The sequence below is a fragment of the Eptesicus fuscus genome, chromosome 4, assembly GCF_027574615.1.
Source record: "Eptesicus fuscus isolate TK198812 chromosome 4, DD_ASM_mEF_20220401, whole genome shotgun sequence".
Classification (NCBI taxonomy): domain Eukaryota; kingdom Metazoa; phylum Chordata; class Mammalia; order Chiroptera; family Vespertilionidae; genus Eptesicus; species Eptesicus fuscus.
The window spans coordinates 88,651,838-88,940,195 of NC_072476.1; the positions used below are offsets into that span (position 1 = coordinate 88,651,838).

Sequence of the window (288,358 nt, forward strand, 5' to 3'; positions counted from 1 at the left end):
CCTCAGATGGTAGTTTAGTGGACACTACCCTGCATCACTTGCTATGCTCCCCCTTCAGGGAGAGTTCTCTAAAAAGAGCTGCACACCCCCTTCTTGAGTCAGAATCAAGATCCAGGCCACTTGCCCCAATTCAGGACAACTCTGAAGTGTTACCCCAGCTTCTGAGTGCTGAGGGGGTGGCTGAGGCTTCCAAGAAACTGTGTCACAGGCCACCTCCTCCCGCTGCCCCACTCGGCTTCCTTCCCTGGGTGTTGATCCCAGCGGTAACCCCGATCAACTCGCCACACTCAGATCTCCATCTGGGAGGCAGCTTCCCGGAGCACCCAGCTCACAGCACACCCTCTCCTGCATCTTACTGTCCCCCATTGCCTGGCAAGGTGGCCCCCTTGTCAGCCGATCCTCGGCCCCTCTTGGCATTTCTTCTCTACTTTGGCTTCTCAGCCTCCCTGACCCTGGGGTCCTTGGTCACTTTGGTCTCTGATTCCCAGGAAAAAGTCCCCGTCCTTTTACGCATGAATATTTACCTCATTCTGCCAAAGGGAATACAAAATCAGCCTGCTGTCACCACACACACCCATCCCACCTCCACCTGCAGCTTCCCAGGAGACTGGCAGCATGAGGTGGGGGCTCAGAAGGAGAAATGCCAATGGGAGCCTCTGCGTTCCAGTGGCTCAACCAGCCCAGAGAGCCCAGCTGCGGTATCCTGACTTCAGTCACTCCTGGGCCTAGGGTTACACTCAGCCTTAGTTGCTTCCATGGTATATCTTTGGCCGAGATGCTTTGCTACCCACCCAGGCAGCGGTGTCAGGTGGGCACAGCAGTGAAGAGCCACGCATCCTCTCGTCTTTTTTTTTTTGGTTAACCCTCACCTCCACTGATTTTTAGAGAGTGGAAGGGATGGGGAGACAGAGAGAGAGAATCATCAATATGAGAGAGACACATTGATTGGTTGCCTCCAGCAAGTGCCCCAACAAGGGCTGGGGATTGAGCCTGCAACTCAAGTACATACCCTTGACTGGGGTATCGAACCCAGGACCCTTCTGTTCTTGCCTGCGTGAAACAGTTGCCTGGAGAGGCGGCAGAGTAGAATTGAAGGGTAACTGTGCTGCCTTCGTGAGGATCAAGTCTAAGGGGTTAGAAGAGAGCAAGCAGGGCCAGAGAGAGGTGTGCATTCAGAGTGACAGCGTGGACAGGAGGAGAAATGATCTCAAAAACCAGAAGAAGCCAGGTTGACACTGAGCAGAGAGGGGTGGGGGAGGGCAGGCACTGCGCCGAGAGAGGAGGGGAGGGCAGGCACTGAGCAGAGAGGGGAGGGGAGGGCAGGCACTGAGCAGAGAGGTGGGGAAGAAGATGCTGTAGGTAAAGGACCCAGGGGGTCAGGGGCTCAAAATGGGGAGTAAGATAAGATGTGGGCTAGGTACGGTGGTTCAGTAAACCAAAGGCACAAACCCTGAACACAAAACAGGGCTTCTCTTTTTTTCAGAGCCTCTGAGGAATTCTGCTAGGTGTGGGCAACACCTCAAAGCTACTCTGAAAACAAAGAGCTGCACAGACTCTTCCAAATTCAAAACAAGGCGCTTGTTATAAACAGCCTCAGCCAAGGTGCCAGCGTCTCATGGCACCGGATTATAAGAGGTATCAATGGTTTTGCCCCAAGGAGCCCAGCCCTGACCCTCTCCATTCTCACTGCTGGAAATTGAGGGCCATCCCCACACTCCTCATGGGGAAAGGGGCCCCTGTGTATTTTCCTGTGAGATCTACAAAGCCCAGCCCAGCCCCTCTGGCAGCCCTTGCCTGCGCCTGGCACAGTGCGCTCTGCCCCACACGTCTCCCCACACAACCCCACCAAGACCAGGGTGCACACACCACTCAGCTGCAGTTTGTTCTTGATTCTCTCAAGAAATAACTCTTGGCTCATGGCTCCTGAGTGTTGGGAGAGCTTCCTAGAGAAAGAGAGATGCGGGATGTTGCCCAGGCTCCCAGGCTTCTGGCGCGATTATAAATATAGGAAGCAACAGCTGCTGGGGCCGCAGTCACAGTGGCTGTGACCTGGGAACACTCGCTGAAGACACGTTGCACTCTGCCCGAGTCGAGTCGGGAGGCCTGGCTGCTATGATGCACTTGGTGTCCTGTTTTGTCTCGGTGGCTATGTGCTTTGTAGCATTCAAATGACACTCATGTTCAGGAGGTATCTCCACGGTGGATCATACAGGCACCAAGGGCTGTGGCTGAGGCTCATGCATTTCTATTAATTAAACATTGAGGCTCCCTAAAGAAAAACCACTGACCCAGAAATTAAGATGAGCACAGTGGGAAATTTGTTTAAAAAGCACATCTTTTCCAAATCCGCTTGTCCATTTTCTAATAGTCCTTCCATGTGTCTTTCATGCCCATCCTATCTACACAGGAGTTCTGTTGCCCGGATTTTTTGTTGTTGTTGTTTAAAGGAGGAAAAGAGTAACCTATGAGGGAAGACGAAAGTCAATAACTGTATGCCAGTAGTAATTTCAAGGAATGTCACAATTTGAAGAAACAAGTATAATGCCTCAAATAACTGAAATAACTTAAAGAGCATTTTCTACGCTGCATAAATGTGGGGAGGGTGCCACCCCGAAGCTGGAAAAAGACCGTCAAACACTCTCAGTGACTTGGAATTGGCCTCTGCACACAGGGGGAAGCTGGGTAAATGACACAGGCATATTTCATCAAGTCTGCCTGGCGGTTAGTGATCTAGGACGAAGTGCCATGCAAGGTTAAAGGAGAAGTCGGGGTGATGGAGGAGGGAGAGTTCTCCCGGTGCTCTGAGCTCTTCCATGAAGGAGATGCTTCTTGCTGAGTTAGGTTGGCAGAAGATGTTGCTGACACTCCCACGGCCCCCCACGCAACTCTCCCATAAAATCAAGGCACTTCCTGGCAAGGCCCCACGCTCTCATCTCATATTTACAACAAGACCCTTGGGACTGACTAGACAAAGCCAAATTTCGGAATGAATGAAAACGTACTCAATGGATGTCCTTCACTTTCCACATGGCTGGCAGGACTTGGGCAGTGGTGAAACAAGTCAACATTACCTGCCCCTGGTTAAACAGGAAAACGAGCCTTCCAGGCCCTCTGTACAGGAAGTGAGGCCTCGTGGGTTGACAAAAAGTAGGTCTACCCATGAGTGTTACCATCTGAAGACTGTAATTCTTGCCTCCACCAGTGGGTGAGCTGAGTAGCTGGGCCAGCGCTCTATTATGCCCTGGCAACACTCAGGGTCTTCATTCAAACATCTGCAGGGTGCCTTGTATGTGCAGGCACTGAACTAGTAACCGGAGAGTTTACCAAGAGGCCCCAAGTCCTGTTTCTGCACCAGGGTAGGTAACAGGCTCATATGCTTAAGTGGGATTTTCCCTTACGATGGCCCAGCTGGTTGCCATGGTGGCCACAGGCCCAGTATAGAGCCAGCCATGTTGCCCAATGGACCTGAGGTCGGGCCTCTCCAGCCTCAATGTCTTTGGTCACTACTGTAGAGCAGTATAGAACTACTGAGAGTGGAGAGACCCGGGGTATCCTCAGCTCCACATGGGCAGAATCCCTCAACCTGCCTGAGTCATAGTTTCTTCATCTATAAAAAGCAGGTAAAAAATACCCTGGGTCCCACACTGGGATAGGGTGTGGAAAAATGTTTTTAATAACTGTCAGCACTGTGTGACTACACAGTTTTACACAGATCTGGACTCATCACTTGAATAGATCCTGTCATTTAATACATTCTGGTCTCTGCACAAGCACTTGCCATAACATTTCCCACAAAGATAAATACTAAGGGCAGAAAGTGAGAGAGACTCATTACCAGAGCTTGAATATCTATCTTTTTGTCTCTCTCTTAACCTAAAAGGGGCCCATGCTTGCGTCCCCAGATAGTGAGATGAGTGTGGATCCCCTGGCACAATTCTGTCTGACACAGCAGAGACCTGACCTTATGGAGTGAATTAGTGTAGCTTCTTACATTTTTTTCATCAGCCACAAATATGTCTGCCCCTGGCACAAAGATATAAAATTACATGCTTTCAGCTCTTCTGGTGTTTTTATTTTGTTTTGTTTTACTGCTTATACTTAGGTGTAACTTAGCATTGTCACATTGTGTGACCTATTTTCTATCTCTATGGGGTAGGTTGGAGGGGGGCACAGCTCAAAAGAAAGGTATTTGCATTGCTTAATAACATGTCTGGCAATGAACTAATATGAGGTCTGACACACAAGCATGCCTTTAGATGCCATGAATAATTTCTTAACAATCAGGTCATAATTTATAAATCCACATGAATATTTTTCTTCCAGAAATACCCAAGGGGAAAAATTTTAATATTGTTTTTCAAATGTTCTGAAGAATACTCATTCAAGTGGGCTATTTTAAGTTTGTCACTTTGAAAGTACAAATTTGAGTGTGTCTAGAAAAATCAATGGCCTTATTTTATTCTCTTACATCATGCACTTACATTTCTTTTGTTAATATAGCAGGGTTTATATTCAAATTATTCAACAATTGGTACCGTGAGTATACCCACTAGGCAGAAGAGACTGGCTTATTTGTGATGTCAGAGCAGTGATATGGACAAAATTATCCACATGCCTTGAGTGGTTTGGGACATTAAAACCCTATGATTACAGATGGAGGACACGTTCTACCTTTGTGAACTCTTGATCTTACCATAGACTATGTGGTAAACTCGGATGAACTGGGGGAAGGACAAGATCATTCAGGCAACAAAAAGAACTCTTGCCCCTCCATCCAGAGAAAACACAACCGGAGGGCTTAGGATCTCTTCCCAATATTAAAGATTCGTTTAAGCTCATTGCTCCACCCATAAAGACATTTTGCAATAACAGCAACGGCAATGCTTTTCATAATGGCGATACAAAGGTGACTCTTAGACACCTCTAACTAACGTAAGTGAAGTCACTAAGCCATTTAGCCAAAACCCAAGGTTTTGCTTCTATTCCTCTAAGTAATTACTTTTTGGTGAACTTCATTTAATGGCTCTACTTGCATTTTGTGCTGTTCCAGATCACCGCTTTCTTCACAATTAACCAGTTGGCTCCACACTTGCTATTTTGAAAGAAAGTCTACTGCTCTATTCCTGACCTTGAGCCCAGGCTCTCCTTTGCCTAGTGACACGCCACGCGGCCCAATAGCACCCTCTTTTGCTCGGCCAAAAGAATAGACTCACCTCTTCGGTGTGTCATATTTCAGACATTTCTGAGTTGTAAGAATCTATTTCCCATCCACTATTTTGTTCTTTTTTTTGGCTTCATTTCAGGTTCTTCCTTCAGCTGGGTTCAGTCTGGGAGTAAGAAGTTTAGAGGCTATTTCAACACAGGAGGGTGACTAAGATTAAAACAATAATATTACAGGCTTAGGTCTAACAACAGCCAAAAATGCTCTCCATCCCTGTTGCTTTTTATCTTTTTTTTTTAATAATCTTTTTTGTTTTATTGAGGTATTATATATGTACATATCTTACCATTACCCCCCCCACCCCACACCCATACATGCCCTCACCCCCCAGAGTTTTGCGTCCATTGTTTATGCTTAATATGCATGCATACAAGTCCTTAGTTTGATTTCTTATCTTCCCCACCTCTCCCTAACTTTCCCCCTGTAATTTGAAAGTCTGTTTGTTGCTTTACTGTCTCTGTATCTATCTTTTTGTTCATCAGTTTATAATGTTCTTTATTATCCATAAATGAGTGAGATCATGTGGTATTTTTCTTTCATTGACTGGCTTATTTCACTGAGTATAATATTCTCCAATTCCATCCAGGTTGCTGCAAATGATGAGAATTCCTTCTTTTTTATGGCAGCATAGTATTCCATTGTGTAGATGTACCACAGTTTTCTGATCCAGTCATCTGCTGACGGGCACCTAGGCTGATTCCAAATCTTAGCTATTGTAAATTGTGCTGCTATGAACATAGGAGTGCATATATCCTTTCTGATTGGTATTTCTAGTTTCTTCGGATATATTCCTGCTTTTTATCTTTGTTGTAAAGTCAACATCAAATAAAAAAGGACTTATCCATAATCTCTAAACAATAGTCTCTTATATGAATGTATGTCATTCCCTCAATTTTGTATCTCTATCATTGCATTTATTACATCATATTATTTGTTCAACTTCTAGAATATGAGTTCCTCAAGGGTAAGGTCTGTGTTTCATTGATTTTTATGCCTAACAGAGGGCCTGGTATATCATACAAATTATAAATATAGGTGCTTGTGTATGTGCACACATGTGTGTAGGAAAGCAAGAGACTCAAGACACTGTGATACTCAATTGTAATGGTTACATGTTTCTTATGGTTCTAAGAAGTCGTTACCAAGGGACTTTGTCCTGAGATCTGTTAGTGTCCTTTCAGGATTAGAAACCCTGGTTATCTCATAGCATGAGCTACCTCCTTTATGCAAATGTCAGCCAGACCTATGCATTCCAGAAGCAGCCCTAGCCTTTATTATTATCCTAAGAGCCACATGGAGACTATAAAATACCCAATTAGATTTATACTACAGAAAAAAAAGTTACCTTGTTGGACCACTTTAAAATCCAATCCATGTGTCCCAGAGGGATTCATTAACGGTTCATGACTACAGAAGAGATTTCTGGGCGCCAAGCCACGCCTTCTGCAGAGTCACTTTACTCTCATCTTAGACCAGCAATTATAATCACTCAGCTTGGTCTTACCTTACTCAGGATCTCCATAAAGCTGCCTTATAGTAAACAATCCTTAACATTACCTACAATGCTTTCTCCTAAATTATTTCATGATCCTTGTACCTAAATGTCTGTGTTTTTTTTAAAAAAAATTTATTTAGAATGTTCTGATTCTCTAGAGTTCAGATTTTTGTGCAAATTTAAAAATTTGCACTCAACTCCAAGGCCTGAAGCCCATAACCTTAGGGTTCTTTCCATCTTGTCTCTCTGGATTTTTATCCCACTACATGCTATTTGAATAAGAGTAAGAAGCGTGTGTTGACTGGGGTTGAGTGGCTGTGTAGACTGCTGTTCTAGTTAGATAATGTCACACTGTTGGGCAGAGTGTTATGTCTACACTTAGTCAAGGTCAGATCAAAACTCATCTACACTTTTCAGCAAAGAGAAAACTTCTCTGCTGTGAGCCATCACTGCTTTTCTCTTCTTTTAACCATTAAGATACATTACAAATACCAAAGAACATGTTCCAAACTAACGATAATTACTGCATTAAGGGGAATTCCATATAATTAAAAGGGAAAAGTAGACTGCAAACTAAAGATTATGTCTGTCTATCTATCTATCTATCTATCTATCTATCTATCTATCTATCTATCTCTATATATATATGTATCTGGGAGGATAACTCTTGAAAGCTGCCTGAGCCAATTTTTTTAACTCCACTCAATTTCATGAATAATTTAAAAACAAAACAGAGGGCTTGACATATAGAAAAAAGTGGGTAAATATTTGTCCAATGGTTGCATGAATACTTTTACACTCTAAGATCTTCATAGCTACTAATTAATTGCATTAGGTGAACATCTCTCTTTGTAAGTGTATAGACCCACATGGCCAATTTGGAAATGTTTTATTCTATACTAATAATTAGCACTCCCTTGAAATATCAGAATCCCACATGAATGGCTTGAAAGATTTATAAAGTTCTCTTGACCCATGTGACTTTATAGGGTCCACCTGGATAATTTAGGCTGCCATCCCCAGGCGGGGCTGACCAGTAGAACTCTCAATGATGGAAATGCTCTACATCTGCACCGTCCAATACAGGAGCCACAAGCCACATGTGGCAAGGCTACTATTCTGGAAGGCAAGGCTCCATAAAAAGATCATAAAAACAAAATCTGTAACACGGGAGAACACGTTTAAAGGCGTTCCTAAAAGCCTCACAAAGGTTTGCTCCCCCGTGGGGACAGTTTGTTCATTTCTCTTCTGCCTTCCTTTATTGTGATCATTTTTGAATTTTGTAGTTTCAAGGATGGTAAACGCTACTCCATCTGCCAATTCTTTGCTCTCATGGTTCTTAAACTTGGCTGTGCATCAGCATCACCCCCCGAGATGAGATTCAGCAAGTTTGGGAGGAGACTGGGCATCTGTGTTTTTTAAGCTCCATGGATGATTCTGATCTGCAGCCAGGCTTGGGAACGACTACTTTACACCAGAGATCCCAAACCGGCAGCCCCTGGGCCAAGTACACCCTCAAAACATATGGTCACTCCACATTGTGTTTTAAAATGTTTTGAATTAGTTGCCAACTTCTGCAAATTATAATATTTTTTATCTAAAAAAAGTGGAATAGAGTAAAGGCTGCCCCCTTTGGATAGAAAGCATAACTTCTGTGGTTCAACACTACTTACCCACTAGGACAGCTCCCAATAGGCATTGAGTTTGAGACCCCTTCCGTACTCCATATCTATGGAATACTTGCCCCAACAGGCAGCAATTCCTTTGCATCAATGCTCCTGCTAGCTGGAGCACCAACTACTTTATCCATGGGCTGCCTGTAATCACCTTGGCAGGCTCAAGAATATTCTCCTACCATCATGTAAAACCCCCGAATAAATATGGTGGGAGATTCAGTAAGACAATGGGTCTCAAACTAGGACCGAGGCCAATCCTGTTCAGGGACACATCATTAAATTCAGGGAAAAGGTTGTTTTATTTTTTATATTTTATACCCCAAACTCTCTCACCTGACGCACCATAAGGCCAGCCAACAAGACTGCCAGGGAGGGTATTTCTGATATGAATTTTTATCTCTATTTTGAAAAAAAAAAAACTTTTTATAACTCTCTCACTCTTTACCCAGCTTTCCTTCCAATACTAGTATATTTGTATTCAGCCATGATTCTCAACAAGGAAAACAGTTGATCAGCCCTGACCAAATAGCTCAGTTGGTTAGAGTGTTGTCCTGATATGCTAAGGTGGCAGGTTCAATCCCTGGTCAGGGCACATACAAGATTCAACCAATGAATGCACAAGTAAGTGGAACAACAAATCAATGTTTCTCTCTCCTTCCTCTGTAAAAATCAATAAATAAAAAAAATTAAAACAAAACAAAATAGTTGAACATACTTGTTTGCCTTTTCTCTTTTGAGAATCCTCTATAATGAATGAAAGTGTATAAACCCAAATGATGAGATGAAACGGAAGAGGGCCATCAGTTAGTTGATGAAAACCAGATAGAGGAGTGCTAATTGATTTAGAAAGGCAGAAGAAGGCATAACTTGGGAGTATTTGTGGAAACAATAGATCTTCCCAGAAAAAACATATGTATGCCAAACATATTGCCATCAGTTTTAGGGATTTCACAGGCCTCTGAATCCCACCCACTGATTCCCAGTAGAAGAAAGCATCAACGTGAAATAAGACATACTACTTGATAAATACTTATACTGGATACAATGCACCAAAATGTCACTTGCATGGGACAAATACTATGATTCAAGTCAAATACTATCATTAGGCTTTATTATATCACAAGGCACACCTTTAGGCTTTAAGTAAAATGCAAGGAACACATAGTCTCGCTCCCAGGCTCATGTTAAACTAAGTGTCATCTAGAATTTAGTAGATTCCTCAGCACACGATAAGTCTGTGGCATTTGTGTTTTTAAACAAATCCTCAGAGACATCCATGAAGAGCTGAGACACTTTCTGAAATTGCACCCATGCACACATTGCAAACAGTCCCTGATGCTTAGCCTAGTCAGTCCCACTAAATCAGGGCTATTTTGCTCCTGTTCTTTTCCCCTGAGTGGCAGTTCGTGCTGTCATGGAGATAATGAATTAGGATTCACCCTAAGGCATGAAACATGCAACATGAAACAATCTTCCTTTCTAACCGGAAATGCCTGCATCTATTTCTACACCTGACAGATATCAGAGGTAAAGTGAAGAAGTTTGTTGTTGTTTTTTCACAAGATGACTTGCAGTTTTCTGTTTCAGCCACTTTCAAATCATTGAGAATGTTTAGACTTTTCAGACATCTCGATTTCCCTCCAAGTAATGCAACAGGTATTCCTTGGAATCTCCCTGTGCTCATCATTCTCCTTTTGCTGCCTGTGGTTGTACTCTCCACCTGCGCTGGGCCCTGGCAGGCTGGCCACTGTGCACTGCCCCTCCCAGGCTCCCCTGACAACTGGCTCCCAGTAGCCAAGGGGATGGGAAGGTGGGAGAAGAAAGGAATATTGTGTTATTTTTTCCTCTCTTCCTTCCTGTTTTGCTAAGTCTCAGTAAGTTGTTGCATTCTTCCACAACTAGAGGTTCTGCTGATGGCCCTTCAATTCTCTTGGGCTTCAGGAATTCTATTTCTCCTCGTGTCCCTTTTGTCCTTGGTGTGGTAATGGCTGCCTGCTATTGCTTGCCTGGGTATGTCTTGCTATCCTTTGTTCATTCCCTTATCTATAGCTCTGAAGGAATTTCTTAATTAAAGTCCTATCTCTGGAACAAGTTGAAGTGAAGTCAGCTTCCTGCTGAGACCATGGCTGACATACTTCATCTGTCTTCTTCTCAAACAGGTGAGACTGATGAGGCAGAAAGGAGAGAGGAGAAAATGCTTGAAGAAGAGAAAGAAACAGTATGGTTTTTAAAGATGAGACTTAACCGGATAGTAGAGAGACTAAAACCCATCAGAAGTGCTCTTTTCTTTGAAATAGATCCCCTAGTACAGTGGTCGGCAAACTTATTAATCAACAGAGCCAAATATCAACAGTACAATGATTGAAATTTGAGAGCCGAAAACCGACTTCTGCGCATGGGCCACAAAGTTTCAATCGCACTGTACGTGCACGCCCGCACGTGGTATTTTGTGGAAGAGCCACACTCAAGGGGCCAAAGCGCCGCATGTGGCTCGCAAGCCACAGTTTGCCAACCACTGCCCTAGTAGGATGTCACTAACCTACTTTTCAACTTTGCTTTTAACAAAAACCAGTCTTGATGAACATTTCACTAATTTCCATCTTTTGTTTATTCATTTCAAAGCAAAAATAGAACTTATATTTATTATGCATATTGTATGTGCTCTTAACTCCTAATTCTTAAGGTTTTATTAATCCCATTTTAGAAGAGAAAACTGAGGTTCTGAGAGATCAAATAATTTGCTCCAACTCATATAGCTAGCAGGTAACAAAGCCAGAATTAATAACCTAGCATATATGATTTCATATCGATATTGCTTTCTTACATTATTGCGAAGTATTTCTCTTTGATTTGACTATAATCTTTTGACCCTCTGCAAAAAGAGCATATTGTGCCTACATATTTTTCATTAAAAACAGTTGATCTACACTTGTTGATTTTTTTTGTATATCTATTGAGACTTCTCTATGGTCATAGTTAATGAATGATAAATATGTAAGCCCAAACGATGCCATCGGTTGATGAAAACTAGATAGATGAGTGTTCATTGATTTAGGAAGGCAGAGAAGGGCACAGCTGAAAGGGATCCCAGAGAAAAATTTGGTCAGGAAGCAAGGAAGATAATTGACTGACAGAACCCTAGAGAACTTTGGAACCAAAGATTGACCACACACTGGGGAGCAAGAATGAGAAATAGGGCTGAAACAGAGCTGATGGAAAACCAGATATCTGTGATCCTTAACAATGTTTATATTTTTAAATGAGGTGCTGAAAAGATGATTGGGAAGTCTGGGTCTGTTATCAGGGTTTATAGTTTTGTCTACTTTGTGTAGGATGATCAAGAAGGAAGATTGATATTTTTCCTCCTGTCTCCAGCCCAACTCACATTCTCTTTGAGAATACCTATACCACGTAGGCAAGAAATTAGAGGTTTCTCCCTGGAGAAAAGGAATGGCCTGTACAACAGAGCTCCACATTCTGTAACATGAATTTAATATTAAGTCCATAGTCTCGCTCCCAGTCTCATGTTAAACTAAGTGTCATCTAGAACTTAGTAGATTCATGTAACTCAAAACTGGAAACAACCCAAATGGTCCCACAACAAGATAATTGTTAGGTAAATTTCAGTATGTTCAGGTGATGGATACTACTCAGAAACAAAGGAGAGAGAAAAGAAAAAGAAAGAGACAAACTACTGATTCCTTAACCCAATTCAAAAAATCAAAAGGTTGGTTGTCTCAGAGGTAGTAGAAATACTTGGAAGGACCTAAGCAAATTTTCTAGGGTTAGGAGAATGCTCTGTAGCTTGAGAGGGGTATGTGGCATATGCATATCAAGACTCACTAAAGTAGGCCTGGCCAGGTAGCTCAGCTGGTTAGAGCATCCTCCCGATATGTGAAGATTGAGGGTTCAATCTCAGGTCAGAGCACATGCAAGAAGCAACCAATGAATGCATCAATAACGGGAACAACAAATTGATGTTTCTCTATCTAAAGTCAATAAATAAAAATTTTAAAAGACTCATAAAGTAAACACTGATGATCTGTGCTTTTCACAGTATATAAGGGTATGTATAAGGTATACCTCAATGTTAAAAGGCTAAAAAAAAGGATAAAATTCCATTCTCAATCATGATAAGCTTTCAGCAATTTAAAGATAGAAGCTAACTTCCTTAATCTGATGAATCAAATATCTCTCTCATAGGTGGGTGGGTGAGAAGAGATCAACTAAAGAACTTGTATGCATGTATATGCATATCCCATGGACACAGACAATAGTGTGGTGAAGGCCTGGGGCGGGGGTCAGGGTAGGCTAGAAGGGGTCAGTGGGGAAAAAAGAGGGACATATGTAATACTTTCAACAATAAAGATTTTTTAAAAGCCTATAGAAAACATCACAACTTTAGTGACAAAATTTAGAAACATTTTTATCAAAGGCAGCTAAAATACAGGGACATCTGCTAATATTTGTATTGGTCAATATTATATTCACTATTGTGATAAGACAAAGGAATGGAGAAACAGCATAACTTTTCACTATATACCTTTTATTATTTCATGAAAAATGTGAATGTAATACCTATCCCCAAATTAAATAAAAATAACATAAAAAATAAATGTTGCTGAGTTAGCACAGGAAAAGAAATTGAACTATAATAATCTTAAATGAACATATTCCTTTTTTGATAATATTATATATTAAAGAAAACCCCAAGAACACCTACAGACACGTTATTCGATCTCTTCCATTTATAAGGACACCAGTTCTATCAGATTAGGGCCCCACTCTTATGACCTCATTTAACTTTAATTATCTCCCTAAGACCCTACCTCCAAATACAAACACATTGAGGGTTAGGGCTTCAAAATATGCATTTTGAGAGGACACAATTCAGATTTACAAATCATTAATGTCTCAACTATCTTTTATGTAACACCATCCCAAAACTTATTCTCTTAATGCAACAATAATTCAATATGTCTCATGATTTTATGGGTTGGCCAGGTGGCTCTTCTGCTTTATGTAGTGTTGGCAAAAGTTTTGCCCATTTTTTTCCACTAGCACAAAACACGACTTACCATCCTTCCAGACTTCAATAGTAGTTCCCTCACTGCTTTTGCAGCTTCCGCTAAACAAGCTCCTTGCTGCCCTTCCAGCCTCTATCCACTAGCCAGTCCCAAGGCCATGCCACATGTATTAGGTTTTTATTATGGAGCACCTCATTTTAAGGTACCATTTTCTCTTTCAACTAGTCTTTATTGGAATAAAACACCCCAAAGTTTAGTGGCTTAAATCAACAAGAATTCATCATTTCACGTAATTCTGGGTTGGCCGAGCAGTTTTCTGCTGCTTTCACCTAGGCTCATACACGCAGGTGCATCCAGCTGGCAGGTCAGCTGTCTGGGGCCCAGCGCGGCTGGGACAGCTGGGTTTCTCTTTCCATATGCTCTTTTATCCTGGGCTTCCTTATGCTGTGGTGGTCTCGAGGCAGCATTCCAAGAGAATGAAGGCAGAAACTATATCACATTAAGTGTCCCAAACTCTGGAACTTACAAGACATCACTTGGCTGCATTCTACTGGATAAAGCGAAGAGCAAAGCCAGCCCAGATGCAAGAGATCAGAACATAGATTCAGCCCTTTGACAGAGGAGCTGCAAAGACTCTGTGGCCGTATTTAATTTACCACAGAGAATTATGCCATGATCCTTGATGGAAAGACCCAATACCATAAAGATGCCAGTTCCTCCAAATACGTCCTCAGTCAATGTCATACCAATCTAAATCCCAGCAGGGTATTTCAGGAGACGTGATAAGGTGTTCCTAAATTTCCCATGGAGGAGCACGGGACTCAGAATCACCAACACAATTTTGAGGAAGGACTGGTCCTCACAGTTATCAGGATTTATTAGGAAACATGGTAACAGCAATTCGAGGAACAATTCATGTGAGGTCCACACTCTATACGGCAGAAATGGGATGTATCACAAACCCAAGCAGCTTTATGGAGCAATTTACCTTTATGATTTAATAGTTAAAATATACAAATATAAGTTTTATTGAGCTACAATTGACATACACAATATGTATTATATATCTCAATATATGTGTGTGTGTGTGTGTATATATATATATATATATATATATATATATATATATAAAATATTGGAAAATGTTTATACCGTAGCCTTAGCTAACACCTCTATCCTGTCACATAATTACCATTTCTTTTTTGTGGTGAGAACAATTAAGATCTACTCTCTTAGTAACTCTCAAGTATATAGTACAGTGTTGTTAACTGTAATCGCCGCACTGTACACTAGATCCCAGAACTTACTCATCTTATACCTGGAAGTTTGTGCTCTTTGACCAACATCTCTCCATTTACCCCACCCCCCAGTCCCTGGCAATTACCACTCTAGTCTCTGTTTCCATGAGTTTGGCTCTTTTAGTGCATCACTTAGAATTTGTCTTTCTCTGCCTGACTTATGTCACTTAGCATAATGCCAGGAAAAGAAATGTTAATGTATGCATCTCTATTGAGCTCTAGCATCAAGTACCCTAATAGATACAGCCTTTTACTTTTGGTGAGTTAAAAACTTTGTGTGTCAACAATAAAGAATTACTAAAAACAAACAAAACAACAACAAAAAACACGTTGTATGTATGATTTCTGCGTTAATTTTTTAAGAATATAGAAAAATGTTCTTTTCCTTTTTTATTGAATTTATTGTGGTGATATTGGTTAATAAAATTATACAAGTTTCAGGTGTACAATTCTATAATACATCATCTGTATATTGTATTGTGTTTACCACCACAAATCAAATGTCCTTCTATCACCATTTATCCCCCCTTTACCCTCTTCTTCTTTTTTTAAAAAATATATTTTATTGATTTCAGAGAGGAAGGAAGAGAAAAAGAGAGGTAGAAATGGCAATGATGAGAGAGAATCAATTTATTGGCTGCCTCCTGCATGCCTCCACTGGGGATCAAGCCTGCAACCCAGGCATGTACCCTGACCGGGAATTGAGCTGGGTTCATAGGTCGACCCTCAACCACTGAGCCACACTGGTCAGGCCCCCCCTTTACCCTCTTCTACCTCCAAGAATTTGTACTTGATGACAATTTTAAACGGAGTAGGTACTAATGATGTGTATTTGGAACTAAAGGTTGTTTGAAAGTCAGCATTATAGAATTCCAAAACCTGTTAGAGTGATAATGGCAAATGTCTTAAACTCAAGAAGAAATGAAATGCTAACAGGCAGTGAAACTATTTGTCTAAATCTAGAAAGAAACGTCTTACCAGCAGATTCCTGCAGGCACACACACACACACACACACACACACACACACACACGTAAAAGGAAAACCACCTATTACGTTGCAGAACAAAAGCCAGTTATAGTGTGGGAAAGTATAAATTGCAGAAAACCAGAAGTCAGTAGAAGAAAAACTACTGGTTTACTTGAGAGGGAGGAGAAGGCTTCCCCCTGGGCAGTTACTTGGTGAAGGCCGCCACCACCGCCCACAGAACCTCGTTGGCGTTGGCCTTCACACATTCCACCTCAGGATCCAAGTCGAGGAGCTGCCGCACTCTCTTGGTGGCTAAATCATACTGCTCATCCAGCAGGGGAGCAAAGGCATTCTCCAGAACATCCGAGGCGTGGGCGAGGTAAATGAGGGCCAGCAGGCGCTTGTCCATGCGGTGAGGGTCATTCACCCATTTGTCAAGAACAGCTTCCTGTACCTTCTTGATGAGGCGCTGCTTAATGTTGTTGTTGGTGAGGGGATGTGTGGTCATGTCAAAAAGTAGGAAGTTCTGTTTCTCTGTTGTCAATACGCCCTTTTCTACCAGGTTTTTAATCATTCTTGTATGTTTCATAAATGGTATTGTGATTCTCGGGGACTCCATGTCTCACCTAAACAAAAGCTTTGAAAAGTTCGAGAAGAATTTCAGCTGTTATTTTCTTTGTATTCAAAATATGAAGAGCACAAAATGTGTTCATTGTAGCTGGTGTGTCTCTAGCGAAGTGGAAAACAAGAAGTGCTCTACGGCGGCCCGTGTTCCCACTGGACTGTGAGCCTCTAGTGCAGTGGTTCTCAACCTTCCTAATGCCGCGACCCTTTAATACAGCTCCTCATGTTGTGGTGACCCCCAAACATAAAATTATTTTCGTTGCTACTTCATAACTGTAATGTTGCTACTGTTGTGAATTGTAATGTAAATATCTGTGTTTTCCCATGGTCTTAGGCGACCCTGCTAGCGGTTCTCAACCTGTGGGTCGCAACCCACAGGTTGAGAACCACTGCTGTAGACCCTAAGACCATCAGAAAACACAGATATTTATTAAAGAACGGCTGCTGTAGAGCCCAAGACCATCGGAAAACACAGATATTTATTTAAGGGTCGCGGCATTAGGAAGGTTGAGAACCACTGCTCTAGTGGGACAGGAGTTCTTTTTTATTATTCTCTGTAGTTCTGGCACCAGGTAGTATCCTGAAACATAGTACTTGCTCAGTACATATTTGGAAAAGAGAATGAATACTCTAGTACACGAATTGGAACAGATTGCTGATAGTTTTAGTATAAGGTAGAAATGAGCCAAATTGTAAAATGATCATTTCTGGCACATTTCTATTGACATAAAGGTGTCGATAAAAAGCCAAAGGATAAACAAGCAGGGTTTATTTATTATTATTTAATGAATGTTTTTAAAGAACAATTTTAGATTTACAGAAGAGTTGCAAAGAGAGTAGAGTTCACAGTGAACTATACTGATACATTACTACTAATGGAAGTCCATACACTATTCAGGTTTCCTTAGTTTTTTGCCTGATGTTCTTTTTCTGTTCCCGGATCTCACCCACATCACCATGCTATCTTTATTCATCATGTCTCTTCAGGTCCCTCCTGGCTGTGATGGTTCTCCAGACCTTCCTCTTTTCTGATGACTTAGACAGTTTTGAAAAGTGCCAGTCATAGTCAGCTGGGATTTGTCTTATGTTTTTCTCATGATTAGGCTGAGGTTATAGATGTTTGGGAGCAGACCACAAAGGGTCTATACATGACTCATCACTGCTGATGTTGACCTTACCCACCTGCCTGAGGTGTCTCACTGCAAAGCTCTTCCTCCCCACACCTTCCATTCTGTACTCTGGGGAGGAAGTCACACGTTTAAAGGGTGGTGAGTTATGATGCAATTCTTTGAGAGTGAGGTATTCACATAACTTATTTGGAACTGAAAGCTTCCTTTCTCATTAAGAATGAAATTGAGATTCTCATTAAAGATGGCTGGTTGAATAAATACTCTGTTCCTGATGAAAATGCTTTGAAAATGAGAGTAAAAGGATAATGAGACCAGGAAAGAAAAGAATGGCAGTAAAATGTTGGATGCTGCAAAGTAGTTGGAATAGTGGTAGGTAGATTCGTGGGTCCAAGAAAGCTAATCCCAAAGAGGCAGTGGGCAGAGCAGAGCGGTAACCTACTTTACACCGCAGAACTCCAAAGGCTTAGAAATTGGCACCAGGGAGCCGTGGGGATGGGGGAGGAGGAGCAGGGAATGGTAGGGCTAAAAATAGATTGTGTGAAAGTCTCTATTTGCAAAGATCTCCAGATCCCTTCCTGTGCTCTGTGCAGCCACCCCAGGAGAAGAGAATGAGACAGAGGGTCTCTCATCTCAGGGACACAAGCACAGCTGACGGAGGCCAGATCTCCCCCTGAAAATGGGGATAAAGTAAAAGTTAATGTCCTAAAAGTTGTGACATCTTAGCCTTCTTCCTCTCCACTCCGGGGACACTGGAAGCTAGGATTATACCCCCCCCCCCAAAGAAAACAGTGAAGAGTCGTCTATGGAAAATTCCCCCAGTCCAAGAGACAAGGATGCAGAACACCGCTGTGAGGATTTCCCCAGATAATGGCAACCGAGCCCCCACTTCACCACCTCCCACCACACACACATACAGCTTCCAAATAACTTGTTTGGCTTTGCTTTCTAAACATGAGGGGACTGCCAGAGTGCCATACATTTGGGAAAAACCTTCTAATGTGAAACACAGAATTCAAAATAAAATATTAAAATAAAAATATGTTCCCTAGATGGTTTTGCTTAGTGGATAGAGTGTCAGTTTGGGGACTGAAGGGTCCCGGCTTAGATTCCGGTCAAGGGCACATGCCTGGGTTGCGGGCTCGATCCCCAATAGGGGGCATGCAGGAGGCAGCCAATCAATGATTCTCATCATTGATGTTTCTATCTCTCTCTCTTCCTCTCTGAAATCAATAAAAATATATCTTAAAAAATAAAAATGTTTATAATTTCTCTGAAGTGTAAACAGCCCAAATGTCTAGTCAACTGGTGAATGACGAAGCAAAATCACCACAATGAAATCCGCTTCAATAATAAAAAGAAATGAACTCCTGACTTGTGCAATAGGATGACCTTCAAAAACATCACGGGAAATGAAAGAAAGCAGACACAGAAGAACAAGTATTGTATGATCCTATTTATATGAAATGTCTAGGCAGGCAAATGTGTAGAGATAAAAAGCAGATCAGCCCAGCCGGCGTGGCTCACTGGTTGTGTCAACCAGATTGGGAATAGGGTTGGGAGAGGGGATGACCTACAAATTTGCCCAAAAGATTTGGGGTGATGAAAATATTCTAAAACTAAATTGCAGGGATGGTGAAATGACTCAATAAATATACTAAGCATCAGTGAATTAGACACTAAAATGTGTGAATTGTATGGCATATAAAATATGCTCCCAATAAGCCTTTCTTTCTTTCTTTCTTTCTTTCTTTCTTTCTTTCTTTCTTTCTTTCTTTCTTGCTTGCTTGCTTTCTTTCTTTTTTTTTTAAAGAAACTCAAACTATGAAGGGAGAAGAAAAATAGAAAGAGTCATTACTCTTTTCAGATAATTAAGAGAGGATATTGTATTCATAAAACAGAAACAAAATGGTAGATCTAAAAAGAATATTCAGAGAATAACAACAAAAACACTAGGAAAATACATTTGGATGGCAGAAATAAAAAAAATGCAGTAGAAAAGCTAGAGAATCCAAACTGTAGTGCAAAATGGCAAATAATTGGGCAAAAAGAGAAAATTTAAGAAATTAGTTGACCAATGCAGGAGGCTTACTGGCTAAATAATTTGAGCTCCAGAGGAAGCAGAAAAGAATGGTAAAGAAAAGTATTAATAAAATAACATAAAAGAATTTTCCTGAGCTGAAGAACACGAACATCTTCTTAAAAAGGCCTTTTGGGTATTCAGCCCAAAGAATAAAATACAAACAAAAAACACACAAAACCCCCAACAGATAATAAAATAACAACAACAACAAAGGCTAATTTTCTTGAAATTTCAAACACTGGGGATAAAAAGAAGACTCTAAAAGCATTTGGTGGGGGTGAAGAGAAGGATGGGGAGAGGTAATGAATAGAAGATTGTGAATAATAATGGCATCAAATTTCTCGAATGGGAGGTAGCCGATAATGGAGCTAGACCTTCAAATTTCTAAGGGAAAATTATGTTTTAACCAAGAATTCTAAATGTGCTTCCCAATCGCCTTTCTTAGGAAGCTACTTGAGGATGTGCACGCGCTCGCGTGCACACACACACCCTCACACAAAAGGGCTCAACTTCAAAGGAGGATGGTGAGATACTGGGATACATGGGACTGAGCAAACAGTGTCCAATGGAGGCAAAGAGCATCCCAGAGCGATGGCAAATTCCAGGCCCACTGAGCCACCCAGATTGCAGTAGGAAGCAGTAGATAATTCTCCAATTATCTAACATGTTTTGTCTAAAATTTAACTTTATAGAGCTGCTGAGGATGTGGGAATATTTAGTCAGATGTTCAGAGAAAATTAAGAAAACGTTTTAAAATGAGACAATGATCATCTCTAGAAAAAAACAAGTTATGTAAGAGAGGACATATAATCATGCTATTTGGCTCAAAAGTAAATGACATACTATATCTATACACTGTCAAATTATAAAAACACTGAATATAGATTTGACAGATATTTGAGATATAATTTTGAGAAGATGGTGGGAGGGAGAAAGGACATATACATGAGCTAAAAATCCTTATTATTTATAATTGGAAATCAACACATAAGTCTATTCAGATGAGTCAAGGATAGCAGTATATACATACATGTGTGTATATATATATATATATATATATATATATATATATATATATCTATACTAATAAAAGGCTTGTGGCCCTGACGCCATAACACAGAACGACCAAAGACTGGTCACCAGGAGGCTGCATATGCGGTGAGGCACGCTCGGGTGGGCGGGGACTTGACTCTGGGTCCCGCCTCCCGCCTGGCTGGGCAGGACTCAGTCTGGGTCCCACCAGCGCTGCGAGTCTGGGTCTCACGCAATATCGCGCGCTGGGCCTCTAGTTTAGAAATAAGAAAGTAAAATCTGAGAAAATAGCTAACAAAATTGAAGTTGGTTGCTTGGTGGATAATGGGGGTAGGAAGATGAACAGAAGGGGCTGCTGTTTTGTAAAATTACTTTTAGCAATATTTGATGATTTATGCTATTCAATGATAGCACATTGATATAAATAAAAGTTGGCTAAAATAATAATTGTAGTCAGTATATTGAATGCAGAAATATATAGTTGAAATGATATGGTAAGAAATAAACTTTATAGTATTAATACTTAATTTAATATACATACCATTTCATTTAATCATATGAATTAACACCAGAAGAAGACCTGAGTTGGAAAAGCCTTTTTGCTCTTTATGACTTGCTTTGCATAATTGGAGTTTTAAAGTTGTGAGAAATTAATTCATGAGAGGTTGAGGATTTGATTTCTGCTTTCTGAGGTTTATTAATAGTTAAAGCCCAAGTCCATATTTGAAGCCTAAAGAGCTTTATCAAATTAAAAAGTGACAAATCATTCCTCTTTGAAGAACATTACAATTTACATTCAAATTCCTTCCTTATTTTTTAAAAAGAAAACAGACAGCATTGATTTTAGGCCTCATTATATTTACTCTCCTAAGAGTTTATAAAAGGAAATTATACCCAGATGACAAATGTAATCCTGATTACTTCTTGCTTCTGGGTTAAACATATGTGCACACAGCCATACGTACACATTAAGAAACCAGCAACAGTTATATTATCCTCCTGCCGTCCGAGCCCAACAATGGGATGCTTCCTGCCTCCAGCAGCACTTGCGCTGTTCCCAGTATTGGCCAGTTGTTGAGATACAAGAAAAAAATCCCACAAAAATAAGCCCTACAATCTTGTTCTACAGAAAAATTATACAAGCAAGTATAAAACAATGTGAAAAGGGAGAGAACACAGTACTGCAAGAGTAGAGAAGAATCAGAATTTGCAGGATGTCTGCGGATGGAATATACTGGAAGAACTCTCCAAGAGGGATGCTTCCTCACTTGGACTTGGAGAGTCGGACAAGCCAAGGAAGTGGGCCTAATGCTCCAGGGTAGAGGGAGCAGCAGGTGCCCAGCACCCAAGACCATGGGCAGGTACAGTGAGATACGCAGGTTACCTAAAACCCTGCCTCCCAAGGCGGTTCTGCCTTAGAACTGGACTCACCTGGTGGAGGGCAGGGAGGGCCGTATAGAACAAGGAATGGCTGTTTCGTTTCTAGCACAAAGAGGAATGCATTGTAAGCACATTCAAATAAATGAGTGCTCTATGAATAGTGCTAAATTTAAAACTCTTGGACAAAAGGATTTTCTTCAAGTTCCAGGTTATTCAGGTTAATGTTAGAAAAGATGACAATTTATATATGCAAGTTGAACATGAGATGTTGGATCACTGAACAGTTATTTATTAGGTGCCTGCTAAGGGCAGCTGTCAGTGTTGTAGGCACTGGGAACAAAGACATTTCTATGCTTGTGACATGTATCCTAGTGGATTAAAAAAAAATCATTGCCAGAAATCAAATAAAAAATTCATCAGGGCCGGCCAGTGTGGCTCAGTGATTGTTGTCTTATGAACCAGGAGGTCACGGTTCAATTCCTGGTCAGGGCACATGCCCACGTTGCAGGCTTTGTCAGCTCATCAATGATTCTCTCTCATCGTTGATGTTTCTCTCTCTCTCTCCCCCTCTCCCTTCCTCTCTGAAATTAATAAAGATATATTTAAAGAATTCATCAGGACCAACTTAAGGAATTTACCAACAATAACGGTGAAAACTTAGATGCATATGTGATGAGATGACTTAAAAAATTATATCATTGCCTTCAGTATTATAAAATTGAAGGGGCTTTTTTTGTGTGTCTGTGTGTGATAAATCTGATAGTCTAATGCCACCTTGTGCCCAAAATACTTAATTACGTGCTTTAACATTAAAGATTCTCTATGAGTTTTCTACTGAGGCTGCAACAAATTACTACAAATCCAGTGGCTCACAAACAACACAGATTTATTATTTTATAATCCTGGAGGTTCTAAGTTAGGAATGGATCTCAATAAGCTAAAATGAAGGTGTGGGCTGGGCTGTGTTCCTTCAAGGCCCCGGAGAAGAATGTTTTCTTACCTTTCACAGCTTCCCCAGGCTCCTGAATTCCTGAGCGGGTGGTCTCTTCCCATCTTCAGACCAGCAATGGCCGGCGAGTGTTCTCATGACGAGTCCCTCTGGCACTGCCTCCCCTCTTGCACTTACAAGGACCTACGTGATTATATAGGGGCCACCTGGGTAATCCAGGCTCCTGTCCCCGCCTCAGCCTCAGGTGACTAGCAAACTCAATTCCAGCTGTAACCTTAATTCTCGCTTGCCGTGCAACAACATATTCACAGGTTTGAGGGATTAGAATGAGGACATCTTTGAGAAGGGGCATTCTGCCTACCATAGAGTCTATTAGTGTCCCCACTCGCCCCAGGGGCAAATATGATACTTTTTAATGTTTCATTCAAATGGTAAAGACATTAAACTGTTTCTCTGACCTTATTTGTAACTTGGAATTGATGAACAGAAAAAAATCTCTTTTGCTAATGTCTGTAAAATAAACTGTTTAAACATTCTGCCAGTGAATCTTCTCTCTTTTTAAATATATATTTATTGATTTTTCACAGAGAGGAAAGGAGAGGGACAGAGAGCTAGAAACATCACTGAGAGAGAAACATCAACCAGCTGCCTCCTGCACACCCCCTTACCGGGCATGTGCCCGCAACCAACGTACATGCCCTTGACCAGAATCGAACCCTGGACCTTTCAGTCCGCAGACTGAAGCTCTATCCCCTGAGCCAAACCGGTTTCGGCTGAATCTTCTCTTATGCTTTACTAATCTTAGCCTAAAAACTCCAAACTACATATAAAAATATTGTTAAAGGAATCTTAAAATGATTTCAAGTTCATGAAGCCCAAATATTGCTTAATAATATGCAAAATATACAAGCTGTAAGAAGGACTGGCCGGTTCTACTGCAAATCTTTCCAGGGCCTGTGTAAGGCTCTTGTCCAGCTTGAGGAATGCTTCATCAAAACATGCAAGTGCCTTCAACACAACCTCCTTATAGAGCATTTTAGTAAATAGCAATCAGTCAGTTGCAGCTGATGTCTTGGCGGTAATGTGTTACAGTTTCGTCTATTCTGCTATAATTCTTCAAAGTGGATTAGCTCGTATGAGATTGGAAAGCAAGGGAAATGAGGTCAGTATGCCATGGAAACTATCTTGATTCATCTGCAACATTTCCCAGCACGTACTATTTTGTGCCAAGTAGAGCAGCGAGATGCAAGCACATTAGGACTAAATGCAACAAATGGAGTACTGAAACAGTGCCCTTTCCCTCCATGTTCTTGGACTCTCCCAGGCAGGCATGCTTATTTATCAAAAGCTACCCTCCCCTTTTCTCCTGTGTTTTCTAAAAGTTTTGTTCTTTTCTTTTCACTTACATTTGATTCCATTGTAATTTATTTTGTTGTAAGGAGTGTTTTGGGAATCCAACTTAATTTATTTTGAGTTCTTCAGCATCATTTATTGTATAATTCATCTTTCCCCATTAATATAAAAATGCCACCCTGATTATACACTCAATTCCAGTAAGAATTTGGGTCTTGTGGGATAAAATGCTAGGTATTTACTAAATCCGTTCCCTCTTCTTTCTAGACACACACAACAGGGCAATTTCCCAGCTTCTGCTGCAATTAGGACTGATGGGCGGGGCCCATAAAAGCCTCTGCATGTGACCCCACCCCTCCCGCCATCCTCTCTGCCTTGTGGTAGATGGAGTGGAGATGTCCCCCAGAAAGACTTGGGAAGACACATACTGAGGATGGCGGAGCTGAAGATGCAAGGAGCCTGACCCCCAGCATCCTGGCTCGGAGAGCCTGATGAGCAGAAACGTTTTGTTGGACTTTATGAAAATGAGGTAATCTTTCATTTTATCTTAGCCATTAGTTTTCTATTTTTTCTTCTTAAACCAGATATCCTTACTTTAAATGACTTAGGTCCATTTCTGGACACTATTATGTTCCATTTACCTATTTGCCTGCTCACATGCTAGTAATGCACTATTTTAACTAATATAATAGTTTTATAATGTATTTTGGTACATAGTATAACTAATACCTTAAGTTTAACTTTACATTTTTTTCTGTTTTCTCTTGCATAATTATTTTCCCACATGAACTTTAGAACCAGTGTCACAAATTAAAAGTAAAATCTCATTGGTATGTTTATTGAAATTGCATTATATATAGTTTGATATAGGAAGGGTTGACATCTTTATAACAATGAATTTTCTTATATAAACATGTTCCTTTTCCCTTCATGTATATTCTTCAATAACTTGGTAGTGTTTCCTTTAAAGAATAGGTATTAGTTTTTTATTTATTCACAGGTATCTTTTGGGGGCAAAGTTATGCTATTATAAGGTTTATTATCCTAGTATTTTATAACTGGTTGTTGCTTGTATAGGATGTCTATTAGGATGCTGTGTCAAATAAAAGTAAACCACCAGTCTGACATCCAAGAAAGACACTTAAGCAAAATAAGTTTTTAACGGTGTTTTAACACATCTACCTCGTAGCAGAACAGACTGTATAATGAGAAGGTATGTGTAGGTTTGTCCAGGATGGTCACAGAATGTCCTCCTTCTTGATTGGAATTCCAAAGAGCTCCTGTGTTTATAGACTTTCCATGCAAGCACTGTCATGTTGGGTGTGAAGAAGCCCAGTGGACATCACCGTTCTCCACTAAATTCCTAAACATCCTAAAAATAGGCACAGGCATTCAGGCAGATGGAGAAAAAAATGTTATTACCGATAAAACTGGTATTAAGAAAATGTGGCTCAAGTCTGTGGCAACAACTGGTTTCTAACACTGCTCCCCAGAGAGAGACTCTGCCATCCGTTAGCACCGCTGGACAGCTGTAAGCCTCTCCCATAGGACACATCCTGCAATTCTCCTCTCACTCCTCCTGGCCCAGGGAGGGGTGGATAAAAGGGAGAGCGAGGCCGGGGCTGTGACGGAAGGTGCTTCCGCGTGGCAGGGAAATCAGAAGTGAGAAAGTGCTGCTCTTCCAACAGTCAGCAAAGCTATAACCTAACAGCAATACTTTTAAGGGACCCAAAGTTCATATCCACAGTTTTTGGCAATAAGGTCAAATGTTAGATGTGAGTTTTAGGCAGAAAATCAAACTACCTATGTTTTTTTTTTTTAAAATATATTTTATTGATTTTTTACAGAGAGGAAGAGAGAGGGACAGAGAGTTAGAAACATTGATGAGAGAGAAACACCGATCAGCTGCCTCTTGCACACCCCCTACTGGGGATGTGCCCGCAACCAAGGTACATGCCCCAGACCGGAATCGAACCTGGGACCCTTGAGCCCGCAGGCCGACGCTCTATCCACTGAGCCAAACCGGTTTCGGCTAAACTACCTATGTTTTAAAGTCACGCTGACATAATAAGCATTGTAGAACATGGTTCTTACAGGTTTTCCCTGGGAGAGAACAGATGACAAAACGTGGAAAACGGACACGATGGCCTTTCTTTTATAACTTACTCTATGGACACAACCATTAGATTACAGGAATTTTACTCTTTTGGACTCATGTAGTAACACCTAACCCTTGGTAACTGTTTGTTATTGTATAATACCTGTTTGATCTCAAAGACAGCATGCTCACGAGAGGATGTATAATGTAGGGCACGATAGGGTTTATTACTGCCAAGCCCCAAATGACCACTATTTTCTGTACTCATTATTAGTTCACTAAACATTTTTTGAGGCCCTATGGTAGACAGGAATTGTGCCAGAGACCAGGGCTACGAAGATGTACGGTGCCCTTGTTGGGCTCATGGTCCACTGGGGAGGGCAGATGTAAACAGATCATGGGCAATGCTGGGGCACAGGATAGTCGAGGAACACAGGGCCTCGAACCGCCTCTGAGACAAGGGACCCTGACAAGTTAGTTGCCCACCTTCACAACACTGGTAACTGGCTGAGGTAGTATTTGAACGTGGTCTGATTTCAAAGTCACCAATACCCCCAGTGCCAGTGTGTGGTGACGGGCCCATTCCTGCCTGTGCCTGCTCCAGGTGGGGTGATGCTGCAGAGGGGGGTGGTGCTGCTGAGCAGGTAGATCTCAGGGTAGCTCTAAAAGCCGGCATCCAAGCCTAGCTCCAAACCTGACCTCATCCCTGCCTCCCTCCTGGAGTGATCAGGGTCATGTCTGAAGGGCTGCTACATACCCTTATTAGGCCAAGCTGACAGAGACAGTTCCACTTTATGTAATGATCCCACTTTCCGTAATCCTGAACAAGCAGGGGCCGCTCTGTGGTAAGCCCAAGGCCCAGAGGAAGGAAACACTTGTGAGGGGTTTGGAAATCACCGTGGACTGGCTAGAGATACCCATTCCACCCCCACCTCCGTCATGCTCTGGCTGATTCACGAGGGACTTCTTTGCTCGAGGTCACCTGTAAATCAGCAATGCCAAAAATGAGAAGGATAACCCTAGTTCTATGAATGTGATTTATAGGTTCAGGGGGTGGCAACTTCAAACATTGTCTACATCAGAAATCCTAGGTTTATTTAAAGGCAGGCGGAAGGAAAGTATAATAAGAAGAAAACAGGTTGGGGTGGGCTTGGATTTCCCTAACCCCTAATTGCACAGGAGTGCAAGTTTCAAAATGGCGAATAAATGGGCGCTTATACCAATGGCAAGGCAAAACTTTTAAATTATGGCAACTCTGCTTAAAGCCCTGTTACTTCTTTCCTTATGGGCAAGGATCTGCTCTCTTTGAATAAAGCAACTGAAATTCCATTATTAACAGAAATAAAGTGGAAGCTAATGTGGAGTTAATAAAAATCAGTATCTAGGCGAGGCGTGAGGAGAGCAGCTGAGACCTGAAAGTCACCATAGGATATTCTAATGAGGGCCGAGTGTGGAAATGACAGCCCGCTTACTGAATGGTTCTTGTGTAAGGGCTTTATATGTGTTGTTCCTCACAACACCCTGATGAGTCCCATTCTCTCATTATAATAAAAGGGAGCTGGGGCCAGGCGGCAGCCCCCTGAAGCGCACTTACCACTGTGCTCTGCTCTATTCAGTCACGACACGTACCTGTCTCAGTCTTGGCGAGATTCATAGTCACTGAGGCACCGAGGCTTCTGAGCAGTGCTGATGGCTCACAGCTGACTGTGGAAGAGCGTTCTAAAATCAGAGACATGGGAGCTGTCGCTGGTGATGGGCTGAGGACTCCACAAGGAAGGTCTTCGAAGGAAGTGAAACGGGGCAGCCTCAGGCCTGCCTCCCCTCTGCAGTGGGTTCCTGCTTCTGAATCACAGGAGCCAAACTTAAGAAACACTGATGTGCAAAATGCCAACTCCCTAATTTGTGATGGTAAGATGCAACCTTCCAGCGAGTGGCCAGAATATTCGCTGTTCAGAGAACTCTCTCCTAAGAATCGAGGGTCACAGAAACCTCAGTCACAACTTCATTTGTTGAACTCAGATGAGAGTAAATAGAACGGCTCTGGTGTTTGGAGTCCCGGGAGTGCAGCTGGCAGCAGTGAGCCAAGAGCAGCCGGGACCTAGAAGCACTGCAAGAGCGCTGCGGCTCAGGATGGCCAGGCAGGGCCCGCAGGCCAACGATGGAAGCTGTCCCACAGAAGAATGGGATAATCTTGTACTAAGAAGCATGCCACTGACTATAAACTATTGGTAGTACGATGAATAGGTTGTCAGCAATCCAGGACCACTACAGCTAAAATAAAACCAGTATTTGGAGATAATCCTGTGTAATAAAAGGGTAATATGCAAATTGACCCTAACTGCAGAACGACCAGAACGACTGCTCTACCAGTCACTATGAGGTGCACTGACCACCTCTTGGTCCCTTTCCCGGGCCGGCAGGTCCCATCACCTGTTGGCAACAGGGAACCAGGGGTGGGTGGTGGCGGGGGGCGGGGCCAGCTGGGGAAGATGGCCCTGATCGCAGGCCAGGCCTAGGGACCATACCCGTGACTGCATTTCGTGTGCCGGGCCTCTAGTATCACATAAAGAATGAAGGACTTTGACCATGAGCTCCTTGAGGACCTAGAACACCTCAAGATAACAAAGCTATGGCCTATGCTTACATTTAAGTCACTTTTTAAAGAAGCCACTCAAAAGCCCATGCTTCACTGATATTCGTGCCTAATCCAAACATTGTACTGTGATGTTCCTCATTGGTACTTAGAATACATATGTAGGATGTCTTGATAAATTAAATATCTTCCTATTTGAAATAAGCAAAGACATAATTTGCTGAGTTGGTTTTAGTCAACAAGTAGGGAATGAATTTTATTCTTCTAAAAGAATTATAGACCATGAGAATTAAACAGTCCAAGTGTCCCTAAAAAGGAAATTGATGCTCTCTTGTTCTACCTGAGTTAAAACAATGATGAATCACATCAGTTCATGGGAATTATAATAAATGACTACTAGCTAAACCAGACCCATAAGGTCAATGCTATGAACACACTGAGATTATATACAATTAATTAGTACTACAGTTTATTTTAAAATTTCAATACCTCAATACACACCTGTTTATTTCTTTTAGCACACAAAATTAATTTACTCGTAAAAGTAACATCTGTTTACAGAACTCGAATAAAATTTTAAAAATAAATAGCACTATTTTACAATTCTGATCTTACAGAGAAATAAAACTTTTTGGCACATAATGTTCTATCAAAATAGAAAATTAAATCAGTTTGCTTTGCTTTTCATAACAGAAATAAGCATTCACACTATCAGCCTTGTAAAATCCACTTGGTGACAAGAAAAACAGAATCACTGGAAAAATGGGATCTGGTGCCATCTAGTGAGTAGTAATGGTAATGCGACTGTGGCTACCAGCCATTACGTTAGGTAACACTGTAATTTTAGTTACATGCAACTCAACAGGTACACATGTGCTCAGGGCCTGAAAGTTACATGCAAAAATAAAGACAACTACTGTGTTAGGACTGAGGAATAATGGATTTTTTTTTTCCTGTAAATGTCATCCTACTTTTGAAAGAAAAAGAAATCAAGGAGGTAAAAATGATTACTGAACATGAGGGATACTAAAGAGGGGAGACTTCAGTGGCCAATTAAGTAAATGAAAAGTTCCATGATTACTATAAGAGCAAGTCAGGTAGGCTCTCTTACTCTTACTCATGGGAGGCTGGCAGAAGGAAGTATTTATGGTAGGCCAGAATTAAGGACTTAAATTTTTTCCCTACTATTTACATGAAGAGCTGATTTATTTGAAAAGTATCTACCCAGACTGCCAATAAAGTGGCACTTAGGAACTATAATGACAATCAATGCTCATACTTACCTTCATGGAGGCCAAAACTCCCAAATGGCTTTTCTGATTAGCAAACTAGAGTTAATTTTTGTTTGGTTGAGTTTAATAGACCTCCTCAACCAACAATGCTGAGAGCATTTTTAGCAAGAGCTGGGCTACAGAACAAACACTCATAGAGAGGTAGACTTCCTGTAAAATTTTCATGGACTGGCATGCTATTATTATTTTGGTAGTAGCTTTTGAGAATATTACTTTCCTATAAGGCCATGTTTGTGGCTGTCCTTCCATGATTTGTTTCTTAGCTGTCCCTCAAAAGGGCAGGGCCTTGTCTGTTCTGTTCATTACCATATACCCAGCAGGGAATTATGTCTGACACATGTCTCAATAAATGTCAGCTAGTTGAGTGAATAAATCAATGAATGAATGAATCTCATACATTCCAACCGACTTATGGGAAAAAAGGAAAAGAGGAAAAAACAAAACATTCTCACAAAAGTGAGGACAATTACAGAAAGGAAGAAAGATAAGCAACAGGGGTAGTCTTGATGCCAACAAAGTTGCCATCATTCAACAACGGACGATACCTGAAGGATTTTAAGTCAAAGTTAATATAAAGACAAAGTGTTTTCTGGAAGACTCATTTACAAATAAGTTAATGAAAACCTGCTACTACATCGAAATGTAATAGGAGTCCAGTGTTTTGCTGTTTCAAGGTGGAGAGGACTCTGCTGAGTACACCAGGTGGAGGTCTAGAGTCCCATAGAGGGAGCGGAGCACACCGAGGACTTTTTCCTGAATGGCGTCAACTTGCTCAGAAGGACAGTAATCATCCAGACTTGACCTGGAACCAAAAAGAGAAAGAAAATAAAACCAACCACATAAATAGGATGAGATCACTGTGCAGTGAGGAAAAGCCTATATGTGTTCATTTCAATAGAAAATAGAAAGTATGCTAAATTTTGGAATAATAGCAGTTGAAAGCTACTAAATGTTTATTCATGTCAGGTACATGACACAAACTATGTTCTTTCATCTTCTCAGCCACACTAAGAAACAGGTACATTTACCTTCCCTTTAAAGGAATCTGAAACCGAGAAAGATTAACATGCACAGGTCCCATAGCCAGTAGCTAGTGAGTGCTACTAAAGGGGTTTGAAGCCATAGGGCCCATCTTCAAAGGCCAGGTGCTTCCTCAGTGGACTGCTGTTGCCCTGAAAGGGAGATGTTGCCGGGAATCCTGGGGCTTATTATTGTAGTGACTGGCATCCTTCTCCTTTTATGTGTACAATGGGGCTAGAACTTAGGAGGGAAGAGGCTTTCCAACGGATAAAAGGGATCTGCTTCTAAAAACAATTTAACTACACAAGTGTATAGGATCGTCCAAAAAGAAATGTGGGAATGTGCTGGTGTAGGGATTAATTTCCTAGGTCAGTGGTTGGCAAACTGCGGCTTGCGAGCCACATGTGGCTCTTTGGCCCCTTGAGTGTGGCTCTTCCACAAAGTACCATGGCCTGGGCGAGTCTATTTTGAAGAAGTGGTGTTAGAAGAAGTTGAAGTTTAAAAAATTTGGCTCTCAAAAGAAATTTCAATCGTTGTACTGTTGATATTTGGCTCTGTTGGCTAATGAGTTTGCTGACCACTGTCCTAGGTAATAAGTATTGAGGAAAAGAGCCAAGTGGATGGGACAGAAATTGACATTTTGGGAATCTTTCTAGAATCACCAAGGACAACTTGAACGGCCAGGCAACTATGATGTCATTGACAAAGAGAGCTGGACTAAGATCTGAAATGATTTGATCAGTGTCTCCTGGTTCTGAACTGGGTGAGGAAGCCATTTAGAAGGATGGATAGGGCCCTAACTGGTTTGGCTCAGTGGATAGAGCATCGGCGTGTGAACTCAAGGGTCCCAGGTTCGATTCTGGTCAAGGGCATATACCTTGGTTGCGGGCACATACCCAGTGGGGAGTGTGCAGGAGGCAGCTGATCGATGTTTCTCTCTCATTGATGTTTCTGACTATGCCTCTCCCTTCCTCTCTGTAAAAAATCAATAAAATATATTAGGAAAAAAAAAAAAAAAAAGAAGGATGGATAGGGAAGAGTGGCATAGAAACTTTTATAGATAGAAATGGGATTAGTTATCTAGCCTACTCCCTATCACAAGTATTTAAAACTGAACAAGTAACAGTCTTACTAAATTACCTTACTTCTGATAAACTCATTCCATTCTCTGGTGATTAGGTTATTTTTATGGCTTGATGTAAATATTTAACACATAATAAATGATACACAACAATTTTAAATTATTAAATACTGTCCAACATATACATATGGATAAAGAGCTACTTTGAAGAAGTATCATATGCAAAAGGTTAATTTATGACAAATAAGGGGCTATTAAATGCTTTAAAAAATTTCTGGCCTCTTTAACACTATTGGAGTGGTTCTTCCCCTCCCCCTCCCCACATTGATTTTTAGAGAGAGAAGGGAGAGAGGGGGAGGAGAGAGAGAGAAACAATGATGTGAGAGAGATACATCGATTGGTTGCCTCCCACATTTGCCCAGACTGGGGCTGGGGAAGGAACTTGCAATCCTGGTACTGCCCTTGACCGGGATAGAATCTGGGAGCCTTTGGTGTGGACACTCTAACTACTGAGCATACTGGCCAGGGCTAGAGTGGTTTTTGATGGGAGTACCAAAAGGGAGTTTTGGAATTCTGTAGGTACATTTTTGATTATCAAATCATAATTAGGGGGCCAGAGAAAGAGGACAGGGCTGCAAGAATGCTTACAATATGCAGGATAGTCCTGCAACATAAATATGAATGACCGTCCTGTGTCCTCAATACTTTCCAAGCCCACAGAGCACTCACAGAGTGCAAAATTGGGCCCTGGTTTTCATTTTTTGAACCCAGAATGCATCATATGAATAAAGTACTTTTGAAAACAGGTTCAATATGTACTGCAATTTTCAGAAATGAAACTAACTACTCTGTTAATTGAAGGAAGATTGGACCAAGAGACTGTTTTAACTAGAAAAACTGTCACTTATGGCAGTGTCGTTCAAGTTATTTGGCTCATACAACATGCGAGTATCTGTCTGCATTTGTAACTGTTACATTTAGTGACTGTTTTAATACGTATTACTTTTTATCAATGACTCTCACTTCTCCTTTATGTTACATAATATTTCTGTGTATATACATATATGAACATATATTTAAATTATGTGTATAAGTAGGCTACTGCTATAGACTAAGACTAAGTCTTTGTGTACCCTCTCTCCCCCATGAAATTCATTATGTTGGAACCTAATTCCCAATGTGCTCATATCTGGAGGTGAGCCTTTGGGAGATGATTAGGTCATGAGGGTAGGAATCTCATAAACGAGATTAGTGCCTTTACAACAAAGATCCCAGAGAGCGCCTTCACCCCTTCTACCACGTAGGTTACAGGGAGAGGACGGCTTCTATGAACCAGGACCCAGGTCCTCCCCACAACACTGAATCTGCTGGTGTCTTCCTCTTGGACTTCCCAGCCTTTAGGCTGTGAGAAATAAATTTCTGTTGTTTATAAGCATAGGTCTATGATATTTTGCTATTGTAGTTTGAATGAACTAAGACAATTCTATTATCTATATATTATGTCTACTTTAAAATTATGCATGATTAGATTATCTATGAATTTTTGTTGTAGGACAATAAAAAATGTTATAAAATGCTTGTCATATAAAATATAAACATTATTTGAGTATTTAAAGCAGTTATTTTAGAATCTAACAGTTCTCTATAAAACCAGCCCAAATATGAACATAGAAAATAAAGTTTTTTATTGTTCTAACTACTTAGCACATTAGTATGTTTAACCCTTTGCACTCGCTTGCTTTTTTCTCAATTCCTTTATTCTACTCAGGATTTAATTTTATAAATACCCCAGATTTTACAAAGCGTGGCAGTAGAATAAAAAACTGGAGTTTCTTTTCATACAAACTTATTTATTTGGATTTTTTAATATTTCAAATTATTGATACATTCAGAGTATAAAAAGAGCTGCTACCGATGCTAACCGTGTCGAGTCACACTCGACATCCGAGTGCAAAAGGTTAAATTTAAAACATGGCAGCAGCTAAATATTCCTCTGTAGGACACAGAAATGGGAATTCCTGTGTTTATCTGAATAATAAACACCAACTTCAAAGACAAGATAACATGTTCTTTGCTAACCATTACTAAGAGGGAAGAGAAAATACAACATCTGAAATTTGAGCTGGGAAGGTAAAAAAACAGATAAAAATGACTGTATCAGTAATCAGCAGATTAATTTAGGGAGATTTGTATTAGTTCATCTAGAAAGGTTGTCACTGCTATAACAATTCGCCACAAACATAAAGGCTTACAGCAACACAAATTTATTACAGTTTTGTTGGAGGTCAGAAGGCCTGGAATAAAGGTACCATGGGACTGTTTCTTTCTGTTTCTTTGCCTTCCCACCTTCTATAGGCTGCCTAGTCATTCCTGACCTTGTGGCCCCATCTCCATCTTCAAAGCCAACATCCTCCCACCTTCCAATCTCTCTGACTCTGACCCTCCTATCTTCCTTGTAAGAATCCCCATGATTACATTCCATCCACCGAGATAATCCAGGATAATCTCCGTATTTTAAGACCCTTGAGTTAATCAACACCTGTAAAGTCCTTTTGCCAATATAAGCCAACATTTTCACAAGTTCTTAAGATTAGGACATGAACATCTTTGATGGGCCTTTATTCAGGCTATCACACTTACCTTGCAATTGTTACAAGAGTAGGTTTTGGTAAATTTTTCAGTAAATAATATACAGACTGAATAAGAGACTCAATTTCTTGTTCTGTGCTGACATGGTGAGGAAGTTCTGAATAATCACAGGTTAGACCAGCCTGATGAACCTGAAAATAAGACAATTAAAAATTACACTGTAAGGCTTTATTGTTTTTAGAAGATTCTTTATCCATTAATTGCCTTGCTGACAAATCTTTTAATATTTTTGTGAATTAGAATGACTTTTTCCTTAATAATTTTTGTGCCACAGAAGTTACTTATTTTCTCGTTTGTAAGAACTGGCCTATACTCTTATTTGGGTCTGATGCCTTTTCTAGAAATAGTTCTTTAACTACTCTTTAAATTTATTTTCTGATTATGGATTCATTCAGTTTCTGTATTTACGCGAGTCTTTCTGACAATTCACATTTTCTAGCAAATTATCCATTTCACCTAGATTCTAAAAGCTGATATAAAACTATACATAATATTCTCACCTTAGCCCTAACTGGTTTGGCTCAGTGGATAGAGCATCGGCCTGCAGACTTAAGGGTCCCAGGTTCGATTCTGGTCAAGGTCATGTACCTTGGTTGTGGGCACATCCCCAGTAGGAGGTGTGCAGGAGGCAGCTGATCGATGTTTCTCTCTCATCGATGTTTCTAACTCTCTATCCCTCTCCTTCCTCTCTGTAAAAAAAATCAATAAAATATATTTAAAAAATATATTCTCACCTTACCTTTTCTCCCAGTGTATTACTTTCTTTTTAAATAGATGCACTTAGTACTACATTCAAAGCTTTAGGAGGATATAAGGGAGAGTCTTCCTATCTTATTTAACCTACTGTTCCTAGTTTCTTGTGCATCCTTTGTGTAAAAGCACATTCTACTGATATCTATACATGCGTTTTAAATATAAACGACTGGTACCAATCTCAATATGCCTGAAAGCTGGAAGTGGCTCACAAGTTGGCATTTTGCAGCTTCTGCTTTAAAGTTCTGGAAAACTGGATCTCAAATATGTCACAGTTTTGCCTAGCGTACATGAGTGCAAAGCATGGGGAAAACACTAATCTGGTATTTTATTGGAGACTCTGGATTAACATCAAAGATTTAACTGGCAATGATCCTTCAATGTAGTAAAATGACACGCTGCATGATCTTTTCTACTAAATTGATTAAAACACTCAATATCCTAACCCTGAAGCTATAGGCATGTCATATTTGATTACACAATCTGACTGAGCCCATGACATCCCTTCTCTCAACAATGTATAAAACCCTCCCAACCATCACAAAACCCAGATGCAATGGAACAATGAAAGTAGATCTGCATGAAGTCACATGCATTAATATCACACGAGCGCAAGCATTTTAAACCCTAAGTGTCTTCTCTTTCATTCTTTATTTTTTATTTGATCCTCACCCAAGGAGTGAGAATATTTTTCCCATTGACTTTTAGAGAGAGTGGGAGGGAGGGAGAGGAGGAGGGAAAGAAAGCAGAGGGAGAGAGAGAGAAACATCGATGTGATAGACACACATCAACTGGTTTCTTCCCACATGTTCCCAAACCAGGAGCTGGGGTTGGACCTGCAACTCAGGTATGTGCCCTTGATGGGAAATTGAACCTATGACCCTTCACTGCACAGGCCGATGCTCTAACCATTGAGCACTGCTGGTCAGGGCTTCTCTTTCATTCTTAGTAACTGCCATTAAAAAGAAGGATGACTATGTATGGTGCTAGCTGGGTATTAGAAATACTGGGTGAACACTTTGTAAAGTATATGATTGTCTCACCACTATGCTGTACACCTGATCCCAATACAAAATAATACTGAATGTACAAAAAACAAAAACAAAAAACCCAAAACGGTGAGTCTTAGATTAGCCACAATTTAACCAAAATATTCTTTTGCTGGTATTTTTCTCATAAAGTTAGCATTAAATCAATATGTAAACTTCAGTTCAAATGAGGTGGTTCAATTGTATTCTATGATTAAATAAAATATTAAGAAGCACCAGAAGTAAAAGAACAGAAGGCTGGGGGGCGGGGGGGGAGGGTAGGGCGCCGGGGAGGTCTCAGCTCTGGCACAAAATCGGAGAAAAGGCACATGAACTTCAGCTGGGAAAATTTATACGTCAAAGACTGCAGAATGATATCAAAATAAAAGAGATTATCATTAAAGGTATTGTCTCTTTTGCCACAGAATTCAAATCACTGCTGGCAAACAAAGTCAGTTATACAGCTGATTCAGTTAAGATGCAAGAACCAACTCACCAGAGCGCCTTTTTGTGTCTTTCTGTTTGGTTTTTATAATCAGAAAATTTTACAGTCAGGAAACAAAGGAGGAAAGGAGTAAAAAAAATGAAACTGTATTCTTTCTTTTCTCTGGGAAGAAGAGATCTGACAGAAACAAAAACAAAACCCCACAAAAACAAAAATACAGCACTTTTGCCTCATAGGTAAAATTGGGAAAAATATGTTATTCCTAGAAAAATGAAAAATGTTCCAGCTTCTAAAAAGCATGTATTTCTTTTTCACCACTTAAAAAATATTCATTCAAACTTTCCAAGAACACGAATAAAAGTGACCTACTTTAACAAAAAGCACGCTTTTCTACCAAGAAATGCCTTTGGAAAGGGCCAGTTTTTTACTTCAATATAAAATAATTTACCATTTCATAGTCTGGCACGTCCATCCGTTTTTTCAAACTCTGCACAAGTGGAACTAGTGATTCCATTCTGGAAAATAGCCACAGCTCAATTAAACATCACAGTACCTCAACCAAAATTACAGTAGCCAGTGATACATTACTCTTAAAATTCACCATTAACAATATGATTCTTGGGAAATGAAAGATAACGCTGTTCAAATGTCATCTTAAAAATGTTCCCTGCTGCCGAGACTGGTTTGGCTCAGTGGATGGAGCATCGGCCTTCGAACTGAGGGGTCCCGGGTTCAGTTCCGGTCAAGGGCATGTACCTTGGTTGTGGGCGCATCCCCAGTAGGGGGTGTGCAGGAGGCGGCTGATCGATGTTTCTCTCTCATCTGTGTTCCTGACTCTCTGTCCCTCTCCCTTCCTCCCTGTAAAAAATCAATAATAATAAAAAAATGTTCCCTGCTGTTTTCTTTCCTAAAAAGATTACAGATTGTGTTCAAGATTGAAAATTAGCACTTGAAAAACTGAGCTTTTCCTTTTCTTTAAAAATGCAAGTTCTACTGTGACTTTAAAAGTCACTTTGATCAGCAAGAAAAGTAAGTGCCTTTAGCACACAGTGTTGAAAAAAGCTTGAACTGATGTTAAAGTGCTGGGTTAATATTTACTGATGTGATTATGCATAAGTAATACATAACAAAGGAAGGTATCTCTCCCTCATCATTTAGCCAAATAATTCCTCTCCCCAGAGATAACTGCTTTTCTAGTTTCATCCTTATTCTTCCAGAGACCTGTTGAATTATCTATACATATAAAAGCCTAAGCGAACATTCCGACCAGAACGACCAGTTGCTATGATGCGCACTGACCTCCAGGGGCAGATGCTCAATGCAGTAGTGCATTCCCACAGCCAATCTTCTGCGGCCCCTCCCCCTGGCTGGCCGGCCAACCTCCTAGGGTCCCTCCCCCCTGCCGGCCCCCCGCTCCCCCCCACCCATAGGCCTCGATCGCTGGCCAGGCCTAGGGACCCCACACATGCATGAATTTGTGCACCGGGCCTCTAGTTTTCAGTAACTGTTACATAACAAATCTTAGTGGCTTGAACTACTATGATTCTAACTTTCTGTATTTTGTTGCTGCCTTATGACAGATTTCTTACATTTACACCAGGAGAATAGTCTGTTGGTGGGAGATCAATTTGAAAATAAGCTGGTTCTGGTCTTCTATGCTCATGGGCACACAAAGTTTGTGTCTGACAGTTTTATTTTAGTTACCTGGTCTTGTGAGTTTATATAATTTAAAGAATTACTTTAGAGAAAGGTAGCTATACTATTTATGTCACTCACTATTCTTTCAAACTAGCATTAATACTAAAGGCATTCTTCACTCTGCCCCCAAATCAACAGACGATCACTTTAAAAGAACTTTTGTCTCCCTATTTTCAGGTCAACACTGAGAGAATTAGCCAAATAAATGACCTGATGAAAATCTCAGCTCTCAAATCTTGCTCTTGATGCTATGGGCAGCTTGAAAAGAAACTCTTCTACTCCTAGTTGGGCTATCCTTAAAAAGAGGCACATTTTCACATTATAATTTACTAGTCTAGTAAATTTTTTAAATTTTACTTAGAACAGGGACTGTCTTACTCATCTTTAATCTTCCATGAAACCTACCACATCTTGTATATAATGGGGCAGCTGCTGCACAATGACTAAAAGCACACCCTCTTGCTATGTGATTTGGGATGACTTAACCTCTGTGCCTTAAGTTTCCTCATCTATAAAATAGACATGATAATAATGAAGCCATAAGATTGTTATAAGCAATAAATAATGCAAGGAAAACCTTAGAATTAGGATTATATTGGGCACACAGAAAAAACTAGTAAATTTGTGTTGAAATTTAATACTAATTTTAAAAAGCAATTTAGTAAATTTAACAATCTATCTAGGACTGAAATATAGGAGAGTTGGAGAAAAAAATGTCTGAAGGTCTTACCCAGGGTTTGAAGCCCATTTCTGTACAGTTTCTTCATCATCACCATCACACAAATCAGCAAAAGTAGCTTCTAAATCTTCTAATTGGTGAATTCGAGTATCAACACAATCTACCAAATCTTCCTTTAAATGTATAGAAAAGCCAAGATTATAGTTATTCTTTCAAAAACAAGTGAAGGAAGGTGGGGGAAGTGGAAGTGGGCAAAGGGGGGATAAACGGGAACAGAGACTTGATTTTGGGTAGTGAGTATACAATGCAGTATGCCGATGCTGTTTTATTGGGTTGTACCCTTGAAACTTGTATGGTTTTATTAACCAATGTCACTCCAATAAACTTAATTTAAAAATAAATAATTTAAAAAATACCCTATTTTGTAAAACAAAACAAAACAAAAATCTCAATTCAATTCATTAAAACATGATTTTCAAGTACAAGTCACAGACTTCCCCAATAAACACACACACAAAGATTTTGGACAGTTGAGAGCCCTCTAATAAGTTGTTAAGATATTATTAAATATGTGACAAATAGATAAAGCCGAAAATAAATAAATGGAGGATACCTCTGTCAGGTTGGTGCCAGGCTTTTTAAATTGGTACAGCTCTTGTAAGATTTTGTATTCCTCCTAAAAACAACACAAAAAAATCCATATACTAGAAAAAATTTAATTTTATCAATGATATGCTTAAGTGAAAAATGGCTGTGATACAAGAACATCTTACATAATTATTAAAAGCTCTATCTGGGAAAATCAGGCAAAATGTATAATTCAGATTTCATTGTAAATAATATCATTTCTTCAGAGTTAACTCTATCCATCTGGGCATGACAAGTAGAGGTCTATGATTATTTAGATAAATCACAATGGCTTCTGATATGTATACAGAATAAGGATTGTAAAGTGCAGCAGCATTATTATAAATCAAAAACTGAACTTAGAAAAAAGATAATTAATTTGAATCTCCCCAAAATAGATCTGGGACAACTTTCTGAACACTAAGGCAAGCAGATACACATGCCCATAAAATGCACCTCTGAATGCTCATTTGGACCATGAACTCATTAGTTTCCCAAATACATGATTCTATTTCAGATCAGTGCATACTGGTATTGTCTGGTGATTTGCATTTAAGATCTGCTGAGGTATCCTAAGGATCACAGGACACAAAGATTAGTTATAAAAAGTATATGTGTAATTAGGCACCTTATTGTTTACTGAAAAATTTGTCACACAGGGTTTTAGACAGAATATCGCTGGGCTTGGCCAACCTGGCTCAGTGGTTGAGCATTGACCTATGAACCAGGAGGTGACAGCTCGATTCCTGGTCAAAGCACATGCCTAGGTTGTGGGCTCGATCCCCAATGTGGAGTGTGCAGGAGGCAGCTGATCAATGATTCTCTCATCTTTGATGTTTCTATCTCTCTCTTCCTCTCCCACCCTCTCTGAAATCAATATATATATATATATATATATATATATATATACACACACACACACACACACACACAAATATATATACGTGTATATATATATATATATATGTGTCTATATATATATATATATATATATATATATATATATATGTGTGTCTATATATATAAAAGGCTAATATGCCAAGTGTCCGACCATCCAATAGGTCGCTATGATGCTCACTGACCACCAGGAGCTGCTGAGCTGCAGTGACTTGGCAGCAGCGGTTCTCCGGTGATGCACCCCAAAACCAGAGAGGAGGGAGCCCGATTTCTCATGGGGCCACACGATTCCACTTCAGCCACGCGTTATGTTGTTGCTGGGGCACTGTTGGCCCTGAATCTGGTTTACTGCACACTTGCGTTTGTGTTCCACACCCTGTACAACTGCAACTTTGCAGAGTGCCCTCTCGCACTCCGCGGCCCCTCAGGGAATGTCGAAGGACCCCACCTGCCGGAGGGACCCTGCTCACTCCGTAGACGCCTTTCGAGCCACGGTGCCACCCCAGGTGCGGCTGGGCCGGGGAGGGACTGCGGGAGGTTGGCTCCAGAACATGTCTGGTTTGTCTTGCCCAGTCCCACCCGCCAGCCACGTTCTAATTAATTTCCTTTCAATGTGTACGAATCCGTGAACCCCATGAACCGTGTCACTAGTGTGTGTGTGTGTGTGTGTGTGTGTGTGTGTGTGTGTATAAAATCATCTCTGGGAAGATACCATAAAAAACTGGCCGTAGTATTTGTTTCGAGGTAAGAATCTGAGGGACTGGGAATGGATAAAAGACTGACATTCTTTAATGTACACACTTTCTTCTATTATATCACTTTTTTTCCCCAACCACCCATGCACACATCATCCCAATTAATAGATGCAAAATAATAAATACTATCTAGAGCAGGGGTCTGTTTCTGTACGGCCTTCAAGTTATGAATGGTATATATAATTACAAAGGGTCTGAAAGAACAAGGAAGAATATGTGACAGAGGCCATATGACACCCCCCAATACAGTCATTACTATCTGGCTGTTTGCAGAAAGTTTGCTGATCCCCGATCTACAGAAATGTCATGTAATTCTCAAGATCTATGTTTTAAAAATGTTTACCTGAGTGAACATTTCTTTGAAGGGATTCTTGACTGAAAAGAAATCTAAGTCAATATCTAAAACAAATGCATCCCCTTTCTTCAAAATTTCCAGAATTTCTCCAGAGCTGACTGTAGTCTGGCATTCTTGGCTCTCAGAAGAACATGAACACGAAGGTTCCAGGCTGGCGTGGACCCTTCTCTGGGTCCCTGTGTCCTTTTCCAATCCTTCTGAACAAGAGGCACAGTTAGTAGAGGCAGTGTGCTCTGCGTCTTCCCGTGCTAGCTTTGGTTTCTTAGCAGAAGACACTGCATCGTTTTCCTCTTGATTGTTACAGAGATTATATGGCTTTACCATAATTACATCCAATTGTAAAGGTTTTTGGTTCTCTAGCTGGTCTTCAGTTACATAAAGACCATCACTTAGGAAGTAGTGATCTGTACTTGTTACCCTGGATCAGAGGAAAAAACTATTTTAAAGATGAATAGACAAATTAACTGATGTTTCATTTCATATAGCATTTCCATGGCATTGCAAATCTATAGGACATATTAGACAAAACCTGAGAGCTGCCTTTAATATTTGCACTTCCTATTATTCTGTAGAAATAGCATTCCCCAAGTTTTTAACTGGGCACACAACTGCCCAGTCACATTTGACTAAGTTCTCACCTTGCTCTCCCCTCCCCACCAACTAGCATATGACATGGAAGTGACAAGCCCACCTTGGACTATGAGGACAAAGGCAACATTCTAGAGATAATGGGGCAAACAGACAGAAGGAACTGGGGTTACCCAAACTATAGAACTGCCATCTAGGCCCTGGACTGTGTGCGGTAAATGAACATGAGAAAGGAAAATGATGCTGTTCAAGCCAGTGCCTGGGCTTTCTCTCATACCAGTTAAAACTTTATCCCCCCCCTCCTCCAAAAAGAAAATCACTTAAGAGGAAAATTACACATCTGGAAATAATCTCTCATAATAGAAGCTCCCTCTGATGTATTTCAAAGCTTTGTTAAACTTGATATAATCATATTTTAATAAAAACAACAACTTAAAAAAATCTTGTACATGTGCAGAACGTATTTCACAAGTTGCAGATTCCTGATTTTAGACACATTGGCATGATCTTAGCTTTTCAACTATATTATGCCTTGGTAAGTGTTATGAACAGTGAATGCAGGCTCTATCCAACTAAAATAATGGTTAATAGTTATTCCCATCCACTCTACTCCAACATACACAGCCTTAAATTGAAAAAGACATAATTGTCCCAAGAAAGATTAATGATGCAATAAAACTAATGCCCAGGCTTATTAAAAACTGTATCATCCTAAAAAAGACAAAGGCTTAACCTAACTCTGTATTCTTCTTTAATAATGGATATTTTACGTTTGTTAGTATCAGTACATACACATTTCAGATTGCATACCTACATGTATGGGAGTTTCTTTCATAAATTTTTACTTATAGGATTAAGAACATGAGATAATCAAAATCTTCCTAATACTGTTATTACACTGAGTTTCAAATGTCTATTTCAGATTGCTCAAAATTATTTGATTTTGTAGAAATCCATTATAGGTTAAAGCAGGCTTACTCACTGAAGTATCAATAAAAATCCTACCACTCCTTCACATATGCTGGTATTACGTATAATATTTATTATATGAGGAACCCTATTTATTTAGTATTATATCCTCAATAAATACAATTTCATATATACAAAATTAAGTTATTTGTGTAATTGATAATAATATATAACAAAAGTGAATCATATTATGAAGGTAAGCCAGAAGTAAAAACTATCATTTTCAATGAGAAAGATTATTTCATTTTCAATGTATGACCATTTAATCCCACTATCCTTCATGTTATAGAAAGTAGTTCCACTACTTAAAACATTCATCTCATCACAAGAGAATTAAGAAGATACACAAAACATTGGTTACATAGCTTTACAACAAAAATAGTTGCACGTGTAAACTGCCAGAGTATTCTGTAGTTTAATTTAGATTATCTAAAGCTGGTCATGTTAATAAAATTAAAACACCAAATTTACTTTTTAGCCATTTGATTTATTAAAAAAAAAAAAAAAAAAAAAAAAAGTGAGCCCAGATGGTGTGGTTAAGCATCGGCCTCTGAACCAGGAGGTCATGGTTCTATTCTCGGTAAGGGCACATGCCCAGGTTGCAGGCTCGATTCCCAGTAGGGTGTGTGCAGGAGGCAGCCGATTAATGATTCTCATCATTGATGTTTCTATCTCTCTCTCCCTCTCCCTTCCTCTCTGAAATAAAATAAATAAATAAATAAATAAATAAATAAAAATGAGATAATTCTGCTTTTTCACTACTAATTGCTCCATTCAGCAGATCATAGTTATACTGGAAGAAAATATTAAATGTATCATTAAATATTTAAATCTAAAAAGTACTTCAACGATTTAATGGAGTTAGTCAACAATGGAGCTAAAATTCAAGATGATGATTATGTTATTCAAAAACAAACGTGGCACCCTGGCCTGGTGACTCAGTTAGCTGGAGTGTTGTCCCATATACCAAAAGGTTGAAGGTTCAATCCCGGGGGGCCCTGACAGGCAACTGATAGATGTTTCTCTCTTACATCAATGTTTCTCTTTCTCTCTCTCCCTTCCTATTTTTTCTAAAAATCAATAAAAAAACAACCACCAAACATATCCTCGGGTGAGGACTGGAAAAAAAAAACAACAAAAATCTTGACCGGTAGCAAAATATAAATGGTATGTGAGGAAGGTCAAGAGACTTGAAAACCTGTTCCTGGTGTTTGAGAACTCTTTTTGGAAGAGCTGAGGCTTAATCTGACTCTATATATGTGTTGAGATACTTACAAATTATTGCAGGGATCCAACATAAGATAGAAGCATTCAACCTTTCATACTCATAAATATGAGGAAATTACCTGATTGTTGTGGTAGACGTGTCTTTGCCTACTAAAAAGTGATGTGTACCCTCTCTGATTTGCTGAGCCCATGTGGGATGAAGCCATATTACATTGGAAAAATGGCCAGCATAAACTGCAGGCATAATCCAGTTCTCAATACTTAATTCTCTGGAAAAGAAACAGAGAGGAAGAATGAAAACTATTAGTGAGTGATTTCTTTCCAAATGTAATTTCATTCACAATAATATTTTAAGACGGCAGGTCTCAAAGCATGGTCTGAGGGACCCTTGGGAGGTTCCTGAGACCTTACTTGTGACCACTGGTTAAAAACAGTTTTCCTAAAACACTAAGGCATTATTTCGTTTTTTCATGGTATTCACATTTGCACAGGTGGTGCAAAGCAATGGTGGGTTGATGTCCTAAGATTAACCAAGGTAATAGAACCAAACTCTACTACTAGTCATTGTATTCCTCACTAGCACGCACTAACGCTCTCCCCACCCCACCAAAGTCAGTTTCAGGTAAGAATGTCCTTCATGATTAAAACTTGATCTTGAGTACACATTTTAAAATGTGAGTTATATCTATTTTTATATCACAAAATGAGAAGTGCATGGAAAGTACTTTCGCTACATACTCTGAAGTAAATGGTTGTCTCAAGGAAAAGCACTGTGATTCAATTGCAGGCTAAATACCAAGCTGATTAATAAACCATGGTTATTCAGACTGGAACCTGAATTGTTGGATTCTACAGTCTAGCTACGGTAAGCTTTAGGAAACTAACACTTATCAAGTGTCGGTATAATATTAAAGAATATTCATAATGATCTGAAAAGGCTATGAAAATTATCTTCCTGAATCTTTTTCATATACTTCCACCAAAACAACATATGGCAACAGAGTGGATGCAGAAGCAGATATGAGAATCCATCCGTTTTCCCTAAAGGCAAATATAAAAGAGATTTATAAAAATTTAAGTAGTATTACTCTTCTTACTAGATTTTTTTTTCTGCTTTAGAAAATACATTTGTTTTCCCATAAAATTATTGATGCTAACATATTGAGGTCTATTGTTGTTTTGAAATTAATATCTTATATATATCAAAGTTTTAATTTCAAATATGGTAAATATCAATAGCTATAACCCACATTAAAGAAAAAACTCAATGATTTTTAAGGGTATACAGGAATCCCGATTCTAAAAAGTTTAAGAACCATTATTTTATGACTAAACTATACAGTCTGTATACCTGCTTCATAATTCTTTTCAATTTCTAAGACACAGAACCTCTAAATATAAAAGAGTAAGGACAATGGCAGAGCTAGCATGTTTCTTTCTTTCTTTTTTTTTTTTAATATATTTTATTGATTTTTTACAGAGAGGAAGGAAGAGGGATAGAGAGCTAGAAACATCGATGAGAGAGAAACATCGATCAGCTGCCTCCTGCACACTCCCCACCGGGGATGTGCCCGCAACAAATGTACATGCCCTTGACCGGAATCGAACCTGGGACCCTTCACTCCGCAGACTGACGCTCTATCCACTGAGCCAAACCGGTTTTGGCAGCATGTTTCTTTAGAAACCAGTGCTCTGAATTGGGGTTTTGGAAAAAGTGAAATGTAGTAGGGTAAAATTAAATCACATAAGTATCTATCTTTTAACTTTATAAATCAGAAAAATTACTGCTATGTAACTTTTTATATTGTACAAATAGGCTACATTTTAACAAATATGTACTTAAAGAGGCAGTGACAGAATTTCAGGAAACTTTCTTACAGAAGAGAAACTAATAAGTAACTATTTAGAGATACATTAGGTATGATCCTTCATGAAGAATAGAGTACAAATCACCAATTTCACTTCCATCTCAATGGTTCTATATAACTGAAGGATTTGTGACCTGAAAGTAACGAATTGGGAGGCTGAAAAAACTCAATACTGGAAGACAAGATTTACAAATTAAAATTATTGCACATTTTCTTGTGCCTCAGTTTTAAAGTGGAGAGGGAGAACTGGCTCAAGTAACTTACCAAGTGTCTTCTATTTCTAAAATTCTATATTTTAAAGCAGAGTTTGGCTAACATTGGCTGAGCCACCTGTCTTTGTAAATAAAGTTTTACTGGAACAAAAGCACAGCCATTGGTTTACATACTGTCTAGAGCTGCTTTCACACTAGGAGGGCAGAGATAAGCAGTTGCAACAGAGACCATATGGCCAGCAAGCCTAAAATATCTACTACCTGGCTCTTTAAGAAAAAGTCTGTCAACATTAGCTCTAAATAAAACATAAAAGGCAAACAAAACAAACTGATGAGTTTAACAAAGTCTATTTCCCTTAATTGCTTGTTATCTACTGTAAATTGTATTTTAAGCACATAAACAATCATTAACAAAACCATATATTACCCAAAAAGAGTTTCCTTATCAAACACGGTGTCAGCTGGCATATTCACAGGAATAAGGAGATCTGGATGTGAATCAAAATGCACAAAACTTATATTACTGTCAGGAAGATGTTTTGAGCCAATGGCTCGGTATATGAACGGCAGAACCTGTAAAAGACACATGCACACATTCAGAATTGGCACTGAAATCATGAGCATACAGTCAACTGCAGACTGAAAAACGTTAAATGTAACTGCACATAACCTGAAGCACACCAAGTTGTTAGCAAGCAGGAAAATATGTCGGAAAAGGTGCTCATTGTAGATGATTTAGATAACGATCTCAAGCTTTATTTCCCCCCAGAACTTCCAACCTGCACCTCCAAAGGCTCTAATGGGCATTTCTGCTGTCATCTTGCAGCCACAACCAACTTAACAGACAATGTGAAGAAACAAAGGACAAAGGCTCAGAAAACACTTGCTAGTTCATACATGTTCTGGCACTAAAGATGTGTTCACGCTACTCTGGGTCTCAGGGTCCTTTCCATACTTTAGGAAGGTGTGGTTGGCTTGGTGGTCTATAGGGCTTTGTCCTGTTACAGTCTGTATATTTCTAGATTTAAGACTGAATTTGATTAAGCAAAGAAAAAAAAACTCATAGACACTGACAACTGTATGGTGGTCACCGGAGGGAAAAGGGAATGGGAGCTAGAAGAGGGTAAAGGTGGGATAAAGGACTTGGAGTGGTGAACACACAATACAATATACAGATGATGTAGAACTGTACACCTGAAACCTATATAATTTTATTAACCAACTAGAGGCCTGGTGCACGAAATTTGTGCACAGGAGGGGGGGGGTCCCCTCAGCCCAGCCTGCACCCTCTCCAAACCAGGACCCCTCGGGGGATGTCTGACTTGCCAGTTTAAACCAGCAATCAGATATCCCTTTTGCAATCCAGGTCTGCTGGCTCCTAAAAGCTCACCTGCCTGCCTGCCTGCCTGCCTGCCTGATCGCCCCTAACTGCTCTGCCCTGCTGGCCTGATTGCCCCTAACCACTTCTGTCTCGGCCCCACCACCCTGGCTTAGTCCAGAAGGACCACCTGGTCTAATTAGCATATTACCATTTTATTAGTATAGATATCACTGCAATAAATTGACTTAAGAAATACCCCACAATGAGTTGAGAGAGAGAATTTGAAAGCACTGCCTAACCCACACTTGCTCTTTCTCTCAGGTCCACACAGTGTGGGTGTCCAGGTCCTGAGAAGCCAAACTTCCTTCCTCTCCTCTTAACTTTCTCCACCCATAAACCCGGACCACCCTTTTCCTCTTTCATATCCAGAGAACTCTCCGTTTATTAATGCTACTTAAAAAAAAAAAAAAAGTCTCAGGTCCATGGACCTCGTCTGTAGGCTTCCAGAAATCTGCATTCGGGCACTGTTTTAGCAACTCTTAATATATGGAAACGATCTTGAGTATTTAGAAACGCGGGACACCGTGTTAAATGTACGTGCACCCTGTGCACACACTACTACTACCAACGGCTCTAAGAAGGCTACGCGATTGTCCCGGTTTCACAGATGACAGTGCGCATTCTTAACAAAAAGCCCCCCGCCCACACCGCAGGGCTGTGCTGGCGACCGGAGACAGCAGGAAGCCGGCGTTAAGGTGCAGGTCAAGGTCAGGATTCCGGGCTCTGCGGTCTGACGGCCCAGGGTTCGAATCCCCACACCACCAGTCGTTGGCTGTGGGGTTTTGGGGCAAACCGAGCGAGTTAAATGAGTTGCCTGCGGCCGACTAAGTTGCCCCGCAAACGCCAGCGCCTACTCCTCCGAGGTAGTCCTGGGGTTCTCCCCACCGCAATGCGACCCGCGCAGGTGAACACATTCCGGTTCTGCCAGGCCTGCCAGGCCCAGGCTCCGCCGCGCGCGCTCACCTCCTGGTGATCCTCCACCACCCACACCGGGAGCTCGGGGTAGCGCCGGACGCGAGGGCCTTCTCCCGCCGAGCCGCTCATTTTTCCGCGCTCGGCTGCGCCCCAGGGCGCACGGCGACCTGCAGAAGCCGGAGTGTCGGCCCCACCGCCCTCCCCGGGCGGACTGGCACGCTCACCCGGTTGCGGTTCCGGATTGGAGGACGCAAAGAGAGCAGAGGGCGGGCGCCGGAGGGCCCAACGAGGACGATTGGCTGAGATGTCCATCGCTTTTGTTGACGCGCCAATCACGGTGCACGAGGCGCTGCGGCGGGTCCCGCAGCGTCCCGCCCGAGGTCGTGCTTTTTCGCAGGTTTGCTTTTTAATTCCCTCCGTTTCCTGTTCCGGAGGCGCTGGCGGCGCCACGGTCTCGGCGGCTGCAGAGTGAGCCTGCCTGGCTCTGCTCTGACGGCGACCTCACGGCCCGGGAGCCCTTTTGTAGGTAAAAGGACCACCTTGCGGGGCTTCGAAGAGGGAGCATTGAGACGAGTGTCTGGATTTTCATGGGGCTGGTGGCCTGGGCTGCAGCCAGACGCGCCTGAAAGTTAAGCTGGGACAGCCCTTCTTCAGATCTGCAGCGAAGGGCAAGAAGGCGACCCTAGGCCCGGGTCCCCTAAGTACAAAGGAGTGGCAAATGCGATCTTTTCTTTCTTTGGGGGGCTCACGCGCTGGTCCCGGCCTGGGGTCGTCCGCGTGTCGCCTGGGAGGTAGACCGTGAGCCCATCCTTGCCGGGTTGGGGTTCACAGGCTGGCGGGAGATGCAAACAGGGAAACACGCAATCCAGCCGGAGGAAGATGATGGGCCTGCGGATTCATCTGTGGGGGGGAAAGGACGTCTTCATAAAAGTGTAGTCACATTTTGCAACTCTTTCTACGTAGACCGATGTTCCTGGACGTGTTAACTCTTCAGAACAACTCTCTCGCTTCCCCTACTTCCTAACACCAACCTAGGAGTAGGCAGACGCAGAAAATGATTACTTTCCCACTTGCAGTAGATTCCTTGACTTTTGAATTAAAGTTTGCATCCATAACACAGCCTGACTAGTAGGTCAGTTTCATAGTGTTTTCAGATGTTCTATCTATAGGAGCATCCCGGAGGATGGAATAGTGAATGTTCAGCTGTTGCACAGCGAATGAGCGTGTTAGCGATTCTGACTGTTGCCCATTTCTAGGCCCAGCACGTTCCTTTGTGTTCCCCTAGACCCAGTGCATATCTCTCTTTTCTTGTGTTTATTGCATTGTATTATTTTTATTTAAAAATGTATTTGTATGTGGGTTCTGAGCTCCTTGAGGATCGCAGGCTGTGTGTCTTACTCATCTTTGTGTTCACACAACCTGCGACAGTGCCCCGCGTGTATGGGCTCTTTAAATGTTGTATGAATCAGTGGAAAGGTCTTTTTTGTCTGGTTTTGATAATGCAGATCTGTTGTGACTATATGTGAAAGGGACATGTACAGTAGCAGCATAGTAACATAATACTATTGGTGAGACAGTAAACATTTATTCATCACCTACTGTGTGCAGGATGCTCTCTGCCAGGGGCTGTGAAGGATTCAGAAATGGCCTTGAATCAACCCATGTCATCAAGGAGCTAATAATCTAGTGGAGAAGTTAGACATGTGCGCACATGGCTATGCTATGAGGCAGTCTCTGGTAAGTGCTATAAAAGAAGTAAGTACAGACTTAAGAGGGAAGTCTACTGGGAATGAGATGGCTTCTTAAAGGGAACCAGGGAAGGTTTCACAGAAGAGGTGGCATTTGACCTAGGTAGGTGGGTAGAATTCAGTGGGCAAATTCATAGGGTTGTAGATTTCAGAAGAGCAACAGCAAAGAACAGTCTGGGTGTTATGATAGTATTTGGTGTGTTAGACGACTGGGAAAATCTGGGGTGATAGGTGCTTTGTGGGGAAGATAACGGAGATTAAGCCTGGAAGGAGTTGGGTTCAGATTGTGGAGGGCCTTAAATAACAAGCATGGAGTTTGAATTTGATTCTGTTGGCAGTGAGTAGCCCGGGGAGGCAAGATCACCTGTCTAGGCCTTAGATTTATCTTGAGGGTCTTAGTCTGAAATATAATCATTATTCAGATGTTATTTGGTGCCTGCTATTTATGAATCCCAGTGATTGATATAGCTAAACACCTGAAACTATTTTCATGAGCCATTTGAAAATCTACCGTAAGCTCATTGGTAAAAGTTTAGTTAGAAAGACTTTAGGGAGGTGTTTCCACATTGAAACGTTTTTGCATTTAATATTTATTTGAGATTTTTACACATTTTTTTGAAGTTTAAGGATTTGGAAAATCATTCACATTCATACCATTCTTCTATGGGAAGAGCGGAGAATGAAAATCAAGGATAACTATTGTCTCTACAAGATTATAGTTATGTTTGAATTTGAACGCTGGTCTCACTGTGAAGGATACTAGAGTATGGAGAGGGGGAGGAGAAATAGTTATTCTCCCCCAATCTTTTAACAAATTAGAGATGGAATATGCCAAATTTTTTAGTTTTTTTTAGCTACTGATTGTTTTGAGTCAGCAAGACAAGTATTAAAGACATCTTAAAAGTTAATTGTAAACTTTTTTAAAAAATATATATATTTTATTGATTTTTTTTTACAGAGAGGAAGGGAGAGGATAGAGAGTTAGAAACATCGATGAGAGAGAAACATTGATCAGCTGCCTCCTGCACACCCCCTACTGGGGATGTGCCCGTAATCAAGGTACATGCCCTTGACCGGAATCGAACCTGGGACCCTTCAGTCTGCAGGCCGACGCTCTATCCACTGAGCCAAACTGGTTACGGCTAATTGTAAACTTTAATTCGGTTCAACATCCTCTTAATTTTGTTAGTATGCTAAATGCATTGGAAAGTTCAAAATAAGTGTTACAATAATTGCAGAAATATTTTCTAGTATTATCAGCTTAGGAAACATTTTTATGTCTCTCCTATCCTTTCTGTCCTTTAGAGCTCATAGTCTCTGTGGAAGATGTGACACTGACCCAGAGAGCACCTCATGATGCAAGGCAATACATGGTGAGTGGTGTGATGGGATCGGCAGTAGTTTTGGGAGAACAGAGAGAAGAGCAAGCACTGTGCTGGGTCATAGACTGTGGGAGAATTTAGGTATATGACTTGAGAAGAAAATGTACATGGGCCATGTACATTAGGGCCATGTACATGGCTAGGAACTCAGCCCACAGACATTAATGAGACAACCCCAAGCCCTGCAGTGATGGAACTCACAGTTTTCAGGTGCAGGCAGACATTAAAGATGGAATTCGGCAATTGGTTGGTGGAGTGTAATTCCTGTAGGACCTGCTAAGAAGAAGCACAGAATGTGTGAGAGCAGGAAACCTAACAGGCCTGCAGGGTGGTGATAGTGATTGTAGAAGGTCCTGCAAGGGTGTAATTGTAGCAGCCAGGCCAGAGACGATGGTGTGAAGTGGATGGACTCAAGTATTTACAAACCAAAAAATGATAGGAATTTTAAAATACTTAGTTAAAAGGGGTAAAGAAGGCAAAATTGTTAGATAATTTTCTGGTGTATGACTTTAGGACCAATATGTGTCTGGTATTTTTGCCATAAGCATTCATTTTTGTGGGTGATTAATTGGTTGTAAGGCAATTTTGCCGTAAAAATGATAATAACGTATGAAAGAGGGGCATAATGAAACACGATAAAATGAATAACAAAATGAAAAAGACTTTATTGTGAATGCATTTAAAATGTGTAAAGATTCATGGAAATATACAAATAACTGATTTGGTTTTGAGATTGTACTTAAGCATATGTCTTCATTCTATGGGAAATGTGGGTTCCATTCTGCCCTCGAAGAGGGCCCTCAGCCCCTCTTTCTCCTTCCATTGTAATGTGTTTCAAAATGAGAAACATATGCTTGGGGCAAATCATTGCCATCTGGAAGAAATGCTAGCTGTTTTAAGACCCTCACCATGAAGTGCTCTGTATTGGTTTCAAATCCTCTTGTTTATGGCCTAAGTAAAGTTGTTTTGATCTAAAGGTGACTTTGCTTACATTGAGGATGCTGTGCTGGGATGTTATTAAAATCTGTTGTCAATAAGCATTTAGGTATTGACGGGCACTGCTGGGGACTTACCGATAGGAGCATATGAGGGAGCGACAATCACCCAGAGTTGAACCCATATTTCTCATGGAATGAAGACAAGTGCTTGGTTAGGTACAACCTACAAAGTTAAAATAGCTCTCGATGATCTTGAGACACTTGCTCCTGCCGTGGTCAGGTGTGTGTGACCTCCTCTTGACTGGCAGTGATGCTAAGTTGTGCAGCGGTCCCAGGGAGAGAAGGGCCGTCTCTTCCTGCCTTCATGAGGCCACTCCTCAGAGGCAGTGGTGCAAACCGTGTGTAATAGTCCCTGGAGAAATAAATAACCTTTGGAGCAGTCACCTTGCCTGCCAACACTGGTTCCGTTACCTGCTAGCTACATGCACCAGCAGCTCGGGATGTAAGCCAGCCGTTGATACCCAGCTCTTAGTTGGAAGGACCGACTTGCCAGAGAACCAACTTGTAGAAAGTACGCTAACTTTGGACTACATGTTATCATTTCTATGGAGAAATTGCCTTGAGGCCGTTGAATTGTGCAGTGAAAATGTTTGTGGCAAAGATGTCTATGGCAAAGATGATAAAGGTGAAAGTACCTAGAACCTGAATGGTATCTGATGAGATAGGAAGTGCATAAAGACGAGCCTGGGGTGGTGTCTTGGAGGGGAAGATCATAAGTACCTTTCAGGACATGTTGCGTTGAATTTGCAGAGTCTATGCTGAGTGGGAAAGAAGGTAAAGACAGGAAGATGCTGGTACAGATAGAGAAACCGTGGGGTGTGCTGACGGGATGACATGGTGAGGTCAAGATTTTGGGGGAACTTAAGCAAGGACGTGGTAGCACATGGTTGAATAGTGGGATGTTGAATTCGTCATTTGGAAGTGGAGTGGTTTTAGGGAGTGACACGGTCCAGGGAGTGTCCCTGGCAATGGGTTTGGTGGCTGAGACAGGGGAAGAGAAGTTTACTAGCCATGAGGAGTGTCAGGTATTATGAAGAACTCAGAGCTAGGTGGGTGGAATATTCCAGTGGTCTAAGGGGTCGGTCAGTTGCACTTGAAGCTATTCAGGCACTTGTGCAACCCTGTTTCCATAGTGAGATTTTTTTCTTTTCTTTTCTCTTTTTCTTTCCTCCAACAAGTCATAGAATGTCGTTCCACCCAGGACGAGGGTGTCCCCGAGGGCGAGGAGGACATGGAGCCAGACCCTCAGCACCAGCCTTCAGGCCTCAGAATTTAAGGCTGCTTCACCCGCAGCAGCCTCCTGTGCAATATCAATACGAGCCGCCAAGTGCTCCTTCCACCAGCTTCTCGAACTCTCCGGCCCCCAATTTTCTGCCTCCGAGACCGGATTTTGTACCCTTCCCTCCACCCATGCCTCCGTCAGCACAAGGCCCTCTTCCCCCCTGCCCCATCCGGCCCCCCTTCCCCAACCACCAGATGAGGCCCCCCTTCCCGGTACCTCCCTGTTTTCCCCCCATGCCGCCTCCGATGCCCTGTCCTAACAACCCCCCAGTCCCCGGAGCACCTCCAGGGCAGGGCACGTTCCCCTACATGATGCCCCCTCCTTCCATGCCCCATCCCCCACCCCCTCCGGTCATGCCCCAGCAGGTCAATTACCAGTACCCTCCTGGGTATTCGCACCACAATTTCCCGCCTCCCAATTTTAATAGCTTCCAGAACAGCCCCAGTTCTTTCCCACCCAATGCTAATAGCAACAGCAGCCCACATTTTAGGCATCTCCCTCCATACCCACTCCCAAAGGCTCCCAGTGAGAGAAGGTCCCCGGAAAGGCTCAAGCACTATGATGAGCACAGGCACAGGGATCACAGTCACGGGCGAGGGGAGAGGCACCGGTCGCTGGACCGGCGGGAGCGAGGCCGAAGTCCTGACAGGAGACGAGCAGACAGTCGCTACCGATCCGATTATGACCGCGGGAGAACGCCCTCTCGCCACCGGAGCTATGAGCGGAGCAGGTAAAACACGTGTTTTTTTAATGAACTGAAGAGGCCCATACAGAGGCCGTTTCTGCTTATTGGCAAACCAAACCAAAAAGATCCTGCAGTGCATTTTGATGTATAAAAGGAAATAAAGCTTGTTTGGGGCTGTTTTAAAGAGGAAGGAACAACTGACAAGTAAAGAAATTGATGTCAGAAAAAGCCACTTTTGAAAAGCATTCCAAAACTATTAATGTAGATTCCTTTCAGTGGATGTAAGCTGATTACTCTGCATAATACAGTTGACATTTTAATGATGATCCAATGAAAAATCATATTTTTTGCATTATATTTAATTATGTTCAACATGAACATCATCTCAGATTACAGTACTTGCATTCTTTCAGAATTGATGATCTGCCTATATTATCAATTAAGAGTTAAACTAGTTAACAAGCAGAACTTGCTTTCTGATTTTTAGGAAAAATGGAAGTTTATTGTACATTGCTGCCTTCTTGATCTATTTATAAAATGAGCTTATATTATTTATACATTACCAAAGTTATAGTTTTCAGAATAGCTTTAACCCACTTTTGTTGCACTAAAACAAATTCATACTGAAGAAAATTGTATTTAAAAAATACTGTTCCATTCCAGGTTACATTTCTTTTTCTCAAAAGACCAAATACCTGTATATACAAGAGAATAAGGTTTTCAGGAGGTGTACTGAAATCGGGATCCATAGATGGGCTTCTAGAAATGCTCTGAAGTTATATGCAGAATTTTATGTGTATTTTTTTTTCTAAAAATCGGTACCTTACACCAGATTCTCAAGAGGTGGTGTGAGTCTGTTACCCCAAAAGTCTGAGAACTCTTGGTTTAGATGGAAAAATAAAAACACACAGGTAATGATTGTACTAATGCTTACTTGTACCTTCAGTGAACTCTTTATATCAATAAAGATTTGAGGTTTTCCACTTGTCAAGCTGATAACAGTGCTTCTCCCTCTGTCCCCTGTGGTGTGTTTACCTTGATTGTCTTGTGAACCTTTTGTGCTGCACACGTTTGAGCTCAGCACACCAGTTCACTTCTCTGTGTGGGATTGTAGGGAGCTGGTCTCAGCTCCTGGGCCATCGGTTCACCTCGTCGTTTCCACATTTTTCTCATGGCTGTCGGTGTGATTCTGATTGAACATTTTTAAAAAATATATACATTTTATTGATTTTTTTTTTACAGAGAGGAAGGGAGAGGGATAGAGAGTTAGAAACATCGATGAGAGAGAAACATCGATCAGCTGCCTCCTGCATACCTCCTACTGGGGATGTGCCCACAACCAAGGTACACGCCCCCGACTGGAATCAAACCTGGGACCTTTCAGTCTGCAGGCCGACGCTCTATCCACTAAGCCAGACTGGTTAGGGCCTGATTGAACATTTTGCCAGTAAATGATGGTGGTCATGGTGCTTGGAAGGTTTGGAAGGAAAATGTATTGTTGCTTTTCCCTGATGCCAGTGGGAGGGTGAAGGGAATGTGTTTCCTGTGGAGATGACGGATTTGAGAGTCGGTCATCTGTTAAGTCTTTTCAGTGTGAGTTACCATTTCTGGTCAATTTTGTCCTAATTATCCTGTGATGGACTAGTTAGCAGAGGCCTGGGATAGTGTACTGTATAGTTTTGGTTTTTTTTAAATAAATTCTTTATTGTTTAAAGTATTGCATATGTCTCCTTTTTCTGCCATTGACCTCTCCCTGGCCACTCCCACCCCCCAGCGCATGCCTTTACCCCCTGTATTGTCTATGTCCATTGGTTATGCTTATATGCATGCATACAAGTTCTTTGGTTGATCTCCTACCCCCTCCTTCCTCCCCTGCCTTCCCTCCGAGGTTTGATGGTCTATTCGATGCTTCTCTGTCTCTGGGTCTATTTTTGTTCATCAATTTATGTTGTTGATTATATTCCACAAATGAGTGAGATCATGTGATATTTATCTTTCTCTGACTGGCTTATTTTGCTTAGCATAATGCTCTCCATGTCCATCCATTGAGAATGTCCATCTGTTGAGAATGGTAAGAGTTCTTTCTTTTTTTACGGCAGCGTAGTATTCCATTGTGTAGATGTACCACAGTTTTTTAATCGACTCATCTGCTGATGGGCACTTAGACTGTTTCCAAACCTTAGCTATTGTAAATTGTGCTGCTATGAACCTAGGGGTGCATATATCCTTTCTAATTGGTGTTTCTGTTTTCTTGGGATATATTCCTAGAAGTGGGATTACTGGGTCAAGTGGGAGTTCCATTTTTAACTTTTTGAGGAAACTCCATACTGTTTTCCACAGTGGCTGCACCAGTCTGCATTCCCACCAGCAGTGCACGAGGGTTCCTTTTTCTCCGCATCTTCGCCAGGATTTGTTGATTTGTTGTCATTTGTTGATTTGTTGATGATAGTCCTTCTGACAGGTGTGAGATGGTACCTCATGATCGTTTTGATTTGCATCTCTCGGATGATTAGTGACTTTGAGCATGTTTTCACATGTCTCTTGGCCTTTTGTATGTCCTCTTTCCAAAAGTGTCTATTTAGGTCCTTTGCCCATACTTCATAGTTTTATGAAAAAAATCTAAACTGGAAAGAGTTTGCTTCAGAGTTCAATGTGATTGTTAATAATCCTGTTGCTGGGAGGCATTTTGCTGCAAACTTCAGTATTCTAGGTTTCATTTGTTTTTCTGTTTTGGACTTAAGTTAGAGCTGATTTTTTAGGTTCTGATGTAAAATCCTAAAATTTTCCATCCAGGCTTAAATTGGAGTCATGTGTTTGAAGAAGCTCAGATGTCTTGTAAACTGAGGGTTCTATCAATAAGTGAAATAAAGTGCCAAAAGCATACTGTTATCCTCCATTATCCTAAAACAAAACTCGTTTACTATGAAGGACCTACTTAGGCAGTTAGCTCATCTTTCTAAATGGCTTTATTTGTATTGGAGTCGTTTCATATGATGTTGTACTTGGGATGTTTGCCCTGGAGCCACCTTAGTGTCACAGTCACATTATACCCGGCTCCCTCTGGGGTCTTTGGCAGGGGGTCAGTCATCTGTCTCATATGGGATGCTTCTGTGAGATACACACGGGGCTCGTGAAGTCCCGGGACAACTTGTAGGAGTATACTGGAGAAACCAAAGCTTCACACATTTATGCATTAGATTGTGCTCAGTTTATGCAAATTCTAGAGCCTGTCCTCTGGCCACTTCTCCCCTTACATCTTAGGGCACGTGAATCTATCCCTTTTCAAATTCCACTTTCCTTCTTTTTCTCCTCCGAAATGTGGTTGAACAGTAATTACAAGATTGTTTTAGGCAAACTATTTTTAGAGAAAGTTTGTGAAGAAGTGAATATATGCATTTGTTATGAAAGGTCAAGGTGACCTTGACCTGGGGAATGGGAAGAGAAGCAGCTGCTGACATGGCTCACTGACCATGCTGTGTGTAGTGTGGTGAGGATGGAGCGTGGCTTCCCATCATGAGGAGCTACAGCACAGTAACCCCATAGCTGTCCTGTTGTGTGCCGCCGGCGGAGAGCTACTATTCTGCACCTAAGGGATACCTTAGTGCTCGCAAACAAGGACACGTCTTGAGAACAGTAACCTTAACATTGTTTTTTTTTTTTTGCTTTAAAGGTGTTCATCATACTAAGGTGATTTATATCCAAATTGGTCTTTTCAATTTATACCCACACAGGTAGCAATCATCAGCAGTGCTGATCTTGAGTGCAAAATTCTGTTGCCTAGATGTTAAAAAACAAAGAAAATTTGGAATATCTTCTAAATAGAGTTTTTATTTAGAAATATAGGTAATTTAAATTATTCTTTTTTAAAAGCCATACTAATACAAATGCTATCTCTGTCATGTGGTACTGCTCACATGTTGGGATTAATTGCCTAAAAGTAAACTGGACTTTCAGAAGGGTATCCGATAAAGTCTGTAGACTCCCAAGCTCTGGCTTATTTTGGATAGCTGGTGTATACCAGCGGCTTATGTATGTGTCAAAGTACATTATTCAAAGGAGGCTTCCTTGAGGAGGGGGTGATTTAAATTTTTTTTTTATTGATTTCAGAGAGGAAGGGTGAGAGAGAGAAAGAGATAGAAACATTAGTGATGAGAGAGAATCATTGATCAGCTGCCTCCTGCACGCATCACACTAAGGATCAAGCCCGCAACCTGGGCATGTGCCCTGACTAGGAATTGAACCGTGAACTCCTGGTTCATAGGTCAACACTCAATCACTGAGCCCCACTGGCCAGGCAAGGAGGGGGTGATCTTTAAGTGAAAACACAATTTTTGTTTTTTATATCTAAGTAGTGACAGATCTTTATCAGTTTTATGAGTCTTAGTTTCAAAGTATTTACACTTCTATTGGCTATTGGGGGACATTTTTGAGTTCAGACATTTTTATAGTCATTTGCTGTATTCAGGCTAACATAGCATTTTATTATTATTATTATTCTGAGATCAGGTGGTTATTTTCCTTAGATTTAGTTCTGATTCAAACACACTAGAGTTCCAATTTTTGTTCCAGATCATTGTACTTATTAAATAGACTCAGAAGTTACTATTATTAAATTTGCCTAGTTTTACATTGGAAGATTTTTAAATCTCTCCTTCTATTTTTATATTAAACTCAGGGTCTCCATCAAGAGTTTTTTGCTGATGAAAATAGCATTTAAAGGTACAGTGATGTACAGACTCATGGCATTAGTGATCGCTACAACTACAACCCAGGCCGATAACCTGTAAGGGTTCAGAACTCTTTCATCATAGAACCGAGTTCTGATGCTTACTACCAAAGCTTTGACTTACATTTACTTGATGGCTGAAATGGAGAGTTTCCTAGAAATCAATAGGCAGTAGAATTCTTGTAAGTTTTTCCTGTAAGTTAAATAACTAAGAATTGGCTGGTTGAAAGATCTCTAGAGAAGATTATGATGAAATTCCCTTTCTTGCTTAGCATCAGGGTTGACTTCTTTCTGTAAGGAAAACAGCAAAAAATGTCCAAGTCAGTTAACTTCTGTACAGTGAAAAGCTCCTTTATTCTCTAATAAATGAAGGATGAATAAAAATGTCCCATAGAGAATAATGCCTGAAAAATTCTTAGGTAAGGTCCATTGATTTAGAAGATGAATTCAGTGAAAAGAGGTGGTTTTTTAGTCTTTCTGTTGAAAACAGCTCTGTGTATTAATTCCTTTAAGAGAGCGGGAACGGGAGAGACCCAGGACCCGGGACAGCCGAAGATCACCATCTCTGGAAAGGTCCTACAAAAAAGAGTATAAGAGATCTGGAAGGTAAGCAAGGAGTTCACGCTGAAAGAAGTCATAGGGTTAACTCCTTGAATTCAGATTTTGTGCTTATGCAAAGTATCAGCCACGTCTCTAAAATAGCCTAAGAGTCTTCCAAAATGCCCTGTGAAAAGCTAAAGCAGTCACTGACTTAAAATTTTTACTTTCAAGATGTATTGATTATGCACAAGGGTAATCTTGATAAATTAGAAATTATATGGGCCACTTTTTCTGACGTCAATTGCTATAAAACTATGCATTAATAATGTAAAGTTTTTTTTAAAAAACTACACCTTAGAAATTCATAATTATGTTTTAAAATTTACTTGTTATAGAAAAAAGCTAAACTCCAGTCACACTTTATTTAGAAAAATGGGATTGAGATGTTATAAATGAAAAATTTCTTTTTAGTTGCAGAATGTAATTAATTCTATACAGAGAAGTAAAATGCATGGTCTTATATAATGGTAATTAAGAATAACACTGGGGTCTGACAGATTTGGGGTCAATTATTACTTCTTACAACTATGTTATTGAATTGATTTACCTTTTTAAGCTTCAATGTCTATCTAAAATAAGGACACCTATAAATGCCTCGAGTGGTGGGGGTCTTTGAGATAATACACGTAAACACTAGAACGGGGCCCAAAATTAATGCCAAATAAATGGTAACTGTGTATTTATATAATTACTAGAGGCCCGGTGCACAAAATTCATGCATGGGGGGGTGGGGTGTGTGTGTCCCTCAGCCCAGCCTGCACCCTCTCTAATCTGGGACCCCTCGAAGGATATCCGACTGCCCGTTTAGGCCTGATCACCCCTAACTACCCTCCCCTGCTGGCCTGGTTGCCCCCAGCTGCCCTCCCTGCAGGCCTGGTCTCCCCTACTGCCCTCTCCTGCAGGCCTGGTTCCCCCCAACTGTCCTCCCCTACAGGCCCGGTCCCCCCCAACTGCCCTCCCCTGTCAGCCTGGACACCCCTAACTCCTCTCCCCTGCAGGCCTGATCGCCCCTAACTTCCCTCCCCTGCAGGCTTGGCTCCCCCCAACTGCCCTTCCCTGCTGGCCCGGTCACCTCTAACTGCTCTCCCCTGCTGGCCTGGTTCCCCCCAACTGCCCTCCCCTGCAGGCCTTGTCCCCCCAACTGTCCTCCCCTGCTGGCCTGATCACCCACAACTGCCCTCCCCTGCTGGCCACCTTGTGGTGGCCATCTTTGACCACATAGGGGCAGCCATCTTGTGTGTTGGAGTGTTGGTCAGTTTGCATATTACTCTTATTAGATAGGATTGCCTGATCATTTGGCTCTAGAAATTGGTAGAGTACAAGAAAAGTAGAAAAGAAAGATCTATATCTATATATATAAAAGCCTAGAGACCGGAACAGTGGGACGACCAGAACAACCAGAATGACCAGTGGCTATGACGCGCACTGTGGCAGCCAACCAGCCTGATCTGGGCCCTGCCCACGGCCCCTCCCCCTGGCCTGCCCCGCCCCTGGTTGGCCCTCCCCATCCTGATCAGGGGCCAGGTGGCCAGACCCCACCCATTCACGAATTCGTGCACTGGGCCTCTAGTTTAAAAATAAAAGAGATTAATGAAATAGAAAACAGAACTGTAGCACTATAACTATTTCTAAACAAATGTAAGACTTCTTTGAAAGATCATACAATTTAAAAAGTGGCAAATCAAGAAAAGAAATACACACATTGCATTAGGTATGAGAGAGAATGTATCATGATAGGAATATAGGAGATTTAAAATTTACAACACATTGACATAAGTTAGATGCTTTATTTGAAAACTTGGGAAACATGGATGTGATGAGTTCATTTCTATGAAAACAAAAATTACAAACTTCACACAAGAAGCAGAAAATTTTAATAGGCCAATAACTATGAAAAACATTGAAAGAATGGAATTTGTACTACCTACTAACAAGTTTTAAACTGTTCTAGAACTCTGAAGAAGATGGAAGGAAAGCTCAATTCAGGCTGTGATATCAGGAAAACCCACATGGCAAAACCTAACAATGAAAAGAAAACCAAAACACAGTTTTGCCTATGAATATGGATGTGAAAATCTGAGTAGTAGATTAGCAAGTCGTTTCCAGTAGTGTGTTAAAATAACTGAGAATGTATTCTGAGATTACATGGATAGATAGGTTAGAATTAGGAAATCTGTAACTAAATTTTTGTGTCCAAATCATTAGATTTTTTTCAGTACCTGCCTATTAGATATTTCAAATAAAATCAGCATTGATTATGAGTATAAACTTCAGTAAACTAGGAATATAAGCAGACTTCTTTAATATGATAGAGGACATTATTTCATGATGAACATTGTCATTACCATCTCAAAATAACCAAATGTAATGTTGAAACCTTATAGGCTTTCCCATACAAGTTAGAAAAAAGGTGAGGCTCCATTGCCTATTGCTGTCGCCTAACATTGTATAACTTAATCCACAAGCAAATGAAATACGTTACATTACTGTGTCTTCCGGATATTGTACTGGTGCAAGTGATACAGTTGTTAACAACAGTCTCCACTTTATAGGAATCAGAAAGTTAAGTGCTGTGTGAAGTGCTTTTTTTTTTTTTTTTTTAGTATATATTATTGATTTTTTACAGAGAGGAAGAGAGAGGGATAGAGAGTTAGAAACATCGATGAGAGAGAAACATCGATCAGCTGCCTCCTGCACACCCCCCACTGGGGATGTGCCCGCAACCAAGGTACATGCCCTTGACCGGAACCGAACCTGGGACCCTTGAGTCCGCAGGCCGACATTCTGTCCACTGAGCCAAACCGGTTTCGGCGTGAAGTGCTTTTTATAGAGCAAGTACATGCTGCTCTGGGAACACAGTGGTGAAAAGCTCAGTCTAGGGTAGTCTTAGAGAGATGGACATTTTACTGATACCTAAAGTATACATAGGGATGTACTATGAAAGGTGGGTAGTAGGGGAAGAGAAAAGAGCATGTGTGAAGGTCACAGTGTTGAGAAATGGCTCTATGAAGGTCAAGCCTGGAATAAATGACTTTAGAAGGCGTTCATAGTAATTCAGAAAGAAACAATTGTGCCTAGACCTGGGCAATAACAGTCGTAATGGGTAGCGATAGAGGTATTTTTGAGATAGAGGCAGTAGGACTTGGTAACTGATCCTGGGGGAAGAAGACTCTGAGACCTGATGTTCCCCATTGAGGGTGAGGAATACTGTACTAAGAAAGGCAAGAGGATGAGTTCAGTTCTGGGTATATGTAGTTGAGAATTTGTGAGACAACCAAATGGAGTTGTGTGGTAGTAAATTGGACATATAGGTGCTAGTAAATTGGATATATAAAGTTCAGAAAAGAGATCCCAGATGGAAAAACTACTTGCCATGGATTAAATGAGATTAACCAGGAAGAGTATGTTTGGTGAGGAAGGACCTGCAGAGCAGATGACGGAGGAGATAAGGGTAGAAAAAAGCCAAGATATTGTGTTGGTGGAAACCATTGGGGACCCATTTGAGGTTGATAATTTTTAGTGTAGAGTATGGAAATCTCCTCAGTCTAGTGGTTTCTTCTCCAGTGCTCAGAAGCTTGTGGAGACAACAGACATGGATTCTGTGAGTTCTCACCGATGCAGTAGGTGAGAAAAAAACTAGAGATGTAAATACTGTAAAGGAGGAAAAGTTATCATAGTTTATAATATAGTATATTGTTAAGAAACAACTTCATATTTGGATTTTGAAATTTGGAATGCCTGAGACACCTAAAAAAGATGTCCTGTTAAAAAAAGAAAAAAGAAAAAAGAGTCCTAGTTGATGTTTATAGTAGTCAACCCTGACCATCCATCATTCATTATACCTGCCTAAAGGGGAGGGGATGAGGCTACCTTTTGCCTGTGTTTCCTGATCATAGTAAACCTTTGGTAGGATTTTTAATACATGTCAAAATGTCTGTGCCAAACAACCATATTAGCATTTACTACTTACTAGCTTTGTGATATTGGACAAGTGACATAATTTCTAATTCTGTTTCGTCTGGAGGGATGTGCATATCTGCCTCATAGCCTTCTTGTAAGGATTAAATGTGAGTGTCAGTAAAGTGCTTAGCAGAGTGTCAGGCTCACAGGAAGCACCGAAAACAAACAGAACCACACCACCGGGAGCTACTGGTGTATCAGGAAAATTATTAGCTATTGGTGTATCAGGAAAATTCAAGTGGATCAGTGAAGAAACTATGAGAATTAACCCACTGAAGTTGACAGTTATTTATTAAGGAAATACTGAAATTAATAGTCTTCCTTCATAAACCAGGAAAACCTACTTAGAAAGTAATGAAAAAAAATGTAGATTCACTATAGAAACTTTATATTAATTAAAATTCAAGGTCTTAATAAAACTTAAAAAATATATAGAACAATGGGAAGGAAATATAAGTAGCTGATGACAAAGAAGGTAATATAAAAGAGTGGAGGACATGCCATATTCCCACAGTGGAGGTGGAAGAATACAGTTTTCTTCAAAATCTACACTGAGTGGCCAGATTATTATGATCTCTGAACGCATAATAATCTGGCCACTCGGTGTATATCCTATATAATAAAAGGCTAATATGCAAATTGTCCCCTTGACCAGGAGTTCGACCAGGCAGGCCGGCCAACCACCCATGTCCCCTCCCCTTGGCCAGGCTGGCCAGACGCCACCCATGCACAAATTCATGCACCGGGCTTCTAATATATATATGTATACACTGAGTGGCCAGATTATTATGCGTTCAGAGATCATGATAATCTGGCCACTCAGTGTATAATTTTAATATAACCAGTTGAAGCATGGGCTTTAGAACTTTATGAGTCACTAGAGGCCCTATGCACGAAATTTGTGCAAGAGTAGGCCTTCTTTCCCCTGGCTGCTGGCACTGGCTTCCCTTGGCACCCGGGACCCGGGCTTCCCTCTGGCCGCCGGCAGGCACCCGGGATCCGGGCTTCCCTCGCAGCCCCTACTTCGTCCAGAAGGTTGTCCAGAAGGATATCCAGTCTAATTAGCATATTACACTTTTATTATTATAGACTATTTGGAATAGAAATGAGAATAAGGAAAAAAAAGAGAATGTAGCTTTAGTAGTATTAAATGTCCTGTAAACACATAAGCGTTAAAACAATTTGATGTGGATGTAAATAGATCAATGAAACAAATACTGAGCAACAGTTAAGTATATATAAACATTTACATCTATCATAAAATTGTTTTTTCAAATCAGAGGAAAAACTGATGTGGGGACAATTGGCAAGCCATTTGGAGGGAAAAACTGAAATTTCTGCCATATATCATAAAAGGATAAAGTTAAAAAATTAAGTGTTATAAGTAACTGAAGAAAATATAAAATATTTATTTAACTTTGAGATGGGAAAGGAGTGTAAGCGTAATGCTAAGGAGGAAGCATAAGATTAAAAGTCTCTAGATTTGGCCAAATAAAAGTTATAGGTAGCAATAGGCAGATGGAATTTAACCCTTTGCACTCGCTTGCTTTTTTCTCAATTCCTTTATTCTACTCGGGATTTAATTTTTTAAATACCCCAGATTTTACAAAGCGCGGCAGTAGAATAAAAAACTGGAGTTTCTTTTCATACAAACTTATTTATTTGGATTTTTTTATATTTCAAATTATTGATACATTCAAAGAGTAATTTTAATCTCGACATCCTGTGCAAAAGGTTAAAAGGAAAACAAAAGACTGAAAAAGGTTACATTACATAAGACAGAAGAAGGGTGATTATCTTAATAAAAAAGTCTTTAAATAAATAGGACTACAATCCTAATCTTAAAAATATTGTCAAAGCATATGACTGGGAGATTCATGAAAGAGGTGAACAAGAAATGTGTAATTTTAGTAGTGATAAAAATTAGCAAGTTAGGCTTAATGAGATACTTTTTTCATCAGAATGGCAAGATTAAAAACAATCATGTTGACAGGGTATGTGGAAATGGGAACTCAGTATGGTTTTGATGGTGGGCTAACCTGGTACTATCTACCTTGTAGAGAAGCCTGAGAAAAGTGCACACACACTCCTAGTGTGAAGCAATCTGATAAGTGTGCAAAGAACACAAGTGTGTTCATGGTCGCATTGTTTACAATGGCAAAAAAATGGTGACAACCTAAATGATCGTACTCAGATTTGTTAAATTATGGATGAAAGAATAATATGCATTTATTAAATGGTTCAAATGTAGATGTAGTGAAATAGAAAGGTGTTGATTTACCAGTGAGTGAGACGGACAGGCTATTGAGCAGCGGTCGCCAACCGGTGGTCCGTGAGGTCTGAACGATTGGTGACTGCTGCTATAGAGGTTTTTTTGTTGTTAAAGCTTGTGTATATTTATATATATTCCTATATCTATACGTTTTAACACAATGTGAAATATGGTGGTTATCTCTGTGTGGTAGTATTGGTGATTTTGATTTTGTTAATGCTTAATTTTTTTCCTACAGTGAACAAACATACATTTTCCTTTGCAGTTACTTTTTTCTTCTGGTAACAAATGTGCATTATAATATTTAGAAGTTATATTAGTAAGTTCAAGATATATTATCTTTCCAATCACCCACCTCTTCCCCCGATGTATATACACACCTACACGCTCACATTTTCCCTGTCATAAAATTAGAAGTTAGTGGTAGAGTTGATGGAAGAGTTCATTAGTGACTTTGATCCAGATGTACACATTCTTGGGTAATAATGACTTTGTTAGTGGAGCTGCAGAGGCTGCCAGCATAACGCTCACAGAACAGGTCTCATCTAAATATCTGGGGCTTAAGTTAAAATCTATCCTGTGGGTTCTCCCTCCAAGCACATCCATAAGTTGGGACTTTGCAAAATTTAAGCCCCAGAAATTCAAGGAGATAGGGTTGTTTTTATCCTTTTAACTGAGTTAATATTAGTATTTGTGGGGATCAGAATTAGAGAAAGTGGTGATTCACGAAGTAGTAATACCCACGGGTGGGATTCCGGAGAGACGGCTCGGGATGATGTAACTGGTTCACTTTCAGATTATGGTTCTCAGGCTAACATTATTCCAAGTTCAGACCACGTTTTGCGAAACTGTTTTTCTCCAGCAGAGCAGGATGTGGAGGACTCGGAACTAGTGTTCTCATGTGGAACTGCCCGTCTATAGACATTTCCAGATATTCCCCAAGTATCTTTCTCTTCTAGGAGTTACGGTTTGCCAGTTGTTCCTGACCCTACTGGATGCACACCAGAATTACCTGGGGAGATTATTAAAAATACAGATTCTTGGGCCCCACCCCCGGAGACTGTGAATCAGTAAGTAGATCTGGGGTAGGGCCTGGGGATTTGTATTTTTAAACAAGTCACTTGAGGTGATTCTGATGCTACCAGACTGGTGTTTGGGGTTCTCTGGTTTAACAAAAAGTAAATGTGGTGGTTTGGCATGGCATTTTTATTTTATGTGAAAAATGAACAAAGTGAAATAGAATAGTTTTACAGCAGAAGAACCTTTTTAATAATTAGCCTCCTTCACCCCCTTTTGAAGTCGCTCCCCAAGTAGGGAGAAGAAGAGAGCTCGTTGGGAGGAAGAAAAAGACAGATGGAGTGACAGCCAGAGCTCCGGCAAAGAAAAGAATTATACCTCCATCAAGGACAAGGAGCTGGAGGAGGCGCCGCCCGACAAGAACGAGGAGGAGGAGGAGGAGCTCCTTAAGCCTGTGTGGATTCGATGTACCCACTCGGAAAACTACTACTCCAGTGACCCCATGGATCAGGTGGTAGGTCCGAGGCAGGAGAGAAGCTACAGACCGGCATCCAAACCCGGGCACTGTGGGCATTTTGTGCTGGATATTTCTTTGTGGTGGGGCCTGCCCTGTGCATTGTGGGATGTTGAGCAGCATCTTTGGGCTCCTCACTAGATGCCAGTAGAACCCCTCCCCAGTTGTGATAACCAAAGCTGTCTTTAGACATTGCCAGGTGTCCCCATCTCATCTGTAACCCTTTTCACACCTGCAAAGTCCTTTCTGCCATGTAAGGTAACATATTCAGTTTCTGGGGATTAAAACGGGGACATCTTTGGGGATGGGGGGGATTGCGGCTCAGCCCACCTACCCTGAGATCAGAAGGTCTCTGCCCCAAATCTGAAGAAAATCATGGTTTTATTAGCAAGGAAGAAGGGGACAATGGCTGCCATAGGGGTCATTCTTAAAAGAAAACAAAGTTGAAGTCATTGAGGTCCAGAGAGTTTAAACAGGCAGAACTTCTATTTTTTCTTAAATTTTTATGGGTGTGTTAAAACTCCAGCACAGAAAGACGGCTGATGGACCAGAAGCCCAGCATTTGCCTGGCATCTTGTCATCTGGTGCAGTGAGGTATTGAATGTCAGTGTGGTCCCAGCATCACCAGTGTCAGTAATGAGGTGGGGCTGAGGAAAAGCAATTGCCCCCTTCTGGGTATACTGCAGGTTGTAGGATTTGTTTAATTTTTTTTTATGTCTGAAAGATCTGGTTCTTAACATTTTGAAAATCATGTCAAACAGTATGGACCTTTAAGATGATTTTCAGCCTGGGAAGAGAGTAGGGAAAAGTGGAAAACTTCCTCTAGGACTGTAGTGCAGAACCCTGTGTTTGTGGTTTGTGGAGTGTGTGTGTGTCCCTGTGTATATGAGTGTATGTGTGTGTGGGGGGATTATAGGATATTTCTCTTTGATCATTGGATTAATGTGGAAGACAGACTTTCAGGTATTATGAAATCAGGGGTCATGATTTTCTTTGTCATTTCAAAAAGGCAAAGACAAACAGTCCTCATGTTTGTGATTGTTGGCAGACTGCCCCCTCATGAGGACTGTGACAGCATGGATGTGTGTTTGATTCACAATTACCAGCATTGGGAATTTTGTTTTTACCTATCTGTTAAATTGAGGGTTGAAAATGGCACGTTGCTGTTACAAATCTTTGATTATTTGTGAGGTCTTATGTTTTTTTGGAAAGACTATTTTTAATATAGATTCTAATACTGATTTTTTAAAATATGGATTCTAATACCGATCCTTTATTTTTCAAAGGGGGATTCTACTGTAGTTGGAACAAGTAGGCTCCGTGACTTATATGACAAATTTGAGGAAGAGTTGGGGAACCGGCAAGAAAAGGCCAAAGCCGCTAGGCCCCCGTGGGAGCCTCCCAAGACGAAGCTGGATGAAGATTTAGGTGAGTCAGAAGCTACCAGATCAGACCCTGTGCTTTTATTACTGCTTCATCCGGGACTTTTGGGGTGTGTCCTTGGGCATCCTAGATTAAATTCCTCTTTCTCCTTTTATTTTCCTTAATTATAGTCAGCAAAATGCATAGCAATGGAACTTTCTTCTTTTTGAAGTTAGTTTTTCCCAGTCACATGCAGCAGAATACATAAGAGATCTCATTTGCAAGGCACACTGATACTTGTGTCCCTTGTAGAACTGTCTAGTATTAGAATTAGAGGGACCATACAGTCCAGCCTCCCACCAGCAGCGGGGGGCCTGTTCTCAGTTCCTGGTGCCTCTGACAGGCAGGCCTCCCCTCGTGGCCCTGCCCACTGTCAGGTGCTCCTGAGTTGATGAGCAAGTGCAGCTGTGGCCCAACTCTGTTGGAAGGCATCTCTCTACTCGCATAGACACTTTCCATAGCTTTCTCATATGGTGGTCTATTTTATCATGTGTCTGAGGTTCCAAGTAGATGCTGAGATCTTTGAGGATGGAAACTGCTTTTTGCCACTTTGTGTCCTTGGCCCCTAACAGAATGCCATGCTCAGTTGAGACATTCCTTATGCGTTTTCCTTAGTCCTCTGGCTCTCTGTGCCACCCTCATTGTGTCGCCCAGGCTGAGAGGCAGTGTCCATGGTGTGTAAGAGCACTCACTGAACCAGCTGGCCTGCTGGCCTGCTCCTCCATCTGACATGCGACCTTCAGCAAGTGATTTAACTCTCCCTGCCTCCTTTTTGTCATCTGTAAAAGAGGGATGACATCTGTCTCATGGCGTACACTTGAAAATACAACTGTGAAGGGGTTGGGGTTATGTTTCAAAAAAAAAAATATTTTTACTGATTTCAGAGAGAGGAAGGGAGAGGGAGAGAGAGATAGAAACATCAATGATGAGAATCATTGGCCAGCTGCCTCCTTCATGCACCGCCCCCCCTACTGGGGATCAAGCCTGCAACCCGGGCATGTGCCCTGACTAGGAATCTTAATGGTGACCTCCTGCTTTATAGCTTGATGCTCAACCATTGAGTCACACTGCCTGGGTGGGGTTGGGTTTTGTTACTATGCATTAATCTTTTATAGGATTAATTAAATTCTAGGTCTGTTTTTTAATTGTGCTAAAATACACATAGCACAAAATCATTTTAAATACAGTTCAGTAGTGTTAAGTACATTTCACATATCTCCAGACTCTTTTCATCCTGCTAATCTGAAACTATTTCCGTTAAACAGCAACTCCCATCTCCCTCCACCAGCCCCTGGCACTGACCATTCTACTTTCTCTATGAATCTGACTACCCTAGGCACCTCCTATAAGAAAAATCACACAGTGTTTATCTTTTTGGACTGGTGCACTTAGCGTAATCCTGGGTCTGTTTTTATCCAGTCACTTTCAAAGTTTAAAATCATTTATTACTACTATTGAGAGAAAGCATTTAAACTCGAGTCTGGCCTTCAGAGCCATCCGTCTGGCAGTCACGATCCTTCAACCCTCACCTCCCAGGATGTTTCTGCGGGGCCTTTGCTGCAGCCTGTGTCCCTGTGTTCTCGCCTGCATGCTTTTGCGTGCAGTGCTCCCTCTGTTCCTTTCCTCTTGCTGCCTCCTCAGCCACCCACTCCATCTCCCTGCCTGGGTGGTGTGCACCCGTTCCAGAAACCGCCGGTGGCCTTTCCAGATCAGGGACTTGCTCTTGTCTGAATTGCTGCACCTTTTAAAATATGTAACCCCATGCTGCTGTGGCTTGCATTCTCTCCGGCACCAAGCCTTTCTCTGTAAAAATCTTTGTTTGCTTTCCCAGCTAGATCGTGACTTAGCATTATGGGCTGTATGACTTTTCATGCTATTGCTGAGCAGAGTGCTTGGCACTCAAATATTTGCTGAAAGGATAAACAGCTGTCCTTACACTGAGAGGTTTGGGTCATTGGGAAGGCTCCGAGTGTAACCATCTTGTGAATTTCTTCAACCTCTCTCCCTGTTTCCCCCTCACCTCTGTTAGAAAGTTCCAGTGAATCCGAATGTGAGTCCGATGAGGACAGCACCTGTTCCAGCAGCTCTGACTCTGAAGTTTTTGACGTCATCGCAGAAATTAAACGCAAAAAGGCCCACCCCGACCGGCTTCACGATGAACTCTGGTACAATGACCCAGGCCAGGTGCGCATGTGTTTTATGTTCTCGCTGGGAAGGGTGCAAACCCACACGTCACATTTATGACCCCAGGTCCAGAAGATGCATGTCGGCTGGTATTGAAACTGAATTTTCCTCTGGGCGCTGTGAGCCATTCTTCAGAGCTCATTTCCTCCAGCTTCAGAGTTCGGCTCCAAAGCATAAGCACCAGAGCAACTGTGCCTTGAATCATTTTTGACGACGTTGGTAAATCCTGGGTTAGGGAACCGGATAATGGCGCTGCCTCATTAAACTTGCAGTAAACGGAAGGAGACAAATGGTAGAGTGAGGGCGAGAGGACTTGTAGGTCTTTTTAAAAGTAGTTCATCTGGAAGGCATCTTTCAGCAATATAATAAACAATGTCTTCAGTCCTATAAGACTTCATATTTCTTAGTTAGTAATAGTCACAGTTCCATGTAAGCTCCTTTCCTTGTTAAGTATGTTTGAGCTAATGATGTCACCGCTGGACACATTTTTATTTCTACTTACTGTTTTCTTATGAAGTACTACATAATACAAAATAGTATCTTTATAAGAGATTGGTATTTTAACAAATATACAATGCAAGAAAAATAGCATCTAATGCATATGAAGTTATTAAGCATAATAAAACACATACCTATAAAAAGATAATTTAAAATTGAAATAAATTCATACCATACTATATTGAATGTTCTTTTGGCTCTTATTAGATGATGGCTAACTAAACTGTTTTTCTCAACAGAATTCCTATAATTAGAATGCCCAACAGAAATGCACTTTGTGGTCCCTTTTGCTCTCTTGGAATTGAGCAGAAGTGTTTGCAGTTGTCAGTGCATTTTGACATTTACTTCGATATATTAATCATGCATATGATCTCTTAAATAGCTTCAGTGAGTTTTAATTCACATACCGTATAGATTACACACTTAAAGTGCCCAATTCAATGTGTTTTTTTTTTTGGATGTTCACAGGATTATACAACCATCATCACAATCCAATTTTAGAGCATTTCGTCTCCCCTGAAAGAAATCCTGTATCCATCAGTAGTCACTCCCCTGCCCCCCAGTGTGTGTTTTTTTATGGCCTGTTCTCCTGTCCAGAGCCTGCCCCTTGGTTTCTGAGGGTTCTTAGTCCATCAGAGCACCCTGTGCAGCCTCACCATTCTGTTCACTAGCTCTGGTATTGTGTCCTCGGTACAGCCGAGCGTTAAAAGGGCTGATCTGCGTCAGGGCCCAGCCCCTGGTAAAGGCAGGAATGTGGGATGTCTGTCTGCTCTCCTGAAAATCACTGAGCATGATGTGATTTTCCACATTTCCCCTCACGAGTTGTGACCATCCCTGGGCGTGTGCTGTGACTCTTGAGGGCACCCCATCCCATCTCTGTTTGCCAGCTGTTACTTGGGATAATTACCTGATCTTTTTTAAGGTAACAATGTTATTTCTCTGATGTACCACCTGGAGCTTTAGATTTCCCGGAAAGATAAAGTAAGTTATAGTTTTTCACTTTAATATTTTTTTTCAAAGTTTTATTGAGATATTGTCATTGGACACAATGAGTCACAAATCCCTAGAACTTTAAAGAAATATGTGTGTGTGTTTGTGTAAATATATATGTTATAATGTGTTGTGTGTGTGTGTGTGTGTGTGTGTGTGTGTGTGTGTGTGTTTATTAATACAAAGAGAGTGAGAAATGGAATTCAGCTTCCTTATTCTCCAAACTGATGCTCTGGTCTCCTTTTGATTCCATGCTGCCATTTATGTTGAATAAAGTCATGAGATGGCTCTTAAGAGCCTTTAGGATTTGAACCTCAGTTCTGCTTGTTTGGTCTTCTTACGCACATAAATGACCCATTCCATCGAGGTGGCTGTCATGTCCCGGGAGCATCACATTGGGTTTCTTCCTTCGCTTTGGTCCTCATGCTGGTGCCTCATATAGCATAACCATCTGCTTTTCCTGTCCTGTTTGGCTGTTCAGATAGTTCGTCTCTTTGAAGCCAGTGGTATCTCTATCTGCAATGGCAATTTTTCCGTTTTCTTTAAAATTACTAAGCATCTTATATGATGCTATTTCTTTTACCTAGAATAAATATTCCTTGAGTACATGGACCCTTACCTATTTATCACTCCCCGCTCCCCAGTGCTTAGCAGTCGTCTTTCCACCCAAGAGTCGCTCAGGCATTATTCCCTTATTGAATCCTGTGGGTAGAGTTCAGGGCAGTGAAATGAATTCAGGTGAAAAACCAGACATAGGCTTACCTGATTAGTGTTGAACGTTTTCCTGGTTCTAGCAGGCATTTTCTTCTCTATGCTTCAGATACCTTTAGGCTTCTCTTTTGAAAACATTTAATCTGGTTACCTTCAAAGCATCTTATGTGCTTCAAAGTATATAAAATATGCTTTTCTTTTGTGAAAGAGCCATTTTTCCTGAAGTAAGAAATAGGAGGAACATACTGAAAAGTGGTCGGAGAAGATGGGGCCAAGCAGTGCGCCGACACTGATGTTTTCTGCTTGGCTGCACAAATCACTTGGGGATCCAGTGTTGCCATACGGTTTCCTTTTACCAGACAGTGTGGACAGTGTGCAGCTTTATTGGTTTTGGATCATCCGTGTAATTTTCTAACTGTGACGGCCTCTTCAGAGCTTCAGGACTCCTGACGTTAAAACCCACATAATTCCATGGAGCATCAGCTTGCATGGTGGGGACTTGCCCCCAATAAAACTAACTCCTTTCTGTCTCTAACAGATGAATGATGGACCACTCTGCAAATGCAGCGCAAAAGCCAGACGCACAGGAATTAGACACAGCATCTACCCCGGAGAAGAGGTAACTGCTTTGGGTTATTACGTTTGTATGCACCGAGAAGCCAGCAGTAGACAGATGCCGTTGCTGTTTCCCGTGTAAATGAAATAAGATCGTTGAAAAGTATTTTCCTATTCCCCAGTAGTCTCCGGTACTGATAATTGGAGAAGAAAAGTACTTGGGTTTGGGTTTGGAGTGGGGAATATCATCAAGGAAACCATCAAACTGGCCAAGTGTCTTTGAGTTGGTTTTTATTCTTTTAAAACTGTACCTGGTGTAATATTTTTTCCGTATTATTATCACAATTGGCTCTGAAGTACCCTGGAGTAACGATCTCACTAAGGTATATAAGGTGCATGTCCTCTTTCCTTGAGGGACGTGGGAATGCTGTTGTCGTTGTTCGCCCGTGTTCCCACTACACTGAGTAGCACATGGACTGTTCTAGCTCTGTGCCCCAGCCCCTGGTCCATCAGGGACACTCCAAATATGCTTGACTGATTAAGTTGAATACTTTTACATATTGGAGTTATATATAATTACCCCCTTTCAATTCTCTCCCTTCTTTTACCCCCTTCTCACCCTCCCCTTCTCCATTATTCTTATAAGTTATTCTTACTAATCTCAGGATTAATTGCCACTAGGCAATTTCATCAATTCCCGATACATTTGGGGACCAGGGCAATAACCACTGGGTGGATTTGTAAACAGAGTGGACCTACTGTAAGCCAGACCTTGATGAAGATTTTGTTTGCTACCTTGGCCTCATGTCCCCCACTCTACTGGAAAATGAGGACAGTCATTCAGTGTCTGATAATTGGTGTTGATTCAGATGCTGTGTCCAGCATCTGAACTGCCAGGATTTCCTCTTTCTCTAATGAACTGTTACTGGGTAAATGGCCATAGGTTCTTTGGGGAAGGACATTTTGTCATGAACATTTTGTTTGAAATGGTGTTGCAAGGCTTCCTGGGAATTGTCCACCTCTTTCGTCAATGGATATCAGTTCAAAAACTTGATCAGATCTGGAACTGGGCAAGGGAACATGACTTATTGGAGCAACCTCCCTTCAGCCACTTGGTTATGACTCTTGATTTCTTCTGTTGGTACAAACTAAGTTGGTATTCTTGTCAGCTACCCATCTATTTTCTACCCAAGGACACCCTGTTCTGTCGACTCTTACATGACTGTGTGTCAGATTTCCTGGGCTGCCCCTTCGATCTTGCTGGTCCTAATGGTAATTGTGTGACCTAGCTTGTAACAGCCCCGTCGTCTGTCTGGCCTCCCTTGTTTCAGAGTCCTGTCATATGGTTGCTATCAGCAAGCTGGGCTCTGTGACAGCCTCTCTAGTCAGCCCCGGCCTGCACAGAAGGCCACCCCTGCACCAGCACATTCCTTTTGATCCTGGTAGCTGTCCTGTCCTCTGGGCTTTCCATAGAATATGATTATCTGGTATATTTTTTCCAGTCATAGGTATTCAGTCCATTCCAGTGTGCCCACTTCCTTGAATCTTTGGATTTCTTCCTCCTCTGTCCATCATGACAGTTTTGGTATTTTGACTTTACTCTGAGTGGGCCATCGCTTTTTCATGCTTTTAGGAGACACCCTAGAAAGGAGTTGCCAGCATCTCCTGGCATCCTGGAACCCTGAATGCTCCCAAACCAGTAAAGTCTACCTTAAGGAGTTGTGTGTTCTGGCCCTTTTGTTACGCACTCTCAGCCTCCGGTCCTGTGCAGACTCCTGCTGGCACACACTGGCTAGTGCTTACAGGTCCTCTGGGCATAAACTCCTCCCAGCACCTCCCCAGCTGGGCTATGCCGGGAAATGACCCTAATTATAGGTCTGTCAGCCAGGAGGGGAGACTGACTGGGTACTGGGGTGTGGGGATGTGAGGTGGGGATGTTTTCAGGTCCCTGACTTTGGCATAGCAGACCTATCTCGGTTGGCTGTCAATTGTCTTTAAGGTCCACCCACTCTGACTTTGATAAGCCCTGGGCTTGGTCCTGATTTGCTCTGACCTCTCCCTACAGGTGAGAGCTGCTTTGTGTGTCCCAACAGACCCTCTAGTTTCCCCATCTGGCTTTCAGTTTCCTGTCTCCTCTGCTGTTCACTTCCATAGAGCAGGGGCGGGGAACGTCCAGCCTGCGGGTCCTATAAGGCCTGTGAAATCACTGGGTCCGGCCCTGCCAAGGCCTTAGCGGTGAGTTAATGAAATGTTTGACCAAATATAGCAGGCTGATTTTTAAGTTGATAATTTTGTATGGCCTGAGACTGTTATAAATATCCAAATGGCCCTTGGCAGAAAATAGGTTCCCACCCCTGCTGTAGATTAATTCATATACCTGGGAACTTGTTAGAAATGTAGATTCTCAGCCACTTCAGCTTCTGAGTCAAACTCTGGAGATGGGGAGCAAGCAGTCTGAGATTTAGCAAGCCCTTCAGGTGATTTAACTAAAGTTTGAGGAGTATGGTAGAGTAACCATCTATTCATTGTCCTTATAGCTACTATTCTCTCATAGTCTTAAACCCCTGCTTCCATTGGTACAGCCTCCCATTTCATCGTCTTTGAAAGTTTCAGTAGGTGTGCCATCCGGTGCCAGGGGCTGTGTGCTCCACCTACCCCCATAATGGGGTCTTTATTGCCAGTTGCATGATAAGTGATTTCTTTCCCAAACCCCATCTTATCTCTCCTGCTTTTTTTGGGTCACTCTTGGTACCAACTGTCCCACATTGGATTTTCCAGAAGCAGATGCTAAGATGGAGTTTGGGGCGCATGATGTTTCTTTGAAAGGAAGGAGGTGTAAGCAGGATTGGACAGAGGGATTAATCAAACTATGAGTCAGCCCCAACAAAGCCCCATCAGCCGAGGAATGAGTATTGCCCGTTGACTTGGGCTTCGCTGGCTGGCCTTTATACTTCTCTCCGCAATGGGCAGCGGTCCTTCCATGCATGGTCTGGGGCACGCATCTCTGTGTCCCTCACAGCACACCCACGGTTCAGTCCACTGATGCTTCTTTTACTCCCTGTCAGTTTTCCTTTTCCTGACTTAAGCTCCACGATATCCTGTCCCACCACCTCTCACGCTTCCTTCATTTCTGGTCCCTTCTGTTCACTATCTCCCCCGCCCCCATTAAAACCTATTGCTAATCCTCCGGAGGTGATTTTTCCTGTCCTTTTTTTTTTTCAGTTTATTGGGAGTTTAGCCAAAATTCAATTATTGTGTTATTTTACAAAAAAAGAGATATAAATTGAGATTTATAAAGATCTTTATGTTGTATGAGACTGTCCTATTGCACATGAAGAAATGAATTGAATACTGGGGACCAGCCAGCCCTTTTTTATTCGTCTAATTAATGGAAGATGGAATACTGTTCTTTCCTGCTATCCTGTGAAGGAGCACACAGAAACCTCTTTAGTTAGACAAGCAGCTAGAAAATACAGTCTAATTTAAATAAAAGTACTTTGCTTATTTACTTTCAATATCACTTATGCTCTTTCCCTCAGGCCATCAAGCCCTGTCGTCCTATGACCAACAATGCTGGCAGACTTTTCCACTATCGAATTACCGTCTCCCCTCCTACAAACTTCTTAGTAAGTTCCTTACAAAATCAGATTTCATTTATTTTAAAATGTAAATAGGTTGAATGTGTGTAAATAGGTTAAAATGTGAATAGATTAAATATTGTTTCAGTTCTTAAATGTTCTTTCTTTTAAAATATCCAATTTTTATGTTGATAAAATTGGCCTTTATCATTAATGACATTTATTTTTACTTTTTTATCAGGTTACTTTTGGTACCTTTTTCCATTTATATTGTTGGTACCACATAATAGCCAAAAAATTGTGGCGCTGTGGAGTTGGACGAATGCATAGAACACTTTCACATCTCTTAAAAATCAGCAAATGGATCATATGTTATCTAGTGACCCAAACAAGAACATCTATTGTATCTACCAGTATGGCAGTAATAATAATACTTGTTGACTATGGTATTGGGCACCATTCTGAGTATTTGACATGTATTAACTTATCTCTCACAACAAACTGATGAAACAGACACTATTATCCCCACTCTATAGATGGGGCAGTAGACCATATTTTACAGATGAGGTTAAGTAGCTTGCTCAAGATTATTCAGGTAGTAAGGGCAGAGTGCAGATTTGAACCTATGCAGTCTGACACCATTGTGCATGGCTGTGTGCTATTCCACTATGTTATACTGCCTTTCATAGTACAAAATTTTATTAGTTCTGGTTACTTGTATCCTCAAGGATTTCAATTTCAAAATTGGATAATAATTATATATTTTAGCAACTTTATTGAGCTATAATTCATATACCTTAAAATTTACCCATTTAAAGTGTGTATTTTATATTTCGTCTTTTCACAGAATTGTGAAACCATCATCACAGTCTAATTTTAGAACATTTTCATCATTTCCAAAAGAAACCCTGTACTCAGCAGCAGTCAGTTCTTTCCCACCCCCAGCCTTCAGCAGCCAATAAGATGCTTTCTATTATTTGCCTATTCTAGATATTTAATATGAATAGGACCATATAGTATTTCATCTTTTTGGCTTCTGATTTCACTTAGCATATTGTTTTTAAGATTCACACATGTTGTAACATGCAACTTTATTCCTTCTTATGACCAAATAATATTTCATTCTATGGACATACTATCTTTTATTTATTCATTCATCAGTTGATGAACATTTGGGTGGTCTCCACTTTTTGGCTATTATGAAAAATGCTGCTGTAAATGTTTGTGGACAAGTTTTCGTGTGGATGTATATTTTCATTTGTCTTGGGCATAAACCCAGGACTGGGGTGCTGGATCATTTGGTAACTCTATCTTTAATATTTGAAGAACTACCAAACTGTTTTCCAGAGTGTTGTACCATGATAATTTCATTAGAAGTTATTTTCATTATATTTAATTTAGATCAACTTTGTTGAATTATTCACATAGAAAGTAACAGTAATATTGACAAAACAAATAATGTACATTTGGATATTCTTTAGTTCTCTCCCTGTCAAGTTCTGTGTGTGTGTGTGTGTGTGTGTGTGTGTGTGTGTGTGTATGAAATGTTTAAAAGAATAATGTTCAGTACCTATGTAAAAAACATATCTTTTAGGTTATTAGTCTTGATAATTCCATATTTAGCATTTAGAATTAAAAATGGTGGGTTATAAGAATGGCATAAGGAAGAGAGTCTCAAGCATAGAGCAACATTTGTAAGTTTTAATTACAGAGTCAGTTTTCAGTAATTAAGGTCTTGGGCATCATGCAGGAATTGCTTTGTTACACATTTGGTGGGTGGCTTCTCCATGGAGGGCCTGGGAATGGAGCTGTGAGGGCTGAGATCTGGCACTGGTCCTTTCAGAGCCTTCCAGGTGGTTAGTCTTGACCATCATGACCTGAGTCTTTTTTTCACTTCGAGCTTTGAGTCAGCTGCATTATTATCTTGTTCTTGTTAGGACTTCTGTTAGTTCAGAAATATAGATCAGTAAGAACAGGACTGGTAGTATTGTGGGTTAAATAAAGCAAGTTCCTAGAAAATGAAGTCAGATAGCCTTTCCCCCCCTTTTTGGCATCTGTGACAAAATGTCTTGATTGTCTCAGTATATAAATATTACTGAAGCCAGAGAATTCCACCAAGCCAGACAATTTCTCCTAAAATTAAACTTTTAAGTTCTCCCTGATGTTTGGACAAACATTAAGAAAGTTTGTGGAGTCCTGATATTTTTCCTGGTGGTTGCTTTGTGTCCTGATGGATTTCTGCACATCAAATCATGCCGTTATTTAATTCAAATGTGTGTTTCTGTTTGCTTTCAGACTGACAGGCCCACTGTTATAGAATATGATGACCATGAGTATATCTTTGAAGGATTTTCTATGTTTGCACATGCCCCTCTAACTAATGTAAGTATGTGCTCATTGGCTGGCTTTCCCTGTCCCTGCACCCCCACCTTCCCTGTCCTCCCTTCATTCTTCTAAAACTCAAAATAAATTTCCTTTCACCTGACTTCTAAGTAACATTTACTTTGTGTCCTCCCTCTGCGCGAGCTGCAGGAAGTCTGTGGCAGTCTGTGTCAGGTGGGAGTGTGACATCTGTGCTAATGAGTCACAGGTTTGTTTCCCATTAAATGGTGTAAGTAAACATCTCAGAATAACATTTTGAGAGTGTGAAAGATTGAAAAAGAAGGATAAACTGTGGAGTACTAGTAACATGTCAGAGCTATTTGGGGTTGGGTGTCCTTCAAAGGAAGGTTGGAAAGTTTTAAGAAGAACTTGCTGTTTAGTCTCTGAGCAATAGAAAAAGAAATAGAGCTGGTTTAGGACATCTGGAACCTGAATTAATTTCATGCAGTTTTCTGCTTTTGAATCCCAGGAATATGTCTTCTTTAAGGGACTTTGTCTGACATACAGATCTATGATGTTTTTATACAGGTATTAAGGCTGCTCTGTTAGTAATCGGTTCAAATGGAAGTTCTGTATCTTAGGAGTCAAAAGCTTTGTCTCAGAGCTGGCAGTCTTGGGAATTGTCTTACTTATTCCGTGTTCCAGTTGGACATAGAGTGAATTTGCTGGCGGCTCACGCAGAGTGCAGCAGTATACTTTATCCAGCCTAGACGTTGTTATAGAACTTACTGAGTTATAGCTATGGTGTAGCTACCTCAAAATAGAATGTTCTCTAACCTTTCTGGTTTGGTTACAAGAAATTATGCAGTTTGAAAAGTTATTTTAGTATTGTTTACTTAAAACTTGAAATTCTGTTCCTCTGGAGAGTAAAGATTCACATCTTTGCCAAACCTTGTTTCTTTCTATCATTTCTTTTTTTCTTTATAAGTGGACATGCTTTCATAGTAGTGATACTAATTTAAAACAAATTGTTTTCTTATTGTTTTTATTCCACAGTATATTTTATCCTAGATAATTTTCTTTGAGAAGATGAGTACATTGTAAATGTAAAAATAAAATCATTTGTTTACCTCCAGGATGGACCATAGTATACAAAAGGGTATAATATTGGACCATTCTTTTTTTTAATTAGGTATAATTAATATATAATGTGTTAGTTTCAGGTGTACAACATAATGGTTCAATATTTGTATATATTGTGAAATGATTTCCACAATGAGTCTAGTTAACATTTGTCACCTTACATTGCTTAAACAATCTATATGAAAAAGCATTAGGAGGTTTTTGAATTTTGATGGTTTTGTTGTCTTTGTAAATATATTTTTTTAAAATTATTTTTTTTTGGAAGAGAGAGAGAAAGAGAAACATTGATGTGAGAGGGAAACATTGATGGGTTGCCTCCCATAAGCACCCCAACCGGGGACAGAAGCACAACCTGGGCATGTGCCCTGACTGGGAATCGAACCAGCAACCTTTCTGTGCATGGGACAATGTTCTACCAACTGAGGCACACTGGCCAGGGCTGTTGTCTTTTTTTAAATGTCTCAGTGAGGCACTCAGACCTTTTGTGACACCAAATCTCCTAGTCTTAGAGAAGGAAAGGCTTTGAGAAGTCCTCTAGTCCAACTTCCCCTCCCTATTGCACTTCTCTCTTTTTTGCCCTTCAAAGGATTTGCAAATACAAATAATTTAGTTACCATGAAAATATTTTAAAATATCTATCATCTTATTTTTTAATTCCCTAGAATAGTGTAGATCTTACTTTAACTTTTAGGATCACCTTCATTAAAGAAGGAAAGCAGTTTGGCTTCAGAGAGACCAAAGTTTTAAACATTATTGAATTCCTCTTACTATCTGTATGATTTGACATTTCAGTTTTTATAAGCCTTTCTTATCTTAAGATAGAGGTATTAGTTTTAGCAATAGGCTTTTGTAAAAAAAATGAGATGAAACTTGAAAAGTGTTTATCATACAGTGCTTGGCATACAATAAATATTGAAGTTCTTATTTTGGAAAATATGTCAGAAAGACTTGGGTTTGCATCTTTCTTCTAATTCTTTTTTGTTTTTAAAAACTAATTCTTAATATCTATGTGATTTTGGACAAGTGATTCTATGAGCTTTATTAAAATCCCTCAGGCACCGAGAGGCTGTTAATGCTAAATTAATTGCAGTTGTTACTGTTATCATAAAATAAAATATAGGACTGAAAAATTCCTGGCTTCTGCATATATTTTATATAAAAATATTCAAGTTCTCAAAATTTGAGAACTTAACTCTGTAATGAGAAGATAAGCCTCATCATTTATGTTATAGATGTTGATAAAATAGAGTATTAAGCTGAGTGTTGTACAGTTCATAGAAATTAGATCTATCAAAGGCCTCTTGAATTTGAAGTAACCTCCAAAGAAAGGGAATTATTAAATCGCTATACTGATCTGATTCATTTTCTTGTTGGAGAGAGCAAGCACATCAGGAAGAATGGCATGCAAATGATTGTAATGTGAGAATCTCAACCAAATCTAGTTCTGACAAGTTCTCTTCAGAACTTGAATGGAAGTGGATGGAAAGCCTTGTTGGCTAAGTATAGTGTGTTCTGGGAGAATTTAATCCTTTTATGCAATACAGTTACTAGTACTTATAATACCTGATGCTATTAAGGGCTTTGGCAATATAACCAAATTATAAAGATAAACATATTAGGTGCATAATATCTTATCCTGTCCACAAAAGCACCACAAAGCCCCAGGACCATTTCCTCCTGCCTTCATTGTCTTCCCATTTCCAGCAGCCTCACCGGACTGGATTTGGTCATTTAGTGGCTGGAAGTAGTAGAGTTGAGGAAGTTTTTATTTTTAAACTTAACTTTATTTTTGAAAGGGGTATTTTCTTTAGGAGTTGTTTTTTTTGTTTTGTTTTTGTTTTTTTTTTTTTGCTTGTTTTTGGTATGGTGAGATAGGAGTTAGTGTCAGCCAGTATCCAAAGATGTTTTAAGAAATGATGGTACGTATTTATATTATTTGGCCAATTAAGCTTCCAATCAACCGAGATTCCGATTATGTTGGCAAATGACAAGTTCTCTCTGTGTCTTAGCGAAGATGAAAGTTTGGATAGAAGAGGAGATCCTGCCTTCCCAATGGTGTGTCTGAGAAGGACTCAGGTTGCCACTGTGCTCTCCCTCTGCCTGGCTCCTTACTGCTCCCAAGGCCTCTAGTCCTTTCTCTCTCGGATACCCTCTCCCTGAGTAATGGAGGCTCACCCACGGCTTTTCCTCCTATGCATATCCTGATCCCCGCCAAATTGATATTTATAGCTGTGACATAGGGCTCCATGCATGCTTCACACTGCAACTTCAGACTGCCTGGTGGGCATACCCACCTTAATGTCCCCTTAGGTACCTCATCCTCAACCTGTGCGAAACCGAACTTGTCATCTTTCCCACAGACTGAGTTTGAGTACTCAGAGAGTACCCCATGAATTTCTTTGTATTAATGCCATTGTGATGTGTCTGGTCACTTAGGCCAGAAACCCAGAAATTATTCCCAATTCTTTCTTCATTCTTACCTCCACATCAGAATGGTCAGTGTGTATTTCGGTAACATCTCTTATGTTTAAAAATATTCCCCTCCTTTCCAGTCTTCTCTTCATTTGGCTCCTGGACTGTTTCAGTAGACTCTGGTCTTTGGTTTCCTGCCTCGCTCCCTTCCATACCATCCCCACACCGTTTATATAGCCACTCATCCGAAGTGTGAACTGTGATGGTCTCTCACTCAAACTGCTTGAAGGACTTCTCATTGATAGGATAAGCCCTGAATCCTTTACATTGTTTATAAAGTTTGCATAATATGGTTCAGTGGTCGCCAACCTTTCGGACCTCACGGACCACCAGTGGTTCTTGGACCACCGGTTGGCGACTGCTGCTCCAAAGGTTTCCTTAAACCAGCGTTCGCCAACCTTTTGGACCCCACAGACCACCGGTTGGCGACCGCTGATATAGTTCATACTTTCCTATCTAGAAACACCTTGCTTCTTTCTCTCCACCCACTTTATTCTGAACAACTAAATCACTTGTTATTCCCCTGGTTCTCTTTTCTCTGTCTTGCTAGAAACTAAATACCTGCTCTTCCCCAAGTTAGTTTTTCTGGATGACCTGGAAAATCCCTGCCCCTCTTTGAAGACTCAACTCAAATGTTACCTCCTTTGGTCCTTTTGAACTTTATACTCTCCGTTTGCATTTTTGTTTTTAATTGTACCTACAAGTTACATTGCACTATGTTCTTCTTTTAGATCCTTGCCTTTTAAAATGGTAGGGGCTGTGACTTCTTTTAGGGTGAACCTAAACATCATTGTTAGCAAAGAGTAGGTATTTACAAAATATGAATGATGCCCAATTTGTAGCTCTCACATCATTTTTAAATATAGGACTAAAAAGACCTTAAAATGTTAGTGGCTTTAGCCTGTTGTTTCAGTTGTTTTAGAACTCATTTATTACCATAAGAAGGTTGAATATGGATCTCTTATTAAATTATGAGTTTTACTCAAATCAGCCATTATCCTTTAAAAAAATGAAAAAGCACCTAAGAACTAAATTTCATTTCTGAGAAAAAGTTTCCAGTAGATGGCATTATAAGACTATTTTTGTTTTACTTACCATTCCTTTGGTAGAATTAAAAGTTGTTCCTTTCTGATTGCTATGGTTTGTAAAAACGGTTACATTTATATAAAATTGTCTTATGGACAGACAGATTGAGTGCCTAGAAAAACCGACTTAACACATCTCTAGGGCTTCTGAGTATTATTTTCCCCAGGTAATCAGCCGAACCACTGCAGTAACTCCACACCTTCCCTTTCTCATTCCTCCCTTCATTCAAAAGTATACTTAAGGAAAACCTATTATGTCTAGACACGAGGCTAGTGTCTGATGACACATTGGTAAAACAAGACAGGTGTGGATTTATTTAACATGAGCCTTCATTTTCACATGAACCCTGAGTATTAGAACAGGAAATGAGAGGTATTATACTCTAGTGGCTTAGAGCTGGCTGGAGTGTAGAGCAACATTTCCGAACTCACCAGCTACCAGTTGGTTACCTTGGGCAAGGGTCTGATGACTCTGCCTCAGTTTCCCCACTGTACAAGGGGGATAATAAATTGTGCCTATCTCATAGGGATAGCTACATGGGTGACAATATGTGAAGCATTAGAACAGCGCCTGGCTCAGGAAATGCTATCTATTATTATTCTTATCATACTTTATTATGATTATTACCACTGTTGGTTTTGCTCCGGAGCCAGATAGACAGCTTGACTTGTGTGCACGTAGTGACTTAGGAATCTGTAACTGATGAGTTGTCAGCCTGCTATCCCTGATCTGCCTGAAGAGCCAAAGTTCTGAAAGATTAAAAAAAAAAACGAGAAAAATAAGTATTTAAGTGATTTTATTAGTTCTTTAGAGGCAATTTGGTTGGTTTTAATGGGTTCTTGTCACGTTTGTGTTGTTGCTCATACAGTTAATTAAGCACCAGCATTTTGCAGGTTTCCTGTAGAGGCAGGGCCAGCTGGGCACCTGCCATGAAAACCCAGCAGTTGTGGTCAAGCTCGCCTGCAGCATTGTGAGCAGCTTAGATTAAGTGGAACTTTCTCGTTTGGGTCATGGTCTTCTGGGTCAGGTTGCCAACACGTGCTCATTGTGAGCCTCGGGGATGGTGTTGCAGACTGAACCTCTTCTTATTCTTGCAGATTCCACTGTGTAAAGTGATCAGATTCAACATAGACTACACGATCCATTTCATCGAAGAGATGATGCCTGAGGTAAGGCAGAAGATTGCTTAGCAGCTTTGTCTTTTGTTTATTTCACACTTATATCTTGAAAGCATTGGACTTGGCCAGCTCTGGCTTTGGCCTCAGGAATACCCCTAACGTTTTGTGGTCACTGTTGCAAGGGTCAGTGAGATGGAGCTCTAGGAACAAGGTTGAAATTCGGGCCATTTTTCAACTTCTGAATCCATTACTCCTTGTTTTGCATCTACTGATAGTAACTTTACATTCGTTTCTGGTTTGTTTTGGATAGGGGACAGACTTTGATTACTGGTTGTTATCAGAGGAAATTAGGGTAGTGAAACTGAATCTGATAGCTGTTGGAATAATCTTATTCATTATCTCCAATGACAAGATCGGTGCTTGGTTCATTTTTCTTCCCATATATTTACATATTTTTCCTAATTGTTTTTCATTGCGGCTGCTCAGCAGCAGATTTATCTAAATATATGCAAGAGGTTTAAAATTCCAAAGCAAGATTAATGTGAATCTCAGAATGATTCATTGCCTGATCTTGAATTTAGTGATGTCAACAAATCACACTAAGAAATAACAACTAGACAGCAAACAAGCCTGTGCACTTAACCTTGTGTTGGAGTTGGGGTCGATTTCCTGAGCCCCCGGCTCTCCTTGCAAACCTTGTTTAACAGCGCAGCTCTGTCATGGGCAGCCGGGCACCAGCGGGAATTGATAAGCATGACATACATGCTTAGTTTGCACCTATTTCATTCAAAGCAAGTCCTGGTAATTCTACCTGTCTTTCAAAAAGAATTAAAGAGAAAGGGCCACCCCCCCTCATTCTCTAGCTTAAAAGGGCTTTTTGCTTCCTTTTGATTTTTAAGGTCATAAGCCTTCATTTGCTATTGTAAAGGTTTATGAGTCTGGAGTTATCTCACGCAGGGTGATTTATGAACCCCGAGCAAAACAAATAGGAAGGAAGAATTATGAGACATGTCTTAGTTGCAAATATATCATCTGTTAAGCTTGTTTACTGGAGAAATTTTGGTCCAAAGTTTTGTAGTTTTTCGTAGCCCTTTTATTTGCCTTCATTAAGAATTTGAACTTTTTGGCATGAAAGACCTCTGTTCATGGTCACTCTAACAGTGATTCTGGGTGTGTTTGGGGGATGGCAGGGAGCAGGGGTGGGTTGAGCGGGACAAACCTATCAGAGCCCACTGGCATGTGTGTGTGTGTGTGTGTGTGTGTGTGTGTGTGTGTGATTTGAATTAACAAAAAGTGCCCAGGAGATTCTGATTTTATAATTGGGTTAGAAAAATATGACATAAAGACGACTTCGTTTTTATTTTATTTTTTAAATAATAATTCTTTATTGTTGAAAGCATTACATATGTCCCGTTTTTCCCCCCCATTGACCCGCTCCAGTCTGTCCCCCCACCCCAGGCCCTCACCACCTTGTATATGCATGGCCTCATCTGTGTCCATGGGCCATGAATATAAGGTCCTTGGTTGATTACCTCCCACCCACCCCCTTCCCTCCAAGATTCCGCACTCTGTTCCATGCTTCCATGTCTCTGGTTTAACTCCCTTCATAAGACGACTTAGTGTTTTAATTTCACATCATTTTACTCGTACATTGGGAAGGACTGGGTTCACATTTTCTTAGGAAACCTAAAGCCATGCTTGACTACTTCATTTGTGTCTCAACCCACGAGCTGTTCTTTGTAGAATGGTGGTCAAGCTTTTTAGGAAAGTACATGGTTTTAGGATAGTTTCAACAGACACTTCTTAAGGCACTTGACTAGAACAAGTTGAACCTTCCGTTAATATATATTTGCAGAATTATAGTAATTTGATTTTGGTTTATTTTTCAGAATTTTTGTGTGAAGGGACTTGAACTCTTTTCATTATTCCTATTCAGAGATATTTTGGAATTGTATGACTGGAATCTTAAAGGTAAATAATAGGATTTAAAGAAAAGTGTGATGCATAAAGAACATTGTGGTGTATGGTGGGGGGAGCATAATTGAAATTTCTCTTATTTTTTGAAATACCCAGGGAAAAGTGTGATTCATAGGAATGCTTGCTATCATCTGACACGAATAAGTTCTTAAGGGTCTTATTTTAATACAATTTGACAGTGTCTATTGCCTAAGATTACCATTATCCATTTCCTAACTGATATGTAAGAAGATGGTATCAGTTATTATAAGTAATTACCTTGATTTATGTGCATTGGGGAAAACCTCATTAGTTAATATTTTAAATCTATTGAACTTTACTGTAATATGAACTTCCAAGATTACAGTTTATCAAAACAGAACTTTGCTTTGACCTCAAAACACACTTCATAACCTGCGAGCTACATAGATTCGGCACCTGGTCCTTGGATCTCGGATAATAGTTACTCTTTGGAGGTGTCTTCATTCCAGCAGACAGTTACTTATTTATTTTCTAAACCGTGTATTGATGAATGGCTTTTCAAACCAAGTTTTTAGTAGTATTTCTCTCTATTTTTCTCCAGTCCTATTGATTAAAATGGAAAGGAATTAAAACACAAGCATATTATATCACCCAGTATTTCAATTATAACAAAAATCTTTTTATGTTTTGAATTTCTAAAAATAGTTTTCCCTTATCCTCCTATACAATAAAAGGCTAATATGCAAATTGTCCCTTCGACCGGGAGTTCGACCATGGGGTGGGGCCGGCCTGCCAACCACCCACGGCCCCTCCTGGCTGGCCCAGCCTGATCGCCCCACCTGTGCATGAATTCGTGCACTGGGCCTCTAGTATACCATGAAGTACATGTCCTCGGCTTTCATTCTCCTCTTACGTTGGTAGTCTCCTCACTTCAGTCTTCCTGGGATGTTTGTGGTGGTTAGGACTGATATACAAGAAGAAGAGTGGTTTTTTAATTTTTTTATTTTTATGCCCCTACTTCTAGTGGTGTTTGTCATTATAATGATCTTAGGAATTAAGTTGCAGTATTTGTTTTCTAAGCCTGTTTTTATTAACTTTTTTCTTATCTTTCCACTTGTTTGCTTTAGGTCCTCTGTTTGAAGACAGCCCACCCTGCTGCCCAAGATTTCATTTCATGCCACGTTTTGTAAGATTTCTTCCAGGTAAATCTTTTGGCTTGTCTGTGACCCATGGAAATTGTGTCTGAAAATAAGCCTGCCATTCTCCTTTCAGTCTTTCGGGTAAATTTCCCACCACAGACACTGGTAATTTTCTACTTTTAGGTCAGGCATAAAAATGTAAAATTATACACGCTGATGTGTACCCTTATGTAATTTATGGTAGCCCCAAATTAGATGAGCAGTGGGAGAATTGATTGATAAAATTTGAAATTTCACTTGATAAAATATCACGTGTTAAAATTAATTTGGAAATATGCATGTGGCTTAAAAATGCAAAGAGTTAATTGGAAAACAATAACTATAACATTTTATATACAATCTGACAAACTGCTAAAAATTACTGCAATAGTAGCTGTATTAAGGTAGTGGTATTACAGTGCTTTTTTTTCTATTTATTTTTACAGTGAAAAAAACAATTTATTTTCTCACTCAATTAAAAAATATAAGTAACTATATGACATGTTTTTTTAAGCAATATTTTAACTATCTTTGAAAAAACTTTTAAGAGTCTAGCTATGAGATATATGGCATTATATTTGGTGTTTTTAAAAATGGTGGGTTTGTAATGAAATCTGTGGGTGCCTTTTTGTTTGCAAAGTCTTCACCACCCTAAAGGAATCATCCCTAGGTCTCATTCTGGTTTCTCCTTCACTGGTATTTCCAGGGTTATGCTCATACTTCCGGCCATGCATGCCCTTATTTTCTTTGCTTCCACTTGAATCTTCCTTTTGCTCTCTGCGTAGTCACCTTTCTTTGCTTCCTGGATTAAGTTCTGTGCTCTGACTTCTGTCTCTCGGCTCTAGGGGCCTTGGTGCCTTATGCTAACCACCATCTTCCATGGAAATGTCAACTCCACCATTTGCCTTTTTTCCCCTATATGTGTGCCGCTCAGTGCTATTCGTGAAAAGGTTTGGCAGCTGCAATAAATCTGTGATCTACAATTTCAGCTGTTCAGCTTTTCAGCATGTAAGCCTTCAGCCCAGTCTACATATCCATAGTTTCATAAGTTTAGCCTTAGGCTCATGTGCTCCTCCATATGCTTGCTGTCCTTCTGGGCAGGAAGCCTTCCTCCCCAGGTCTTGGATCTTACCCTAGAGCCTGTCAGACCCTGGTCCAGCCACACCTGTCTTTGCTATGGAACCTAGCCCCCCCTAACCCCATCCCCGCCCTACTACTGCTGCTGATGTCAAAGCCAGCCTTCCAGCCCAGCCAGTGTAGTTCATTGGTTGAGCATCAGCCCATGCACCAAGAGGTCAGCGGTTCAATTCCAGGTCAGGGTACATGCCTCGGTTGTGGCCTCGATCCCCAGCAGGAGGTGTTTCTATCTCTCTCTCCCTCTCACTTCCTTTCTCTAAAATCAATAAAAACATATTTAAAGAAATAAAGCCAGCCTCCCAAAGACCAAATCCAGGGCACACGCTTGTTTTAGTCCCCTCCTGAAGGTGGTGCCTGGGCCCTTGACCTTGTCTCTCGGCTGAGCTACCCTTAACTTTTCTCTGAGTTCTGATGCATCGCTTTGCGGCTTTTGTTTCTTGTCCATTCATTCTAGCTTAGATTTGTCCTCAGGATTTTGTCCTTTCCTCAGTCCAGACATTCAGTCACAATGACTTATTTTTATTTTACAATAGTGTTGCTCATGTTTTCATTAATTTTTTTTTTTTGGTTTGGAAATGTATTCAAAAGCTTTTCCCCTTTGTACATCTGGTTTTGTTTTATTGAGAAGTCCTTTTTTTTTTGTTTCAAGTGAGTGCATCTTTGATTTTATAATGGCACGTTAGCAGTGAACTTATTATAAAATGGTGTTACAGTGAGTTTGTTGAAAAGCCTTTTCTTTCAGTAACTGTCTGCCTCTAGACATTTTATGACCAAGCAAATCTCTAAGACAAAGTGGACAGTTTTAAAAGCATCTTAAAGAAAAATCTTACGTTAGGTATTTACTTTGTGGGATTTTAACTCCCACAAAATGTTTTCCATAACTATTTAGGGATAAATTTTATGTTGTCATTAAAAGAAGGTCTGTTGATTTATTTTTCAAACAAGATGTACTTTTTCATTAGACTTCCCTTTGAAAATATGCTAGAGAAACTTGCAGATTTCAGTATGGAAATCCAATTGATCCAGCACCATTTATTGAAAAGACCATTGAAGTGAATTGAAGTGTTTTCTCTGCCTTCAATTGGGTTGACTTGGGGTGTGTGTGTGTGTGTGTGTGTGTGTGTGTGTGTGCATGTGTGTGTGACAAACAGTACAAATGTTTATACTGTAAAAAATGAGCAGCCCTCTAGACGTGTAAAAATGAGTAGGTGCCATAAGTGTTTTGATTTGTATTTGTTTTAACCTGTGTAGGGAAAATTAATGCTTTTTTGTTTCAGAGGGCTAACAACATGTTATGCAACTTGCCTTTTTACTCACCTGTTTTAGACATCCTCCATGTAAATACATCGCCTCATTCTTTAAAACTTTCATAGAATTCCATAGTATGAACTGACATTAATTTTTTTTGACAGTTCTTCTAGTGAAGAATATTTTGGAGATGGCTATTTTCTCCCCATTGCATAAATACTTCAGGAATTGTCTTTTGCATCTATCCTTTTGCATTTATGTCAATGTTTTCATAAGGTAGACTCCTAGAAGTGAAATGATTTGTTACAACAATATGTAAAGATACTGGAAAGATACTGGCCAACTTCTCGCTAAAAAACTACGTAACTTGTAGTTGTAACCAACATTTTTAACAGTACCTATTTTCTGTACATCTGCCAACACTGAATAATACTCGTCTTCTATACTTTGTCTAATAGGCAAAAGGCCATCTCATTGTTACCATTTCCATTTTACTTGCACTACTCTGAGAATGAGCAACTTTCATATATTTCAGGTATTTCATGGTCCTCTTGTTCTTTTTGCTTTTCATTTATATCAGTTTATTATCTCTGATAGAAAGTTTTTTAGGCATCATATTTTTTCTTCAGTTTTCCAGTTTGCCTGTTTTGAAGACAGCTATCTCAGTTGCTTTCTACAGACTTGTCCAAAATTAAGCTTATAGTTTAAATCAAGGCTTATTCAATGAAGGTCATTTTTCCAGAAGTTAAACCAAAGAACAACCAGTTGATTGAAATTAATTTTTCCCCCCACATTTTTGTGTGTGTGTGTGTGTTTTTTTTCTATCCCTACCTCTCCCTGTTGCAGTCAGACAGTTAAAATGAACTCTCCTAGAGCCTGTTCAAGGTTTTATTTGACTGTAGCTGGGGCTGGGGCTTCAAGATAGGAAGGCTGCATGTACAGGAAAGCCTGTTCATTGCTTGAATCATTGCTGTAGTAAAGCTTTGGAAATCCTGAATCAGTTTTGCAAATTGATTATCTAGCAGACTGATTGTTGGAAATTGCCCCACCCTGGAGAAGTAGTTCTCAGTTGTGGCTGACAGAGGGCTAGTGGGTGGGAGTATATCTCAGTATTCCCAGGGAGACAAGCATGGTTTGAAAAAAAACATCAATTGAGATAATATCTACACTAATAAAAGAGAAAGATGCAAATTTACCATACCTCCGTGACACCCACCAGCCAATCAGGAGTGAGTATGCAAGTTAACCTGACAAAGATGGTGGGTTAATTTGCATACGCAGGCGTCCGGTGGCCTGGGTCCTGGGAACACCCTTGGAACCCAGGCCGCTCAGAGCCTGTAGGCCCACGTGTAGGCCCTGAGCAGCCGGGATCCCAGAATGCCCCTGGCCACTCCTGGCCTACGGGCCTTGGCGCTGAGCGGCTGGGGGCGGGGCGGCAGAGGCTTGAGCAGGGCCTGAGCGGAGCCGGGGGGCCCTGCCCAAGCCATGGCGGAGGCCTGAGCAGAGCTGGGGGTGCCCTGCCCAAGCCGCAGCGGAGGCTTGAGTGGAGCGGGGTCCCCTGCCCAAGCTGCGGCAGAGGCTTGAACAGGCCTGGAGATGGGGGGTGTGCCAGCCTTGACTTGCCAGCAGTCCTGCCTCTGTGTGTGAGCTGCAGAGGAAACACCTTTTCTGACCACTCATTGGCTAAGCTCCCTGTTTGCCACTGGTAATGTTCTTGGTCACTTGGGTAATAAGAATCCAAAAAGGTGATCTAGGGTTTTTCCACCACACTCCTGGAGGAAAACACGAAGGTCCACTGCTGGAGGGCTAAGAAATGTCATATCCTGCCCTAGCCGGTTTGGCTCAGTGGATAATGCCTTGGCCTGCCGACCGCAGGGTCTGGATTCAGTTCTGATCAAGGGCATGTACCTAGGTTGCAGGCTCCTCCCTGGCTGGGGCCCAGGTCAGGGCTCATGCAGGAGGCAACCAATCAAAGTGTCCCTCTCACATTAATGTTTCTCTCTGTTTTTCCCTCTCTCTTCCACACTCTCTAAAAATCAATGGAAACATATCCTCAGGTGAGGATAATAAAAAAAAAAAAAAAAAGAAAGAAATATCATATCCTATGAAAGACACATCTTGAAAATGCCTAAAGAAAGTTGTCATTTTTTCATGGTGAAGGGACTGGAGTCTGTGTTGATGAAAACACCTTGGCGGCTGTGGTGACTGGCAGTGGCTGCAGCAGCGGGGTGATGGGGCTGGCACCTTCCCCTGATCAGCTCGGTCGCCTTTCACAGAGGGAGGCCTAAGCTGTCAGTAGGACATCCCCTGAGGGCTCCCAGTCTGTGAGAGGGGGCAGGCTGGGCTGAAGGGACCCCCCCCCCCCCGCCAGTCCATGAATTTCGTGCACCGAGCCCCTAGTCATAGTATAACTTGGTATTTGGAAAGTTTTGAAAATACCTGTTAATACAGATTTTTAGACAAGATTATTTAAAGGCATCTTAGCAGGAATACACAGGGGACATAGTAATGCAGCTGTATAGTTATTCTTAGTGTAGGGAAGGAGGAAGGCATGTTTGTGTTTGTTAAAATTGAGTGTTAGACTGTTGAGAAGCACTTGTGTAACCAGCCATATTCTTAACACAAATTCCCTAACAAATTGCCCTCCCCCGCAAATAACGGTATAAATAATCAGACAACATAAATGGAGAGGATTGGGTCTCTAAGAAATAGTTATAGTCTGTCAGTTCATTAATGACTGTCCAGATTCATTCCCTGAAACACAAACTCCAGTTCTTTTCGAATAATGACCCGTTGTCACGGCTCCAGTCCCAGTGCTGGCACAGCGCCTGCTAACCTTAGCGTACCCACTCTCACTTCTCATTTGTATCGTGTCCTATTTATCTCAGCCAGAGAGATAAAAATGGCTTCTTAGCCCTCGGTGACACCATTCCATAAATCCCCAACATAAACATGTAGCAAAGCAGACAAACCAAAAGAGCCAATTCATTAACATTAGTAAATTCATGGCAGTCTGTGAGCAAGTGGCCATGTTATTTATCTGCTTCAGAAAGTCACTTCTCAAATATTTATGAGGGTCTTTTTTGCTGGGCTGGGTATGAGGATACAGCCCTTGCACGGGCTCTGGCAGGATTCTCTAGTCTACCTTCTCTTGTTAATCCATAAGGATTGCACCTCATTACTGACCCTGGAGCCGTGCCTCAGTCCCCCTCCTTAGGTTATCTGCTCTGGATTTCTACATTTTTTCACAGTGGTAAATATCTGTCTTTTTAGGTTTTAGGTGCTATTTTAAATATTTAGCAGATTTCAACATGGATTTACACTTTCTCCTTCAGCATGACTGACTTTGCACCTGATGTGTGTATTTTTTTTAAGAAAAGTATTTCTAGTTTCTATGCTGCTGTAAAATTCTCCTGCCTCGTTGGCAGCTGTGTGTGTGTGTGTGTGTGTGTGTGTTAATCCTCACCCGAGAATATTTTTCCATTGACTTTTAGAGCCAGTGGAAGGGATGGAAAGAGACACAGAGAGAGAAACATGGGTGAGATACATCAATTGGTTGCCTCCCACATGTGCCCCGACCAGGGCTCGGGATCTAGCTTGCAATCGAAGTACATGCCCTTGACCAAAATGGAACCCAGGACCCTTCAGTCTGTGGGCCGACACGCTATCCACTGATCTGTACTGGCTAGGGCTTGTTGGCAGCTTTGCGCCCAGGCTAGGTAGAAGCATTCTGGTGAGCATGTGGTGACCTTCTTTCTTTATCTTGTGAGTATTCTCCTAAATTGGGAAATATCCTTGGTGTGTCAAATAAAAGTGACATGGAGACTCTGTTTCCAGTGTGAGAAGAGTGCCTATTTCATAGTAGGTGCTCAATAACGATTTGTTGGATGAATAGACAAATATTTAGGTTAATGAATGAATGAATGCAGGATGTCTATATATAGTAGCTCTGTAGCAGCAATGTCATTAGTTTCAGAGTAGCATCTGAGGTTAAAAAACCCCACACACCAGAGAGAAATCTTGATACTTTTTTCTTTCTCAGATGTGTAGACCTATCCAAGCTTTAGCCCACAGCAACTTGTATGAAAATCTTTTATCCTTTTTCATTTTCTGGTAGCCCCAGTTCCTTGGGTATCTTAACTCCTCTAGCACAAATAGGACACTCTCATTTGTGCCCACCTATCCCCACCATCTTGGTTTCCTTATTCTCCATGAAGTGTTGGCCTCATACTGCGGCTTCTAGAATATTTTGTGACCTGGGGAGGGTACTCATTGTCCTCTAAACTCTCAGGGCTCTTGTCCTTTCTTTGGGTAGACCTAAGTCAAGAAAAGGTGTATAAGGTGGTTACACATATTGGTCAAGCAGCTAAGTCCAAAAAGAAGCCAGAAACCCGAGCACCGGAAATTAATGCTCACATTAAATGAGCCTTTGGTTTATCAAGTACCAGATTAATTGGCTTTTTCCAAAGTACTTTAATTGCCCTTTGTTGTTTTTACCTTCTGTACTTAGTAATACGTGCTCCATAAGCCTCAGAATACTTGCTATTTTTCCATGTACTAACTCCATAATGATCTTCATGATATTAGTATAGACTCTTTAGGACTATTCATCATGGCAGGTGTAGCACATTAGCACCAAAAAATTAGACCATCACACAATAAGCTGAAAACATCCATAAATATCTCAAAAGCTTAGAATGTGCTTAAGATAATAACATCACTGCTAAAGAGCTTTCATCTGTTACCTAGAAAGAACGATAAAATATTTAAGTTCTGTATATTGTAAGCTGTGGTTCTTCATGCTAGATGGTTTTAAATTTATTTAGATAGACACCTTTTTTTATATTCACACCTTACAAATGGAGCCTTTTATCATTTAGAATGTTGCTCTTACCATTTTAGTAAATGAGATGGTTTATGAGCACTGTTTATCAATGAAACAAATGGCTCTCGGATTATTTGGCACCTGGTTAAACAATGTAAATTCTAAATTACCTTTTTATGAACGCTCTTTTGTCTCTGTTGTCTTGTTTTTCCTTATTTGGCTGATAACTGGCTGTGCATTGAGTAGCCTCATGTCCCCCTTTCTCTCTACTCCCACCCAAGATGGAGGGAAGGAAGTGCTGTCCATGCACCAGATTCTCCTTTACTTGTTACGGTGCAGCAAAGCGCTGGTCCCGGAGGAGGAGATCGCCAACATGCTGCAGTGGGAAGAGCTCGAGTGGCAGAAATACGCGGAAGAGTGCAAAGGCATGATTGTTACCAACCCCGGCACGGTAGGTTCTGGTGCTCACACACTCAGACCCAGCCACCTTCCTTCTGGGTATGAATGTTTCAGAAAAACAGTGACAACATTTTCAAAGCTTTATCCTTGGGTAGTTTTTAAATATTTAGTAGATACGAAAAATATTACAATATAGGTGCATTTGGTAGTAAGTTCATCTTATTGGTAAATTTATTCTGCTCCTTATGGAGACTTTTGAAGTTCTTAGGTATGTTCAGGTCTGATTTTTTAAATAAAAGTAATATATCTTCACCATAGAAAATTAGGAAAATCAAAAAGCAGCCCAAAGAAGGCAATAAAAATGATCCATAATTCCATTCTGTAGAGATGATAGTATTCAGTTTTCTGTTCTCTAGGATATATTTCATATTGTTTTGAAACAAAATTGGCATCATTCTATTAAATAGTATTATATTAAATATTAAATATTAAATATTTAGACCTCCTTATCCTTCAGAAACAACCACAAAACATCATTTTTTCATAGTCATAAATTTCTTTAGGAGTGTTAAAAAAAAAGACCCCTAAGTTATAAAATTAACTCCTTATTGTTGGGTACCCAGGATACTTCCAGACTTTTGCTAAAACAAATAATGCTATATTGAATTTGTATATGTGTGTACATATATATGTGTATATGTATGTGTCTTTGAATATTTATCCATTTAACTCCTTAAGGAGAAGTAGTCTGGATGTATACACATTTTAAGTCTTTTGATACATATGGCAAATACCTTCCAGAAAGGTTGTAAAATTTGTGCTCTGACTAGGAAGATATGAGGGTACCCATTTCTTCATATTGGCTATACTGTTTAAAATTAAAAAAAAAATCTTTATTGTTGAAAGTATTATACTATTTTAACAGACAAACTTTATCAGTTGATAGGGAAAAATATTATTTAGTTCAGTTTTGTATTTATTTTGGTTTCTAACAAAAATCGATATTTTAAATGTTTATTGGCCTTTTGATAATGGCCTATCAATATCCTTTGTCAAATTTTCTGTTGTGGTATTTGTCCTTTTTTATTGATCCTTTTATTGCTCTTTTGCCATAATTATTACAAATATTTCCCACTTCATTTTTTCATAGTCATAAATTTCTTTAGGAGTGTTTCTTATTATTTTGTTTTAAAATTAGCTTCTAATGTTAGTTGTTGAAATAAACATGTGAAATTTAAAATAGCGAATTAAAAGATAACTAGATTTATCTTATAAAGAAAATGCTGTTTTATATATTACATCAATTAAAATTATTTTTTCCTTAAAATATGTCATTTCATAAAATAGTTATATATTGGCATCTTATCAGGATAAGTTTTTCCAGAAATGGAGAATTAAAATATTTTCATGTAAAGAAACAAAGTAATCTATTTAAACAAAGCTGTGGTTTTAAAAAGGCTGCCAAATTTGTTCAATAGTCATGATTCATAAAAATAAAACTCTGGATCAACTTTCTGTAGCATGACAGCAACATCTGCACAAACAAAATGTGGTTATTTGCAAACCAAACATTCCAGCTAATGCCAGTTATTTTAAACAGATCTCGAAAATGAAAGTGTTTAATAAATAAAAATGTTTTTCAACATAAAATTTATTTAAAATTAAAAAGTCATATAGTTTTTACTGTTATATTGTTAAGCCACATAAATCATTGTTAAAGTAACTTTAAAAGAAATATACAAGTCATAGCACTATGAGAGTGTGATTGTGAATTTGATTTTTCTCCTTTAAACAGCTGCAGAAATTTACATTTCTTCTGTCAGGTTTATAGCTGGGTCAAAAGTTGGGTTCAGGTGATGGTGGTGGCAGACATGATCTTTTCATCTTGGTGGGTCCACTCCAAGCATCCCATGATTTACAGTGGACATTTTTGGAACAATTTCTCCGTGGAGCTTCCTTCCATGTCCTGGCTAACATTTTCTGAAGTCTTAGAATCAGTTGGAGAGCTTTTGAAAATATAAGAATGCCATGATTGACTCTATATACTCCAGGCAGTCAAGGATCTGTAGTTGAAAAAAAAAAAAAAATCCCAGGGACTTCAGATTCACTTGTTGCTTGTTACTGAGCTGATGGCATGGAGCACATTTACTCCATGACCAGGGTCCTCATTCAACTTACTGTTGAGGGACAACCATGTGAGCCAGATACTAGTGAAGTATATAGCTGTGTATGACGCTTGTCCAGGTGCGGTCTCACAGCATATCCATGTAAAAGGAGTCTGTGATGAACCCTTGAATCAATGAGCCTGTCAGTAGAAAAGCCAGCCAGGAAAGCCCGTAGTTTTAGGTGAGATTACTCAGCTGGGCTGCTGGGGATGCTTCATAAACACCACAGGAAGGTCTTTAAGGAATTGAGAAATTGTATCAATTATTGGCATGTTTAAATGCACATATTTGGCATGGTGTTTGGCCAGTTTGAAGATAATGAAGAAACCAGGATGAAAGGTTTATATTGGAAAGTAGGTGGAAATAAGAAAAGGTAAATTTGGATGCCAGGCTTTGGGACATGTTGAAGTTAATTCTTTTTTAGTATTTACCTAAAAATATGTTTAAAGGAGGAACATATTCTGAAAACTCATATGATTCAAACATCTTCCATTATATTGTTTTGAGGGGGGTGGGGCAACGAGTGTACGTTTCATCCTTGCTTTGAAAGATTGCCCAATGGTAAGAATATTGGGGAATTTATTAAATTTTCAAGCCATTATGGTCACATTAAGTACTTTATTGCTGCAGAATTTTAAAGAATTAATCTCCCTCTTTGGGCACTTTGCTTCTGCCAGAGAATACTTTGGTCATTAGTGAGAATGTTTTTTTCTTCTGTTTCTACAAAGATGGCATGTAGCTATTATAGAGTGTGGCCAAATTCTAGAACTGATTTCCTTCCCCTCCCCACATGTATAAGTTTAGAGATACTATAGATATTTTAAGTCAGTATCTCCTTGTTGATTCTATAGCTTGGTGTTTAAAATTCTGGGAACACAAATAACTCACTAGTTCCTTTCAGTTGTGCAGTTTTTCTTTTAAAAACGGATCCAGGTGCTTTGATGCACAAAATATTGGAACCAGTTCTTAGGCCTAAATAATATGTTGTAACATCTGTAATACTTTCAACAATAAAGATGAATTAAAAAAAATATGTTGTTACTGTTGATAAGCACTTACATAATTTTATACTAGGTTACATGTGACCAAAATCTTCTCTAGTTATTAATTTTGAGAGCAGAGGCTAACTTTTTAAGATACCAGTGAAATTTTGATTGTTAAATAACATTTAAATATTTCTTAAAAACCTAATATAAGTTGTTTTTAAACTAATGTGGATGAATTTACATAAACCTATTCCCATTGTCCCCTACTTGGATTTGTCAGATGGCTGCATGGGGCTACAGTTGTGGATAGGATAACCAGCTTGTCCCAGTTGTTGGGGGCTGTCCCGCTTTTAGCGTTGAAACCCCTCAGTCCTGGACAGTTCAGACCACCAACCGGACTCTAGATGTTGGTCATTGCTGGGCGACAGGATGAAGCTTATTGGCCTCCTTGTGGATCAGTTCTGTAGCCTTTGGTTTAAAGCAGCTGAGCCAAAGACCCCTCAATCCCCTAGTAAGAGTTTAGTTTGTAATTATAGAGGCCTGCCAGAGAGTTGGGCATAAGCAAGCAGGTTGCTAAAACATTCTCTCCATGATTTTACCTTCTTTTCACAAACTTAAGCTTTCAGGATGAAAGGTTTTTTTTATAAATGATCCCTCATATTTTAGTAACTCAAGAAGGAATTAGCTGTTCACTTTATTTTTATTAGACTTAAATAAAAAATATGAGGCTCTATTAAAATTAAAAATGGCCTACATGGACATAATAACGAGGAACTTAACCATTTGGCCTTTGTACTACCATACCTTCTAATTTAAAGATGTGGAATTAAAGGAATACAATAAGGTACAGAGAGAACTAATGGGAAAAATGTATATAGAGGCATCTGTCTGTGCGTTCTGAGAAGTAAGCTATTCATTTGAAATGTGAAATTAAAACAGAAGCCAGCACATCTCTTCCCCGGGATGTGGAATACTTCTCCGGTGCCTTCGGAGAGGTTAAGGAAAAGTTACATCTGACTAGGTGTCCTTTTAAAAGTTTAATTTTTAAAGGTTTCCGTGTGGACTGCAAAAAAGGACAAGATCATTGTTCATTATGCCAAATGGCACGGACTCATTTACAGGGATGACATTAGAGTTTTTATATACTATAGCTGCTATGACTAAAGGGTTTAAGTGACATTTTCCCTTTGGGGATGAGGCTTTCCTATAAAAAAAATTCGATTAATTTCTTTCCTATTTAGGTTAAAGTCAATACTTACAGACTTCTTCTGGGAATAAATGGCTTTGATTTTTTTCTGTAGAAACCAAGCTCTGTCCGCATTGATCAACTGGATCGTGAACAGTTCAACCCCGATGTGATTACTTTTCCAATAATCGTTCACTTTGGGATACGCCCTGCACAGTTGAGTTATGCAGGAGACCCACAGTAAGATATTTCTTGGTGTTTGTCTTAGCCAATTTCACCTTCTACTCACAGCTTCATTAGCAGAGGATACCTTTTAGCGGATGTTTTCCTTTTTAAAAATTAAGAACTGAAATGAGCCATGTTTCCAAATTTAGGTCACCAAATGGAACAGATTTTGGTAGCTTACAGGAAATTATTATTCAATAGATTATCTTTTGCGATCTTGGTCAACAAGAGTCCTGTATATTTTTAACCTTTAAGGAACTTTTCGTTTGTTTATTCGTCCTTATAATACTTATTGGTACTATTTTTCAGTGCCCTCTAGAGGAAAGTAGCATTGTGTTGGTTCCTAGCACTGCTGCATTCATACAGATTCTATTTTTTTGGAGCATCTTAATAAGAGCTCAAGACCCCATGCAAAGCTAAGGGTTGTGTTAGAAGGAGAAGCTGCAGCTTCTGACTTTCAGAATTGATGTTATTTTCCACATTTGGGTTTTTCTAACTGGCATGTTAGTGTTTTTCTGGGAGAAGATGAACATGGGTGGGATTGGAAATATTACCATATTTTCTTCAGGAGTGTTTGAATTTCCTACCTGTTAAACAAACGAATAGTTTCCTGAGTTAAAAAAATTCTTTTAAAGGATTCATAATGGGAGAAAAGGGCATTTGGGATTTTCAATTCATAAATAAAATTCTGGCTAATATATTAGAAGAGGCTAAAGGGTTTTGTCCCCCCCCCCCCCCCCCCCCCCACACACCCACACACACTTTGGATAAAAGTATGAAGCAGTGAACCAGGCACTGTGTAAGTACTTCTTTCTTTCCTCCATTCTCTAAGAAACTTATCAAAAAGAGACCCAGCTGAGGCTGAGAAAGGAGCAGTTTCAATGACAGAAGCAGTTTCAAGATGACAGAAAACCCTTTGAAAGTCCCTTCTTGTCAGAAAAATGTTAGTAGAATGTGATTAGGCTCTCGTGGACTCAGGTGGCAGGAGTGTGAATTGATAAAGGACTCCCCTTCATTCCCAGGGCGCTTTAACAGCATCCTTCAGGCCGATCTAGGTTACCGCATATTTGGCTACAAACGTGCTTATTCTTGTCCTGGTATATACAGATGAGTGTACACCATTCGTCTTTTCCCCTCCCCACTGGAGAAATGGATATAGCTATGTAGCAAGGGTATTGGCACAGATGTGGCTTTCTTTCTAATACTCTACAAATTTTACTTTCAGTCTAGGCAGTTCAGAGACTGACAGTATCCTTACTTAGGGGTCTTTCTCTCAGCAAACATCAGAAAGTACATGTTTAAATAAAATTTGTCACTTTCAAAGAGATAACAATGAGAAACAGCATATGTTTTTATTGGTTTTGTATATTTCCTTTGGAATTCTTTCCAGATAGATTCACCCATGTAGTGACACCTCATTTTTCAACCAAAATAAGCAATAATCCTCCTAATAACTAAGTTCCAGATAGCTCTTGGTCATCCTGACCTTCAACCCCCCAAACCATATCCTTCCTTAGAATGAAGGTTTGCTGCCATTATGGTATAAAAAAAGAATGCAGTTTATCATTGAACAGGCCTATTGAGACAACTGGCTTTATTGTGCTTCAGGTTCGCCTGCTCTTTGTTTAAGATGTCTGTCTGTCCTTTTCCTTAGGTACCAGAAACTGTGGAAGAGTTATGTGAAACTTCGCCACCTCCTAGCAAATAGTCCCAAAGTCAAACAGACGGACAAACAGAAGCTGGCCCAGAGGGAGGTGGGTATTGAGCTCTGTCCTTCTGTGATTGATGATGTGCTTCAGGTTTATTTCAAGATTGTCGCACGTCACTGCACCTCTGAATAAGATGGGAAAAGACTTTTAAAAAGTCATACTTGACTCCCCTCCTCACGTTAGTAGGCTTATTGATTTTTTTTCATCTTATTAGTATCTAAGAAACAATTTTTCCTCCTAAAAAGGATACTTTCCTGTCTTTCTTTTTTTGTAAAAATGATAGTTTCTTAACTAAAGGATTGCTACCATTGGGAATAAATGTATCTTTTATAGAAATTAAAATATAAAACTGGCTGGATCAGCTTTTTATCATAATTAGACTGCATATAAGATAACTTTGGGTCTTATGCAAATTTCTTGGTGTTAAGGTTGTAAAAGATTGTCTTATGTCTGTCAGTTTAGTAGGGTGAACTTATTTTGTAAGGTTTTATATTCTACATATTCTACACTAGAGGCCCAGTGCACAAACTTCGTGCATGGGGTGGGGGGGGGGTGTCCCTCAACCCAGTCTGCACCCTCTCCAATCTGGGACCCCTTGGGGGATGTCTGACTGCTGGGATCGGGTCTAAACCGGCAGTCGGACATCCCTCTCGCAATCCAGGACCACTGGCTCGTAACCGCTCGCCTGCCTGCCTGCCTGATTGCCCCTAACCTCTTCTGTCTGCCAGCCTGATCACCCCCTAACTGTTCCCCTGCTGGCACGATTGCCCCCAACTGCCCTCCCCTGCCGCGACTCGCTGGGACTGGCCTCCTCCCTGCCGCACAGAGCCACAGGACCCCCAGGCCTCACCGCACCGGGCGGCCACCAGGCCCTGCCTCTGCTGTGCGTGGCCATCTTGTGGTCGCGTGATGCCACCTTGGCTTTTATTATATAGGATTCCACATGTCTTTACTAATGGGTCATATTATCTTTATATTCCAGGACCGCTTATGTTTTAGTTATAATTTTAAGAGTAAGTGAATTTGGTATCAAAATAGATTTTGTCTCAGTCAGTGAGGTTTATTCTACTTGGTGGTGTAAGAGCAAGGCTCTGAGGCTAGGGAAGGTGTTTGAATTCTGACTCAAGTCACTTACTGTGACTTGAGTCAGTCAGCTTCAGTATAAAGGAGGGAAGCAGGGCTGAGGGAAGCTGACTGAGCTGTCCCGCTGTTGGTGCCCCAGGGAAAAGATAGTTGTGTGTACTTCTGAAATAGTCCATTGAGCTTTCCTCTCATCAGGGGTGGAGGTGGTGATGGTGGTGGTGGTTCCTTTGTTACTATGAATTCCTATGAGGTTGTTACTGAGTAAGTATACAAATATGAAATTATTTTTATGATTAATTATTTGAAGTGCAGTTAAAGGAAAGAGTTCCTGACTATGTCTTGCAGAAGTTTTGGATTATTGTATATTTTAAAATAAAATGTATCCTTCCGGTAAGAGTTGTTATAATAGATTGGCAAATTTGAAAGCGACTTTTAGAATTACGTGGGTTGCAGGTTAATTTATTGATTGTATTTCTTAGATGTAAAGGCTTGACATAAGGCTTGATATAATTATAATTTTTACATGCTGATTTCAAGACCCAAACACTACTTTTTAAAAAATCAGTAAAGGTCATTTTTAATTTGAACTTGCCAGAATGGTAGATTTGGTTTAGATCTTTTTCTTATCTAGTTACCCAAGGCTTTGAGCATTCTGTCCATCATTTCAAGTAAATTACTGTAATTTGGCATGAAAAGGTTTGAATGCCTGAATGTAAGGGTGATATTGAATGAATCTAGCTTATTTTTTAATGCTTGATGTTTGGCTTAAAATTTCTCTACAACCATCAGGTGACTCATCATAATGAGTTCTTTTCTAGGAAGCGCTCCAAAAAATACGACAGAAGAATACAATGAGGCGAGAAGTAACAGTGGAGCTCAGTAGCCAAGGATTCTGGAAAACTGGCATCCGTTCTGATGTCTGTCAGGTAATGATGCTTCTGGGAATATAGTCATCCTGTACACCTCTTCCTTTAAAAGTCCTCCGGTGCTGCACTTTTCCTAATTCTGAGAAGTTTCTGCGGAACATATTGCCTTGTAGCTAAATGGGACAGCGACCATAAATTGTTTTGTGTCCTTTAGGTTTTGTTTTTGTTGTCAGTTTTGCTACTATCTTGTTTAACTGTGTGTGTGTGTGTGTGTGTGTGTGTGTGTGTGTGTGCGCGCGCGCACGCGCACACGCGCACATGCACATTGTTAGGGTCGGGGGCACTTAGTAATGCTAGACTCTGTCTCTGCATATTGAGTGAAGGCAAGTCCATTCTTCAAATGCACCTGCCTGTTTGCAGCCATGTGCAGGTGCTTGTCCAAAGAGATACACAGCAGCAGCTCTACAGGCAGACTCCTGAAGATCATGTGTACACACAACAACCCGTGACTCAAGCTTATGCTGCAGAGAACTGAAGGCATTGATGAACGGAATCAGTATAAATTTCATATTTGACCCAAATGATAGTATTTTTTCATTAGATGAACTCAATAGAGGAACGTGTCAGATATATATGCTGACTCACCAATAAGTATTTTTGTTTTTCCTGTGGGAGGAATTTATGCCAGATCAGAGAGCCCCAAAACACACTTGTTTTTTTTGTTATGATTGGTACTGGTTGCGCTGCAGGGAAATTACAGTAAAGGAAAATGACTACCCAGGCTGGGGTCAGGTAATGTAATTAGCTGTGTTCAGCCTTTTGGAAGAATTCGTTCCAGGCTTCCACTTATCTGTTTTGATGGTAGCATATATTGTAATAAGTTCCGATACTCTCAGGTATTCATTTCATCATAATGAGTGTGTTTTTTTAAAATCAATGTTGGCATTTAATTATTATATTGAACAGTGGGATTTAATCCAATAATTAAAGGTATTACTGTGCAATTCATTTCCCATGTGATGTCCAAAGCTAAATAGTTTTGTTTTAAGATGAACTGCTATTGATGCAGTACTGCTAAATAGTTTGAGAATAATCATCTATAGTGGTAGCCAGCATCCTCCAAGTCCTCAATTATTTTGCCAATTGACCAAATTTATTTTTTCTCTAAGTACCTTCAAAAGTGAATATCTTACTCTGTTGATTCTCTCTGAGAGCCACTTGAAGTCATAGCACCTAATTTCCTGCTTGCTAGTGTTTCTCCGAATCTATAACATCATCCTGAGGTAGACATCAGAAGAACAATGAGTGGAATGTTGAACACTCTGCCCCAAACCTGGTGATCTCAGTGACAAGTCAGAGTTTATTGTTTGAGAGATCCTAAAATTGTGGAGCATTGAGAACTGGAAAGGACCTTAGAGATCTAGTTTAGTGATTTTTAAACTTGAGTTTTTGGTTAACTCTGAAGTTGTTCTGTTTTGTTTTTTAACAAAACCCTGCGAGGCTCTAATTTTTAAAAAGATAAAATAATAACTGTCTGATTGGGTGTAGAGGGATTATTCTGTTTTCCTTGCTTTTCTTCTCACCCCAGGTTGCAGTCCCTAAGGCAGTTTTGTTCCACTGAACACAATTTTTTAAAAAGTATCGGGTCCTTTTCCTCCTTTCTCTTGGTGAAACACATGGGGGTGCTGAATAATCTGCTCCACTGCAGTTTCGTGCTCTTTGTGTGTCACAGATGCCTTACTCTGGCTCCTCAGCTAGGTTAGACATAGCTTGAGGACTAGGTTATTATCTCTATATACATATTATATTTTTCATTCTGCCTTGAGGTTGGTAGGAGCACTCAGTGACTTTCTTTGACTGGTCAGAGAAAATGGATCCTGATTAAAATGTATACAAAGGTGAATATTTTTTCATCTGGTAATAGTTCCTCCCTCTGTAGGATTCCCATTCTTCCAAGACAACTGGTAACTGTTTAGAAGCCATGCTTACTGTCAATTGTTGGCATTGGCACCAATTCAGTGGCAATTGGAATCCCCATTTTGGGGTGTGGTGAAGAAGGAAACTTGACTTAGTGCAAAACAGCTCAATTGTGACACAGCTAGGCTGTGACAACAGCACGGATGTATAATAGATCAGTTGTGTCACCACAGGGCTGTGAGGCAGCCCTGGGACCAGGCCCCTCTTCGGTTCTACTCCTCCACAGTCTGCTCTGGCCTGCCCTGGTCTGCTCCCCTTTGCTTCCACAAGACATCTTTGGTGTTTCAGCTCAGTCAGTTGAAACTGTCTTTGATGGACAGTGCACTCCAGAGCCAGAGGGGAGCTGACTTATATGGACAGAAGTTCCTGCCCATGGTCCCTGATTGGTCTGCCTTCATGTAAATGAAGACTTCAAATCTTTACAGTTTGATTGGTCCAAAAGGCACTGTCCTGATTGGTCAGAATAGAGCTGCTCTGATTGGATGGGGAAAGCCTCAGTCCTATTGGTTGAAATAGGATTCTAGGAACTCCTTTATAAGGGCTGGCTCAGATGTCAGGAACACAGTGCAGGCAGGCAGTTCAGTGCAGAGGCAGGTAGTTCAGTGCAGGCTTCTCCCTGAAGAGCAGTGTGTGTGAGAGGCCCCTGTGTAGCAATGACTGCTAGGCTCTATTTTTCAAAAATTTGAGCCTAGTTAGCCATCAGGAACCCTTCTTAGTAGGTGTTTTTTTCCCCCTCAGGGTTCACATTACATTCTCCCATTCTCTTAATGGAAGTCTTATTTAATTTTAATAAAATTATGCTCGCATTTAAATAACTTGATAAAGAGTGTAAATTGCTAACTTTGAGTTCATAGACTGAATACAGGAATTGCTATATGGTTTGTAAAAAGGAAAACATGTCTACATATAAATGAATGAAAGTGTGAGCCAGCCAGCTACCTGAGAAGTTGATAGAAGCAGAAGAGAAAGAAATCTGGGCACAAGAGCAGTGTTGGGGAAGTGGGGGCGCACAGGGTGCGGACTCTTAAAAACAATGATAAAACCATAAATTACATGTTTTGGTGAAATAGTTCCTTATGTACCAAAATCAAATCATCCTGGAGGCGTTCTGTAGCTGTCACCCTTAGGTGAAGAGGTGAAGTATCTGTTTATCGACCTTGACATATTAAATATTACTCCACCATCAATGAATATTCTTGGAGTTGTGAAAGTAAACTGTTACCTGCACTGAGCTTAAAACATCAACATATAGGAATGCCACCTTGAGAGAATTTGAAGGTGTTACTCATCAACTCATTCATTATACAGGAGCAATCCAGTTCAAATTTAAATGCAAATACCTAAAGTAAAGTAAAAATGACTTAGGGGAGAATGACCAAGGTAAATTAACTTAATTGACTTTTGGCTCAAAATGAGTATTTTTGCAATGAATATTTTTATGTTTATTTATACTCTTCCTTGCTCCAGAATGGTTTTAAAATGGTAATTCTTAAATATAAGAGTAGTTAAACAACATGCCTATGCAAGTGAGAGGCTCCATGGTGGAAATTATTAAAGCCATTCCTCTGGTCTGTGCCAGTTACTTGAATCTCTGAGGCTTGTCCTCCTGTCAGACTGTCCTCTTGTACTTACCCAGTGACTTGGATTCTGCAGACCCCTCTCCGGTTTTGGTCACATTTCCAGTGAATGCATGATGTTAATTTTTGGGTTCTTTCATCCTCGGGCCCTCGGACGCCCTGCTACACTCCCTGTCTCCACTCTCACAGGTGACGAGACCACATAGGGCTTTGTCCTCACATACTCTCATTTAGGAGCTCACGGGGATACTTTGTCGTCTAGTTTTTATGTATATATTGTTTGGAGGTCTAGTTTGCTATTCTAGTTGCTCTATATTTATGGGAGAATTTTAATACACTTAAAGTTACACATGGCCATTTCCTCACACTCTTTTAGGGGAACTTTTTTTTTAAATGAAAGCAGTTGCCAGGCATAAATTAGAGGGAGAGCAAAAAGATGCCCAGTGATTATGTGCTTTTTAACATTGCGGGGGTTCGTATTTTAAAAAACTGAGCCGCAGATGCAACAGTCTCGTAGATAATGTTGAGACTTGGTTGCCTGGGATGGATGTGGGTCATACTTACCTTTCCATGGTATTCACAAGAAACAGACTTATTTGGAAATAGAAACTGGCTCTATTTGGAGCAAGTTTAGAGGAAGTGGTGAAGGGACTAAGAGCTGTTTCATGAGTCAAGGTTCAAGGAAATAAGACTTAGGTTAACCAAGAGACGATGTGGGGGCCAGGCCACTCAATGTATTTTTTTTTTTTTTTTTTTGTCTCTAGGGGTAGAACTGGGTTCCAAGGGATAAGGAGACAGATTTGGGCTTAATGTTATAAAAATTATCTAGTAATCAGAGTACTCTAAAGAGGGCCTATTCATCTCTCACTGGAGGTATTAAAAAATAAACAATTCACCAGTTTGAGTTCACACTTTAGAAAGATAGTTAGTTGCACTGTATAGTCTTCATGACCTGTCCACCTTGAGTGTTTAGCTTTGACTCCCTTGAGCTCCCTGCAATTTAGATGCCTGTAAAACCATATTATACTTGGGCCACACACTTCCATATTACTATATTTTTAAATACAGCACTTATAAAAACTATGTGGACAAAATGTCAATAATTTACATCATAATGGCACATCTCTGGGAATCCCTTGAGGGCAAAAAGAGTGTCTTCATCTTTTTCTCTTCCACACCCTTGGAGGCCTTGCACATGGAGGTGCCCAGTACGACTTTATTGAATTGAACTGGAAAGAAAGACATTCTGTTGATCAGAGAGTCTATTTGGGAGAACTAATCATTCTTTATAAGTTAATAATACAGGGAACTGATTTCTATAGTTTCAAGCAAATCCATTTTCATGTATTTTTAAATACTGCCAGCTTAAAATACTTCAAAGACTAAAATGGTAGAAAGCATATGTCAGTCATTCTGCGGGCTGTGCCCATCCTCCAGGCTCTGATGAATAAGAATGACTCCTTTATTCTCTCGAGTTCTAGGGAACCGTTATTAAAGAACAGAAAAAGACATGCCTTTCATGAAATTATCTCCCAACGAGGTATCTATAGCCAAATGAAAAGTGATTGAAACAAAAAACAAAAGTTCCATGCTCTCGGGTGCCTGAACTGTATCGGTGGCTTTATAAAAGTTGTCCTTAGAATGTTAAGTCATTAAGTGTGAAACCTGGCATCGCCTTTGAAGATCACCTGGTTGAGAAGGTCTTACCTAAAGGATAGTGATGGGCTTCAGGGGTTCTGAGCCCATTAACATGGCACTCACTTTTGCATGCTTGTGTGCAGAGGCATTTTTTGGGGGAAAGAATTATTTTCCTTAGATTCTCAGAAGTGTCTTGACCATGACAAAGTTTCCAGATTGATGAGTCCTAATCCATTCCCTTGTAATTAAAGATAGACAAGGAGGCACAGACTTTCTTGTGACCTTCTCGAGGTTATCTTGCTGAGTACTGATGGAACCAGGGCCATTCCTACTTGAATGAGGGCTAAGGGGACTTGTTGTAAACCGTTTTTTATGTTTGCTTATTTAATCCTTTTAACTGTCCTTGAAAGTAGCTATACTGATTTCCCCCATTTTACAGGTGAGGAAACTGAGGCCAAGAAGTGAAATAACTTGCCCTAAGTCCCACAGTGAATGAGTAACAGAGCAGGATTTGGACCCAGGCATTCTGGTTCCAGAGAATATACCCCAAACAATTAAGGTCCTCCACCCTTGGTAGATGGCGCATCAGGATGCCATGCCCCCACTAAACTGTTTCAAGACACTGTGACATGGAATTTGGGATGTGAAAATAGTTCTCATTTGTTGCATTTTTAAAAAGTTTCATAGAGTTAAACATACTGAAATTTTTTTTTTTTTTTATAGCATGCAATGATGCTGCCTGTTTTGACCCATCATATTCGCTACCACCAATGCCTAATGCACCTGGACAAGTTGATAGGGTATACTTTCCAAGATCGTTGTCTGTTACAGGTAAGAATTACTCTCCTGTACACTCACATGATAACAGGATATAGCAGTGATTCATCTTGCAGGTTTCAAATGGAGCATTGAGTTCTCTATTCTGGGAGATGATGACAATGTTTAGAAACAGCTCTCTCCTTTATTTTGGTTGCCACTTTCAGACCCTTTTTTTTTTGAGGCCATCCCTAAAGAAACTAAAGCAAAAATTTGCCTGTCAAACCTGAGCCCCTTCTTTCAGGTTTTCCTTTCTTATGGCTCTTCTTTCTAGGTGTTGAGTACTCTAATTCTCCTCCAAAAGATGTAGACTTTTAGATTTATTTTTAGAAGAGGGCTTACACCAGAGCTGTGGAAATTGGAGGAGATAGATGGAAAGATCAGGGCTTAAAAGTCGACTGGCTAGACAGATCTCTTTCCTGTTTCATTGGTGGATAATGTAAAGATGGCATTTCTTTGTTGAGTTTTTAAGGCTGAATTTATTTCACTGAAATTTTAGCTGGCCATGACTCACCCGAGCCATCACTTGAATTTTGGAATGAATCCTGATCATGCCAGGAATTCTTTGTCTAACTGTGGAATTCGGCAGCCCAAATATGGAGACAGAAAAGTTCATCACATGCACATGCGGAAAAAAGGTGTGTTTGGATTCTGCTCTCGTGTTTTGGCCTGTGTTCTGGGTTAATTCTCCACCGGGAATGGTTCCCTGGTGACTGTTCCATCCTCTCATTCTTCAGTGCTTCTTGGCCGATACATAATAATATTCACGTTGAGCAGAGCATTGAAATAGGATGGGTGAATTTTTTAGGAAAACTTATTCCTCCTATTCAGTGTTTTAAGTAACTAAGTTGATTAAAATTGTACTCATGCAGATATTAAACTTTTTAAAGTCATATTGGGATGAGCTAGGTAATTTTTTTCCAATATGTCATATCATGGCCCTAGAATGCTTCTAACAGTATTTACTTGTGTATTTTGTTTTTAAATAGGAATTAACACCTTAATAAATATTATGTCACGCCTTGGCCAAGATGACCCAACTCCTTCAAGGTAAAGTAGATTTTTTTTTATAACAGCTTTATTGCAGTATAATTCACATACTATATAATTCACCCATTTAAAGTATACAATTCGGTAGTTTTTAGTATGTTCACAATATTGTGCAGCCATGATCATTACCTACTTTTAGAACATTTCATCACCTTTAAAGGAAACCTGGTGCCTCTTACTAGTTACTGCCCTTTCTTTCAGCCTGCTCAGCCTTGGGCAACCAGTACTTTCAATCTTTATGAATTTATCTATTTTGGACATTTTGTATTAGTGGCAATATATTATTGTATGTCGTGATCCTTTGTGACTGGCTTATTTTATGTTATAGTATGTATCAGTGCTTCATTTCTTTTTAATATTCCATGGTATGGTTATGTCACGTTTTATTTAATCATATACCAATTGATAGGCATTTTGAGTTGTTTCTACTTTTCTGTTATCATGAATGATGTTGCTATAAATATTTGTGTATAGATTTTTTGTGTTGCCATATGTTTGTGTGTGTTTTTTTTAAGCCTCACCCAAGGATATGTTTTTATTTATTTTTTAAAAATATATTTTTTATTGATTTTAGAGAGGAAGGGAGAGGGAGATCGAGCCCACAACCCTGGGCATGTGCCCTTGACTGGAATCGAACCCGGGACCCTGCAGTCTGCAGGTTGACGCTCTATCCACTGAGCCAAACCAGCTAGGGCAAAGGATATGTTTTTATTGATCTGAGAGAGAGAGAGAGAGAGAGAGAGAGAACATTTATCAGTTGCCTCCCCCACATGCCCAGACTGGAGATTGAGCCCACCACCTGGGTATGTGCCCTGACCAGGAATTGAACCTGCCACCTTTTGGTGTATGGGACAGTGCTCCAACCAACTGATCCCCCAGCCAGGGCTGGACAGATGTTTTGATTTTTCTTGGTTATATACCTAGGGGTGGAATTGTTGGGTCATATGGTAACTTTCTTTAACCTTTTAAGAAACTGCCAAACTGTTTTCCAAAATGGCTACACCATTTTATATTCCCAACAGTAGTATATCAGGTTTCTGATTTCTTCACATTTTTCTCAACACTCGTTACTTTCTCTTTTTAATTTTAGCCATCCTGTTGGGTATGATATGTTATCTCATTGTGGTTTTGTTTGACTTTTCCTGATGGCTAATGATGTTGAACATCTTTTTCATGTGCTTATTGGCCATTTGTATTTTCTGGAGAAACATTTGTTCAGATCCTTGCCCCATATTCTAGATACAAGTCCTTTACATGACTTGCAAAATTTTTCCTCATTCTGAGGATCATCTTTTCACCCACTTGATGATGTCCTTTAAAGCACAAAGTCCAATTTACTATTTCTTTTGTTGTTTCTGCTTTTACTGTCATGTCTAAAAAACTTTGCCTAATCTAAAGTCACAGTTGATATTTTGATAGGGATTGTGTTGAATCTATAGGTCAATTTGTAAACAATTACCTTTTAATATTAAATCTTCTGATCCTCGAACATTGGGTGTCTTTATATTTATTTGTCTTTTTTAATTTCTTTCAAAAACGTTTTGTAGTTTTCAGAGTATACATTTTGCATATCTTTTGCTAAATTTATTCCTAGGTATTTTATTCTTTTTGATGCTGTTATAAGTGGAATTGTTTTTCTTAAGTTCATTTTCAGATTTTTCATTGCAAGTGTATAGAAATAACAGTTGATTTTTATATAGTGACCTTGTGTCCTGCAACTCTAATGAGCTCCTTGTTAGCCCTAATAGGTTTTTAGTGTATTCCTCATGATTTTATATATATACTAGAGGCCTGGTGCATGAAAATTCATGCACTGGAGGGGAGGGTCCCTCAGCCCAGCCTGCCTCCTCTCACAGTTCGGGAGCCCTCAGGGGTGGGAGGCAACCCAGTGATCAGGGGAAGGCGACGCCCCCATCACACCTCTGCTGCTGCTACTGCCAGCAGCACATGCCTAGGCTGCCCTGGTTACCTGAGCCCTGGGTGGCCCTGGGTGGCTGGGGGGCTGAGGGGCCTGGGGGACTCAGGAGGCAGGCACATGGAGCAGCCGGGCCCACCTGCCACCCCGGTGGGGCTGAGGGGACTGGGCGCTGCCATCTTGTGGCTGTGGGTGCTGCCATCTTTGAGGGTGTGGCAGTCAATTAGCATATTCCCTCCTTATTGGCTGTGGGTGCTGCCATCTTTGAGGGTGGGGCAGTCAATTAGCATATTCTCTCCTATTGGCTGTGGGTGCTGCCATCTTTGAGGGCAGGGCAGTCAATTAGCATATTCTGTCCTTATTGGCTGTGGGCGCCGCCATCTTTGTGACAGTGTGAGGGTCAATTAGCATATCCCTCTTTATTAGATAGTATGATCATATATCTACAAATAGAGATAATTATTTTTATTTCAGTCTGGATGCCTCTTGTTTTATTTTCTTAACATTGTTGCCCTGGTTAGAGGCTCCAGTACAATCTATAATAATAAAAGTATAATATGCTAATTAGACTGGACAGCTGAAGGACCTTCCGGACATCCTTCTGGATGACACCGCGGCAGTGGGGGCTGAGGCAGAGGCTGTTAGGGGCGATCAGGCAGGCAGGCAGAGTGGTTAGGGATGATCAGGCAGGCAGGCGAGCACTTAGGAGCCAGTGGTCCTGGTTTGCAATAGGGTGCAAGCTGGGCTGAGGGACACCCCTCCCCCCCCCCCCACCGGTGCATGAATTTCATGCACTGGGCCTCTAGTCTAATCTAATAATAGACAAATATGCAAATTGACCATACCTCCGACACACCCACAAGCCACGCCCACAAGCCACACCCACCATCCAATCAGAGCGAGTATGCAAATTAACCCAAACCAAGATGGCTACAGCCACAGAGAGCAAGGTTTCCTAGGTAACAGAGGAGGCCAAGCTTTCCGCCTGCCATTTCCAGGCCTAAGCCTCCACTCAAGCTACAAAGTTTCAATTATAGAAGGTAAACAAATTCAAACAAATGGCGGCAGAATGGAGCTTGAGAGAGCAGGCCAGGGTTGCCGCCGGCAACAGGGGAAGCAAAGCTTTCCACACACCCTGGCCGGGCTCACCTGCTTAAGGCAACAAAGTTTCAATTATAACCCCAACACAATGGCTGCGGCCTCGGAGGTAGCCCCAGGCTTGGCTTGGCTCCGCTCCAGGCTACAAAGTTTCAATTGTAGAAGGAAAATAAATTCCAGATACCAGGGCCTCTGCTTGGGTTGCCAGGGGGCGTGGCCAGCCTGCAAACCATCACAGGCCCTCGCTCAGGCCGCCCCACACCCCAAGGGAAACCCCACCTGATCTGGGACGCCCTTCAGGGCAAACCAGCTGGCCCCCACCCCTGTACCAGGCCTCTATCCTATCTAATAAAAGAATAATATGCAGATTGATCATCACTGCAACACACAATATAGCTGCCCCCATGTGGACACAAGATGGCCACCACAAGATGGCCAGCAGGAGAGGGCAGTTGGGAGGCACCCGGCCTGCAAGGGAGGGCAGTTGTGAGGGATCAGCCCTGCAAGGGAGGGCAGTTGAGAGGGACCAGGCCTGCAAGAAAGGGCAGTTGGAGGTGATCAACCCTCCAGGAGAGGGCAGTTAGGAGTGACCAGGCCGGCAGAGGAGGGAAGTTGGGGGCAAACAGGCTGGCAGGGGAGCTGTTAGGCATCAATCAGGCTGGCAGCAGAGTGGTTAGGGGGTGATCAGGCTGGCAGGCAGAAGCGGTTAGGGCCAATCAGGAAGGCAGGCAGGCAAGCAGTTGGGAGCCAGCAGTCCTGGATTGTGAGAGGGATGTCCGACTGCCCGTTTAGGCCCGATCCCACTGGGATCGGGCCTAAACGGGCAGTCGGACATCCCTCAAGGGGTCTCATATTGGAGAGGGTACAGGCTGGGCTGAGGGAGAACCCCCCTCCGTGCACGAATTTCATGCACCGGGCCTCTAGTGTTAAATAGAAGTGGTGAGAGCAGTAACTTCTTTTTCCTAATCTTAAGGGGAAAGCATTCAATCTTTCATCATTGAGTCTGATATTAATTTTGTTTTTTTCTTAGATGCCCCTTTTCAGGTTTAAGACGTTCCCTTCTATTCCTAGTTGCCTAATGTTTCTATTATGAAAGTGTGTTGAATTTTGTCAGATGTTTTCTCTGCATTTATTGAGATCATGTGTTTTTCCCTCCATTTATTCTACTCACATGATGTATTAGTAATTGATTTTTGGATGTTAAACTGACTTTGCTTTCTTGGAGTACATCCCATTTGATCATGGTGTATAGTCCTTTTTGTATGCTGTGAATTTAGTTTGTTAGTGTTGAGGATTCTTGTGTCTATATTCATAAGAAATACAATTCTGTAGTTTTCATTTCCTGTGATGCTTCTGTCAGGTTTCATTGTTAGAATAATACTGGCCTTACATAATGGGTTGGAAAGTTTAAATGTTAGCTTTTCTTATTTTATTTCTTGATTTTAAAAGATACTTTCATATATTAATACTCGTATTTTGTGTGGCCTTGAGCCCCTGAAGAATCTGGGAAGAAAGTGGGTTAGGCCTGTATAAATTCACCCCCAAAACTGAATGAAAGCAGATGCCTAATGGCTGATGAGGCCAGGTTTAAATCTTCTTTGTCTCCTCTGCCCCAACTAGAGTTGTTGGTATGTAAATTATGTCATCAGTAGTATTTTCAAGCCTCATGATTTATGTTTTCTTTTGTGCTATTACAAAGAGATGCTTACTTATCATGGCAAAAGGAATGATATCTGAGAAACCGCGTTCTTTCTGAATTTCCCATTTTGAAAATGATACCATCGACAGAGAATAAACACTTTCTTTTGTCCTTGGACTTCTGGCCTTTAATGCTGGTGTTGAGAGTCTTCAGCCCTGTCTGTGATCTTTCTGCTGATAGAGAGTTGACTGGAGTTTCCGTTCAGGAAGAGCCTCCTGGCCTCCGGGGCCAGGTCTGCTGCTGCTCCAATGTTGCTATCGAGCGTTCCCCAGCGGGCACAGCCCTGGGAACAGTGCTTAAGAAGCTTCACACAACTGGAATTCAGCAGACACTGAGCCAGTGCCTTTTGAGTTTGAGGCAGTTTGTAGGTATTTTAGGTGATTCCAAGGCAAATAAGTCCAAGCTGCACTCACCAGGAGGCCTGGCTACCTGGGGTGGGTAGAGAGTGCTGTAAACATAAATAACTTACTATAAGGGAGACTCTGCTAAGTGCTTCAGTGAAGGTCAGAACAGAATGTACACACAAGACTGCTGTGGGGCTAAGGGTAGCTCTGCTGGCTGTTTAGGGATCACAGGTCAGTTTTGTACTGTGCATTGAATAATTGAGTTCACTTGCAATGATTTGCCCTCTCCTCGGTTTGTTTCTTAGTTTGCTATTATAAAATGAGATGCATCTGTTCCTCAGAAGTGTTTGTATATCTTTGAAGCAAACACCATTAAACTGCAAGTGTCAGTGGTTTTATCTCCTCCCAAGCAAGCCTGCTCAGAATTAAGGGAAGAGAGAGCGAGCGAGCCATTTAAGTTGTTTGGGAAATCTGTTTTTGGCACTGATGGCTGTGGGAAGGTGGACGAGCAGGGCAGGCAGGAGAGAGGGCCGAGAGGAGGGGCTCTCGATGGACTTCTAGTCCCCCTGAAAACCACTCCTCCCACCTGCCCACCCTCAGTTAGTGACCAGCTCTGCCAGTTCCCCTTCACACTGCAGCCAGCCAGCTTGCTGGTTCTGGAGCTTGATTCTCGTTCTTAGTGGCAGCCTGCTTGAAAGCTTTCTGGGACGTCTTGTCACCCACTGAATAAGTTGGAACCTCCCCACCTGGAAGTCCCACCAGCATGGCTTGGCCCCAGGTCACTTTTCCAGGCACATCTTTCTTGTGGCTCACTACGTACCAGTGAGACTGAGGTACTTACTGTGCTGCCAAGTGTACTGTCTCCCTTCCCTGAATGCCACAGTCATTGCACGGCCACCTGAGGAATGCCCTGTAACCTGGGACTTCTGCCCACAGCCTGCAGGCGTCTGCTTTATGGTGCATATTCTAGTTCCCCCATGTATCATAATTGTGTGATGGGCCCATTGTCTTTACTGTAAGCATTTCGAAGGTCTGTGGTCTTACTCTTTTATTTTTCTCTTTTTAATTTTCCTTTCCTTTTGCAACTAGTGGTTTTCCACAGAGCAGGGCCTCAGTAAATACGTATTAAAGGAAAGAATGTCATTCATGATAGTACTTTTACCCAAGGTTATTGTTGGCTAGCAATAGGGGAGCTGGGGTATTAAGACGGGTCATGGTCAGAGCCATCAGCAGAGGTTTAAATGGCTGGTTAGCATTTTACTTAATCTGATTTGGGATCAGCTAGGATTTACAAAAAGTCATGAAGACTTAAAATTAATAGATAAAATCCTGTCTGCCTATCAAAACTACAAAATAATTAACTTTTATGATGGCATCATCTCAAGTGAATATGCCACCCACAATTTTAAAAAGTGTTACTGCTTAGCCACATAAATTTCAGTTATATTTAACTCCTGCAAACTGCAATGAAATGTTACTACAGAAAGAGTCTCTGAAGCATTAGGTATTTTGTGACATTTAAGTAATCCATGTATTATCAGCAAGACCTTTGGGAAAGAGGGGCCAGAAGAAAAGTGAGGGAAAAAGGAGAGAATCAAGCGGCCTTGTTTTGTTTTGTTTTTATTTGATTGGTAGTGTTATTGCTAGACAGAATGTATAAGAATATATTCAACCAACAGAGAGACACTTGTGGACTGTTAATGTCTGTGTGTTTAAGGAAATGATCATTGCAAAGTATATTTTAAATCAGTTATACACAAGTATTTTGCCTTAAAAACACAGTAACAATACACATTCAATATATATGAATTCCACTGAGTGGATTTACTGACTTAAATGCTTCAGGTTAAATCCCAAAGATGCTTAATCTGGGATCCATGGCTCCAGTGAGTCTCAGGTCTAGCAGCCCCGTGACCTCCCTTCCCCACAAGTGTCCAGGTACATAGATGTAATGAATAGAAGGGATTCCTGAATTGTGTGGAAGGTTTGATGGAGCTCCAGGGCCCCTCCTTCTATCTCTACTCTACCAATCATTGCTTGAGGCTTAGAAGGCGGAGTGAGAAAATGTTATCCATACTCTCACTCTAGCAGTTCCCCTTGGACTTTGCCCAAATCTAAGATGGTTTTCCATGAAGTAAATGGTTTCTTATAGTAATTACTGTTACAGGAGACTGTTGTTTTATAAAGTGCTTTGAATTCCTCAGACCAGATGTGCTGTATAAATGTTACAGTTAATCTAGATTTCATGCCTCTGTTGATTCAGTTCTCCAAAACAAATGGAGTGTTTACTGCTCAGTAAACATCTCATGTTGGAGCTTGCTGGTATTTATAATGGGGGTGATTAAGAAAGGATAAACAATGGGAGAACAAAAGATTTGCTACTGTTTTAGATTTTTAAAAATTTATTTTAGAGAAAGGGAGAGAGAGAGAGAGAGAGAGAGAGAGAGAGAGAGAGAGAGAGAGAGATATCTACTAGTAGTATATGAGAGAGGAACATTGGTTGCCTCCCGCATGCACCCCCAGGGATCAAAACAAGGCAGGGTGTTCTCATATTAAAAGAGCTAAACCTCATGTCTTCTTTCTTTGAAGGGAGAGGGAGCGAATATAAATGCGTGCTATTTTCAGTGATCTTAAAAATTTCCTATAGGATTAATCACAATGAGCGGTTGGAGTTCCTGGGTGATGCTGTCGTCGAGTTTCTGACCAGGTAAGGCGGCTCTTCTTCTCTTCCCCATTAATTGCATTTTATAGGAAACATGCTTGATAACATTGCCTTCTTTGTAATTAGCCAAATAAGCCATTGAAATGCCTTGTGTTTTGTCCCTGCTGTGGAGCTTGCCAGCCCCAGGTCTGTGGCTCCTGCCCTGAGAACTTGCCCTTGCTGATGCTGCAGTGAGCAAGATTACAAGGTGGAAGGCAGGCTTCTCTGTCCTGTCAAGTTTATGTTCAAGTTGCCACAGCCACAGAGATCAGCTGGCCTTGGTCTAGATGCTTCAGAGCTCATATTCAATTTGTAAAGAAAGGGATGATATTTTAAAATGTCATTTCATTTTCTAGGATTTGTCTTTGATCCCTTTCTCACTCTTTCTGATCTCAAGGGAAGTAAAGCTTACAAGTAATTTTAATGTTGAGATTTGGGGATGCGTGTGTTTTCTCCCCAGAGTGTGTTAGGGTCCTTATTTTGGAGGTAGGGCTAGGGAAGTGTGTTTTGTTTTTTCATACATAATTTCTCTTTTAAAGGGAGGTGACACATGCTTTTCTTAGAACTATATTGAGCTATTTTTATTCTCTTCAGGTCATTTCTTTTCCCAAAAGGGTATACTGAGCCCAAGGGGCTGCTGTCTAAGCCTGCTTTCCCTGGGCACATAGGACTAACCAAGCTTTGTGGTTCTCAAACACGGGTCTTAGGAGATATCAGTTGCTGTTGTGGTCCAAACTGGTGTTCCATGTGGCCTTCTCCCAGTTCCTGCATTTCCTTATCAGCCCCTGTAGGCGCGTTCTTGAAGCACAACCAGCCACATGTGCCTATCTCAGTTCCGTGCCTGTCCATCCTTGTGAAGAATACACCTCCACTGCTGTCCTGCTCGGGGCTTCCCAGGCTTCTCTTCAGGGGCTGACCAAAGCCTAACCCAAGAAAAGTACTCTTTCTAGGCCCAGTGTGCGTGTCACATGGGTTTGCTCTTAGCCATGTGTGACATTGTTCAGGTCTTTGTTGCCATCAGATTCCAGAGGAACCTTTTAATAGAAATAACGGTGAAAACATGAGTGAATGGTGCTGTTCGGGTTTCGGCACATTCAGATTATACTGTGCTTTCTGTTAAACTTTCAAAGGCTTTCAGTCAAACCCTTCAGTTTAGTTCAGTTCAATTTAGTTTAGTTCAGTTCTCCTATGCAGATCCCTTGCCTGGCCTACTTTTGTGGCTCAGAGCCACAGACAGAATAGTGTGATGCATATTTATTTATGTGCTTTTCTTTTTTTGCAGTGTCCACTTGTACTATTTGTTTCCTAGCCTGGAGGAAGGCGGGTTAGCGACTTACCGGACTGCCATCGTCCAGAATCAACACCTCGCCATGCTAGCCAAGGTGTGTCCGACCTCTGGGCCTGGCGTGCTCCTCCTCAGCCCGTGCACAGTTTTGCATTTGAACCCGTACCTCTTTGGTGTGTATTAGGGCTTAGTATTTTATAGACCAGGAAGGATTTTTTTGTTTGAGCTTTAAGGATTCAGCCTTATTAGTTTTGTTACCTTTGTGAGTTTCTCCAGCAGCTAATGAACTCCACGGTGTGGTAACTTGATAACAGAAGGGGAAAAATTTGACAGATGTGCAGGAACAGAGTTAAACATTTGGGGAAAAGGAACATGAGAGCAGAGCAAAAGACATGAATTTTTAAATAATGTTCCTTTGTGTAATATTTCTGTATTATATTTGTTTTTAATTTACTTTAACAAGTAGAATTATGGCTTTGAATAGAATACTCTAGGCCATTTATAGCCATAGGGGATACTTTACAGATCTTTGAGAATCCCCTGAAATTACAAATCTCATTAATTAAGATTTAGGGTCTAGGCCAGTGATGGCGAACCTATGACACGCGTGTCAACACTGACACGCGTAGCCATTTCTGATGACACGCAGCCGCATGCCGAGGATGAAACATTTGCTGATCTTGAGAATGAAACATTTGCGACTAGAATCTTGGAGTTAGTTTTTTCCTCAAAGTGACACACTACCCGAGTTATGCTCAGTTTTTTGGTGAAGTTTGACACACCAAGCTCAAAAGGTTGCCCATCACTGGTCTAGGCTGTCCAGCCAGCCACCTTTACTGAGCCGAGTGACTAACAGAACCTTTTTTTTTTTTTTTTTAATTTATCTTTATTCTTGAAAGTGTTACAGATGTCCCTCTTACTTCCCCCATTGGCCCCTTATAGCCCGCCCCTCCCCCCTGCCCCAGGCCGTCACCACACTATTGTCCATGGGTTATTCATATATGCATTTAAGTCTTTGGTTCATCTCTTCCCACCCACCAGAACCTTTTCTCAACTTAGATTCATGGCAGGCATATTATTTCATTATCTCATTTGATGTTCCTATCTCTGTGCAGTGTTTCATCATAATAGATCATAACAGATAGAACATGTGCACTTGCATTGGCCACAAGATTCTTCCTCTTGCAACGGGTCCCGGGACAGAGTGTCGTTCTCGTCCCCAGGCCTCTGCTTTCTCATCTGCGCGAGGGAGATGGCATCAGCACCTGCCATGCAGAGTAGCTGTGAGAACTGCATGACATTGTCATTTGAATATTAATGATTGTGTTTATACAGGGCTCAGCACAATGCCTGTTCATCCTAACAATCACCCAAACATGTAAGTGAGTTAGAAGGAGTTCATTGTTTTTGTTGCTGCCACTCATTATAAATCATTACATTTTATAGACCTGTGGATTTATTCTATAGCAGGGGGGACGGTACCCCTCCAATCCCCAACTGATGATCCACTGAAAAAGCTTTTGTGAGTTTACCTTCATTTTTGCCTTAAGTAACTTTTATTGTTTTCTTCATTTTGATATCAATGATGGGATTTGATAGAAATGACCATGTAAAATCCATTCTAGTTTTATGACTGACAAGGCATTAATTACATTCAGATTGTGGTTAATTTTATCCCCTGGTTTTTGTGCAGCAAGAGTGCATTGTTGTGTTTTCTGTAGCAGCGTCATCATCATGGTTACAGGTAGGCTTTGACCCAGCTTTAGTGGCATCTGAGAATAGCCATAATGATGCCTCGAAGAGAAACTACAGGCAGCAGGTGTGCTAACTTGGTTTTAGCAGCCTCACAATGCACAAAATTCCACAGCTCTCAGTAAGACCCTACAGTGTTTAGTTGATTAAATTGTCGAGCTGCTTCCTGGTCCACATTAATGTCCACTGGAAGTGCCTGTTAATAAATAGATCGTCACCCTTCCTCCATTGTTTTCTTTCTGGTTTCAGATATAATGAAATTGCATAATTATTTTTCAAATAATCTTAGGGAGGATATTTACAAAGTATGAGATGGTGCCATACCAGGAAAACAGAGACAGTCATGTAACACATTGGGTGCTTTACAAAGGGGGGTGGCCAGTTTTCCCTTCAGGAATTTCGATGTGATCTTCCTCCACACCAACTTCCAGCATTCCCATAGCACACAACACCCGTCTGCTCCTGCAGAAGGCAATAGTGGTCTTGCTCTCCTGTCTGTTCCAGTGGACCTTGACCATTTGGGAGGAGGGGACTTGACGGGGGATTGCTGACCTCTTTGAGAATTTAGTGAAAGCTCTAAGTCAACTCTTCAGACAAATTTTAAAAGTTTCACTGATGCTTGCATGAAAAAAATAAGGATATCGAGCAGGGATTATGAAAAGTTGGAAAATTTATAGGATTCCAGAATAGTTGTTTATAATATAAAATATAGCTTGCAGTCTGTTCTCAAGCAGGGCTCCAGAGATGGCAAACAATTGAGTTTTCCCAGTGAAGTTGTGAAACAGATCAAATTTACATATTTTGGTATAAACTCTTCTACTTAGGGATCAATGTTTTTAAGAGGTATTTTCTGCTGTTGCATTTGTGGTAGTCAATACTCTCATTTGAGTTTATTTTATACTCATGAATTCCTAGCAGTACAAAATACTGGTAGCATATATGTCTTGTTTTTATTGTCTCTGTCTTTTTTCAACATAAATGGATATGGATATTTTTACATATATACTGAGATATACAAAATCTGAGTCTTTTATCTGAGACTCATACTGTCCTAGGTTGTTCATTGACTTGTGTCTTGTTCCATATTACATATTACTATTGTTTAGTAAGTACTTATTGAATTGAATTACATGGTAATGGAAACAGTAGGTACTGAACTCAAAGTAAAGAGAATATATGGATAAGAGTAAAATGAAGCCAGAGGTAGAGTTAATATACACAGATGTATTCATAAGTCCTACACAATTTCTAGGATTGGGCCACAAATTTGGCTTTATACTTTCCTAAGGTCAAGTAAAAAGGGAAACATAATTAATTACAAACAGTATTCCCAGAGCCCTTAAAATAAATCCAACCCATTGCTGAGAGGATCTCACTGAGCCTTCAAAAAGGTAAGTATAGAGACCTCATGAAGGGGACACAGGTACAAAGATAGAGGGACCCCCAAATCCTTACCAAAATAAAAAGAAAATATTTTGAGATGTAAGGCATTTTGAAGTTTTCTCAGGGTCCACATAAAAATCGAATCTGCCAGCATTATAAGTACCGCATATCTCTGGGATCAAAGAGGTTATTAACTTTGGGTTGGGTTTGTGTCTCCCTGCACATATTGGGTGAACCCAAGAGCCCATGGTCCTTTAGCAAAGTATTATTCCAGCTTGGGCTAGTGCTTGGTCTGAACTTGGACTAGGGTTTATAGAAGCCTGCTTGGGGAAAAGTCAAGGTTTGTCAGAGCTGAATCATAGGTAAGGACTCCTGATGAATAGTAGACTTAGCTTTCTTTCTATACTGACATGGGCCAATTAATTTTTTACCTTTACCCCTAGGAATGTTGAGTTATTACAGTTGTGATTTTGCCAAATTATTTCTTTTTGTCATTTTTGAATTTTATAGAAACTTGAACTGGATCGATTTATGCTTTATGCCCATGGACCTGACCTTTGCAGAGAATCAGACCTTCGACATGCAATGGCTAATTGTTTTGAAGCATTAATAGGTAATTTTTTTTTTCTTATACTTCAGTTTCTTGAATGTCTAAAATGTCTGGAGAGCACATAAAATTCAGTGTGGAGACTTGGGACAGAATGACTTTTTCCCAAAGCATGTGAGGCCCATAGTATAACTCCGCCCTCATTGTGCTGTTGTTTTTGTGGTTCCTCTGGGGCAGTCAGGCTTTCTTTCCTGCATTGCTGGTGCCTGGGATGGTCTGTTGTCATGTACATGCTTAGATGTGTACACTGAGTTGAGTTGAAGTGAATTAATATGGAGATGGATTGCTTTCCAGATTTGATTCAGAATCACATCCATAAATAAAGACTAACTCAGTTGCCGGCGAGGCCCTAATACTGTTTGTGATCACATTTTAAACTATTTACAAGATTTCTCGGACTTAAAACATCGTGAAAACATGACATTTGTTAAAACCCCAGGGCTTGAGTCTCTACAGCTATTATTTATTCTCTTGAAGCAAGACTGATGCAGACCTCTACTTCCTCGGTTTCCTTTTCACTGAAACCAAAGTACAGTCAGTCATTGCTATAGGAAAGTTGTGAAGCATTAATTAGCTGGTGATTGCAAGTATGCTTTACAATGAAACGTTACAGTAGATTGACAACTCCTTGATTTTTTTTTTTAGATGAATGATTGAATACGTTTTATTTTTCAAAGGCCTTTGTACTGCCTTATCAATTTTGCCCTCTTCCTTTGAAAATGCATATAAAAGCTTATAGTTTTGTGCTGATGATGGTGGCAAGGGAATGTTTAATAATTATCCAGTCTTTTCACAGCTATGTCTTTTTTTGCACAAATGTATCCTATCTTCAGGATTTGTCGGGTGGAATTACTATTCCCTGTATACATAATATTTTTGACAGTTAGTATTCTAGTTGGCTCCAGAACCAGGCAGACATGGTTCAAGTTCTTCTTGCATCATTTTCCACCTTTGTGTCTTCACCAAGTTACTGAATCTTTTTGAGCTCCAGTTTCCTCATCTATGACGTGGAGATAGTATTACTTACCTCACAGTTATTTTACGGATCTTAATATCCATTCCTGGCAGCATCCAATCCACAGCAAACTTGCAATCACCCTACCCCAAATCACCTACTATGAGCCTAAATCCTGTAATTCTTTTTAAAAAATTTATCATTCTTGTTGAAAGCATTACAGATGTTCCCCTTTTTTTGTAACACCCTCTTACTGAGGCTCCCATGAAAGTGTAGATAAGCATGTGAAAATGGTTTGTGCAGTGCCCAGGGCAGAAGTGCCCCCAAACCCTTCCACATAAAAATCTATTCTCAATACAAGACAGTTATTAGGAATCTTACTCTTTAATGGTCTGGAGTTTTTCTTTTCAACAGGCTAAAAGCATGTTTTGTTATTCCGGCAAATCTGGTGTTCATACACTGTGCACTTCCAGTTAGGGGAAGACGGAGAGAGTGCATCTGGTACTGATTTGAAATCCATTGTTAAAATATAAATAGAGACAGCCCCAGGTCTCCACAAATGCTGGTTTCAGTCCAGATCCATTGGCCTGGCAATGGAGTCACTTAGATCTAAGCCCGTCTTCCCTGCTCCTTGTCATCCCCCTGAGATCAGAGATCCGGCAGGGTCTGGCCTGTCACTAGGATCATTACTGTTATTGTTGTTATTATTACTGTAAATATCAATAGATAATTAATGTACTTAGTCATCAAAAACTCTAATGACTAAGTGTCTCAGTATTTTACATGAAAAATGGCCTTTCTGAGGACAGATATGAAAGTATGATTTCAAGAATATGGCTACCCTATTCCAGAGTTATTTGATACGCAATTAAAATGTTACTATATTACTTCCTGGTAATGATTAATGGTAAATGTGTGTACAGTGCTTAATTATTTAAAAATTTTTAAGTAATTATTTTAAATTAAAGATAGAGGTTGTCCTGGGTTTTATTTGCATTGTTCTGAACTCAAGTTTTTTCTGTGGTCTGAAACAAAAACTATTAATATAGAAAATAAAACATAACATTTTTGTAAAGTCAGGTTTTTGTATGCACCTTTTATGATAGTTCGTATTTGTCCTCTTTTACTTACAATATTAGATTTAGATTTTAGTCAATTGAATTTCGTATTTCAGTCTCATTTTTAACACAAAGCATAGCCGAAAGCGGAAAAATGCTACGTTTAAGCAATGGCTTCTGATCTTGTCGGTTATTTCTGTGAGTGGGTTCTGGCTTGCCTTTTTGCTTTTTATAGAGATATGTAATTTTCTGTGAATATTAATGCAGCCTTCCTATGGGCATTCTCTTCCTTTTATCTAGGAGCTGTTTACTTGGAGGGAAGCCTGGAGGAAGCCAAACAGTTATTTGGACGCTTACTCTTTAATGATCCGGTATTTATCTCGACTCATTTGATTTTTCTCAGTTACATATCATTACAGAAAATTTTATATCAATTAGTCTTTGTGTTTTAAAGAGGGTGTAGGAGAAGTAAGTACCAAAAATAGCTTATTCACTCGGTTGCAGATGGGAGAGATCTTTGGACATTTACATGAGGAGTTTGTCTTCTTCTGTCTTTGTTTTGAAGTATCTTGGAGTTAATTATGATTTTCTGTCTCATCATCATTGAGTACCTACCCCATGCAGGCTTAGTTGAAGCTCTAACCTTTTGGCTTTTCTGTTTATGTTTTGTTATCATGTAAATTATGGAGACTAGATAAATGTATATTTAAGAAAGTCAGTTCATAGGGAGTTTCTGATAGGGCTCTGAATAAAGAGTATGGAAGTACTTTTTAAAAAAAGCAAATTATAGTTTAAGAAAAATGATAGATTCTGAAATAGTTTCTGTTGTTACTAAAGTATTAAGCTATGAATATTGCTAGAGCTACCTTTTTAATCCTGTATGTAATAGAGCATACTGGATGCTTTCTGTACCAAAACAAGTCAATTTAACATTTAAAGGGAGAGGCAGCTCTGTATTCCAAATTGAAATGTCATTATAATTGAATGAAATAGCCTTCATGGAGCAATAAAGAACATGGGAAGCCAGTGTTTTAAGCTTTTGTGCAACCTTCAGCTTAAGTGGCTGTCAGATGTTATTACTGTATTACTTAGGGTAGTTAAAAGAAAAAGAATCAATAGTTTTGAAATATGGGACCTGGACGATATTCCTATTTGAGGATATGATCTTTTTAAAATCTGTTTTTATAGATATGTGATGATTTTATATGTTTGAATTTCCTTCTGATGGGAAAATTATCCACAGACGTTCCATGTCCTCCGTTTTGTCCTGTACCCATAAACAAGTGTGCATCTTGATTTATGTCCTTAGCAGACCAAATACATTTGAAGTCCTTTTATCAAATACGAAAATATCTTTGTTCTGGCCTTTCTCTTTTGTTGGCAATTTCAGCCACCTCTGTATTTTGTTTTCTTCCTCCAGTCTCACCTCTGTGTGCCTCCTCTCTCCTTAAACTCCTCCCTTGCCCCCACCTAGTCCCTGCCCCTTTCTTCCATCTTATCTGCATTCCCCATCCACTCCATTCCTGTTTTCCTGAATTAAATGCAGCTTTACACCTTGTATGCTTAATTGCATCAATTTTTGTTTAGATTCCTTTCTCCCTTTAAACTGCTTCTCTCCCCCTCGTCTACTTAGCAAGCTTATCTTCTCTTTCCAGTACCCAGTGCAGTGCTGGCGTGTGCAGTGTTTAATAAATATTTGTTAAAGAAATGAAATGAATAAATAACAAAATGAAAAAGCAGAGTCTGAACATTATCTTACAAATGGTACGGCTGAGATTCAGAAGGCCTCCTCGTGCGCCCTTTGTGATACGCACCAGGGCTCAGTAATATATGGTCTTCCCACCTCAGCATGTTCAGGTGCGCACGCCCGGATATTCTGACTCATTTGACATCTGCATATTGGTTTACATCTGTTAGTTGTAGTACGTGAGAGACGATGGTGAACCTTTGTATTTACTTTTTATTCTTTTGAGTAATGCTATTCTGAAAGTCTAATCGGCCCAAGACAGGTAGGGACATACCTGTACGCCGACAAAGTCTGAAATATTGACTCCATGCGAGGAGGGAGGGCGCTCACAGAGGGAAGCGGCCGTCCTTGCTGCGCGGGCTGGTGCCCACTGATGCTGAGGAGGGCCAGGGAGCAGGGATCCGTTCTTGGTTGGCGGCCTTGTCAGAGGCTGGATTAGAAGAAGCGAGGGATTAATCTGGGATTGGGTGCTGTCAAGAGCCGAGGGCAGTTTAGCAATTGAGTGTCGCCAGTAATCTTTATTTAGGGGGTGAGACGAGGCACAGTAGGTCAGAGGGCAGCACTGGCAGCAAAGCAGTAGCCCCTGAAAGAGGGGTGGTCTGGCATTTTACAGCTGCTGCCAGGCCTTGAGGGAAGCATGGTTAACCTCGCAGCTGGCTTTATCTGTGTCGTCCTCCCAGCCTGTAATAGCAGGGCTGTTTTCTCTCTCTCAGCCGGAACTGATTTTTACTCTCTCAGCCCCAGTTTTTGTTGGTTTTGTGTTTTCCGGTGTGTGTAACTCTTCCCAGTTTACCCCGTACACACAGAGCCATTCTTTCAATTTGATCACCCCAGTGGCCCTCTTAGAAAGATAGGGGGCGATGACTGTAAACTCTCCGGTTCTCTCACTCTCCCATCCTCCTTTTGTCTCTACACATCTGTCCCAGTTTCTAGAAACTAGAAAAACTGTCTTCAAATTGCCGCTGGGCAGATTTATATACATGTTTCCTAGACTCCTCATTTCAACAGGTTCAGTGAATGAACTCATCATCTTAGCCCCAAAACATCCTTCTCCTACTTTATTTTTATGATCTAAACCAGAAACCTTAGATCTCCTTCTACCCTGAAGCTTTTTTCTCCCTGTCTCCATTCAGTTCAGATTCCTCTCAGTTCTGTTCCTAATCTCTCTTGAATTGGTTCACTCTTGGCCGTCCTGCTGCTCTGGGGTTTGTCCTCATTGGTCACCTGAACATTGAACTGCCAGGCCATCGTTCATGCCGCATTCAGTGGTGTCTTCTTTTTAATGCACTGCCTGCCCAAGTCTGTACTATACAACATGGCATTGAATAGTTTTCATAATTCGACTCCCACCTATTTTTTCAATCTCCTTTCGTTTTACTCCCTCTGTGCCATTCTAGGAATTACCTTTGTTTAATTTTAATTAAAAAAATTATCTTGAGATTTTTGAAAATATTACAGATGTCCCCCTTTTTCCCCATTGACCCCCTGAAACCCTCCTGCCTCCCCCCCCCCCAATTTAAAATTTTTTTAAAGAGTGGTTTTATGTTCACAGTAAAATTGAGAGTAAGGCATTGAAATTCACCATATATTCTTTGCCCCCACACATACATAGCCTCCCCCAGTTTATCAAGATCCCCACCAGAATGGTACATTTGTTACAGTCAGGGAACATTGACACACAAAATCCTGCAAACTCCATCCATAGTTCACATTAGGGTTCACCCTTGGTGTTCTACATTTTGTGGGTTTTGACAAATGTAGACTGACAGGTATCTTTCATTATGGTGTCACACAGACTATTTTCACTGTCCTAAAGTCCTCTGTGCTCTGCCGATTAGGAGTGACCCTTTTGGGCCTGTATACTTGGAGACTTATTTGTGCATTTATGGTGCCCTGGTTCTAATTCCTTCCCTCTGCTACTTAATTCCTTGTGTTCTTCTGGATACATCTGAAGAGTCACCTTCTCTCTGAAGCTTTATCTGACACCCCCAGGCAGCATTTTCCTAGCACTTAGTGTTTATCCCTGTTATAGAACTTCTCAGAGTTTATTAAGTTGTACTTATTTACCTTTGTTCTTCTCCACCAGGCTTCTTTGAGGACAGGGATTGTGTCTTATCTTAATAAGCTAATATATTAACAGCTATTCAATAAAAATATGCACAAATAGATGTCCCAAGAGTCAATGAACATTTTCCATGGGAGCAAACTGAAGGTAGAGGCTTTGCCTAAAAGCTGATGGAGGGTAGATCTGGGATTCCAATCTGGACCTTTTCCCTGACACCCAGGTGCAGCAGAACCTCGTCTCCGGGTGCAGAGAGGATGAAAGGAGACGGACACAGTGGAAATAGTCTAGTTGTGAGTGAGGTGTTATGCTGTTACACCAAGATGGGTGGCACCAGCCATCAAATAGAAACCACAGTGTTTTTGAGTGTAAAACACATAGGAGAAAGGAGAAAGATGAATCAGGAAGTCTTAGAATTTTGAGCTTCAGAGATGGGAGGTAGTTCGAAGAGATAGCTGTTTGTTGTTGCTGTTTTTAATGTCCTCATTCTTGACAGTAGCATTTTCTGTGCCAACACTGGGTTGTGCTTTGAGTCAATGCTCATGAGGCATCAGAGAGCACTTCGTACAGGTACAGAGATGCTGTTTTGTGCTTGAGGAAAGGGAGGCTCAGAGAGGTTAAGCAATGGCCGACGTGGCATCAGGGTTGCACTCAGGCTGCCTGCCTCCAGAGCCAGTAGGCTTCCCTAACACCGTACTCCCTGGTTAAGGAAAGGTGAAAGGTGATTATTTGGTCATTTGGGTGTAAGGTGAAAGATGCTCATTAAGGCACTTGCAGCTTGGATAAGAGGTCAGAACTGCTGCAGAGACGAACAAGGCATCCAAACGGAGGTGGTGGCTGACATGGGAGTAGAGAGCTCTCCGGAGGAGCTGGTAGTGATGAGGTCTGGAGGGAGGCTGAAGTCTGGTGAATGTTCCTTCGGGTATGGGAGGAGGAAGATAAGCACTGAGAACAGGAGGAAGTTGCAAGAAGGAAATGACATTCAGTATAATTCATGCCACTGAGAATTCAAGGGAAAGGTTGGTTGTTAAGTTGGTTACGAGAAGTCCTTTAAAATGCCTTAAAAGAATAGTTTGATGTTTAAGCTTTTTTTTTTTAACATTGGCAAAAAACACACACACACAAAAACAAAAAACACCCCACCCCAAGTGTGTTTTATTAAGATGCAAGTTGTACAAAAGTATGAGGTATTTTTTCCCCTTGTCATCATGTGTCACAAGTGATAGTAAATTTTCTATACTTCACCCCATCCTTAAATTTTTGAAAAATACTTTTCCCTCTTAAAAAAACCCTCTCATTATTTACTTCAAAAACCGAACATCAAGGCCAGAAGTAGATTCAGTCAGAGCCTCCCTAGGGTCTAAAACGGCAAGAAAACCACTTTGATCCTGAGGAAGTTCTGATTATAACTCTCTGTAGATTTAAGTCAATGGCTTAAATAATGAACTGGGCTTTTCCACAAAATTCAGTCATTCCCGTTTTTAAGTAAACATTTGCAGTGACTCACAGTACAGGTGTGGTCTTATCGACCTCTGCGTTTAGGAACTAGATGTGGGATGTCTTCACTCTGTCTTCAAGCAGCTCATATGATAATGAACGACTGCCTAAAATTAGGGACATTTGATTACAAAAGGCACAGCTGATGCACATTCCTGGGGAATGGTAAACTAAAAATAGGATTAAAGTAGCCACTTTACCCAGTGGTATTAGGTTAAGCAAACATGACCATCCGTTTGGATGCCTTGTTCGTCTCTGCAGCAGTTCTGACCTCTTATCCAAGCTGCAAGTGCCTTAATGAGCATCTTTCACCTTACACCCAAATGACCAAATAATCACCTTTCACCTTTCCTTAACCAGGGAGTACGGTGTTAGGGAAGCCTGCCGGCTCTGGAGGCAGGCAGCCTGAGTGTAACCCTGATGCCACGTCGGCCATTGCTTAACCTCTCTGAGCCTCCCTTTCCTCAAGCACAAAACAGCATCTCTGTACCTGTACGAAGTGCTCAAACCTTTAAAAGGTGTCTTTCATTCCTGGGGATAGGGTGGCTCTTTGCCTCCCCCGCTTAATAAGCTAATTAGAGTCACTAATAGGCAGTTTGAGTGGTGAGTACACTTAAAAAAAAATTAGTTGCTAGCGCTATTGAATTTTCAATAAGTGGAGTCAGCATCTGAAATAGTTCAGGATTCCACATAACGGCGTTTTATTTAGTACTGAAGAGTGTGTTAAATGGCTCCCTTGAGCACTAAAGCCATCACTCCATTTTCCAGGACCTGCGAGAAGTCTGGCTCAATTATCCTCTCCACCCACTCCAGGTAAGTGTGGCCTCTGCTCTGCAGTGAGCTTTATAGCTCCTGGTATTGGTGTTACTTTAGTTTGCTTTTTTTTCCCTGTCCTGCTTTTATCCTTAGATTCCCTTCAGTTTCATTCTGACTCTAAGCTGGGGTGTCAGAACTGGAAAACTTCAGAACAGATAGTAAAATGACCCCATACATTGCATTTTCATGGTCTGGGGTGGGGTGGGGTCTGGGATGTGTCTTCCCTTACAGGGTAGGAATAACTACTTGTGTGGTTGAGATCTGCTTCCCCCCAGAAGTGAAATTCAAAGCTTATGCTGACTGCAGTATGTCTACATGCCTGCTGTTATGGAGAAAATATGCAAGCAGGTCTGGGCTTATTACAAAGTAGAACAAATACTAAATTAACATTGCTGAATTGTAACCTAATTTGGACCTTAGAAATTGAAGGCTTTGACTCAGATTGCATAAAACATATTATAAATTAAAACTTGAGTACAATGTGGTAACTTTTTACTCAGATTTTAGAATTTAAAAGATCTACACGTTGTGACATCCTTTTCCCCAGTTGGTTTAAAAGTTGGAGATGTACATATATGTGTACATATGTATACATATATATACTCATATATGCATATTGTTACATATACATATATGCATATTGTGTATATAATAAAAATATATCATTCGTGACTGAATAATCATTCGTGACTGAACTTTCACGAGAGGCTTTAAAGTAATAAATGGCATTAATTCAAAGTACTTTAGAAATATTTCCTTAGTATGAAATTGCCCAAAGTTGTTAGAGATGTTCATTTCAATTACACTTTTCATATTTGCTCTCTGCCAGTTGTCAAAGGCTCATTATTATGTTGAGCACCTGCCTAGTGACATAATGCTCTCCATTGCAAGCCAAATCCAGTTTTAGTGATGCTCATTTGCCAAAATAGGCTGGTCCCTAGAAGACACACAGCAGTTAAGGTACTCTAATGCAGTGGTTCTCAAAGGGCAGTCTCCAGACCAGCAGGGAACTTATCAGAAAGGCCAGTTCTTGGTCCTCACCGCAGACATACTGAATCAGAAACTCAGGGGTTAGCACCTGGCCACGTGCATTTAACAAGCCCTGCAAGGTTCTGCTGACCACTAAAGTTGAAGAACCTCTGCTTTACTAGATACATATATTCTCTACCAGCAACTCTTCAGCTGGCCTCCTCCATGGAGAGTTAGTTTAATGCTTGGGATTTTGAACTGTCTGTGTACAGTACTTGGCCTTGAAATTTGATAGAAGATTGGAAAGTATTATTTGAACCCTCTTTAAATATTAGGTTTGTTTGCCATTCTAAAGGATGAGAAAGAAGCCTTCCATGTTCATTGGCCTTTCAGAAATTTCTACCCAGGGGAGGGGAATTTGCAAAACACTATCCTAGAATTGATAATTACTCTTGTAACCAAAAACTATACGTGATTTTTACTTATTTCTCTTTCTCTGTAGCTGCAAGAGCCAAATACTGATCGACAACTTATTGAGACTTCTCCAGTCCTACAGAAACTTACTGAGTTTGAGGAAGCAATTGGAGTAATTTTTACGCATGTTCGGCTTCTGGCAAGAGCATTCACGTTGAGAACTGTGGGATTTAACCATCTGACCCTGTGAGTTAAAAGTACCCACGTCGTCCCAGTGTGACCATTTAAAACAACAGTCCCAAACCGTTGGGACTTCATCCATAATCCTAGGAAATTGTGAGATGGATAGTAGCCAGACAGTGGCATGGACCAGGAGATATGCTCCAATCCAGTTACTTTGGTTTCATGTCATGCATCTGATTTTTCCATTAAGTATAAGAGAAGTGTGAAGGAAGTAAACATTGTTTCTGTAAAGGGACAGATATTAAAAATGTGGGGCTTTAGAGGCCATGTGGTCTCTGTCTCAGTGCTTTGATTCTGCCATAGTAGCATAAAAGCAGCCATAGAAAAAATATAAACGGATGAACATGCTGGGTCCCAGTTTAACTTTATTTACAGAATCAGGCTATGGGCTGAATTAGGCCCTCCAACCCTTGCTCTACTTGAGTGATTTAAAGATGAGCTAGTATAATAATAAAGAGCATAGCAAAAATGTTATTTCTTTGCATGCTGTTTTGTATTCAATTTTTTGTCAAATCAAATATTCACATAATAACTGTAAAGTTTAAAGAATCTTGTCGTAGTTTTTTAGCATTCTTAAACTAGATTCCAGATTTGATTAATGAAGTATATACAGGGGTGGGCAAAAGTAGGTCAGTTGTTCATATGGGAAAATACAAAATAAATAATAATAATACAACAATAAACTCTGTTTTGCATACTCACAACTCTAAACCTACTTTTGCCCACCCCATATTTCAATTAAAGAGATAAATTTTAGTAAAGAAAATTCTTGGACCTTTTGCTTTGTTTTGTCTATATAGAGATTGTGCAAGATTGTTGTCTGTACTATACTTTATCTTTCAATTGATACTCCCCAGCTTCTGATCAGGCACTATATACCAGTCTTTATGTTAGCAGTTGTTCAATCCTTAGAAAGTACTCACTTTACTCTTTTTTGAAACTCAACCTATATAGACTTAGATCTCTTTTCAATTTCAGGTCTTAGAAAATTGTATTTAGTTTTGTGATTTAAAGCAAGATAAACAAGTACATTGCCTTTTAAAATATTGTCATTTAAAAAAATTTTGGTTGTTTTGAATTCCATAAATACTAATTGATCTCTTTACATTGATGTTTCTTTATTCAGAGGCCACAACCAGAGGATGGAATTCCTAGGAGACTCCATAATGCAATTGGTAGCCACAGAGTACTTATTCATTCATTTCCCAGATCATCATGAAGGACACTTAACTGTGAGTTTGTGTTAAGTCATTCCCTCCAATAAGATTGCTTTAATAGAAGGTTAGAAGAGCCAGATATCTACTTGTGTAATTGATGACTTAGTTCTTGGTGGCTTTAGCATGCATATCATATGTTTTTATTCATTTCTTTATGCAAATTGTGTACAAAGCAATATATGATAAGAACTTACTTTATACTTTTTCATTTAATGATTGCTTTGTGCAAGACATTGAGCTAGGCTTCATGGGGGGAGCAAATATTAGTTGACATCTAGTCCACCCATAAATAGTTTAAAAACTATTAGAAGTTAAAAATGTAAGTAAACAACTACAAATTCTATCTATCGAATCTATCATCTGTATGTGTTTATACATACATGAAGTGTAAGTTATATAAATACAAGGGAGAACCATCTTAAATGTTATAAAGAGGCATAGGTAAGCTGATAGCTTGTGCTCTTAAGGAAAAGATTTTAAGTTGTGTGCAGTTCTGAGTAGTGTGATGAAATCTTGTGCCCTTCCATTCTTGCCCGGTATGTGAATCATTGCAAGCATATCATATATGCGGCCCGCCGGCGTGAGTTTGATATGCCAGCGTATTCCTGTTGTGTATGCTACCTGTCCGTTAGTCTCTTAGTAGATGGACTGTGATGATGTTGCAGTGCTTGTGTTCAAGTTTCTCTTATTTTACTTAATAATGGCCCCAGAGCTGGCAACTTGGAAATGCCAAAGAGAAGCCATAAAGTGCTTCCTTTAAGTGGGAAGGTGAGTAGAGAACAGTAAGATATTTTGAGAAAGAGAGAGAGAGAGAGAGAGAGAGAGAGAACACTTTCATATAATTTTTATTACAGTATATTGTTATAATTTTTCTATTTTATTATTAGTCATTGTTGTTAGTCTCTTACTATGCCTACTTTATAAATTCAACTTCGTATAGGAAAATATAGTATATGTATGTTTTGGTATTTTTGCAGTTAGAGGCATCCACTAGGGATCTTGGAAAGTATCCCCCTTGGGAAAGGGAGGCTTGCAGTAGTAGTGCACTGTAATGCAGTTTGTTAGTGCACACTCTCTTTTTTTATTATGCTTGAAGCAAATAACAAGTCTTTTGTACTTTGCATTTCTACAAATTTTATGCATGTTTTGCTTTGAATAGAATTGGATCTTATCTCTGCAACCGTGAAACCTGGAAATAGTTTATATGAGACACAAATATTAGAATTAGAGAGAATATGGTGATTTGCTATGTTTAAATGTGATTTTTCTCAGCAGAATTTCTAAGCCCAACAAAATACGGTCCTTTCACTCACTCACTCGATGAATATTTATTATTTTGCTTCGACCATACCCCTTGAATCATTATATGGGAAATACGCAGTACTGTTATTTTAAATTTAATTTAAAAGGAACAGTTTGATTACCAAAGTTAACTGCTTTTGGATGGAAAAGAAATCGTTTTCCTCTTGAATTAATATTAAAACCTTAAGAACATATAAGCATATATTACAAATAAACTAGTGTCTAGAATCTTGCTTTGTGTTAGGTAATCAATAAATGCTCCTTCAGTATATTTCATTAGGGAATAGACTTTGTAGCTGTCAGAATATCTGGTTGGTATGAGAAATGGCCAAACCAAACCAAATGGCTTGAAGTAGTAATTCATTTTATGGCCATATAGAGGCCACTGTTGAAAATGTGTGACTTAAGTGTACACATTCACCCCTGTATTCACACAAAGTTATTTATGAACTCTAGGATTTTGTGTAGGTGGGATGTTGTAGATCAGTAAGTTTACTGCTTCCCATCTTAGTCACTGTATAAACACCTCCATACCCCTACCCCAGCATTGAACAGATGATGAAACCAAAACTCAGAAAGTTGTTCTGCCCAAGGTCTGGATAAAAATAAAACCAGACTGTGATAGAAACTCCAGTTTTGTATTCTTTCCAAAATCATTTCAGTACCATAACTGTAGTTTTATCCAAAATGTGTTCATCAGCCTTGCTGTCTTAAAATGACTGTTTTTGGATAGCTTATTAGAAAGATGTTAACAAATGGCAAAACTATTATATGACTAGAGGCCCGGTGCATGAAAATTCATGCACTGGAGGGGAGGGTCCCTCAGCCCAGCCTGCCCCCTCTCACAGTCCGGGAGCCCTCAGGGGCAGGAGGCAACCCGGCGATCAGGGGAAGGCGACGCCCCCATCACACCTGCTGCTGCCACCGTTGGCAGCGCAAGCCTTGGCTGGCCCTGGTTACCTGAGCCTTGGGCCGCCCTGGGTGGCTGGGCAGCTGACATCCGAGGCTTGCCTGCACCTTGGGCCGGCCCTGGGCGGCTGGGGGGCTGAGGGCAGGTCCGGCCGCACCGCTCACCTACCACCCCCCTGCCGGGGATGAAAGGACTGGGGGACTCCGGTGGGGCTGAGGGGACTGGGCACCACCATCTTGTGGCTATGAGCACCGCCATCTTTGTGACGGCATGGCAGTCAATTTGCATATTCCCACTTCATTAGATAGGATAGTTTTTATTAACTACTAGAGGCCCAGTGCACAAAAATTTGTGCACTGCGGGGGGTGTCTTTCAGCCCAGCCTGCCCCCTCTCACAGTCCCCTCAGGGGATGTCCTACTGATGGCGGGGAGCAGGCCTAAGGCGCAGTCTGGCCTCCCTCTGCGGGAGGCAACCGGCCGATCAGGGGAAGGTGACGCCCCCATCACGCCTCTGCTGCTGCCACTGCCAGCCGCCGCAGCTGCCTGAGCCTGGGCCCTCGCAGCCACCACGGCTTGCCTGAGCCTTGGCCCTGCCCTTCCAGCGGCAGCTGCCATCTGCAGCGTGCCTGAGCCTCGGGTCCTCTCAGCGGCAGCTGCCATCCACGACCTGCTTGAGCCTCAGGCCGGCCCTGGCAGCGGCAGCCCCCATCTGCGACCTGCCTGAGCCTCGGGCAGCCGCTGCGGCTTTGTCTGGAAGGACATTTGGAAGAACGTCTGGAAGACCTCCACTCTAATTAGCATTTTACCCTTTTATTAGTATAGATATTCACAGAAAGCATTGGTAAAAGTCAGTAGGACCAACAGATCTGCTGGCAAAACAAAGATGATCTGTCATTAGTTAAACACATATTTCAACAGATATTAACTCTCAGTGGTGAGAGTGCTTGCTTCCTCCCTCCTGGAAACACCGACTCCCATTGGCTTCTGTCACGCTGCCCTTTCGGGGTTTCCTCTCACCTCTTTAGCTACCCTTCCTTAGCCTGTTCTTCTGCCTGCAGCCCGTTCTGCTTCCAGCCCTTGCTTCAGTTCCATCAGATGTCAGTTCTGACGTGACTTATGGATTCAGGGGCGCTTTCCCCAGTGGCCCCAGTCGAAACCCCACGTGCTTTTCCTTCCTGGCGCTTGTTTCAGTTTGCCTATCCCACTAACCTGCAAGTTCTGCGAGAGCATGTTTTTATTTACTACTGTATGCCCAGCAGTGCCTGACATATGTAAAGACATAAGTGACAGAGAGTTTTTCAGGCAGCTCAGTCATATGAAGAAGGAAGTGAAAATGACACTGGAAGGAAGTGGCCGCTGTTTCATGTTTCAGGAAAGAAGCTGAAAACTTATTTATGAATGTCTAAAGGTTAAAATTAATTAAAAATTGTGGGGGATTATTTGTTACAGTTGAATTTGTTGGAGGGTGATGGCAAATTATTCATTATTGTGATTAAAGAACACACAGCCAGTAATTCGCACTGAGAGGCATTAGTTAGCTTTGAGCCATTGCCTTGCACACTGGTTTTACGGTGAATAAGGACAGCTGAGCAAATGAAATCATGGTTTTCCGGTTTTGAATACTGATGGGGGAAAAACATAGTGTTTTACAAGTTAAAGTCAATGCGCCTCCTGGGGAAGGAACGTGGGCTTATGTAATTGTTCTAGGATGACCGAATTTGGTTGGAATGTAGAAGGAAGTGGTTCTAATTCAGAGACTGAAGGTTTTGTTTTTTGGGGGTAGAACTTACACAGTAGACTAGAGTAAGGTAAGTATAGTAAGAGGGACACAAAGAGCATTTACTCAGACCAAAATGCCTGTCTTCCCACATTTTCAGGTTTTAACTTTGCAAGGTTTAATTCTTTCATTCTTCTCTCTTAACCTTTACTATAAGATACTGAGCTAAGAATAGTTGCTAACCCCATGCCTACCATGGTGGTGTGCACTAGCAAGATGAACTTGCAGAATTTTTTTCTTTTTAGTGGAATAATTTGGGAGAATGAGAAAGCAAGGATTACAAATAAAAAGTTTGAGAACCGGTGATCTAATCCCCTCCTGCCTCCTCCAGAGCACTAAGCATAAATCACTCAGACAAACGGTACCCTATCCACAAGATCTCCTTGAGAGGATAGAGCCCACAGCCTCCTGGGTGAAAATTTCTGTCACTGGTATAATTTGCCTTCTGCATCCTGCCTGCTCGCATTTGTGTACCTTTTCTTTAGTTACCACGGGAAATGAGGAGCATCTGGCGACACTCTTGGTGTAATAGACCTGTGCGGCACATCCCTGTCACTTCTAATGATACATTCTGCTTTCACCCCAGGCTCTTGTATTAAAGTCCTCCAAATAGTAATCACAGTCTACTTATTTCACACTAGGTGGCCCTCTGGTAGCTCGTGTCCCACAGCTGTGGGTTCCTCTTTAGCATCAAGAATGGAGAGAGTGGTTGAAGGAGGAATGCCAATATGTTTTTTTTTTATTTGTTTTAAACCAATAAACCTTTTCCTCATTAAAATTTAAGTTTAAACTAATTATAAAAGACTGCTGTGCTGAGATAATAGAAAACATCCTGAATTCTCAGAAACAGAGTTTGAGATTTGGGATATTTATTTGGGTCCCTGCCAGTGCATCAGGAACTCAGCAGTTTTTTTCTCAGCTTTACAGAGAGCCCGGACTACAGCTTTCTTCACATTTTTCTGGTGATTTAAAATAAAAATAATTTGGGGTGGGGGAGGGGCAGTTGGTTAAAAAGGAAGACAGCTCAGCATTTGGTAAAATGGAGAGCTTTGGAGACAGTGAGTGGATAGGTATACAGAACATTCTGCATCGAAGACAAATTCACAAGAATTCCTACAACTTCCTATAACCTTTTTGCTATGACCAGAGAGGAAGCATATCTTACCTAATGATGATGCCATTATGGATAACAGCGGCAGCGGACATTGCTGGGTGTTTATTATGTGCTGGTCATTATACTTGGATTGTATATCCATTCACTCGAATTCTCATTACCACCCCAGTGGCAGGTGCTACTTCCCCCATTATATAGATGCAGAAACCGAGCCTTAGAGAGAGGGGGGACTTACGCAGGGTCACTTAGCCAGGAAGCGGTAGGGCCACAGTTTGAACCCAGGCAGCCTGGCGCCAAGTCTTCTACTTTTTACTACATATCTAACAGGAGCCAATGTTTGCAAAGTAGTCTTGATAGCTATCTCATGCCCAATTGGGTGCTTAATATTTGTTTTCTAGACTTCTACTAAAAAGTAAAAAAACAGATATTTATAGCATCAACACCTGCAGGCTTTCTAACCTCATGTCTTGCCCCCTTCATATTCACCCACCAAAATCATCTCTCTGAAATAAAAAAAAGCCTTTGCCACTGCTCCCTTTTGACACCTTTTGGGATTCCTCCCCAGAGCAGGAAAGTACAGAGTTCTTTATATCACCCACAAGGCCCTCTCTGCCCAGAGGCTGGCCAGCCCCACCTGTGTTAGTTCTCCTGCACTCGGCTCTGGCTTCTCCTCTGCTTCCACCCAGTAATCACCCTGCTGTGGCATGGTCCCCAGAGCTGTTCCCTCTTCCTGGAAAACCCTTCCCCACTGTCGCGTCCATCCAGGCTGCTGTAACAAAGTACCACAGACGGTGGCTTCTGAACAGTAGTTGGTTGCTCACAGTTCTGGAGGCTGGAAGTCCGAGGTCTCAGTACCAGCATGGTCAGGTGAGGGCCCTCTCCCGAGAGCAGACTTTCGTTGTACACTAACATGGTGGAAGGGGCTAGAGAGCTCTCTGGGGCTTCTTTTATAAGGGCATTAATCCCATTCATGAGGCCTGCACCCTCGTGACCCAATCACCTCCTAAAGGCCCCAATACCATCATCTTTAGGGGTTAGGATTTCAACATATGCATTTTGGGGGGACACAAAGATTCAGACCACAGCACCCACTCTCCTGGCAGACTCATTCTTTTTCAGTTCTGACTCAATATTAGTCAGAATCCAACTACATGAAAAAAATTTTAAATGCATATGTTCAGCTTACATCCCCAGAAATTCTAACTCCTTGGTTCTTGGAAGAGGTCTGAGCACCATATCTCGGAAGTACCTCATGTAGCAGTCAGTGAGCCTCTGAAACATTTGTACTGGGCAGGTCCTCCAGGGACAGGGGCAGGGGCAGTCACCGCAGCTTCCACAGTGTGTCGCAGTGTCCAGTCTGTGTGTTGATTCCGGCAGAGGTTAGCAGCCCCCAGAGGGCAGCCTGGGTTGTTGATCATCTCGTGGGCTTCAGCTCTCAGCACAGGGCGTAGCCTAGCCTCAACCTCCACACGCTGCACTGCCATGACCTCTGGTGGTGTTCTGCCTTGCGGTCCCCTTGATCCCACTGGTTGGCAAGCAGCACGGTTCATTAGGAAGCAGAGTGCAGCAAAGGCCAAGGGTGCAAGTTGTCATTTAAAGAATTGCCATTGGGACTTTTTGTGTAGGTAAAGAGTGAGGTCTTACCTCTTTTCAGCTCATCTAAATTTGCACTGACTCTAAAAATATGGGTGACTTACACCTTCCTTCCCCCCCACTGACTTAGTTCAGGCTCTGAGTCTTGACAAAAGATCTCACTTTCAGCTGGCCATCCAGCTGCTTTGAGACCTGTATTTTAAATGAAACCCGAGCATTCCTGTATCATCTTCACTGCTTTCTTCCCTGCAGACAGCGTTGCTGCACAGCACTGGGTGGGCCCTACATTAGCAGGTGGCTGTGGAGGCCCAGTGATGGGTGATATGCGGTGGCTCATGTGTGCATCAGGCTTGTTGATTCTGAGGCATGGAATCTCCCTATTGCAGCCTAAATAAGAGTTTTCTCCTCTCACTAAACTCACATATTGAGAGAGAACCCGACTTGCTCAGCATAGCCATATTTTCAAAATAGCCCTCCTACTCCCCCAGGGCCTCTGCTTGGAGAACCCCGCCCCTGCCAGTAGAAATCCAAACCAAAACGGTATCTCCCTTCCAGCTCAATTATTCTGTAATTACAAGATATTAGGCTGGTGGACTCCCTATTGGTTGGGTCTCCTATTAATGTTAGGTGCTAGGCCTTTTTAATTTTGAGCTTCTCTGTGGATATTAGTTTTAATGAAACACTATATTGAAGAAAAGAGTTGGGAGAAATAGGAGGAGGAAGGGAGCAAATGCAAGCGAAGAATAATAGTCTGTAACTCAACAGCAAGCATGGCTTATGAAGATCAAGTTGTAATTCTGCTTCATGAATCATTGTCAGACAAATTAAGAACATATTGTTTCTTATTTATCTATTGTCAAGGATGCAATCTCAAGCATTGAGAATAAATCCAGATTTTCATAAGCTTAGTTGACACGATGGAGCCACAGAGCATAAAACTTGCATCTAATAAAGTGGGATGTGGAGCGGCGGGGGTATGATATAAAACCAGTCCCGCTCGCAGCTGCTTCCTGCTCACTCCTTGGCCTTGGTGTCAACTATGTTTCTAAACAGCGAGGAATTGTAGCAGACTAAGAATTTGTTATATCTGTTGTTAGAAAAGTCCTAGTTGTTAATACATTATTCCCCCAAATCTGAGAGATTGGGGACACTTATTTTCAGATTTGTTGGGTGAGTTCCCATCTTTGTATCTACCCCTCCTGCCATGTGTCTCCCTCCCCTCTGCCCCTAGTATGAGTGGTTAGTGAGTGTTAAATTCCCAAACCAGGCATGCTTTATGGGCACCTCTTCCATGGGTTGGTTGCGTAATTTTCACGCACTGCTTCGTGTTACTACTTGGATAGTAATAGAGGACTCTAGTTCACTGAAATTCCTAGTAGAAATTTTTGTTTTGAGTTCCTGAAGTTAAAATATGAAAATTGTATTTTCACCTGATTACAGATATAGGGTCTCAGTTTGAAAAACAGTAACTCAGGATATGTAGTAGTAATCGTTAAAATAATAAAAGTAAAAATGTAGTAAATAATTTAAATATTTTAAATAGTACTTACTAAAACATCACTTCCCCAAATACTGTAATATCAAAATTAGCATCAGTGCCGTGAAACCTGAAGCTTACTTTAGACTTTTAAAAAATACTCCTTTAAAACTAATGCTCCTTTAAAACTAATGCTCCGTGGTAGAAAGCAAGTGGAGTTTGCCGGGTGGGAGGCGGATTGTATTACTTGATTGCAAAGGACCACAGGGAACTTGTTTGGGGTGATGGAACCGTAGAAGGTTGTCAAAACTCATCTGACTGTACTTAAATGGTGAATTTTATTGTATGTAAATTATACTTCAGTAAAGTTGATTTTAAACCATTTTAATGCTCCTTCGTTTAATAGCATTACACTTAATGGAAGCTATGACCTTTAAAATAGTACAGCATTCCCAGCAACACTGGCCACTGCAACTAAACAACCACAGGAGCTATTTAAATGTCAGTCGGGGAAAGTCCTGGAGCAGAGGGAGCTATTAGGGAGAAGTTCGAAGTGTATGGAGTTTGTCACTGCTGCCAGGGGGCGCGCGTGGGGGGCGGAGCTGAAGACGTAGTCACTTCCCCTGTCAGTCTCAGGCTGCTCGGTCTCAACACCCGGAGCAAGAGAGACACCAGAAGTGAAATGGTTTCTAAATGCACCTCCGTTCCTTTTGGCCAGTTGCTGCGAAGCTCTCTGGTGAATAACAGGACTCAAGCCAAGGTGGCGGAGGAGCTGGGCATGCAGGAGTACGCCATCACCAACGACAAGACCAAGAGGCCCGTGGCCCTGAGGACCAAGACGCTGGCAGACCTTTTGGAATGTGAGTCCCACAGCATGAAGGTGTTTGAACCTGCAAATTCAGTCGAAATCAAAAGGACCAACATTCATCTTCCTTTTTCCCATTATTATTATGTTCTGACTAAAGACACCTCTTTCCTATTTTCATTTGTATTTATGCTTTCCTCCAAAGCTTATTTAAAGGAGAATAATTTGAAATTAAGACATTTGAATAATGCATTTTATGTTCAGTCTGTGTTCAGTGGTGCACCCTGCACCCCCCTCCACATCCCTCCAGCCTAATGCTCAGCCACTACATCCCTGTGGGAAACAGTAACAGAATATGAAGATTGTAATAGTGAATCAGATTTTTTTTTGCCACCCAGCAGCCTTTATATAAGGGCATAGAAGGAAAAAAGATAATTTACTCACTAAATACTAAAACTAATAACCATTGTTTTGAATGAGCTCAAAGCTCTATGGACAAATGTCATATTTTACACTTCCTGTTATGGTCTTTTGGCATTATGAATAATCCTGTTATAGCTAACAAAAGGATTGTATACATAACTTACTGTTTCTGATAATACTTAAAAATAAGTGGGCCATACCCTGAGCCTTGAAACTTTTTAATGTTAGTGTATTTTTAACAATTGGAATTATATACAGATATTAAAGTCTACTATTCAAAAGCTACTCATTTACAAAGTGTAAAGGCAGTCTAAGGAACCTAAAAAAACTTGTTTTTCAATTAAAATAAAGTAACTTAAAGATAAAAGTTATTAAACAATTAAGTTTAGAGAACATTCCCACTGGCTTTTTTTTTTTTTTTTTTAAAGCTCAATGAAAGCTATTTTTATTCTTTTAAAAACTCGCCATTTGTTTACTTGGTTAAGGTAACTTATAATGAAATTGTCTTTGAGATCACCATTTATTAATGGAAAGTTAGATATATTGTTATAGTCATTAAACCCAGTATTATATTTCTCTGTGCCTGAGCAGATTGAATCTATAAATTGTCTCATTTCTGTTCCTGAAATGTAGCTCAGACCCTTGTAAATGGGCGACCTCCTCAAGATTGGTGTTGAGAATGGCAGGCCCCAAGGATGTGCTCATTCTGGTGTTATATCTGATCTTCAAGTTTTATTTGATGTTATAACACAGTTGTGTTTCCAGATGTCATTCTTCCCCTGCTGTACAATAGCATTTAGTCTATCATCTTAACTAACATAATTTAGCCCTTAGCCAAACTTAGTTTGGTCTTTGTACTCCATGACTTTGCATCTTAATCACACACCTATATTGTTGCTTCTGATATTAGTGATAAAGAGTTCTTGTTTAAAGAAAGATGAAATGGTAATTTTATCTTCCTGGTAGATGGCAGTGCATTGTATTTATTTTTAAATGTTCTCTTTTTCAGCATTTATTGCAGCACTGTACATTGACAAGGATTTGGAATATGTTCATACTTTCATGAATGTTTGTTTCTTTCCACGATTAAAAGTAAGCTCGTATAAAATTTAAATTGGTTGTGTGCATTGCGCATGGTGATCTCAGAACCCATTACTAAATGCTCTTTGGGGACTTGCTGCAGGAGTTCATTTTGAATCAGGATTGGAATGACCCCAAATCCCAGCTTCAGCAGTGTTGTCTGACACTTAGGACGGAAGGAAAAGAACCAGACATTCCTCTGTACAAGTGAGTACTCGCGGCCCACAGTCCATCAGATCAGGGAGCTTAGAGATGATGCTCTGGTTGCATGGAGGGAAAACTAGTCACTGTGGATGATCATGATCAGGACCCCAGATTGAGACTTCTTAACTCTGACTTGGCCCAACACTGAAACTCTTTGGGCCTCTCAGTCTTACAGCTCGAAGTAAGTGGGTCACATTTGATTATCTAAGCTTTTCCCATCTCTATAATGTTGTTAGAACTACTCCCTGTGAGGAAGATATACTAAGGTTAGGAGACCGAGATAAGAGCAATTCAGATAAAATAGTTGTTATATACATTTTTACATCTTTCTTAAAAAAAAAAACAGACATATATATATGTATATATACACACACACACACATATATATTATTGATTTCAGAGAGGAAGGGAGAGGAAGAGATAGAAACATCATTGATTTGCTGCTGCCTCCTGCATGACCCCTATTGGGGATTGAACCTGCAACCCGGGAATGTGCCCCGACCAGGAATCGAACCATGACCTGGTTCATAGGTCAATGGTCAACCACTGAGCAATGCAGGCTGGCTGTCTTATTATTTGTAACCTCGGCTGTGTGTTGTCTGGATTGGAAGATTGTGTCTGCTTAATTAGTAACAGGACTTGAGTGTCCCTGTCCACCACCTTGCAGCCCGTCGGCCTCTCCCTGTGGCCTGACAGATTCGCTCTCTCAGGCTGTCACTGTAAGAAGCGGGCAGTTCTCACTGCTGCTGTTATTAAAATATTTGAAACTTTTCTTCTCAGAATGTGTATCAAAGCAGCCATGTACTTTAGAATATCTTTAGTGACAAATCTTTATTCTTTGAGTGATAACCAGAAATTCAATAGGAATGCGGGGCACTCACTATACACATAACCCCAGCTTTGATGAAAACAGCAGGTTTGACTCAGAAGCTGAGTAATTATCTTGAGGTGCTCACACGTTGATTCAGGAGGTGGTTTCAAAGAGGAATTACAAAAAGGAAGAATTATCTGAATAGGTGGGGTGCCTCCCAAAGCGTTATCTGGATGTGTGCTTTTGAGGATATAAAAATCCAGTCCCCGTACTGGTTTACCGCTTGTCTATACACACAAGGTTGCGCGCACACACACACACACACACACACACACACACACACACACTTGTGTGATTATTCCATAGGGAATAGAAGTCCCCTTGCCTCAGACCTTTTCCAACTTCTGAAAACTCAGGAAAAAACACCCAGTGGCAGCAGGGAATTTTAAATCCTTTTATATGTTGTTATTTAACAGCCACAACACAATAGAGGCTTTCTCCCTAAAAGAAAAATTGAGGCCAGGAGAAATTTGTGTCACCCCACAGCAAGCTACTATACATTGTCCCAAGAAACTGTCACTGCTAAACAATGTTTCCTTTACTGGAGAAAAAAACTCCTAGTGTTTAGAAATAGTACTTTCATATGTGCCTAATAAGCATAATGAATATCCCAACTGTATTACATGAAAGGCTCCGAGTCTTTCCTCATCAAAGTGATAATTAAAGTTGAAGAAACAAACCGGGGAGGATAAACTTCTCGTGGCGCAGGCGTGATTACTGTAATAAGCGCTACCTTACAGCGGCCGCGTGCTTTCATCCCACGGAGATGTAAACCCACAGGAAATGACAGCTCCCTTCCTATAAATCCCCGATGAAAGCCCACGGTGAGCTTGTCCCTCGTCGAGACGGAGGGCTTGTTTTACATAGTTTCTCCAAGATTAACGGGTCCGTTCCATTTTCTTTGGTTGGCTACTTTTAATTTCCTTTTCCACGAAGTTATCAGTTTCCCCGCATTTGAGATCTGCACCACGCCATTAAAATGCAGAGTACCTGGAGTTTTGTTTTCCGGCACTTGTGTGCTCAGCATTATAGCATGCCTCTGAAATGATCTCGGATGTTTCAGAAATTAAATACATTTTCTGATCTTCCAGATAGGATAAGAGACATCAGGAAGAGTCCATAAAGGATGTGAAACCATTCAGACGTGGCTCGAGGTGTATTACCCAGATACTTATTGTTTTCAGCTGTGCTGAGCACTGGAAAACAATGAACAGACCAATATGGTTCCCTTTTCACTGAGGAAAGTTTATTTTATGATACTTGGGATATGCAGGCTTCGACATTGCTTAAAACTATTTTACGCCTCACTGTTAGCCTTCAGATACTATTTGTAATTTATACCATTTATACTTGGGGGGGGAATGTATACAAATCCGTGTTAGAATTTTTAAAATTTCCTATTTCAAAAGCTCTCTGTATTTGTCAGGCTTAGCAAATACAAAATTTACTCCTTTGATTTTCTTATTTTTCCTTCCTCTGTCTAAGCAATAAGTACATGTTTTTCTTGGCGTTACATATTAGCAATAACAACTAAATAACACTTTCCCATAATTGATCTTCTTCCCTTTCCCTCTCAGGACTCTGCAAACGGTGGGGCCATCCCATGCTAGAACCTACACGGTGGCTGTTTACTTCAAGGGAGAAAGAATAGGCTGTGGGAAGGGACCAAGGTAGGAGAAGCTGCTTTTAATCTCTTCACATGAGAAGTCCCTGCTTGGCATTTTCAAACTCTGCAGTCTGTCTTGTTTATAGAGTATAGAATGTTCGAGGGTAATAAAGTGAATCTCAAGGATTAATGTCCCCACCAAGCCCAGCCCCCCAAACTTGAACATCTGCCTTGGATGTGGGAAATGCCATTGCCGAAGGGGCTTTGGCTACCTTGAGAAAACCACATTACCTGGTGCACAGGTAAGGGCTGTCCTGTTTTAATTGCCCAACAGAGAACCCCACATTGCTGCAAGCACTTTAAGAAATGTCCTGTGTGACGTCATTAGGCATTTGATCTCTTAGTGCCACTCGAGCTTTGTGGAAATGCTAATGTCTTCCGGTGAAAAGAATTTTGTGTATTATCACCTTTCTTTGAACCCTCTAATCTATGTGTTAAACTGAGAAGTGATTAGAAGTCTGTCTATACCTATATTTTTTACTCTTTGCCTCTTTAAGCTTTACACTGAGGATATTCAAATTTAAGTAGGAAATACTTCAAATGTAATATAAATGGAAGGCATTTTATTGCAGTATTAAAAGTGTGGAACGAGTAACTTAAACAGGCTTGAGCAAATAAATGACATTTCTGCATGCCCTTGTGTATATTCTTATCTGCAGTTCAGTATGTGACAGTGGAAGTAATCAGATAAATTTTATGTGCCAAACATGAAAATCAGCCTGAAATAATGTGTAGCCATACCATTTGTTTTTGAAAAAAACTCTGTAAATTAAAGTGTACCTTACCTATATTTGATTTAACAGTATCCAGCAAGCGGAAATGGGAGCAGCAATGGATGCACTTGAAAAATGTAAGCCTATCTCTTTTTCTATAATTATATGTTCATAATGTAATGAGTGTTTTATGGGAAGGAAAAGGGAAAATAGAAAAATGGTAAGTTCTGATAAAATGTGATCTTCTTTTCTTCATAATTAGTCTTCACAGAGAGTGCAGTAGAATGTGGGATATGTATAAATGGGCTTATAATTTTATAAAAGTGTCCCTGAATGCTTTTTGATGTTCACTTTCCTTTATTGCATAGAGTCACACTCTCAACCCAGGTAACCCATGTGAACAACCTAATGTATTTCTTTCCATCGGTTTCTAAAACTTACACATGCAAAGGTTTTTTCCTTTTAGTTTTTGGCCATTGTTTTATGGAAATGGGATATCTACATACTTATGTACATCGTTCTTTTCTTGCTCATTTTGGGCAGCCTTGCGGGGCATAGTGGCTTCAGTTTATATTAATAGTTCATGCTGTAAATGTGCTGTAGTTTATTCAGGTTTTCTTTATTTGATTATTGGTGGACACTTTGTTGCTGGTTTTTCATCACAGTCGACAGTCAATATGTATATACTCGTGCTTTTACTAGTAGTTCTGTGGGAGAGATTCCCGGAGTGGGTGGCTGGATTGAAGAAACTTCAATTACATAATTGGCCATGTAGGGAACTGCATAGTCTTTTGTAAATTGAAGGTCTAAGTGCAAGAAATTTTTCTTCTGAGGTGTATTGTGCTGCACAGCAGAACCTGTGGCAAAACATGACAAAGCTATTTGATTATGCTTCAAGTTCGATTATGCTTCAAGTACCAGCCGAAGTTGGGAGAGAGCAGAGTGCAGGAAGCTGACAGTGAAGAGGCCCAGATTCTCAGCCATGGGGGATTCCAGGAAGGGCAGGGGGCCAGCAGCGTGGGAACCCAGCAGACCACAGCTTCCTAGGCAGGGGGAGCGGGGAGGAGGCAGTGGGGTGGAAGCTGTGTTACCTTGTCCAGCGACCATGGGATCTTCACTGAGAGTTTCAGTTGACTGGTGGGGAACTTTTACATCTATTATATATAATGCACAATCATGTATTGAAATACAAGTGAGGTTCCATTTTCCACAACAAGATTAAGTGCTTCCCAGCCATGGAAGCACTTCACTCCTACCAGTATGTGTGGGGCAGTCTCAGAATAGGCTTTGCCTCCAGCACTGTTTTATCACTGAAAGCTAACAAAAAACTCTTAAGAATAACCTGTAACAGTCTTATCGTGGAAAAGGGGTGTACAGTTGTGAGTACGCGCAACAGAGTTTCTTCTTGTATTATTATTTATTAATTACTATATCACTTTCCATACAAACAACTGTAAAACTACTGTTGCCCCACCCTGTGTTTTTCTAAGGCTAATAATATGGGAAAATGCTTATAGTAGAACTAGAGGCCCGGTGCACAAAATTCGTGCACGAAATTTGTGCATGGAGGCGGGGGTGTCCCTCAGCCCAGCCTGTACCCTCTCCAATCTGGGACCCCTCAAGGGATGTCCGACTGCCCGTTTAGGCCCGATCCTGGGATCGAGCCTAAACGGGCAGTCGGATATCCCTCTCACAAGCTGGCTCCCAACTGCTTGCCTGCCTGCCTTCCTGATTGCCCCTAACCGCTTCTGCCTGCCAGCCTGATCACTCCCTAACCACTCCGCTGCCAGCCTGATTGATGCCTAACTGCTCCCCTGCCAGCCTGTTTGCCCTCAGCTTCCCTCCTCTGCTGGCCTGATCACCCCTAACTGCCCTCCCCTGCAGGGTTGATCGCCTCCAACTGCCCTCCCTTGCAGTCCTGGTCCCTCTCAACTGCCCTCCTTTGCAGGCCTGGTGCCTCCCAACTGCCCTCCCCTGCTGGCCATCTTGTGGTGGTCATCTTGTGTCCACATGGGGGCAGGATCTTTGACCACATGGGGGCAGCCATATTGTGTGTTCGAGTGATGGTCAGTCTGCATATTACTCTTTTATTAGATAGGATAGAGGCCTGGTGCATGGGTGGGGGCCAGCTGGTTTTCCCTGAAGGGTGTCCCAGATCAGGAAGGGGGTTCCCTTGGGGCATGGGGTGGCCTGAGCAAGGGGCCTGTGGTGGTTTGCAGGCCAGCCACACCCCCTGGTGACCCAAGTGGAGGCCCTGGTATCTGGAATTTATTTACCTTCTACAATTGAAACTTTGTACCCTGGAGTGGAGCCAAGCCTCCTGCTCGCTCCGTGGCCGTGACTGGCAGCCATTTCTGTTGGGGTTAATTCACCTTCTATAATTGAAACTTTGTAGCCTGGAGTGGAGGCCTAGGCCAGCCAGGGCATGTGGAAAGCTTGGCTTCCTCCATTGCCGGGGACAACCCTGGCCTGCTCTCTCCAGCTCTGTGGCTGCTGCCATTTCTGTTTGGATTTGTTTACCTTCTATAATTGAAACTTTGTAGCTTGAGTGGAGGCTTAGGCCTGCAAGGGCAGGCGGAAAGCTTGGCTTCCTCCGTTGCCTGGGAAACCTTGCTCTCTGTGGCTGTAGCCATCTTGGTTGGGTTTATTTGCATATCTGCTCCTGAGTGGCTGGTGGATGTGGCTTGTGGGTGTAGCGGAGTTAGGGTCAATTTGCATATTACTCTTTTATTAGATAGGATAAGTGGAAACCAGTGTATCCATAAAACGTACGTACACTCTACTCTCGCAGTGGAAGGGAGGAAGGGGGCATGCGTTTACGTGTTTGTGTGTCAGTGTAACAAATACACACTTTTACAGTGTGCATGTATGTGTGTGGTATAATCGGACTTCATAGGAAAAGGGCCATAAGGACATATTTTAAAAGCTTATCAGTGATTAGATCTAAGTAGGAGGATTTTGTTTTAACTATGGATTAAGTTTTACAATAGAAGTTACTGAGGAAGTAGAAACTTGCTCCACAGCTGACTTTTTGGGATTTGAATTATATCTTTAAAAATACTTATAATACTTGAAACCTGTTTTATAGAACACAAAAAGAATCAGTTAAAAAATAAATAAATAAAGACACCTATGAAATGCCAGAAACTATATCATCCAAAAAAAAAAAAAATCAGTTTAGTATCATTTGGGGTATAGGATTTTATTACTGTTTTATTTCTAAAATACGGATGCCATTGTGTTCCTTTTTTGTTTAAAATCAATCACTGACTCTCAGATAGTCAAGATCTCGACTGATTGACCACCTGCCTTTCAGGTGCTTTTCCTGCCACTCTGTCCCTGTCCCTTCTCTGATCTGGGGAGAGGATGGGATGCTGTGTAAAAGGGGGGGACTTAGGAATATGGTATATACTTATTCCTAATATGGTATACACTTTTATTATGCTTCAACTGTAACAGAAACAAAAATGCTTCCCCCCAGGCATGCTGTGTGCTCCCACACCTCTGATTCTTCATACTTTATATGTGAAGTAGTACCTCTTGTGTCTCACAGTCCCTCACCCGGCTGGGCAGGACAGCGCCCTCTTTCCCGAGTGACTGGATAGCTGTGTGGCTCTCATCACGCTTGCCTCCTTTGTGATGTTTGTTGTTGAAGTGTGTGTTTGTTGACTAAGAGTGTAAAGTGACTATTTCTCATTCCATACTTAATTTCTTACCTGTTGCTGCACTCGCCACAGACCACAAATGAATTGTAAGATTTTAAAATCTTAATCAGGATTTCGACTGTGTTAGCACCCTTGCAAGGGGTCAGATATCAACCTAAATCTGGCTTCAGCTCTGCCCCTGAGCGTTGTGTCTCCTTTCACGGATAAAAGTGCTTTCCTTGAGTTGCTGTTGTTGATGCAGCTCTGGGCTTCTCATGGTGAACTTGACAAATAGAATGACCAGAAATAGCGACTTAGAATGTAGCCTCCCTTTGCCCATCTGATCTTTTCTTGCTCCTTTCAGAAACTTTAATTCTTGGTAAATAATGGTGTGATGATATCATTATTTGTTTGACGTTTTTGCCTTGAGCTTTGCGAAAATAAAAACTCCATTTTGCTATATCCTTTACTCTCTTCCTGAAAATCACTGCTTGCTAAGAGAACTGTGCTAAGACGCCCACCCAGAGTCATTCTGACGCCACATGTCTGTGTTTTAACATTGCTGTATGTCTCCGCACTTTTTATACTCCAGTTTACATCAGACATTGTGATCTAGAATCGGGGATGCTGATCCAGACCTCCATGTATTTCTGAATAATAAATGAATAGGGGAAGAAATGAACATTTTTTTTCTTGCCTTACAAAAGACAGCTGTCTACATTTCATATGAATATGTGTTTGTATGTGTATGTGTTTAGTTTGCACTAGTGTCTATCCTTTATTAAGTATAAAATATATCTCCTCGTGTCAGATAACTTTCCCCAGATGGCCCATCAGAAGCGGTTCATTGAACGGAAATACAGACAAGAGTTAAAAGAAATGAGGTGGGAAAGAGAACATCAAGAGAAAGAGCCAGATGAGACCGAAGACATAAAGAAATAAAGGAGGACACGGACATCGTGGCGTATTTACTTGCTTAATAACTGTGACTGTTGCCATTGAGATGTACCCCAGTTTTCCTACAGACAATGAATGAAGTGTGCGGTTGAAATAAAACCCAGTCAAATCACCATTGTTGTTTTACTGGTTTTATATTCTGTTTTTAGCTTGGTAGTCTTTATTACCAGGTATTTGATTTCTTTTTAATGGAAAACTTCACTTTAGCAGATATGCATATTCCCTTTTATTTTTTTCTTTAAACAATAAAATTTTTAAAAGTTTATTCTATGTGGAATAGATCCTGTTTTTCTATCTCTGAGATTATTACCCGAGACTTTCAGCTGACAAGTGAAAAATTCACTTTACCAAATACTTGGATTATCCTCTACTAACATGTATACTTTTTAAAATCTCTGGATTATTAACTAGATTTTTTAGCTTGCATATGGATGTTTATCAAGTTCTCAGCTGCAAATATAGAACTTAACCTTCTCTAAGCAGTGAATCCTTTGTAGATGGAATCTCTTGAATGGTTAACTGGCTAACGGGAGAGGGAAAGACATATTTGAGTCAAATATATTCTTTGAATCATTAGAATAGGGACGAAATCATGATTCTAAGCCATGATTCTAAGTTTATAGATGGACTTCAGGGAAGTTTCAGAACCTCCTGAAATTTTCTGTATGTGTTTGGGTTTGGGGACGGGGTGGGGAGCTGGAAGAGAGGGTTCATGGCTCTCATCAATTCAACATGGTCCCTGCAACAAAGGGTTAACATTATATTAAAAGACATGACATTTTAAAAAAATGTTATTTTATACTGAACATCACTGGTTTCTTATTAATAAAGGCAAAACTTTCTTTTGAATGTGTTTTCATCCATTATTTTAGCAAATATATAGTGAGTGCCTACTATGTTTCAGGCACTGTTCTAGGCTCTGGGGCTACAACAGCAGTGAACAAAACGCACACACACACATCAGAGGGAAGCGTGAGAGAGAAGACCTCGCTAGGGTTTTTAATTTGTTAATCGTAACAATGTAAGATGGTGTCTGTAAGAAAAGGTTGCCCTGCCCACCTCCTCCCCACAGACAGCAGTACTGGGAGGGAGAGAAGGCTGGGTTCATCAGGTGTTCCTGAAAATGTATGAGCAAAAGCTAAAGAGCAAGGGAAAACATGGCTTCTTTTTAAACAAACACTTTCACTCGTCTTGCATGTGCATCAAAATAATGCCAAAGCCAACGTCCAGGTCCCGACTTTTTCTTGGACTCTGGCATTTCCTCTCTTGAGTATTATGGCCCCTTGAGGGTTCTCTTTCCATATCAATGTCTCTTGAAACCTGAAGAAGTTAAGTCCACAAGACATTGGAGTCTCTGATGCATTGAAATCTAACAAACGCCATCAGCGCAGATTAGCCCTGCTGGCTCTATAGAGTAATTGTGAGGCCAGCAACCAGCTCTGTACCTGGCCTCAAGGACAACTCAGCAGGCCCCCGTGACCGCAGTTTCTACCCTGCCTCCTGCCCAACCCAACCCAGTCCTCTCACCTTCCAGTTCTGATCACGAGAAGTGCCAGTGAGAGTGTAAGATCATACATTAATTCACTCGTGTTAAGTGCTGTTATTCGTAGAGGCTGGAGGTCTCTTTGGGGAGACGTTAAGTGATGGGGCATCTACAGACAAAGGGCCTCTAAGTGGGACTGGGAGAGGGAGGGGGAGTAGGAGTGGGCCAGACAGGGAAGGCATCAAAGTATTTAATATTTGAGTTCACTGGACTTTGAAGATGAGAGGGCGCTTGTAAGATAGGGGAGGACATTTCCTCCCAAGGGAGCAACAGGATTAGGTGGAAGACTATGGCTTAGGAGCCTATTGTGTTATTCCATGGGAAATGTGAAGGCCTGAATCAAGGCATTGGGCTCGGGAGAGCTGGGGTAGGACAGATTTGAAAGATGCATAGGAAGTGGAACCTACAGATCATGGAGCGGGGCAAGGTATTGCAATCTGGCACTGTTGACAATTTGGGCCCAGTCATGCTTTGTTGGGGCAGGAGGGACTGTCCCGTGCAGGTAGGATGCCTAGTTGCATTCCTGGCCTCTAACCACTAACCCAGTAGCATCCCTTCCCCCACTTGTGACAACTGGAAGTACCTCCAGATACTGCCAGATGTCCTCTGGGGGCAAAATCACCCCTGGTTGAGAATCCCTAGTTTAGGACAGCTGTTAAAATATAACAGTCATGAAATAAAGCAAATACTTATGAGTTAGGGGTTTGGAGAACATCCTAACGTTTATTCGTATTTGTAGCATGGAAGATGAAGCATCCTTGTCCTCAAGGAGCTTGCTGTTCAGAAGAGGAAGTACTTATATTCATCCATAAAGTGCCACATGAAGGAACAGAGAGGGGGTGACTCATTCTTTCTTAAGGAAGGGTGGGGGTCAGAGGAGGTCCAACCTCCTTGAGAGCTGATGTCAGTGCCCCTGGTTGTTGACTCTGTTCCTCATGACAAAAAGCCTTTCTTCAGGTCAGACATACGAATGTATTTTTTAACCACAATATCATTATGACACCTAGCAAAATTATCAAAAACTCCTTAATTTATAATAATCAGTCTTCAAATGGACTGCTTGTTGGTTTGTCCAAGTAATGATGCATATATTACCTGTGGTTTTTATGTCTTTTAAGTCTCTTTATATCTAGAACATTTCTCCACTCCCCCTCTTTTCCTAATTAGTTAAAGAAACCCAGTCATCTGTGCCCTAGATTTCCCACATTCTAGATGTGATGCATTGCTTTTTTTGTGGCATCCTTCACTTTTTCCTCTGTATTAGATCTGAAGACTTGATTTTAGGTTTAGGGTCACAATTTGTGGCAAATGTATATTTCAGGGTTTCTCCTCCTCCCCAGCAATTTCATCAGTGCCAGTCCTCACGTTCATTCGGATGGCTGTGATGGTTAATTGTGCATGCCATCTTGGCTAGGCAAGTGATACTGTTTTAAGTAGCTACTAGGTTTGTGGTCATTCATTAAGCAGCAATAGAAAACATACATTCACATTCTTTTTTTTAAACAATTGCTTCATGTTACTATCCTGTTTAAAATATTCCATGAGTTCCCCATTGCCTGTAGGATAAAGCCCAAATTCCTTATCACAGCGTGAAATTCCCTCACGACCAGCATCCACCTCTTCTGCTGGCACCACCCCCCTCACACCACACTCCACTGTACAGAACAGGTTGCATATATTTAAACACATTCTACTTTTTCTCAGCAGAGGACTTTGCATTGCCTGAAATAGGTCACCTCCTTGCTAATGATCTCTTACTCATGTTGGGCCTCAGCTCAGGAATGAGCTCCTGCAAGCCTTTCCTTGGACTTAAATTTGGGTTAGATGTACATTCTTGGGCTCTTTCCCTAATCACATTTATCTCACTGTATTGTTACTATCTCTCCACTCACCCATCTTCCCCAACTAGACCACAAGCCCCGGCAGGCAGGACCATCCCTAACCCACTTCCGCACCGTGGGCTCTCCTTCACTGCTGGCTGAATTACAAACAAACAGACTGCTCTTTGCCATCCTTCCCCAAGCCTCAACGACCTTAAAGCAGAACGACTTGCTCTAAGCTACCTTCCTGCAGGAATTCTCAGGCAACAGTGCAGAGAATGACCCACTGGAGGCCAGAGCATCCACACCCTCTCTGGTCTGCACTTGGACTTGGTCAAGAACAAGGTGCTAGAACAGGACAGCACGAGCCAGCAGGAAGCAGAGGAGCTCATCCTCTCATGTCCTCCTGGAAGCTGTGGCTCTTAAGTCTTTCTGAGGTGGAGTTGGGAGCTCACATAAATGCATGAGCAGACAATAGCTCCAGGAGCTTCATTCTAGATGATGAGACAGAGCCACAGTAGCCCGAGGGGAGGCTTGGTCCTCAGTGACATCACCAATGGTCAGCTTGGGACAGGCTTTAGTCACGTGACCCCATAATCTTCAGCAGCAACTCCCTCTCCAGTATTTGCTATGGACAAATGGTCTTTATTCAATTTCATTGTATTACATAAACACGGTTCTGAGTTGCCACCTCCAACTAGATTGTGCTTCTATTTAGAAATTTGGGAGTTGCTGCTAGCAAATGAGGACAGAACGCTCCGTCTTCTCAAGAGACTGCCCCAACTAGATTCCCCATCGTTGCCTTGCACGGCCAGTGGCCCCAGAGACACCCCCCATTGACCTCTGCTAATACCCCAGTGATGACAGCACAGCTGTCTCATCTCACATAGAGTTACTTCTGATTGTGTTCTTTCATATCTGCTGGAATATTGGTCAGGTTAAGAAAGAAGTTTTAAATGAAGCTTAAGAAGAGAAGAAAAAAAAAAAGCGTAGCCAGCTAATCGTTTGTATGCTATTAGCCCATCACGATTGGAAACTCTCAGATAAAACAACTCCTAATGAAAATGCAGCAAGGCCCTTCACTGTAGTGATTCTAAAGCTCACCTCTATTATTATAATAATAGGGGTCTCAAATGGAGCTGTTGAGAACAGTGGCTGCCCCTGACTAGAATTCAACCAGAAAGATCAAGAGAGAGCCCTAATTGCCTTTCTTCTCAGATCAAACAATTGACTTAATTCTCCAGGCCTACACACCGCAATGTGTTTGAGGAGATTCAAATAGGTTACTATGGAGGATTAAGGTTTTCTCGGCAGATTATACTTTTATGCCCTGTAGTTCATTGCTTGAAGTGTTAAGTAGCTTTGTCAAAATAAGCAGAGCTGGACGGATTTTTAGAAACTTGCAAATCACACACTCGTGCTGAAGAACACAAGGGAGGTCCGTGCCCCCCTCCTTTTAAAAATAAATTTAATGGTTGGAAGTGGGGAGAAATTAACCACATTAAAGATTAGTTGGAAATTTCATGAGCTATCTCAGATAAGGGAAATAAAAGTGTGGGTGTTTATTGTGTTTCGCCTCTTAAAAATTGTTTCAGAAAAGGATGCAGCTGAAGAAGCCCCATAAAGAGAAGGGATTTTCTTGCGAATGCGTAACCGCCTGAGGAGGAAGTCCAGGGGGGCTGTGAAATCAGACCCTTGAGGCTTCTCTGTAGTGCTGTGCTAATCAGGGTTATTTTACTCATGAAGATTTCATTTCTGCTTAAAGGAGCCGGTGGCAAAATAAGCTTTCATTGCCTTACCATTGCGTGTTCCAGGAAAGGACACTTGCTGGAAAGTCTTCGGTGACATTCTGTCCTTGGCTTCACAGGGGGCTCTGTTGTCCTCCCAGGCCCCCCAGGAATTGTTCCTCTTTAAACAAGGAGTTGTTCTGTGTGTTTACCTAGTCACTAACTGAGCGGAACTCTGGTCCTCTGCACACCACCCTCCACTTCTTCCATTCTCCTGGGTCCATCGCTCTTAGCAAAGCCACGTTAAGTAGCTTAATTGATGTTGCCACATTGCATGACCTACCTATCAAATGTAAACTGCAGACTAGAGAACTCCCTGGCAATGACTGCACAACCTCAGTGTGCAAACATTCCCCAGAACCATAGCAAGTGTGTTTTCTCTAGCCTGACACAGTCACAGCTACGTCTGAGGCCGCCCTTCAGGTTTTCCAGGACTTGTCTCCATGCACTAGGTCTTGGCAGGTGCCAGGAAAATCTCCCTCTTGCTTTGATCTCTCATCCCCTCTGGCATGGGCCTGGCTTCATGTTCCTCAGCCACGCCTGTCTTCCCAGGTGTGAGAAAGCCATGGAGACAGCAGCCCTTGCCAATACTTCCAAATTGCAGCAGAGGTGCTCACTTCTCGAGGTCCCCGGGGCCCAGGAGGGCTCCTAGGTAATTTGTGGCCTTCTCCCCCAGGAGGGAGCTTGCTGGTAGACCTCAAGGCAGAGTTAAGTGGTGAGTGTGGGGTTGTGAAATTGGCCTGGACAAAGCTACACACACAGGAATGGAGAGAAACCAAAGGCCTAGAGGGAAGGCAAGAAAGCAAGAATGAAGTGGCCTGCCTGTTCTCAGAGGCTGGGTAATGCTGGTGGGTGTTGATCCGGCATCTAGAAGGGTTCAGGAAACCTGGAGAAGGGGCTGTGTGTAAATTAAATAAGAGTCCAGAGACGAAACATAATTTTGAAAGGCATATTGGGGGGGAGGGCAGGGCAGAGGAGCTTGGCTGAAGAAACCAAGTCCTCCTTGTCTCAGGACCCCTTGCTTTTTATTAACACAATTTGTCCTAAGGCAAGGTGGAGATATACACATCAAAGGGTAGGGTTAGGTACAGAATCCATTGTCAGATTGGGGAATTGCCTTTGGCTGTTCAGGTGTTTGGCCAACAGGAGGCAATAACATGTAGATTAAGATGCCCTCAGCTGTCTGGCAGCAAACAACCAATTAATGCATCCTTTTCAGGTTTGGGGAAATGCCTGTAGCCATTCCCAACAGGCGATACCATATGTGACTCAGCCCTTGTTGAGTCCCCAAGTTCCATCAACCTTTCGATGAAACTCTTGCAATTATGACATGCTGGAATTGGCTTCCGGCAGCTGGGCACCACTAGGGTGGTGAGAGAGGGAGGTGGGCCACTGAGCAGAGGAGGAACAGGGAGGGGTGGGGATAGGGAAGTGGAGAAAAGTGCAGCACAGCTTCAGGGGCACCAAGCACTGCGTGGTCGGCATCCCAAACTCCCTTCTTTTGTCTCCGAGAGAGAGCATGTGTACACCACCATTGCTCAGTCATGGAGGAGAGCGGCAGAATAGACAGTGCTGAGCCCAGTGCCCAGGCCATTTTCACATGCCACAAAATATTCACCTTTTGATCTTTTTTCCAATTATTTAAAAGGGTGGAAACCTTTTTTAGCTTGTGGGATGTAGAATGACTGGGCCGGCTAGAGGTTGCCTCTCCCCTGCCCCCGGTGTTGAGAAGAATGAGAAATGTCGCTATAAATGAAGCTGCACTCACAACTCTGTTCTTCCCATGGCTCTGCAGACTTGTTCGCGATGGTCCAGATAGAAATGCTAGTCGTCCAAACCTCAGCTCCCGAGATCAGTGCCTGTGGTTCGTGATGGTAGGCAAGATGAAGTTGCAGAGTTTTAGTACTCTTCTTCCAGGGAATTAGGCCTCAGGCCCAAATGCCTTTGTAATTGCTGCCAGCATATTCCTTAAGCACACGCCCTTTCTCTGAAGTCTGCGCCTGGGACCCCGTGGCGACCTTAAATTTTGATGGCAACGAACGGTTTTCAGAACATTTACACAGATGAGATTTCATTAGATCTGCTTAACAACCGGAGAGGTTGAAAGGGTAATTATTATCCTCATTTTATGCTGGAAAAGAACCCAAACAAAAGCAAGGCTTCAAGGGGCTGTGTTGCTAAGATCAGGCATCTGGGAGTGGACAGAGACGGACCGCAGGTGTTGCTAGGAGGTGGGGCTGTAGTGACAAAGGCAGACCTGGAGCTTCATTGGAGAGGAGTGACAGCCGGTGGAAAATAAAATAGCCCCCTAACATTAAAAGCATTGGTACACGAATGAAGATGTTAAAACACTCCCTCTTTGAATATCTCAAAACATATTTAGCTTTTTTATTATAACCTAGAAGCATATCTTAAGGTAAAAGGCTCCAATGTTGAGTAAATCCGAAAGATAAAAAGAATGGACTTCAAGGTAATAATTATACTTCCAAACACAGTCCCAGGATGCTCCTAAGGCCCGTCCCGAGGATGCAAGCTTTGTTGGTACCACCTATGTTATGGTCTTAAAGCGGGCAGCAGAGAATATTAAGAAGATCACAGAGCACAGGTTGACCCTGAAGGAAAGCATGAATGGGACACAAAGCCAGCGATGGAAACCCTTTCCCACTGATCCCAGTGAGATCACAGAGGCTGCGACTTTCATGAGCCACAGCAGGTTAGTGGCTGGGCCATCCGACTACCTGCTTATCACTGGCTTCCTTCTGGGGAGAGGTCAGGGAAGCAGGGACGGCCCGCTGCTGCTGTCGGCTTCTATCCCGGCCACACGGGGACATCACACAAGCCCAGAGTCCTTTGAACACTGCCCTCAGGAAGTGCCACTTGGTGACAGAACTGATGCACTGAAGGGTAGTGGTTAAGAGCGAGAGAGCTCCGGAGTCACACTAACCCGGGCTCACACCCCAAGTCCTCCCCTCACTGGCCTTGACCTTGGGGAGCCTGCCTTCACCTACTTCATGGAGTATAAGGGAGGATAATACTGTGGCTGTAGCACCGCTTGTGGGGAGCACTAAATGAGACACTGCATGCAAAATGCTTGGCACGTAGCAGCTGCACAATAAATGTGCACTGTTGTTCTGCGTGTTATTTATTAAGCCCCTTAGCAAACCTGAAACGGCTAATGACTCTGGAGAGGCAGCTCGGTGGCCGAAGAAAAAGCGTTGGGCTGGGATTCAAAAGACTCGGGTTGCAGGTCAAATTCTGACTCTTAGGGAGAGGTTAAATAATCTGAAGAAAGCCACTCTTATAGCCTGAGTTGTCTCATCTCAAAAACAGTGATAATAATGTCTATTTTCAAGGTCATCGGGAGGATTAAGTAAGACGGTGTAAGATTGCTTGATATATTGTATTATTATATTGCGCCACAAACTGCTCACAGCAACATCTCTAAACGCAGCAATATGTACATATTTACATGCACACCGCATCTCATTCTAGAAAAGGTCTGAGGCATTCTTCAAACCTCAAGCAAAGCCCAATAAATGAAAAGATCCACCCATATAAATAAAAAGAATGCACACAAAATAATGGGCTATAAATATGGTTTGACAATGAGGACCCTGGAATAGGTAAAAGTAGGAACAAAAGATAAAGGAGAAATAAACATTCAAAATTGTGGGTCAGAAGATTTTTTTTTTTTTTGCTGTTCAAACTGATATCTAATTTACCTCTTAGTTATCTTGAGAGTTACAGGAAAAACAGGGAGATGTGATTTTTCATTCTTATTGGAAAAAAAAAAAGTACTTCTATTTTGCCCTCTCCTCTTTCCCTCTCCTCTCCTTCCTTTCCTTCCCTCTTTGTCCCCTCCATTCTTCAGGAGAAACATTCATTTGCAACCCTTACTAAAACCTTGCCAAGTTAAGTAATTAAGAAAAACCATGGACCAGAGAGGTTGCTGTGCTTGCCTGAGGTCACACAGCTAATAGAAGGCAATGCTGGGATTCAAATTTATGTCCAAGGCACTAAAGCCCTCCTCTTGAGTAAAACTGTTCAGCAGAAATCTCCTGAGCTACAGCAGCCGGGAAGGCTGTTTCCTAGAGAGTTAGTCAGGGACCGTTTTGGTGCCCCCCAATCTCTGCCCAATGTGTGAGTCAGCAGAAAATTACTTTTTCAAGACAAAAGAAGAAGAAGGAAACCCTCTCATTGGCTCAATGACTGGCAAGTAGAATCAGCCTTCAGGGAGGGCATCTGGGGACACAGGAAAAGAAAGGTGACTGGCTGCCCTGGGGCTGGCAAGTGAATTTAGCAGAGGGCCCTTGCAGAGGTGTCCTGCTCAGCCACCAATGGCCGCAGGCACAACAGAATCCCACAGAGAGTGCCCTAAACAAGAGAGAAAATCTCAGCTCAGCCCTGTATGCTGGGAGCACATTCATCGGCTGGAGTGGAACAGGCGAGAAGAGGAGGAAAACAAAATGATCCTCATAGCCCCCACCAGCCAGGCCTTTACTTCAGGTCCAGTAACTGATACCACAGTTCCACTGCCCAGAATTCCCAGGCATCGTAACTAAGAGGGGATCAAGTTTACTGCGTGAGTAGCGTATAGTTCCCACTGGCCTTTTTAATAGATCCATAAAGTCCTAGTTAAGGAGCTCCTCCAGGCACCGTCATAGTAATATCTGGTCTGGAGGAGCCTTCCCGTGATTGCAGCCCACCGTCAGGGACACCTATGATTTCAGCAAGGTTATGTCTCTTCGGGCGGCTGTAGATTACGTTAGCCTGGATTCCAAAATGCATTTCACGGTGGGTTCATAAAAGGGACACCGAGTGACTGAGAGTGCCGTGTCTTCAAGCGAGAGTCCCGCGGCCCGTGTGGCATCTCGTCTCATAAAGCTTTTTCCTCTAGTGTCTCTTGATCAAAGCCAAGGGCTTGACCCCTACAGTGCAGCTCAGGGCAGGCGATTCCGCAGAGGCTGAGACGCTCAGTTCAGCTCTGTGCCTTCTGCTGTGGACTGTGATCAAAGGAAAGCCTTTATGTGGCATTGGGTCGAGTATATCATTCCAATAACTATCCATCAATATGACTTTTTTAAACCTGAGGTTTTGATAAAAGTTGGACAGTTGACAGTTTGGTGCTCTATTTTTGGACAGTGTCAGCTGAGGCTAGAACAATGTCCTTTGGTCACAGTAAGTAAACAGAGGGAAATGTGGTACTATTTTATGAAATGTGAGTAGGCAAAAGACGCTCTGTACTTGGATTGATAGCCATTCGACCACGGCCTGGAGGCCAGAAGCAGAAAACTGGAGTTGTTCTTAGGAAATGGTTCTGGGGCTTTTCTGGGACTTGAGAAAAATGACTAATGAAGTCCTGAAAATGTTACTCTGCTGAACATGAGAAGAGGCTCTGGGTGTGTAACTGTCAGAGCAGTTGTTACTGGTTCCCCTCCGTGACCATATAAAGCCTGGAGGACGTGCCCACAGATAACACAGTTTTGATCGAAGCCATGTTCTGATGCAACTGCCAGGATGCATTAATTGCAAGATGTACTCGTTTCAGTTTCTAAATAAATGACCGTGTTTTATGAGATAATTGGATAGGAACCAATTACATTTTGGGAGACGTTTGCCAAAAATGGTTTTAGTTGGGCCCTATAATTAATTAACGTGAGGGCCTCTGAAGCAGAAAGGTTTGCTTGCTATCAGATGTAATTTGGAGGAATTTGGGCCATAAATCCTTGTCTGTGGGAATTATTCAACTTGAGTCATGGTACTTTAGAGAGGGCCCGAAATGGAATCCTTGCCTCTAGCTTGAGTGACAAGCATTCATGGACAGGACCAGTGAAGACAGACAAAATATAAAAGATGACCAAGACAAAAAAAATATATGTGAGGGAACATTTCTCAGGCCCAACATTACCCAGAGGAAGTGGAATGCCATGTTAGTAAGTCCAGAAGCATCCTGGAGTCACAGATAAATCCAAACTGGAGCAGAATCTAGTCTGGGGAATCAAATTGTAAGGGCTACATATTATATTTGTATCCATCTTGTTTGCATATTTTTGCTCACTCAAGATATCTATAACATAGCCTGGGATGGGAGAGTCTTTTCAAGGAAAGGCCTCAGGTAGATGACGGCCTTCCGGAGTTCCAGCCTGTTGTCAACACACAAAAGGCCATCTTTGTGCTTTGGGATGCTTTGGGGCTACCCTCTTCCCTGCCTTACATCTTCAGCTCTCCAAAGTGTAGCTCTGACTCAGAAGGAAGTATTACATCTCATGTAAGAAACTGCCCCGCGCACAGCCAGGCGCTTACTTCCTTAGTTCTGCTCTCTGATCTACTGGCTCTCCTAGCCCAGGCTTCTTGTCTGAGTCTGGTTTCCAATGGGAAGCAGTGGGCTGAGACAGGGAGAGCAAAAGAATGATTCAGAGCCAGGGAAATGTTAAGTGCAGAGTCATAAAAAAAAATTGTGGACATGGAACCATATTTTATATAAGAATTAAATATCGTGTATTCATGGTAAATTCAAATCAAGAACTGGCAAAAAATGGTGCCCTAACCGGGAACCAAACCATGACCTCCTGGTTTATAGGCTGATGCTCAACCACTGAGCTATACCGGCTGGGCCCTCTTTCTTAGCTTGAGAAGTTGTCACCCTCACCCCACAACATAAAAACTAAACACGGTATGTTAAATATTATAGGCCTAAAGCATATTTGCTTTCAAAAGCTTACCATAGCAGGTTTTTTTTTAAAATAGATGATTGGTATCATGCTTTATTAAATTCACTTTTGAAAAAAAATTTTCTAGGGTACAGATATTTTTTTCCTGTCTAATGGGGGGGGGGAGGGGACTGGAAACCTGTGCTATTATCTGATCGTTCAGAAATGCTTCTCAGTGCCAATTATTGATCTCTGTTGTTTGATGACCAAGACTTTACTGCCTATAAAGCATAAGTATACAGAGGATCGATCCAAGAGTTGTCCATCAGAAGAGCATGTCTTGTCTGTTGCAAAATGGTTGGTGTGAGTATTTTATCACTAGGTTCCTCAGTGCCTTTCTATTAGGATCCACATGACTCACCCACTTGATTTTTGTTTGGGGAATACTTTATTTCTTGTGTGAAATTTATAGTTTTAACTTATTAGAAAATCCAAACTTTATAATATAATGTATTTTCCTTTCCCCCTTATTACCAGAGCATCACTCAAAACTTAATTATAATAATGGGGTAATCTCGGCCCTGGTAAGATGATTTCTAGAGAAGAACCTGGTTTGAATATGTACTTGCTGAATCCCTGAATGAATGGATTAGTTCCTTTGGGCCAACTCAGTTCTATTTTTGATATAAATGTCATATTTTATATTGTGTTTCAACTTATAAATTACTTTGGGTTATCTCAGAAGTAGACTGAGAATTAATCTTGAATTCAATCTATAAAACAAAGAAGCACACCGTACTCACTGAAACATAAAAGAACAGGGACAATGAGTTTCTTTGATTTTTCATGGCTTAATGTAATAATGGAATCTACAAGAGCACAATCAATGTGGGTTTCATCTCTAAGGTAGAGCAAGAAGAAAAATCACCATTTCACCATTTTTAATTCAGGGAAATAAGGTCATTGGAGGAACATGGTCTTTGAAGTCAGATTATATAAAAGGTACTAATGTTGTGACCTTGGAAAGCTAAATAGTTTTGAATCTCAGTTCTGTTGTCTATAAAACTGAAGGAACAATGCCAGGTACCTCCGAGGGTATCATATGAGTTAAATGAGATAAAAGATATGAAGTCCTGCACATACGATATGACAGAGCTAAGTGTTCAGGGGAATTCAGATCCCTCCCTTTCCTGTGAACAACATCACAAACAGAAATTCAATTATGGAAGAAGAAAGGCCATCAAGGAGCACTCAATTTTCCTTGCTTTTATAAATCAAGACCAGATTTATGAGCTCTATTTTGGTGTGCTTACTGGCGAAAACAAGAACAACAAGCACAAAAACCAGGGACAAAAACCTCATAGTTCTGCTGTACTATCATGCCTGTAAAAGGTCCCTGGGCAGTTTACGTTTGGCATTTACGATCTGGGGTTCCTGAGTCCCGTGAGGAAGCCCACAAACCACTCACTCTGCTTCAGGTATTGACATTCCTCTGAGGAGCTGATATCGTCTCTAGGATTATTACTCATCATGACTGAAGTTCAATAGATAAATGAGAAACAGCCAGTCTTCAGCCCTGGAAGTGACTCACTTCTCAAGTAATGCTCTCCCTTCCCTCCAGATCGGCTCAGAGACGCCCTGAATCAGAGATGCGCATTGTCAGAGGGCCTCCGGATCGGTCCCAGGAGCGTTTGTGGGTTGTCTAATAGTACCGCACGGGCATTTGGCCCAGTGCTTTCTGGAGCTTGTCCTGCAAATTCCTGTAATTTGCACCAGGTCACTTGTTACCCATTTGTGCTGACTGAACAGTTTGAATCACGGGTGTGAAAAGGCAACTGAAGTAATAGTTAGCGGAGACCTTCCAGGAATGTGCGATTGTGTCATCCTGACCACGTGTAAGCAGGGTCATGAACTACATCAGCTCTTCGCTTTGCAGAACACACACACACACACACACACACACACACACACACACACACAGAAAATATGTTTAAGAATAATTGGTCACTGTGAAAACTGCCTTACAATGAGAATCTGCAAAAAAGCAAAAAAAAAAAAAGAAAAAGAAAAGAAAGAAATCTCAGCCTGTGTGGAAAATACTCCACTTAACTAAAAGCAAGCAAACACTTTGTAAAGCTCGAATGGGTCTCCAGCCTTGTTTTTGGATATTTTTGGTGTTCTTTTTAGACTGATTAGAGCCTCCACAGTTCAGTGTTGTTCTCTATGTATGTTACATTGCAAGTGTGGTATTCAGGTGCTTATTTTCTAGTTTAGCATTCCACTAATAGTCTGTTATTTTCCGCCTAGGTTGCTTTGTGACAATCTCATGCAGAATTTCCTCCCATGTGGCCTTTTCTCTTTTAGATTCGTCCTATTATCCACTAAAGAGTGATGAGATAAATAGGTGCCATCAAGTGACGATAGGGGAGTAAGTGCCCAGCACAACCTTGCAAATACGTAGTTGTTTTCTCACCTGGGGAGCTTTGAAATATGTCCACACTGGAAACTTTTTAAAGGGCCGGTTAAAAAAAGCTACTTGGTGTTGCATCTATACCGTTCCCACAGGAGTTTGGTTAAAACTCTACTTGCATGAATATACATGGGTGTTTATAGAAGCAAGAAAGTGAACATGAAGTGGCTTTCCCCTTGGGCATGTCTCATGCAGGGTATGAAGCACAGAAGTGACCAGAAATGCTAGGTTTCTGTAGGGACGCCGGCCACGGAGCTCAGAGCTAGCACACCTGGCTGCTGCCGCTACCAGAGACCACAGCACTTCCTGGGCGTTCATTGCAGGGAGAAGGAACTGGAAGTCTCGCGGGGACCTGGCCCTCTGGAAGAGGGGGAGTGACTCTGTGGCTCCCTGGGCAGTATTTAGCATGAGGAACGAGGCAGGCTGCCAGTCTGGAGATGGGAGGGTTCTTACATGGAGTAGCTCGGCAGTGTCATGAAGAGCTTGGGGTGTTCGTCTTTCTGTTTCCCCGTCCCCAGCACATGAGTAATGTCTTTTCCTACAGATGGCAGCGGGTATTACATAAATAAGACTGCTTTTTAAATTTTTGTTTTTTACCACGTGACATTTATTATTAGTGCAAGTACTTTTCAGATACATGTCCCAGGAGATTTTCCCAAGGGTCACGTTGGATCTCATGAATTGGGCCTCATGGATGTGCCTATAAAATCACTAGAAATGGGAATGAGACTATTGTGATCTGCTGAGACCAGGGGTTCCCAGCCTTGGCACTATTGACTTTTGGACCAGATAATTCTTTGCTGTGGTGGGGACTGTCCTTGCACTGTAGAATGTTTAGCAGCATCCCTGGCCTCCACCCACTAGATTCTAGTAGCACGGATACCCTGTTGTGACAACCCAAAATGCTTCCATGCCAAATATCCCCAGGCTGTGAAATCACTCCCATGTGAGAACTACCACCCTAGAGTAACTCCGAGACCCCTGGTTTTGCACCAGTAGGAAAGGGACTACAAAGTCATACATCAGTCTGGAGGGCATCCTCTCAACTAGTCTCAAGAGGAATGTGAAAGACAATGGTCAGCACTGAGTCTGCACTGAGCAGAGCGGGGCAGGGGACTCCGGGAGCTGCATGCAGGGAGCAGAGCGGAGGCAGGCTTAGCTCTGGTGGGATTTGGTAGGTGCAGTGCAGCTCTGACCTCTGTACACTTCCCATCCTGCTAGTCCCCAAATGGCTGGTATTTGTCCTGTTTTGGTTTGCTGGTTTTATTTTTGGTTTTTCAGTGATTCTGTTTCTTTTCTTCCACTGTACATCAGATGTAGTGTTTCTTAGCGTAGCTCATCTGGCCCCAAGGAGAAGTAGCACACCAGTCAGGGGATAATCTCTTAGAGATGGTGGACCTCAATCTTGATGTAGCATTTGAATGAGACCGTGGATGTCCTCCTTGGGGAAGGGATGAGTGTATTCTGCTAGTATATATGGATATTGAGGGGTCAGAGGGAGGCCTTTGGCAGACACTATAAATTGAATTACTAAATATTTATTTCCAACTCCTTTCTCTGTTCCCTGTCTTTACTATAGAGGTTGTAAATGCACACACTCACCCACACAGCCAGTGGTAGCCACATGACACAGTCTAGCCATTAAGGCATAAACAGACGTTAAGGAGGACACTGCTCTAGGAAAGCATTTGCTTTATTCCTAAAGGAAACAGAGGTAGCTGGCCCCAGACCTTCCTTCCCTTTTCCACTTCCTCCTGCCTGGACCACACATGCAATTCCTGGAACTACAGTCATCCTGCAGCCATGAGACAACAAGCCGACATGCTAAGCATGACATAGTGGGGAAATAGATGATGGTAGGTCTGCCATAACCTCATTATTCACTCGATCACTTCTGGATTGCCTGTCTCGGGACTTATCAATAACTGAGTAATTTATAAGTCAGGTATTTGAGTCATTATAAGTCAGGTATTCTTTCATTTGAAACTGAGCACCAACTGATTTATAACATAATGAAGGCAGAATGAAGGGGAAAGAGTGAAGTGAAGGATAGGGATGCTATTAGCCTTACATTCAGTGGGATTGAGATCGTGACTTCAGCCTTTGCAATATGGTCTTCAATAGTATCTGATAATTTCCCACCTACCCTCACTTTTTTTTAATCCCAAGATCATTCCCTGACTAAGTATACTATATTAGGCTGATAAATTGTGGGTTTTTGCCTAGAGGAGGGCTGATGGAGCCACAAGCATCAATCAAGTGCACAGCTTTTGAGATTCTAAGTATGCTTTTGAAATTCATTGTCTTGAAATTCAAAGACTTAATTTGCAAGAACCAGCTTTTTGAGAAAGAATATGTCATTGAATTCCAAAAGCTTGGTTTTGAGTATTCAAAGAAAAATCTCTGAAGGAATCAAGGCATAAAAGTAGGTTCCCCTGAAGTGAGGAAAGAGAATTAGAGGTTTAGCGGGAAATCCAGTACTTGGCAATGTGCCTGTGTGGCAGGATAGTAAAAAGCTAGGAAAATTCCGTGGCAAGTAGAATGGGAAAACAGAGAGAGACAGCTGAACACCCTGCCGAGCAATTTACAGCCAGATACAGAAGGTCACCTCCCTAGGGTGGCATCTGGGCCTCCATTACATTTCAGCTCCAGGCCCAGAAAAGCAGCAAAACCAGGTGGGCGATGCCAGTACCAGCTGCAATGACTAATGATCCCCTGCCCTGGTGATGACCAGTCAGTAGAGACCACAACCCTGAAAGGGCGCACCTGGAAAACTGATGAACATTCTGCTGAAATAATCTCCCGAGACCTCCCCTTAATTCTGCCTGCAAGAGAGAGATAAAACCCTCAAGACAAAGACCCAGTGGCCACTCTCCCTCCCAGGAGCACACCTGCACCTTTCCCTCTCTCCTTTCCTTCCCCCATAGGCAGGCATCTCCTAACCTCTAAGGGACTTGAACTAGGGGAGCAATGGGCAGCTCCTGGGCTAAACACCCCTCCCCCTGAACCCCTCTCCAAGGCCCTCTTTTCTCTGACTTCCCAGTGAGCTAAAACAGCCCTGCCTTGGCTCATTTCTTTCCTATAACATTTTTAGAGAAACCAAGCAGCCCAGCCTAGGTCCCTCTCCTATGCTAAGCCCTTCCTTGATTCACTGTCCCAGCTTTAATAAATCTATCCTCATAATCACTTCGACTTGTATGTGAAATCTTTCCTGCATGAAGTCAAGAATCCACACACTACCTGCTGGCCCTATGCAGACTCACTCAGGGCCAGGTCTCTTGTCCAGTAGCACCTGTGCTCTGCCCACTGCTCTCCACCGCAGTCCTGGGTTGGGAGGGGGCAGGTTGGAAAATGTAAGAGTCGAAAGGAGCATGCACTCCTCTCTTTGAACAGCAAGCCTCACAGAAGGCCCCTCAGTGCCTAATAGATGGTGTCATAGTCATAAAATGGGAATGGTAGTGGGACAGACCAAGGTAGAGAGGGCCCAAGACAGCTCTGCTGAGTTTCCTGTAACCCATAGTCATAGCAGAGAATCCGAAAACTGGTCACGTGCTTAGAGAGTCTCAGAATGGTTGAGATGGCTAGTGGATCTGAAGAGAGCTCTTACCGGAGCATGGATGATACAAACCAGGTGGAGTAGGAACCAGGAGATCGTGGTGGTATCTCAATCAGCTTGTTGGCAGTCAATGAAGATGCTGATGACCAGAGATCCGGAGATGCAAGGGGGACAGAGGTTAACCATAGATAGATGTCTACCTATCCCCAATTCTCCAGCACCACACACTCCCCCAGAAATGACCTGCCCTCCCAGGAAAATGGGTGGGAATGGAGGGATTAAATCTGACTTTCTAGAGTTTAAATATGAAATGACTGACTTTGCCTAATTGACAATGGTAAAGATTCTGCCAGATTATAAATGGTGTCTTTTAGTTACAGAAAATAAAATTAATCCTTTTTATGCCCAACAAGATGGCTTGAGAAAATAGAACCTGCTGCATAAGAAATTGAGGCATAAGTATATTATTTAAAGTAATTAAAAATAAACAAGCAAAGAAAAAAAATGGCAATACATCAAATAGTACGAAGAAGAAGAGGTGGGAGAGGAGAGGATGGTTACAAAAAAAGCTAATTAAATCCTCATTTTTCATTTCTGGAAGACAATAGGCTAAATATAAAATTTGATACATTCAGAAATCTCATATTCATGCTTCTTAGTATTTTGAAGGTAACAAGTATAAGACTTAAAAAACATTTAAGAGGTTGTTGCTTGGGAGAGGGATTGGGTATAGGTAGGAGTCTTTCTTTTTATCATAAATTGTTCTTTACTATTTGATTTTTTGTCTTACAACATACTGGTGTTATTTTGATATAAATTAAACTAGAAAGAGGATCACCATGAACCTGTGTTTGTGCTATGTGCTGTAGCCGTGTATGCTAATAGAATATGTATACTAAGATAAAAGTACCCCAGAGTGTTCTAAGAATATGGAATACCTTGCACCAGAGAGTAGTTTTGCAGAGCTCTGCAAGAATTCCTGGGCTTTATGGGCAACTGTGGCAACCACCAGACCAATAGCAAGTGGAAACTATGGGGCAAGAGACAGACCGAGGACAAATAACCCATGAAGCTTAGATAGAGACTTGTCAATATAGTTATTGTGAGAGAGCTTGAATGAAAGGCTGTGTCATAGTAGTTGGAGCTATGGGATGATAAATGTAGCATTTGGATTTTCTTTTGTGAAATGTACCCGGAGTTTACAGTTTTTACACACACACACACACACACACACACACACACACACACACACACACACACACGGTTTAGCTTGCACTCTAGCCCACTAATCACCACTTTTTTCACTTAGCCCTTGAGTCTCCAGAGCCCAGTGAGATCTTCCTACCTTGCCCATGTTCTCTCATAGGCAGAGGCTGATGGCAGTGGGTAGAGGGCTTATGACTGAAATAGATGGTCATTTGACTGTCACTTCCAATGGGTGTAGGAAACAGCCCAGCAAATCTTTGTAGTGTTGCCAAGCACACCCCTGTACAACAACACTGAGCCCAGTTGTTTCGTTTTGTTTGTTTTTAGTCAAAATGACTTTTGTACTGACTCTGGCCAACAGGGCCGATGGAGGAGATAAATTCGGGGGCAGGTGAATTAGTGATATGGATCTGCATCCTTTAATTGCTTCCACATGCAAAATAGCATTTTAAGGATGCTACCAAGTTCATTCTCATAGAGTCTGAAGAGGCAATTAAGGGTTTTATATATTCTATTTTAAAAAATGTTTCTTTATTGATTTCAGAGAGAGAGAGAGAGAGAGAGAGAGAGAGAGAGATCAATGATGAGAGAGAATCATTGATTGGCTGCCTCCTGCAGGATTGGGGATAGACCCAGCAACCTGGCCATATGCCCCGACCTGAAATTGAATTGTGACCTCCTGGTTCATAGGTTGACGCTCAACCACTGAGCAACCGTGACTGGGCGGGTTTTATATATTCATGACCCAAAATCAATTCAAGTTGGTTTATGACTGGTAACAACAATCAGTGGAATTAGTTAAAATTTCCAGCCTGACAAATTTCCTGAAGTTATTTCATAAACTCTTGAAAACCAGAGAATGAGCTGAGATTTATTTTTTAAAAGTGATTCCAACCCATGACACCAAGGGTATAACCACACTCTTCCACAGCTACATTATGGTTCCACCAAAGAAAAGTCTATTCATGTGGCCACAGGTAGGTGAATGGGAGCTCCTGACCTCCGACAGAGCTATTTTACTTTCCCAGCAGCAGCATCTGGGAAGCACTGGGGGTAGGTAGGTTGCTTTTGCGAGATCGCAACACCTGAAAACTGGCATTTGCTTTCTGGCCACCCATCTGGCCAACCCGGAGAGGGCTTACAGCTGAGGACAATACAGATAGAGGTTAAATCAAAATCAAGCTCCATACAGCCCTAGCCAGTTTGGCTCAATGGATAGAATGTTGGCCTGTGGACCGAAGGGTCCCAGGTTTGATTCAGGTCAAGGTCAGGCAACCAATCGATGCGGGAGGCAACCAATCGATGTGTCTCTCTCATATCTGTGTTTCTCTCTGTCCCTCCCTCTCCCTTCTATTCTCTCTAACTATCAATGGGAAAAATACCCTCAGGTGAGGATAAAAATAATCAAGCTCCATACACATTTTATACCTACAACAGGGTCATTTCGTTGCAATTCAACATTAGGATGTTTGAAGTGTTGATAGTTAGAAGTTGGAAAACCTGTCATTTAAAAACCGCCAGCAGTTGTCTAGTTCAGTGGAGGCCTCCTTTCTGAACAAGATGGCTCTTTTGTTCTGGGTGAACTGCCCAAATGGGCTGCTTAGTCGACTGAACACAAGTACACCTAACCCTCTCCTATCAATTTGAATTTTTTTCCTGAAACTCCTGCCACTTAGTGAAAAACTGTTTCATGAAAAATATTTCCATTAGTTGTAATGAATTTTGTCCTCATCTAAGACTCTCAATTATCTCAGAGAGAAATATATCAATTGGATAATGAAAATATGGCTAAATAGTTAGTAAACAATAATTGTAAAATACATAGAACTTGCACATAAAATGTAATGTAATGAAGGTTTATTACCCCTTTTTTTTCTCTGCACCATTTTCTTTACCAGTTTTTCAATGATTTTAGGCCTCGTGGTTATCTTGCACGCAAACTGTATTTAAAAATAAATTGAAGCACAGGAAAATAATCTTTCAGGAAAAATGAAGGCTAAACAGGAGAGCGCTTTGTGAGACATGGAAATGGGGCAAGGTACAACAGCATGAGGATTAGTGGAAGAGGCCACTGTTTCATTTCTCTTGCTTGGTATAGGTACACCAAGCAAAACATCCACACATGTGCACGCTTCACTTTGTTCCAGTTGATATTCTCTAACTAGAAGCTGTTGGCCTGAAAATTGGTGTGTCTTTGCCTGAAAGTATAATTTCAGAATATCACTCATGTAGCTCACTTTTTTAGTATGTTTTGGGACACAGAAGTCATCATACTGACAAAAAGGAGTGGCAGGCATCCCAAAGATGCCCATGTCCTAATCCTCCAAACCTGTGACTATGTCACTTTACATGGCAAAATAAATTTTGCAGATGTGATTGAGTTAAGGATCTTCAGATAAGAGGATTCTTTGGGATTATGGTCAGGGTGGGGAGTTGGGGGCGGAGGAGCAAGGTAATCACAATGGTCCACATGAGAGAGAGAGGCAGGAGGGTTGGAGAGAGCCAGTGATGATGGAAGCAGAGGTCAGGATGATGCAAGGGAGAACTCACTGGACAAGGAAGCAGACGGATGGTCTCTAGAAGCTGGGACAGGCAGGGAAATGGATTCTCTCCAGTGCCCCTGCAGGAACATGGTCCTGCTGTTCCATTTTAGATTTCTCACCTCGAAAATTGTTACATAGCCTGGCCTGTGTGGCTCAGTGGTTGAGCGTCGACCCATGCACCAAGAAGTCACGGGTTCGATTCCTGGTCAGGGCATATGTCTGGGTTTCTGGCTCAATCCCCAGTAGGGGGTGTGCAGGAGGCAACTGATCAATGATTATCATCACTGATGTTTCTATCTCTCTCTTCCTCTCTCTTTCCCTGAAATCAATAAAAGCATTAAAAATTTTGTTAGATGAATTTGTGTTGTTTTAAGCCACTGAGTTTGTGGTAATTCATTACAGGAGCAATAGGAAACTAATACAAGTCATTAGTTTTGAAAAGAGTCATTGCAAAGTAGTGCAATTTTCAAGAGCCAGTAGGACAAACTTGTTGATTTGACAGTCTCTATGAAGTGTAAGTCTGTGCCTACCCTTTGTTCTATGCAGTCTCTTCATCATTGGCTGACATCAGTATCCATCACTTGGTTTTGTGATTCACTGAATGTAGTATTTTATTTTCAAGTGTGATATAATTGATATATAACGTATTAGTTTTAGGTGTACAACATAATGATTTGATATATGCATATACTGGTATTGCAAAATGATTGTCACAAGTTTAGTTAACATCCAAAATTTTTTTTCTTGTGATGAGAACTTTTAAGATAGACTCTTACAACAGCTTTCAAATGCACAATACAGTATTGTTAACTATAGAAATTTATTGACTTCACTGGAAAGTATAAAATTAGGCCTGGCTCCAAGTACCGTCTTACCCAGAAGTTCGAAATGCTACATTTCCACGTGATTGTTTTAGTTGTCCCTCCTCTTTATGCTAGATTTATCTTCAGGGTGGCTCCTCTCATGTGAACATAATAACCCCTGCAATTTCAGACCTGACAGCCTCACCCTCACCTGAGAAGAAGAGAATTGGACTTCTTGGAGTTTCTGTGGAAGATAAGCTTTCTTTCCTCAAAGCCCCAGCAAATATCTCTATGCCTCATGAGCCTTAATTAGATCATGTCTTCTTCTCTAAACAAAATATCAAAACTCAGGGATGGGGAGGAGAGGAGAAGGTGAGGTAGTGGATTGGTTTATGTTCCACATGAAAACAGAAGAGGAATAAATTCCACCCAAACCACTGGCTGAGAATAGGAAAGTGGAAATTGTCTAAGGAAAGATTTGGGTGCTGTTGGAGAGATGAGGTGAATCAATACATGTCCTCAATAATAGAGTACAATAAATACATCAAGATAAGCACCAAATACTATGGTGCTATAGTATCAAAAAGGAGAAAGGTTCAACCTTTTGTCAGGAGATAAGAAAAGGTTGCGTTAACTAGTTGTGGCTTGCCTATTTTCTACTTATCCTTAAAAGACCCACCTTAGAGAGGGGAAAAGACATCCTTCGAAGTAGGAACAGAACAGCAAGAGCAAGGAGGCAGAAAACTGTGGAGTTGTATTATGGTGACACTAATTAATGTAGCATGACTACAATACAAAATGTTGGAGGACACAGCTGAAAAGGGAAGTTGGAACCTTATGGTGAAGGACTTTCCTTGAATTCCAGCAGGAGTCATATTTAATTTAGAAGCCAGTGGGGAGCCATTGACAAGTTTTGAATAGGGGAAAGATATAATGAAATATGCCCATTGGAAATGTTAATCTGTCAGCAGTGCATTGGATGAGCTGCAGCCGAGTGAGACACACGTCAGGGAGACCAGTTCGGGAGCTGTTGTAGAATTCCAATGAAAAGCTATGAAGTACTAGTAGGTGGCAGCTAAGAAGGGAAAGGAGATAATGGGTGTGAGAAACTCAAGATGGTAGAATCTTCCTGGCTTGCTAATAAATTAGTTGTAAAGGGCTAAAGGAGGAGGATCAGTGGTGACATAGAGTTCTGATATCACCACCATGAGTAAGAAAATGGTATCATTCATGAAAATGGAGAACTCAAAAACAGGTGTTTTATAGAGGGACAAGCTCCACAGGTAGGGGGCAGTAAAGACTGCCTGTCTCCGTGGCAGCTGATCTCTAGTTGCATGAAAAGCAAAGGGTCCCCTCATCTAAAATTCACCTCTTTTATGAGCCAAAGTGGTTAGCTATGACCTTTTTTCTATAGTGTCAGTTCATTAGTTCTTAACATCTCAGAGTCATAACCCAGGGGCAGAATCATGAGCCTTCCAAAGTGTTGGGGTCTGAGTGGGTTAGAATGACTTCCACTTTCCCCTAAGTAGGTTCATAATTGAAACTCTAAAGACAGGTAGATGGAGATCCAAATATTATCTTTAGTGCTGATACAACCACAGGAGAATGAGGCTTACTGTGAGGGTCAGATGGACTGACTTAGATTGTCCCTGAAAATTAAAACAACTCATGATTTACAGTCAGTGCTCGGGATGCAGATTTTCTCCTGCAGGGATAGAGCCTTTACATGAAAAACTGACACCGTGCCCTAAAAGAATGGCACTTTCTCTATGGGCAGCCAGGTCCCAGAGAGAAGAGGGCCATAGTGGCCCATTTCTTTCATTTACCAATAGGTCTTCCTCTTTCCCCAGGGAGGGCAGAGATGGGCTTGAGGTTTTGTTCCTCATGCAGAACTTGTCTCCCCTTTCTTCAAAGCCTGGTGTCCCTGATCCATGATGACCTTGAACTCTGGCGCTCTCTCTCTCATGCTGGCAAGACAGAGCAGTAGAGGAAGCCAGACCAGGCAGATTCCCTGGTTGCTCACATAAGGAGCTTGAACTATTTTAATTTATGACATTCTGTGGTCAGATTGGGGTTTTAGAAGGTTCACTTTTGTGACAATGTGGAGAATGGCATGTGGCTAAGTGTCAGACCTATTTTTGATAAAATGGATTTGAGACTGTGGCTTTAGGTCAGCAATCATTAGGGCTTTCGTGAAAATCAAACCAGCAGGCCTTCCCTGGAAACATATCAGGTGGGGGAGCTGAGGAAGCGCTCTCTGGGTGAGCAGACATCTGGAAGGAAGAGTGCCCAGAGCCAGTTGGAAATATGGCTGACATGTGTGTGTCTTATTTATCCGTTGGTTCAGAACTCTGGAAGAGAGTGTATTAGTTTGCTAGGGCTGTTGTAACAAAGCATCACAGACTGGGTGGCTCACACAACACAATTTATTTTCTTATGGTCTGGAGGCTAGAAATCCAGATTAAGGCATCATCAGGACTGGTTTCTTTAGAGGCCTCTCTCCTTGGCTTGTAGCAGGCTGTCTTCTCCCCCTGCCTTTATATGGTCTTCCCTCTGTAGCGGCCTGTGTCCAAATTTCCTCTTCTTATAAGGATACCAGTGACATTGGATTAGGTCCCAATGCTTAATTTTAATTAATCAACCCATCAAAAGCTCTATCTCCAAATACATTGTGAGGTATTGTGGGTTAGGGCTTCAACATATGATTTTTTTTTTTTTTTGGGTGGAGGTGTGGGGGGAGGCATCACAATTCAGCCTGTAACAGAGAGAATGGTACTTATTGATCCTCTAAAACTCCATCAACAGCTCCTGTCCTGTCTTCCTCCTTAAATTCATTCTTATACATAATTTTTGAGACAGATTTTCCCCCCTCACTCTATTTATTTCAATGCCAAGAACCAAGAAAATTTTAATCAGGGCACTGTTTAGTTTCATTGAAGAAAAAGCAGGGCAGTGATGCTCAAAGGCTGGATCTCAGTAGGGGCAGGGCTGCTAGGCTATGCATCACCCGGATCTGGAGAGGTTTTAGACAGGCCTGGTGAGAACCTGACCCCCTGACAGTCAAGATGTCTGTAAGTCTTCCCTCAGAAACAGTGGGGAGCAATGAGGTCATCGTTTCTCCAACCCTATGGAATGTACGACTTGCCAAAATATCCAAGGTCAACACTGTGTGTATATTTAGGTTCACAACTAATTATAAGGCCATAATCCAGGCTTATGTTTCTTCACTAATTTTGTTGTCTGATATTTCTCTCACCAAATTTGAGCTTGAATAGTTTTCCCAAGGGAAATGATGCATCTGGAATGATGGCTGATTTTATGGAATTCTGTTAATATCCAACCCAACTGAAGACTGTCATTCAGAGCTTTGTTTCTGGGACATAAAACCTTTAGTGTCTCCAACAGTGAAAGGAAGAACTGACAGATCTGAGGCAATGAACTACTTTTCTTGATCAGTGTGATGATATTAGGATGCTTAACTTGGATATATTGATTTGTCTTTGAGAGTGCTTTGTGCCACATAAATCTCAGAGAAATATCTGTAAGGAGCTGCCCCAGAAGGCCACTGCTTCCCTCTTCAGCAAAGAGAAGCAAAGCCAGGGAGTCATTTGTCAAAGTTTCCAACAGAATGGTCCATTTATGAACTGACATTGCATGGTTTCCTTTTCTGACATTCATGGGATTTTTAAACAAAGATGCATTTTATGATTAACCTCGGCAGATAGAAGCAAAGATATTTTGTCTCTTTTGACATACTTCAGCTACCTGAATTTTTAAAAAATCACCTTCAAGGAGAATCATATTTATTCTACCTCAAAAATTCAGTTTACATGCACCATTGTTCAGAGCAATTTCTTTCCCCCTACGTCTAATAGCCAAATGACCACATTTGTTTTGGAGATGCGGTCATACTTTGGGAGATTTGGCCACCAATGGAAAGAACATTCTGGAGAGCATTTCCACCCCCCCCCCCCGCCCCCACTGCCTTAGTTCATGGAAATCAGGTCTTAAAATTATAGATGAATTTTACAATATTGGTGAAAAATTTCATCCTTGCTCTGTATTTTGGAACACATAACCCCGGTTTTCTAATTTTTAAGAGCTGTAGTGAAAAGAAAATCTTTTCTCTCTTTTGAATTGACTGACCTTGAGCAAATTGTTGAATTGAAGCTTAAATTTTTTCTTCTGTGAAAGGAGTATGTGATGTTCATGTTACTAAGTAGGCAGTGTTAGAGGAAGAGGGGAGGTGGTTTAGCACATTGTTTATTTGGGAGCATGGGTTTGGAGCCAGTTGCTTGGTAAATCTGTTACTTGATGGTTGGGTGATGCTGGGTGTGTGACTTAATCCCCTAATCCTCAGTTTCCTTTTCTGTGAAGGGGACATAAGATATAATACTCCTTTCTCAAGAAATTGTTTGAAAAGGAAATGAAATAATTTACAACATAGTGCCTAGCATACCATAAATGTGAGATCATGATGATGGTCTCATCATGATGAAAATAACAAATAACCATGAACTATTTAATTATTTTACTTCCTTTAATATACTAACTAAGACTCAGACAAAAGAAGGGAAAGTGAAATCCAGAAAATTCAAACTCTGTCCTAGGCAAATGGATTTAAACCAGACTCATGTAATTTGAAATATATCTTTTGAATATTTATATTCATATCTACAAATACATATATATACACAGATGCATATATAGATACTTATATAGAAATATAAAATATATCTATTTATACTCAGTTGAAATTTCATGGAAGTTTTAAGTAACATCTTGAAATGTATTTACCAAGATTTTATAACTATGCTTCCATTTCTAATGCAAAACTATTTTCTAAATAAAAATTTATTTAGTCACAAGTACAAAATTGGAATAAGATTTAATAATCTCCCTTGGCAACTTATTTTAAACTGCCCTTTCATGACTGCATTAACTCTTAAATCCTTCCTATAATGTCTTCATGTTTAGGCTTCAGTGGAGAGAGAGACTCACCATTCTCGCATTTATTTAAAATTATTTCTGGATTTAAAAATATTAAGAGCCTCTGCTTGCAGATAAAGATAATTGTATTAAGCTCCACTTTCTAATATTGACTGAAAGCAACACAGATTCTAACAAAAGAGACCATTTTTAATGAAGCCCAGAGGCAGACACAACCCCAAACTATGAAGAATTGCTTCTAAATATAGAGACATTTGGCCCCAATTCCAGGAGGATGCCCGAAGGAGATTCAGACTCCACAATCTACACACACACTGCAGCGTCTTCCAGTAGTGGGTGAGCAGCTCGGGAGGGCTTCGCCGGCTCTCCCTTCCTGGAAACCATTCATTCTGCATCCCACACTGAGGAACTGCAGACCAGATGGTATCGGAAGGAGAAAAACCCAGTGACTTTGCAGGAAACATCCTGGAGGCATGTAATGGGAATAATAATAATACCACTAGCAACAATATCAACAATAACACTGGCCGATATTTATTGAGTGATTACTATGTGCTCAATGCTGTTTTCAATGGTCTACATGTACCCACCCAGCTATTCCTCAGAGTAACCCTATGATGAGGGTACTATTATTATCCCAATTAAAAAATATATATTTCTTTATTGATTTCAGAGAGGAAGGGAGAAGAAGAGAGATATAGAAACATCAATGATGAGAGAGAATCATTGATCGGCTGCCTCCTGCATGCCCCCTACTGGGGATCGATCCCACAACCCAGGCATGTGCCCATGGCCAGAATCAAACCTGGGACTCTTCAGTCCGCAGGCTGACGCTCCATCCACTGAGCCAAGCTGGCTAGGACTATTATCCCAATCTTACTGCTCAATTGTAAACCCTGTACTCCTTTTTTTTTTTTTTTTTTTAATATATTTTATTGATTTTTTAGAGAGAGAAAGGGAGAGGGATAGAGAGTTAGAAACATCAATGAGAGAGAAACATCGACCAGCTGCCTCCTGCACACCTCCTACTGGGGATATGCCTGCAACCGAGGTACATGCCCTTGACCGGAATCGAACCTGGGACCTCTCAGTCTGCAGGCCGACACTCTATCCATTGAGCCAAACCAGTCAGGGCTAAACCCTGTACTCTTAACCTCCATGCCCTCCTGTGCCTCTACGGTGTGCCTGGAGTCAGCTTTGATGAGGGGATCAATGTCAGTTGAGGAGGGTGAAGATACACGGCCAGTCACCCCACTGAGCCTGTGGGGCTTCACCGCGAGCCACAGAAACTTCTGCTCAGGTCCAGGAGGAATGTGGGTCACTGCGAAGGCCCAGCCAAGCTGGTGAGGAAGTTGTCTGAAACAACCTGCTGGAACGTGGCTCCTGCGACCTTGGCTCTCTCCCCTTTCCTTCCTCCTGTGACTCTTGAGCAGAAAGCTGAACAAGATGGAGCTGCCCTCATTGAAAAATGAGCCACAATTAGAAAGAGACTAGCAGAGACTAATGTCTAAATATTTAAAAGATAGAAAAAAAAGGTGGTGTGAGTGGAGAAAAAAAAAAGCAGTAAAAAAGGCAAATGGATAATACATGTCAGAAGATGAATTAAATCGCAAAGTGAATAAATTTCAAACACTTTCCCACACAGATAAGAACAGAATTTATGGGAGCTCCATAATATTTTAAAGGTTAAGAAGAAAAACTCACAGCCATCAAAGAAGACTCGATCCTGTGGGTTGAAGGCACATACCATGCCCTTATGTCATAGGGTAGTTACAATGGCAAAGCTGCTGGACATAAAGAATCCAGAACCTGATATGGACCCAGCAGTTACAATGGTACCTCTTACACAGTAGACATTCAACTAATATGAATAAGCCAAGCCAGAAAATAAAGCAATTCAGCTCTATCAAGGGAAAACCAAGTTGGTATTAAATTTCACAGCAACTGTACTAAAAAATGTTGAGGCAATTACTCCAAAATCTTCAGGGAAAGAAAATGTGTTCCGAGATTTTTATATTCAGTTATGTCATTCAAGTATATAGAAAACAAACATTATTTTGACACACAAAAGAACTCAGGAAATATAGTATTCTTCAGCTTTTGTTGGCAAAAATATATACTTGATTATGAAATCTAGCCAAGAGGTAAGAGATAAATAAAAATAAAGAGTTCAGGTATAGAAAACTGAGAATACTGATGTGAGGACTGAGACCATTTAAATATAGCAGCGAGACTAAACTCCAGGGAAGGCAGGCATTAGAAAAGAATGCAAAGGTTATAAATTGTAACAACATAGAAATGATGATCTTAGTACAATAATCAGGAGGTCAGAAGGAAGTAGAGATGGGAGGATGTGTTCATCTCATTTCCTCTTATTTCATTACAGAGCTTAAGAGATTCTAACACATGCTGATAATTCAAATTATGAAGGTTTAAGTGTATTATTTTAAAGCGTAAAGATAACAGCGGAGTAATTTGAAGTAGCAATTTAACCAACCAAATTCATATGTGGAGGGGTATGTAAATTTGGGAGGAGAGATTTATATGATAATTTCCTCATCTTCCTCAGTGGAAGTTTGTACTAGTATATATAGTTTTTTGTGAAGTCAGAACTCTACTGTAGGCACAAGCCTTGGAGTCTTTTTTTGCATTCTCTTTGGAGACCCTTTGACTTCTCCATTTGACTCTCTGATTCTGGGTTTTTATTCAACTCACTGATCTTAAAATTCTTCTTGACATGATCTTAGAGGAGAATCACTTCTTTTAGTTCTATTCTTGCAAGGTGTATAGGCAGGTTTTTAAAATGGCTCCCATGACCTTTGTCCCCTTATACTGCTGTCATAATTATGCTATGTCAGATGGCAAATGGGAGAATATCTGAATGTGCCTAAAACACATGAGCCCTGTAAAAGCAGAGTTTCTCTGGCTGGTGGCAGAAGAGAGATTCATGGCATGAGGATTCACTGCACCCTGGCTTGCTTTGAAGATGGAAGGGGCCACATGCCAAGGAATGCAGGTGGCCTCTAAAGCTGAAAGTAGCCTTTGGCTGACGGCCAGCAAGTAATCGGGACTTCAGTCCTACAGCTGCAAGGAACTGGATTCTGCCAACAACCCGAGTGAACGTGGAAGCAGAGGCTCCACATAAGAGCTCAATCCAGCTACACCTGATTTCAGTCTGGAGAGACCCTAAGAGAGAGAATGTAGACATGCCATGCCAGACTTCTGACCTCTGATACTCTGAGCTAATGAGCTGTATTGTTTTAATTCACCCAGGCTGTAGTAATTTTTACACCACAACGAAAAACTAATGCATAAACATTGCTCAATAGCTTAATGTTCCAGAGAAATATCTGATATAAATTCTGGCTGGGAAGAGGGCAGGGAATACTACAGGACTTTTGCAAACAGTGGCTAAACCAAAATATAACATTGACTCTTTACTCCCCACCTGCTAATCATCCTTGTAGTCACAGAAAGAGCCGGTGTCCACCGTAGCCCCCACTTTCCCCTCTTCCTTATCCTCACATTCTTTTACATGGCCATCCAAACTCTCTCTCTTATTTTTTACTAGAGGCCTGGTGCATGAAAATTCATGCACTGGAGGGGGGTCCCTCAGCCCAGCCTGCCCCCTCTCACAGTTTGGGAGCCTTCAGGGGCAGGAGGCGACCTGGTGATCAGGGGAAGGTAATGCCCCATCACACCTCTGCTGCTGCCACTGCTGGCAGCGCAAGCCTTGGCTGGCCCTGGTTACCTGAGCCTCGGGCAGCCCTGGGCGGCTGGGCAGCCTCCATCTGAGGCTGGCCTGTGCCTCGGGTGGCCCTGGGCGGCTAGGCAGCCGCCACCTGAGACTTGTCTGTGCCCTGGGCCAACCCTGGGCAGCTGGGCAGCCACCATCCAAGGCTTGCCTGTGCCTCGGGGCACTTCAGAGGCAGGCATGCAGAGCAGCCAGGCCTGCCTGGGGGCGGGCTCAGCCTTACCGCGCACCTGCTGCCCCAGTGGGGCTGAGGGGACTGGGTGCCGCCATCTTGTGACTGTGGGTGCCACCATCTTTGAGGGCAGGGCAGTCAATTAGCATATTCCCTCCTTATTGTCTGTTGGTGCCGCCATCTTTGAGGGTGGGTCAGTCAATTAGCATATACCCTCCTTATTGGCTGTGGGTGCCACCATCTTTGCAATGGCGTGAGGTCAATTAGCAAATTCCCTCTTTATTAGATAGGATTCTCCTTGAATTGTCTGATTTAGGAAACTCTGTTACTTCTTGATTAAATTAGTGTAATAGCCTCCTAACTCAGGGCTTTACTCAATTCTCTACATTGCTCTTGTTTTGAAGTTTCTGAATCTCTAATTTGATTATGCCACTCTTTTACTTCAACTCTTTCAAGTACATCCTCTAGACCTCAGCAGAAAATTAGAACTCCTTGGCATAGTATTTCCAGCTTGAAGTTCTCCCACACTTATCATTGGCTTGTCATACTAAATTACTTGTCTTTGCTACTATGAAGCATATTTTTTCATCACTCTGTGCTTGGAAGACTACTGCCAATTCTGTCTGGAAGATTGCTATTCATCCTTAAAACTCAATTCAAACATCTTGCCTTCTAGAAAGTGTTTTATGAGTTAGATACAGACACTCCTCCCACATGGTCCTCTTCATACTGAGATAGTTGGGTGCCTTAATAGGGGCTTTCTCCCCTTCATCACTGACAGACCACTTTCCCAACAACACAGACTTTAGATTTAGTCTGATGCAGATGTTCAGGTTCAAATGCATAACTCAATATTTATCACTGTATTAGTTGTTTGACCAGCTATGGAGCAGAGATGGGGCAATTTGCATAGGAAATTCAGAGTTGTCTGGGAAAGATGGTTAATCACTCCTTTATCTCTTCTCACTGAAATTTGAGGTTTTGGAGGACTTGGGATTTACAGGCTTGACCCGATGAATGTCTAATGGGAGGGAAGAACAACAGGCTTTTGCTATAATGCTGGTTTGAATCAGAGAGAGATGTAAAAGTCTATTCAGTGCTGCTGAAATGGCCATGAACTGGTTAATCTTGGGTCTGCTCTTGCCCTGAGGTGTGGCAATTTGGGAATGGAAAGGGCTGGTAACTCAGGCCTAGAACAGCATGGCCTGCCCTGATACGGGGCCTAATTGTTTCTCCAAACAGCTAATAAACATTTTACAGTCATTCATTTTTTTTCCTATTTCTAGTGAGTATCTGACTCAAAATAGATAATTCAGTAACATTAAACCAATTTTTAAAAATTCAGGGTTTTATGGATGAACCTTGAGAACATTATGCCAAGTGCAATAAGTCAGACAGAAAAAGTTAAGAACCATACGATTTCACTCATATGTGGGATATAAAACTGAACCTTATGAACACAAACAGCAGTGTGTTGGTTCCCGGCGGGTGGGCAACCTAATATGAGGTGACAGGAGAAGACTTGACTTTGGGTGGTGGACACATGGTTCTATATACAAACTTTGTAACTTAGAAATCCACATATGAAACTTACATGTTCATGTTGACCAATGTCACCCCAATAACATTTAATTAAAGAAAATTCAGGGTCTTATATACTGTATTTCTGTTCATATGTTTTATCATACTTGGTTTTACAGATATAATGTGCATTCTCAAAGGATGATGAACTCTGATAATTAAATATGCTCCTTAATTACAAGTTATTTTGATACTTGAGAAAAATATTTGATGCAGATCTGTTGGTAACATAATTTTGTCTAATCAAATGAATACTCTGAAAGTTATAATAAAACACTGCTCTATCAACACATTTAAGGTATATTGTTTCTCTCCAAATTTGAAAATTATCTTAAAAAAAGTCTTTCTCCATAGGAAATATATAAATAAGAAGTAAATAATAAAAAAGCACATTATCAGCCCGGCCGGAGTGGCTCAGTTAATTGAGCATCATCCTGTGCACTAAAAGGTTGCTGGTTCCCGGCCAGAGCACATACCTGGGTTGAGGATTTGGTCCCGGGTCAGGGTTTGTACAGAAGGCAACTGATCTATGTTTCTCTCCCACATAGATGTTTTTCTCTCTCTCTGTCTCTCTCTCTCCCTATTTCTTTCTCTCTCTGACTCTTCTCCCTTCCTATCTCTAAGCATGTCCTTGGGTGAGGATTTAAAAAAACACAAATAATCCCCCCAAACAAACAAAAAGCACATATCAAATAATTACGCATATTTAGCTATATCAAATACTCTTTTACACCAATAAAATGCTTAAATATTTCTTTCTTTATTTTTAAAATATATTTTATTGATTTTTTTTACAGAGAGGAAGGGAGAGAGAGAGAGGGATAGAGAGTTAGAAACATCGATGAGAGAGAAACATCGATTCAGCTGTCTCCTGCACACTCCCTACTGGGGATTTGCCCGCAACCAAGGTACATGCCCTTGACCAGAATCGAACCTGGGACCCTTCAGTCCACAGGCTGACACTCTATCCACTGAGCCAAACTGGTTAGGGCTTGAATATTTATTTTTTATCATTTTTATTTTTTACTAATTTTATGAATTAGTAATTCATATAATAAAGGAAGGACACTAGTAATTTGAACTATTATTCTAGTTTTAAATTTTTACTACAAATGGGAAGAATACCTTTATTTTTTCAAAAGTTCCCAAGTGGATAGAAAAAGACAATAAATATCTAAGTCATTATTTTTTCTTTGAAAAATTTAAAAAATATTTTCTTGATTTTGGAGAGAGAGAGGAAGGGAGAGAGAGAGTGAGAGAGAGAGAGAGAGAGAGAGAGAGAGAGAGAAACATTGATGTGAGAGAGCAACATTGATCCGCTGCCTCCTGAACATCCTGACTGGGGATTGATCCTGCCACCCAGGCATATGGACTTCACTGGGCATCTAACCTCCTGGTGCATGGGATGAAGCCCAACCAACTGAGCCACTCGGGCCAGGGCTATACAGCCTTTTTTAACGAACACTGCTGAGCCATCCTCAGCCTGAAAATATTTAACAACTCTTCCAGGATAATAACAATTCAACTCTCTTTTTATCTCTAACATGGCTTTGCAAAGAACTTTGTGTGGAGTAGGTGCATGACAAATGCTTTTAGAAACAATAATGGATGCAGAAACAAAGAGAAGTTAGTGCACAGAGAAGTTAAGACTGTGCTGAAAGCAAAACACACATTAAATGTTTTGAATGGTTGGGATATTGAGAGTAAACTTAAAAACAGTTTTTATATGTAAAATGTTATCCATTTCATTAAACCTCATTTAGAAAATAATTTTTTAAATTTAAACCAGTGGTTTAAAATTTTTGTCCTGGCCTGAAGTTTCTGGTGCTATGCCTCAATTATCTCTCCTTGTCATAACCGCCTCCCCCCAACAATGGACCAATAGATATAAGTAGCCAAATCCAGAAAACAATGTTTTCTTTCTTCTTCTTTTTTTTTTTTTTTTACAAAGAGCCACAAATTCAGAAAGCAATCTTAATCCAAAATCTTTAAAAAAAAATAACCTAACTTTTGAAATTAAAATACATATTTTCAAAGCTGCTGGATGAAACTTTTCCTCATCGGTTTTGATTGTGCAGCATTTCCCATGGTCCACACTATTATCCTGAACATTGTGCTTGTTCAGCACCATTCTCCTCTCCATTATCATGTATTCAGGAGAGATGAGCATTGCCTTTCAGTGTGTGTATAACACTTGTCCCCCAGGTATTCAGGCTCTTTTCTCCTGATTAAGAAGCTCAGCTGCAATATTCAACACTTAAAAAAAAATTAATGTCTTTTCCTGAGTCACCATCTAATATTGTACCTGGGGATTTCAAGGTCAATCAATGTGTGTGATAGCTCAACACTGAGCATCTTAACTATGTGGGATCATTGCAAACATGAAAAGGATGCTTTATGTACTTGCTGTTGGAAAGTGAATGTGAAAGCATGTAAAATTTAAGATACAAAAAGCTTAGGAAAATATTACAATTGATTACTCTTAGACACAGCTTGACATTCCTGAAGAATAAATATTAAAGAGTAACTCTTCTTCAAAGATATGAAAATTCACTCATTCAGGTAGTCAATAAATATTCATTGGGAACCTACTGGGTACGTAACGCAGCTGGTACACTGATGGATAGCAAAGATGTATATCATATCATGTTGTCCATGTGTGTATCATTTCCTAGAGGGCTTGACCAACAAAGCAGAAAAAAAAGAGGACTGATTATTGTGAATGGTGTTGAAAGTTAATCTTTACGTACAGTAACATGACCAGGAAAACCTTTAACAACCTTATCCCCCAAAGATACATTATATATTACTCACCAATAGCCAAGGATAATTTTAAAAAGACTCTTCTGTGGAGGAAGTGGACCTAGACTGTATTTGGTTAAGGACAGATAATCTGAACACCAATGGTTTAAAAAATTTCCAAGTGAAATGAGATCAGCCTGACTTGATTATAAAGGGCATGTTTTCTGAGATAATTACACAGATTTAAAGCAAAAGGTGTCAGTACAATGCAACATTGGGATCCCATGATTAGAGGGGGGAGGGGATTTTGTATAATGGAGCTACTCATTCTCTAAGGACATAATGAATAGCCCTTGAAACTAAGGGTGCTAGAATAATCCAATTGGTTACATAAGAGAATCATTTAAAAGCTTTTTTCTATGGAGACATGATCTTTCAAGTTGTGAGCTAGATTGTCAAGAGACTGAAATTTTAACACTGCTGAATTATGTCATGGAATTGTTCTGTAAAGTACAGTATTACAATTTTCCTTAAATTTTCTATGTAGCTTACAAATTTGATGGAAAGGTGCATGGCTTTAGATCACATTATATCTTTTAGTATTTGAACAAAAAGATGATTCAAACTTTAATCACAGGCTAGAGATTGGAGCTACCACAAGTTCATGGTCTTGAACATCAGCTTGGACCTAAATGTTACCTGGAGGATGCCTGGCTGGTGTGGCTCAATGGTTGACCATTGACCCAGGAACCAAGAAGTCACTGGTCAGGGCACACGCCTGGGTTTCAGGCTTGAACCCCAGTAGGGGACATGCAAGAGGCAGCCGATGGATGATGTGTTTCTATCTGTCTATCCCTCTCCCTTCCTCTCTCTCAATAAAAATATATTTTTAAAAAATGCTACCTGGAGGAGATTGGAGAAATCCTCTTGGTGGAAACTTACTGACCTAAGACAAAAGATGTACAAATGCCGACATTTGAGTGCGCCCATGAAACAATTAGTTTCCTTCATGCTATGCTGAGGCCCGTTAGCTGACCAAAGAGCTTCTAATTAGCTTTTCAGGACCTCACCATTAACTATGAACAGACAGCTCATGATCACTAGACATTTGAGGAAGACTTCTAATGTGAAGACAAAGACCAAAGCAAACAGAGAAAAGAAATTCAGAAAAAATAGAAGTAAGCACTGGGGAGAAGAAAATGTTTTTAAAAATTATCTATGACATCAGAGAGATGGAGAGTTTCTATCGTGATGTCGCAAAAAAAGAGAGAAAACTTATAGAAATTACTTTACATGGTAGAAAGGAATTTAAGAATCACGTCGGGAAATCTGTGGCTGAATTATGACAGGTATATAGGAAACTAAGCAAATAAAAACACACACACACACCAGGCAATTATTCATTTCAGGAAAAAACAGAGTTGAACAAGAAAGGAAACAAAATTATATACATTATAAGGCTCAACTATGAGCAATATTTACATAAGGTAATAATGTAAACTCAATTAATAATTGTGCTATAACTATATTGGAAGAATGAGGGAGAAATGAGTGTGTGTGTGTGTGTGTGTGTGTGTGTGTGTGTGTGTGTTGCTGTTGCAGTAAATTCTTACTCTCCATATTGGGATGTCAGTAGATAATGTTCAAAACTGTAAACCCAAGGAATAGTAGTATTAAGTTGAACCACCTGAAATTCTTGATATTAACCACTTTTTACCCACAAAAATGGCAATTTCTTATGAATCAACCTAATATAAATATTATTTATAAATATGGAAGTAAACACTAGAAGAACTATCTGGAAGAGTTAAAGGGTGAGTGAATGAGGGTGGAGTGGGAAGTTTTTGCTATAAGCTTTATAGAACTATTTGGTATCTATAATAATAAAAGTGTAATATTCTAATTAGACCAGACATCCTTCCAGACGTCCTTCCAGACAACCTTCCATACGAAGCTGGGGCTGTGAGGGAAGCCCGGGTCCTGGGCACCAGAGAGAAGTTGGCAGCTGGGGGAAGGAAGGAAGGCCTACTCTTGTGTGAATTTCGTGCATCGGGCCTCTAGTTTAGATAATATGCATATATTAATTTAACAAAAATTAAATTTAATAAAAGGATGAATAAATGGCTTATTTCCAAATTACCTATGTGAAAAGAGCCAACTTTACTTTAGGGATGATTAATAGCGGTAATTGATCTGATTGTGCTCACCTTTTCTCCTTTAAAGATTTCTACCTTTTAAAAAATGACTTTTAGGAGAAGTTTCTCTGAAAAGACAAAAATAGTCTGTTCTAATAGCTCATTTGGAACTCTAATTGGAAATTCGGTTGTGTCTTCTTCCAATTAAGCTAATTAAAGTGGAACTCTGATTGGGCCCTGGGAGAGGAGGAGTTCCCTAGCTGAGACTCATAGAATAACAGCTGACTTTAAAAAGAGAAAAATAGAAGCAAATGCTTAGGAAGCCTGGTGGATCGACTCTAGAGAGATTTTAATGATTTACTTATTGACTGACACATGCAGGGAAAGTAGCCAGAAAAGTTCTGAAAAACAGGTGGGAGAGTGGAGAGCTTCACCTGAGGTTTTAAATTAATGTGTATGAACCGCTCCTGGTACCTTCATTGGAAACTTCTATTCCTTTCTAGGGAGAGCACCGTTTTAATCCCCTTATTATTGGATAGACAAGCCCATGCTTTGAATACAACAGGTAAATGACAGTTGGAAAACGTGTAAAAATATTAGAACTTTCATCTCTTCTGGTCTCTTCCAGAACCTTCCTTGCTAACCTGACTGACCTATCCACAGCTCCATGATCATGCCTTTGCCTTGTTACCTCAATAACTTCACTTCTATCTCAAATTCTGGTGTGCAAACAAGTCACAAGGAAATCTTCTATAAATGCAGATTCTCAAACCCGCCCTTATTTTCTCTGTAATGTCTTTGAATTCATTATGCACAACACACATCAGTACATGCTTTCAGATGATCTACAGGCTGAAAAAAGCCAAAATAAAAAAAGGAGGGCTTCAGATTATGTCCCCCTTCCTCCCCCCGCAAATGGTGGCAGAGTAAGTGGAAGCTTACTCAGTACCAAACTGGAATTACAGCTAAAATACAGAAAAACCACCCTGAATAAGCAACTGAAAACTAGCTGGAAAGAACCCTGATAACCAAGGACGGAAAGTGGAGACCGCATAGAGACTGGCAGGAAGTGTGGAGGCGTGAGAGGGCCGGCCGGGCTCCCTCAGACAGCAGCTGAAGCTCCGGAGAGGTATCTCAGATGTGGGGGTTCCCACTGAGGACTCCGGGGTCTAAACCCCTAGCTGGACTCCCCAGCCCAGAGCACCAGAAAAGGAGGGCTTCAAAATAAAGAAAGAAAATTTCAAAAATAAAATCAACAAGACTCTAAGGGCTCATATAACAATGTAATGTAAACCGGCAAACTGCAACTTGACTCACGTCTATAAGGTAAAGTGTGGGTATATTTTCATAGTTTAATATACTGAAGGTGGAGCCTCCAACTTTGGAATGCAACAGCCCTGATTATTTCTGGGATCCGGGGATTTGCATTTTAGAAAAACATCCAGGGACTTTGCTGTGGGTCCTAACACTCTTCTGAGGCCCAGCTCAATCAACCTGCCCCTCACCTTTTCTGATTTGAATCTTGATGTCATTTTTGCCAAATTCCAGTCAGGTAGATAGATATATTTCTTTGGATCCAAAGGGATCTAAACAGTCTAGATTTAATATATTTATTGTTTTCAATACAACTTAATTGTTAAATATATATTCAATTTGATTTAATTTTTGTAACTTTGCAAGATTTTTTATATAAATGTATTCACAAATCAGAAAACACTTTGTCACAATCCTCTTGATTTACGATAAAGAAAAATGTATTTTATGCATAAAATAGGAAAGTTCTCAACGCATAAGAGAGGTTCAAAGGTCGAACTTAGTATATTTATTTTATATATTTTCATACTATAAATGAGTACTCGTATAATGCTTGAGATAGTAAAGCATAAGAAGACTGTTATAAATTAGCATTAAATTGGAAATAGTGACATTCTGAGGTAACTTTTAGCTCTTTCTGAATCTGCGAAAGCCGTAAGTCAGGGATGAAGCAGGTGTCTCTCCTAAGCTTTTGATCCTGACGCTCTGAGAATGAGACATAATGACAATAACATAAAATATTTCAGATCAATAACCTTTAGCCTCCCCATTTTGTAATGGCTGAAAGGACGGACAGGGAAGGTGAAAAGAATTATTGTGTTTTCTTCCGGAATCCATCTGCTCTTCTGGCTCCCTCAGCAGCTCAGCTGAAAGCTCCAACATGCCTCATCTTCCTTCAAACCCTAACTCTTATGTTACCTAGCCCCTGAGAACCGAGCTGAAATATCAGTGAAAGGTTGTAGAAGGAAACCCTAAATGACTAATGTTGAGTTTCTGTTGCTCATAGGAATCAGAAATTATGTTAAGTTATAGAAAAATACAGAAAATACATTACTTTAGTTTATTAACAAAGATTTGTAGCTACTGCTCTGCTATACCACCTAACTGGACAGTAGGGTTTTCCAGGGATAACACAGATACCACATCATTGGGGTGGGCACCTGGATTCAGTGGGAGCTCATGGCCAGAGCAGGTCTCCCTTCTTCCTCCTCCTTTAATCACGGAGTCTGAATTGCCTGAAGAGCAACAGGAAGTTCTAATTCCCTTCCTTTCTCTCTCCACCCTACAAAGGGCTTACCACATTTTGATATTTGAAATATCAATATTGTCAATATTATTATATAATTGATTAGAGCTTTTGCGGTTTTGGGTGGAGTTTCATATTTCTTGGGAATAATTTTCCTTGGGAACACTGTTCCAATTTTATAATAGGAATCAGTTGGATAATTAGGGTTAATAGGCAGAATTTTGCTTTTCAGATTCTTTTTTTTTTTTTTAATTCATGGAGCATTTGTCCTGATCTTATAGAGAGGAATATCTTAGAGCCTGCATCCGTCAGCAGGTAACCTCATCTGAATTTGTATAAAGGAAAAAAATAATCCTTTATCCCCTTCCAATATTTCTCTCAAACGGATGAGATAGGATTGTGCATACACAGGGGGAAATGTGGGGTTCAGTGGCAAGACTGAGTTAGAAGAAGTGGGTTTAATTCTAATTCCTGTGATGGGATCTAAGGACAAATGACCTCACTTTGTGAAATGGGAGTGATACAGCCTATTGCATGGGGCTTTTGTGAGTGTTATATGAAGTTCTATATATGATGGTTATTTCAAAAGTGCTGTATAAAAGTAAGGCATTATTATCAGATAGCCAAGCAAAATTAAAAGCTGTAATAAAACCCATCCTTTACTCACTGCAAGGAGACATTTTCTTACCCATGTGCAAACAAGACATATTTGCCATTGAAAGTTAAGTTTTTGAGACTAGATGGCTCAGGAAGCAATAAAGATGATCAAATATGTCAAGGGAGACATTTTAAAAAAGGGATAAGTATATTATAGCAGAAGTAGGAGACAATCTACTTCTTTTAAAGAGCCATATCTATTCATAGCATATTTGGAAAAGTATTGAATTCAGGAATATGAGACCTAGAAAAGTGATCTAAAGAGTCAGGGTGTCATTCAGTATAAAAGGTTTAGTCAGGCAAACTAAGATTAATAACAGGAGATTAAATCATGGCCGTCCTTGAGGGAAGGATATGCACAGAGAAGGGTGCACGTCTGTGTATTCCTATCACCTTGATCCATGCCTTGCCCATAGTAGTTTCTCAAATGATTTTTGCAGAATGAATGTAAAGGCTCAGGAGTATACCTGAGAAGCGATACATCAACCAAGCTGATAATATATCTGAATTGTTCAAATAGAGATATGTGCTTGCTGGTTCTGATTTATGAAATAAAAGTGTGAGCTAATTACAAAGGCAGACTGAGCCTTGTAGCTTCCTTAATTATTCCAATTTTTTTACAATCTCGGGATCAGAATGCTCTCCCCAAATATCAGTGGTGAGTAGTCAACGACACTTAGAATGAAAGAAAACAGGTTTCACAGGAGAACTGAATCTCTTTGGTTTGGGATGGCAAATAGGTCAGCATTATTCTGTTGTGATGGCTGCTGAGATTCTAAGGCTAGGCCCTAGGGGATCTGTGAGTCAATTGATTAGCAATATCAACCATGGGTGCTGGAGTCAGGGATGGTACACAAACACTTTCTCAAAGGGGTTTCCAATTTGAAGGTTGAATTTGTAAATGACCTCCTACCTGCTCTTCTGATAACAACCTCATGATTATTATGCGGCATGGCTTATTATGGTGACTAAAATTGGGAGGAATTGGGAAAGGTATTGCAAGATTGACAGAGACTGAAATTATGCTCACTAGACACAATGTGTTTGTGTGTGTATGTCTCCCAGCCTTGGTCCAGTTAGTTTGGGCCACATGACTGAGTTCTGGCCAATGAGATGTGAGCAGAAATGGTATAAACTATGTATGGGCCTGCCCCTTAGAAACATCCCATATGATCACCCGGCAGCTCTCCACTGCCACGGTAAACCTTGGGGCATTGAGCTCCGAATGCAAAGCTGCAAGGGGAGAAAGGCCCACAACCACCCTGAACTTCGAAGGATCGAGGCATAAACTTCATGGAGATGCTAGATCTTGTACTGTTGCAGCAGTAGAGTGAATGATCGTAATACATACTAAAGATTATTATGGGTAGTGGTTATCGTGATGGGGAATGTTTGCAGGAATCTGCTTCCTGACCTGCGCCTTTGAGACAGCGCATTGCACTGCCTGCCTATGTCACCATCAGGTCATGGAGGTTTCCTAGATCCTGTGGACTCTGCTTGCCCTGGGCTGGTGCAGAGCAGGGGGTGGGGTGGCACAATGTACTTATCCTTCAGAAAGTGTATTTCTAATAGCATCATTCCTTTCCATGGATTTCTGTACCTGACCAAGTTAACTTGAAACCAAACAGCAGAAAACAAAAGTAAAAACAAAACAACATCAAAACCTAGCTGCTCTGGCATTGGTGAGCCTCTGTTTCTGGTGCTACGTGATTTTCCAAGCTGAGACCCCTTCAGGGACCTCAGCTGAGATCAATGGCATTGCTTAAACATCCCTCTCTTTTCTGTCTTTCCCCAGCTCTTCTTCTTGATTTCTTATCTTCCTTTATCTCAGTTTTGCTAATTCCTAAACCTTCCATACAGCCCTCCACTGGGGCAGACAGTTTCTCTAACCTGTGAACACTGTCATCTGTATCTCTCTGAAGACACTTCCAGGCCACCTCCTGGTGGGTACTATAGTTACGTATTCACAATATTTACAATACACTTATGGCGGCCCTTCCTAGACCATGAGCTTCTGGAGAGGAGGGAAAATACAGCTATCTGGCTCCTGTCGAATATTCTACAGCACACAGCAGCGTGCCTACACTGTATTGAACACATGAATGAATAAACGAAAATCTCCTTTGCAAAGCTATAAATTCTCCCAGCCTAAAAATTATGAAATAGCCTCTGTAGAAATAGAAGGCAGCTTAAAAAAAGGACAAGCGTGTAAAATATTATAGCTCTGAATAAACAAAAAACATTTTATTTACTCATAGTATCAGAATGCTGGATGGATTTTATTATTTCCCTCTGGTTTGGTTCTTGCTTTTCCTTTTTCTTTTTTAAATCTGAAGTCCTTAGGCAATTGCCTTTATGGGAGTAAAATAAAGGATGGAGATTTGGGATTGGCAAAAATATAGAACTTCCCCCCACCGCTTTTTTTTTTTTTTTGAAAAATCTAAAGCAGTTACCATGAGGATAAACAGGTTTCTTCTCAATGCAGCAATTTCATAAATAATAGAGGAGTTTTTGTCCCACTAGTGAGAAGTTTGCAGGGCAGTGCCTACGAGATATATATTTCTGGCTGGGAGAAGCTATGGTTTTACAAGCTAATTATTATATAACAAGTTGGCTTTGTTAGCTACCTGGGAAGTTAAAACAGCAGGTTCAGAAAGATAAAGTGTGCATCCACGTGTACATTTTAAAAACGCTGATTACAAACAACAGTTTGAGAGAATTGAAAAAAAAAACAAGTTAGAAAAAAAACAGTTTATTAAGTAATATCATATAAATAACTTGTTACAAAAATTGATCTGCAAAAGGCATATTTACTCTTTGTGAGAAATCACTTTTTAAATTGCATTCTTTTCAAATGTATACGTCTAAGAAAACAAAGGGAAATCAGAGAAGCCGTTTCAAGGAGTGTGTACTTGCCATTGGATTACAACAAAAGGCCCGGCCACAGTGAGCTGAAGGGTAGTGGTCTCACCCCTTTCTTCTAATACAGAAAACTTGCTCATGTAACCTGTGACGTCTGAACATCTCCCTAACTAGGAATGTTGATGAGAGCTGAGCAGCGACTGTTTCCATCCGGTGTTCTCACTGCTGAAGACACGAGCAATACGGAGAAAAATGATATGAACCGAGCACTCCAGCCAGTAAATCTTCAAGGGTGGCATCGGCTTCAATTTGTACTTGGGAGTGTTTTTAATTAAAAACAATCAATACCCGAAAGCTTTGATTTTTCTGGGTTGAAAAATCACAAATCACAGTAGGAGAAAGCCAAATTGCCTTAGCTCGATACTACCGAAGACGCATGTAGCATTTATTATAAGGCCTATTCTTATGCAGTGTACTTTCAAAGCAATGAAAATAATCACAAACAAAAGAGTACAGTGGTTTGGAAGCGTTCCTGTGTTTCTTCCGAGAAGATCAGTTTTACGTTTGCTACACGGCATTCCCCCTGGATGCCTCGTAATTCTATACATTTGATTCCTTAATAAACACTAAACTAACAGATCATAGAAAACTAAAAGCTTATAGAAGGTGCCTCTAGACATATTTACATGAATAGCACAGTCTCGCAGGAAAGACCAAGATCTCATTATAGTGGAAAACTTTTTCCACAACGCTGGGTCCATGCCTCATTTGTCAAATTAACCCCATTTGAAGAGAAATTTGAGTTTGTGGTCCATGGGTTTAAAAAAAAAAAAAAAGAAAGAAAGAAAGAAAAAGAATTAAGTAATTCATAAAAGCTCTTTTGAAATTAATCTAATAACCCAGTGGCTCTTCAGCTAAGTGCCTGGGTCCTGACTGTGACAGTGGGTAAAAGGCTCTGTCCATCTGACCTCCTTTCGGCACTTTCATCTGCTGGCTCTGTCGGGCTAATGTTCCCCCCAAATTAAAAAATGAAAATGCATCATAAATAAGGTATTACAAAATGGGGAGTAGATTAAAGATTGTCTCAGCAATGCTTAAATTAAATTGACGATGCAGAGACCATAAACGTGTGGCTTTAAAAATGAGCTATTTCTTTATTAACTTTTAACAAGCATGCAAGTCATTGTATTTCTTTTCTAAGAGGGTATTAAATATGGTCAGGGTCTGATATATTTTAGTAGAGAATTATCCCTTCAGAAAATGATTCCATAAAGATGCCAGAGGGAGATTCAAAATGCTGCAACTGTAATAGCACTGAACTTTTCAGGAGACCATACGGGGATCCTGTATTCTCTGGAAAAGAAAGCTGCCTGTCAGACCTTACAAAATAGTTCATCCTCCGGAAGATCCACACACAAAGTCTTGATCTTTCCTCTCTTACAATCTGATAAAGAAGGCTGACTAGTAGTGTTAATGTAAACGCAGTAGATTTTTCATCCCCTGTCACAATTCAAAAAAGATTTCATCTAGATAAAAACACAAAAGACAAAATTACACTAAAATGATCCTTTTCAGAGGATGCCTTGCAAAATAGTGGGGTCATGACTTTCTAGAGTGTTCTTCCAAAGTAATTACACTACTTCAAAATTAGTGACGAAGATACAATAATTTATTTGGTGGTAAATTTCCTGGGGAAAATACATTTAGCTATACCTGATTTAAATATTGAGTTTGTTCTCAGGATTCAACTCTGTTCTTTCTTTTCAACTGCATAGTCTTTTTGGCCCTTAAGTATATAGAAGTGAGGAATGCCCAATCATAGTGTATACATTATTATCTCCAATAAAATATGCATTTCAAGACAAAACATTTGATATAAGGCCTTGTTCAGCAAATCAGGATATCTAAAATTTATGTATTGACAATGAAAATAATGGAAACATTCTAAAGTTAATTTGGATCCATAAAGTTGAGATGCTTCTAGGATAAAGATTCAATTTTAAGAACTTTTTGCACAACTTTTTGGGAGCTGAAAATGAAAACTCAACCACAAGTTTTTATACTGAGTTAAAATTGAAAATAGAATTGCCCTAGCTGGTTTGACTCAGTGGATAGAGCATCGGCCTATGGACTGAATGAAGGGTCCTGGGTTTGATTCTGGTCAAGGGCACATGCCTGGGTTGTGGGCTCCATCCCCAGTGTGGGGCGTGCAGGAGGCAGCCAATCAATGATTCTCTCTCATCATTGATGTTTCTATCTCTCTCTTCCTTCCTCTCTGAAATAAATTTTAAAAAAATATATAAAAAACAAGCAAACAAATAAGAAAATAGAGTCAATTTAAATCTGAACCTCCCTTTAAGCACCTAAACCATAAAGCTCTTTAAAAAGATATTTACTGTGCCTAGATCCCCTCTCTTATGGTTCTATGGAGCCATCTTTTCTTCTCCCCCATTAGATTTAGTTTCTTATTTGGGGACAAATATATTCTAGGCCTTTCAGGAGAAAGTGGCCATGAAGTGAAGGGGCTTTGAATGTATGCATAATGGCTGAATGTTTTTAAAATGTCAGTTTACTCCAGTGAACATCTTTGTGGTTTAAAGAAATTCTCCCCTTTGAATGGGGCGGGGGGAGGGGGGACGCTCAGAAAGACCTCAAAGTTCCAGAAACAACCTATAAAAGCAGTCTGCTTATATTGACTGAATTTTAGTTTCTCAGTAATTAAAGAAAATATTAAAATTTTACCTCTTTCTATTTTTCATACTTCTCATCCTAAACATCTAATATCAGGACAGAGACAATGTGAAAAGTGAGCTGAAAGATTTTAATTTTTTTTCTCCAGTGATCAGTTGTGTTGCTCCTCGTCCTTGACCTGATGTTTTGGTGGGAAGGAAATTAGACCTGGGTGGAATAATGGAATTGTGGTTCTTATTGTTTCCATGATGTCAAAGAGTCTTAATGGTAGGAAAATAGTACTCTGCCTTGATACTAACAGGACCCTACTGCTAAATATTCAGCTCCAGTCTCAAATTATCCAATTTCTTAGACTTTCACTTCATCATCAGCTTCTGTGGTAAGAGATTAAATAGTTATTTCACTATTTAGTCATATTCACCTGTTCTTGGTACACTGACTGTATCATCTTTAGGATGGGATAACATATCTGGCCACTTACATCTCAAATATTCCACTACAGAACTACTTACTATCACTTATGAGGAAAGAGTAAACCTTACCCTTAAATATTGGAAGTTGCTAGTGTCAGCCCTCAGACTTTTCAATTAATGCCAAAAGTTCAAAAGGAAGACTTCTGCTGATAGTTTTCTTTTTATAGAACTTTCTTGATTCAATTTGTTACATGACATAAAACATAATGATAGGAACTCTTCAATTTTACAGTAAGTCTTGTGATTAAGGTGCTGGTCTATTGCTATAGATAACTAATTCTTATTAATTAACTTTACTAAGCTACCTTTTTCCAGTGCTTACCTATGACTATGATATGTGTCATTTCATTACAAGGAAACCCTCCTGTAGTATTTTGTTTGCATTCCTATGTGTGTGTAACTAGGAAAAGAAAACCATAAAAACAGGAACTAACCTAAACATGAAATAGTTGTTAGTATACAGGGAAGTACTTTACAAAATAGGAAAACATTCAGGAAACAGAAGGAATAACATGGTTGTAAAAATTTTTCACTCTAAATGGGTAATCCAAAATGCTACATTTCTCTAATTTTAAAGGTGCCATCTTTACTTCCTGGGTAATATGTCTATTTAAAACTTGACTAAATGACAGTGTATTTTCAAATAGAAATTATGTGCTGATATGACATTATCCCCAAATGGATATGACACTAAGATTATCTGTAGAAAATTAACATTAATTGAAAATAAATCTCTAAGATTAATAATTGAAGTCAGCATATTCATATATATATATAGAGCCTGTTTTGTTTTTAAGTTTTCAAAATAAGGATGTTTTCATTACAGTACTTTGGAAATTTCTGATGACTGCCCATGAAGATTCTAATGATAAAAGTCATTAGAACAGCCACATGAAATAAATGATTTGAACCTGCCAAAAGGAATAGTTCAGTTCGGTTAGGTCTTCTGGATAATAACTATGATGCTAATTGCATAATTAGAGAAATAATAGATTTGGATGGATTGTACATTATCTTCTGTCATCATTTGAGACCATTACTTTATCATTGTTCAAAGACAAAGAGAGCAAAGTTGCCATGGAAATAAAGTTAAAAACAATGAAAAAATATTAATGCTTTTGAAAGCCAACTATCATTTTAATTTTAATCTTAAACACTCTTGTTGTAGGGAATCCAACTTTTCCCTTTGTAAGCGTCTTCCAAGCATGTCATATGTAGGTTTTCACCATGATTTCAACGTTCATCTATATCTATCACGTTATATAAATATATAGGTGTTTCCGGATGTGAAGGACAGGGTGTCAGGTTCAAGTGTGGCTGGCTCTTACCACCCCATTAAACTCTGAGTGGGATTTAAGTTTTATTTAATCTACCTTTACTAATGCAACTTAATTTAGTAAGAAGTATCTGAAGAACATGAATTATTGTACCTCACACTGCTACTTTCAAGTATATATTAGAATAATACTGACGACAACTACAGACAAGAAGTTAAAATTTATCTCAGAAAAGTTCCTTCAAGAACTTTTAAACAATTAGACTTATTTGTAATTAACCTACTGACGGTTGGAAAAAATTCAAGTGATCTGCGGTACATTTGGTGGCCCAGATTTTAAAATACGCTAAATATTTCCTTTGTTAATATTATTAGCTATTTTCAATTTTCCCTTCTAAGGTACAAGGGCAAACTTCTACATGGCTAATATATAACAAATTATGAGTTAGTGGTAAGGAATGAGGTCTTACTTATTTTTTTTTTTTGGTTGTTTTTGAATGTCGCTATTTAATTTGCTCCTATTCCTTGAGAGGAAGGAGAACCTCAAAACACTGGTGGATATCATGCTTAGAATAGTCACTGGTGTCAGAAAAAGTTCTTGAAGAACAAACAGGATGGGCAAATGCCATTTTAAATTCATTGCGACAGAAACACACACCCATATATATATATATATATATAGTTCCTTGTCTCCTGGTGAGCCGAGATAACCGGGCACAACGTCACGGTCGTCCCTCCCCTTATTTCTTTTACTAAAACTATATTTTTATCCTTAAAGAACAGTCCTTCATCCCGTGAGCATGGAAAGGCGGAGTCAGAGCAGTCAGCTGACCTGAGTCCATGGGCGGCGCACAGAAGGCCAAGGCCGGTGGGTGGGATGATCAGGGTCCACACTTCCCGCCGGGAACGCGGGGGGGCCCCCCCCCCCCGGCACTGCCCTCCATCCTCCCCTCCAGCACGGAGCCTGCTGGGCCGACATGGTTAGCTGGGATGCACTAAAAAATAAACATTTGCCTCTTGGAAGCTCATAAAAGTGTACTAGAAAAAGGTCTCTGCCGTGGGATCCACACGACGGCAGCCGTGGGCTTTTCTGAAACGGGCGGGACCAGGGAACCCTTCACGGAGCAAGGCCACAGGTTAGGAGTCCTTGTCGCTGTCGGCCCCTCCGTACAGGTCCGCGAGCTTCTTGAAGCGGGGGCCCCAGTCACTCAGGTAGTCGTAGTCCTGGTCTCCCTCCGTGGTCACCGACTCCAGCGAGCTCAGGGAGGCGGCCACCGAGCCGGTGCCCTCGTAGGCGTAGGTGGCCAGGGAGTCGTAGGGCGGGGCCGCGGGGTCCGTGTCATTCTCCTTCAACCTCTGGCTGATGAAATCGCGGACGTCGGTGTTATCTCGAGCGGCCGGAGTCCGCCGGGGCAGGAAAAGGGCCTCGGGCGCGATGTCCCTGCGCAGTTTGCTGTCCTCGATGGCCTCGGGGTTCCTCAGGGTGCCGATGTCGAAGGCCTGGGTGTCCTCCTCGCCGCCACCCTCGTCGTTGTAGCTGACCACGTTGTCTCTGATGTCCTCTTTGGAAATGATCAGGGGCTCCTTCTTCCGCTGCCGCCGCAGGGCGGCGAACAGCGCCACGGTCACTGGAAGCAGAAACAAAACAGCAAGGGGAGGGGAGGTTAATGTGCCACCCAGTGCCAGCCGGGAGGAGCCCTGCGCTCCCACGGGCAAGTGTGCAAAGTCCTCTAGGAAAAGTGCAGACTCAGCTTTCACTTCCTGAAGCGTGCATTTTGCCTTCGTGCAGGATCAAAGCGAGGACCCCAAAGAAACGGGGGGAGGGGGGGAAATATTTTGAAAGAAGGGTACCATTTAAGCAGAGGATAAGACGTTGCCAGATTTTGTCAGTAGGTCCTTTTTGCTTTGAAATGACGGACTGGTTTCGAGGTAAGGAAAAAGAGAAAATGCTAATAAAGAAGAAAGCTCAGCCGGCGTGAGAGGACTGCGGTAAGAGTGCAAATTATGCTGAACACCGAAAACGCTCTGAATCTGCTTAAAAGCACAAGGCTGGCACCTTCCCAACGTGTGGAGGGGTTTGCATAACTCCACATCTAAAATAACGTTTGCACTGTGCTTTCTTTTTTGTTTTCCCGAGAAGAGTGTAAAATTAGTTTAAAGCCCGAAGTGGAGATGTGAATATTTGCATACCTCTCCCACATCTGAGGGAATATGACAGATAATACCTGGAGGGACCCAGAGACAATTCAGAAAGCCACTTTGGATTTCACCATCAGCCCATTCGAAGGGGTCAGGTAATACACATACCAGATTATTTCTGTTCAAGCTAAACAAAATGCACACATTTAAGTGGGGACGGAAAAAAAAAATTCTTTCAAAGATTCACGTTCTGCAAGCTTATTGCCTGGATAGTCAGTCTTTTGATTTTTCCTCCTAAGTCAAATTAGAGACGAAGGAAGCGTTGTGTTTAAATAGCTCCTGATGTTTCTTCCCAGCTGGCTGGCTAGAACACAGCTGGCTACCTGTAGAGACACACATCTGCAAATGGACATATGGGTGGGAAAATAAAAACATAGCAACAGCTTAGAGAGAAAACAGCTACCCAGGGCAGAACATGCCTTGTTAAACTGGGTTTGTGCAGGGGACTTTATTACAGGAAGTACCAGTAACATCTCTTTATTCTGTCATCCATAACATGGATCCGTTTTTTAATAAGCCATGAAAATTGAATTATCGCATTAAGAACACACACAGCAGTGCGGTGGTTGCCAGAGGGAGGGGGGTGTGGGTAGAAAGGGGTCCTAATATGAGGTGACAGGAGAAGATTTGACTTTGGGTGGTGAGCACATGGTTCTTTATGCAGATTTTGTAAATTACTAATCCACATATGAAACCTATATGTTCATGTTGACTAATGTCACCCCAGTAAAATAAAATAAAAATAAAATTAAAGAACAATTGATGGATATTTGTATCTACCTATATAATAATGGATACATGCACACATTGTGTCTGTACATTAACATTTTAGATGTTAATAGTACTGATGATTGGTCACCTATTGAGAGAGTTCTATGTGTCCAGCACTGGGCTAAGTGCTTTACATACCGATCTCATTTAATTATCATAATAGCCCTACAAAAGTAGCCCTATGTGATGAGGAGACAGCGAATTTAGTGGAGGGAAGGGAGCCCGAGGTACTATCATTATTAACTCCATTTTACATAAGGAAGCTAAGATGTAGAGATGTCACACGTACAAGCAGTTGAAATCCAGGTCAGCCAGATGAAAAAGCCCATACTGTACCATGCTTTGGCACATGTTTGGATTACAGATCATTTCTCAAGGCTATACAATTTTGCCTTTCTCAGATGTGTCATTGTATACATTCTCTTTTGCTGTCAGAGAGTATTTTGATGCCCCATTTGTCATGTCCATTCAGGGTATTTATTTATTCATTCATTCAATAAATATTTATGTCGTGCCTACTCTGTGTCAGGTTCAGTTTTTGGCACTATCAATAAAAAAATTGATCAAGACCTCCGTCCTAAGGTGGGCAGGTGGTGGTGGTAGAGGGAGACAGAAAATAAACAATGTGCATAATAAATAAGGAAATTACTAAAAAGGTGATAAGTAGAGCAGAGTCAGGAGGATGGGAGTGCTTCCATGCATGTTTGAGGGGCTGTCTATTTTGGGGGTAGATTGCACCATCGAGAAAGTGACATTTGAGCAAAGACATGAGGAATCATCCAAGGAGCTCTCCTCTGGTGAAGAGGTCAGAGCTAGAAGGCCCTGGAGAGGGAGTGTGTCTGGAGTGTTTGAGGAACAGCTAGGAGACCCTGTGGCTGGACCAGCGGGAGCCGGGAGAAGAGAGCAGTAGGGAAGGGCCACTTCATGTGGGGTTGTGGGTGCTTCTGTATGCCTTCACTTTACTCTGGGGTCTGGATGAGTAGAAATTGCAGGGTTTCAGCCAAAGGGATGCTCACAATCTATCTTTCTATACTGACTTGCAGAGTGACCAGTGACATGGATTTGCAAAACAGAAGGTTGTGAGTAAAAACAGCCTTTGGGATTAGAGAATAGCATCAAGCTAACTCACTCTCAGAGAATTAAACTCTGATGTCCATGGATTTGTTCCATCATTGGAGGCAGGCATTTATCACTTCCTAATTCTTCCCCAGTTTAAGCTGCCTACATCTTTTATTTTAGTCCTATGTGTACCTAAAAGTGCAGCTGTCTAGGAGAGAGAGGACATATCCAGTCATTCAAAGGCATTTATTCACTGCCTAATTCTCCTACAGCTATTACTGCCTAGATCTTTTCTTAGTAGCCTGAGGCACATCTGAGCAGAATTTCTTGATAGTATAACTGTCAAGAAGAGAGAGCTTTCCAAAGCTAACTTTTATAAATGGAAAACGTGTGATCTAAGCACATGGAGCAAAAAAGTTCTGAGCGAGTAATTGACCAAGGAGGTGCCCTTCCCAGTCACTGAGCCTCCCCCTTCCCCTACTCCTTTGGGCAGAAGACAGTAATAACATTATTTTGGAGGAGGAGACCCGTGGACAAATTTGTGCTCAAATCTCATCATATAACTTAGAAAGTAGCAAGTCATTGGGATCAGGTTTACTTAAAGGATTTGACTTGTCTAACTCTGTTTCCTTCTCTGAAAAGAGAAGCAATATCATAATGCCCAATGTTGTTGTCAGGAATGAGTTAATATATGTGAATGTTTTGCAAATTCTAAAGAACCATAGAGACACGAAATGAGTGGTTGTTTTACTGTTTGTTTTTGTAAATAAAACAATAGATGCCACCTGATCCACTTTCTTGACTGAAGATCCCCTCCTATTTGGCTTTCTTTCTCTTGCAAACTCTCAGGTTTACTTCCACTTTCTTCATCTGTCTCTTCACTTCTGGCTCTCTTTCAGCCTAGAAGTTACCTTGCATTCCGTAAGGTCACAAAGAAAGGAGAGTGCCATGTGGAAGCACAAGGCTCGCAGGGACAAGACCTGAGTTTGGAACTTAGTTCTATCACCTGTTAGCTGTGTGACTGCACATCTTGGAGCCTCAGTTTTCATATTTAAGATGCAGATGAATATATTGCCAGATGATGCTGAGGATTAAGTGAGAAAGACATTTGGAAAGTATTTTGCTCAGTGTCTAGCTCATGAAGTGAGCCTAATTAAAGGTTAAATCCCATTTTTCTTCTTTTTTAACGAGTATAGAATGCTGAAGAGATTAGACAAGATGTGGGAGGCACTGAGGCAAATTAGAAGTAATGAGGAGATAGTGAATTTAGTGGAGGGAAGGGATGAAAAGGGAGGGTCAGGAGGAAGAAAAGGGGAAGGAGAAAATGGGTAGGTGATGAGGGAAAGGAAGAATCACCTCTAGAGATAAGAATCACTCTCCTTCCATAGACCATAAAAGAGTCCATGGAATTCTACCTGCCCATCCAGCCCTTCTAAAAATAACCTCTTTTAAGAAATAAAAAAATTAAAACTATTCATATTCTTCTCTTCCAAAAACAGTTTTTACAGGCTCACCATTGGAAGCACTGATTTGTCTTTGCATACTGTCGTTTTTATTTATCCTCATATCTTAAAATACTTCCCCCAAAGATTAGATGACAAAGAGAATCACAGTTCTGTAGCTGAGTTTCAAGGCTTCTGTTATAATTAGCAAAGCTGATCTGGAATGTGAAGCTCTTGAGCAGAGATCCCTAGGCATTCTCATTCTCTTCTTGGAGAAATGTAGGTCTTGCTTTGCTCTTCTCAAAGTCACTGTACTGTCAACACCCCCCCCCCCCCCCCCCCCCCAGTGTAATCCAGGTTAACTCTAAATTCTTACTTTTCTTTTCCCATTGTGTAGCAAGCTATACAAATCTAAGTTTTATTTTTGGAAGTGTTGCATTAGCTAATATTTGATTTCTTAGTTCACAACAGTCAAGGTGCTGCTGGATCACTTTGAGCTCAGCTTATGTGCTTAATGTGTTGGTCGGGGGTAAAAATTTTCATTTGAATTATTGTTACACCTTGATTTTTGCTTTCCTTACATTTATATCTTTTAGGTCCCAGGTTTATTTCCTTGGTCACAGAAGTTCTTTATTATCGAGAGTCTGAGAAATAATAGATATTACGCATGGCAATTATAGAGCAATGCTAAGAAGGTTGTTATTTAAATGGGTTTAAGTTTGCTGGGTTAGAGAAAATTTATTTGCTTTTTATTTTCCTGTATGAGAGAGAAAAAGTCATTGCCTTCCTCTTTCCAGTTTCCCATTGATTTTTAAACTTGACCTTCATAGAATGGGCCCTCATCAGATACTCCATGTCGGATGACTTTCATTCTTTAAAATTTAACAATTGTCAGGTTAAATATTAACCAACAAATGAAATGAAGAGGGCATATTTATGCTGCCCTCACATCGCCCCTGAGATTCAGTCCCAGTCTGATAGGTAAGAGATTCTTTGGTTCAGTGGCTCCCTGGGTAGGTAAAAACACAGGCAAGTTCCACATCTGCTCATTCCCCAAAGCCATATTCAAGCAAAAGCTAGTTCATGGTTGAACAACACAGATTCTCAGCATATAACTCTACTCACCTAGATCAGGCTGTATGCCTTAAGGGGGGAGGTGGATAGAGTGTCACAGTAAGAGAGTGTGCCCCTCAGCATGGGGAGAGAGGATGCAGGGAGAAGCAGTTTACCTAGTAGGATCACGATGCACAGCAGGATGGCCACCAGAGCCCCTGTGCTCAGGCCCGTGGGGTGGACGAGGGCCTCCGCGTGGCAGGACTGCATGTTCCCATGGTGGTCACATGCACAGACCCGGACAGTCACTGTCCCCGTGCTGCTTTGCACTGGGTGGTCGTTGTCTGAAATGACCACAGGCAGGAGATAGGTGCTCATCTCGTGTCTATTGTAGCCATTTTTCCGTGTTAAGATTCCCGCTGTGTTGTCTGGAACAGGAAAGCAAATTGGTGAGTGCATGTGGATACCGCCTCACGTAGTGGGTCAGTTGGGAGGGGAATAGGTGGACATAGGTGCAGGTGTCAGTAGAGAGATAGAGAAAGTCACTTGGGCTCATTTACCTTTGTTGTCATGGACGGTAAAGTTGGAGCCACTGGCTGCTTCCGGGGCCAAATAGAAGGAGAATTGGTGCCCGCTCTGAGGGTCATCCTTGTCAACAGCTCGGAGGGTCTGAATCAACTGAAACCCAAACCACAACGCTGTCAGAAAGTTTTGTAACTTAACGTGTTTCCTACAGTGTTGCAGTAAATTGCTCTAGTTTTAATTTAAAAAATGATAGCCTCTATAAAGTTTACAATGAGTCCACTCTATGAAAGAACTAATGGGTTGGAAATAGCTATAGCAGGGCAAATCCCGGAGGTGAGGCTGTCCTGTAGGAAGTTAGCAGCAAGCCTGGCCTCCTCCCACTAGATACCAGTAGCACCCTCTTCCTTGTGATGATCAAAAATGCCCCAGACAGCCCTGGCCGGTTTGGCTCAGTGGATAGAGCGTCAGCCTGCAGACTAAGGGGTCCCAGGTTCGATTCTGGTCAAGGGCATGTACCTTGGTTGCAGGCACATCCCCAGTAGGGGGTGTGCAGGAGGCAGCTGATCGATGTTTCTCTCTCATCGATGTTTCTAACTCTCTATCCCTCTCCCTTCCTCTCTGTAAAAAAAAATCAATAAAATATATTTTTTAAAAAATGCCCCAGACATTGCTAAATGCCCCCTGAGGGACAAAAGTCACCTGGGTGGAGAGACATCAGCTCTAGGGTGATACAAAGCTCTACAATATCACAATGATCTGTGACAACATTGTAAGTTAAGGACATGGAGGCAACCGTTGGCCAGCCTGCTTAGAAATGCAATCTGGGCATATACAAAAGCCATCAACTTGCAAAAAAGTTAAAAAGAAAATCGGTACATAAAACACATAACTTCAGCTGCCCACGTTAGCATGCATTTTAAAAGTGCACTTCTATTTTGACAAACTGAAACATAATTTCTATATCACTGGCAGAAAAGACCTATTTCAGATGGGGACATGTGTAAAGCACTCATGAATGTGTATTACTTGTACAGATGGGCAATGTAAGTGAGTGGAACTATGCATCATAGGAGTTTGTAAAATATGTTCTAGTGATTACTTTCCAATATGTATGGTAATTAAAACTATCTGCTTACCAATAAAGATTTTTCCAATAAAACTGTGACTAATCTACTTTAATGAAACCTTAAATTTGGAATCAGCATCAGACTTTGAGACTGATGAACTTCCAGTTCTTAAAAAGTGTTTTTTCTCTTATGCAAGTTAAACATTCATCCTGGTTCTTACTTATAGTATTAATTTTGTTAGCATTCACCTCATAGATAATTCAAAACTGGCCCTTGGTTCTGTTTATCATCTGAATTATTAGAGGATCTAAATAAATCGGACTAAATTAATTTACTTTCGTATGAAACTCACCTGATCTGCTTTTGCCTTTTCACAGACAAAGGTTTCATAGAATTCAGCAAATTCTGGGGCGTTGTCATTGACATCTAGAACTTTAATATAGAGAGGTACTCGGCTGCTCTGCTTTGGATTATCTGCAACATGCCAAAACGAAAGGAAGAGACATTTATATGTTGGTCACCAGTCCCTTTTAGACAACAGTCACTCACTCCTTCTTTCTCATTCATACACAGACTCCCCAAGGCTGCTGTGAGTACCAGAGAGCATTCAGTACCAATGTAGTCACAAAAAAGTAGAATTAGATCATTTGGTACTTCTGGTCCATTAGGTACACTTGATAGAGATACCTGGGACACACAGCTACATGTGTTGATGGAGTATAATTGGGTAATAAACATCAGAGTATAAAGAAAAGCTACCCTACAGAGGCCCTCTAGAGCCAGATTTTAAAGGAAGCCAAGGAAGCAGGCAGGTAGGGAAATGTGGACAAGCGGTCGTGGGGTGGGGGGATGAGTGATTGCTATTATCTTAGTTTTTTAGTTTGAGTGCTGAGTAAGAGCTAGACATTGTGCTAAGCACTTGGCTACATTATCTTACTTAATCTGTGCAAATTTCTGAGACTACTGCCCCCCTTCTATAGGTGAGGAAACGGAGGCACAGAGAGGTTAGGTAATTTGCCCAGAGACAGAAAGGAGTAGAGCTTAGATTCAGATTTGGGTCTGTCTGACTCCAATGCCCAGGCTGTTCATAGTGGATGATAGAGCAGCAGCAATATTTGAAGACCTGAGATCAACAAACTCTCTGGTTGTCTTCCATGGCAATCTCCTGGGTAGTGCAGTAGACTGGTCCCTGGTCTAAGAATCAGAAGTCGGAGTATCTCACCTCAGCTTTCTTCTTTCACTTTGCTCATATGTCTATTTGTTCATTCACTTGATAAATATTTAGTGAGCATCTAATATCTAATTTGTGCCAGCCACTATTTGGAGTGCTGGAACACATGGGGAACCGAACAAAGATCCTGCTTCCTGAAGCTCTATTCTAGTGCGGGTAGCAAACTGTGAACATATAAAAATATAATGTGTCAGATGGTAAATGCTATGGAGAAATTAAACAGGGAAAAGGAGTTGGAGAGAGATGGATGTGTTACTTTGAATGGAATGACCAGGGATGGCTTCTCTGATGAGATGCCATTTGTACAGACATGAATGAATAAAAGGATTAAACCATGTGAATATTTCTGGCTCTCTGGATAGAGGACATAGCAGGTGCAAAGGCCTTGGAGTAGGAGTAAGTGACTTGGATTTAAGCTCTTGGTTTTGCATACAAAAAAGGTAGTTAAGAAGGGCAATTTTTAAGCTCCTTTGTGTCTAACATTTTGCGCTCACTATTCTTCCAAAGTCAGAGCTGCTGAAGGTGAAGTTTTGAAAGGTCTTTATCACTAGTGATTTCAAATATATTGTAGAAACTGTAAATCATAAAAACAGAACATTTTAGGCACAAAGCTTAAAAAATTCCTGATGTTATAGAAAAATGGTACTTTTTGGTGTGAAATGATTTCTTAATTTCAAAGCTTTAAATGTGGCCTATCATTGGTATCCACATTAGTCCCTCCACGTAAATTCTGAAGAGCAAATACTACCGTAACAAATTTATAATGAGGAATTTTCATCGCTATAAAAAAACAATGCTTCATTTTACCCATATTGGTTATTTATTTTTCTACTCAATATCCTTCAGCCACTCAAATCTCATAAGTTATGCTGACAAAGGATGCTACTGTAATATACCATTCGATATGGAATGTTTCACACCAGACACCCAACTGAGTTAAATTTTTTAAAATAAAATTTTTATACTAAGTAAAAAAACAAAAACTAAAAAATGTGCCATAATTTAGTAGAAGCCTATTTTTAAACACTTAAGTAATATTTTTCAAGATCACTTTTTTTCCATGCACTTAGTCCTACACATTGTGTTTGCATTGCACAATGTTCACTGTGTATAATCATTTTATTTGAAGCCTTCCTTTGGCACTGATTTTCTTTGCCTTAAATTTCATAGCGACTGCCATAAAATTCATTCTAAACACTTTATTGTGCTGCTCATTTGGTGTACCATGGGAAAGTTAAAATTTATATCTCTTAATTCTGTAACAATTGAAAAATAGAAAATTAGAGGATGAATAACCAAGAAACTTCCAAACAATGCCTACTTTTCAGAATATATTTGATCCCTTCCCTCTCCCCCCCATGTCTAACCATTTTAAGCAGCTCATTTTTTTTCAGCTGATTCTGCAATATTCTGGTTTATAAGCTTTTTGAAGTCGAATCCAACATGTACCAGTTCAACCCCAGCTGACACAGATGCTTTCCCATTTTATTGTTTCTAAACTGCTGAATTTCCACAGTTGCATTTGTGAATGAACCAACATATGTCTAGCGGAAACATTATTGCAAATCATTACAGGGCTCTTTCCTTCAATATGTATTGAGCAGGGCATGCTTCACCAGCCCTTGCTGGGATGCTCAGTCAATCGAGGACAGCGTGGTATGGGGTTGGACTTACTGATCTCCGTTGCTATCACTGTAATGTTGTGCCACAGCAATGTTTCTCGGTCAAGAAGTTTCGATGTAAAAACGGAACCATTTCCAGAATGAATGTTGAATATTCTGTCCAGATCTGTGTGTCGATCGACAGAATACCTGGAAATGCAGAATAGAATTTATAAAGGTTTTTTTTCTTTGTATTCGCTATTCGCACATCCTAAAACAGATTCCCAGAAATCTGTTACATGAAATTTTTTTTCTAACAGTAAGATATATTTGAACATCTATAGCTTAACATTAAGCAAAATATTCTGAGAAATTAGTTGTTGACAGCTGAGTTCTTAAATAGTAAACCCACTAGATGAGCTGCATGATTTTTAATATCACCACTGAAGTTTCTTTTTAAAAATATAATTTGGGCCAACTTTGTATAGTAGTTGTTATAATAACTCAAGTTTTTAGAACCTCAGAACTTTAATGCGTGTGTGTGTTTGTATGAATAATTGGGATTATTGGCTATTTGTTTAATATTTATTTTATTTTAAAAGTTATGTTAAAAGAAGCAAAAGATGGGTAGTGTGGCTGAGGTTAGTGAGGCAGGCAGTGGGGTAGGGGCTGAGCTTGGGAAGAGATCCACAGTTGGACTGTGGAAGGATGGACTGGCTGTATTAAGAAGCTGCGATTTATTCTAAGAGTGATGTAGCTCTACCAACGGATCTTAAGCAGGAGAGTGTCATAATCTAAAACACATTTGGCCAAGATCTCTGGTTGAATCAAGGAGTATTGAGGAAATTAGTTGGACGGTGCTGACACAAACTTACAGGAATTTGTGAAGAACAGGATTTGGGGAAGATCATAAGTTCCAGTTTTGACATGTTGAGGAATAAACCTTGAGAAAAGTCTGGGTTGAGGTTTCTAGTCTGATGCTCAAGATGAAAATCTGGACTGACAATCTAGATTCCCTATTCAACTCTTCAGGAAGAGAGTGTCCTGGGAAGGAGAATAACAATGGGGACAGAATCACTCAGAGGACGAACTCTAAAACAGAGATGTGCCACGACTAGGACAGTGCCCAGAGCAGTGTAGGAACTTGATAGATATTTAAGGAGAGTTTGGAGAATTCAAAGAAAACCAAGAGTGTGTCTTAGAAACCAAAGAAGGAAGAGTCTTCAACATGGAAACTCATGGAAGACTAGTAGATTTTGAGAACTGTTATCATCTTTATAAACTGATCACTAGTTTTTGGAATAGCCATGTAAGGGGGAAAGATAATACATTCTGTTTTATGAAATGGGGGGGAACGTTAAAGAGAAAACTCAGAAGAAAGTTGATATGTTAAGGTCATTAAGAACAAAAAACTGCCTGTTTTAGCTGGATTCTCAACATTTATATCATGTTGGGTGATTTAAAAATGTTGGCTCAGAAATACAATTTAAGTAAGTGATCTAATTAGTCATACACATGTGAATTCATTATGAATGCTCTAAGAAAAATAAACCCTTGTTACTAATGTGTACAATGTCCAATATTCTCTTTCAGCTAATTATTTTGTTTTAAAAATATAACTAGTGAATTATAATAAACAAGATATTTTAGCTTAATAAAATCTATTTTTTTTTTCATTTAGCAGGAGTCAAAATAAAACATACATCCAATTATTGCAGGCTATGCAAGCCTGGTTTTAAAGAGAATGAATGGCCCTGCAGTGTGGCTCTGTGGTTGAGCGTCTGACCTATGAATCAGGAGATCAAGGGTTCAATTCTCTTTTGGGTTAGATCCCCAGTGTGGGACATGCAGGAAGCAGCTAATCAAGGATTCTCTCTCATCATTGATGTTTCTATCTCTCTCCTTTCCTCTTTGAAATTAATAAAAATATATTAAAAAAAAGAATGAATAAAGATCACAATGGATCTATATTTATCAAGTTGGGTTAGAATTTTCATTTCAATTTATAGAAACCTAATGTTTTATTATCAAAAGGATTGAAACAGATGAAATAGGTCTTATTTTTCCATTTATGTCATGAATCAACATTTACTAAGAATTTAGGCAATAGCATGGAACTTGCTTGATCACCTTCATTTTTAATCTGAGAATGATAAATATTTACATACTTAATTAAAAGTAATTAATAATAAACCAATAAAAAGAAAATATCAATATTCATAGACTTTCTAAGAAATTTAATAATTATCTACAAATATATATTTTCCTCGTGAAATACATCAAGCTTAAGATGTGTTGCCCCCTTTATAAGCTGTTACAGCAGTCATCTTTTCTTGATTTTTTACAGAGAGAAGGGAGAGAAATAGAGAGTTAGAAACATCGATCAGCCGCCTCCTGCACACCCACTACTGGGGATGTGCCCACAACCAAGGTACATGCCCTTGACTGGAATCGAACCTGGGACCCTTTAGTCCGCAGGCTGACGCTCTATCCACTGAGCCAAACCGGTTAGGGCATCTTGCTATAGTTTTTAAGTTTTACAAGCAATCATATTTTACCATCAAGCCTTGACATAAAGGGTACAAGGTGAGGAACTTCTAGTCGAAGGCAGCTTTAGGTTTTAAAGAAAAAATAACTTATTTTCTTTAAAAGTAAATACCAAAATGTATATATTTTTTCTTTAATTGGGAGATTTAAAAATTAATAGAAAACCTAAAATGTTTATATTGTTTAGGAAAGATGATTGCACACAAAGCCTTATTTATTTGTTGTTTTTCTTTCCAAAGTATTTCCAGTTTATATCCAGGCCATTTACTGTCCAGTCCCATTAATTCTAATCATAATTGGTAAAGAACAAGTAATCAATCCCACCATGATGGTAGCAGATCATTCTGCTAGATAGCTCTTTTTTTTTCTTTCTAAAACTTTATTGTATTCTGTGATTTAATAATTCATCTTCTAATGCATCCTCAAGTCAGGAAGATTTGAGGGTTAGGAAGGAAGTGTGCATGCATGTAACTTTTTCACAATATGGATTCATAGTGACATTTTATAAGGCTCTTTCATGGAAATCAAAGGTCATTTGTGATGGTTATTGGATGAAAATTATTTTATGTTATTGAAGAGTTGAAGATTTGTGCCTGCATAATGATATATCAATGTTTGGGGGGAGGATTCTCTAGCATTAGTTGTAGACCTAACATATTGTCTAGCACCTAGCAGTTCAATATATATGGATGTACTTTCCTGATATAAGAATCAGTTTATGCTATAAAAGGAATCAATGGCATATGTACTTATATACCAATATGTTTATGTGTATTTCTATCCTTAAATCTATATTTATACATCAAATCCATATCTAGCAAGGAAGGGCTGGCAGAAGGAAACTTCAAAATTAGCTGTCAGCCAACCTAGTTTGACGAACTCCTTATTTTCACAAAACATAATATAATGCAGGGGTAAAAATGATATAAAAAGAAAAATAGACATAAAAATTCAGCCTAAATTTCCAGAAGACATTATCTCTTCCAATTAAAAACAAGTTGACCTATCAAGGAGGTAAATGATGCTCGTATTTGTCAACCTCAGTATTAGCACTTTTGAATTGGTCTTGACATTGACTTGCTAAGGTTTTTTCCTCACACAGTTAGAACAAACTCCAAGTGAGAGAATAATTGTTAAAGTACTTAAAATTATTTGTGTTATAAGGTGAAAGCCATCATTCATTTTTCTTATTAATAACACTAATGTAAATGGAGGAGCTCTCAAGCAGCTACTTTGAACCATGGAGCTCTCATGCGGTACTTTGGGTTGACCGTAGTCCAATTCAAGGAGTCTAGATATTCCAGTAGAACGATGAAACAACAGGATTTAAAATTATTCTCTGAAAGTAAGCCAGGCATTTTTGTGTTTTAGATATGGGACTTACCACAGGTTTCATGTGAACAAAGGGCTCAAAGGCAATAAAGTTAGAAAATGACTGCCTTAGAGTCTCAAACTCTTATCTGTAACAATATTTTTCCTGCACAGCCAGTGTGATCCTTTTAAAAAGTACTTTTGGATTAGGTAATGCTTCTACTCAAAGCTCTCCAATGGCTTCTTACCTCAATCACAATAAAATCCAGCCTTTACTAGGGCCTACAACCCCCCGTAGGACTTCACCACCCATTAATCCTCCTGTGGCCTCATTCCTATCACTCTCGGCCTCACTCACACTCTTCCCTCTTCATAGGCCTCCTTGCTATTCCTTCTGCTGGCCCAGCATTCAGACCTTACCATTGCTTTTTTCTCTTCTTGGAATGTTCTTCCCCTATATATCAGCATGGTTCATCCCTTCATTTCATTCAAATATTTACTCAAATTATTTCCTACCAAGGCCAAGCCTGATCACACTATCTAAAATAGTTTTCCATATACATGTTGTCTCCATACTGTCTTATTTTATTGCTCACAATTTATTTTTACCTGACATACGGCAATATTTAGTGGTTGCTTATTTCTGTCTGCCCTGATTAGAATGTAAGCTCCATGAAACCGGGACTTGGTATCATTCTCTGTTGTTTCCCTGATGCCACCAACATGCCTGGCACATGGCAGGTGCCCTGATTAGGATTTATTCGTGGACTCCCTGGCAAGACTTCCTCTAGCTTCTCAGTCTGCTTGCTTTCTTTATGGGGAATCATTTACACAGTGATATTCTGGTTTAGCACTTTTCTCATGTAGTCAACTAAGCTACTGGGTAAAGGCTGGAGGTTGGTTTACTTCCATGCTTTCATGCTAAGAGTCTAGAATCCTGAAGCATCAATGTCTCAAAGAACAATGAGGCTTTTCTTGAAACATGGTTTACAACTAAGGTGTAAAGGAAGTACAGGGAAAATAGAGCTTACACAGTATAAATTGGATTCAGCTCTATTCATTTCCCCAGGATTTCACAGACATATATCATGAAATGGTTCTCATTCTTATCCACTTCTGCAGAAGAAAGAAATTATGCATCCAAATGGAGCAGAATTCTGCCTCAAAGTGTTACACAATAGGTCTTCCACACTTGAAAAACACTTTTACAATGCTTTCTCCACACTACTCTGTAACAAATGTAAGATCTTAAAAAAAAAAAAATCCCAGGCCATTCGGGGGTGTTACCTTATACCACTTTAATGTAGGAGCTCCTTATGGCTCGTTTTATGTCCCCTCCCCCCAATTTTGTTTTTGAAGTTATGCTGCTGATAAAATAATATTTATGTTGAGCAAGGAGATGAAAGGTGCTGTTTAGAATAGTTTTTCAAGAAGATACTACTGTCAGCTTGGATGAAAAAGATTCATCTTTTCCAACTTGCAGACATATTTGAATATAAAGCCACTGAACCTTATGAAAGAGATGTGTCTCAGAAGTGCGCTTACTTGACAGGATTCCGGGCAGCATCTGGGTCCTGGGCTATGACCGAGCCTATTGCCGTGTTTATCTGAGCGTCTTCTCTTATTTGCAAGATGTAGGCTAGTTTGCTGAAGACGGGCGGCTCATCTACATCTTCCACCACAATTCTCACCGTGGCTGAGTCTTTGAATGGACCCAGGTAGAGAAAGCGGGGTTCAACGTGAGGGTTGGAGGCTTCCACTTTGAGGGTGTACACTTTCTTCTTTTCAAAGTCCAGCAGCTTGGGTGGGAGGGAGAGGGAAAGGGACATACTTAAAGCAGCCAAGACACAGAAAGCCAAGATAGGAACTATTTTTGTGTAAATCACTGATGAATGAAGAGGATCATATTGCTTAGAGACATCACCACACAGTGTGATGCTGGGCTAAAGCCATGGGAGTTCACAGGGCTCACAGTCCGGATGAAAGTGGGAGCAGGGTGCATGGTGTAATGGTCAGGAAAGGGAACCTGGAAGCAGGAGTATGTTAGTCACCCTTTAAAATAAATCCTATGTGACTGGAGGGAGCCATACCAGGGGCAAGTTGGTGAACATGTGGTAGATTATTCTAGGTCAGGGGTTGTCACATCTGGCTTTAACCAAATACCAAACGAGTGTTTAAAATTTGCCAATATTTGGGCCCCACCCTGGATCATTAAACCACAATGTCTGGGGGGGGGGGCAGGGTGTGTGTGAAATGGGAATTTACACTATTAAACACCTGCCCTAGTGATTCTAATGTGCAGCCAGAATTGAGAGCCACAGGCTTGTAGCACGATTCCCTGTTCCTCATTCAGATAAAACAGATTAAAAATGGTGGTGTTTTTCTTTTCTTTTCTTGTTGCATGAGGTGATAACATATTCCAAGTGTTATCTTGATAAGGGCATTGGGCTAATTACTTGCCAAAGAAAGTAATGATCAGTGTTGTCAGAGGTCTTTAGGAAAAGCATCTCTGCTTCTGGAGACACAGTGAACCCGAATGCTTATTGCTGACTTTTGGTTTTGGATAATAATATGACAAGGCTCACTAGAAACACAATTAATCAAGACGTTCGAGAATGTGATTTAGTCGGCTAGGCAAAATTTCAGTTTGTATCTGATAAGGCACCAGAAAAATTAAAAAGGTTAATGGACACTAATGGGCTTCCTAATTATATTAGAGTGTAAAACATTGGTCTGAGTGTCACTTAAACATGCTTTATTGTGTTTCTAGTTATTAAGACCTGTAATCCAAAGCTTAAGAAGAAAACATTTTCTTGTTATTTACCTTTCCCTATAGTTCATTATGCCTGCAAATATAACAGTGTGCTAAAGGAGAGGGAAGACATTGATGGAAGAGAAATCAGTAAAATGAGAAACCAAAATTAATATTATTTTTAGCTTCAAAGCAAATAGGTTATTGGTTTTAATTTTTGCCACACTTCTCTATAGTACTCTGTAGTACTAGACACATGATGTGGGGATAAACGGTGAATAAATACAGAGGGGACAAACAGGAATTCAGAATATAAAAATTTATGATTGTGTTCCAGAGAGTAGCTAAAGAGCGCATAGGAAATTTGTGTTACTTAATTTATTTTTGTGGTCTTTATAACTCCTCTCAATCTAATTACATTCATTGTTACCATTGCTTGTATTCCTTTTCTTCAAAGCATGTATCAGGAATCATAGTTATTCATGTTTTATTTATGTATTTGATTCCTTGTCTCTTTTCTCCCTATACTAGAAGTTCCATGAGAGCAGAGATCATCCTGTTAAATGGACCATTAAACCTTCAGTATCTAGAACAGTGTCTGCCACTGTTTTTTCACATATTGGTTAATTTCTATTATTTATTTTAGATACTTTTTTTGTATATCATTTATTTATATTATCTAGTTATTTAGGAGGCCCTTAATACATTTTATTGAAACTATGAAAGAATGAATCCATAAGATTGTTGAGGACCCCTAAAAGCCAACCAAAGAGATCTCAATGTAATTAGACTTGGTGTTTTAAAAAACTAATTAGTAAAAGCAGAATCCAGAGGAATGTTCATGTGAGATGCGATTGCCCCCGGTTACTTGGGCAGCAGAGAAACGTAAATGCATTCATTTGTAGGGGATTTACCCAATGGCATTACCTTTTTGACAGTTATAATCCCTTCCTGGGTTTCCTGGTCGGTGATGACATCAAACATGTCCAGCCCCTCTCCCTCTGTAATGCTGTACTGAATCGCAGCATTTTCTCCCACGTCGGCGTCGGTGGCTTTGATCCTGCCAATTGATGTACCCGGTGGAGAAGATTCAGGGGTGGTAAACTGGTATGTACCTATTAATCACCAGAAAAATGTAAGTCAGACACAGACTAAGTGTACTCTATCGGAATAGAAATGAACCCATTTTCCAACAGTTCTTTCAGACATCACCACGGATGCAGGCTGATTTGTGCTTTTCTTAAAAGAATTAATGGTGCCCTATACCTCTCCATCTTTACTTTCATGATAGTTAAGAATATTTCTTTTGTTTCATCCCTGTCTCTTTGCAAATGGAGAACACTTTTCTCATTCTGTAAATAGGTGTGATTGTGAGAAAGACTGAGCTGTTAGGGGCGGCTGCAGGTTGCCAAGCCTCCTGTGAATGTAACCGAGCAGAAAGAGTAGAAAAGAATTTAACCTGAACTGTGACTTTAAGCCAATTACTAGGTTGTTTTTTTTGTTTGTTTGTTTTGTTTTTAAGAGTTCTTGCTGTCATTGCTAATAACAACTGAAGGTTAAAGTAAATTATAGCAATTTGGAGAATTTATCTTAGCAGACATTTACTCAAACATAGAATTGGTCTAGTCGCAGTTAGGCATCCAGATAAATACACTGAGAGATAAAGCTCTTCATTTTTTTCTTTTGACTAAATTTTTCGTTTAAGTTTTGTTTATATTATTTTTTCTATGCATAGATTTCTCCCATTCTTGAATTCATATCCCTAATTCAAAACCCATATTTCATAGACAGACACTTCGCTTATGTTCTCAAGTTGCAAAATTGGTTTAAGGAGACTATATGTGAATTTCAGTCTAGATCTGCTAAGGCCAGCATGTACTAAGGGCCAAAAAAGTAAAACAAACGTATTCTCTCATCCAATACATTTTGCCAACCATTCACGCAAATTGTTTTGGAAAAAGAAGTTGGACTATGACACCACTAGAATATTGTCCTTGAATAATATTAATCCACTAAGTAATGGGCTCATCCTTGGTAAGATGATAACAGTTTTCTCTGGTGTATTCAACTTCCATTTGGGGTGCCTCCTACCCCTTTCTCTATTCTCCCCTCTCTTGCCTCTGTACATTATTCACTAATGATCACAGGCTATCCAAGGAGAGAGGAGGATGACATAAGTTACCTGAGGCATCAAAGTGCCCATCAGTCCTTTTGTTATCCTTCCCCAGGGCATTTCCATATGGAAAAGGGGTTGTTGGGGTTAAGTTGTTGGTAATCCTGATATTTTTACTTCAGGCCCCTGGGGGATATTATTGGGCTCCTAAAACGTTTCTCCTACCCATTAAATCAGAAATTATTTAGCCACACCGTTTTTGCATTTAGCTAATTGTGATTAATTAGTGGACAAAAGTAAAGAAAATAGAACTATTTCCTATTGATCCATGTGGATCTCCATTATATAAGAAGCCTATATTAGCTGACTGGCTTTTTAAAATGCCATGATTGAGTAAGTGGGTTTTCTGTTTAATAATGGGCAGCTGTTTTTTCCTGGAAGACAGGATTCAGGTAATTTTCTGAGGAGACCATAGTCAGAAAGGAATTTTGTTCCTGGGAGAAAAATTACATTATAACCAGTACCCACTGAGGTGCTCTGGGTGAAAGGGGCTAGTGCTCTGCTAGATACAAAGTGGGCATTTGTGAAGGCTGTTTTTCCTTCTTGTTCCTTCCTACATAATCATGAGAGTTAATGGTTTTGGAGATGATTTTCGGGATCTCAATTAACCATAATGTAGAAAAGTATTTATGAGCACAAATGGATTAAGTGCACAGTTATTTCCACAGATGTATTTTTAGAAACAGTAAAATGATAAATCCTCCTCTTATGAGGCTTCGTGAGGATTTAAAAGAGATTACATGGCTGATTAAATTCACAAAATATAAAGTCAAATTTTTCCTAACAAATAGCAGCATGCTTGTATGCGTATGTTCTGAGCAAGCAAATTTATGTCTGCCGTTGTCTTTTTAATAAGGAAAAAGAAAACAATGATGTTGCATTTGCAATGACAGCCATATCAGAAATCGCTTGGCTCATTTCCAATTCAGGAACATAAATGTTCACATCTACTGAGTGTAAACGTTGTCAACTCATTCTTAATAAAAGTGTCAGCTCTTACTAAGTTCATTAATTCTGACAATTAATAGCAACAATTGAAAATAAATATCATTCTTCAATTTAGAGTTTTACAAAAGTGCACTGAAGAAAGTCATCATTCAAATGTTCCTACTCTGAGGGAACCGGGGAGGATTGTCATTGACATCTGTCAGTGTGATGTTCACCGTGGTGGTCCCCGATAATCCCCCCATCTGGCCGGCCATGTCCTTGGCTTGAATCACCACTTGGTACTGCTCCTTGTTTTCTCGATCCATGTTGAACAAAGCTGTCTTGATGATACCTATGGATAGGAAATGCAGAAGTGGAAAGGAATATATTAAAAATACTTTATGGAGTCATTTATTTATGCAAACACACAGATTTTCACCCACAATATGCATAGCACTTTGCCGATGTCATCGGTGACATAAAAATGATTATCGTTAGCCTTTATACTACAGGAAGTGAAAACCACATAGGGGAGCGAGGTGCATTTAAAAGAACCACCTACAATACAAGAAGAATAAGTCAAATCCTGCAACCGTGGAGAATGTAAGTGGTATAAATGTTAATTGTTAGAAGATGACACAGCGAAGTGAACTTGGCGTGTGGCCCAATAGTATACCACAAAAGCTGCTTGATATATTTAGGTGCATTAGGAGGAGATTGTTAAAAGAAAGCCATATACGTGAACTGTGTCTTGAGTTTCATTTTACTGAATTGGCTAATTGCTCAGCAAATATACCCACCATAATGAATGTTCTCAGGATTTTCTAAACCATGAAACTATGGTTTAAAAAAACCACAGCATCAGCTCTTTCATAATCATCATATTGTGTGATCTAAGAGATTTTAAGATTTCCTAAAGCTGATGTGAAGATTAGTTCAGCTGGCCCCAGCAGTGACCAAGATTCTGGTTAGGTGAAGTTTACCTCTATTGTTAAGTAGTTATAAAATAACTAGTTGGAAGAACTTGTGAAAGTTTGCCTAAATTCTTAGGTAGGTTTCATGCTTAAATTAACAACATTCTTTCAAAAATCACTGGAGAAGGCTTTTAACTCTCTCTGGTAGCACATTCCAGTGCTGAACAGTCATGAAACTGGAAGAAAAAAAAAATCTTCCTTGTTTTTAACAAGAATACCTCAGAAAACAGGTCAGTTTCATTCCCACAGTCCTGGCTTCATTGAAAGTGGAGCTGTTATTTCTGTTCTCCAAACAACAGTATTTTTACCTAAATAGCTTAGCCTTGTGTTCTTTAAATTGAATAATTCTAATTTTTTCATCTTCATTATTTTTAAACTCAACATTTTCTTTCTCTTTGGGCTTCTTTCCAAGTTTATTGCACCTCTTAACCCATCGATTTCCAACTGGACGTAATAACCTAGGAGGGTTTTGATTTCTACTAAGAATAATGGAAGCTTGGAAAATGTTTCAAAGAAACTCCACTCCTATTATGACAACAAAAATAAATGTAGAATTTACTAGACAGTATAAATGATGTTCACTAAAATGATTCATTATAAAATAGAATGTTATTTTCTGGAGAAAATGCAGAAAAAGGAGATGTTGAAAAAAAGAATTCCATTAAGGCAATCCACTTTATTAGGGCTATCTCAGTCTGGATGGGGTAGACAATGAGGTAACAACACACAAAGCAAAATCTCAGTGGCTTAATGCAACTCAAGTTTGCTCTGAGCAGGCCAGCAGGTAACTATACTCATCATAATACCCAGATTTCTGGGCTGGAGAAGCATCTCAGCATTGGCTCCCATCTGGGGTCACTCTGGCAAGTGGAAGGGAACATGCTGGATTGTACACCAGGTCAAAAGTTCCACTTGGAAGTCACTCACATCACTGCCACGTTTTATTGGCCCAAATAAATCATATGGCTACATCTAGCTTCAGAGCATGGTAGAGAAATGCAGACTTACCAAATACCTAGAAAAAGAAGAATTGGAATATTTGTAAACCACCAAATAGCTATCAGAAGGGCTTGATCTTTCAGCTTCATCCCTAACTGGAAGAAAAAATAAAGCAATGTATAATTGCTTCTGAATATGCCATATAGTGGCTGAAAGATCCATTGTCATATTTCTTGATTAAAATGATCTGGGTATTATGTTTATAAATATATCACTGGTATTTGGCAGACAAATCTAAAAAAATTCAATCACGTGGATTGTTTTTATTAAAAAATGTGCTAGCTTAGCCGAGCATGTCAAGTAAAATTACAGATTGTAAAAAGAAGATAAAAGTGGAATTCTAACCTGTTTCCGATTCAACTGAGAAATAGGGCTGTCCCTGCAGGATGCTGTAGACAACTTTAGCACTGTTCCCATACGTTGGGTCATCAGCATCGGTGGCAGTGACTTGGACAACAACTGTGCCTGTAATGACAGAATATGAACTGAAAAGATAGTAAAGGGCCCATTTCAGATCCCAGTTAGGCACACATAAAGAGAAAGCATGATCTTACTCTTGTCAGAATCTATCATGGCAAGACAGTGGGGAACTTCAATAATATGCTGGGTTAAAAAGGCTTGGACCCCTCACTCTGAAGGAAAGTGATTGCCATTTATAAATACTGTAAGGACTAGATAAAGGGAAGCATGGGAATGATCATGACTTTGGTTGGAACTGATCTCAATCCATCTCCAAAGGTGGGATTTGATTGGATTCTTGCTATGGTACTTCTTTTAAGTTATCCAGGCCCTAGTCAATCCGAATCTTGCATTACTTTGTCCATAGGGATTAGTTTAGGAGTTGTCCAACCAGGGGGCCACTCATGATTTTGCTGGAAATTCTGTCATTGGTGCTCTTTCTACTGGACTAGAATGTGCTGAAGAGGAGCATGAAAATGCAGTCGCTATTGAATGACATTAGAGATGGCAGCTGAGAACAAAGCTGAACAGAACAGAGAATTTAGGGAAAATAGAACTCCAGTCAAACCATGTCTAAAGCCTACTTCATTTCTGGGCTTAAGTAATGTGATCAGTAAATACTTCTGTTGTTTAAAATAGTTTGAATTGAGTTTTCTGTTACTTGCAAATAAAAGCATCCTAAGTGAAAATCTACCTGATAACTCTAAGAGATTGAAATGCCTTTAACCTTAAGTGAGGTAGTTTTGGGTTAAATAAAGAATTAATTGAAACAACAGAGGATACACATCTGGTATCTGTAATACCCAAAATGATCATAATTAAATGTACAAAGAAAACTGTGGTGTTTTAGATCAGCACTCTTATTTTAGGGAACCAGAGTCGCCTAATAACCTTTGAGGTATCCTTAACTTCCATAAAATTCCATGCAAATGTTTATATATATGCTTGCATGTATATTTCACTGAAGTTCCATGGATTTTTATCTGATCGCAAAGGGGTCTGTGACTTCCAAAAAGATCCTCTGATTAAGATGATTTTGTGGCTGACTTTTGGAATTCCTGGTAGATAAATAGTAAGCACACCTCCAAGGTTCTCCTGTCTATGAGCAGGGCAGGGAAGCTACATTTAGGGAATACTAGAATTTTTACATCGCTTGGGTGCTATCTAACCAATGCATGTATTGAACAAATATGCTGCACTGCTAAGGTTGGCTGCTCTGGATGCAGCATGTTGGTGCATGAGATAGAACACACACCCTTTTAATTCAATGAGGGACTTGGGGAGAATGAGAACATCATGATTTTAGAGTGAGAGCTAATAGCAGAAGTCAACAAACATGTTCTTATTTGACATCAATACAAATTTAATAGCTTTTAAAATATGACTGTCTGGACATTTTGAGCACTTGTGAATAGCCAGATATTGTACTGGGGGCTGTGCACTTGTTTTCTCCTTTTGTCTTCACCTTAGAAGTTGACATCCATTATTTATTTGTTAGAGATATGGAACTGGAGGGGGAGAGAAATCAAGTTATTTACCTAAACCACACTGCTGTTTATTAGTAGAGGTAACTTCAAACTCAGCTCTGTTTGATACCAGAGTTCATTTTTACTATTCTGCTGTTGTTTCTTTATGTAATTTCTTTAAAATGCTTTTATATATCAGAATACTGACATGTTAATTTATGATAATGATGACTATCAAGATACCCATGCCTATATGCAAATTAGAAAAAGACCTCCCTTTCTCAAAATATGTTTCTGTTCAGCCATTCACAAATATTTGTATTACATATTTAATTCTATAATGGCTTCAAATGAAATAGAAACAGACTCATAGATACAGAGAACAGACTGACAGCTGTCAGAAGGGAGAGAGGAAGAGTTTTAAATGAAAAAGGTGAAAGGATTATCCCACAAACCTTATAGACAGATAACAGTATGGTGATTACCAGAGGAAAAACAGGATAGGGGGAGGCAGAGGAGGGTAAAAGTGGGATAAATGGTGATGGAAGGAGATTTGACTTGGGTGGTGAACACACAATACAATATACAGATGATGTATTACAGAATTATACTCCTGAAACCTATATAATCTTATGATCCAATGTCACCCCAATAAAGTCAATTAAAAATTAATCTCTCTGTACAAAAAAACTCAATGGTACCCCTGAGAGTTGTTCAGTGACAACTTGCACATCTGGTTACGGTTGTCCTGGGTGGTATTGATGACAAGACTATCCTTTATTCATTCTTTCTGTCTTTTACCACCAAATGGAAAAATATTCTTCCTAACAAATCTTCCTTTTAAAAGAATTCTAATCCTTCTATTTGCTTGGTGATAATCTGTGATTTTTTCAAACAAAACAAAGTGGCTTTAAGTAATGAGATGAGCAACTTCTTCGTGAGAAAAATTTAGATGTTTTACAAGCATTTCCATGGTTTAAATATTTTCAAAGTCTTGGAACTTTGGACTGAAACAGCTGTGATATATGACTCAGAATTGTAGAAACATTTTCATTATGTAATTTAGCTCTTTTGAATTTGATACTGAGTGAAAATTAAAATAACCCTTACATGAGTAGTTTAATATTTGTCATTGTCTCCCATGAAGTATATTAATGTGGCTAAGAATGATGTCAGTAGGATTTTTTTTTCTTAGTTGAAATTCTGTTTACCTTCTCCCAGTCGAAGCAAATTAAATGCATACATATTAACTTTAAAATTGGTAGAATTGTGCACAAAATATTAATTTACCATATTAATGTCATTTACTAATTTCCACCAATTAGTAAAGGATATCTCCCTTAGACATTCTCTGCATATTTTTTATGGATTGAAAAGAAGTTTTCTTTGAGTCTCTTCTCCAAATATACAGTCACTTAAAGCAACAGTCATTACTCTTTAGTCTGGACTGTAAATCCAGGCTTTTGTTTTCCACTGGGGAGATTCTTACTTGGAGCCTTAATGCCAGTATGTGCATTAGAAATAGAGAGGGCTGCTGTTTTCCAGCCCAGGAAATAGAGCAGGGATTTAGGGTGGGAGAAGTAGATGAGATGGCTCTTTTTTTCCCCCTACTCTCACTCTACCCTCATCTTTAGAGGAAATGCAGTTTTCTTAAAAAGGATAATAAAGTGAGACTAGAATAGTATTAGGAAACATGGGGATACTTACAAAAGGGACATAAGTAGACTGTTTGAAATATGGTACTTTAGAATTTAACATCTATATTTATTCAATCAGTAAATTTCACTCATAAGATTCTTTGTTTAATTGATGAACTGGAGGAGAAGCATTGCCTGGTTGAAATCACGTCCCACTCACCCACATCAGACATTTCGGGAACTGTGGCTGTGTAGACCTCCTTGGTGAATATTGGTTCATTGTCGTTGATATCATGGATCTTGATGACAAATTCAGACTCAGGCTCTACAGGAATCCCTGTCTTTTTGTTTACAGCTTGAGCTCGAAGGATGTAAGTAGGTTTTTCTTCCCTGTCTAACCTTCTGGTGGCTTGTATATCGCCTGTGTTTTCATTGATAATGAAGAGATCTCCTGCTCCATCTCCTGAAAGGATATATTTAAGTGATCCATCTCCTTTATCCTGGTCTGAATGTAACTAGTGTAGAAAAAAAATTAAAGAAAGTAAAAATCAAACGTGATTCTAAACTGTTGGTCTTTATGATGCATGCGTTCATTCAATTCTTTCTAAGGGATGCAGTTCTTTTCTTCTACTATTACTTCAGTCCCCCATAGTAAATACCATTCATTAATGAACATGTTTCCTTATAATCATAGAAATTTCCAGAACTGAAACAGAGCTTGGAGAAAATTTAGTAATCCTTATTTTGAAGAAGGGAAAACTACAAGATTGGCTGGAATGAAACTATTTTTAAAACAGCTTTTAGATTCTATTAATACACTCTCCTCCTAACTTTTATGTATGCAAATACACTAAAGAAGCAATGTATTATTAAGAAAAGGATTTTGGTTTTTGAATCAGAGAGACCAGGGTACATTCTGCTTCTATACTGAATTTAGGGGAGCTAGTAAATCTCTTTGAGTCTAATATAATGGAGACTATAATCAATTTTCTACATGAAATTTATGTATTTATTTATGAATCAATGAATGAAATTCAACTCGAAGCATTTGAAAAACATCTTAAGTACCACTATGGACATTGTCTTGAAAACTGCCAACTACATCATTTACAAGGTCACTGGAAATAAGAACATTTAACACTTAGATTTTAGTTTAATATGGGAAAGGACTACTTACAAAGCAGAGCTGCCTAAACTTGCATAGTCTGCCTTAGGAAGTAGTGGTTCCTGCTCCTGAAGGCAGTCAAGCAGCGACTCTAATATGGTTAAGTCAAAGCAATGGGTCAGGGTAAAGGGTTGAGTTAAATGAATATGAGGAGACCTTTGAATTGGAAGAGGATGATTGTAATTTGGAAAGTAGCCCATGTTACCTAATCCTAAAGATTATTTCCAAAGAGTTGACATCCTATTATTTCCCTTTTTCCCACTTCAGCAAGAGTATCTCTTAGGTCTTCTAATCTAACCCTTATTTACAGATTTCCCAAAAGTGCTCTTTATTGAGAACTATTTTCAAACCCCAGTTATAAATATCAGCTGCATACAGACAAGTTAGTTTCAGTGGGAAGGCTGCTAATCTCTACGTTATTTCAACTTCATCTAACCAGGGTATGGACCGTGTTACAGCAAGTTATGGCAACAATAGCAACAGGTAAACCAGCTCTTTGCCCTCCTGATTACTAATACTGTATGGAATGCTCACAGTAGTGTCTAGAAATAGACAAATCTAAAAATAGAATTCAGGGTAATAAAGGGATTCTAAGAATAATGTAACCCCGCCTTTCTAAAAGTGTATCACATGGAATGTAATTTATATAAAATGCTGACTCAAAAGGGTTCTGTGGTCCAATAAGTTTGGCAAATACTTTATAGTCTGCCTCTTTCTTGGAGTCATCCGTTGCCCATTAACATATGAAAGACTGTGAATGTCCACAGTTCAAAACTGTATTTGACTTCATTTAATCTAGCTTTCCCGAGTTCTCTTATGTAAAGAAGCCTTTTTGGGTGTGATCCATAGTGATATTCCCCAAAACAGTTTTCCAAGAAGCACAGTTTGGGAACCATGAGCTAATTCAATCCATCGTCGCAGAGTCAAGAAAACTGAAGTTCCCTTTTATGTAGTGTTTCCCAAATCACACCGCTCCCGTGAAAGCACCAGAAGTATAGAATTAAAGTGCAAGAAGAGGCCTTATAGAGGATTGGGTGCAACCTCCCGGTTTTTAGAATGGGAAATTGTGTCCAATGCTACACAGCTAATGCTGGTTAATAGCAGGGTTTGAGGAAGAGAATATTATTCATACAATTAGTGGCCTTGAAAGCAGTTTGACAGAAATAATGGAAGATAAATGCACACGGGGAGGAAATTGCTTAGAAGTGAGACAAACGCAATAAGAAATGTAAAACAAGAGCACTCCATGATTTGTGTAATGTGATATGCTAAGAAAACGTTGAAACCATGATTACACAGAAAGAGCCACTGGGGAACGTTTAACTCTCCACCATCAAACTCTAATGACTGAAGTGAGCTCTTAAAAAGCTATTTCATTAGCTCATGAGGAACGCAACCAACATCACTGCCCATTGGGTCCTGGCTCCAGGGCAGCCATGGTTAGCGTCCTGGCACAGTGCAGGGGCCCTGCAGCCGCAGCCCTAAGTATAGGTCTTGCTCATTCTATTTCCTCCCCAAATATAGGATCCCAGTAGTCAATTAACCTCCCTGTGCCAGGCTCCTTATCAGTAACATGAGGATGATAAGAGCTACAGGACAAGGCTGTCATGAGCATCTAATTAAAGCCTGTATATAAATACCATATTAAATGCTATGTAAACATGATAAAAGCACATATGTGTTTTATAAATGACAAAGCTCCTTCCAAATTTAAGAAATCATTACTATTTTTAACTCTCAGTTCATCATAAGCTTGTGTTTTTTTCCTCTGATTTTGACTTTGAGAACTTTGTTGTAAGGACTTTGAAAACCCAATTTTGCAAATACACAGTGTCTCTAAGGTGAAATCTGTTATCAACACCCAGTATTCTTCTACCAGGTGGCAATTGCCAGTTTCCCATGTGATTTATTATATTCTGCATTCCACTAGATTATAGACTCCCCTTGGCCTGTTCTCTCATCCCTCTCAATGGTAATTGTTGTACACTTAGTAGGTGAATACCACATCTGGTCACAAGATTTATTCAGGTAAAAGTAATCAGAAGCTTATTTTTAGCTGTCAGGAGAGACCATTTCGATGACTTATAGAACAAACACCCGAGACGGTTTGGAAGAGCAGCAGAGACACTAAGTAAGAGGGTGAACAGGGATTGCTCTGCCGATCCCAATTCTGATTTACCAATATTTGAAACCCAGTGGGAAAATGCACTTCTCCACTCAGGCGCATGATGATAAAACCATTTAACCTCATCTCCTCCACCTGCAGGGTGTGTGTCTGATGGGGTGCAAGGCAACAGGAACCTCAGAAGCTTTTGTATAATTCTTTTCCTACTCTCCCCCCACCCCCACCTTGAACTCCCCTGGGGCTCAGCTCTTTCCTCTCTTCTTGAGGAAAAAAGGAAACATAAGACATCGGTGCTAGTGAAAGGGGTGGTGACAAGCAGACATTAGGGGTTTATTGAGCACTTAGATTTTAATTGGATTTTTTCTTTTGTGATGTCATTCATCACGGCCACTGTAAAGGCAGAAGTTAAACAACAACAAATAAAAGGTTGTAGGCTGCCGGAGGCATGTTCTTACTAATTTCAGTTGAATGTGGCTGTTCCATTAAGCTTAATCATCTGGTTCACTTTTAACGATTCACCATCAAGTAAAAATTACCGGCTTCCCTCAGAAAGGCACATCTCATCTGACGCTGGCGGGACTTTACTATGTATCTGTGGCATTTGGTTTTAGAAGGAGCTCTTGGTATTATTCGTTTTTCGGTTGATTTATTGTTATTATTATTTTTAAGTGCATCACCTTGACAAATTCGGGTTGTGGACGTGGCCTCCTGGAAAGTGTTACCAAAGCAAATCTTAGTGTCCTCCATCCCCTTTCTCACTTGATTTTAGGGTAAACTATGTATCAAGAATATTTGTTCCTAAAGTTGCCAGATAACTTAGCAATTATTATCAAACATTAGGCACATGGTTCAATCTGAGCAATATGAGGGAGGAATACAAGTTATTGTCTCAGTTCTGAAAAAATGTCTTTAATAACCAATGAAACCTCAATACAATTATGTCACTTGTATTTGCTGAAAAGAGCAAAGAAGTTATAAGCACATTAAGTACACTGACCATTGTAATTACACTAGGGACTGGGACAGAAGTCACCTGTTAAGGGTGAAGAAGCTACAAGATTTTACTGAGCCATATTTCAAGTATCATCGTGATGCAGAAAGTAATGAATAATGTATGGAAAATGATCCATTTTATGGGAATGTTGTTCTATAATAAACATGATTTAACTGTCAACCAAGACCATTTAAAAACACTTATTGTCTTGAAGAGGCAACGAATAAACAATACCTGTCTTCTACACCTCAATCACAATAAAATCCAGCCTTTTTTTTTTTTTTATTTGCAATTTAGGCTTGTAAATACTCATATGTAAAAGATACAGAATAAAAGCAGAAATTAGATAGTTGAGTACTTTGATTAAGTATTAGGAATAAAAAAATAAAGGGAAAGATGGAGAACAGCATAGAAGGAAGTTATAAGTTGGACAAGGTGGAGTGAGGGAACGTGTTGGGTCTTTGATGGTTTAGGAAGAGTTCTTGGAGGAGTTTAGATTCACTAATGGGAAAAAATGATTTAGCAACCAGATGAGTGCATGGCATGGCTTCAAGGTTCAGTGTGGGAGAAAGTCAAAGGACGCCTTGAGTAGGTGCCTGGGTTAATAAAAGCAATAATGTCAGCTAAAATAGAAACACTCTTTCCCTTGAGTTGCAGGATCCCATATTTTCTCACACTGCACTCAGATATGAAAGGCAAGATAAAGCTTCCTTATTATTATTATTGTTAATCCTCGCCTGAGGATATTTTCCCATTCATTTTTGGAGAGAGTGGAAGGGAGAGGGAGAGACATAGAGAGAAAAACATAGATGTGAGAGAGACACATCAATTGTTGGCGCGAGGGTGGGGTGGGGTTGGGGGGTTGAACCTGCAACTGAAGTATGTGCCCTTGACCAGACATGAACTCATGACCCTTCAGTCCATGGGCAAATGCTCTATCCACTGAGCCAAACCCGCTAGGGCCTTATTTTTTTAATAGCTTATCCCTCAAGCTCTAATCTTATTGAATATTAGGAGCTCTATATTAGGTTGAATATTGAGTCAATAATTTAGTGCAATTCAATAAAGTCTGCCTGATTCAATAATACGGTCTTTTTAGATAACTTTTAAAAATAAATCCTAGTCTTTCTGGCTTCAGCTTTCTTCCCTTGCCCCTGATCTAGTCCAAGATGACATCTTGGTGTATGAAAAAGGGAAAGCCACATGGCCTGAAGCGGAGGGAAATTTGGGGCTTTTAGAACCAAAGGTAGTCCTTGCACTGTCCTCTGGCTTGCTAGTCTCTAGCCTGCTAATCTCTCATCCATTACTTTCCTGAGTGGTGTCTGTGGTTCTGACAGGTGGAATCATGACCTCAGCTCCTTAAGTCCCAGGTGACCTGCTCTATTCTCTTCTCCATAGGCCCTGATGTCTGGTTGTGACTCCATCATTGTCCTTGGTTGTAGCTAACGAGTTGCTTTGACCTTGGTAGGGACCATCTATAGGACCATCCACCTTTTTCTTGCCCTGTAGAAGCTTTGGAAGGCTCTTGGGAGCTAAAATGAGCTTCTTCCTCACTACATGATTTCCCCAAAGGGAAAAGGAAAAAACGACTCCCTGTTCATCTGTACCCACAAACTTGCCCCTGCTGCCTGGCCCCCTTCAAGGACTTCAGAGACATTGTCTCAGGGCAGTAAAATGACTTCAAATACACACAGGGCTGTGTGTGTACACGTATTTAGGAGCCAAAGATGTGAAATGCCTCCCTTGGCTGCAGGAGTACCCCACCATATGAATTTTGGTGACAAGGAGAGCTGATTCCCACTATAAAATCTGAGAGGAAAGCTGGGATGGAAGCATGGCCTGCAGCCCTGAGCCTGGCACCAATAATTTTTGTTGATGACATTTATACATGACTAGAGGCCCAGTGCACGAAATTCGTGGATGGGAAGGGGAGGTCCCTCAGCCTGACCTGCACCCTCTCCAATCCAGGAACCCTCAGGGGATGTCCTACTGATGGCTTAGGCCTCCCTCTGCAGGAGGTAACCAGGCTGATCAGGGGAAGGTGCCGCCCCTATCACCCTGCTGCTGCCACTGCCGGCCGCCACAGCCGTCAAGGTGTTTTCATCAACACGGACTCCAGTCCCTTCACCACTAAAAATGACAACTTTCTTTAGGCATTTTCAGATGTCTCTTTCATAGGATATGACATTTCCTTCTTTTTTTTATCCTCACCTGAGGATATTTTTCCATTGATTTTTAGAGAGTGTGGAAGAGAGAGGGAAAGACAGAGAGAAACATCAATGTTAGAGGGACACTTTGATTGGTTGCTTCCTACATGAGCCCTGACCTGGGCCCTGGCCAGGGAGGAAGCCTACAACCTAGATACATGCCCTTGACCAGAATCGAACCCGGACCCTGTGGTCGGCAGGCCGAGGCTCTATCCACTGAGCAAAACTGGCTAGGGCAGAATATGACATTTCTTAGCCCCTCCAGCAGCGGACTGTGGAGAGCAGCCACAGTGTTTGGACATGTTCAAGCCTCGGACTAATGAGAGGGCACAGTCCTCTCATTGCCACCTGCAAGTTCCAGCTTGGAGGGCAGAGCCCTCCCAGCACAATTATAGCCAACAGCTATAGTTGTAAGCTTGAACCTATGGTCTGAATATGTGGCCCCACGTGTCTGAGTGATTTAGGCTTGATAGAGTTCAGGTGCATGTAATTGAGTAGATTCAAAACCCATGAGAATGTTGTAAACATCTTGATCATGCCCTTACTTTGCCTCGTGGCATCTGGCTATAAAATAAAGACATGGCTTATAGACCATGGCACTATCACTAGCTCTCCATCAGAGAGGCTCTCCATCAGAGAGAATAGCATCCCACCGAGACCCAGCTTTCATTCTCTTGTCTCTCTTTTCTCAATCCTTCACCACTCCCACTCAGGTTCACCCTTGGTCATGCTGGTGCAGCATAGCAGACCTTCATTTTTTCCTCCAGGAGTGAGATGGAAAAACCCTAGATCACCTTCTTGGATTCTTATTACCCAAGTTACCAAGAACACTGCAAGTGGCATACTGGGAGCTTAGCCAATGAGTGGTCAGAAAAGGTGTTTCCTCTACAGCACATGTGCAGAGGCGGGACTGCCAGTGTGCCCCTGCTGGCAGGCCATGTTCTTTGCGGGCCTGCTCGCTGCTGCGGCAGCTGGCAGGCAGGCCCTGTTCTCTGCTCTCTGCGGGCCTGCCTGCTTGCCGCCGCCACCATGGCTGACAGGCAGGCCCTGCTCCCTGCTTTCTGTGGGCCCTGCTTCACCCTGCTCTCTGTGGGCCTGCACCATCGGTGGCTTGCGTCACCGCGCAGTAGTCTCCTCCCACCCACCTGAGCACGCAGCCTCCTCCTGAGCGGTCGTGACTGTTATAGCATCCAGGCTAATTTGCATATTACCTCTTTAAATATATAGATTAGTGAGTTTTATTCTAGTTGGCCAGACCCATCTTTTGATACTGAATGGGCTCTAAAAGAATCTGGAAAATCTCCTTTTCTCTGACAAAATCTAGGATTGGGCTATCTCCATATCCTATGTTCTTTTTCTGGTTATACTATGTTGCCTCTTGTAATGACCTGAAAAAATAATTTTCTTCTATACAACATAAATAATTTTGTGGAAATTTTCCACTTTATAACAGTGGAAATATTTTATCTTTAAAGTGTTCTTTTATATTATTTACTAGATCTGTGCACTGGTGGGGTCCCTTGGCTTGGCCTTCGGGGATCAGGCCAAAACCAGCTCTCCAACATCCCCTGAGGGGTCCCAGATTGTGAGAGGGTGGTTCTAGGGTGATGCACCGGAATTGGGCTCCCTCCTCTCTGGTTATGGGTGCGTCACCTGAGAACCACAGCTGCCACATCACCACAGCTTGGCAGCTCCTGCATTGAGCATCTGTCCCCTGGTGGTCATTGTGCGTCATAGCTACTGGTTGGACGGTCAGACGGTCAGATGGTCACTTAGTCTTTTATATATAGATCATTTGGGAATTGGTTTGGTTGGGATTTGGGAAAATAGTAATAGCAGGCATTTATTAAGTCCATACAATAGACTAGAAAATGTGCTGAATTTTTACATAGATTATATAATTTTTTACTCATTATGAATCTTTCCTATCCCCTCTACAATAATGAGAAAACTGAGTCAAGATAAAAGTTAAGTAACTTTTCAGCATCATACAACCATCAGGAGCAGAATTTGAGTTCAGGCCGTCTGACATTCTAGCCTAGTCTGTTAACTACAACACAAGTATTTTCTCTCAATGTTTACATACAGTTCTATGAATATTCATTAAAGGCTTACTCTGTACCAAACAATATTTTAAGTGCTGAGTTATAGAGATCTAATGCAGAATTTTCTAACCTCTACACCATTGACAGTTTGGGCTGGGTAACTCTTTGTAGAGGTACCTGTTCTATTTATCAGCATCCTTGACCCCTACCCACTAGATACCTGTAGCAGCTTTCAAGTTGTGACAATCAAAAATGTTTCCATATATTGCCAAATGTCCTTTGAGGGAACAAAATTGCCTCCACTGAGAGCCATTGATGGAATTCTCTATCTACCTACTATCTATCTATCTATCACCTTTCTCTCCTCCCATCTTTTTTCTCATTATGTACCTTATAACTTTAAAAATTCATTCAAATTATATCATAAAGGGTTCCACATTTATAGAGATAACTCACGACCCCACTCAATTCCATCTTTTATCTTTTGTTAGATTTAATAGCCACTGAAAAAGACCTTGTGTTATGTGGAGGAGAATTTTTGAAAAAGTTATAAAAGTGAAAAAAAATTCAATCTAAACTCAAGAAAAATTTATTCATATCCTTGACATTTATCTTTTACACTCAATACTTGGAATTTAATGTCAAAAGTACCAAAGTAACTAGTAAGTGAACAAAACTTTAGGTTGTGGTAGATGTAGTAGGCAGAATAATGGCTCTCCCAAGGAGGTTCCTGTACTACTTCCCAGAACCAGGGACTATGTTCCCTTAAAGGCAAAAAGGATTTATAGGTGTGATTAAGATAAAGATTTTCAGATCGGAGATTATCCTGGATAATCCTGACAGAACCCAGCATAGTTATCAGCCTCCTTATAAGGAAAGGTAGGGAGTCAGAGAAGGAAATGTGCAATGAAGCAGAGAGATTGATTTGAAGATGCTACACTGCTGGCTTTGAACATGGAGGAAGGGCCCACGAACCAAGGAATGCAGGCTCAAAAAGGCAAGGAGAGGACTTCTCCTAGTGTCTCTAGAAGGACACATTGCAGTCACCTTGGTTTTAGCCCAGTGAAACCCATTTTAGACTTTTGACTTCTAGAATTGGAAGAGCATAGATTTGTATTGTTCTAATTCACTAAATTTGCTTAACTTGTTAACAGCAGAAATAGAAAACTATGACAGTTGTTTCTTATCTCTGGGGTTCAAGGTGAACTGAAACTGTATGTTGTTTCAGTTCAAGAATCCCAGTGAAGAGGGAAGAAAACTACTAGGTATACTGGTTAATAATGCGGATTTTTTTCCAGTTGATGGAGTTACACATATGTTGATATACAGTATATGCAATTTGATATGTATGCTATTTTGTTGTATTGACAACAAGCTTCAAAACTTCATATGTCAAATTTTCTGAAGGTGTTAACATCATAGATATTTTTACACTTAAAAATGTCAAATTTCATGCCAAAAAAAGAGCATTTGCGGGAAGTTATAATACATTATTTTGAAGAAAAGTGCTGCTGAATACTTTGGGAAGCTTATTGTAAACATGCTCCATCTCAAGATCCTTGTGAACGCTGGTTTAAACACTTTAAAAGTGATGATTTTGATGTGAAAGACAAAGAACGCCCAGGTCAACTGAAAAAGTTTGAAGACCAACAATTACAAGCATTATTGGATGAAGATGCATGTCAAACTCAAAAACAACTTGCAGAAAGATTAAATATTGCTCAGCAAACAATTTCTGATCATTTACAAGCAATGGGAAAGATTTTAAAGGAAGGAAAATGGGTGCCACATCAACTGAACAAAAGACAAATGGAAAACCGAAAAGTCATCAGTAAAATGTTGCTTCAACGGCATGAAAGTCTTTTTTGCATCAAATTGTGACTGGAGATGAAAAGTGGATTTATTTTGAGAATCCCAAATGCACAAAATCATGGATTGATCCAGGTCAACCATCAACTTTGACTGCAAGGCCAAATCGCTTCGGAAAGAAGACAATGCTCTGTGTTTGGTGGGATCAGGAAGGTGTGGTGTATTAAGAGCTTCTAAAACCAGGTGAAATTGTTAATACTGATCGCTACCAACAACAAATAATTAATTTGAACTACACTTTGATTGTGAAACGACCAGAATGCTCCAGAAGACAGGGCAAAATAATTTTGCTTCATGATGACGCACCACCACACACTTCAAAACCAGTTAAAAACACGTTAAAAGATCTTGCCTGAGAAGTATTAACCCACTTGCCATATTCATCAGACCTTGCTCCTTCAGATTACCACTTGTTCCTATCGATGGCACACACACTTTCTGAGCAGCACTTCAAAACATACGAAGTGGAAAATTGGGTCTCTGAATGGTTTGCCTCAAAACAAGAAAAGTTATATTGGGATGGTATCCACAAATTACCTGAGAGATGGGGAAATGTGTAGCTAGGGATGGACATTACTTTGAATAAAGCACTTTTGATGTTTCTCTTGAAATTATCGTGTTTTCTTATATTACAAAATTCGCTATTATTAACCGGTATACCTAGTAACCTTTGGTGACACTATGTGTCTGGTACTGCTTAAGCGCCTTGTATGATACATCAATTAAGTCTCATAACAACTCTAGGAAATAAGCATTACTTATTACTTTCTCCTTTTTTTCCCCCCAGAGAACCTGAGGTCAGGGAGGTTAAGTAACTGGACGAAAGTTAAGGGCAGAGCCAGGAAGGATACCAAGATCTGCCTGACTCCAAAGTCTATGTTCGCTCACATGAGCACATACTGCCAAACCACACTTCCTAGGATGATTACAAAAGTTTCCCGATTCATTGTATTCATTTTATTAGGCCCCAGGCTAAGTTATTTGTAAATTCTATCGGCACAAATGATACAAACTGTAATAGAGGTTATTGTTCATTTGGGGTTTATCAATTAAACAAATGCCTTTTGGTTTATTCACTGCATGAGTTTGTTTCCCCCAAAAGGCATTGTTTACTCCTGCCTTGTGCTTGGCTCTGGATGTCCAAGGTCTTCGGCAGATTAAGACATTAGTCTCAACTCTTGCTTAGTCTAACATTTTCATTTTCAAAATGCCAGCGGTATATCAAGTTGAGAGCCAGATACCCAGTCAAAAATTGATTTACCAAGGCACTGTAACTCACCAGTTTTAATCCTGCTTTTTTGCCTCATACTGTAATCTTTTCAGCAATTGACAAAGCTAAGGATACACACACACACACACACACACACACACACACACACTTCCCCTCTCTCTTTCTCTCCCTCTCTCTGAAAGGGTTAGCTAGCTAGATTAATTAGGCAGGTTTAGGTGAGGAATAAAAAGGGGTCTATGGGGGAAGGAATACATAATGGAGACTTGAAGATGCCAGGGTGTTTATCTTATTTGTACAGAGAGTAGAGAAATGGAATAGGCAAATATATATTTGGCCCGTGCAATTAAAGCCATAAACCAAAAGCCATCTCTGTCCTGAGCCATTAAAGTGACCATAAGTTAGGCCACAGTAGCCCTGACCTGAGTCAAAGAGGGCCATAAGATAAGGCTTTCTCTGCCATCACAACTGGGAGAGCTATAAGATCAATCAATAGTGACTCCAACCAACAAGATAAGGGGGAGAGAAGGTGGGGGACACTACGTGGGCTTTGAGCTTTGAAAACTAACTCTGTGTAGCACAATGACCAATAAGAACAGGTCAGATTCAGACAAAGAACTGCAGCCTACTTAATGCCCCAAGACAAAGAAAGCAGCGGTCACCCTTCTCAGGGGCCCCTCTGTCCGTCCAGGAGGGACAGAGTCTCAGACTTAGGATTTAGAATTAGTTTTTAGAGGTAGTGTCTGCTTGCAGTAAAGTTTCTGTACTTTTCACCTATCACCTTTCATCCGTGGCTTCATTCTTCAAAACCATCAGACAAGAACCCGGGAATTCTGGGCGTTCCAGTTCAATTTTCGCAGTTCATCTCTCTGTATCTCTGACACTACACTTGGAAGAACATATTTATAGATAAATGCAGACACTTAAGACACAAGAAATCAAGCAGCAGAAATTAAAAAAATTATGTTTCTCACTAGCTAATGGACTTTTCCTCAAATATGTTTTTCTTCAGAGGTAAAAATCATATTAGATATAATAATCTTATGTTGACTCTTACTTGGGATTTAAAAAGTTAAAGCCATATCTTCATAAAACACATAGTTTACTTGAGGGAGAGACTATTTTTTATTCAAATTCAAAGCTCTCAAGCATCCTGTATGTGCTCAGGAAATGATGATTAAATTAAATTCTGTAACCTACTCACACTAGTACAGTCAAGGAAATAATGGTGAGCATTTCTAGGAGAGAAGATTATGAGTTCATTTATTAGATTTTCTTGCTTGGGAACTAGCATATAAATTCTTAAATGATTTGAACAACCCTCTCTCTCTCTCTTTTTTTTTCCTTTAAGGGAGCTACCTGTGAAATAATCAGTGAAGAGAAATGTGTACGGGCCCAACGGCTACACTGGGTAAGTGTTCTCACAGTGATGTCAGAGTCATGAACTTTAGCGCTCAACTCCTAAGCATGTGTGCTATTATTTCATGTGCCCACCATGTCTGATATGCTCTCTGCTATGTTAATATCTTAATAATGTGGTTTTAGGGAAGAGTATCCGATGTAACCGTATCAGAAAAGCTGGATTCTGGCTTCCTCAAGTGGAGGCATGCTCCCGTGAATCTCTCTTACATGTGAGAGAGATGCCCTAAACTATAGTGCCTGATAAAATGTGAGATAACATCATCCCTGCTCCTTATCTCATGACCAGTTGTCTGCAGTGAAACTGCTAAAAAGGATCCATGCTGCCTCGACCTGCTAGGGGATGACTTCCCTTGTGCCGTGTTTCCTGTTCTGTCCCTGCTTAGAAGTTGCTTGATGGTTTGCTTCACACTAAGATTCCTACTGCCTCGTTATCTCTGTAAAACTTAAGTCAGTGATGTGTAGACTGTTGAAAAGGAGATAAAACTGAACAAAGTACTGCCACTCAACTTGGCCCAAGTCACCTAATTTCCTTGATTTAATTTTAAAACTACATTTCTCTTTAAGAGGCCAGTGGATTGGTAATCACCAAGATCATAGCTTGAACACAGGGTAAATAATCCCCCCTTTTATTCTTTTTACATAATACACATAGATGGGAGGATGGACAGAACATTCAAGATACAAATAGGATCAGAAAATAATTTTTTATAATCCATTCTGCCTTGCTTTATGTTTTTTAATTTTTAAAAAACCTTTTATTTGGAAATAATCTCAAACTTAGAGAAGATGCAAAAAAAAAAAAAAAAAAAAAAAGCTTTACTTGATTTCTAAAAGGGAAGCTCTCTTCCTGGAGGGTATTTGGGGATGGGGTGGGTGTAGCCCCAGGCTATAGATTAAGGAAGGCAATGAGCCAGATTCTTATGCTTTCCAATTTATGAAAAGAAAACAATAAAAGCACATACAGTTATACATGTCTATATTTTAAAGCAAATTTTCTTTGCATCTCCTCTTTTATGTTTCTCTTCTGAATTGTACTTAACATAAATATAGAAAGAATTAAGATGAGATTATTCTCCAGAGATGATGATTTTTCCTGTGAGAACTAAAACTATGTTGATTAGAAGAATATATAGTTGGTAAAAAAAGAATAGTCATTATATAGAATTTTTCTCTCCCTGTATTATCACATTTGTCTTGATCGTTGATTTATTGTGAATCATTGCAATCAACATTCTCAGGTCTTAAATGATTTCTCTTTTACTGAACACTCTGTACTTTCTTAGGAATTTTAAGAGAAAGAAACTTGTTTTCTATTGGTTAACTCTGGCTTTTTTCTCATTTTGTTTCAAACTTTCTTCTACTGAAACCCTAAATAATGTTTGGTTTTCATTTGTAAAAGTCTTAAAGGAGCCAACTTTTATGATATGATACTATTTGCTATATATTTCCTTTTTATCTTTCTTGTTAGTTCATGCACATACAGCTGTGTTGTCTTTAGTTTCTCTGGTTTGCACTAAGGAAGCTTGAGTTTTCTCCTATTGTATCATAAATTTTTGTGTCACTTTGATGGGGAAATTTCAGAGGTAGTTTCCATGGAAAGACTTTCATAATAAATTTGGTTTTATATGTTTACAGTTTATATTTTCTTGAACTTTAAAGACTAGATTTTCAGTTGTCAATTCAATGACACAAAACACCACCAATAATATCCATATCAAACCATTCACGCCAATAAAGTGGGAGGCAGTTTTCAGACAGTACAGCAGATTTTCATCTTTTGTGGTCATTGCAGCTTAATTAAGGAATACTTAACTGTTTCCAATATGCAAAATCTGTGCCAGGACCTTGGAAGATACAGAGATGAGCAAGATGTATAGTATTGGGCCTTGCAGAGTTTACAAAGATATAAGTATTCAAAGGTATAAATTCAATATCTTAAGTACTAATCGAAAGAGCAGTGCTGTGATCCAATATAAAACACCACTCAATTATTGAAGGTCAAAATTCAGTCTTAAACAAGAAATTCATTATTTTGCTCTAAAACATGAAGCATTCAGGGTAATTAAACAAGTAAATCAAGAGTAGTTTTCCCACAATAAAACTTTGATTCAATAATATAAGGAGATTGTAATATTATTCCAACTTAATTATGATAACTCCAACTTGAAATATTAGTATGCCTGAAGTACTATAGTCATTTTTTGAATTACTGGGACACTTAGCATTTCAAAGTAATTTAAATAATATAAACTCCAAATTGTGGTGCAAACTGATGCTTTAAAATGAAATAAATGATAAATAGCCTTAATAGGAAGATGAACAAAAGTTACCAAGATTGAATACAAACGCACACTAACATGATTGTAGTTTGTGTTTTATTTTTTGTTTGGTGGGGATAATAAAGAAAACTTTGTATTTTTATGTATGCTTAGCCTTCAGAATTGTGGTTGATTAATCAATCATATTTTCAGATGCCTTAGCTGCTTTGACACCATCTTCTGACCCATGATGCTTGGCTTCCCTGAAGGAGGCAGAACATTAGTGGGATGTTCTGGGTACCTTTGGTTCTTCCTTCCCTTCACCTTTTCTTTCTTTGAAGGCACACTTGGTAGCAGGGAGCCATCCTGCCTGGTATTGGTCTTCCCTTAGTTTCCTATGATACACCAGGCCCATTCTAAGCCCTTTCTGTGTATTAACTTATTTAAGCCTCACCTCAATGACTTTATTACGCCCCTCATTTAACAGTTAAAGAAATCGAGGGCAGAGAGGGGTTAAATAACTTGCTCAACATACCTAGATAGTCAGTGTAGCTGTGGCTCAAACATAGGCAGGCTGCCTCTGCTATTAACTTTGCATTCTGGTGAGTAATTGTTGAATGAATGAAAAGCATTTTCTTTCCAAATCTATTTGAAAATGCCATAGCTGAGATAACTTCTTCAATTGCCTTCTTAACTCCAATCTCTGTTCCCTCTAGTCAGCATTAAATCCCACATCCAGAGTGATATTTCAAGCTTTTTGTTATGCTTTTATTACTGCCCTCAGGTCTGCTGAAATACACCAATGCACCTAAAATATTTATTCATATATTTCACACATGTATACATTTTAATCTTTTAAAGTGCCTCTCTTTTCTTGTGTACATGCATTCTCTGTGAATAGAAAACTGGAAGAAACTATAAATATTTTTCCAGTGAAATATTTTGGCATGCTGCTTTTCTTCTTCTTGCAGGTTGCATAATTTCAAATTTGATGCCTCACATTACCTTTGAGAATACGTGTTACTTTTACTTATTTATCAATAATGGCAATAAGAGGAAAAAATCTCTTATTCTCTTCTGGGGAATTCTGTACTTTCCTTCAGCCCCTTCTTCAATTCCCGAGGGAAAGCTAGGTTTGGAGAGAATACAGACATACTTAGCATGCTCATTAGAGTTATAGTGTATTGCTGTCTTAATAACTGACTGCATGAAGGCTTATAGGAAGGTGGAGTTGCTACCAGCAGCCTACATCTACACAAAAAGAGATACCTTCTTGACTTTCCAATGACACATTAAGATCTAAACATAATCCCTAAATTTGATGAAGGTTATAAAAGGCAGAACCCCTATCAAAAACCTGTTTATTTTTGGTAAAAAAAAAAAAAGAACATTAGGAAGATATATTTAATTTTGACTAGAGAGGTACTGCCCGCTAATAGTTAAATTTATAATTCTGGTTATAATATATACTTGTCATATTTAAAATAATGTTCTAATGCTGTCATTCATATCAATGGAAATGAAAAAGATTATGGTTTTAGAACCTATTGACTGTTAATTACACACATATGTTAGGGATTTTTAATCTATTTTTTTTTGAAATAAAATTCAGTCAAAATTATAATTAGGGATTTTGATTTTAAAAGAAATATAAACTAGATGTGGGCACTCTGAATATTTGCTATTGCGGACCCATAATAAGATAAAAAAGGAAGAACTCTGGTACAAATCAAGAATTACATGGTTCAATAATAGTGCAAACAAGTTAAGGCAATCAGTGAAGAACTACTTAACAATGTCCATGGGCTAGATTCTGGGGGATTTGTTATAATGAGCATGTAGAGTCTCCATAACCTTCCAACAACCTCTGGCTCTGTTTGACTTGTAGAGCATGGAAATAAAATAGCTCAGTGGGGACAAAAAGAATCTAAACCCTTAACTCTCTTTTATTCACCTTCATCACTTTATTTTGTTGAACAAATTGAATTATAAGCAGAAGGATATAGGGTTCCACAGGCATAATGACTTGGAAGTTGGAGGATTCTGGATTGAGTCATTGTTGGCTTTCTGTACTTTACTCTGTGTGACCCGGGAAGCTGAAAGTTGCCTTTGGGTTTGTGACCAAGGTCAGACATTCTAACTGTTTTGCTCTCTATGTGAGCAACTGTGCAGAGAGGGGAGTTTGAGACTTGGGGAATTGCTATTAAATGGTACATTTTCTTAGCATCAAATAGCAAACTGAAGCTTTCGTCATTAAGGAATTGAAATTAGTTGGCTGGTAGTAGAAACAAAACAAGGGTTACTACCAATATTAGCAGCTGGGAAGTTACTTCTTGAGACATTCTAAAAAAGGACATCCAACAAGCAAGTGAATGCACGTTCTCTAAATTATACCATCAGTTGAAATATAAAAGTGTTAAATGGCTGAGCATTAAATTTAAATGATGAAGAAGAAAGATGTGCTCAAGGCAGTTGTCCTGACTCAGGGAGAAAAGATTATTGCAGGTCATTGAAGTTTAGAGAAGGTTATCAAGAGAAATAAAATTAAAAAAAAAGACACTTTTCATCATGATGACCCAAAAGACCAATAAGTACATACCTAATTTTAAAATCCTCACATGTAACTATTTTGCATATCGCTGATGTGTTCTGGAAATTAAAATCAAGCAAAAATAAAAGGAAGGCACAAAATATTCATGCAAACATATTTGCATAGCTCTTTAAAAGCAGTCTTTAAAAATAATTCTTTCTCTCTCTCCTCATGGCTGTCACACAGCAGGTTCTCAGTAGGTATTTGTGATATTGAATTGAATTCAGTCGTTGAACGCCAAAGTATGTTGTGTGTCTGTTTGTTCGTTTGTGCCTTGCACTGGCTCTGCGAAGCAGAGGTGTGTGTGTGTGGGGGGGAGATAACTGAATAGACAGAGGCCAACTGCCAAGTTCCGGCAGTGTGAGACTTTGGGCTAAAATACCTGACTGCTCTCAGCCTTAGTTTACTCATCTATAAAACAGGGATATAACTAACATGTGGGCATTAAGGTTGCTGCGAGGGTCCAATGAGGTAATACACCTGAAGCACTTGGCAGAGTGTCTGGAACAAAGTAATGCTCAGTAAATGTTACTGTGATGATCCTTTCACCCAATGCTGCTGTTTGAAGTGAGAGGGGGTTAAATGAGTCTCTGAATCACCCATCAAATTAGCACCAGGAGGTTTCTATTCTTACGTTTATGCTCTTTTCAGGGAAAAAATAGGAATATAATAAAGCAATATTTCAATGACAGCATGTTTTAAATGGTCTTTCAGAATGTATATATATGTTGCTTTATGTTGATTGATTTTGGATCATGTAATTATAGGAACAAATAATTATTCATCCCTAATTTTAAAGGTGTATTTGGCTGACAACTTTTATTTTTATGGGCCATTAAAACATTACTGTCCAATCATCCTAAGAATATTGGCTTTGGTGAACTGGGTAAACACTAATTTTAAAGACTCAAGGGAAAGGCTTATTAGGAAGATGTGTACATCAGAGTTTCAAATAGAAGCCACATTTTCCTGATATTTTAAAAAGCACAGTTATCAGTTTTTGGGAAACTCTGCCAAAGAGAACCATCACCAACTTCCAAAAAACTAGCATCAGAAAACATCTATGAAAATATACAGTTTACCAAAGTCCATAAAAACAGATCTTCTGGTATGTTACCAAAAATAGAAGCATCTCGAATGCTTCTAATGGAGATTAGTTTTAGGCACACATTGTGTGGAAGAAGAGGACAAAGAACATTGTGAAGGATCAAGTGGAGGAGACAAGGAAATTAAGCTTTGCTGGGGTCTGTTTAATGACAATATGCGAATCTTTTGCCTCACATTGTGCATAGTTCTGAGGTTTAAAAATATATTTATCTATGTTTTAATGCCTGTGCCTCGAACATCTAATCAATATCTGCCTCTGTTCTTCTTTCTTATTGTGCTTAATCTCACACTATAGACTGACCATCATCAAGGAATTGCTACATTATGTAAAGCTGGCAGGAAGGTATGGTGTTTTTCTGGAAGTGTGAAATTACGATGCTTTCTTCTTATTTTTCTATAAGCCAAAGATAACCTAAATAGATTTTGTATAAAATCGTACACTCTTCCCTGAAAACCTGGACGAGAAAATATGCACCTCCTTCTGTTTCCTGTGCCGGCATTAGTGACACTTTCACTGTCTGATTCTGAATAGAGATCTCTGAACCTTTGGCTTTCTCTCCTTTGGCATCCAATTAATTGGAAAGTCCTGGTAAGTCTCCCTCTGCTGTGCAAGCTGACACCTTGAAGCGGTTCTTCAACATCATCACCTCCGTCAGGAAGCTCTGCTGAACCCCGCTCCCAGTTGGCCCTCTCCCTTATATTTCCATCATATGTTTATCACTGAACTTGCCATGTTGTGTTATAATTGTTGCCAATAATATTCTCCTAGGGCAATGATTCGCAAATTTTGTCACATATTGGAATCATAAATAATTAAAAACCAACTCAATCAGAATCTCTGGGGAGGGGAGACCCAGGCAAGGTATTTTTAAAAGCAGCACTTGTCAAATTTGAATGTGCATACAGTTCACCTGGGGATCTTGTTGAAATGCAGCTTCTCAGGTGGGGCCCAAGATTCTGCATCTCTAATGGGCGCCCAGGTGACACAGACGCTGCTTATGGTAAATCAGCTCAAAGTTGCCCCCAAATATTCATGTATGTTAGAAAAAATTCACATTCCTTATCTGTATCTGTATCTATATATCTTAAGCTCACAAACTCTTACCCAACACAGGGCCACTTCTTCCTACCTTGTTACCCCTACCTGCCATTCTAAGTGAGTCAGGTGTTGAAATTTTCCCATACGTCAGAGTTTGGGTGTCAATATCTCGGCTGTTCGCAGTAAGTGCATCCCTACCCTAACCGGCAGAATCCATGTTTCTCTGTTCATCTTATGGCCATGAGTGAAATGCTGAGGAGTATTAAGACAAGAAAAGGAGGAGGGTCTAACTGCTCTCGCTTGCACTTAAGTTTTAAGTATGATCTTGTCCAGGGGTCCTCAAACTTTTTAAACAGGGGGGCCAGTTCACTGTCCCTCAGAGAGAAGGAGGGGAGTCGGAGAGTGCGGCGCACATTCCACACATGCGCACTCCGAGCCCGGGACCAGTTGGCTGCTAAGCAGGACAGGCAGCGGTGGAAAAAAAACACCCGGTGGGCCGAATAAATGTCCTCGGCAGGCCGCATGTGGCCCGCGGGCCGTAGTTTGAGGACCTCTGATTCTTGTCTATTCACTTTATTGTCATCCGGCCTCCAACTCTGTCTTCTCCTGCCTCTTGGATGCTCATGTGACCCTATCTTTTTTCTCTTTGGACTCTCAACAGCCCTTTGCTCCCACATCAATTCTCAAATATTCCTTGCTCCACAATTGTCACTGTCATCTCTATTGACTTAAACCCAGGGTAACTGGAACCAATGAACACAAATACAAATATAAACAAATGCTTATAATGCAAAAACATTTTTCTTCTACTTTAAGTGTTATTTGCTCAACTGCATTACTTTTCCTCAGTTAACGCTTCTATCCATTACCTGTACTGATTAATCTTTTCAGTTTTAGGCCTCAAGAAGAGGCTCTAAGTAACTATTATTTACTAGGGCTAAGGTTCAGTTAGCCTTTGTATACCTTTAATCTAACTATTGTCCAATGGTTCCCAGAGTGTTCACTGAGGTACCCTGGGGTGTAGCAATGAACTCACTGTGGCACCAGGAAATATTTTAAGATTTCCAGGGAAATAATGCAACAAACCCTTGAGCTCTGTCAGACATCTTGTGAAGTACTAGCTCAGAGTAGTTCACAGTTTCAACAGTAGGTGGTGCTACATTCCTTTTGATGATGATACATATTTATGAAGCTGGCTTGCCCTCAGCTCTGTGGCAGAAGGCAAGTATATGCAAAAATCAATGTGGAAAAGGGAATGAGGGGGCGGTGTCCAGTCTGAGAAGTTGTGCAGTGCCCAGAAGGCACACACCTTCCATTAGTAATCTGTTAACTGATGCGTATTTTTGTCAAACAGTTATTTGTTTTTAGAACATAAATACTTAGTAAATTGTTTGAACCTAACTATTTCTTTTGACCTAAGGACACCGTGAAAAAAATGATTGAAACATTAAGGACATTATGAATTGAGAAAATTTGGAACCCCTGCTATTGCCTGATCTTGAAAAAAAAAAATTTGTTTTCAAAAGCTTCTTGACCCTATAGATCTGGATAATCTCATCGGTTTCTGTTTTATTCCATATCTATTAAAAGTAGACCAACTTGTTGCCACATGAGGAACCCAAACCAGTTTCTTTTTAAAATTTCATTTATTTATTTTTGTGTATTTTTTTTATTGTGGTACAAAGCACATTATAGTCTTCCTTTTGTCTATGGATGATACATAACTCCAAAGACAGATTTGGGAAAACGCCCTATGAATAGTGCATGAATGCCTCTCACACACATCAGATGAAGCAAGCTGGCCACTACTGGACAACTTCAATCTCCGCCCTTGACTTTCTTCTCCAGCTAGTGCTCTCTTCTGTGTCATAGCTTTAGGGAGGTGGGGGAAGGGCAGGCAAAGGTGAGGCAGGGAAATTGATCTTGCTGCTAATAAAATATCCCAACCCAACCAATCAGATTGAAGCTGTGCCTCTCTCCTTTACATTTCCCACCCACTGAGAGATCCATCAGTTACCTCATTTTACTTTTGCAATGATATAAAGATCAACATTCCACTTCGAGGCATCTAATCTAATAATAGACAAATATGTAAATTGAGCGCACCTTCGCTACACCTAAGCCACGCCCACCAGCCAAGCCATGCCACCAACCAATCAGGACAAATATGCAAATTACCCCTAATTTGCATATCAAGACAGCGTCGAAAGAAGCCAGGGGCGAACGGAAAAGCAGGTGGGCTGGCGGAGAAGGCGGGGCGGGTGACAAGGGAGGAACGGAGGCGGGGTAGAGTGCAGCAGGAAATCCTATTGCAGGATTTTTTCTGCAACGGGAACGCTAGTTATCAATAAATGTAATAGAGTGCATACGGTGGATTTTTCATCAATAATAACGACTTCTTTATGCCCCTACTATGTGCCAGCCACTAGTTCTCATCTCATCACACTTACACTAGGCAACTCCAGGAGGCAGGCATTGTTTTCTAGATGAGAAGCTGAAGCCTGGAAGGTTAATCACCGGCTCTGGGCCACAGCTCACGACTCTTCCCTGCGGCAATACTACTTCCCACAATTATAATCCTAGAGCGGATTCCTAGGTGGTTTTATTCAGCTGCTGCTCCTAGTGTCCTGAAATAGCCTGCCTTTCTTTAAAAATACGTGGTATTTTTGTTGTACAGGGGCATCACCATTTGAGAAGAAAAAGCAGAAAAGAGAAAGAGGAGGATCAATTAGACAAAGCACTTGAAAAAATTTCTATGACAGTAGTTATTTGTATTCTAGAAAGTGCTTTAAAGATGATAGGATTATTAATGTTTCTACAACCATTACCCTATTAATGCAGCGCTATTCAAATTTCACAAAGGAAACAGAAGAACAGGCACGCGGACTGTCTTCAGCAGTCGCACAGCGTGTGAATTCCACAGCAAATACAAGGCTAGCCCCTTGGGGATCTGTGTCAATGTTCACCCCTTCACCGAATGCTTCCTCTCCTACTTTATTCCATATTAATAATTCACCCCATTGGAACAAAGCCTGGTTACCTCAGCCCACGCCATGGCTGGCTCTCCTTCACTGATAGTGGTAAATACTTAAAGAGACTTCTCTGCACATGGTTATTCAGGGCTATTTGACAACAGATTGAAGTGTGACCACGCAGCCCTTGGAATCTGCAAAATTTATGCAGTTTGCAGACGCTACTATTGATGTCTGAAATCGTAGCTGCAACCATAAACGGAGACATTTATCATCTCTGTTACACGTTCATCCCTAGTTTGTTTACGTACAGGATGTGTGACAATGATTTTTCTTACCAACACCATATGATGAAACACAGAACTCACAAAGTTCAAACCCCTATCCCTGGCTTTTTATTTTTCACATCTTTACAGTATGCAGATATGCTGCAACACGAATGGAGCTGATGATAAAATGTCAGGGAAACTCAGGCTGACAGCGTAACCAAGCTGTTTCCCTGACTCAGCGCCAGCCCTCGCTCAGGGCGATCAGAAGCGATGCCTCCTCATCCCACTTTCTGGAGTCCATAAAATGGTCAGATGATATTTGGAAATAGCACCTCTCCATAACCATTTGTCTCTTCTGCGAACCTCGCCACGGCGAAATCACAAGTCTTTGAAATGCCTGGCTCTCGCCCATTAGCTGAGACAAGACAAACCGGCAGCAGCAGTCCCAACAGCCAACCTAAGGCGGTGGTGGGTTTTGAGGGCCAAGGGCTCCATTAGGTCTGAGAATGGCTGGCACTGTAGGTATCGGAGTTAAGAAATAGTTAACTTGAACCTGGCCAAAGAACAAAAGCTCAGAATGTTTGCTTTCAGACTGAGAAAAAGGGACCTGCCTTTCCTTATGGCTTAATCGCTCTGTTCCTATTTTTAATACATCCTGCTTCATAGAATAAGCTGGGCCATATTTTTCCAGCTAAAGTAAAAATTAAAGGATTTATGATAATCCTGTGTGGATGGTTGTGGGCGTTTCATTTCCCACTGGGGCATTTCTCTCTCTTTGTAAGAGTGCTAACATTTCTCAGCTTCTTGCTACAGTCCTCTACCTGAAATAACTCAAGTGGGAAAAAAACTCTTACCAGGTAAGCAACAGTTCTTACTGTGTTGGGGACTAGTGCACACCCTCCCTGTCTGTCCATTAGCAGTAACTTCTTCAGGCTTTTAAAACCACAATGTCAGAGCGCCCAATGGAATCCTACCTTGCCCACATACTGATTACCGGATCCCGTATATTCCTCCAGGAGAAAGAACTGATTCCACATCCAGCTCCTTTTCGAACGGTTCAGCTCATGCCTGCTGTTTCCAGAGAGCTCCAGGGCCCTTTTCTTTGCTGGGAAACCACTAGTCCTCTTAGATAACGGAGTTGAGAAAGTTGGGTAGGGCTGACCAACCCAAAAGAGTAGCAAGAAGTACCGGTAAGTTCTCATTCTGACGACACGGTCCAGGCTCTGGGCAGCGGGACGCCTCTCCTTGAAGCTCCTTTTGTTCACTGCACTGTATTCAGCGTCATTCCTCCTTTCTTCCTTAGCGTTCTTTGTGTGCCCCTCAGAGGCTATCTGGAAAGAATAAGAACATATCAAGTGTTTTTAGAGATGCTTAAAATTCAGTGTTAGAGTAAATAAGCTCTGGCAAAAGAAGACAGACATTTAAATAGCAAGACAACAAAAATAAGTTGGCTATCAGTTTTGAAATGAGGAAAAATGGTCCTTTAGATGTGCTAAATGGAAAGCATAGGGCCAGTAGGAAGCTGCTTGTTTTCCTTTCTCCTCTTCTAACACTTAAAAATTCTATTTTAAGTGATAGCGTTGTTGTAGGTCAGCACGCCAGAGTGGCTAATTTCACTACTCGGGGTACCTGGGCTGAGATCTAGTGAGAAGAAATGAGTTTGTGTTTCTGACTCAAAATGTATACACACTTTAACGGCTAATGGCTCAATTTTGAAAATGGAATGTATTTTAATAAACACCGCCTTTATAATTATTCAAAATGTGTATATACATTTTTTGGGACACCCTATATTTGCATATTTATCCTCATGAACAAGTCTAAGGCAAAGAATATTACAGACAGTTTCAATTCAATCGAGAGTGGATAGTGTTGAAATTTTGCTAGAATGTAGTGAGTATCTGTGATGTGTGGATATGTCCAGGTGGAGCCTGTTTTGCAGACTCTTGGCTTTGGAGATGACCTGATAGAACAGTCTGGGCCAAATAAGTTTGAAAAGGCCATACACCTTCTCTTCAGAATGCATATTAGCATATTGAAGTTTCTGAAATGGAATTTTGTAATGATGATGATAAGCCTATTTTTAATTCAATATTTTCCACATTTAACCAGGAAACTTAATTTTCTCCTATTGTTACCAGTGAGATGAAAAGACCTCAGTTCTTATCTTCTTGAAGGAAAGATTTCAATCAAGAGACAAAGTGCGGCAAAGTAAGTAAGATTTTACTGGCCACAGTGAAAATATACTTAGGACAGTGAAGCAAGGAAGGTGCATAGACGAAGTAACAGGAGAGCCTAGGCTGGGCTGCTTTGGCTCACTGAGAAGTCAGAGCAAAGAGGGCCTTGGAGACAGGTTTAAGGGGGTTAGCCCGGTCTGAGCTGCCGATGCCCATTGCTCCCCTAGTTACAAGTCTTGTGGGGTTCCTTAGAGGAAAGAAGTGGGGAAGGGAATGGTGCGGGCATGTTCCCCTGGGGGAGAGCGTGTGCTGGGTCCTTCATCCTGAGCATATTCATCTCTCTCTTGCAGGTGGAATCTTAGGGGCGCTCTCAAGGGAGGATCTCAATAAAATTTTTATCAGCTTTCTAAGTGTGCTTTTTCAGGGTTGTGGTCTCCATGACTGACTGATTGGCTGGTGCCAGAGCAGGGGCCATTAGTCATTGCAGTTGGTCCTGAGGCAGCCAGAGACACTTTTCTGATCTTGCCACTTTTCTGGGTCTGGAGCTGAAATACAACTGAGGCCTAGATGTTATCTTTTTGGCTTTAAAGTCAATCTTCAACCCTAGCCAGTTTGGCTCAGTAGATAGAGCATCAGCCTGCAGACCAAAGGGTCCCAGGTTCCATTCTGGTCAAGGGCACATACCTTGGTCATAGGCTCCTCCCCGGCCCAGGCCCTAGTCAGGGTGCATTCAGGAGGCAATCAATCAATGTGTTTCTTTCACATCGATGTTTCTCTCTGTCTTTCCCTTTCTCTTCCACTCTCTCTAAAAGATTAATGGAAAAATATCCTCAGGTGAGGATTAACAAAAAACAAAACAAAAGTCAATATTCATTCCTTAAGGCTTTCCGGTGATATCCAGTGTCCAGGCATATCTCTCTCAGACATGACATTCCAGTCAAAGTTGTGGCTAATAAAACCACAATTGGAAGTTGGTCTTATTGAATTCATGCAAAGAAGTGTATTGCCATGAAAATAATAATACTCATTAAGAGTTGCCAAATCTGGAGGGATTAGGTAGGGAGGAAAATATAAATGCTTCAATGTTGTTTATGAGGGTATAATTTTTTTTGTTTTGTTTTGTTAATCCTCACCCAAGGATATTTTTTCCCCCATTGATTTTTAGAGAGACTGAAAGGGAGGGGCCAGACCCAGAGAGAGAAACATCAATGTAAGAGAGACACATTGATTGGTTGCCTCCTGCACACACCCCGACTGGGCATGCATCCCAGGGGAGCTGAGGATCGAGCCTGGATTGAGCCTGGATCGAGCCTGCAACTGAGGTATGTGCCCTTGACCAAAATTGAAGCTGAGACCCTTCAGTCTGAGGGCTGATGCTCTAACCACTGAGAAAACCGTCTAGGGCTATGAGGATATAACTTACCAAATTGCTGTAGGGTAAAAAAAAGTTTTCTTATATATGGAAAACAAAAGATTTTAAAATCAGCAATATTTCGAACAAAATAATAGCGTTATAATTATTCTCAGTCTATTCAGTCCCACATAACCAATTTTTGTTTATCCTGATTATTTGCCAGTATTTTTATGAATCCAGTTATTTCTTAGCGTTCTATAAATCTTCATCTAGTTTAAAGATATGACATGTTTAGAAACCTGGAATTTAGAGTAAGTCAGAGTCCCTTTCATGAACTAACTAACATATTTGCAAATGCATCAGAGCAAAACAATGACTGTCTGTAAATGACAGAACTTAAAAGGATGTGGTTATAGACCTGAATATTATGCAATTGATAAAGAACTTTGTTTTTCTTTGTAAGATATAACTCTTCGATATAACAATTTCTTGGTAAATAATAATTACTGTGAAATGACTCAAAACACACATTTTTAGATTTTATACACATTTCAATATATAAAGAACAAATAATATGTAAGATTTTAAAATACTACATGTGTGCACTGAGCACTGAAAACAATTCATATGTTTCCAATGTGTGGACCACAAACACATGGAATACTACTGCTGGATGCCTCCATAAGGAGCCATCCCTCTTAGCTTGCCCGGTGTCACTGACAGGACACCTGAGAGTTTTTTTGTTTGAACTTGGCTTTGAATTTTGCAAGTTCTTTCTTAAGGCAGGCTGAAAATTTTAGGACATTCATTTTAATAAAAATATATGTATACAAATAGAACATAGTTATTATTACTATTATTATTGTTATTGTATTTGGTAAAGCTTCCCATGTAATTTTAAGCATACTAAATAGCCCTAATTAGCTCAAAAACTTCTCTTATTTTATAAGGAGAGAGAACTAATTTTTGAAGCATTCTAGGGGCCCATTGGAATAACTCAAAGTCATTTCTCAGTTAAAAAATGTTTCTTAAAATTTAAACTTTGGGAAGGCTGTCAAACAACCAATCAAAAGACTATAATATACATTTTTAAAATAAACCCAGGTAAAACAAATGCATATTTTATAATAATGACTTTAAAAGATGTTATTACAACTTAAACTGGTTTTAACATTAAATATTTTTTTTCCAGAACACAGGATCCTGATTAATCTATATAAATATTTCATTTCTTTAGACCAATAAATATTATACCCTAGTTATGCCATCTGGAGACAGAAAACACACCACATATAATACAGATGAGCACATATCACATAAAGACCATATACATACTCAAAACCATCCAAATTACTAATTTCTGTAGAAAAGGAACAAAATCTTTTTCATTTGCTTTTGACAACTTTAAAGAAGACTGTAGAAGGGGGTGTGATCACAAATCTTTTTACCCATTTAGAAATAACCAGCTTTAGAACAACTTTTTCTTTTTTTCCTTTTTTTTTTTAAAAATTTATTATTTAAAGTATTACATATGTCTCCTCTTTCCTCCATTGACCTCTTCCCAGCTACCCCCATCCCCAGCACATGCCCTCACACCCCTAAGTGTCTGTGTCCATTGGTTATGCTTATATGCACGCATACAAGTCCTTTGGTTGATCTCTTACACGTCCCCCCCACCGCCCCCCCCCCCATCCCGCCTTCCCTCTGTGGTTTGACGGTCTAGAACAACTAATTTTCAATCCTTGTCCTTCAAAACCACATTGCCATATTTTATAACGTCTATTACCAAACCATACAGTTTCTTTTCAATTTAATTTGAATTCTTAACTTTTAGAAAAGTTATTTTTTTAGTGACAACTAAAAGTAAGTGATTAGATTGTTTAGATTAGCAAATACATTTTATGACTTCTAGAAACATGGGCTCTTTTATTGGCAAACACTCATATCTTTAAGAGACATGTCTAACAAAGTATAAGACACTTGATAGCTCTAAAGCTATTTTCTAGCTTTTTTAGTAATAAAAGGCCAAAAGTTGCTGAAACCGGTTTGGCTCAGTGGATAGAGCGTCGGCCTGCGGACTCAAGGGTCCCAGGTTCGATTCCGGTCAAGGGCAGGTACCTTGGTTGTGGGCACATCCCCAGTAGGGGGTGTGCAAGAGGCAGCTGGTCGATGTTTCTAACTCTCTATCCCTCTCTCTTCCTCTCTGTAAAAAATCAATAAAATATATATTTTTTATAAAAAGGCCCAAAGTAGGTGAACTTAAGACTTGTCTAGCAATTAGTGTTTACCAGCTAAAAAAATTAATTTGTTGCTCAAATGACTAAGGTTTGTTTTTTTTTTCCCTTTAAATAAGAATTACCTCTTCGAAACTTGCATTTAAAAAAATGGTGCCAATAGGATTTGGTGGCCTTTGAATTGTTTCTGGAGCCACACCTCGGGCCCCGTGAAGATTTCGTTTGTAAAACCAGGATAGCGGTTTTCTAACATTTCAAGAACTGGGTTGCCACTCAAATGTAGGCAAAGAACTGACAATTTTACTCACCCATTTTTGGAATGCCTTTTTATTTTTTTCCCCATCTGGGTATACTTTTCGTCCAGGTTCTGTAGCAATTACAGAGAGAAGTAGTTTACAGGTAGTACATAGCTTAGGGTCATCCCTTAGAGCCAGAGAGACTTGGGTATATGGGCCCTCTGTTCATTTCCCTGGGACTGGCAAAACTGGTCTAGCTGCAAATCTTACAAAGGGCTGGATTGTTCCTTACGGCCATAAAGATTTGGATTTAGGGGACTTCAGTCCATTTTCCCTGATGATGGCAGAAAAGATCTAGCTGGAGAATGATGTTTTATTAAGGTTTCCATTCTCTGGCCAGACCTCCTGGTTCCCCAGTTTGTATCAGGGCCATGCTGTATTGCAAAATAAGATTAATCTCCTTTTCTTTAAGGGTTGGGAGTCACATTTTTGATCAGTGCTTGAGGATGCATCCTAGGGGAGAGTCCTGAGGAATGGAGTGTTGGTTTCCCATCTGGAAGAGAGTGGAGAAGAGTATGGGAGAAACAGGCATCCCCATTTTACATCCCCTGCCTATAGTGGGCTCAAAGGACAGTGTCCCCGGCTTCGTACCCAGGTTTCCAGACTCAGCTAACCTGCCCCCAGGCCTGTGTGAGAGACCGAGTCCCTAAACTCACTGATGGGATCTTTCTCTTCTCAGACCCCTTGCTGCTGTGGTTTGGGTACACACCCTAGTCTTGAGCAAATGAGCTTGCCAGTGCATCTCTTATCTTTCCCATTCCTCAACATGTATAAGGAGGCCTAGCAGGGCAGTGCCTGACATCAGGGATAAGGAGCTGACTCCTTGTTGTCTTTTCATTATTTTCTGAAATTCCCAGAAAAGGGGGGGGGGACCCACTGGAGACACTAACAGTATGCAGAAAGAGTTGCCACCTTCTGCTCCGGGGCCCTCTTTTGTCCCATTTCAGTTTTCTATGACTCTTCTCTACAATAGGGGACCTGGCTCTCTACAATAAAAAAAGACCCCCCTACAGGAGTTTCCAGCATACTCTATTTAGTAATTCTGTGGTTTTGCTCCCCAAAACCAGTAGGTAGATTAATTAGAATAGGTTAGAAAAGCCAGGACCATGTTCTTTTAACAGTTACAGTAAATTAAATTCCTTTGCAAACCCATTGGGACTTTTATCTCTCCAGTCATCTCAAACCCTCTGATATGCCTCAGTTTCTCTCCCCGGCTTTCTAAGAAAGCTTTGAAGACTTGGAGTGCTAGGTAACCAACATTTATGGGCGCTCACTGGTTGAGTCAAATAATTAATTACAGTTGAGTTGGGATTCCCTATGGGGCTCCTGCATGTCATGAGGTATATCCTCTGACACCTCCACAGAGATTCTTAGTCGCCTAAGAATGCCTACGATTTGGGCTGGAGAGAGGATGTGTCCCTCATCTTCAGAGTGAACAAGTTCAGCCCTCATTTATGTGGTAAAAGGTTTTATTCAGACCCTCAAAAATTCCAATTGAGAAGCCAAAGTTAAAAACCAGCCATCCATTTTTTTTCCTGTTCTTAGTTATCTTGACCCTTATCTATAGCCTAGGTTCTTCTCAATCCTTAATCTTTAGATGTATCTTGAGGATTTAAAAAAAAAACAAAAAACCTCAAAGAGAGTCAGCATGAATTTAACTCCAGACACAAAGGAAGGAAGAGAAAGGGAAAAAAAGAACATCTTTTCAGCCAAAGGGCACGATCTCCTCTCTCTCTCTCTCTCTCTCTCTCTCTCTCTCTCTCTCTCTCTCTCTCTCTCTCGTCTCTCCTATTAGAGCTAGTAATCTGACAGGGAAAAGCCATGGGGAAGGGCTTTGTGTGATTTTACAGTGTCCCTGGGTGCATGGACATTGTCTGGCAGTCAGCGGGGTGCCTATTCCTGGTCCATGACCAACTCATCCTGTCACAGGAGTCTTCTAGCAGTGAGAGCCCTAATGGCTTTTAAATGCTCATCCCGTGCCCACACAGCGTGGTAATCCAGAGAGAGAGAGAGAGACAGAGAGAGAGAGACAGAGAGAGAGAGAGAGAGAGAGAGAGAGAGAGAGAGAGAGGGAGAGAGAGAGAGAGAAAGATATCCCATGGCCAGAGGAGAAGATGCAGGGAGGAAAGAGAACACAGTGAGTCATGTCCTTCAAGCCAAGGTGGCCAGGACGACTGGCTTACCAGTGATGAAACAATCCGAGTCACAGTAAGAACAATCTGGGTAGCGTCACCAAATATGTTACCAACGAAGCAATGAGATCTCAGTTCTTGTCTTCTTGAAGGAAAGATTTCAATCACGAGACAAAGTGTAGCAAAGTATTTATTTGCCACAGCAAAAATATACTTAGGACAGTGAAGCAAGGAAGGTGCATAGAAGAAGTAACGGGAGAGCTAGGCTGGGCTGCTTTGGCTCACTGAGAAGTCAGAGCAAAGGGGGCCTTGGAGAAGGTTCAGGGGTTAGTCTGGATGAGCTGCCGCTGTCCATTGCTCCCCTAGTTGCAAGTCTTGTGGGGTCCCTAAGGCTTAGAGGAAAGAAGTGGGAAGGGAATGGTGTGGGCATGTTCCCCTGGGGGAGAGAGTGGGCTGGGTCCTTCATCCTGAGCATATTCATCTCTCCCTTGTAGGTAGAAATCTTAGAGGAGGTCTCAGGGGAGGGGCTCAGGGAGGAGATATGCATGAGTTTTCCAGGTGTGCTTTTTCTGAGACCTGGTCTCCACTGATTGGTTGGTGCTAGGGCTGGGCGTCATTAGTCAATGTAGCTGGTCCTGAGGCAGTTACTGCATTACTTGTGTGGTCTTGCTGCTTTTCTGGACCAAACAATTCCATTTTCATTCAGGACACAAGCTCAGGTTGGGGGCTTGATCCCCAGTGTGGGGTGTGCAGGAGGTAGCTGATCTCTCATCATTGATGTTTCTATCTCTCTGTCCCTCTCCCTTCCTCTCTTAAATCAATAAAAATGTGCTTAAAAAAAATATTGGGCCAGATTGTTCGGCAAAAAAGTCACAAATTGGTTTACTATTTTTTATAATTAAAGTAACACCTGCCTGTATCTCCTTCCTAAACTTTTCCACATTTTTTGAAAAAAAAAAAAAAAAAAAGATCTAACATTACTCCTTCACCTTACTGTTTGATATAGGAAAAATATTTTCGTAAATAATATTAACAAAAAATAAAGTGCTTTATAATGTAGAACATAATAGCAATGAAACTGGTACTGTTGGTGGTGGCAAGAACCAATTAGACTGGTGGGGTCAGACCAGAGCTGTGCTCAGCAACCTCGGTACTTGAGTTCTGGCTAGGAAGGAATTCAGAGCCAAGACCCAAACTATAAGAGCATGTTTATTTGGACAATCACAGAGGTAGAAGAAGAAATTTGTAGGTGAAATGGGCTTAGGAAACAAGTTATAGAGGCAAAGGAAGGGTCCTTGGAGCTTAGACGTGAGGAAGGTAAAGGTGACATGCTCAGGGGGATGCAGAGGGGAAGGGGAAGGTATAGGGGGAAGAGGCGTGTGCTCCCGGGAGGGAGAGCACTGGGTCCTCCCTCCTAAAGGTTTTAAGGGCAGAGATTTTAGGGGAGGTCCCAGGTGAATATCTCAATAGAATATTCAGCAGCTTTCCAGGTGTGTCCTTTGAGGCTCTGAGTCTCCACTGACTGATTGGTCGGTGCCGGGGTAGGGGGTCACTATCGATTGCAGCTGGTCCTGAGATCAACCTTGGCATCACCTGTCTGTTTTTGCTGATTTTCTGAGCCCGGAGCTGAAGTACAACTGAGGCCTAGATGTTCTCTCTTTAGGGAGGAAAGGTCAGGGCATCCAAACTACCTGACCAGTGATATGATAGGGGAGGAAAGGCCACCTTGGGTATGAGGTTCTACCCTACAATTATTCATTGCTAGGCAGCTGGGGATTTCTAGCCTGGTGACCTTCTGTACATGGCCATCATCCTTTCTCGGCTCATCTCTGTCTAACTTTAGAGTACACTCACTCTAAATAAATGCAGATAAATAAACGTTTTAGGTAAGCTGGTCAGTAATTTTTTCTCTCTTTGTCAGAAAAGATTTGTTCACTTATCTCCTATTATTTTACCAGGTAAATGTATATGTGACCAGTTTTTTCCCCACTCAGCAACTAGTACTTATAGCCACTTAAGGCTTAATGAAAGCTCTCTGTTGGAATATAAGTAAAATATTTCATAGGGTTCAGCATTTTAAAACCTTTATTCCATTATTATGCATCTTCCTGACAGCAGGCTGGGGAAGTTGAAGATTCCACAGGTGAGTAAATTAGTACTGTGACAATTAGTCACCCTGGAAAAATGCCAGGCAACAGAATACTTGTCGGTACGTGGCTTTGGTACAGGTGTGGAATGACTGATGCTCAATTAGGTAACAAGGACTCTTCTCTCCTCATGTGGATGGTGAATAAAGGGGACTGGGAGAGCATCTGGAGAAACGCCTTCCTAAGACATCTATTGATTCATTAACAGTAGAGATTGAGCTGAGGTTTTGTCAGTGGGAATCACATTTTTCTTAATTTCCCACATTCCTCATTATTTGCATAGACAATCCTGCGGTAGAGAATTCCCCGGCTGCAGCAGCACTCTGAGTGCCCCACGGTGCTGGCAGGAAAGAGGGGTACAGAGAATAGAGGTGTCAGCTGTTGAAAAGGCAGACTCCTAAAGGCCATTTTAAAGCAAAATCTATCCCTGTGGGTGTTGTGTGCAAACTCTGCAAGCTGTTGTCACTTGAATATTAAATATTAGTTCTATTGAATATCACAGATACCAAAATGTCAAGTATTTCATAATTTTTTTTTTTTTTTTTTGCTTAGTTGGTAATGAGCTTTTACAGTGGTGTAGATTTAAGCAGTGTTGCTAAGTGTGCTAGAGCTAGAACATCTAGTTTGGCTATATCCCACCTCTTTTTGGATCAGCTTGGCAGGGTGTGTCCGAGTTAAAAACTGCATGTGCAAAATTACTAAAATTAGCACGGTCCACTCATATTTGGTGTTAGCTTTTTAGAAGGATATGTTTCCCTAGGAAAGTCTATGGTTAAAAAAATACCCAACAAACTTTAAATGGTTGAGTATATAACTTCACAATTCTCATTTAATACTCCTTAATCGGCAGGATTGCACAGTGGTTGAGATTATCAATGCTGGAGCCAGACTACCTGGGTTTTAATCCACACTCTGCCTATTTGTTTCTGTGAACTTGGGAAAATTGCTAATCTCATGTACCTTAGTTTCTTCTTCTGTAAGTGGGGATAATTAGAGTAACTACCTCATAGGATTTGTAAAGATTAAATAAGTGATTATAGGCAAAGCACATAGTAAGGTATTAATAAGCATTAGCTGTTGCTATTATTATTCTTATTGTCATCGTTACTATTACTTGCATGGCATGTATGGATTCCATCTACAGCACAACGCAGATGTCTGCAAAAGATGGAATAATTTCCCTGGAGGCTTAGTTTTGTATTTTTATTTTTCAAGCAAGTCAAATTCTTTTACAACTAAAGAATGGAAGCACTTTTAAAATTAGAATTAGTCCACTTGCTAATGGTTTTCCTTGTGTGGACTTCAGTTGAGGACTTCACAGGAATGGTGTAAAAACAGAGAAGGCAGAAGCTCTGTGCCCCGTGCCTGCGTGCGGAAGAATACGGGCAAAAAGGAAAGTTCGCTGGAGGACGGACTCATTTATAGAATCTCTGTTCTTTTCCCTTTCTGTTTTGCTATGTTATGGTTTTCATAACCATCTTTATTCAGAGCTAGCTTCACTTTGTCATTTTGTCCTGGTGAAATGGTACTGGGCAAACACTTCCTATAATTAACAGGTTGACATTATTCTAATGTTGTATTGGATAAAAATTTGATATCGTTAAAATGATTGATATACATATGTTAGATTTTACTTAATCTAAAAGCATGGAATGTAGAACAAAAAAGTGTACTGCAAGCATGACCTTAGATGGGGAAAAAAAAAACCCCAAACAGGATGCTTAAGGTGCTGAGTGGCTGTAAGTTTCAACAGAAGAAGCCAACTTATAGAAATACAGGAAAGTTGCTAACTGTTGAGCAGTCAAAATATAGTGGAACCACGTGGTAAATAGTAATCAGATGGGCTCACTCATTTTAAAGATGCCAAGGAGTAAACCAAGAGGACAAAGACATGAGGGCACATGTAGACACCTAACTTAAAAATAGCAGGCAAGGTTACTCCATCAGGAAAGGTTAGATAGTGGAAGAGGAAAGAATGCCAAGCAAAGTAGGTATTGTACTTTTCGCCTCCACCCCCTCATGGTATTAAGAGCAAATCAGTTAGAAATATCAAAAACTCTATAAAAATAGGGTTCAAACTGCCCAGAGACAACCTAATGACAAGTTTAGCAATGGGCTAAAATATTACTTAATAGACCATTGGGATTGTTTTTTGTTTTTTTTTTTTTACTTTCTATTTCTTCTAGGCTATTGTTTGTATTTTCTTAAATTTGATGTGCAAAGTGGTTAATCCAGAAACTAGTTAAAATCTTTGCAGAAGCCTTTTTTTAGTGACATGTAGAAGGTAATTAGGATATTTATGGGTAGCAGGCAAGGTTCACACTTTGAAAATTTATTTGCCTGACAGTCAATATGCATATATACTTCAATCTTCATAGGAGTATATAATCAAATACAACTTTTATTTAATGCATTCCACTTAGGAGGAGCCTGGGCCTCATTAATTCAGGTTCTACTAATTTAGAATATGTGCTAGTTAATGCAGAAGCTGGGCTGAAGTTTTTCTTTGATTAGCAAAAGGATTTTCCCTAGATTTTTGGAAATTAATAATGCAAAAATATTTCATAGAGATAAATAAAATGAGAAGATACACTACAATGTCTTCAAGTTCCCTAAAGTACTTTGGAATCATCTTTTATTTGCAAATAATTATTACGCTAATTAGAAAACTTCTCTATTGATTGAATTGCTTCCCTAGTGACTTATGTTTGATAACAGTCTGAATGACTCACTGTATTATCTAGTTTTGAGATAGTGATTCTACTATTTATAGGCAAACAAATAAGTAAATATTAAACAGATTTCAAAGCTATAATTACTTTAAAGTTGTTGAATTCAGACTTCACATGCATTCGTTCTGATGTTCTTGATTAATTCTAATCAGTGCAATATTATTATAATGCTATCTGGGCGTACAAATTAAACCAAACACATTCATTCTTTGGTGTGCAGAGTCTTAACTTTGGTATTGAAAGAAGAGTAAATATTCAATAAAGCAGCATTATTAATATACTTTAACCACTTACCATAGAGAATGTTTTAAAATCTGTTATGAAATTATTTCTTCAAATAAGTAATGTTGTATATAAATATTATAGCATAGTATTTTGTATGGTGCTGCTCACAGAAAACATTTCTGAAAATATTGTCTACACATAAGTCATCCTAAACCATTGGCATAACCCATTAGCAATGCTTTTAGCACATGTATCGTAAATCCCGTATTAAGTTCTGGTATATTTTACCATATTACCTCATTAATGAAGTAGAAAACAGCTTGTTATTTCCAACTATGTAACATTTATCCTGACCCTATTGTATTCCAACTCAGCCTGAAATCCCTTTAGTCCCACACTGTCTTTGGGTGCAATGGGGAGAGGATGGTATTTGCTCCATTGAGACCTAGCAAATAAGAGAAACAGGACTGTGATATCAGGATGAATTAAACAGAGTGAAACTAAAGGGACATGTCTACCTACAAGTAAATCTTTAAAAAATATGAATGTTGTTTATTCTGAAAGAAGAGTTTTACAGCCAATTAAGTGAGTTCAAGATCAATTTTCTGACCACCTAAGAAACTTTGTTTTGAATAGGTTGCCACCTGGTATAAACAAAAATAAGTCTGCAGAACATGCTGATCGTCTAGAAGTGGTGACATAAGGATAGAACCAATTTACAATTTTTGGTAGAGATTTCATATGAAGTCTTCATTTCTAAACCTCCATTTCATTTATCTGTAAACGTCAAAGTCACTGTTGAGGAAAATTGGTTCCGTTTCATGTGTGTAATGAACTCCACTGAAATGTGTCAATTTGGCATTGCTCATCACGTAGCATTTCTCTGGTGCCAGTGAATCATTATGGCAACAACCATCAAGTGATGCCTGATATATATTTTTTGTAAATGTTTATATTTGTGGATAATTTGTGGATCTGTTTGCAAACTGATGTGTTTCCAAATGATGCTATTCAATGGTATTACCCTCATTCTAAAATCATCTTCCACACATTGCATTAATGAAGATAAAGTCAAATGTGTTACAGCACATAAAATGGTGTTTCATATGTAGCTGAAGCTCAAGGCATATTGGTTGATTTGAAATACTCACTTGGGACAAAAACCCCAAAAACTTGAATCAGAGGATAAAGACAAAGTTCTTTTTCCACATGAGGGGACATGCCCAAACTTTTAATCATGAGAGGAGGGATTAGAATATGGTTAAGAACAGACTCTGGCTTATGAAAGTCAATCCTGGGTTAGAAGCTCAATCCTGTCCAACCCTGGCTGGACAAGTAGGGGACCAATGTATATGTCAATTTCTTTATCTATAAACTAGAGGCCCAGTGCATGAAATTTGTGCACTGGGGGGGGGGGAGATGGTGTCCCTCAGCCCAGCCTACACCCTCTCAAATCTGGGACCCCTTGGGGGATGTCCGACTGCCTGTGGGATCGGGCCTAAACCAGCAGTTGGACATCCCTCTCACAATCCGGTACTGCTGGCTCCCAGCCACTTGCCTGCCTGCCAGCCTGATCACCCCCTAATCAATCCCCTGCCAGCCTGATCAACGCCTAACTGCTCCCCTGCCAGCCCGATTGCCCCCAACTTCCCTCCCCTGCTGACCCAATTGCCCCCAACCGTCCTCCCCTGCTGGCCCGATAACTCCCAACTGCCCTCCCCTGCCAGCCTGGTTGCCTCCAACTGCCCTTTCCTGCTGTCCTGGTCACCCCTAACTGCCCTCCCCTGCAGGCCTGGTCACCCCCAACTGCCCTCCCCTGCCGACCCAGTAACTCCCAACGGCCCTCCCCTGCCAGCCCAGTCGCCCCCAACTGCCCTCCCCTGCAGGCCTGGTTGCCCCCAATTGCCCTCCCCTGTAGGCCTGGTCCCCCTCAACTGCCCTCCCATACAGGCCTGGTCCCCCTCAACTGACCTCCCCTGCAGGCCTGGTCACCCCCAACTGCCCTTTCCTGCAGGCCTGGTCACCCCCAACTGCCCTCCCCTGTAGGCCTGGTCCCCCTCAACTGCCCTCCCCTGTAGGCCTGTTTGCCCCCAACTGCCCTTTCCTGCAGGCCTGGTCACCCCCAACTGCCCTCCCCTGCCGGCCTGGTCACCCCTAACTGCTCTCCCCTTCTGGCCTGTTCGTCCCTAACTGCCCTCCCCTGCTGGCCATCTTGTGGTGGCCATATTTGACCACTTGGGGGTGGCCATCTTGTGCAGGGCGTGAGGGTCAGTTTGCATATTACCTCTTTATTATATAGGCTGGGATGATGCTGACAGTACCCATCTTACAGGTTGATTGTAAGGATAAAATGAATAAACTCATGTGAGGTGTTAGCTGTTAAGATGGCCACAACTACCTAAACTGTCAAAAAATGTCTTAGAAGAAGACATGCATTGGCTGTCCTAAGACTAGTTTGCCTCTTGTGCATTTCTTGTTTGGCCTCTTACAGCTAAGAGATTCAGCCAGTCACTAATCCTGAAAGCTAAAGATGCCCATTTCTGGATTACTTGCAACCTCAGAAGGTCTGGTGACATTTTTATTTGTGGAGCGGAGGGAGCTGCCTTCGGAAACAGTGCAGGTCCTTCCACACAGACCTTATTGACTCGCCCCACCCAACCCCCGTTTATTTGCTATTTGTCACCTCACTTTCACTGTGCCTGCTTCATTCCTTTGTCTGCACTGCCTGGCTCCTGGGGACCTCTGGTCTTGTGGATGTTATCTTTTCCTAAAAGATTTACTTATGAGACCCCAGGAGAAGAGAAAGCATTTTATACCTTTAATTAGCTATTCTTGGCATGAATTTTAAATATTTCAGTAGCAAACTGTAGGTCTAAGTTGCAAAAATGTATGAAAGACTTGGCTTCATATTACACCCTGTTTGTAAGCTGGGCTCTCCGGCAGGCAGCTACGGTGATCCTCTTGGACATATTGCCATTTAAGACAAAGAAGCCTGAGCAAGCCTGTAAGATGGTCAAACCCACTTGCACACCAGTGTGAATGGTTTCTATGAGTTTGTTTTTCCTTCAATAAATGGAGGAAAGGGTAGCCTGAGAGTACTGGGTGGGGGGGCCTCTGCCTGGGTCAGCAGGGGACAAGGATGCCTTAGTGGGTGTGAGGAGTTCAAATAGATTTACCTTTATTAACTTGCAAAATGAGTCCCATGGCCGGGTTTACCATTAAGTCATTGTGAAACTTGGCATGTCGCAGGTGATTTCTAAAGGCTCATACTTGTGTACAGTGTTATGAGGAGTAGTTACTTTTGCTGATGTGATGTCTAAGCCTCTTACCAATGACGTGAAGTCTAACTCATAAATAATAATAAGAGTTAATTTTGCTGTGTTCCAGCCCTGCACTCACCAGGTGCTAGCTCTGTGCTAATCACATCACAAACATGTTTTCACTGAATTCTCAAGACAGTCCTGGGAGGAGGGTAATATTCTTAAAATTTCTGCAAATGAGAAGCTAAAGCTAGGAGAGAGAAACTTGTCCAAGGTCAACGCACGTAATGAGTCTATAATGAAGCCAGATCCTAGCCCTGACATCAGACTGTGGAGTTCTCACTCCCAACCCAACCTGAGGAGTCACAGGCCAGGCTGCTGCTCACGATAAGCGCTCAATATAGCTGTGACCTTAGAATTGAGTCCTCACAACTCCCTAAAAATATAACAGCAATACAGGTCTCTGAGAGGTAAAAATAGTCATCAGAAAGCATATGAGCAAAATAGGAACTGCAAACAGACGTTTGCTCTGTGCCAGGTAATGGAATAAATGCTCTATAAATAAACATGTAAACCTTAAACAGCAATCCTTGGAGAGGCAGACCATCATTCTTATGCTCCACTTTAGAGACGAGAAACACAGGCTTAGAAGGACTGGATATTTGGCTCAAGGATGCACAGCGAGTGGTGGGCAGAACTTGGATAAAATCCAGCTAATCGAGAGGCTCCCTTTTAACCAAGACATTCACTACCTCATTTGTATTTTGCTCATGGAAACAGCACCTAGGTTTTATTTACTTTCGTTTCAGACAAAATTTGAACAGATCTATCATCAGGTTTCTAAATCCTCAGCCAATTAGAGGGATGAGGTAAGGGGTGCTGGAGGCGGGAGAGCCAACATTAGTGAGAGGGGGTGGCTGACAGGCAGCAGATAGAACAGAGGGAGCTGGGGCTGGCCTTGGGGAGTGACGACGTGGTATGTGCCTATGCCAAGAACCGTGCCTGCACATAGTGACGCCAGATAAACATTTGTGAAATAAGTGAGCGTGTGGATGAATGCATGAGAGACTGAATGCAAGAATGATTAAACACATGAATTGATGATGATAATGACTAATGCTCGTAAGAGTGGACATATCAATACTGCACAGCGCTGGAGGAAATCCAGCACATGAATATTTATGACGATGACCCTGCACCGTTAAGAGAAGGCCCAGTTCTTTTGAATGTTTGGTTCGAGAAGGCATGGAAATGGAGAATAAATACCAGCAAAATGACTGCCGATGTTGCTAGCGTGGTGTTGAGAAGAGCTGGGTTTGAGGCCTGTCTTTCTCTCTCTCTCTCTCTTCCCATGTTATCCACATCTCTGAGCTCTTGTTTCTCACATGTGAGATTAGGACTGGTGTGCTCATGCCCGAGGATAGGACAGCACCGTGGTTGGATGCAGAAAGCCAGTTCACCCATTCGTATCCCAGCACATAAATACGTATTAGTCTTGAGAAGTTGACAGGCGGCTTGATACTATGGGCTTCAATTTCCTTCAAGTTTTGGGTCATAGTAGAGCACCTGATAAACAGCATTCCTCTATTTCTTCCAAACTCCGAAGGCATTAAGAAATAAAACAAAGCTTTAGATGGAGACCAAAATACCACCTTTATTACTACAGTTAAAACCCGCCAGGTTGGAAAGGTAGCTTATTTTGAGAGCCCAGCAGGCTTGCTAAGTAAGCCCCAGCATCAGGCAGATTCTTCCTGGAGTCAGGGTTACATTTTATTTTGCTTTTGCTTTTACAAAAGCAGAAGAGGTTGCTACCTCAGGATGGCAGGCTTCAATTCTATAGTTCAGAGCCGGAGGGACGGACTTTCTGCTCCCACCTCTGGCCAGCTCAGGTACAGAGCATGGAGGTCTGAAGAAAGCCATTGGGAGGAATTGGTTTTAATTCCCATTAATTAAAAATGATCATTAGGAAGATCAGTGATCCTGAGGACCAGTGAATCACTTGTGAATTACCAACAATTCTTGTATTGAAAGCTTTGCTCTTTGGAGTTGTTTACAGTCTCACTAAAAGGAAAAAAAGTATGAATAATTTAAAGATGGGGAGTTTGAAGCTTCCCTTAAAATATTTTTCACTTCAGGTCAATCAATGAATTACAGACAAAATGAATTCCTTTTCATCTCTCTTCACCTTTCCCACTTTGCACACATGCACACCCACCCCCACCCCCACCCCCACCCCCACCCCCACCCATGCACAGACAGAAATATGGCAAAAGGGGTAATTATCCAGATATTTAATGTGCTGTGGACATTTTTCTGTTAACATTGAAAAGCTACAATGACTATTCTCACCCAAAAGGCTAGAACTATTTATAGAGGTGTAACCCTTTACACCAAGTTATGATGGGAAACAATAATCAAAGCCCACTTGCTATTTGGATAGTTTCATTCATTCCATGTATTTTATCTAACACTTTATTTGCAGAGTCTTCATAACCTAAATTAGAAGCTTCTCATAATATCCTGGTGAAATGTAGTTGAAGAAATGTTATATAACAATTTGAAAGGGTACTGCAACTTTTAATGATTGATTGGTTGATTTGAGAGAGAGGGGAAGAGAGAAGAGAGAGAGAGAGAGAGAGAGAGAGAGAGAGAGAGAGAGAATTTGTTGTTTCACTATTCATGCATTCATTGGTTGATTCTTATATGTGCCTGACCCGAGATCGAACCTGCAACCTTGGCCTATCCGGATGATGCTTTAACCAACTGAATAACCTGGCCAGGGCCGGTACTGCAACATCTAAAGGTTTATTCCCAGAGACTAACTAAAGTAGAAGGGGGCTGTGAAGGTAGGGATATCTTAACTAATTCAGGCTAATGTTAACTGACCATCAAATTAAACTCGCACTAGACAGAAAGACAATGTGCTCGAAAGGGCTGCTGGATGTTTCATCAACTTTGATTGCCTTCATTTAAAAACTTTAATTAGAACCTCTGTTTACTTGAGTCAAATTGTGCATAAAATATCATGCAAAACATTTTAAAAGGGAGTTTTAATTATACCACTAAAGAAATGCCCTTGTTCAATGTTTACTAAGCACCAGCCAGAACAAGTTAATTAATACATGTTTAAATAAGTGCAAGAGGAAGAAGGGAAACAGAAAAATAATCACATTCATCTTTTGTCAAGTTTTACTGTGGTTGTCAGAGAAGTTCCGTTTCTAATTTCACGACGGCGCTGTCACAGTGGACACGTGTAATTATAAACCATGGGCGCCAGAACACAGGGAGAGCAAATTCCCTCTGCCTATTGTTGTTCAACATAATTGTGCATTGATGCTTCATGTTCTATATCATCGAATCAAGTGCTTTTTCATCTATTCATTTACTCCATGGTAGAAAATCAGAAAGTTCAGATGCTACTTTTTAAATAGATCAGGATATGGCCTTTTGATTATTTAAAGCTCCAGAAAAATACTTTTTGATAGAAAAAGCATAATATGTACAAAAAGAAAAATGCTCATGATGCTCAGTTTTTAGTTCTAATTTTAATATGCCACCAAATTTTTTACCTTATTTATCTGTTTTAGAATCCCCATTTCCCCATTTATTAATGTAAACTATAATTGCCCGTGTTTGTAAAGATTAACATCGGAAAGCAATTGATAGTCTACTGGAAAACAAAATGAAATAAATCTTTCTGCATGTGTCCTGCTATCTCAGTAGCTTTATGAAAAGATCAGGAGAACAGGTATTCAAAGTAATTTTGAAATCCGTTGGAGACAGAAAATTGCATATATCCCATCAAAGGTCACTACCATTATCATTTTTCCCCACTTATTTATTTATTACATTTATTTGGGTGTCATTGGTCAACACAAACATATAGGTTTTAGGTGTGGGTTTCTATGTTACAAGATCTGGATCTTGTACCGTGTGCCCACCACCCAAAGTCAAATCTTCTGTCACCTTATATTAGGACCTCACTACCATTATTGAGAAAATTATTCTCTTTAGCATTCCTCTTATAGTTCGTTCCTGCATTGCCGAAATTGGTTGCCAAATTTCTCAAATCCTCTACGAGCTATAATCTGTGCAAGTCTGGGAAATGACAATGACTTAGGAGTAGGCCTCCTTTGGGTGTTCTATTTGAAATTCCCATAAAAATATTTTAAGGGAAGCTTCAAACTCCCCATCTTTAAATTATTCATACTTTTTTTTCCTTTTAGTGAGACTGTAAACAACTCCAAAGAGCAAAGCTTTCAATACAAGAATTGTTGGTAATTCACAAGTGATTCACTGGTCCTCAGGATCACTGATCTCTCTAATGATCGTTTTTAATTAATGGGAATTAAAACCAATTCCTCTCAATGGCTTTCTTCAGATGGGCCTGGCCAGGCCAGTTGAGACAGTTGAGTTAAGTCTCCACTGGTTTGTTATAGAAAGTAAATATGATGCCTTATGTAAAACACTAACTGCATTATCATGTAAGCAGGCAATACATATTAGCCAGTGTTGCTTTTGTTATCATTTCTTAGCAAGAACTGATCTTACGCTGTGCACCAATAGCTCCTATAACAATCTGCAGTCCTTGGGCCAAGTAATACTTTAGTACAAAATATTTAAGTCAAAATATCACAGAAGGCAGCCTACTTACAAAACAAAAACCAGAAAACCCTTTTCTTTTCCATATTATTTTTCTTTAAAGAGGAGAACTTTATACTGAGAAAAAGGCAGGCTTGATAACTTAAGCATGCCACTGACTGCTCTGTAATTTCAGCTGGTGGGGGAAATAGAATTTCCTAATGTATTTTTCGTAATAAAATAGGAACCTGAAATGCTGGTATATTTGCACACCTACCAATTATGAAATGAGTTTCTCTGGATATTAAAATTAAGCCAAAATATAATTTAGTCCTATGAACTACTGTCAAACTCAACTATAGTTCCATTTGGGGAATTAGGAATTATTTGACTAGAGGCCCGTTGCATGTTATTCGTGCAAGAATAGGCCTTCCTTCCCCTGGCTTCACTCCTGACCACCCAGGAGCCTGCAAGTCCTCGCTCCAGGCCAGAGCACCACTCCTGTAGCTCCCTCTGCCATTCCCCCTCCCCCTCATAGCAGGTGTCCCGCCCCTCCCGACAGTTCTGCACCTGCATATGCAAATCAACCTACCATCTTTGTTGGGTTAATTTGCATACTCACTCCTGATTGGCTGTGGGCATAGCAGAGGTATGGTCAATTTACATGTTTGTCTATTATTAGTGATTGATTAATGGACTTTAAAGAGTAGTGATTGATTAATGGACTTTAAAGTAACTGCTTATTTTTTTCACCATACAGTAGAACAATTTTGTAAAATTAGCATTTTTCTTCATATGAAGGAAAAATATCTGTACATACATATATGTATATACATAGTCTAAAACAAGTCCTAAATATATCTATGTCTATGTCTATGTCTATATTTATACCTATCTCTATCATCTACTTCTAAACACCTTAAAAGCACCTTTGAGAGTCAAGTGTTTCTGACATCCTGACTTTAGAAGATGCTGCGGCTTTGTCATTGATGCAGATTTCTTTCAGGTGACTGTAAAGAAAAATCAGGTTCTATGGTTATAAATACCCCATTTCACATTTTCTTTAGCAACAGCAAAAAATTTCAATTAATTGAACCTCAGCCAACTGCAAATAATGCCAGAAGTGCAATACTTGGTGCTCCAGGTCATGGACAACCATTAATTAAGATGCAAAGGATCAGCATTAAAGGACCAAGTACAGATTATTTTTTCCCCCAGAATTTTTTTTGATGGGTATGGACTGAAATATCTATAAAATGCAGACTCAGCTATATGAATTGGGTACAGTCTTTATTTTGCTTGCTCTGGAATTTTTGATAAAGTTCTGAATTGTCATTTTTGAAAATAAAAAAAAGAATCTTACTTCAGGATTTTTATTTATAGAAAAAAAAAACCATTTACATCCCATGATACTTTTATTTTAAGAGAATACCAATTTAATGCTTTTCCACTAGAGAGATAGAGGAGAAGACTGAGATCTGTTTGAAATAACTAAAGCCTCTACATGTGAAATTTGCGACTATGATATACCTTATTTAGACATTTCCCCCAAATTGCTGAGGCTAATAGAAATGAATTATTTTCAAGAGACAGTTCACAATCTTTCATACTATCTAGATTTTTTTTTGGGCAGTATAAGTGTGTGTGTGTGTGTGTGTGTGTGTGTGTGTGTGTGTGTGTTACTGTCTGGAATGTAGATATTTCTTCATGTTGTTTTATGGTGATTACGTTCAAACAAGAAGGACTCTGGAAAAAAGATCAGTACAACTTGTTAGCCTCCAATTTATCACCCACCTGTACAAGATTTAATGGTTGTGTTAACCCAGAGTCTCAAGAATAATTATAGTCTAAAACAAGCCCTTAATGTAAAGAGATGAAAAGAACTATATAAAAGGAAGGCTGTCATGAAATAGAAATTGCACAAGCAGGGAGCTTTCATCGTGTTGAGTAAGTACTTTAGTATGGGATTTTTAAAAAAAATTAAGATGTCTAGTAAGTTGGATGAAAATAAAATATGTATGATTAGCAGGGAATACTTTGGACCAGAGTAGTTGGATATGAGTCAAAAAAGGACATAGAGGTGTGTTTTTTTTCTCTCTCAAGTCATTAACCAGCTTTAGTTCACAGAAAAGTTGTTTCAAACACTTGCTTTGAAAGACTGCTTTGAGGTCTGCTTTTAATTTGAACAGTTGAATAGTATGGTATTCATGCCAATAAATCTTTTTTTCTTGTTTTAATATCATTAGGAAGAAAGCCTCCTAGACCAAAATGAATCGTGTAATTGCTTAAAAGAAGAAATATATAACATACATAATTAATAGAAACTTTGAAAACAATTTCCCTATGTGGGCTAAGCACCTTTGTTTATATATGATAGACTTTTAATTAAAAAAAAAATGAAACTACACGGAACCATATGGAAAAATCTCTAGAATAAGATTTTAGCAAATAATCCCTCCCTGCCCCCCACCCCCACCCTCAATTCTTTCTCTGGTTATATCTGTCTTCTCTGGTTATATCTGCTCAGGGTACAGGCCAGTTTTACAGGGTCCTTAATTTGCTAATACAGTTAGAGTAAGCCATGCTCTCTAAATCTGAAAAACTCCTAAGAACAAGATGGGGGTCATCATAAAACATGGGTCATTATTCTCTAAGTGTTTTGAAATTCTTATTTTGAAATGCTCCCACCCTGAAAATACTTGTTTTCATGAAAAGTTTTTTAAAAATAGAATGCTACTTTTCATAGCTCAACAGATTGCTGTCTGCGTGCACAGCCATGCCTAATGCTTATAACCAAAGAGAAATGACTTTGGCATTTTATCTGTTTGATGAGAGATTGTTATTGCATTTGCCCTGTGAGACATCAAGCCACCTGCCACAGCATCACTGGATGTTTTTTGTCCAAGACAATCACCTCCAGTCAGTGTGGAGATAGGACACCAATGTGCCAATAGACAGAAGTAGCTGAAAGATTCTGGCTAAGAGAATGGGCTTTGGAATTGGCCAGATATAAGTTGAAAATTTTATTTTCTTGTGTGATTTTGGACATAACCTTTTTAAGTTTTAGCCTTTTCACCTTAAATTGAGGATGGTCATATTCGGGTCTCAGGGTATATTATTGTAAAGAATGAATGACAGGGTGTACATAAGGAGTAGATGGATAGATGCTATTGTTATTTTATATATATACTAGAGGCCCGATGCATGAAATTTGTGCAAGAATAGGCCTTCCGTCCCCCGGCTGCTGACACTGGCTTCCCTTTGGCACCTGGGACCCGGGCTTCCCTTGCAGCCCCAGCTTTGTCCAGAAGGTCTTCCAGAAGGACGTCTGGTCTAATTAGCATATTATGCTTTTATAATTATAGATTATTATAGACTAGTGGCCTGGTGCATGAAACTCGTGCACATTAAAAGGGAATTAATTAGAGGAAATATTTTAATATTGCTATTTGCCCTTTCTCTATAATAGAAGTGTCAGAGATGAAAGAAAATTAGTAAACTGTATATGAAAATCTCCCTCCTGTCAGAGTCTGGGGCACACTGCTGGACCCAGAGTCAAGTCCCTGCCCACCTGCATGCACTTCAAAATCATAGGAGACCCAGACCCGGCTGGCCCCACCCCCGTCAAGCCCCTCTGGGGGGGGGGCACAGCCTCAGGTCCCCCAGCCCAGTGCCAGGCTGGGGGGTGCAGGCTCAGGTCCCCCGTGAAGCCTCGCCTGGCAGGCGGTGTAGCCAGAGGTCCCTGTCAAGCCTCTCTGGGTGGGGGGCACAGCCTGAGGTCCCCTGGCCTGGCACTGGCGCGATAGGTGTGGCCTGAGGTCTCTCGGCCTGGCACTGGGGCTGGGGGTACGGCCTGAGGTCCCCCGTCAAGCCCTGCTGGGTGGGGGGTGCAGCCTGAGGTCCCCTGCCCAGACCAGGCGCCATGTAGCCTCAGGTCCTTGCTGTTCGGTCATTACGTGACAGTGTCCTGACTAATTTGCATATTATGCTATTATTAGATAGATATACATTGGTAAAGATCTGGTGAATTGGTGACTTTTGAGATACTTTTCTTTTCTATAATAGCTTTTCAGGTATGGTAGCTCTCTGATCTTCAAACTTGTCTGCAGAGATGTCCTGAGTAAAAATCCCTCTGAGTGATAAAGGCAGGACCCAACCTGCGAAATTTACTGAAGTCTTCCATTTTATTGTCAACATGTCTACATACTTTGCATTCTACTCAGCAATAAATCTAAATTGTCTTAATGTTAAAATAATCTTTGCCCCTCAAGTCTTCTTGTAAATCAGACGCTCCAGTGTTACCCTCATGTTGTGACCTCTAGCACTGTGTCAGGCATAAGAATAGCCAGCCTGGGGCTCACTGGAGAAAGACCAGATAACTTCGATTTCCATTAACTCTGCTTTTTACTGCCTTTGTACAGATGGTGGCTGACCACCCCATCTCTTTCCAAAATGAAATATAATCAGGGTGGATTATGGATTGTCCTTATGGATTATATTCCCCATTTTTATTTACATTTTTAGTTGATTTGGCTAAGAAATGGGGTACAATAGGTAGAGAATGGAGAAAAAAAATTTCCATTCCTTAGTGAAAAAAAAAAAAGATGTTAAATGGTAAAGCATATACCAGTTTATGTTGTCCCCCTACACATCCCTATTTTGTAGTACATTAAAAAAAAAATTAACCAAGAGGTCACTGTTTGATTCCTGATTAGGTCACATGCCCAGATTGTGAGCTTTAACATATTAAATATATTTTAAAAATATTAAGATAACCTTAGATTCAGGAAGGCTGCTGTAGAAATTATGGCATATGCTCAGTAAAATTTGAATGTCATCCTATGAGTCATGGGAAAATTGTGAGTGACTTCGTAGATTGAGGAGGAAGATTAAAAACATGCTTTGGCCCTAGCCTGTTTTTCTCAGTGGATAGAGTGTTGGCCTGCAGACTGAAGGGTCCCAGGGTGATTCCGGTCAAGAGCACATGCCTGGGGTTGTGGGCTCAATCCCTAGTAGGGGACATGCAGGAGGCAGCTGATCAATGATTCTCTCTCATCACTGATGTTCTTCTCTCTCTCTCCCTCTCCTTCCCTCTCTGAAATCAATAAAAATATACTTAAAAAACATGCTTTGGATGGCTGACTGAGCAGACAACTGGGTGCTTAGCTTAGACTTGAAAACATTTCTTATAAGTGAAAATCCATTATAGTAAATCATTATTATAAATAAAGAAATAATCAATCCATGATATAAATAATAAAATCACTGTTTGTATCAGTTCTCAACCTTCTGTCACTCTGATAGGTTAAACAACTACTCAACTTAAAACAAAATCTCATAGGGTTCCCTGCTCACCATTAGCCCTTCTAATTCTGTGAGTGGGGACACACAGGCTGAGGAAAACACAGAGGGAGGATGGTGCTTGTTACTATTTCATCCTGGACGAAGAACCGAAGGTAGGTGGGAGAGAGGGAGGGGAAGAGAGAGAAGGGAAAGAGAGGAAGAATAAGGACAAACTCTGTGATGGTCCATTGATCCTTATAACTGGAGAAAGGGTCAAGATTAAAATGTAAATTTATCTCCCGCTGTCTGGTGACATTTCATGCAATGGAAGTAATGTTTATTTGTTCCTGGGGCCCATGACATGTTCGGCCTTCCTTAGCTCATAGATGGGCTGTCATCCGATGCAGTGGTTAGATATGTTGGACACATGCCATGATCAAATCAAACCTGGCTCAGTGTAAATGCCCCTCCTCAGCTAGAGCTTGCTTCCTGCTGGGAAGGGATGTGGCTCTTCTGCTCCCTCTCTCACAGCCCCAGCCCCCAATTCATTGGCTTTACTTGCTGTCCCCTGTCAATGTGAAGCTTTTAGGAGGGGTAGGGATAAGGTAATGGGACAGTTCTTTATTCTTTCTTGGCCAGTCAGATTGTTCAAGTTGATGTTTCTGGGTGGCTCAGGTATACGATTCAAGTGGACTTTCCTCTTCTGGGGCTCTTTGATGGGCTCCTCAAAGGTTCCCTACCTCTAACTCCTCTTCTACAGTTCCGGCCCTCCAGGCATATCTGATTCTATTCAGGATGGCCTAAGGGGAAGCCTTCCCCAGCACCTGGACACTGAGATTCTTTCCTCTGAGGTCAGCCTGTGCCTCCAGGCAGCCCTAATATATAGAGTCCAAGATAACCCCCTGACATTTCTTTCCCATTTGGCCCACAGGTGTCCTTAGCAAGCAGGAACACACCCATATCCTGACAAACTCTGGCCCATCCCAGGGAAGTAGAATGCCCCTGGCTCTGTCACCTAAGTAGTAGTCAGCCCTTCTCTCTGACCCCATTCCACAGCCTACTTTCTCTGCCTCAGTGTGAGTCAGGAACTAGTCCCCATCTGTGTCTCCCAACACATCTCACAACTCCCAGGGTGGTCCCATTGACCTGCCCTTCATATTGAAGTCTCCCTTGATTAGGATTGGAGGCTAGCAGCTCCTCTTACAAAGAAGGGTGGGGACTTAGCAAGGACAGAGCCCTTCAGGTATCTCATCTGCAAATCCTCACTCTGACCCTTGTCATCTCTGTCTGGTGAGGTTTACCTTCACACCTTTTATAAATTGTGCAAGTGATGGGAGTTGAAGGCACAACCTGTAGCCCACATTATCTTGGTAACTCAGTTTCAACTGAGTTAGTAAACATCTTCAACCTTAACATACACAGATCTGGCTTAATTCAGTTAGGAAAAATAAGCAGAACCTCCATGATAACTAAAATAAAAAAAAAATATGAGAATGTCACCAACATTAAGTCACTGCAACACATTTGACTTCTCTGGCAGGTAATCCAGCACTTGGTTAGATTTGACCATAAAAACAAGCCTGCACAAAATCAGTCTGAAACTGTCATAAAAAGAAATGAACTTTAAAACTGTATCCAATTCACACCATGAACTTTTCCTTTAAAAGTGGTATTTATAGGCTTGGTGCCAACCCTGTAAGTGAAATGTGAAGCAAACATTTCCTTTGCACATTTTCATGCGATGCCTTTGATTATATTGAACAGAGAGTGGGTAACATACTGGTTTGTTTTAAAGACATGGAGCAGGGTCCTAGGTTTGAGCGTGACTGTGTTTACCTCTGGGATTCCAGCAGGTCTAGATGTGCCTGGCAGACTCTTGGGATCAGCCGGCCCAGAGTCTGTGAGTGTGAGACACCGCGATGCCTCCCAGGAGAGGACTCGTCCTCAGGGAGGGAAGCGTCAAGCAGACAAGTTTGAACCCGTGATGAAGCCTCAGTCATCACATGGGAAGGACAATTCTGAGCACAGTGTGATGCTGCCATTTGGTTTTTGTCTGCTTAGGGATTCAGACCTGCATCCTAGGGAGGGTAGGGCTGCAAATAGAAACTGAAAGAGTTATTTTCACTAAAATCTTCTGAGACATTGAGGATTCAGTTGACCTGATAGCCCCAAACCTCAATCTCCCCCTGTGCCTCCTTGGCTGGAAAAGGCAGCCCCTTCTCTGTGTTGAGACAGATGCAGTCTTGCTTGAGACTGCCTAGTAACCCCAAATTGGGATAGTTACCTTGCAAGGGGAGGCTAACTCTCATGTCCACACCTTATCAAACCTCTTTGCCTCTGGACCTGTACCCAGCAGCAGACCTCAGCAGGCTGCATGGACCAGTTACAACATCGGACCCCGGAGAAGAAGTTTCTCACGTGAAAAGAACTGCAAGATATAGAGGACTCTGTTTTGGAGTGTATTCTAAAGGTGTTATACCAGGTAGGGAGGAACACAGTTATAGATTGGGCATGTGTTCATGTGCCAAAGAGTTGTTCGTTATAGGCTGGTGATGAATATGGCAGCGCTACCTTGAAATGGGCTTCCTAGATGCTGTAGTGACTAGAGACTGCCAGGTACTGTGCAGCATGAGACCTTAAGAGGCAAGGTAGATGTGGCGTCATCACAGACACCCCAGCCAGAGTGGTGATCAAAGAAGGGTGACCTGCAGAAATCTTTGGGTGTGGCTAATGGATCACAGCAGTCTTAGGACTGAAATAGTCTATTAAGATCTCCCTTGATCTGTAGAGCTGAAAAACTCCAGATTTGGCAAGCAGAGTCACTCCTTATAACCATCAAGCTTCTTAAATTCTAAGACTTGAGGCAATTCCTAGATCTAGAAAGTGTGAATGAAGAAGAGGTTTGGAATCTTTGAGATCTGATCCTTATGAACCCCCAGCCTTCCCTGAGGGACTTGTAGCCATTTACCTGAGCTACTGTGTGCATGGAGAGAGAGTGACTCTTCATTCTTCACACTGTCGATGGTGACATATCTCTGAAACTCCACTGCATTGGTATTGCTTTTGGTTTACTTTGTTAGAGAGAGGGATCGTCATTTACTTCCACTTGACTCTTCCCATTACAATGCCCGTATTCCAGGAAGCAGGGAGCTAATGTCAGGATTCGGTTCCAGGGTTTACCTATCCCAATTGTGTACTCAGTAACGGAGTTGGGGTGGGCCTCTGGATACTGGGTCTGAGCTGAGGAAAATCCTGGGGCCCAGACACTACTGTGGTCCACTGGTCACAATGGGGGCATGGGGAAGTGCAGAGGAATATGGAATTTGGGGTCAAGTCTACCTTTCAGTGGGGCCAATGGGTCTATAGGTCTTGGAACACAAACTGTGGTTTTTTTTCTCAGTGGCGGTAGTAAAATTGAGTTGTTCTATAAACTAATTAGGATTAGAGAGGCCTTGCTTGCCTGGGACTTCTTCAAAACCTTGCAGCCTAAGCAGAGAATGAATTGGGGCATCATGCACAGATTGCTACACTGTCTACAAATTACAAAGAAATTCTCACCCTTCTGTAGGGAGGACCAGGCAGCAACTAGGTTTTAGGTCAATTCTATCAGATCTCTCCCCTCCTGGGTACAGATTTGCTTTCCCTGCAGCCATGATTCTGCCATGGATTTACATTGTGATATTCGCTGTCATAGCAAGCCACTCAACATTGCTCTGAATAAAAAAAAACTTCTTTTACAGGGGAAAAAAGAGCAAAGCACTGGGTGAAAGACCATGGGATTTTCTGATTTTTACTATGTACTCTATTACCTTGAAGCAGCTGGACTTAAAGAAGAGTGGAGTGGTCTACTAAATCTCAGTTGTAACAACAGTTGGGAGACCACATTGTGGAATCCAGTTACTGTCTTACAGGATGTGCTGATCTAGTGAATAACATGGTGCGGTTTCTCCAGAAACACAATTCCTGGGGGAGGATGGCGGCTCTCATTATTTCATCTAAATTTCACTTGTAAATGTTTTATTTCCCAGCCCCACTGGTTTGAGGTTGGCTGGTTTAAACATCTCATGACACAAATGAAAACTGCCTCCATTAAGGGTCATAATAGTGGGTTCATTTAATTGCATGTTGCGACTGTCACCTGGTTATTGGGCTCTTCATGCCACTGGATCAACAGGGAAAAAGATGTCCCTGTGCTATGGGATTCATCCTGATTATCAAGGGGGTCATAAGGTTGGTGCTTTATAATAGGGGCTAAGAGGAGCCCGGGGACCCTCTTGAAAGAAACCTGGAACTGCCATGAAAGGTGGTGAAAGTTCATGGAAGAGTGGAATAACTCTATGACAGAGACTGTAATACATTCACCAAAAACACATTTCCTTTTTCCTCCCAGGCACATGGCTACACTATAATTTCTAGCCTGCCTTGCAGCTAGATATGAGCATGTGACTGAGGTCTGTCAATGGACTGTGAGGGAAGCATTATCTGCTACCTGCAGGACTAGCCTTTAAACACCTCCTACGCAATCGTCTGCACTCTCTTTTCATAGAGGCCAAATGCAGAGAATTCCAGGGCTATGATGGAGGGCGGAGCTTTAAGGTAGAAGAAGCTGTGATGCCAGAAGGCTGCCATTATTTGGGAAAAAGACATCCTCTTTGGACTTAAAGAGGAATAAATGTTTACTGGGTTGAACCACTGAAAATTTCAGGTTTGTTTGCTATGGCAGCTGGCATTTCCCCAACGACTTACAAACTCCTTAAAAAAGTGATTTTCTCATGGGCCAATGGCACACTTCAAAGAAAGCCTGGCCATAGGCCTTTATGTCTATATTAGAGGCCCAGTGCATGGATTCATGCACTGGTGGGGGGGCATGGCCTGTGGGGATTGGCCTGCTGTGGGAACAGCTGCTCATCCTGGTCAGCCAAGTGGCTGTGGACTTGCCCTCTGAGCGGCTGTTGAATGAGGAAATTAGTCTGAGCTGATATTTCAGGGTAATGTCTTGGGTAAATACATGATCTGTGTCCTGGAGGAAACTGATAGAGAGCTTTGCACCCCAAAGCCACTCAGTGACTGTCCTTGATGTGTGATGCCAGGTCGGTGATACCATCGGGGATGTTCAGGGCAGCCATGCTCCGGGATCCTCAACCATCAGGACAGCCTTCCTGGAGGGTCTGCAGTCATGTTTTCTTTTGCCATCTGCCTATGCCAGCTCCCCACGCTCTTTCTAGAACACACCTTAGAGGGCCTGCATCAGCTGGTGGGGTCAGGCCAGAGTCTGGATTGTCTCAGGTATTTGATAGGTGCAGAGACTTGGCCTCACCCTGGCCTGTTAGTGGCTGCTCCCACTGTGGGAGCAGCTGCTCACGCCAGTCAGCTGAGAGACGCTCCCACTATGAGAATGCACTTACCACCAGGGGCAGCTCCTGCATTGAGTGTCTGTCCCCTGGTGGTCAGTGTGTGTCATAGTAACTGGTTTACCAGTCATTCTGGTCATTCCGCCATTCGGTTGCTGGGCTTTTATATATATAGATTCTATCCAAGGTGGATGTTTTCTGGATGAGGGATCCAAACAGCAATAAACCTGGATGAGGAGATCCAAACACAAAGGTTGGAAGAGGTTGAGCTAGAGTGGATCTCTCACCGGCAAATTGCAATTGATGGACCTTTGTTGGATGCCTGAAAAACTCACACTTGGTTTACATGTTAGAGCTTCATTTGAATGCATCAAAAGTGTTGATGGCCAAGGGATACCATGACCAGTAAGGCAAAGATATGCTTTCTTTGTCCATCTTTCTCTTCTCTGTACCTGGCGAAGAGGATCCAGGACTAGAAGACTGAAGGGAAAGAGGAGAGAAAGAACCTGTCTCTAAACAAACTTCCTGGCACTGCAGCCTGATTGAGGCTAGGGAAGTCAGAGAAGTGTTGGTCAGATGTGACACTGTAACTTCCAATTGGACAGGACTAGATGGGACTGGAACAATAACAAGGCAACCAAACGTTCTGGAGTTTTCCCAAGATAAATAGGGTGGGAGAGATTCAAGAGAGCTGAAAGAATGTAGTAGCCGAAGAAGAAAGAAAACCATTTTGTGGAACAGGAAACTGTTGGACTCTGTGAAACACGACTTGGAGTGACAAGATAGTCACACACTCTTGTTTTCACTCTGTTGCAGCATGGCTGTGGAGCATAATCAAAATGAGTCTGAGCATTATGTCTTCTAATTGTGGGAGAGACTAATTCATATTAATGAATAAAAATTGCTATTCTGCTTCTTGGTAGTTGGTGGGCTGTCTGAGGAGAACGAGGTTTTCACAAGAGAGGGAGGGAGGAACTGTTGGTGGAGCTGCTGCTTACAGGATTATAAGGTGATGGTGTCATTTCTTCAGAAGCACTTTTTCTGCTCCAAGAACAATCTACCCCACATTGTCTCTAAGTGAAGGTCAAGGTGCCCCAGGCATGGATGTTGGAACTATTCCCTCACTGCCTTCCATGAACCAGTGCTTCTGGTCTGGCACACTGCAGTTGCTTCTGCCTCTTTCCCGCAAATCGAAAAAAAGAAATACACAACATTAGCATTTCCTAAAGTGTGTTCCACTGGAATCTAGTTCCATGGGATGCTATAAGTGCTACAGAAGAACAAACAACTCTATGATCAAGTAACTTGGGTAAATCTGGATTGAACAAAGGGGAAGGGGTTTATTCTTTACCACAGAACTTCTCACAGCCTTTGTTATGCTAAAGTGCATGGTGGAGCTCCTGACAGAAATCCAGAGGGCAGAATTTCACAGACTTCTAAGCCCACAGACCCTCTTTTTCGCCCCACAGATTGTCTTAGAGAACTGAGTGCTCATGGGTCCATGCTTTGAGACTTGCTGGTCCAATTCATTCCCCCTTTGCAGAAAAATTCACAAGTAATGAATGATGTGAATAAAAAGAGAAAGAGAGTGAAATTTTTTTCATTGATCTAAAAGACTATTTGAAGAATTGTCTGTGTTAAAATTATGTGCTTTTTTCCTGGACTAGAGAGAGGGCAGATCATCCCTTGATAAAGTGGAGGCTGGAGAAACAGCAATACATGTTTCATCCCAACACCAAAGAGCTATGGGTTTCTCAGTGGTTCTTCTAATATATGACTTTTGTGCAAGTGAGTTTTAAAGTGAATGCTATGCCTTTGCCTGGTCAGATTTTTCACTTTTCATCACATGCACCTCCTTTAAACTGCCCATGTGGATAAGGGAAGCAGCATTTACAAGGTACATGTTTCATTCTAATCAGGACAGACCCTAAATTCACCTTGCTTTTAAAGATGGGTTTATTAGCCATTCATTTATAAATATTTGTTTCATATTCTTCTGGAAATGCTCCATTATACCATTTCACATCTTTATGTCAATGATTTCTGATGAGCTAGATTTTATTTTTAAAAAATTCTGAATATAAATGGAGAAATAATCTTCCCCTGAAATAATATGGGTTTGGTAATCAGCTAAACTGTGTGACCAATAACTAAATCAATTCTCATTATTCATAAAATAAAACAAGTCTGACCTGCAGTCAGGAAACTAGTTTCTATTTCCCTGTGTTCCTAATAAGTTCTGTGGCCGTTGGCGAGTTTCCTCATTTCTTTAGGCCTTAGTTTATTCAACTGTAAAATAAAGGGGCTGGCGATGATATCCTGCTATAAAATTCTATGATTCTCATACAATTTTTTTTCGAATTTCCACTTTTAGCAGATTTCAATATGCATCTGTCACTGTGATGCCTGCAGAGGAACAGTTATGATTTCTGGAACCGCACATCCATGGGATGTTGAAATAGATGACCTAAATGGAAACACACCCCATTATTTTCTAAAATATGAACTGGCCTCGTTCTTCTAGCCATAGGTAAAAATTGTGTTTGGGCATTTGTCATTTTCCCCCTAAGTCTACATAGAGGGAAAAAATGTATGACCCAATATTCAGGCTAACTTTTAACTTCTGAATATCCTCCAATGCAGTTAAGGACGAGATTAAGAAAGAACTGATAGATATACAGTACAGGGAAGAGGCAAACATTTCTAGAGCTGTGCTGTCCACTGCAGTAACCACTAATTACTTCTATCTATTGTGTACTTAATGTGTTGCTAGTCTAAACTGAGATGTGGGTAAAATGCAAATTAGATTTTGAAGACTTGGTGCAAAAAACAAATAAACAAACAGCTACATGTCATTGTAATTTTAAAAATATTGATTATATGTTAAAATCATAATATTTTGGATATATTAGGTTGAATAAAATGTATTATTAAAATTAATTTGTTTATTTTTACTTTAAAAATAAAAAATTAAAATGATATATGTGGCTTTTAGTATATGTCAGTGGCTAGCACTGAGCTAAAGGATGTTGTTATGTTAACGAACGTAAAGATGCTCTAGATGTCAACACTGAATTCCATTTTATCCCCATGGAAACGTTAATCAATATAAGTGTGTCCAAACTTAACTTTTAGGCTCTGTTCCAAAATTTCATGTCATTATTCTCTCAATTAGAACTTTTTTACATTAAAACAATATTATGAAAGACTGATTAGTTTGCCAGCTCAGCTCTAGAGTTTATTTCACCATTTATTGCAACTACAACATTGCATATAAGCAATGAAAATACTAGGGAACAGTCCTGTGAAATTGATAGTAATTTTAAAAAGTAAAATGAAATAAGAAATATTTTTGTTTGTACTATTTATGCTTGAGTTAATTCTGTCCAAGCAAAGGAGGAATACGAGGAGATGGAAACCTTCATTGCGGCCCTAAAGAGGACTTGTGGACATTTTTAAAGATTTAAATCTTTTATGTATGTTATCACTTCAAGACTTACAGTCTTAATTATCTTCTTCATTTTTTTTACTTGTATAGTGTTTATTGCATCCACACACTATTCCAAACCCTTTACTTAAATGAACATATTTGTTCCTTGCAATAACCCAATGAAGTAGGTACTGATATTATTTCCAGTTTGCAGATGAAGACATTAATTTCCATATGAGGAAGTAGATACACCTTCTTACTTATTGTCAGTAAATAAATAATCACCGTAATTGCTTTGATCTACAGCAATGAAAACAAAAGGGAAAGAGAGGAAGAATTTAGGAAGAGTTCTTCTTGGCTACTTTCTAGGGGATAACTGAACCAAGAGCACTTGCTTTGAGGTTGGGGGAAAGTAGAACAGCTCTGGGGTGAGAGGGGGTGGGGACAGAGAGCAAGTGCTTTGCAATGGGCACATTTCAGTTCTCAGCCAGAGGGTTCTATATTAGCAATATCAC

General features: G+C 40.6%; 3 protein-coding genes and 1 pseudogene across 5 annotated transcripts; 1 reads left to right on the plus strand and 3 right to left on the minus strand.

Moving 5' to 3' along the window:
• Positions 1-15,830: 15,830 nt before the first annotated feature.
• Positions 15,831-27,985, minus strand: LOC114230183 (Golgi phosphoprotein 3-like; annotated as a pseudogene).
• Positions 27,986-29,392: 1,407 nt separating this feature from the next.
• On the minus strand, positions 29,393-49,577 carry C4H5orf22 (chromosome 4 C5orf22 homolog). The gene is made up of 9 exons (XM_008161794.3): positions 49,412-49,577; positions 47,495-47,640; positions 45,107-45,256; positions 42,192-42,621; positions 40,183-40,245; positions 39,621-39,742; positions 37,641-37,707; positions 34,958-35,097; positions 29,393-31,018 (listed from the first exon to the last, which is right to left on the minus strand). The coding sequence occupies exons 1-9, from the start codon at positions 49,490-49,492 to the stop codon at positions 30,886-30,888; spliced, it is 1,332 nt and encodes a 443-aa protein (XP_008160016.2). The 5' UTR covers positions 49,493-49,577; the 3' UTR covers positions 29,393-30,885.
• Positions 49,578-50,947: 1,370 nt separating this feature from the next.
• DROSHA (drosha ribonuclease III) lies at positions 50,948-155,776 on the plus strand. Of its 2 annotated transcripts, XM_008161792.3 has the most exons (34): positions 50,948-51,100; positions 52,417-52,484; positions 54,670-55,503; positions 60,698-60,790; positions 67,976-68,086; positions 68,316-68,547; positions 69,834-69,975; positions 71,999-72,153; positions 74,891-74,971; positions 78,447-78,533; positions 80,781-80,867; positions 86,606-86,677; positions 88,516-88,597; positions 89,692-89,766; positions 97,234-97,403; positions 101,804-101,928; positions 103,568-103,667; positions 105,524-105,631; positions 111,487-111,594; positions 112,079-112,217; positions 112,569-112,629; positions 120,333-120,392; positions 121,669-121,768; positions 125,317-125,419; positions 127,727-127,797; positions 133,501-133,545; positions 135,020-135,177; positions 136,301-136,406; positions 145,283-145,424; positions 146,802-146,884; positions 146,976-147,079; positions 149,525-149,617; positions 150,417-150,463; positions 154,782-155,776. In XM_008161792.3, exons 2-34 carry the CDS (start codon positions 52,465-52,467, stop codon positions 154,910-154,912), a joined length of 4,125 nt encoding a protein of 1,374 aa, XP_008160014.2. In that variant the 5' UTR covers positions 50,948-51,100; positions 52,417-52,464; the 3' UTR covers positions 154,913-155,776. The 2 variants fall into 2 exon arrangements, with proteins under 2 accessions (XP_008160014.2, XP_027995219.2); XM_028139418.2 differs by lacking the exon at positions 67,976-68,086.
• A 48,478-nt stretch (positions 155,777-204,254) lies between these two features.
• CDH6 (cadherin 6) lies at positions 204,255-253,843 on the minus strand. 2 transcript variants are annotated; one of them, XM_028139414.2, is made up of 11 exons: positions 253,616-253,843; positions 229,572-229,866; positions 226,135-226,254; positions 224,001-224,168; positions 221,644-221,831; positions 219,510-219,763; positions 214,180-214,316; positions 211,627-211,748; positions 210,243-210,360; positions 209,859-210,110; positions 204,255-204,786 (listed from the first exon to the last, which is right to left on the minus strand). In XM_028139414.2, exons 1-11 carry the CDS (start codon positions 253,841-253,843, stop codon positions 204,296-204,298), a joined length of 2,373 nt encoding a protein of 790 aa, XP_027995215.2. In that variant the 3' UTR covers positions 204,255-204,295. The 2 variants fall into 2 exon arrangements, with proteins under 2 accessions (XP_027995215.2, XP_054570289.1); XM_054714314.1 differs by lacking the exon at positions 226,135-226,254 and having other exon boundaries at positions 253,616-253,684.
• Positions 253,844-288,358: the final 34,515 nt, after the last annotated feature.

Bases quoted from the DNA above. Each gene is read 5' to 3' on its own strand.
- DROSHA (XM_008161792.3), top strand. From the start codon at position 52,465: ATGATGCAAGGCAATACATG. The intron at 127,798-133,500 runs GTATTTATCTCG...TCCATTTTCCAG, and splicing joins GCTTACTCTTTAATGATCCG to GACCTGCGAGAAGTCTGGCT. The intron at 149,618-150,416 runs GTAGGAGAAGCT...TTGATTTAACAG, and splicing joins GGCTGTGGGAAGGGACCAAG to TATCCAGCAAGCGGAAATGG.
- CDH6 (XM_028139414.2), bottom strand. From the start codon at position 253,843: ATGAGAACTTACCGGTACTTCTTGCTACTCTTTTGGGTTGGTCAGCCC. The intron at 229,867-253,615 runs GTAGGATTCCAT...TTTCTACACTAG, and splicing joins GTAATCAGTATGTGGGCAAG to TTACATTCAGACCAGGATAA. The intron at 211,749-214,179 runs GTAAGTCCAACC...GGCATGTTGCAG, and splicing joins AGTGATAGCAACGGAGATCA to ATAATCCAAAGCAGAGCAGC.
- C4H5orf22 (XM_008161794.3), bottom strand. From the start codon at position 49,492: ATGAGCGGCTCGGCGGGAGAAGGCCCTCGCGTCCGGCGCTACCCCGAG. The intron at 47,641-49,411 runs GTGAGCGCGCGC...TGTCTTTTACAG, and splicing joins TGGTGGAGGATCACCAGGAG to GTTCTGCCGTTCATATACCG. The intron at 40,246-42,191 runs GTAAACATTTTT...TGTTGTTTTTAG, and splicing joins TCAAAGAAATGTTCACTCAG to GAGGAATACAAAATCTTACA.